The following is a 288358-nucleotide window of genomic DNA, read 5'->3' as shown; positions in this document are numbered from 1 at the left end:
CTCTTCCTCCTCCTCCTCTTTCTTTTACTTCTCTCTCTACCAGACAGAAACAACTCCTGGGGAATACCTTCTGGAAAATAGAACTCTTGTTCTCCTTCAATCAGCAACCATTATTTGAGCCTAGGGCCCCATGGAAAATGTAGTTCATGTGTTTGTATCTACCACACACACACACACATATATATATATATACACACACAATATAATATATATAAACACATACATAGATACATATATATTTTACACATATACCTACATACACATGGACACACAAACTTCCCTTCCTTTGTGCAGAAGGGATGGGTGAAGGGAAAAGCTAGAACTGTTTCATACCTTGTCTGCTTTAGTTAATTTGGAGAAGCAAAAAAAGTAGAAGTGAAAAGATCTCTTAGGAACCTATCACAATAGTTCATATAAGTGGTAATCAGAACCAGTGGCTGTAAGGTGCTGGTAGTAGGAATAGTGTTGAGGGAATTGTAGAGAAATTGTGGAGTTAGAATCAATAGGACCTAGTTGCCAACTGTATTTGAGAGGTAGGGAATTGGGAAGAGTTAAAAAGAGTTAAAGAATTAAAAAGAAATAATACTAATGAAGCATGGAGAAATAACTAACTGAAAGTAGTGAAGTATGAAACATATTTTTGGGTGGAAGATGAACTCAGTTTTAGACATGCTGAGGGTGAGATATTGGTTAGATATTCAGTTAAGAGCATTATGTAGCCACTTGAAAATATGGGGCTGAAGCTCAGAAGAGATTTGGAAGTCATTTGTGTTGAGGTAACATCTGAAACTATAGCAACAAATGGAGATATCAAGAGACAGAGTTATCAAAGGCCTAGTATAGAATCGGAAAATACTCACCTTAAGAATTTATGAAGAGGAAGAGGAACCAGCAAAGGAGACAGAGTGAAAATGGTTAAAGATGTAGGAGGAGAGCCAGGAGAACGTGCAGACTCAAAAGTTGGGGGAGGAAGAGATTGACATCCCCCAAGAAGGGGGATTGTCAACCATATCAAATGCTGTAAAATCAGGATGGATGAAAATGGAGAATAGGCTGCTAAATTTAGAGATTTGGGTGTCATTGATGATCTTGAAAAGAGCAGTATCAATAGTGTGGTAAAGACTGAAGCCAGATTACAAAGGATTGAGGAATATTCAGTCTTTTGTCTGGCCACCAATCCACCCATCATCCAAATCTAATCTCTAGGTGAAGTCATGGCTAATCTTGAAAAGAGCAGTTTCAATAGTGTGATAAAGACAGAAGCCAGACTACAAGGGATTGAAGAAATGTTTTATTTGACCCATTATCCAAATCTAGTCTTTCTGTTAAGTCTTCTTTAATTACTCTAGCCTACACTAATCCTTATTCCCTGAATTCCTGTTAATTTTTTATTCAGTGCCACGAACTTGTTTCATAGATTCATAGAATTTCATAGATTCATAGACATTAGAACTGGAAAGAACAATAGAGGCCAGCTAGTCCAGTCTTATTTTACAGATGAAAAACTGAAGCCAACAGAAGTGATGTGAAAGGAAGAGAATAAACACTCATAGAGTACCCACTGTGTGCCAAGTGACATGCTAAGTGCTTTATAAAGCATATTATCTCATTTGAGGTCATTCACCTACTAGAGAGCCGGTCCTAGAATTCAATTCTTTTGCTTCCCGTGACATTTCCAGTACACCAAAAAGTCATATAGGCTTTTAATAAGAAATTTTCCTAAATAAAATTCTACTTCATTAGCATAATCAAATTTTTAAATTTTGGTGCGATCTTCATAGAGAAGGAGTATTTAACTAGAGTAGGAACAGATCTGAAAGATAATGATCTTAAAACCCTTAGTTTTAAAGACATATGACAGTGTACCCTTTTTGTGTGGATGGTTATCTCTAATTGCTTAAAATAATGTAATAATATGGCCAAGACCATAGGTTCAGGCTTCATTTGAGCCATATAGCTTTATATTCTGTTTCATAGCTGCGAACTTCATTCTAACACTAGCTATGTGTTGTATAAAAACATTGCCTATTAGCTGTATAGTGTATAATGCATGTATGGCACTTAGAGGAGAGCGGGGCAGCTGGAAAAGAGAGAGTGACTCAGTTAACGCAAATATGATTCCATTATTAGAGAAAAAATAATTTGGAGCACATTCCAGATTGTATGATATCTCACATACACATCCCCCAAAATCACATTATTATCATATACCCATAGTATTTGCCAGGGAACTAAAACTGTGTGTGAAGCAGTTTAGGGGCTGGCCAGACATGGAATGGAGTTCTGTTTGTGTCATAGGAAGCCAAAATCCCTGTGCATATCTCTGAAAATGGCTGTTATGAGACTCTTGACTCATCTCATCAATGTGGAAATCCCTTTTCTGCCACATTTTGAATCCATTTGGGCTATTGAAGTGCTGCTAATTTCCAGCTTAATGTTTTTTTGTGTTTTTATTCCTGAAATTCTACCTGCTAATTCAGTTGATTTATCGTGTTTCCAGTGACCTAATGCTGCTAATCAAGCGTGTTCATCCAGCAGGTGAAAATGTGAGGACTGATAACTAGTTGGCTTTTGTTAGAAGCAACTTTTGTTTCAAATGTAATTCTTTATCACAGTCTAAACAATTCTTGCAAAACTGGGCCTTTGTCCACTGCTGTCCCTCCTCCCCTCCAGGGTCCTGCGATTGGGGCTGATCAAGGACGTCTTTGTTTGCCCTTGCCTCTCTTGAAAAACTACTTCTGTGTTCTGGGTTGCATAGATTACGTATTGACATGCCACCTTTTGGGGAGCTAGCAAGTGGTTTTGAAGCCTGGGCCTCTACTCCTCTAGGCCTTTGTCATTATCGGATGCTTCTGGATTATGGAAAATTTGGGCTGTGGGAAGGAACACATCAGTTGCTGTCCACAAGTAGAAGTGAATTCTGTTTGTGTGGTATGAAGCCAACACCCCCATGTATTTTTCTGAAAGTGGTTTTTCAGGGACTTTTTGGACTCATTTTTACTAATGTGAGATGAAGAGTAGGAGAAAAATTTAATTCACATTAATGCCTGAATTTCCCTTAGCTTGTATTCAGTTTAAAGGAGTTTGTAGCAATTTTGCCTTCCATTCACTTTTGGGAAAGACACAATGTTACTTTGCAAAAGTCTTAATCACCTAATGTCTTAATTTCTTTGTAGCCTCTAAGTGCTTGACTTTGTTGGTTGAAATTCATCCAGTTAACAATGTGAAGGTCCTGAAAGCTGTAGATAGCTGCATCTGGGTACAGGTAAGCTAATTGGTCACTAATTGCCTTAATCAAAAGCGATGAAACTCCAAGTAAGGCTTTATTTTTTTTTCTGATAAAAATATTCTTATATTGCATGAAAAATATAAGTGCATTCACTTAATGTGACTTTTGTTCACTTATTTGTTTGTTTTTTTTTTTTTTGGAGAGGGGAAGGCAGGCAATTGGGGTTAAGTGACTTGCCCAAGGTCACACAGCTAGTAAGTGTGTCAAGTGTCTGAGGCTGGATTTGAACTCAGGTCCTCCTGACTCCAGGGCTGTTGCTCTACTCACTGCCCCACCTAGCTGCCCCAATATGACTTTTTTATATGTAATGCTTCTATTATGTTCTCACTAGGTGAAACAGTTAAGCTTGTATGTGGAGGTATCTCTACATTCCAATAAAATTGGTCTGTTCCTTGTTCCCTACACATGCCGTCCCATCTTCTGCCTGAGCCTTTACACGAGTGGTCTCCCGTATCTGAAATTTACTTTCTTCTCATGTCCACATTTTAGAAATTCTTAGTTCTTGAATTCACAGTTCAGATATCAGTTCCTGTAGGAGTCCAGTCCTAATTCTTCCTACTTCTTAGTCTTCTTTCCTGAAAATTTCTCTATTACTTTGGCAAAGATATGGGAGTGGTTTGCCATTTTCTTCTCCAGCTCATTTTATTTTTTATTTTTTCTTTACTTTAAGAAATTCAAACAAATTTAAAAAAACTTAAATATACAATAAGAAAAGAAACACTATAAACTTAAATATTAAAACTTAAATACAAAATAAGAAAAGAAAAACAAGCATTGCCATGTGCACAGCAGAACGTAAGAGAAGATTCAAAATCTATAGCAATAAATTTCCATTTCAAGAAAGCCTATATAATAAACGCTACACATTGTGTTCAGAGCTTTTTTGCTTCCTTGTAAATTTTCTTCTGTTCTTGGCAGTGTACTTTTCACTTTGTTCTTTTTTCCCCCTTCCTCCCCCCACCCCCACCCCCGAAAGGTATAACTAAGCATGGATATATTTATGTGGGTGTGTGATATATGCATACATACACATACACAGATATTCATATATACACATACATACATATCTATGCACACACATACACACAAAGATATATACATTCACATACGTATACATACACTTACATGCACATACATATACTTAGATATTCATAATCATACTCCCATATAGACATATACAATCTTATACATCCCTGTAAGATTATACTATACTTGTTTGTCCTCTGTTTCTTACTACAACTGCTTTTTTTCCCCCAATAAATTCTACTCCTGATCTTTATGTCTGTGTGTATCTCTTATTCCCTTTCCCTCTTGACTGTTCTACTTCACTTCTATCTACTAACTTGCCCTCCCCCTTCTAAGGATCCCTCCCTTATACTCCCATTCACATTAATCTAAACACCTTCTATTCTAAATACCATTCTAAATACTATTCTAATCTAAACACCATCCTATTCTCTCACCCTCCCCTTTAAAAATCCCTCCCTTATCCTCTCCCCCTTCCCTATCCCCTTAGACTTTTATTTCTTTCTGAATTTAGAAGACTTTTATACCCTTCTAGATACATACATATTGTTCCCTCTTAAACCCATTCCTGATGAAAGTGTGGTTCCAGAATTACCAGCCCTTATCCCTCATCTAATTCCTCTGTGTTAGTTTTTCTGCTTGCACCTAATTTGTATAAAATAATTACTCTTTTTACCTGTTCCTAAATGGTTTTACTTTTTAAAATCATATCATACTCAGGTCTACCCCAATCTTTCTTATGGACTACCCAGTTACTAATAACAATCTTGGTATACATTTTACGTTTCTTTATATAAAAGGTAAATGGTCTGTCCTTATAGAGTCCCTTGTAATTAATCTTTGATATGTACCTTATATTTTTCTTGGATCTTATATGTCAAATCTATTAAGTTCAGGTTTTTTTTTTTAAACAAAATCCTGAAAGTCTGATAATTCATTAACTATCCATTTTTTTTTTCATTCAGGATTATGCTTAACTTTTCTGGGTATGATATTTTTGGCCACAACCCCACTTCTTTTGCTCTTCATTATATAGTATTCTAAGACCTGTGGTCTTTTATTGTTGCCACTGTCAGGACTTGTGTGATTCTAATTGTGGCACTGCCATATTTAAATTGCTTTTTTTTCTTGCTGTTTGAAATATTTTATCCTTGAGCTGGGGGTTTTGGAATTTGACTAGGATATTCCTGTAGCTTTCCCTAGTAAAATCTCTTTCAGGTGGTGATTGGTGAATTTTTTCTATTTGTACTTTCCCCTCTTGTTCTAATGCTTCAGGACAATTTTCTTCAATTATTTCTTGTATTATTGTACCAAGATTCTTTTTTTTATCATAGCTTTAAGGTAGTCCAATTATTCTTATGTTTTTGCTTCTTGATCTGTTCTCTAGATCAGTTGTTTTTCTTATGTTTCACTTTCTCTCCTATTTTTTTCATTCTTTATATTTTGTTTTATTATTTGTTGGTCTCTTATAACTTCACTGGCTTCTCCTTGCCCAATTCTAATTTTCAAGGAGTTGTTTTCTTCTTTAAGACTCTGGATCTCCTTTTCTAGTGGGTTGACTTTCTTTTCATAATCTTCTTGTTTTTCCTGGATTGGTCTTTTTTTAAAAAATTTTTCCTCAGTGTTTCTCATTTGATTTTTAAAGTCTTTTTAAAAGTTCTTCTATGAATTCTTTTTGGGCAGGTGATCATTTCATTCTACTCTTTTGGGGGGGGGAGAGGCTTTTTTTGTTTTAGTTTATTCTTCTGAAGATGAACCCACTCTTCTCTATTCCCACAGTAACTTTCTATGGTTAGATTCTTTCTCCTTTGCCTGGTCATTTAAAAAAAATCTGTAGCAGCTTTTTTTTTTGTAATCACCTCTAGTCCTGGGGTATGGGGGATGGTGCCTATCACCTTGGGTCCACCTTCATTTCTCCCTATAGCTTGGAACTGAAACCAAAAATTCTGGTCTCCTGTAAGTGCTCACAGACAGTGGTGTCCTGTGCACTCACCAGGAGTGTACTGGTTCCTTCTTGCCCAGGGCCATGTGTCAGCAGCACAAGCAGATCTGGCATTCCTTATCAGTAGAGGTTCCCTCAATCTTCCCTGGCTCAGACTTGGACTCTGGACACTGTGCTGGAAGTGAAAGTTCCTGTGGCTGTGGCTGGGGCTGAGGTTACCTCCCCACCCAGCTTGCCCCGGGGCTAGCCCGGAGGTGTTTTCTCTTCATAGGGATCAACCTCTGTCCTGAGATTTTTCTTCTGATCTTCTACAATTGTCCTAGGAGGACCTCTGTTCTGCCCCAATTCTTGTTTATTTTTATTGCTCTATTTTTGCTCTGAGGAGATATTTTATCTTGTCTGTGGAGTAAATCTGGAGAACTTGGAATTTTCTGATCTACTCCACCATCTTCCCAGAATCCTCTCTTTCCTGCTCATTTTAGAGATGAGGAAACTGAGGCAAACAGGGTTAAGTGACTTGCCCAGGGTCACACAGCTAAGAAGTGTCTGAGGCCAGATTTGAACTCAGATATTACTGACTCCAGGCCTGGCACTCTATCCATTGTACTACTTACCTGTCCCCTTTCCTTCTTTTAGGTCCCTTTGTTTTAGTTCTTTTTTTTCTGACTTCCTAGTTTTCATTTATAGTCAGACATTGTGGGGTGTGTGTGTGTGTGTGTGTGTGTGTGTGTGTGTGTGTCTGCTCTCTGAGTCAGAGGAAAGAGAGAGAGAAGAGAAAGACAGAGACAGAGGGGCATATATTTAGAGAAAGAGAGATTGAGAGAGAGCGAGAGCCAAAAGACACAGAGACAGATCTTTCCTTTGCACAGGTGCCAACCCTATTCCTCTTTTGTTTAATTTCTTCTTTATGCCATATGAAGACTAATATGTCTTACTCATACTCACTTTTGGCCTTGTACATCATACAACAGAAGAAGTACAGTGGCTTCTGCTATAGTTTCTTACTAGTCCTTTGTCTTTTCCTTCAATCATAAGGAATTTGGGGAGAGAGAGGGAGAGGCAGGGGAGGAGGGAGGAGGGAGAGGAAGGGAGAGGGAAGAGGAGGAAAAGAGAGGAAGAAGAAGAGAATGACAGAGTGAGAGTCTGTATCTGTATTTTCTAACTATATCTTCCTCTGATATTAAGTCCTAAAACTAGCTCTTAAATAAATAGATTTTGTTGGGTCCTCAAGAGAACAACCACTTACTATTCAGAATATTCACCTTTTGGTTGATTAGAGGTAACAGACTCCATATAAGTAGAACCTAACTTAGTATAAATATAGAATTCTAGGATTTAGAACTGGAAGGAAACTTAGTGGGAATCAGTCCAGTCCCCTTATTTTATAGCTTGGAAAATGGGGACCAAGAGAGGTGAATGAAATAAATGCTTTGGGAATAATTAAATGTTGATCATTTTTACAGTTAATAAGGAGCAGCACTGGGACTTAAACCCAGGTGTTCTGATTTTTTTAAATCACTAGTTTTTTTTTTCTATTGTACCATATTCGGCTTCCCCCTCTTCCCAATATAGTCATTGCATTTTGTGTGTATATCCTCTAAATATATTTCATGGTCATAAATAAGTTCTCTATCTGGCAGAACACTGATCAGATGCTACTTTTGGAATATCTGTGCTAGTAAGGCAGTTGCTTATGGTTTTGAATAATTTGCTTTTTACAGTTTCTCTACCCAATTGATGAAAAAAATCCTTTCCCAGAGAGCCATCTGTTACTGATTTCAGAAGAGAAATGTAAGTGTCTCCTTAGTTTTCATTGAGTACAACATCTTGGTTAAAAAAAAAAACACAACCATACAAGACCTATATATTAATGAAGCCTTAGAAATAAAAGTGACCTACTTGCTGAGCTTTTTGAGCTCATCTGGGTGGCTTATGCAACTAGGGATAATATCCCACTCCTTGGACGTAAATTTGATAGTAGAACTGATTTCCTGCAGAGGTGACTTTTCCTGACTGCTTATGATTGCCTCATCCTTTCTGTAGTTTTCTTACTTGGTGATGTGAGCTACTTGATCACATCTGAGAAGATGTGAAATTTTGGAGATTTCCTTCAAAATAGGCAAACATATTCGAGAATTTTATGCTATCAGCTTTACTGAATCTGCTGTTAGAAATAGAAGCTGTTGTCAGGAGGCAGCCAATATAGGCTTTTCTCTTGAAGGGTATGGGGTTGGGTTTGTGTGGAGCTGTCCCTTAGTGACCAGTGCACATATACATGATAGCAGGCTTTAAGAAAGGGTGCTAGAGGTGATCTAACTTGTTCACTGACCCACAAGTGACTATCCACGAGGTTATTTTAAAGCTGCGTGAAGGTTTTATCTTCATGAGACTGCTGCAGGTTAGATTTTTCCTCCTTCCCACAATTATCTTGTGAAATGGGGTTTTCCCCCAGAGGTATGTTAATTTGAGTGGTCTAGTTTTTTATGTATACATATATATGTGTATGTATGTGTGTGTATATATATATATGTGTGTGTGTGTGTATACATACATACATATATATAATCTGGAACTATACAGTGTTGTATAGTCTTTTTTCCAAGGTTGATGTGTGAATAATTGGTTAGTACTTCAGAGAGGAGCACAGCTAACATTAAAAGCATTATGCACTATGGACATTTCAGCACTGAGTAAATGCAGGGCTTGAAAGAGACCATGGGGCGGAAAAGGGCACTGTTTTTAATTGAGCATTTATTGTGAGGGCACCATCTGGAGTTGGACTGCTTTGTGTCCTGTCATTTAATCTGTATTCCCACAGGGCTTTGTTCATAACTGCTTCTGTGCCAAATCATTAACTGGAAGCCTTAGTTCTATTTGTCATAAATATTGAATTTTGCTTCCTTTTTAATTTTTTCTAAGATATTGAACAATTTCATATTCAAGTCTTCAGGGAAGACGAAAATAGGGTGGTAAGTACTTGAACCCTTCTCTACCCCTGCAATTCAAAATTCTTTCATAAACAATTCATTCCTATCATTATATAAAAAAGACAGAGTTAAACTATTGGGATATAAAAATCCTTTGAAGTTTTAGCCTATAGCTTTATATAATGATGGTGATGACATTAATTGTTGGCATTTATATAAAGCTTTAAGGTTTGCAAGTTATTTTATAAATAATTTCTCATTTATTTCCGTCACAAACCCTGAGGAAAAAGGTACTAATATCCCCATTTTCCAGATGAAGAAACTAAGGTAGACAGAAGTTTAAGTGACTTGCCCAGGGTCACATAGCCAGTAAGTATCTGAGGCAGTATTTGAACTCAGGTTTTCCTGATTTTAGGTCCAGTGCTCTATTCACTTGTGCCACCTAGCTGCATTTTACTACCAAGGAAAGTCATATCCCAGAGTTTTCATCTGAAAGGGATATAAGCTGTCAGGAAGCATCATGATACTATGGAAAGGGTGCTGAAGTTAGTCAATGAACATAGATTTGAATTCTGCCTTTGGAACTTGTCTACCTTCTTCAGGCCTCAGTGTCCATATCTGTTAAAAAGGAAAAGAAGGGGTTGGACTAGATGACTTTTTAGATCCTTTCTACCGCTAAATCTAAGATGCCATGATTTCCCTCAAATGGGCTACAAACTCATAGGTTTGACTAAATGAGGATACTCATAATAGAAGAAGTAAGAATAATAACTAATGCTTACATAGTGCTTCTAGGGTTACAAAGTACATTACATATATTATCTTGTATGATTATCACAACAGGTCTGTGAAATATATACTGTAAATATTATTATATACATTTTACATATGTGGAAATGGAATCACAGAAAGGTTAAATTGGTTACCTAGTTAGGAGGTGTTGGAGGGGGATTTGAACCCAGGTTTCCTCCTGACTCTAATTGCATGCTCTTTCTACTATGGCACCTCTGTTATTTACAGAGAACTTGGAAATTAGCCTGGGATGCCCAAGACTGGGAGGAAATGTGTCTGGTATCTACTTGTCTCTTGCAGAATGCTTTCTTCATTAGCTAGGAGATGAGAGGAAGCCACTGAGGCAATCATTGCTCCATTCAGCCTGTCTCCAGGCTGTGGGTACCCCAGACTATTCTCCTATCCTCCTTAAAAGATGCAGCATGTTATAGTGGATGGAACACTGGACTTCAAATAGGCAAAACCTTTGGTTTCAACCTCACATCCCCCATATTAGCTCCTGAAGAGAAATTCATCCCAAAATTGAAGTATGAATATACGTGAAAATACAGGATAGCTATTTTCAAGCTCCCCCACTTTGGTTGTCCCTTTAGACTATTTCTACTCTTGTTCTACCTGCCCCCATGTAGCTTACTCTGAAGCCAGAAGGGTAAATTGGGATGGGAGGTGACAGTTATAGAAATGCTGTAATTGCTATGAGGTAGCACTCTAGAATACGGTGATCCTCAGACTTTTTGGTCTCAGGACCTCTTTATACTCTTAAAAACTGTTGAGGATTCCTCTCTCCCCCAAGAGGTTTTGTTTCTATAGTACTTATTTATTAAACATTTACTATATTATAAATTAATATGTCTCAGTATTATTATGAAAATTGTTTTGACCTTGTAGACCCCTTGGGATACCAGGACTACATTTTAAGAACCACTGGTATAGTAGAAAGAAACCTGGATTGTTAATAAGGAGACCTGAGTTTGTGGCTTACTTCATCATCTAACCCCCTGAATGGGTTTGGAGAAATCACTTAACCTCCGTTTCTTTGTCTATAAGATGAAGAGGTTGAATTAGATGACCTCTCTGGTACTTTCCTGTGATGTAATTCTGTATTGTTCTGGATAAGTCTTGGATTGTTGCTGTGAGCATGCTTGCCTCTCCTTTGCCTTCAAAAATGGCTTCATTAGGTTATATAGGAGGTCTGAATCACCTACTGACTTACAATGGGTGTGGCCTGGCCCAGATGCTTCTCTGTAAAATGAAAATGATGATGAAGTCCTATCTGAAGGAAGAATTGGAAGGAATTATTAATGAAATATTTAAGAGCAATTTTTTATCCATGAGATTCTTGATTGCTGATGCCAGTTATCATTTTTCTTTTTAAAAATAGTTATATAAGGTCTAAAAAAAACCTTTTACCCCATCAGGTGATTCGAAATTCTGGTCACCTTCCAAGAGACAGAGTTGTTGAAGACTTTGTTTGGGCCCAATGGGATATGTCAGAACAGAGATTATACTATTTCATCCTGAAGGTAAAAAAAAAAGAATCTAGTTGGCATTTTCTTTTTTCTATATAAAAGTTTGTATTCCTCATGATTATTTCTTTTAAGCTACATTATTTAGAGATGTAGTTCTGTCAAAAAGTGGTAAAAATGTTCTCTTCCTCGTTGTATCTGTCTGCCTCTTTAGTTTTCAATGGTGACCTCTCTTGTTGTATCTCACTTCATTAATTTTGATCATAAATTGGCTTCTCTTTTAGAAATCAGAAAGTATCTTAAAGTGTATCCAGTTTTATGCCAACGAGAATTTTAACTTAATAGTAAGTCCAGCCTTTACTTATATATTTTCCTTCTAAGTGAAGTGTAGTAGATTGCATTTCTGAACTACCAGTGATATTATAAAACAGTATTTAAGCATTAAGGAACTGGTCAGACAGCTAGAGAACTTTCCAGGTGGGGTTATGTGTTAGATAAAGAAAAGAATCAAAGAGGTTAGTAATAAAATATACTTTAAGCAGTCAGAGTATCTCAGGTCTAAGAGTAGGGTTAGTAAAAAATGAGGATATAGTTGCTACTCTTAAGTGGTTAAATATCTTTATATTTACCCTCAGAATGAACTGGGGACATTAGCATAGTGGTGGGAAACCATGTAAACGTATATAGGTTAATCAGAAAAAATGCATCACTAATTCAAACGTTATGTAACATCATTTCTCATGAAGCAAACGCTTGGTTAACATTACAGTCAAGGAATAATAGTTGAACTGTTGATTGAGATTGTATTCCATGGGTATTATAGTGGCATAATAGTTGATCCTGATATATAACCTTGCTAAAAATGTACTTTATTAGTTCTATTCAATTTCTAAAGTCATGCTGACATTGCCACAGAGGTATACTATTACAGACACTACCTATTCCTCCAGTGGCCTATTATGAGTCTTGTATGGCCACAGCATTCCTTGGGCTCTTTAAAGGAACCCCCTTTGAAAAGATTCCTAGAAAAGGTTTGTCAAGTCTGATCTTAAAAGATAGAAATGAACCCATTATGAAAAATGCATTAGGCTGTGATTATAAAGAAATAAAAATTAAAAAAAAAACTTAACAGGCTTTTTGTGATTGAACTTTTTTGAATAAGATGACTAAGTTGGAATTGCTCAGGTGTTTACGAAGGTAGCCTAAGTTGTCTGAAGATACTATGCTTTCCTTTCCTTTTGTTAATATTATTTTTTGTTGCTTCTTTTTAACCCCTACCCCTGATTTTCAAGTTTGAAGTTCCCTTGGACATTTCGTTTGGTGACACTGGATTAACGTAAGCAGTTCATGGATTACTTTTGAATTTTTAATAGATAAGTGGACAAAATGATTCATGTTCCTACCTTCCCTCTAGATTGAAGGATACTTAAGGTCGGGGTCATATTTTATTTAGTCCCTGTGATACTTAGTGCAGTTCCATGACACCCAAATGACATGTGGTAAGTGTTGAATTGTAGCTTATCACAAATACAGGACTTTCCTGAAACATGTCTGTGGAATAGTAGGGAAGACAAAAGTTTTCTTTGTGGGGAAAATCTACTTCTCTATTATTCTTGATGAATGATCATAGTTAAATTAACCACTGTATCCAAGAATGGATCTCAAAGTTCATAACTGTAAAGTTAGTCACACTGATTTACAGGGTCCTTCTGATTCTACGAAGTATTTCCATGTATTTTGATCTATGGAGGTGTTTCTTTTTTCCCCTGTGATTGAGGGAAGAGCTTCATATCCATGCTGATCATCAAATGGTCAGAAGTAAGCTATGGTTTTTTTTTAAAGTTTTATTGATTACTTTTGATTTTATGTAACAGCAGTGTCTTTAAATCTCCCCCTTCTTATTGGCTTTGTAACAAAGAAAATCAATTAAGCAAAAATACCACATTGTGTCCCTTGTCTCTGCTTTGACAAGAGAGGCAGGTTTCATTCTTTGTTCTTCAGAACTGTTTTTGGTTTTCAGTTAAGGAATAAGTCATATTTAAAACAAAGGAACAAAACTCTATCCTCCTTATTGTCCAAGAGTATGATGCATGTCATCTGACTTTGGCTTCTGAGCAGAGCTGGGACAATGTGGGGCAACTGTAACATGCAGAGGGTACAGCGGACAATACCTTTTCACTTTTTTTCCTTATAAATGCCATGTTTTTAATGTCAGGAATCCCACTTATTATATAGGTATTAATTTTGTGAAAAGTCAAGTTGTATGTATGACAATGAAGGCTGAACTATTCCTTTAGGCACCAACACTGAGTGCTTGTGAGTGTGTGTGTGCCTGTGTGCACAGAGTTTGCCAAACTAGCCTAGAGCACAGAAATTCCTCTCCTAGCTTTTATTCTTTTTTTTAAAATCTATCTTCTCTTTTACCCAAAAGATAGAATGGCATGAATGTACATGTGATGGAAGGAGATATGATAGGCATCTAAAAGAATTTACACAAGGGTACCTACACATACTAGAACTGTCGCCTTGAATTAGAATCACGATAAATCTAAGCAGCATTACATTTTGCTAGTAGTAGGGTTTTTTTTAAATATATGAGAGTTTTTGATTCTGCTTCAGTCAGAACATGAAGATGATTTCTCTCTCCTTTTTTCTTGACATGCTGACCTCGTTGCATGTTATTACCAAGTCCAGTTTGTATTTTAGGGTGAGAAAAGAAATACCACAATCACTTGTATTTAGCGGCACCCCATAGAAACAGGAATCACTAGAGTACTTTTGCCTTTAGAGAAAAAAGTGGTAATCTAAATATTTGGGGGCTCAGATTTCTCCATTTGGTGGATAATATGCTGTTTTCTCTGGAATTAATTAGTTTCATCTATGCTGGCTTTTAGATAGGTTACTTCCACTGTAAAATTCATCTTCTCTTTTGAGAAGTCTTAGTGTGTTAACTCACTGACAATTGCCTATTGTTAATAAAAGGAAGCTCTATGCAAATGAAATGATTTCATTCTAAAAGTCAACATTCCCACCCCTCCACTCTTATTGAGCCAAATCATAGGGAAGAAAGAAAAGACAGATAGAGTTAGGAATATTGTGGGGACTACCTAGAAACCTTTTATGGTACTTCTTCCCCTTTTTATAAACCCCATAGTGTTATTCATTGTATTTAGGGAAATCTTTTTTAAAAATGTTTGAACAAAGATAAGTAAGAGAGATAAAAAAAAATCAAAGTGAAAAACCAACCCATCATTTTTGTCATGAAGTGAGAAGGTTGTATTACTCTTTCTGAATAATTAAAGATAGGCATACTTTTAAAAAAACGTGTCTGGAAAAGGAGTGAAGTATTTTTAAAAAGCATCTGAGGTAATTTAGCATGAATGTTTTCACTGATTGACATAAACTACTATCAAGAAATTGTCACTGGATGTCTTCTTTAAGTTCTAAAATAAAACCATTTTCCCTAGCTCTTACGAGACAGCTACATGGCTCATTGAATAGTGCTGGGTTGGGGGTCAGGATGACCTGAGGTCAAATGTGGCCTCAGATACTTACGTAGCTATGTGGCTTTGGGCAAGTCTCTTCACCTTTATTACTTCAATTTCCTCAACTGTAAATAATAGCACCTGCCTCCCCAGGGTTGTTATGAGGGTCAAAAGAGATCATATTTATATAGTGCTTAGCACAGTGCCTGGCTTATAGAAGGCACTTAATAAACTTTTGTTTTCCTCCATCCTTCCTTCTTACGCATAAATAGGTTACTCAGAGCAGTTTACTGTTGCTTCTTCAGGGATGCTTAGGGTGAAGGAAGTAACAAAACTAGAATGAGTGAGCGCTAGAGTTAGAAGAGACCTGATTGATCCTCTGGTCCAAGTTCCTTATTTCCTAGGTGAGTGTGGGAGACCTGAGGCTCAGAGCTGTTAAGTGATTTGCCCTCTTTGATCACAGAGGTAATTCGTGGCTGAACCAGGACTACAACCCAGTGCCCCTGATTTCTTCCTGCTGTTACATTTCAGTGATCATCCATAACTTGCAGGAAGAAACACAGTGTATTCTGTGAAAGTGTTTGCAATATTTTCTGTTCCTTTTTTTTCTCTTAGGCTTGTGAATTTTGGGTGTGAAGATTCTCAAAAACGAGAAATGTTATCCAGAGATCTGAATCTACGTGTTTTTACCAGTCATACAGGTAGTACCAGGTTTATCTTTACCTTTGCTTTTAGTCACCATAATATATGTATACTAGAGTTCTCTAAAAATCATCACATTGCTGACTCATGGTTTTCAAAAAAGAAACTATATTAGAATAATATTATAATATAGTTCATTTTAGTATGAATTTGAATATAATCAAACTTATGTCAGAAACAAAGCTTTAACTTTTTTAACACTAGCATTCTGCCAGTCTTGTTGTATTACTATGATTAACGCAATATCACAGTGTCCAAAGAATTAAAAATGAGTATTACACAAAGGAAATGTGGGATAGAAAGAAAAAGGTGGGCTGGTTGTATATTGGGGGTGAAGGACTATAGGTGCATTTCCAGAGCTCTCCATTGGCACCCTTGTAATGTCAGGAGAAGACATAATGTATGGGCCTTGTGTAGTCAACTTACTGGAAGCCATGGACAAAAATCAAGCTGGATGGGCAGGTATGGGTGAGTTGAAATCCATGTTTTTGGAGGGAGATTCCAAAGGGATGAAATCCCAGATCCATTGAGAATACTGAATACCAGACAAAAGACAACAGAAAAGGAAGGTATGAGCAGGTTGTAACGAGAAACTTGAAAGAGGAGTTGAGGTAAAGGGATGTCATAAAGTTGGTCTATACTATAGGCAAAGAAGACGATGCCCTTACTAGTCAATGGTGATAACAGATGAATTGTCCAAGTGTTCTTTGGTTTTCTTTTAAATATCAGAAGCAAGAATATCATCCCTTCCTCCCTCATCCATCTTGGTGTGTGGGACCCCAGCCAGTTGAATTTAAGAGTTCATACAGACAAGAGTTCTACAGGAAAGCAGCTGTGAATGCACTATAATAGGGCTGTCTAACCTTAGGTTTTTATTGAAACAATAGATGACATATTTTGATTTGCCATTTTAGTGAGAGCTCTGCAGTAGCTAGGCTTTGTTTACTAAAGCATTTATGTAAATTTCTATGCTTGTGGGTGGGCTGTATAAATCACACTGAGGGCCACATGTCACCCGCGGGCTACATTTTGGACAGTCCTGGTCTATAATATACATCACTGGAGAGAAGGTTCAAATCAGTGAGAGCACAGATACATTTTAGTATGCCAAATTATGTCCCCTCTTCCAAAGATAACTTTCTATAGAACAGATGTGTTGTCCTTAAGTGAAAGTGAACTATCATTAGACTATTGTATGCTTTGCATTATTATTCAAGTACTAGTGATGGATCTATTTATACATTCTTATCTGATACCCCTTATCAGAGGGTCACACTTTGAGGGGAGGGGTAGAGACAGGAACTCTTTATTTCTCCCAGGCTGGAAGTACAGGGCTTACTCACAGGCTTGTCCCGTTGTGATTAGCATGGGAGCTTTGACCTGCACTGTTTATGACCTGGGTTGTTTTTCCCCTCCTTAGGCAACCTGGTGGCTCCCCTGCTTTCAGGCAGTCATCATGTTAATGTCAAACTTATTGAGGATACTCAATCAGGATAACCCACTGTAGCTCAGAATGCTTGTGTTCAAGAGATCCACCAGCTTCTGCCTCTACTGGTAGCTGAATTACAGGTGTTCACCATAATGGGCTTGGGCATGTGTTTTGTAAGACAATCTGTGATCAAGAGTCAGAGTGAGACTAACTTAAAATTAAATAAACTTTGTGAAAATTAAACCCACTATTCTTTAAGAATACAGTGCTCTGCCTAACTGATCCATTAATGAAAGATTGATATAACAGGGTTACTTAGGGCTAAGATGGGAAGATGTGGATCTAGAAATAGGTATGAATGGCAAGCCCCAAAGAAGAATCATTAAGGGTTCAACATCAGCTTTAAAGGTCTCTAGTGGAGTACCCTGGGCTCTCTGTTGTTTAACATTCTTATCACTGACAGAAGAAAAGGCATAAATGACATATTAATTTACTTTGCAGATGGCTCAAAGCTTAGAGAGATAGCTAGCATGTTGGATGACAGACTCAGGAACTACAAAGAATTCCATAGGTTAGGATGTTGAGCTGAATCTAACAAGATGAAATCTAATAGGAAGAAATGTAAAGTCTTACATTTTTTATAAAGGCTAAAAAAATCAATTTTACAAGTACAAGAAGGAGGAGCTTTGGCTCAACATTACTTTTTAAGAAAAACCAAGTGTTTTAGTGGGCTACACACTTAGTATGAGTCAAAAGTATAATGTGACAGCCAAAAAAGCTAATATAATGGTAGGCCACCTTAAGGAAGGCATACTGTTTAGGATTAAGGAAGTGATTATTCTGTTGTGTTTTACCCACCTCAGGCCACAGTTGTAGTCATTTCTGGGGCCCAACTTTTTGGAAAGAGATAGATAACTTGGCGAGCATCTTGAGATGCTCTCAACTAGAATTATGACGAGCTTTGAGATCTTGCCGCATGAAGTTTGGTGATAGAACTGAGGATCTTAAGCCTGGAGAAAACACAGTTTGCAGGAAATATAATAACTGTTTCCAAATAATGGAAGGTCTGTCATGAGGAAAAATGATTTGATGAATTCTGCTTGGGCAGAACTAGAGACAAAGAGAAGTTGCAAAAAGGCATATTTAGGTTTGACACAAGGAATCACTCCCTAAAAATCAGAGTTGGCAAAATGTAGAGTGGGCTACTTCATGAGATAGTTCTTCTTCATGAAAGGACATCAAATAAGAGCCTAATGGCCACTGGTCAGTGACACTGTAGAAGAAAACACTAGCAAATAGAAACTAACACTTGTATAACACTCTTCAGTTTTGGAAAGCACTATATGCTTTATTATTTCGTAGATTCTTGTTCAGATAGAAGTTGGATTAGATGGCCTCTGAGATTTCTTCCAACCCTGAAAGTCTGTCATACTGTATTAACCCTTTATCCTTTTGTCAATGTTATGTGAAAATGCCTATATTTGATAAATAGTGCTCTAAAACTTTCTGAGACATTTCTTCAATCTTTAAGGATCTGAAATTTTATCAGTATGGGTACTCCCTCAAGTGATTTCAATCTCAGAATCTCTCTATAACTTTGTAAATGGCCTTTGAGAATTTCTGTTGCACCTCACCCCCAAAAATGACGTTATAACTGACCCATTGACGAGCCTCTCAAAATTTAGCTAGGTTGATGCTCTGACAACAGACATGCAGTCTTTCACCAGGTTTGTTCTTGTTGTCTTTCCATCCTGGCAGGATTTCCAGAGTTTATTTTTCACTGGCTTCGTCTTCAAGGATATATACATAACATGATGAATCAATGGAGTGAGACTTAAATGAAGATTCTGAAACAAATGCTACTGCAGATTGCTAGCAGTATTAGTAACATTGCCCCCTTGTCCCTGTTTACTCCTCTAAAGGCACTAGGACTGAGTCCAGGGCACCCTCTGTAGCCATTATCCGGGGAAACAGGGAAACCCGTATAAAGATGGGCACCAACTGGTTACCAGCGTCAGCTGGTAACTAACTGCTACTAATGAGCTGGTAAGCCCAAGAACCCTGGCAATAACACTCCCCAGGTCACCAGCTCTATTTTTGTACCAATCCTTCCAGTTGTTGTCCAAGGGAGCAACCCTTGTAGAAATGAGACCTGGGAGCTGCCTCTCTGAGAGCTGTAGTTTCCACCTACTTAGCAGCCATCCCTATTAAAGACTTAGGAAAAAAAAACCAGATCCTGCCACCAAAGTCCTTGACACTGTCAGGTGGCTCATCATCCAAAAAATATGATTTTTATCAATGGAAATGACCCTAAAGAATATGCATTACCAGCTGCTTTGCCAGCATACCACTGGACCTTTACATCTGCCTTGTAATTAAAAACCTTCTATATGTATTGTCTTGCCCTATTAGAATGTGAGGTCCTTGAGTTCACAGGCTTTCTCCAGTGATGAGAACAGTGTGCTTTGTAGCATAGTCAATATTTATTAATTTTTTTCATCAATTTGTCCTTCGTAAGTTGTTGAATATTCAGTTCATCTGTTAGAAACTTCCACGTAGTTTGTCAAAAGAGCATGAAAGCTGCATTTTGGGGAAATATTCTCGTTACGGTACAACTTATTTCAAACTTTACACATGCCATAATTGAAACCCAATGTATGACAGACATCAAGTATGTTGTACATTTTTTTCCTGTGATCATGGTATGGTATTGGAATAGCCATTGTTTAGATTCTTCCAGCCTAATGTTGGAAAGCTAAGGAATGTTTCTCTGTGTACATGTAATAAGCAAGATGAGAGGGAAAAGAGACTATCCTAAAGGCATCTGCCTAAAAGCTGTATTTTTAAAGAGTAAATAGTGACATCCCTTAGCTGTCCTCAACATTCCTTATTTGGATGACTAATTTACCACCTGCCTTTCAGCAATGTGTGGAGTTAAACTGCTTTCTACGGTTCTTTTAAAAATAACCTCTGTGATGTGTTTTTTCTTTCTTTCTTGAATTCTGAGGTGGTACTTTCCTGATTCAATTTTTCTATTTTTATTGTCTACTGCATGATTTTATAAACGGGCTACTACATGCCATTTCGTATTGAGTAAGATGCTTGATAAGTTTAGATGGCATGAGCTGTGAATGAGTCTGCTTTTTCCTCTCTCTGTGTCTGTGAGAGAAGAAAATGTGCCCTGTTCTCCACAACCAACCCTGGAGACAGAATGCCGCCTATGTCAAATGGGATGCTTCCAGATTGGCTAAGATCAAGCACTTCTGAGAATCCACTTTTGTTTTCCAACCAAGGGAATGAAATGATGAGTTGTCAGTTCAGAGGTTCACAGAAGGCCTTTTCAAATGATCTGTTTTGTGTATGTGGTTAAAGAATCACTTCCTGAGAGATGGCGAATTGGAAAAGGATGGGACAAAACAGGTGGTCTGGTCCATCATGTCCAAGTCCAGTGTAGTTATCTACAAAATAATAAGCTTAATTCTTCTCTGCATGCACACGAATGAATATAAATTCCCTAGTCACAGAAGGGAGGAAACTCTCATTCCTTTCCTCTAAAGTATTTAGCTCTAAAATGAAATTTAACTAAGGACTGAGTCTATTTTAATAGCCAATAATCTGCTAACTAAATCCCTCTTGAGGCACCTTCTACTGGAGAGGGATGGATAGAAAAGAACTCCAATCCTATATCACTTTCACAAAACTCAAAGGGCTGCCTTTTATTAATTCTCATAAAATTGGTTCTCTGGTTCCTGGGTAAGAAATTACATTGATGTTTTGATGTTTTATGCAGCTTGCTATAATTGTTTCAAATGATGATATCCTATGAAAAATTAATATTGTAAGTTCTTATTGTTAAAAAATTACTCCCTGATAGCTAGCTGGTTTTGGTATTTTTTCATGATCTTCTTCCTCAATGTAAACTTATAGCACATTCACAAGGTACAAGGGATTCATCAAGAAGCTTTGCCTCTCGAATTATGACTTCTCTCCCTGCCTCAATTTTTTCATGAATAGCAAATTTATGGTAGATTAACGTAACTGGGTCACCCTGAGGTAGCCACTGTTTTGTGATTTTGGGTGTCCAAATACCATTTCCTTTAATCATTAAGTAAGTACAGATATTTGAGTCATGTTCCTGTTCACAGTATGGTAATTACGCCAATGTGTTACATTGGTTGTGGTGGTGATAAGCAGCAAGATTTCCCTGTAGTTGTTAATGTTCTTTCACTCTCAAATTATCCTGGTAATACTTATCTGTGGACATGTTGTATCCTGAGTTGAATATATACTCCTTGGGAGCAGGAACTAGTTTTTATTTTGTCTTTGTATCTCCTGTGCCTTCTATGTGGTCCCTGTCAAACAAATGTTTATTGGGATGGATTGTGACCTACTCAATAGATCTAGATCTCTTAATATTAAAAATTAGCATCAAGGAATTTTCAGTGGGCATATTTTCCTTCTGCCACATTTTAGCATCACTCCAAATATCTGACCTGCCTCAGAATAATGATGAGAGGAGTGACGGTTTTTAAGAAGGATTTTTGAGAACTTTGCAAAAGAAAGCATTGCACAAATGCAGAATTAGTTGGAGATTCTTGGTGCTGTAATACGTTGGTGTAATTACCATACTGTAAACAGGAATATGACTCAAATATCAGTTTTGACATAATGATTAAGGGAAAGGTATTTGCACATCTTTTCTTGTTGTTCTCTCTCTTTTACCTCAATGTAGCATATATGGTATAAGGCCTTAGTCATTATATGTTATTGGTGAAGAACTAGAAGTGTGAAGCATCCACCTCTTTGGGTTCCTTGGATATCCCAGAAGCAAAAAAGGGATGGTGGGGGAGGGGCGGAGCATTGCAGCAACTGTTGGGAAGAATCTGGGGCAAAGCTCAAAAAATAGGCTTGGTGGTCACAAGTAATCAGTAGGATTTGTAAATCTGGATAAAAGCTGAATTCCTAAAATGATACGGGCTATGAAGAATAGAAAGGAGCAGGTAGCAAATTCATGGATCAGGGATTCAAAGGTAAAAGGTCTAACTTTAACTTTCTACTACTATACTCTATGACTACCTCGTTTATGTTCTTATCAGATTGCTTATCAGATGGCTAGCTCACATATTGGGTGATAGGGTGAGGATCCAGAAAGTTCTTGATAGTCTAGAACAGTAGACTAAATCTAATAAGATAAAATTTGCTAGAGGTGGAGGCAAAGTCCTATACTTGGGTTAAAAAATTTCTTCAATTTCACAAGCACAGGATCTGTGGCCAGATGACAGTTTATGTGAAAAAGATCAGAAGGCTGTAGTGGTTTGTAAGCTTGATATGAGTCAACCAAGTGGCATGGCAGTAAAAACAAAACAAAACAAAAAACAAAAAAATTCTTCGATTGCATTGAGAGGCATAGTATTCAGGACACAGGAAGAGATAGTTTCATGTAGCTTGCCCTGATCCAACCATGTCTGAAGGATTGTGTTCAGTTCTGGGAACTATATTTTAGGAAGTGCATTAACAATCTGGAGGGTGTCCACAGGAAGGTTATTAGAATGGTGAAGAGGCTTGAGACCATAAAAGGACTGGTTAGATTGGATATTTAGCCTTGAGTAGAGATGAGGTATCTTAAATTATTTGAAGAGTTGACATATGGAAAATGGGGTAGACATATCCTATGTGGTCCCAGAGGGCAGGAGGAGGATAAAAAGCTTTCTAACAATAGAGCTTTAATGGACGGCCTTGGGCAGTGATGAGGCTGGATTTCTATAGAGGGGCCTTCAAGCAAAGCCTGCATGACCCTTTGTCTGGGCTAATGTCGAGGCAGTTAGTTCCCTTTCAGGTATGGCCTGGATTAGGTGGCTTCTAAGGTTCCTTCCAACTAAGAGATATATGATGCTTTGCCTTAGTCTGTCATAACATTACAAAAGAAGAAATTCCCTTTCATACTTATGAATGACTTTTAATAGAACTGATGGCAAATTTGTGTCTGTTATTTAACCATTTATATAAGTTATAAGGAGAGCTTTTAAAATACTTTTAACAAGAACATGTGGCATTTCTACAGTTCACTCTTCTGAAGGCATTTCTCTTTGGGCAAGGGTTTGGGAGCCTTTGAGTTCCTTTGGTGACCAGGCCAGAGAGAATATAAACACTTTACTGCTTTCTATTGCATAGGGCCTGTGAGTGCAAATGTAACTTTAAAATACAGAATATGAACACAGAATTGTAAAGTGGTCCAGTTAAAATGAAGTACAGAAACATCACACAAGTCAAGTCTTCTTGTAAAGAGAGAACAAAAGCCTCAGTTGTTGGAAGAGGCATTCAGTCTGTGCAACTTTTTTTTAAAGAAGAAAAAAACCAGAAAAAACCTCCAATAAGATTAATGAGTTGTGGCATAGAAGCAGATAGTGAAAATTCATCTTTTTTTCTCAGACTTAGAATAGATTTCCAAGATATGAAAAAAATCATGTGTCAGTTCACAATATTTGTTGAGTTCACTCGTTGTGTGAAGCATTATTCAAGGCACTGTGAAAAGTTAGAGGAAATGAAAAACATGAACTCAGTCATTATGTAGTATAATGATGGATGCAGCACAAACATGAAAATATAAAAATAAACCTAAAAGAGTCATATAAAAAGCTGTAAACTATATTTAAAGCCCCTCAACTAGCTTAATATTCATCAAAAATAATTGAATTTGTGGATTGTATGCAGTGGTGTGCTGATAAGTGTTTAAAAACTAGTTCTCAAAAATATACACACAACATACTTTTAAATTTAATCTGCATTATTAATATTTTCTTCATCACCTTCTTAAGTCTAGAAATCAGCAAAACGAGAAATCCAGCCTTGATTTGTAGCATATACCTATTTCCAAGGTGTAAGTGCTTACAATGGAAATTTAATAATCAGCTCTTGCAGGATGGTTCCAGCTGGCTCCATCATAACCTTGGTTGTATGTCTGTTTACTTCTTTCCAGCTAAGACTTATTTAACTAACGATTTCTGTCCAGATTAGAGATGCCCAGTGTAACAAAAGAGGATTTGTCTATAGAATGAGAAAACATCTAGAAAAGCATAATTTCAAGTAGTTTTGATTAACTGTGTATTGTGTAGTCTTCAAATCTGTTTGTACAAATCATTGTTTACTGTTTCCTTTCTAGGAAGTTTGTGTGTATGTTACAACAAGAAATTGGATGCTCAGGAGCGAGTTACGTATTCAGTGTTTTACCTCCATAAAGGTACTTTACTGGATGTTTGTAGAATAAATTAAATACCTACTATGTGCAGTGCATTGCCCAAGACTCTAGAGGAGACACCAACATAAATTAGATTACCTCAGGGGGTTGGTTTACAAATTAAATGGAAAGGAAGACATTTGTTAAACGTCTGCCATATGCCAGGCACTGTGCTCAGGACTTTACAAATAATATCTCATTTGATCCTCGCAACAACCTTGGGAGGTAGATACTATTATTATCCCAATTTTGCAGATGAGGACACTGAGTCAGACTTGCCTAAGTGACTTGCCCAGGGTCACACTGGTAGTAAGTGTTTGACCTTGGATTTGTGTTTATCCTGACTCCAGGCCCAGCTATCTGTCCTTTCCACTTATCTACCTCACTTTGGTAGAGGGTGATGACATATACAAGGATAAATATGACATTGGTTAGAGCATGTTAAATGTAAAAGAAGACATTGAACTTTGACAAACAAAGGAAAGATAATTTCTAGTTTTGTGAGAAATTGGAGGGGATGATGGGTCAGAAAAACCTTCATGGAAAAAGTAGTTATTCATGATGGGCCTTGCATAGTGTACTTGGAATAGGAATAGACATTTTGGGGTTAGGGGAAAAATGTGAGAAAAGGCTTGGAGGGAGGAAAACATAAAATAATAATAATAATAAAAATTGACACTTGTGTAACATGTTAAGATTTACATCTTCACAACACCCCTGGGAGGTAGTTATTCTTATCCCCACTTTACAAATGAGAAAAGTAGTGCTTGTGGAATTAACATGACTTTCCTATGTTTATGTAACTAGTATCAGAGCTAGGTGTAGTCCAGCAGCCTGCAAGTTTGTTCTTGGCCTATATTTTACTTTAATTTGTCTATTTTTCCAAAATAGTAGAAGGACCTTGAAGGTGGATTGAAAAAGTCTCATTATAAGCACGTTCTTTGGTCTTTCCAGTGTTTTCTAGTTTCTCAGTGTTGGTGGTTTTCATATTAATGAATAACAGTTCTCTGAAGTACATAAGAAGGAATATTCAGTTTTTGTTAATAATCCTTTGACCTTGCATAATTTCTTTTTGGACTGGAATTATGTTTCTTCAGATGTTGGGCCTACAAGTCATGCTAATAGTATTACTGTTCTTCAGAAAGGGAGTCTATATTTATTAATATAGTTAAATGCCATATGGACAACTAGGAGGCACAGTGGATAGAACACTGGGATAGTGGATAGACTCATCTTTCTGAGTTCAAATCCAGCCTCAAACACTTACCAGCTGTGTGACTCTGGGCAAGTCACTTTTGCCTGTTTGCCTCAGTTTCCTCATCTGTAAAATGGGCTGGAGAAGGGAATAAGGGCAAACCACTCCAGTATCTTTGCCAAGAATATCCAGACTAGGGTTACAAAGAGTGCTCAACTGAACAACAAAAAGTTGAATGCTACCAACAGCCTCCCGTGGTGGTGAATGATATAGGCTGGTCTTAAGAGTCAGAAAGGTTCTGGCTCAAGTCTCACATCTGGCACATGCTGGTTGTGTGACTCTGAACAATTTCTCAGTACTCTAGGCTATAAGTTTCAGAGCAGGTGCCAGCCTGCATTGGTAGAAGGAATTTTCTCATCTGGGAAGATAAATTAATTAATTTGACTGGCTCCATGTCCATATGGATAATTAAAAATTGATTTTTTTCGTCATCCAGTGTGTAATAGGTGAATTGGTCAGTTTGTTCCATCTTACAGGTAGGAAATCTGTGGCACAAAAGTCAGTAAATCAAGACATTTTTGAAACCTAGTCCAAAAATGTTTTCATTGGATTATTTTGGCAGATAAGTGTATATCTAGCTATCAGCTATCAATTTATAGGGAAATCAGTGCTAAGAAATATTACTAATATATATATCTTGTATATAGTACAGGTTATGGATAACTAATGATATATATGATATATATGGTAACTAATCTTTTTGTACTTATCTGCAAGGTTGCATTGGATCTAGCCATTCTGCAAGAGTTATATTACCATCTTAGCCTTGAAATCAATGCCAACAAACAAAAGAAATCCTTCTTAGTTTTCCATGATAGAGAAATGTTTCCATAAGAGGAGAACAAAAGTAAATTAAGACCCAAATGTATTCATATATTATTTAAAATACAAAATAAATGATTTTACTTTTTAAGGTTTGGAGCTATGGGAAAAGATTTTGCTAATTACATTTTAAAATTTAAAACCAATAAAGAGGTTATCACCTGAAACATTAGGTAAGGAAAATGGGGAATGATACCTAATAAACTCAGCATAGTTGTTATTTATGTGAATGGCATGCCATAGTCTAGCATATTTTGAGACTAGAAGTGAGACCCTTGGGAGAAGAAGAGAGTAGTTAATCTCTATTTCTCTCCCTTGTTGACCAAAGATCAGCTATAGATGGCAGTGAACAATGGAGTATACATATATGCCCTTCAACTCTTAGATATGGGCCAACAAGAAAATAATTCTTTTTGCAAAACCTTGATAAAAATAACTTCCTTTTCTTAAACAACTTTCTTGGAAAATGCAGGATTTATGGTTTCCATAGATATATGTGAGCTAGTTTCTTTAATTCCCAGATCTTCCTTCTGATCTCTCCCAAATTTAGTCCTTAAGGCCTACAGTAATGCTAAGTAACAGATAAGAGTTATGAGACTCCCATCAATGTTTCTTTGTCAATATCCTCAGAAGACAAGCTGAATGTATTGTTGGGTTTTAGAGTATGATATGGGACTATAGACCTAAAATGCCATTGTTCTATTCTGTATTACATTTTACAAAATGCTTATGGTTTTTTATGCAGCAGCAGCTTTCTTGTGTAGAATTTTTAATGCATATTTATATTGTCATCTATTTTGTATTGCATAAATAGTTCTCATATTTTATTTCCTCAGGATATAGCAAGACCTTCACTACTGATCTTGAGATCCTGGAGTACCAATCAATGAAGAATATTACTTTTCTTAATCTAGGTAGGAGATTGAATTGTACCTTTCTTGTCATGTCCCCTCCTACTGTCAAGTAGATAATATTCTCTAGTCTTCCAGAGAATATTTTTTTCTAAATTCTGTAATTACACTGCCACTTTGGGACTGCTATTATTTCTACCGTAATCATTGACTTATGAAGTCTCAGCCAAATCCCTGAAGGAGGTTAACTAGCTGGGAACATTTTGGGAAAAAGTTGTTCTTTTTATTTTGAAACTGGCTGCATGGTCTCCTGTGATTCTAGAGTAATAGTTGTGAAAGGGCCATACTGTGAATGTTTTTGATTTCTCAAGGGTAACGTAAAAGTGTTAGCAACAAATAAGGTGTTCTCCAGCAGCCTATAGGTAATAAGTGTACTGAAATACACACACACACACACACACACACACACACACACACACACAGATATAGAGAGAGGCAGAGACAAACATGCATTGGACTTGTTATTTCATTGATAAAAGGAACTCCCAGATGAGAAAACTTCCTCAACCAATGCAGATTGGCACCTTCTCTGCATATTGCAGTCTTAGAGAGTTGTCTAGAACACTTAAGAAGTTAAGCACATTGTCCAGGGTTGAAGTATTTGAAGGGAAAAATAAAGGTAGACGTGTCTAATGTCTAGCTCTTTAACCATTCTTTCCCATTCCCTTAGAGAGGTAAAGCAGTCTGATTTAGGAATGAAAGTTACTGCTTGTAGTAGTAGCTGTATTTATCAAATTAATCTGTCACATATGAGATATAGCAATTGTTTAAAAACTGTGATTTCAGTTATGGTGCACTCGATAGGTATAGTATGATGTTTTTTCACAATTTTCCTTCATATGAAAAAAAGTCTTCATTTTCACATCATCCCCTATATCATTCACCACCCAACCCCACTCTTATACACTCTCTTGTAATAAAAATAGTCAAGCACAAAACAATCCAATGTAGCAAATGTGTCTGTCCTCCATCTGCCATATCTGGCTTGTGTAGCCAGTCAGTCATCTGGTTTCAGTATTATTAATTGCATTAATTTTGAGTTCATTTGCCTTTTTTGTTGCTTTTATGTTATTATAATCTATCTCTTTAGTTTTTCTTATTTTCCCTTATATTTGTTCATATAAGTCATCCCATGTTTCTTTTTTCATATTTTTTTACAGTACCATAATATTCCATTACATTCATGTAACATAATTTGTTTATTAATCCCTCAAATAACAGGTATCCACTTTGCTTCCAGTTTTTGCTACCATGAAAAATGTGCCTACAAATATTTTGGTACATGTGAACCCTATCTTTTTTCCCTTTGACTTCTTTGAGGTTCATAACCATTTGTGAGATTGTTAGCAAGAATTCGTTGGTTGTTGTTCATCCTTCCTTCCTGAAGAGGACTGATGACATCATGAGGTGACATGACTTGAACATGAATTGGATTTTAAGGAAGGTATAGCTGCACAAAGTTGTCAGTCGCACTCTCTCCTCCAAAGTCATAACCACTCATTGTGCTATGTGCTAGGCATAAACAGAAAAGCAAAACTAGTCCCTGACCTCAAGGAGCTCACATTCTAATGGGGGGAACACAACCTAGAAATGACTAGGAACAGTCAAGATATATACAGAGTAATTGGAAGGTCCTAACAGCTGGGGGGGGGTGGGGAGGAGGAGGTGGTGGGGAACACCAGGAAAGGTCTCCTTCAGAAGGAGGGCTTTGAGCTGAATCTCGAAGTAAGCCTGAGAAACTAAGAGGCAGAGAGGAGGAGGGGAAGTATTCCAATTCACAGCTCTACCAACATTGTGTAGTGTGTTCCTGTCTTCCAATTTGCTGGGTGTGAGGTGAAGTCTCCAAGTTGTTTATTTTGTTTTTCTTACTAGTTATTTGGAGAAATCTCTCATACTTGTTAAAAGAGTTCAATTCTTTTGAGAATTGTTCAAGTTCTTTGACTACTTATGCATTGAGAAGGGGAATGGATCTTTGTCTTATTTGTGTGTGCTAAATACCTATAGATCTTCAATATCAAATTCCTATTGGATATATTTATTGCAAAGAATTTTTCCCCAATCAAAATTGATGGCTTTCCTTCTTATTCTATATGTACTTATTTGAATAAAAACTTTCTAATGTCATATAATCAAAATTAATTTATCTTTTGTGTTTGCTTCTATCCTTTGTCTGGTTAAGAACTCTTTTCTTGCCATAATGGTGAAAGGTATCCCATCTGGTTCTCTTTCAGGTTGTTGGGGGTGTTTTGGTCTTTTATATTAAGGTCATGCATCCATTTTGAGTTTCTTGTGGTATATGATATAAGATGTTAAGAGACGGCATGGTATAGGGGAAAGACCACTGATTCTGGAGTTCAGATTTCACCTCTGTTGCTTGCTGTTTCTGTGACCTGGGCAGGTACTCTAACCTCTTCGGGCCTCAGTATCCTTATGTCTAAAACGAGAGGGTCGAACTAAATGGTGTCTGAGATCTCTTTCAGCTTTAGATCTATGATGCTTTGTTGGACCGAATCTAATTTTTCCTAAATTGTTTTCCAGCCTTCCCAGAAATTCCTATAAAATAGGAGCTTCTTCTTAAAGTAATTTTAAGTTTTGGATTTTATTAAACACTAGGCAAATTCAGTTCTCTCTCTCTCTCTCTCTCTGTCATTTCTCTCTCTCTCTGTCATTTCTCTCTCTCTCTGTCATTTCTCTCTCTCTCTCTGTCATTTCTCTCTCTCTCTCTCTCTCTCTCTCTCTCTCTCTCTGTGTGTTTTAAATCAATACCAAGTAGTTTTGATGAATAATGCTTTTAAAAATATTTTGATGTCTGGAAATCTTTTATTTCTATTTTTTTATTTATCCCTTGAGATTCTAGATATTTTGTTCTTCCACATTAATTTTATTTTACTTTGGTTCTACACTCTTTGTTTTACAGTTGAGGCAGGAAACTAGCTGTTGGCAATCATAGTAATATTTTCAGCCACTGATAAGATTCACCTGAATTTTCCAGAAGAAACCACCACAACAACAAACACAACAGAAAAAAAACCTAAGGGAGATGTTCATTTGGAAGAAATTGTTATTGGACACACCCAAGAGGGCTATACCTGGAGTCAGGAGGGACCTGACTTGGGGGCCTCTGGTGCTTACTAGCTGTAGGGACTTAACTGTCAAAAAGGCACATAAATAATGACCCTTGATTTCCTCACCTGTAAAATGGAGCTCATAATGCTTGTGTAGTAACTACCTTATAGTTTCAATTGAGATTATTTTTGTAAAGAGCTTTGCAAACTCTAAAGCACTATATAATTGTTCATCATTATTTTTGTTGCCTTTATCTTCATCAAGTGGTTGGCTCTAAATTGATAAGATGCACCAAAAGAGAGGTCTGTGGTTTTGTGATAATGATTAAAAAGATAGTGATCTGTCTACTGGGGTTAATGCCAAGTTCCTGAATTGATTTTCATCTGAAAAGCCCTGAATTCTGGTTGCCCAAAACAAAGAGAGTGTCTTTCTTTTTGACAGACTATTATGTGGCTGTTTACCTGCCTGGCCATTTCTTTCATCTTCTTAACACTCAGCATCCTGATTTAATGTGCCACAGTCTGTTTCTCACAGGTACGGTAGCAATTTTTTTTAAATGGGCATCTCATGTTCAGCAGAGTGGCGGTGGTGGTAGTGGTAGTGGTGGTGGCGGTGGCAGTGGTAGTGGTGGTTTCCTGCCTTTATTGATTCCATTTTTTTTCCTGCCTTACTAGGAGAGAATGAAAAGATGAATTTGTTTCCTGATGGCCCGTTACAGTCCCTCTCAGGGGCCTTGGCTTGGGACTGGTGCTCTGGAAAGCTCTTTAAAGTGAGCTTCAACCAATCATCTTTATTACATTTCCTATGGAGCAGCCCACTGGACTATGAGAGATTGGCTGTGTTGCACTGCATGCTTGCCCGGGGCAGGAATCCAAGAGTCTTAGAAATCCAGGTTAGAATGCAGCTTATACTTTAAAACCTCGACATGGACTAGCAACCCATGTGAATCTTCTCAGTAGTTGAAAATATACTTGCTATTTTTATTTGCCAGCTACTAGTTGTGTTTCACTGCCTCTTCTCCTTACCTTAGTCCTCCACTCCATTCTCAAGCTCCCCAATTATAACACCTTCATTCAACTTCACTGAACAATAAAACCATGAAGATGTGCCTACAATCTAGATTTCCCTTTTCCTTAATTAAATATCTGTATGCCTGTCACTGTCTGACATGCACACACTAGATATTCAATAAAATGATGAGCTTCTCAAATATCTGTGTCACCAAAGTGGTTATGATGAGTGCGACTGGACATTTGCTCCATATACTAGAGTTATAGACATAGATTACATAAATGTAACAAGATCCATCACAATGTGGAATTCAGTTTAAGGCAAGTCTCTCTTGGTGCTCATCTAAGGGGATTTATTAGATAAATAAGTCGGAAGTACCTTGTTTTCCTGGTAGATTATAAGCTTATTGAGAGCAGGGATTATTTTTTGTCATGGTTTCCTGGGAGTGCCTAATAGGATAAATACTTGTGGGATGAATGAATGAATTATAATACACTTTTACCTCTAACAGGTGCTTGTATTATGAGCCTTTGAAGATGGCGAAGAAATGTGTTTATTTTTTGAAAATTCTAAATGGAAATATGAATTAAAATTGTGCATATAACAAGTTGACTTGTCTTTAAAAATACCAACAGATTTTTTTTAACTTCTTAATTTTTTAAAGATTATTCGATGGATTTTTGAGAACATGTGGACCTGTCACACATTTGACCCTATTCAGGAATTTTTAATTGGTAGGTGTGGCTGATACTGCAGTTTAAATATTTGATCCTTTTGCTTTCAAGGACACAGTAAATTGATGATGCCTCAGTCTGTTGTATTAATGCTTAGGAGTGTTTTTACTTAATTAAATTTCATTCTCCCGTGACTAGGTGGAAATCAATAGCTATTCAGAGATCGATGAGACGTGATCCTAGTCTTAAAGCTTGTGTCAATGATTTTTTATAAGGTGTAATCCTCTTAGAATAGCCATGAGCTGCTTTCATAAAGATAGCATAGAATTCCTGTTATTTTGTTTCATGTGAGCATCAAGTAATTTGCAAGCATATATATTTTATATATATTTATTTTAAAAATTTATTTTATTTTCAATTCACAGAACAAAACAAGTCTTAAAATATATTTATTATATATTTATATTGAGAGTTTTATACTTAAGAACTGAACTAAAAGATCACAGTTTTCAAAATATAATAAGTAGCTAAAGTCAACATGCTGGATAGTTTTTAGAGGTGGGGGAAGAAGCCATGGAAAATATGACTTTCTGATGATTTGCAACTTCCTCTGTACTGTTATTATTAAACACTCTCTTTTTATCCACCCAGCCTCCTCATACTGGAAATTCTGTCTGGATATAACTAACACAGATAAACTTCTTCCACATTCCTCATTACGTTCCTGGAATACAGTAAGTCAGTACAGTTTCTAATGACAATGATATTAAGACATTTTTACAATATACTTAGTGTTAGAGCAATGGGACTTGAGTTCATCGTGATTGCAATGGCAGCTCTCCCTTCTTCTACTCTGCCATTCACCAATTGTGCCAGTGACATTATTATTTTGTGTGTTCTTTTGTCCCATAAGACAATCCTGAAGTCTAACAAAGACTTAATAAGTAGATCCATTCCCAAAGATCCCAAAGCTTCAGTTTGATAAGGCCCAAATGAATAAGGCTTGGTCTTATAAAAATGCATCCATTGGCGGAGTGTTGAGATGCGGGATAAGGTAACTTCTATAAAGCAAATGCAATCCAACCAAACATTTTCCTCCTGCCTGTCAGGACCCTCTTCCTATCAGGAGTCTAAATGAAATGGCTGTACCCTTCTTCTTAGGGAACAGTGTAACGCACTGGCAATTTATGGGACTAGGGAAGTAAAAACAATGTGTCTGAAAGCTGCCCTGCCTCTTCTCCTATTGAATTTATATGTCAAGACTGAACTGTTAGTTTTTGAAGCAAAGGCTGATGCAAGGAAGGTGAAACCCATTTGAGGTAACCAAGATGTTGAGGATATTGTAATGACTTAAGTGTTGGCCCTTCACATTTAACATTCTTAGAATTAATACTGGAAGGGACTTCAAAGTTCATCTAATCTAACACTCATTTTACAGAAGAGGAAACGGAATCACAGGGAGGTTATGAATTGTTCAGGGTCACACTGGTAGTGACAGAGATGGGATCTGAACCTAGGCACTCTGAATCAAAATAAAGCACTCTTTCCATACCAGGTAGCAATTCCAACATTTATTATGTATCTTCTACATAGAGAGTACTGTCCTATGTGCTGGTGTGGGTGGAGGTACAAAGATTAAATAGAGCACATTGTCTTGAAGGTTTACAAGGCTCCCTTCATCCTCAAACAACCTTGTGAAATATGTAACACAAATATGCCCATTTTACAGATGTAGAATCTAAGGCTTAATGACTAGCTCATGGTCAGAGACCTGGTAAATGTCATAGTCAGGATTCAAACCCATGTGCCATGATTCAGAGCCTAGTGCTTTTTCTCCTACATTAGGATGTCTGAAGTGAGAAGAGCAGGTTAAATTTGTGTAACCCTTTCAAAAGGGCTTTGTATCCATTATCTCATTTAAACCTTTTTTTCCATTTTACAGATAATGAAACTGATTAGTAAAATGAGACACTGGCCATGTTCTCATGAAGTTTACAACCTAGCGGGGTGATATGACATTCACAGATAACTATAATACAAAATGGTACATGATAATTGGACAAGACCTGCCAATAAGGTGCTATTATTTAAAGTCTGATGGAGGAAAGAGATTCCTGAGGGAATCAAAGAAAGCTTCGTATAGAGAGTAGATTTCAAGGATGTGTAGGATTTCAAGAGGAAGAAAAGGAAGGGAGGGCACAAACAGAAAAATGTGAGCAAAGATGGAAAAGCATGAAACATGAATGGGAGACAGTGAATAGTTTAGTTTGGCTGGGACATAAAGTATGTGGAGGGCAATTCTAAGAGAAAATGCCCATAAAACACAGACATTGGGGGCACCTAGGTGGCACACTGGATAGAGTGCTGGGCCTGGAGGCAGGAAGATCTGAATTCAAATGCAGCCTCTAGCTGTGTGACCCTGGACAAGTCACTTAACCCTGATTGCCTCAAAAATAAAAAACCATAGACATCTTGAGAGCAGGGCCTGGTTTTCATTTGTTATTTGTATCCTTAGAGCCTTATACATAGTAGGTTCTTAAGAGTAGGTTCATAGACTCATACACTTAGATCTGGAAGCAACTAACAGAGGTCATCTATTCCAACCCCCTCATTACATGTGAGGAAACTGAGGCACAAAGAGATTAAGTGACTTGCTCAGACATTAAGTATCTGAGGCTTGATTTGAACCCAAATGTTCCTGACCACAAATCCCAGCGCTCTATTCATTACTCCACACTTCTTCTAACTGAATTAGAGTTGTTGGTTGACTTGGTGCCCAGATTGGGAAGAGCCTTGAATGCCAGGTTAAGTAGCTTAAACTGGATTCATGAGGCAAGAGGGAGTCAGTCTGAGCAGAGAAGATTTAGTCTATGAAAATAGTCCCTGAAAAGTAAATACTAGCTATGTTTGAAGCAAAATGGAAAATAAGTTAATCTTTAAACTATTCAAACTTTTGTGGAGGTCTAATGTTTACACATTTCTAAAAGCCTTTCTTCCCACTTCAGACAGTTACCAACCTCTCAATCTATGTGGTGCAGTTTTTTCCCCTGCCACTCTGTCCTTTCATCCCAAATAAATGCAGAATCTAGAGCAATGCAACAGGAAGTTTACAGGTTAAACCACAGTGAAGCCAGGAAATGTACGATCTTTGTCCTTCCCCAACCACCGCACTTATTCCTCTTATGTTGTTGTTAGTTGGAACTGATTTTTAAAAAGTACATTATTATCAGTGTCAGGGATACAAAGAAACAGGGAGAAGGTAGCTTATCCACATAATTTCACATACAGATGTTTTAGGAGGATGTCATCTGAGTGAATTGCCTTAGGATAAAGAGCCTTTAACTTCTTGTGGATAAAGGAAAATGGTGGTTTGTAGTTAATGTCTCTCTTAGTCAGGGCCTGGGTCCCTTGTTCTTAGGAAAATGAGAAGTCCCATTATAATAGACATTTTTAAAATGTGACCAGTATTTGCATATGCTAAGAAATTTGCTTAGAAAACCACTTATGACCACTTTCCAGTTTAAAGGCTAATGCATTACTTTAAATGGCCTGTCTTTAGCAATTACAGACATTGGTTAACCTCTTATTTCCTTCCTTTGTAAATGTGCATAGTGTTGGTTGGGCACTTGGTAAATGTGCAATAAATAAAAATTGTTGGTTTATGGCCACAGCAGAAGTAGTAGGTTTGCCTTTCTTCAATGTGGCAATGTGAAAAAGAATACTGTAACAGTACTGTATTTGTAAGGATGCCAAAGAATATGGTGCCTTTTGTACTCAGAAGAAAGATAATGCAGCAGTTTGGTGGCCTGAGATAGACCTGAAGTCAAGAAGACCTAAGATCAGATATGACCTCAGACCCTTACTAGCTGTGTGACCCTGGGCAAGTCACTTAACTTCTGTCTACTTCAGTTTCTCATCTGTAAAATGGGAATAATCATAGTACCTACCTCCCAGGGTTGTTGTGAGACAACACACATTGAGATAATATTTGTAAAGTGCTTTGCAAACTTATAAGTGCTACATAAATGCTAATTACTGCTATTATTATATTTTCCAACGGTCTTAGAGATAATAAGAGTTGCTATCCTTAGGTTATGGTTTTTGGTTAATCGGTTCAGTTGTGTCTGACTCTTTGTGACCCCATCTGTGGTTTTCTTGGCAGAGATACTAGATTGGCTTGCCATTTCCTTCTCCAGTTCATTTTACAGATGAGGAAACTGAGGCAAACAGGGTTAAGTGACTTACCCAGGGTCACCCAGGTAGTAAGTATACGAGGTCAGATTTGAACTCAGGGAGCTGAGTCTTTCTGACTCTAGGTCTGGCACTCTATCCACTGTACCACCTAGCTATTCCTGTCCTTAAGCAGGAATGTTATAAATAATTTGAAGCCACAGTGAGATTTTAATACCTTTTTGAAAAAAGTATCCCCCAAATAGCTCTGATAGGTTGAGTGATAGATCAATTTCCATTGCAATTCTTTTGTATTACTTTGGTACCTTAAACCCTGGAACATTTTGTGTGATTGTTTGCTCTGCTTATATCCCCAGTATATAAAACAGTGCCTGGAACATAAATCCTTAAGAAATTCCTATTGATTGATCAATTAACTGACTTATAAACTGGGATGCATTGCTTCTCCAGAATGTTGTGGACCAGTAATATTAGTTGTGGGTATTTAAGTTCTAATTGACAGCTATTATTGGTAATAATGTTTACTTCCAAACTGGGTTTTTTTGTCTTTCATCAAAAACATTTTTTAAACAAATGCACAAAAATAGTTTTATGATATGTAATTAAAAATAAAGCATACTTTTTGGGGGAATTTGAAATGAGCACATTTTTATAGTAAACCTTTGATTGTAATTTTTGTTTTAATTCTATTGAACAGAATTCTATCATTTAGTCTCCCTAGGATTAACTTGCATGGTAGGTTTGCTATGATAATAAGGTACTAGCTATGTCTGAACAGCTCTTTACTTTGGGTGTTATGGTAGAGGATGCTCTAACATGAGAAGTCTTACCACTAAGGACAGAGGGAACATGTGGTAGGAGGCTTAGGAGAGGACATGGGTTAAAAATCTTATCTTTGCCTCTTACTATCTGTATGATCTTGAAGAAGTCACTTAACCCCTGTAGCCTCTCTGGGCCTCATTTTTCTTCTCTGTAAAAACAAGGGGGTTGAGCGAGGTGCTCTTTAAGGTACTTAAGGCATTTGGGTGGCCCAGTGGGTAAATGCTGGGGCTGGAGTGAGGAGGCTTTAGTTTCCAGCCTCAGATTCTTACTAGCTGTGTGACTCTGGGTAAGTCACTTAACCTCTGTCTGTCTTAGTTTCCTCATCTGTCAAATGGTGATAATTATAGCACTTATCTCCCAGGGCTGTTGTGAGGAGCAAATGAGAAAATAATTATAAAGGTCTTAGCGGAGTGCCTGGCACATAGTAAGAACTATGTTGTTGTTGTTTGGTCGTTTTGGTCTCGTCCAACTCTTTGAGACCCAATTTGGGGTTTTCTTGGCAAAGATGCTGGAGGCGTTTGCCATTTCCTTCTCCAGTTCATTTCACAGATGAAGAAACTGAGGCAAACAGGGTTAAGTGACTTGCTCAGGATCACACAGCTAATAATTGTCTGAGGCTAGATTTGAACACAGACCTCTTCAAGTTTTATAAATGTTACTTGATGCTGCTGCTACTACCACTATTACTACTACCACTGCCATACTACTACTACTACTACTACTACTACTACCACCACCACTACTACCACTACTACCACTACCACTACTACTACCACTACTACCACTACTACTACTACTACCACTACTACCACTACTACCACTACTACTACTACTACCACCACCACTACTACCACTACTACCACTACTACTACTACTACCACTACTACCACTACTACTACTACTTCTTTTCAGCTGTAAACATTTTCCGTTGAAGATTATCCAGTAAGTGATGTTCCTTAGAACACAGGCATGGGACAATTTTAATGAATATAAGATAACATAAATAAGAATGGAGAGGAAATAGTGAGAATCCTTATAGACAGAAAATGCTTTCTTTTGATTTTATGGCTATGTTTCCTGTTTGCTCAGTTCCTAAACCATTTGATGAAGAGAATGTAACCTGCCTCATTTGCTTGCAAAATTGACGAACTTAAAAAAATTTGTGCTCTGTGTGTGCGAGTGTGTATGTATATGTATGTGTGTATGTATATATCAATTGAGATTTTCTATCGATTATTTTAATCCTGACTTGGGAGAACATTTCCTTGTCTGACCTCAAAGATAAAACTATTTTCAGCTTCTTCTGTGTAGAGATTAGAAAATTATGATGTTTAACCTGAGCTCTGCTCAAAGCAAATGGTGCAGTCTCTCATCTGTGTCAAAGTATGAAAAGCACTTCCTGCAACCTTCAACTTGTGGTGAGTTGGTGTTAATGGAAATTTAACAATTTTATCTGACTATAGGAAATTCCGGGAGTAACCTTGGTGACAGAAGAGATCTTGCTACCACTAATGAAGGTAAGGCCCTGGTGGTGATCTGAAATGCAAAGTGAGTGACCATGTCTCTTTTCATGGTTGACATTTAAAGGTTATAAGAAGCCTAGCAGGTATGGTAGAAGATGGAACAGGGGAGAACCCAATGCCCAGTTTGAACTGATGAATGCCTATTCTGTGCAGCACCATAATCTTATTTTTTAAGCCATAAATAGTATTATCTTTTCGCACAATTACATGTGAAAACAATCTTTAACATTCATTTTTTTTAAAGTTTTGAGTTCCAAATTCTATCCTTCCCTCCTTTCTCTGACCCTTCCCTGAGATAGCAAGCAATCTGGTATGGATTATACAAGCACCATAACCTTTTAAAAGTGACTATATCAAGGAGAGTTTCCTAAAGACAGAAGAGAATATCCAGCTTAATTCAAACCATCAGTAGCACTTACATAGCACTTACTATGTGCCAGGCACTGTGCTCAAACTGTACAATTATTGTCTCATTTGATTCTCACAAAAACCCTGGGAGGTTGGTGTTATTATTAGCCCCATTTGACAGATGAGAAAACTGAGGTTAAGTGACTTGCCTAGAGTCACACAGCTAGTAAGTGTCTGAGGTCAGATTTGAACTTGGGTCTTCCTGACTTCAGGCCTGGCATTGTATCTCCCATGCCACCTAACTGGTGCTTTTATTTTTGTGAACTTCTAGGCCTTGCCAAAATAGTTTGTATGTGAGCTTAACTTATGGGGGCTCTTCATCAGCTTAGCTCTTCTGGCCATTTGCACATTTGGCTGCTCCTTTTTTCCATCTTTACATCCAATCAGATAACAGCCACTAAAAGAAGAGCAGTTGATGCTCCTATAAAATTAAGCCTGATGTTAACTTCATGCTTGTTTCTCCTTTCTCTGCCCACTTCCATGCCATTTCCCATGAGCCCATCTTAGCCACCTTACAACCGCTCACAGACACCGAAGTTAGGACCTCCCAGCTCCCCTCCCATCACCAGAGCAGCCTGTCAGTACATTCAGCAATTGTAAATCTTGGCTTAAGATCTGGACCCAGTCATCTCGCACACCCCTTCCTGCCCATGAACTACATCTATTCATGTCTCTGGAATCCAGTGGTTTCAGGAGGATTGTTGAGCACAATAGATAGAAGGAGGGAGTAGAGAAGGATATGTATGTAATTAAAAACTAGGGAGTATTTGAGCAGAGTTTCCTTGAAGATCCTTTGTTGTTTTTGGCACTGCCTCCTGTTAATTATAGGCTGGCGTGTACTGGGAAATCTCAATTTCTGGCAGTAAGCAGCGCATGTCAGCTAACTGTGCTTTCTTCCGTTATTGACTTTTGATTCTTTTGGACACACTAATATTAGACCAGGACCTAGACAGCTGGCGGGAAAGCTGGGAAGTGTTTGAGGTCACTGTGATGCAGTGGAGTGGGAAAACAGCAGCTGGGAGAAGGGTTTGGCGGTTAGGATTTTTGGTTCCCAAGAGGGGAACTTAAGCATAGACAGAAAAGCTATGTTGCTGGGCAGAAGTGTGGATAGCTGATGCCCTACTATGGAGTGGGCTGGGCTGGGGGGCAGGGAAAGAAAAAGAGGAATAAAAATTTGGTTGACAGCTTCCCACCCATCAATATATTCTGTAACAAATGACATTATTCCAGTCCAGAGTGAAAAAAGTGAATAATTTTTACCTTGCCTGTCATGTTCCCTTGCCACTCCCTGCTTTTCCTTCCACTTTCCCCACCTCTTTTTTTCTTTTGCTGCCTTTCTTCCTTTTCATTCATCTTCAGAAACAAAGGCTTTTAACAATACAGCTCCTGATATTTTTATTAGTTATTGTTTCCCAACTATTTTTATTCCTAAGGGAGACATGCTGCTAGGCATTTTTGCAGCTGGGGTAGATTCTAAGAGCGATGCCCTCCCTTTCCTCTCCTTTCCCCATTTTAACATGGAGTCAGGAACAGGGTGGGAATTGGTACAGAGACTGGCCCCAGAGTCAGGACTGCTTGGAGAGGTAAACTGAATGCCTTCTCCTTTAAAGTTGGCGCCATTCAGTGTCTAAGACTTAAACTGGTAGTATCGAGGTCTGGAAGAGGCCAGTCCTGGTGTCCCCAACCTAATTCTTCCCCTCTGCTGGGTCCTGGCATTACTTTTCCTCAATACATCTGTAAAATGAGAAGGCTGCATTTTGAATTAACCTAAGGCCCCCTTTAGCTTTAAATCAGTAAGTAGTGTAGTGGCCTCTCATTCTGAGTCACTTTTTTCTTTACTTATAATTTGAAATTAACGAACACCAAATAAAATGAACATATTTATATACATAATAGAATATAAAGGTTGTACATGAACCTACAGATCTTTATATATAGGTTGCCTGCCTTCCTTCCTTCCTTCCTTCTTTCCTTCCTTCCTTCCTTCCTTCCTCCCTTCCTTCCTTCCTTCTTTCCTTCCTTCCTTCCTTCTTTCCTTCCTCCCTTCCTTCCTTCCTCCCTCCCTCCCTCCCTCCCTTCGTTCCTTCCTTCCTCCCTCCCTTCCTTCCTTCCTCCCTTCCTCTTTCTTTCTTTCTTTCCTTTCTTTCTCCTTTACTCCTTTCCTCCCTTCCTTCCCTTCCCTTTTCTTACTCTCTTCCTTTTTTTCCTTCCTTCCTTTCTTCTTTCTCCCTCTCTCAATTTCTTTATTCCTTTCTCTTTTTCTATCTTCCTTCTTCCTTTCCCTCCTCCATTCCTCCCCTCCCTTCCTTTTCTCCTTCCTTTTTTCCTTCTTTCTCCCTCCCTCTCTCTTTCTCAATTTATTACTTTCTTTTTCTCTTTCTCCTTTCATCCCTCCCTTCCTTCTTTCCTTTCTTCCTCTCTTCCTCCCCTTTCCTTTCTTTCTTCCTTCCTTCCTTCCTTGCTTTCTTTCCTTCCTTCTTCCCTCCCTCTTTCTTTCTCTCTTTCTGTTTCTTCCTTCCTCCCTCCTTCTCTCCCTCTCTACCTTCTTTCCCTTCATTCCTTCCTCCCTTCCTTTCTCCCCTTTCCTTCCTTTTCCTTCCTTTCTTCCTTTCCTTCTTCCTTTCTCCCTTTCTCTCTTTCTCTCTGCCTCTTTCCTTCCCTCTCTCCCTCCCTTCCTCCATTCCTCCTTTCCTTCCCCTTCTTCCTTCTTTTCTTTCCTTCTTTCTCCCTCCCTCTTTCTCTTTCTTTTTCCCTTCCTTCCTTTTCTTTCTCTCTTTCTTCCTTTCTTTCTCTCTCTCTTTCTTTCTTTCTTTCTTTCTTTCTTTCTTTCTTTCTTTCTTTCTTCCTTCCTTCCTTCCTTCCTTCCTTCCTTTCTCTCTCTCTCTCTCCCCCTCTCTCTCTCTCTCCCCCTCTCCCTCTCTCTCTCCCTCTCCCTCTCTCTCTTTCTTTCTTCCTTACTTTTTCTTTCTTTCTCTCTCTTTCTTTTTCTTTCTCTCTTCCTGACTACCCCTTTCACCTACATATTCTTTTTATCTTGACTTCTATGACATTGTTCTCTTCTAGTTCTTCTATTTGTCTTTTTCTTCCTTTTCAGTCTCCTTTGCTGCTTAATCGTCAAATAAGATAATATTTGTAAAGCACTTAGCACAGTGGCATGTAGTAGGCACTTATTAAATGTTTGTTCCCTTCCCTTCATTCATATTCCATCCTCTTAGTCTCAATGTACCCCACACTCTGTCTTGAGCCTGGGTTCCAGACAAATTAGACTGTCGGCCAATCCTTGAACACATTCTGAGATTTTTTTTGCCTGTATACCTTTGCTCATATTTTTTTTTACATAGAATCATAGATTTAGATCTGAAGTCATTGAGTTCAACTTTATTATTATACAGATAAGAAAACTGAGTTAATTAACTTTTCCAGGGCCACATAGCTAGTTAAATGTCTGAGGCAAAATTTGAACTCTGGTCTCCCTGACTCTATCCCTTTTATCTAGTACTTTCTACTAATGGAACTTAGCTGCTTTTTCTTTATTTAAAGTTTCCTTCTACTCCCAGTCTCTAATTGGTGAAATTCTATCTGTCTTTCAGGGCTGTTAGGATACCCTCATGGCCTTCTGAAATAAAACAAGCATATTAGACATGAAAGGGAGTTCATTTAGTCTAGCCTCCTCATGTTATAGATGATAAAATGAAGACCCAGACAGGCAAAACTTGATTAAGGTCACTCAGGTAGATGGTGGCAAAAGAGGCCTAGAATCCAGACTTCCTTTCCTTGATGCGATGTCACACTCAGAGCTGGTTCCCAGACTAAGATGGTTTTCTTCCCTTTGACAGGACAGCACCTCAGATCTAGAATGTGCGATTTTCAGGTATTGCTGTGTGTGTCCTCTATCACAAGTGGTTCTGGTGATGAAGCAGCATGCTACGGAGAAGACAATGAAGGCTTTGAAGTTAGAGGATGTGTGTTCAAATCCTACCTTTGTCAATTACTGTTTATAAGTTCCTTGAGAGCAAAGGACTGTCTTTTGCTTCTTTTTTATACCCCCAGCACTTAGCACAGTGTTGGCACGTTTTTTGGTTGTTCAGTCGTTTTCAGTCATGTCTAGCTCTTTGTGACCTCATTTGGGGTATTTTTGGCAAAGACAGTTGGTTTGCTGTTTCCTTCTTCAGCTCATCTTACCGATGAAGAAACTGAGGCAGTCAGCGTTAAGTGACTTGCCCAGAGTCACACAGCTCATAGGTGTCTGAGGCCAGATTTGAACTAATGAAGATGATTCTTCCTGACTCCAGGCATGGAACTCTATCCACCTAGCTGCCCCTGCCTGGCACATAATAGGTGCTTAATAAATGTCTATTGAATTTACTGCCTGTGTGACCTTGGGCAAGTCACTTTACCTCTCTGATCCTTAGTGTCCTAACCTATAAAATAAGAAGCTTAGATTAGATGGCCTGTAAGGTGTTTTCCAGTTCATCTCTGAGGTCTGTTGGTCCACTTGTTCCATAGGACTAGGTGTGGACAAATTTCTTCTTGGAGTTTAACTAGGCAATTAAGGGAAAAGTAAAACAAATGAACAAACAAAAAGTGAAGAATTGATGAGTTTATAGAGCATCTATCTTATTCTATGTTGATGAGACCAAAGTGGAGGGAGTATTGGCACATGATTTTCTGTTTGCAGATGATTGTGTACTCAGTGCAGCCTCTGAAGCTGAGATGCAACAAAGTATGGATGATTCTCTGCTGCTTGCACTAATTTTAACCTAACAATTAACACCAAGAAAACAAAGGTGCTATAAGCCACCACCACACCATCCATACGTGGAATCATTAGTTACAGCAAATGGAGAAGTTTTGAATGCTGTGGATAAGTTCACTTACCTTGGTAGTGTACTTTCCTGGGATGTATGCATTGAAAATGAGGTTGCTGCACGAATTGCCAGAGCTAGCTCAGTGTTTGGAGGCTCGAAGGAAAGTGTGGGAGAAGTATTAAACTGACTACCAAGCCAAAAGTCTACAGAGCCGTTGTGATGACCTCATTGTTGTATGCCTGTGATACCTGGACATTATACCAGTGCCATGCCAAGAAACTGAAACACTTCCATTTGAATTGTCTTAGGAAGATTCTGAAGATCACCTCGCAGGATAAGATACCAGATACTGAAGTCCTTGCTCGAATCAAACTGCCAAGCATTCAAACTCTGCTTCAGAGAGTGCAACTCTGATGGGCTGGCCACATTGTTTGAAAGCAAAACGTACACTTGCCAAAAAGACTATTTTATGGAGAACTCACATAGGGCAAGCATTCACATGATGGTCAGAAGAAGCGATCCAAAGACACTCTCAAGGTCTCTCCTAAGAACTTTGGAATTGATTGTGTGACATGGGAGACAGTGGCACAGGACTGCCCAGCATGATGTGACCTCATCAGAGAAGGTGCTGGGCTCTATGAGCAAAGCAGAATTGAAGTAGCTCAAAAGAAACTCGAACTGCACAAATTTAGAGAATCCACCCCAAATGTTCACATAGACTACTTGTGTCCGACCTGTGGTAGAACATTCCGAGCTTGCATTGATATGATCAGCCACAGTCAGACACACTATAACTTGATTCTAGAATAGTGATGTCGTTTTGGTCGTCCTTGAAAATGAAGGACAACAACCACACTGACAGTATTCTAGCCATAAATAGGCTGACATCGCTTAAAAAAGGCATCCTTTTTCTCCTTTCTATTCCTTGCTTTAGCCATGTCTTAGGAACCATGGTTGAAGATGACACTTCCCCTTCTTAGGGAAATATACTAGATTCCTTGCCAGACTGATTTTCCTCTGCTGATTTTGTAGAGACCTCTACTGGCCTTGTCCTGACATCTCTGTGGCTACTCTTCTGGAAGTTCTTTCTCTATCCCATTTCTACATCTAGGTTGTTAGCCTCAAGCAGAGCTAATTTACTATCTTTTTGTTAAGCTAGTAAAATTTATGACCCTATGGCCTTGTGTTGAATTTCTAACTTTCTCTTTCTAAACACCTTCACTCTCAACCCATTCATGAAGCTTAGATGATAGTCACACCTTGGGTCTAATGAGTAACCACACCTTTATTAGACCAAGTCGCAAGATCAGCCAACTTTTCAGGTTAGCTTTTGATGAGTTGTTTCTCAGGTGTTTTTCCTTAGGAACAACTTTCCCATGTTTTCATTTTACATTTTACCCAGCAGCTCTTTATGTGACTTCATCATAAGCATGATACCTCCATAACTGCACAGCCCAGCACATCACCTGGAAATCTTGTGCATGCTTCTCCATGAATCCTCCATCAGAGTTGAAACAGAGACACAGAGAGACTGACACTTGAAGAGGCTGAGACTTAAGGCCAAAAGAGAAGGAAGATTGCAGTTCTTTATTTCTTAAGATCATCTTGCACCGTCCATTAAGTCTTGGCTGAAGACATAACATGTGCATTTAGCACTTAAAACCAAGAGAGGCAAACACTGCTGTATTGTATCTCTGAAAGTACTGAATAATAGCTAGCATTTATGCAGTTCCTTAATGTTTGCAGAGTGCTTTCCATGTGATTTCACTTAATCCTTACAACCACACTGTGAGGTAGGTGCCATTATTAGCCTCATTTTAGAGATGAGGAAATTGAGATTGAGAGAGATTGATTTGCCCAGAGGCACATGCATATCCTGATGTGAGGTCCAATATTCTATCCACTGGGCCACCTAGGTGCTCTAAATCTACAATAATCAATTGCAAAATGGGCTTTTTAAAAATAGGGTATAGTGGGACATGCCTGTAATCCTTGCCACCATCAGAGGCTGAGGCTGATAGATCACTTGAGCTTGGGAGTTTTGAGTTGTAGTAGGCTTAAAGCCAATTGGGTGTCTGAATTAAGTCTGGCACCAATATGGTGAACTCTTGGAATCAAGTGACTATCAGGCCACCTAAGGAGGGGTGAACAGTCCCAGGTCTGAAAAAAGTGAAGCAGGTCAAAGCTTCTGTCCTGATTGGGTCTGTGAGTGACCAGTGTGCTTCCATCCTGAGTAAAATAGAGAGACACATCTCCAGAAAACCCAGTAGAGTCAGGGCATTTAATTAGTTTTAGCATTCTGAAGCTCTCTGGTTAAGCAGGTGTGCACTTAGAGTGGCTTTTCTGGAATGCTGCGGAGGTATGAATGAACCATAAACCGTTACCCTTGTTATAACCACTGCAAATAAGACTGCCACAAAGTAAACTCAGGAGCATCAAGGCCCCACACAGGACCAGGTTGTCTCTTTGTAGAGGATGGATGTCCCTGTGCAGAGGAGCTCAGATTAGTATGGTGTACTTCTTTTATATGATACATACTTTTTAATGTTCTTCCCCCTCTATTAGTCTGTCTGTATTGGGGGATAAGGTTATAGATGTCACAAGTAAAAGCTGCTCCTGAGACAACTGGTGCCTTTAAAGTCCATTGACTAGCAATATTGGATCAGTGTTTCAACTTTGCCAACCCTCTCTTTGGGCACAGAATAAAACCGTTCTTTCTAGGCAGGCTCCCTTCTCCACAGGAGGATCCTGGTTAATTAGCAGACATTTTTGCTGCCAACATGCCTCTTAGAGATGAAAGGTAGATGTTTTCTCCTGGCACTAATTAGAAATGAGCACTGTGTAAAAAATTGTGAAAGGGATCTGGCAGTCCAATTCCTCCAAGAGAATCAAGACTTTAACTCTTTGGCTTAATTAATATCTGAGACTGCATTATGTATTGATTAGGTGTTGGACAGCTAGGTCACACAGACAGAGTGCCAGACCTGGAGTCAGGAAGACCTGAGTTCAACTCTGGTCTAGGCAAGTCGATTAACCCTGTTTACCTCAGTTTCCTCATCTGTAAAATGATCTGGAAAAGAAAATGGCAAACCACTCCAATATCTTTGCTGAGAAAACCCCAAATGGGGTCACAAAGAGTCAGACACAACTGAAAAGCAACTCAACAACAACAATAGATAGGTATTGATAAGTTGCTCGTATGTTTGGTTTTTTTTTTTGGTAGGAGTAAAGGGGACTGACCTATAACTTCACTGGTATAAGGAACCCTCAGTGAGCAAAGTCCTTCTACCAATGCAGATGAGCACTTGCTCTGCAACTTTCAGTCTTAATTTCCTGGGGCATTGAGAGATGGTGACTTGTCCTGGGTCACACAGCCAGTATGTGTCAAAGGAAGGACCCAATCCAATGCATCCTGGTTCTGAGGCCACCTCTCCACCCACCGCACCATACAATTTATCTACATAATCTTAGGAGAAAATTGAGATTTTTTTTTTTTTTTACTGAGCAGAGAGACTTGGAATCCTTTTCCTTCTTTCCTCCATACCTGATTCAGAATTCCCTGGCTCTAGTAAGTTTTTCCTAATTATCCCCACTATGCTCTGATCACTTCTTGACCTGGCTTTTTCCCCAGATTTGTATTATTCAATTGTCATTATATTCATAGGCGTATTCCTTTCTAACACATCATTTGTATGTCTTTTATAAAGGTGGTAAGTTTGCACAGTCAATAAGACAGCAAGTTTCTTTTAGCCTGGGAACACATCTTCTCTTTCTTTCATGTCCCTGATTTAGGGCACACTGAAGTTTTTTCAAAAAGTGGTCATGGATTGACTAATGTTTTGAGTTTTATGTAGATCCAGGATTGTAGTAACGGTAACCATACTGGCACACCCAGGATGGCTGCTAGCACAGGTGACAGGACCCCAGAAATGAAGATACAAAATACTAAATGTGACATAGGAGAAAAAGTACTTCATTTGAAGCCAGCAATCCTGGATTCTAATCCTGACTTCCACTGACCACCTATGAGACTTTGGGCAAACACTTTTGCCTCTCTAGGCCTGAGTTTCTTCACCAATAAAATGTGATGGATGAATTATATGAGCATAAGACCTCTTCCTCCATATATGGTTAGTGCTGTTTAAATTACCTTTGGTGGATCATATTATGTAAGGAATTTTCAGGAGATTTACCGTAACTGACCAGTAGATGTCAGGTCATTACCGTTTAATTATTTTATATTCCAGTTTATCAATTCCATTCCACCCTTCCCACCCCCTCCACCCCCACAGTGGCTACTTTTCATAGCAAAAGAGGCACCACAGTAGTGGCTTAACCATTGAGTTACAGTTTTTCCTCATTAATGCAATACTTCAGTTCAACAAACATTCAGTCAACTCTCACTGTGTGAGAAGCACTGTTTTAACTATTTGTGCCTTGACAAGGAAGGGAAATGAGGAAATACAGAATGAATCATAATAGATTTGTTTAGAATTCATGGGCGAGAAAAGATGAATGAAAGACAGTCTGTAGAATCACGGTTAGAATCAGATGTTCCAATTTCCCATGCTGGATTGTATCTTGTTCTCTCTGTTAAATGGTTGCCACTGGAGTATATGTCAGGGTTCTGAAACTACAGGTTGCATTGTGATTCAAAGAACTCCCCATCTCTGGGTCAAGACCAGGTTTAAATCTTGGCTATAACCCATTGTTAGCTCTGTCAAGCTTCTCTGAGCCTCTGTTTTCTTGTATGTAAAGTGAAAGTAATAATCCTGGCACTACACTTCACAGAGTTGTTGTGAGGGAAATGCTTTTTAAACCTTAAAACACTTTAAAATGTGAATTATGATGATGGCTAGTGTTGTGTCTTTACTAACAGTACATATAAGGATATTCCTTCTCAAGAAATTCTTGGTTCCTTTCAAGGCTCAGGTCAAGTGCCATCTTCTTTGGGAATCTCTTCTTGATACCTCTCCTCTTGCCTTCCTCATACACTTTCTCTCCCCCACCACCATACTGTTTTTGCATTTACTGTGATACGTTTTGTATTTGTTGTTTCCCGTCAGTAAAATGTAAGCTTCTGGAGGACAGGAACAGTTCTGCTTTTGACTTTGTAATCCCACCACAGTACCTGTCACAAGATAGCCACTCAACAAATTTTATTTAATCCTATGATTTTAACAAATTATAAAATCTCCAGTAAAAAAGATTTTGCCTTGTACTATTTTTGTTTACATTATTCATGTGTTCCATTCTGTCTTAAAATGAAGCCAGGAGTGTGAGTTCAATCCCCACAAGGAGCAATTATCTTCAGTCAGTTCGATGGTCACAGATTGTATGAACTCTAAGCATCAGCCAGAGAGTTCATAAATTCAAGCTAACAGTCAGGAGGGAGTCTGGGCAAGAAAGTGTGAATAGAATGCAAATCTTTCACTGTGAATAGAGAAAAAAAACCCTATTATTATTGTGTTAGTATTGGAGGACAACATGTACTTTCATGATTCTGTCATATCCCTCGAATTGTTAAATGAATATTTTCCTGCTCCAATAATTTTCCTCTTAAAATATCTAGAATTTAAGGACCAGGATAATAGATGATTAAATGTTATTGAAATTTAGAGTATGGAAGGAACTCTACAGATCATTTAGTCCATTACTTTAAAGACTTCAATTTAATGATTTTAAAGTCCATTTTAAAGATGAAAAAATGGAGCCCCTCTCAAAGTTAAGTGACTTATTCAAGTAAGAGCTGGAATTCCAACCTGAGTCCACTAATTTCAAATCTGTTGTTCTTTCCCACTAGACTACATTGCCTCCAAAAATGCATTTGTAATTTTATTTTTCCATTCTGCTTTGATGTGTTGTTTGGTGACTAAGAGGCTAGTTTAATTTATTTTTCTTTGTTGTATTTTGAGAATGTAAATAAGCTTAATGGATAAAATAAATCCACCTAAGAAGCCACAACTTTGGTTAACATTCTTTTGTGACTCTAAACGGGGCGATGGGGTGTATCACAAGGCAGAGAAATCTACAGTGAGCCAGCATGGTGGTGTAGAAAGAGTAATAGAATTTACAAAACTTAAGATCAAGCCTTAGGTCTGACATGAGCCTTGTGACCTTAGGTAAATTACAGCACCTCTCCAAGACTGTTTCCTTATCTGTAAAATGGAGATGATATTGAACACCACCTACCTCATAGGGAATGGTGCTTTGTAAACTAAAAACTGCTATTTAAATATGAACTACTACTATTATCACCTCTGGGGTGGAAACAACACAGTAGGCTTCCCCTGCTTAGCTATAAATCATTAAGCTATGAGTATAAAAGTCTCAGGTTATTCACTAGATATAAAAATAAGTATTCTTGGTTATGATTTAGAGAGAAAATGAAGAAAGTTCTCTTCTAGTTGGACTAAGGCATGTTCTTTTAGTTACTTTATTTTAAATTTTAGGGTGATTTTCCAGGTCAGAGCTTTACCCTGTTACCTCAGACATTAAAAGAACCAGCAATTCTGTGAGTTTTGATTCCCTTAGGTTTGAGAGCTTGGGTTAGATGAGGGATTCAAAGTTAGCCTATTTTTATATTGTGGCTCCCTTTGTCAGTCTGATAAAGCCTGTGGGCCTCTTCTTAGAATAATGTTTTCTAAATCTATAAAATAAACCATATAGGATTACAAAGGAAACCAACTCTATTAAATATAGTTATCACAATTTTTTTAAGTTCATGTAGCCTAGGTTAAGAAATTTAACAGACCCTTCAAACTGTAAAATTCTGGGATCACATATTCATTCTTTTTTTTTTGAAGGGGAGAAGGCAGGGCAACTGGAGTTAAGTGACTTATTCAAGGTCACACAGCTAGTAAATGTGTCAAGTGTCTGAGGTCACATTTGAACTCAGGTCCTCCTGACTCCAGGGCCAGTGCTCTACTCACTGCCCCCACATATTCATTCTTACAAGGCTTCAAGACATTAAGTAGACATGATATAGAGAATTTTGGAAAAGATAAGGGCACGAATAGCACAGGGATTGAATTGGTGAAAGGAATATCTCCACTAATCAAATCAAGTACCAGCAAAATGTCAGAGTAGCAAAATATTCCAGAATGCTATCATGTGTCGGGTAAAAAATACATTTACTTCCTTCTGTATGTATGTTCACTGTATATCTGGTACTTCATAGGCACTTAATAATGCTTGTTAATTGATTGATCAATTAATATTTTTATGTTTTAGTTTTTATCTCTTCTCTTCTTATGAAGTAGCGGCCTCAACTGCTCATCTTTTTTATTTATAAGAATTGGGGGAGCCTGGGCCTAATTTTGAGCTATGTTCATGGTATTTCTTTATATTTTACAGGTGCAGAGTTTCAAGGGCTACTGGGAAAAACTGAACTCCAATTTGGAATATGTCAAATATGCTAGACCATACTTACAGTATAGCAACAATGTAGTTAGGAGAGAGTGGAGGAACTTAATTTCAGAAGAGGTATGTAAGAGGTTGATGAGGTCTTTGGGTAGCAATCCTAGATTAACACAAAGCAGAAGGTGAAAATACATTTTTAGAGTTAGAAGAGCATTTTTTAAAACATCTTACCTTGTCCATTCAATTTGCTGATGAGGAAGCTATAGCCCAGACAGAATTAATGATTACATTACCCCAGACTGCATAACAGTCAATGGCAGTCCTGAGATTAGAACTCAATTCAAGTCTTCTGATTCTCAGTTGAGCATTTTTTCCATTAGTCCTGCTGCTCCTGGTGGCTAGGGATTATGGGACTGTGGGGTGCTATGCATATTCTTAGTTGAGATTTTAAAAATTGGAATTTCCATACTAGCAGGGGGTAATGGAATTCCCCATCTTTAGTTGGGCAGCTAGGTAAAATAATTGATAGAGCATTAGGCCTGAAGTCAGGAAGACCTGAGTCTAAATGCAGCCTTGGACAGTTACTGGTTGTATGACCCTGGACAAGTCACTTAACCTCTGCTTGCCTTAGTTTCCTCAACTGTAAAATGGAGATAATAATAGCACCTACCTCCCAGGATTGTTGTGAGTCTCAGCTGAGACAGTATTTGTAAAGCACTTAGCATGTTACTTGGCACATACCATGTACTATATAAATGCTTATTCCCTGCTAGCCTCCCTTATTCTCAAACTCATTGTTTCAGTTTTGGGGAACTAAATAAATAGCCATTTCCCCCCATATTTTGGAGATCTGACCTTTGGGACATCATATTATAAATATGAAAGGCAACCCCTATCCATATGGCTTTTATCTTTCACATCTTTAACATATCTCATTCTAGAAAAAAGGAAAAAGAAGATCTACTGTTTATTTCAGGAACATTCTTGAGAATGCTGTAAAGTAAGTTAACTCTTAAGTGTTATTGTCCATTTTAAAAAACTAGATATCATTTTTTGAAATAATCTTATTTAACCAAGCTAACGATAGATGATTGGGTTAGCTTTTTCTTCAATTGCGTATTCTCAGTAGAATGGAACAGCCCATTTATTGCATTTAGGTATCTAGATTCCATTACAAAAACAGGTAATTTTGGGGTAGGAAGAAGGTAGCTATAATAAGGAGAACACTAAGAAAATATTTCTATATTGAGCCTTGTTAACTTTCACTTGTCTGCCACCAGTAATAGGTAGGCTGGTTAAGAAGTTTTAGATTGCTAGCAAGCTTGGCCTTACTTTGAAGGTTTAATTAATATAATTTCTACAAACTGAGTCATCTCATAGGGGTAGAAGTGTGGGCCAAATTCTGACCTCTATTCTATCTTTTGTTTCTATTCTCTCCAGTACTCGAGAAGTGCAATTGTTGTAAATTGCTACAGAGGTTTAAGATGAAATAATGTTAGGTGATTTCATAATTGTTTAATATCACTTCTTTTGCCAAGTTAATTTAAATCATGAAGCTCTCAGCAGATAACAATTTCTACCATATTCTTTAGTATTTGAGGTATTTAAGTAGTAATTTCTTTGTGTGATATTATAGCCTTCCTTTTTTTTTCTCTTAATGCTCATATTTGGGAGTAACATAAATCAATTTTTCTCCATAGGGTGATTTCCAGTCTAGAAGCATGGACAGTAGGTAAGAAAAGACCTGAATGAAAACCTTCTCACTTTTAGCCTGAGCCCTTGTTTTTCTCCCCTCACCAATGGAGAGCAGAGGGAAATCTACGTATAGTTCATTCTGGGCTTTCCTATTTATATCCCTTTGTGGGATCTTAGTGAATCTAAGAGATGGCCATTTGGCTATTTATCTAAATAGTGAAGTTTCTCCTAATTTTGTGAGTTATTTCTGTAGGATACAATATTAGATTAAATGACTTTACAGTGGGCAGTTAATTCCTTTTTAAAAATCAAAAAAATTTTTTTCCACTTAATTCCATAGGAACTTATACTTAGCTAGATCTCTGATCTGTTCTGGGAAAGTAAGTGTTCATGATGATGAGATAGAATTCCCTTCACACCTCCTCATCTTATGCAATTCTTAGATAAATAGATATAGTTTAAGTGCATGTCAGGCACTGTACTAAGTGCTGGGGATACAAAAACAATAAAAATAAGTTGGTCCCTGATTTCAAGAAGCCTACATTTAATATGAGAAGACTAAATATAAAGGTAAGGTAGATAGTGGAAGAGAGAAGCAGAGCACTCACATGGGAAGTTATACAAGTATGGAGGTAAAGCAGACCAGAGTGAGTCCAGGAGGGAAGTAAACATTATGGTTGGGACTTGTCAAGATACAGAGATTCTGGGCAAGAATTTGCCAATTGGGACAGATAGATGGTGCAGTGAGTACAGCACCAGTCCTGGAGTCAGGAGGACCTGAGTTCAAATTTGGTCTCAGACACTTGACACACTTCCTAGCTGTGTGACCTTGGACAAATCACTTAACCCCAAATGCCCTGCCTTCCCCGCTCAAAAAAAAAAAAAAGAAAAAAGAAAAATATTGAATTAGTAAGTAAAACTAAGAGCTGGTTTTAAAAAAAAAGAATTTGCCAATCATCTAGTTAGTCTCTAGATTATATCTTGTTAATGTCTTTCCACAAATCCTCCATAAAAGATCCATCCAAAATGCTGGAGGTCTTTCTTTGATTCTTTGGCACCTTAGGGTTCCATTTGTTTTCTCTCACTCTTGCTCTATGACTGGCCCACCTCTTTATTCAGTCATAAGTTCCTTGAGAATTCATTTTATGCAACTTCTTGCACATAAATTAAGATTGATAGTATCTTGTAGCCAACCTTAATTCATGTACTGACTATGAATGAAGAAATAAAGCATTTATTAAGCACTTAATTATGTGCAAAGTGCTGGGTTATGTGCTGAGGATATAGATAGAAAAGCAAGACAGTCCCTGCCCTCAAGGAGCTCATATTCTAATGCATCTTCCCATTGCCTTTTGGGTCAGATCATAGCGTTCTATAATTTACAGCCATTTAGTGGCACTGGGAAAATAGCAATATTAAAGAGATTGGCTTTTGTACCAGTGAGGATCTTGAGAGCACTGAATGTATTACAGTTTTCCAAACACAGTTCAATCTCTTCTACTTAGTTCTGGGTCCAGTTTTCTGCCTGCAGGATTTATGTAAAATATATGTATGTTGCTGTGCTCACTCAATGGAGTTGTCCATCCAATTTCAAGATAGGTTTTTCACGCTTTTTGACTTTCCACTGTGGATGGTTGGATCACTCTGATTTTTATAGATTTCACTAAGAAGGCTTTGTGTTATTCAGGGCATTAATCCAGTTAGTACAATGCCAAACATGGATGACTCATGAAACAATGTGATATTTTGCTCATGTCAGTTAGCCAACTGATTTTACAGCAGGGTTTTATGATTTTAAGGTGACATTTGGCTATGCTATATTAATGTTATTAGTCTGAAACTGGCAGGTAGCTAGGTGGTGCAGTGGAGAGAGTGTGAGGTCAAGTCAGGAAGACTCATCTTCATGAGTTCAAATCTGACTTCAACACCTACTAGCTGTGTGACCCTGGGCAAGTCACTTAACCCTGTTTGCCTCAGTTTGCTGATCTGTAAAATGAGCTGGAGAAGGAAATGGCAAATCACTTCAGTATCTTTGCCAAGAAAACTCCAAATGGGGTCATAAAGAGTTAAACGCAACTGAAATGACCGAACGGCAACATATGAAACTGGTTGCCCGGGCCATTCTTGTAGAGGCCTGCTTTTAACAGCAGCATCTACTTAAGGAAGTCACTTGCTTTTGAGCTCTTATTTCTCTAACTATATAATGTGTAGCTTCCCTTCTTTCCTCAGCATCCATTAGCATAAAATCTTCCCATCCTTTCTGTATTCTTCATATTCATTGTTTCTCATAGTACACTATGTTTTTGGTACATTGTATTTTTGTACCACAATTTGTTCAGCCATTTGTCATTCGTTGGGCATTCACTTTGTTTTTCATGCTTTGCTACTATAAAAAGGGCTGTTATAAATATTTTAATATGTTTGGCGTGAAGGGTATCTTTCTTTTTATCTTTGACCTACTAAGTATTGGGATGATTAGATGGTAGGGACATTTTAGCCCTTTGGTTTATATTTCTCTTGTCAGTGATTCAAAGAAGTCTTTTGTACAGTTTCTTATTCTTAAGAACTGTTTTGAACTTCAGCAGATACATTGTCGCTAAGAGTTGCAGCCATCATAAGCACAGGTTCACAAGGGCTGTCAGGGTGAAATTATCTTCAACCACAGGCTGACAGTGCCCAAGTTTATTTAATAGTACTCACCGAGGTGTGCAGTCTTATGTTAATTTCCCTGGGAGATTTAAAACTTCCCCTGTCTAAAGCAGAGGCTTCCTCCCACTGGCACTACAACAGAGGTTGTCAGTGCCTTTCACTAGAAACATAAGGGTGATGAGACGCCAGTTGACTCTAGTCCTGTTGGAAACGGCTTTCACAGTCTCCTAAATGTTTCCATATTGACTGAAGTTCCCGTGTTTACCAGCCCCATCCCTCTGCCTCCTCACTGACATCACTTGTCCCTGTGTCTGGATTGCTGGTCATCCTCTCTTATGGTGCTTAAGGAAACCTTGTGTTGGTCTCATGTGTTGTGGTTAAACTATTTGCTGGGAGGGAAGCATTGTCATTGCCGGAAACTGAATCTGCTGTGTGAGATCTAGTGGCACTATGCTTTTGTATCCTTCTATTTCATCATCAACTTAAGGACTAGACAAGATGGCAGCAAAATGTGACTGAGATGTAGCCATCTTTTGCTGAAATATGACAGAAATGTGACCATTTTTTTGGTGAAAGGAACCCTATGTTCTAGGACCATGCCATGGATGTGCTTGACCAGTGTTTCTTAGCCCCCTTGACCCATCTATCACTCAGCTTTAACCATTTTCCCGATCCCGAATCCATGTAGCTTTGAAGTAAAGGCAGGGATGTCACAGCAAGTAGATAATTCTTCTTTGTAATGATTTTTTTCCATTGAATGAAAACACACGTTTTCTTCCTTCTACCACTGAAAAAGAAAGAAAAGCAAAACTTTTGTTAGAAACAGTTATAGTCAAATAAGAGAAATTCCTATATTGGCCATAGTAAAAAATATGTCTCAGTCTGCTTTCTGAGTCCATCATTCCTCTCATAGGAAGGAGGTAGCATGTTTCATCATGAGTCCTCTGGAACTGTGGTTGGTTATTGTGTTGATCAGAACTCTTAAGTCTTTCACAGTTGTTTTACTTGACAACGTTATTATTATTGTATACATTGTTTTTCTTTGACAACCAAGGTTAGCATCAGTTCATACAAATCTTCCCAGGTTTCTCTGAAAACGTCCCCCTTGTTATTTCTTATATCAAAATGGTATTCCATCACACTCATACTACTATATCTTGTTCAGCAATTCCCTGGTTAATGGGCATCCCCTCTGTTCCCTGTTCTTTGCAAATGCAAAAAGAGCATAGCAAATAATTCTTATAGGACCTGTGTTCTCCTTACTTCCTAGCCCCTCAGCTTGTTTGGTGCAACATGTCAACTTGGAAGTGGAAAATCTTTTTAACATCGCATACTACATTTCCCACTCTGATCAAGTTACTTTCTAAGCTAAGTAACTCATGTTTAGATGGGCTAAGATGCTAATCCAAAACACATTTCTTCCAAACTAAAGTTAGCAACCTCAGTGCCAGCGTACTCTCTGGGAGAGAGAGAGAGATGGAGGTGGACCAAGCCTTGTCCTATCCTGGTTTATTGTCTCCTTAGTTAATAAAATATCTTTATCCTTCTGATTCTAATGACTAACCCCTTCTTAAGTAATGGAATATGGTTTCATTTTTCCACTCAGACACTAGGGTTTTAATGTCTGAGAGGAAAAACGAAAGTGGACCCTATCAGGCTTGGGCATCTTTCTTTTTCACCTTTCCATCCTTTCATTCTTCCTCTCACAGAGGTCTTGGCATCTCTTCTGAATTTATATAGGAGCCACAGTCTGACATCTGTAAAATCTTCCATCCCTCAAGTATCTCCCAGTGAACCAGTGGAGGAAAGTGTAGTTTATAATTTCCAATGCCTCTTATTTTTGAGGAGGGGGCAGGGGGAAGGAGTTGGTGTTGATGATTGGAAAACATATAGTAACCATGAAAATATCTGTTGTCTAAATAGTGCTCTGTTTTATTTCAGAGCCACGATTAGTTCCCCTCTTCCAGGAGGAAGATAATCAGCAGAGACTACTCATCGGACTGGTATGTATTCTATGAGTTGATAGTATGCCAGGGTGCTCTGGACCCTGTGATAGACAAAAAGTCAGTTTCTGTTGTTTTATTTTAGCATTTTTAAAATTACAGGACAAGGAAAGAGGGAAGTCTTATAATTTCTTTTAGTGATTTCAAAGTAAAAAAAAAACAGTGTCACTAAATTACAGAATCCCAAGTTTTCTAGAATAAATGAATAAAGAAGTGTTTATCACTGTGCTAAGTACTGGAGATACAAATATGAGAATGAAACAGAACAGACCCTCAAGGAATTGATATTCCAGTGGGTGAGACAATACAGATATGGAAGTAGAGGCTAGAAGAAAAGAGTTTCTGGAAAATTACAGGGGTGGTGAGTTGATCCATAGGAAAGTCAACAGATATCCTTTTTTAGGAACCATGGTAATATGGTAGGATTGCTTTGATTTCCTAGCCCAGACGAAGAGATAGAAAAAAGGGGCATGAAGGGGTAGGTTGGGGGGGGATTTATGCCAAAAATCTATTCATCTATGGATCTATCCAATATAGGTGCTTATATAGTGTATTCTAAAGAATTTAATTATACTTGAATTATATTTGACTTTTATTTAGGATTTCATTTGGGCTTTGGAGCTCATGCTTTCATGCAGACATGAATCTGCTGAATTCTAACCTATCTTAGGGGTTTATTCTTTACTCGGGGAGGAGGGAAGGGGAATTAGTGAGTGTAGTGCTGCAGGGGTGTGTGTGTCTGTGTCTGTGTGTGTGTAAACTGTGAGCAAGTAGACTTTAAACCCCGTGTTCTCTTACTTTCTGTTCCCCTCAGCCTAACTAATACAACTTAGTAACTTGGGGGAGAAAGATTTATTTGATGTAACATTTGATACCATTCTCCTCCTCTTAATCAAGCTGTTTTTGTAAGTGTAGTAACTCATTTGAAGATGAGGTGTGATTGTCAGCTAGAACATACACCTACATACCTCTCTGCCCCTCTTAACTTGGTTAGCTCCAGTGACAATATCCACATACCAGTACTCTGTGCACCGATTCCCCACCCCCGTTCTCAACTTCCATTCACCCCCTGTGATAGGCAATGACAGAAATTTATAAAAGAAAGAAAATCAGGTAGTCTGACAAGGGCTGGTTTGAAGCATGATAGAGGGGCATATATGATAATACCTTAGATGCTTATTGACTTGTGATCAAATACCTGAAATACTCAGAGCCTCCATTTCCTTGTCTGTAAAATGGGTGTCATCAAACTTGCTGTGCCCACCTCATGGGGCTGCAGTGAGGTTCACTAAACTTAAAGTATTGTATAAATGTAAATCTTTTTTTTTTTTTGGAAGGGGGAAGACAGAGCAATTGGGGTTAAGTGACTTACCCAAGGTCACACAGCTAGTAAATGTGTCAAATGTCTGAGGCTGGATTGGTACTCAAGTCCTCCTGACTCCAGGACCAGTGCTCTACTCACTGAGCCACCTAGCTGCCCCATTTAAATGTAAATCTTCCTTATTTCATGTCTTATTTTGGCTTTAGGGGATTTAGATGAGATTACCTCTTATAATGTTTTCTAGAAGATGGATCAATGACTTTGGAATTTACATGAGGACATTAGGGCAAGAAATAAGGCCCAAATTTTCTGGAGTAGTAAAAACACTGAACTTGGTTTGGGATCTAGGTATGATTTTTATTAGAATGTCCAGTGTTATAGACGCTGAGAGAGAGAGCCTTTTTAACCAGTCATCCTGCTAAGAGAGAACAATGAAAATTATGAACAATTGAGCCCAGGCCCCAGAGGGAATGGGATTTGTCTCATTCACTAGGTCCTATGTTTGGGACTGTTTAAATAACAGACATAGAACTTGAATGTTTCAGGAACCTTGTTCCTCTTTGATGAAGATGAAAGATCATCTTGATGGTGTAATTTTCATGGAGTGTCACTAGGGGTCAGCAGCCTCTTTTTGTTCAAAGTGCCACCAGTTAAATATTGCTTCTGAGTGCTCTAGGAAGGACTAGGTCCATAAGGGTGGGCAACTTGTGGCCTCCAGGCCACATGTGGCTTTCTAGTTCCTTGGGTGCGGCCTTTTAACTGAGTCCAAGTTTTACAGAACAAATCCTTTTATATTTTTATTATATATGTATATATTAAATTATATATATATGTATATATATATACATATATAATTATATTGCTAAGGGGATTTGTTCAGTCAAAGGGTCACACTTGAGGAACTAGAGGGCCACATGTGACCTCAAGGCCACAGGTTTCCCACCCCTGGTCTAGGAAATATGCAAAGAAGGAGGAAAAGAGAAAAAGAAAAGAAGAAGAAAGAAGATAGAAGAGGGGGAGAACAGCATCAGTGGTGTTACAGTTGCCTGTCTCCACAGATTTGCAGAATATGGAAACAGGGCTATTTTAGGGCAATGAAATGAGTAATAGATTTATTACCGTGGTATAATGTGTGTGTGTGTGTGTGTGTGTGTGTGTGTGTGTGTGTGTGTTTGCTTTATTTAGTGTATCTGGTTTGGATTGGCAAGGAGATTTATCACTTGTATTTTCTTCTCTTAAGATCATTTGCCCTGATCTATGTGAAAACCAGGTTATTAAGCAGTTGACCGTATTGGGCTGTCTAGAGAGGCAGAGTAATTCAGTAGATAGAGTTGGAGTCAGAAAGATCTGGGTTCAAATGGTGTCCTTGACACTTTCTAACTCTGTGACTGGGGGCAAGCCTCTTAATCTCTCTGAACCGCTATTTCCAGAGCAGAGATAAGGAGATCCATGTAAGAGATATGGAGGTAGAATCAATAAGCCTCCACAAGTGATTGGCTATGAGTGCTTGGCATTTGTCCAATGAGGATGCTACGCATCCTGCCTACTTATATTGTGAATCAAATGAGATCCTATAGGATCAGAGCTGGATGGAAACTTAGAGTCAACCATCTAAGAGCCTAGCTCCCTCATTTGAGAGATGAGGAAACTGAGACCAAGAGGGGTGAAAGGACTTGGTTGGGTCACATAGATACTAAGTTTAATTGACAGCATTTGAACCCAGATCCTCTGACTCCAAGTCCAGTGTTCTTAGCATTGTAACATGCTACCACATGCTTACCACTGTGACTTACCCACCCAGTGGGTATGAGAGACCTGGCCACTGTAAGGTATCCTACCAAAACGGAAGGTGTCAAAAGACTGGCACTTTTATCCTCATCCATTTAGTAACTCTAGGCAAAGTGAAAGTAGCATCAATAGAAAGTTGCAGACCCTAATAATTTAGCCTCTGTGCTTTGTGGGCAACTGGGGGAACATTGAGTGTGAAGGGAATTCTTTTTACACCGTGTTTTATGTGTCAGTTGGCTCCTTGGAATGACTTGTGAAATTCAGACCCTCTTGGGAAAAGGTGATAAAATTGTTTTGCTTATTCTGGTATAAGAGACTAAGCTGTATCTTGTGTGTCTAACTATTCTTTTAAAAAAATTTAAAAAAAACAGATGGCCTCTGAGCTGAAAGAGCATCTTTTACGGAATCTACCTGTACAGTTCATAGGAAAGAAGAAAATTGAACAGTTAGTCCTGGACTATGTTTCAAAAATGGTTGGTTTTTCTGTTTTTATCATCTGTTCAGTGAATCTTATTATGTTTCTGTAATTTCCACACACCTCCGCCTTTTGTTTTGTCATCTTGCAATATGCCAAATATTCATTGATTTAACAATTTTGCCTTTCTCCATATCCCCAGTGATTAGCACAGTGCTTGACACATAACAGGGACTTAATAAATGTTTGTTGACTGACAATGTTACAGAATTGCAAGAAGTACATACAGTATATTTCTATTGCCCCAAGGAACTTACAGTGATAAAATATTGGAAAGAATATGTGCATACACATTTATTTGATTCTGGTAAATAGTTAATAGCTTCTTTTTAAAAACATTATTTATTTATTTAATATTTTTAGTTTTCAGCATTGATTTTCATAAGAGTTTGAATTACAAATTTTCTCCCCATTTCCCCCCCCCCACTCCAAGATGGCACATATTCTGATTGCCCTGTTCCCCCGTCAGCCCTCCCTTCTGTCACCTCACTCCCAACCCCGCCCCCGTCCCCTTTTCCCTTATTTTCTTGTAGGGCAAGATAGCCTGTATATCTTACTTCCTAGTTGCATGCAAAAACTTTTTTTTTGAACATCTGCTTTTAAAACTTTGAGTTCCAAATTTTCTCCCCTCTTCCCTCCCCACCCACCCTCCTTAAGAAGGCAAGCAAATCAACATAGGCCAGATGTGTATCATTATGCAAAACCCTTCCGCAATACTCATGTTGTGAAAGACTAACTATATTTTGCTCCTTCCTGTCCTATCCCCCTTTATTGAATTTTCTCCCTTGACCCTGTCCCTTTTCAAAAGTGTTTGCTTTTGATTACCTCTTCCCCCTATCTGCCCTCCCTTCTATCTTCCCCCCTTTTTTAATCTCCTTCCTCTTTCTTTCCTGTGGGGTAAAATACCCAATTGAGTGTGTATGGTATTCCCTCCTCAGGTCAAATCCGATGAGAGCAAGATTCACTCATTCCCCCTCACCTGCCCCCTCTTCCCTTCCTACAGAACTGCTTTTTCTTGCCACTTTTATGTGAGATAATTTACCCCATTCTATCTCTCCCTTTCTCCCTCTCTCAATGTATTCCTCTCTCATCCCTTAATTTGATTTTATTTTTTTAGATATCATCCCTTCATATTCAACTCACCCTGTGCCCTCTGTCTATATATATGTATTCCCTTCAGCTCCCCTAATACTGAGGTCTCATGAATTATACACATCATCTTTCCATGTAGGAATGTAAACAAAACGGTTCAACTTTAGTAAGTCCCTTATGATTTCTCTTTCTTGGTTACCTTTTCATGCTTCTCTTGATTCTTGTGTTTGAAAATCAAATTTTCTATTCAGCTCTGGTCTTTTCACTGAGAAAGCTTGAAAGTCCTCTATTTTATTGAAAATCCATATTTTGCCTTGAAGCATGATACTCAGTTTTGCTGGGTAGGTGATTCTTCGTTTTAATCCTAGCTCCATTGATCTCCGGAATATCATATTCCAAGCCCTTCGATCCCTTAATGTAGAAGCTTCTAGATCTTGTATTGTCCTGATTATGTTTCCACAATACTCAAATTGTTTCTTTCTGGCTGCTTGCAGTATTTTCTCCTTGATCTGGGAGCTCTGGAACTTGGCGACAATATTCCTAGGAGTTTTCTTTTTGGAATCTACTTGAGGAAGCGATCAGTGGATTCTTTCAATTTTTATTTTACCCTCTGGCTCTAGAATATCAGGGCAGTTCTCCTTGATAATTTCTTGAAAGATGATATCTAGGCTCTTTTTTTGATCATGGCTTTCAGGTAGTCCAATAATTTTTAAATTCTCTCTCCTGGATCTATTTTCCAGGTCAGTGGTTTTTCCAATGAGATATTTCACAGTTAATCGCTTCTAAATCATATAAAGGTCCTTTAATGAAATGGAGACTGGAGTTTCCAGAATAATTGATACTTACAATGTAGGCCCACAGAGCTTTATGAATAGCAGTAATGATTTCTATATCCTGTCATTTATGACTATATTTTGATTAGCCATTATCTGCATTACCATAATAATGTGAGTCAGTCACTACTACTATCCTTGGTGTGGGTGGATGGTTTGGATTTTGAGACTGTCTTGTTCTTCCGAAATATAGGAAGCTGAAGCTTTTTTAAAAAATTGGTGGCAGGATGGAAATAATATAATTATATTTTTATTGGAAAATTTTTACGTAGATGTGTTTGTAAGTGTCACAGTGAATAAGAGTGCTGGGCTTGGAGTCAGGAAAACCTGAGTTCAAATGATAGGTCAGTTACTCAGTTTTTCTCAGTCTCAGCTTCATCATCTGCACCCACCTCTAATGTTGTTGTGAGAATCAAATTAATTAACGTATGTAAAACACTTTGCAAACCTTAAAGCACTGTATAAATGCCAGTTGTTATGTCATTCAGTCAGTCAGCAAGTATTTATTAAGCCAGTGGTTGTTTAGTTGTTTCAATTGTGTTTGACTCTTCATGACCCCATTATGAGCCAGGCACTGTGCTAATTTCCGAGTTCAATGTACATTAACTCATTAGATACAGTAACCTCTTAGAGTAGGTTTTATATATATATATATATGTATATATATATATATATACACATATATATATATATACGTATATATAAAGAGAGAGAATATATATACCCAATGCACACATAAAGCCAACAATCATAAATATTTCTTCACATTTAGTCAGGTCTAGTTTTCAATCAGCTAATTTGCACATAGGATTTATGACATATGGAGTATCCCAAAAGCTTCAGTAGCTTAAAACTGGACTAAACTTTTGAGACACCTCACATATATTTAGCTTACTGAATAGTCTAATATCTAAAGCGGGCAAGAACAATTAATGGGGATTTAATTAATGTAATTAATGTAAAATGTAAAATTAATGTAAAATGGGGATAGCAATACTTTTATTATCTATTTCACAGGGTTGTTGTGAGGAAAGCCCTCTGAAAATCTTAAAGTGCTACATAAATTTGAGCAATTATTTTAAATGATTATCATTCTTTTATGATAACTTTTGTCATCTCAATTATTTGTTGGTTTGAGCTAAATTTTTCTGCCATCTTTATAGTCAGTAGTGCTTACCAGTGACAGAAAATGTTTTTGTGTTTCACAATTATATTTGGATTTCATTTGGGAATTACTCAGTAGGGAGTGGAATCCCAGTTAGCATTTTTACCTACAATACTTGTGACTGAGTCATATAGGAAGTAATTAACAGAGGGGTTGGAATGAAGAAGTGGGAAAGTCTTCCTGTAAAAGATGGGATTTTAGCTGAATTTTAGTTACATTCTTTTCTTAGACAGTTATGTTCATTTTCAGTTTTTCCATTTTTGGATGCTGGTACCAAAGAAGTGGCTTCAGAGGGACTCTTCATGTGTCCCAGCCACAGCATCAATACCAGCTGCAGTGAACAAGTTGGGCCAACACTTGGCAGGGCCTGTGTTGTTGAAATGGAACTGTGAGGGAAACTCCATTCAGGGGAGGTTAATTACTTTCCTCCTCTGGCGGTCGGGTCTCACATGTTTCCTCTTCTCTTGTACTGTAGCTGGACCTCCTTTGCCAGATGCTGGAAACTATCTGGAGGAAACACAATCTTCATTCCTGGGTTTTCCACTTGTATGCAAGTATTTCTTATTCTTGGTGTGTCACGTGGTACAAAGGGTCAAAACAATTCTAGGCTGCTGTGTCCTGTTAAGGGACGTTTTGTACTTTACTTCCACCCACTCCCACTCCTTACTCCCCCCTCCCCATTCTCTTAGCTCAAAACACTTAACATTGCCCTCATATCCATTTATATCAGTTTAGCAGTGTGGTATAGTGTATAGGGAACAGGACAGAGAGATTCACCACCTGACACATATGGGCTGGGTGACTCTGTCACCTAACCTCTTACTGCTCTAGGTGACTGTCTGAGACTATTAGTTACAGAGAATGTGTTGATCCTAAATTGGTAGAGAAAATTTCTTCACCTGAGAATTCCTTTTACCAGTGAAATCACAGGACCTTTCCAGACCCATATTCCAATTTCCTATCACTCTTCCTCCTCTCCTATCTCCTTCTCTCAGTGTGTAATAAACATCAGAACCCCAGAAAATCATGTAGATGGTTTAAGCAGATGAATTAAAGTTAAGATAATTTATAAACCTGAGTATTTTACCAGCCTGGTCACTTCTTAGAGCAGCTGGGATCGGTGGGGTTGCTAGCATAAAGCTAATTTAGAAATTTTCCACAAGGCAGAGTGTTAAATGATTGCAGTGGGTCCTGGGTCTAATCTGGCCTCAGATACTTACTAGCCATGTGACCCTGGGCAAGTCATTTACCCCTGTTTGCCTCAGTTTCCTCATCTGTAAAATGAGCTAGAGAAAGTACAATGAGAAGTACAATAGAGAAGTATAATGATTACAACCCATTTGAAATGTTACATATGTGCTGTCAGATGTGGTTGGTTTTGCTTAATTGTTTTGTTTTGTTCCAAGGAAAGGCTCATTGGGTGGGTGGGAAGCAGGGGTAGGTGGAGGGTATATTCAGAAATTACTGCAGTATAACAGTAAGAGGCAACACTAAAACTTGCCCCCACCCAAATCCACAAGAGATGGGAAAAATGAATTCCTCAGCAGATAGGCCATATTCATTTAATTCTGTGGCATTGGCTAAATGGTTCTTGAAGAGATGTTCATTCTATGTCTGACACGTTGTTGTGTAATTCATCCTAGTGATGGGCGTGGCAGTGCAGGTGAATTTGCAGTCTTTCACACCATGACCCAGATTTTGGATTCTGTGAACAGGATGTGTTTACCTCTTCCTCCTGGTAAGGGCTTTTGCCATCCATTTATTTGCACAATCAGTCCTCTGACCCCTGGGCTTTACTCACATGAACCTCATGACAGGGTACCCCTAGGACCAACTATAGGCCAACTCTGCTCACAGAGTTCCATTAATCCTTCCTTCGGTCTCTACTTTGAACTTGAAGAACCCCTGTCTTCCTTCAGGTCTCAGCTCATGCGCTACCTTTTAATGAAGACTTTCCTGATCTTAGCTGCTTCTTCTTGTTATTGTTATTCAGTCATTTCAGTCATGTACAGCTTTTCGTGACCCCATTTGGGGTTTTCTTGTCAAGGCTACTGGAGTGGCTTGCCATTTCCCTCTCCAGCTCATTTTACAGATGAGGAAACTGAGGCAGATGGGGTTAAGTGACTTATCCAGGGTTACTGAGCTAGTGTGTGTCAGAGGCCGGCTTTGAATGCAGGTCCTCCTGACTCCAGGGCCAGCACTCTCTCCACTCTTCTACCTAGCTCCTTGTATCCCTCCTTTTATTTAATGTGTTGTTGTTGTTTAGTCATTTCAGTTGTGTCTGATTCTTTGTGATGCCATTTTCTTGGCAGAGATATTGGAGTGGTTTGCCATTTCCTTCCCTAGCTCATTTTACAGATGAGGAAACTGAGGCAAATGGGTAAATGACTTGTCCAGTGTCACATAGCTAGTAAGTGTCTGAGGCTGGTTTAGACCCAGAAAGATGAATCTTCCTGACTCCAGGCCTGGTATTCTATCCATTGAGGCACCTAGCAGTTTATTTAATGACTTTGTATTTGTTTGTCTTTATTCTCTTTATGTTTATTTTGTCCACATGTATACAAGTCCACATCTTCTCTCCTGTAAGAATTTCATCTCTTTTCTGGTAGGGATTGTTTCATTCTTTGCACTCCTATCCCTAGCACCTAGTACAGTGTCTCCAACATGTAGAGGCAATTAATAAATACTCATTGATTGATCACTTAACAGCATAGAAGGAATAGGCCAAATTTAGAGGCTAAGCAAGGCTATTTCATGTTCCTTGGAGCTTCCCTCAGGAGGGCTAAGGAAGGGGTCCAGCCAACACTCAAGTCAGTTTCTGGGACATGTATAAATCCAGATCTTTGTGAATCTTTCTGACCCTCCCCTGCTTCTTACAACATCCCTTGAACTTCAGAGTAAGAAGGGACCTGGGAGGTTACTTGAGCTTGTGTCGATATAAGCCATTCATACTCTCTTGTTGTTATCAGAAGATACCCAGTGGGGAAATGGAGTTGAGATTTTTGACTTTGTCAAATACTAGATTCACAAGGTTGTAGGACCATAGATCTATAGCTGGAAGGGATCCCGGAGGCCATCTAATGTAATGCAGTATAATGTAATTAGGAAATCAAAAGCATTGGAGAGATGCATTGTGGAGATGAACAGGATGTAACACATTATAAGTGAGGAATTTATACTGGAGAAGCGGTGTGAAGAATTGCATCAGAAAAATGTATGAGCAGAAAAAAGAAATTACAAATGCATCCACATACTCCAGTCTCTTGGTCCCAACCACTCCATCCTTTTCTTTTTCATTCCATAATAGTCTGGTCTATCTATGATCTCAGTGATACAGAAATTCCCTCCAATAATGCAGAGTTTACCCCATTCATATCTGCCTATACTGTACAATTCCCATCCATGTCCTCATATAAATCCACCACAGAGGGTAGCCTTAACATGCTGGGGAAATTCTCAGTGTTCTTCTGAGTTTGTGAGGAAATCAGTGGAACACACAAGCTGTCCATTGGTCATCCTTTGCTCTCACCACATGACCGGTTTGTATTTTTTTCTGCTCACACATTGAAACATACAATGAACTGAGGGAGAACCTATGGAAATGCTTTTGAAACAAGCAGACATCACTTCAGTGAGCAAGAGTAAACGCTGATTACAAGAAAACAACATTGGAATTAGAATTGCTTATCTCTGGATGGAGACACTGAAAAAACTAAGATCCAAGAATGGAATCAGAAGGCCTTCCACGTGACATCCACATGAACTCAGCCAACAGTATGTCAGCAAAGAAGTATTGAACAAATGGCTGAAGCTCGTGGATTTCTTTGTGGAAATGAAAAGTTTATGATGGCAATTCAAGACAGGTCATTGGTACCATAAATTCCAGACAGGTTATCTTTAAGAAGCTAGAATTAGTGAACAATGTTGATTATCCAAGAAAATGCTAGAAAGTGTACAAAATATAAAATCAGGCTATAAAAAATTATTACTTATCAAAGAACTAGCAATCAATGACCTGGTAGCTGGAGTCATACATCAGAAGCTTGCTATGTTTCATGGAAAAACAGATGAAAAATCCACATACTACAAATGTCCTGTTGAAATAAATTAACAGACTTTATTAAAGGCAAGCCACGATTACAACTAAATTTTTTGTCCACAATTGCCTGGATATAACATCATTCCATAAAACTTTAAGAAAAATATTTTTAATATAAGCTGCTATTCCACATACTCATGGTCTCTAAGATAGATGAAGCAAAAGGTTTTCAAAATATGGAGACCTCGAAATGGAAGTCAAAATCATGTGGCAAGAGGATGTAGAGAATAAGAAGTCTATTCTGTCTGCTGCTGGTAACAAGGATGCTTTTAGTGAGCATAAAAAGGAAAGATTTTAATACTTCTATTTAACTGTTAAAAGCAGTTATTTTATCACCATGTGTAATAGTCCATAGAATATTAAATATAAAAGAATAATAGGATAAAAATATAAAAGAATAATAAAATAATAACTTGTCCTGGAATACTACCTCTCTGGCCTCTTTCAAAAATATGAGTCTGAGATCATAACAATCTATGCTGTATACATTGTATTTTAAGATTTGCAAAGCACTTTGCACAATGTTGTATCATTTGCCAATCAAATCCAATCTTACGAGCATCTAACTATGTTCTAGACACTGGATACACACATGTAGAATGAAAATTAGTTCCTGATAGCGAAGAGTTTTGTATACTCTAAAAGAACTATACAAATGTTAGCTATTATAATTAAATAAAATTCTGGGCAGCTAGGTGGCGCAGTGGATAGAGTGCCAGGCCTGGAGTCAGGAAGACTCATCTTCATGAAGTGAAATCCAACTTCAGATACTTACTAGCTGTTCAACCCTGGACAAGTCACTTAACTGTGTTTGCCTCAGTTTCCTCATCTCTAAAATGAGCTGGAGAAGGAAATGGCAAACCATTTCAGTGTCTTTGCCAAGAAAACCCCAAATGGGGTAACAAAGAGTCAAACATGACTGAAAAACGACAGAACAAATCAAAGAGCTTTGTACACCTTTAAAATGCTATGTAAATATTAGCTATTGTAATTATAATAAAATTTTACTAGGTGAATACAGCATGTAAAGAGAAAAATATGCACATGAAAATTTGACTAACAATTGAAGGGATCCTAGCATCTCCCATATACACCTCTTTCTTTTCTTCGATACTACCACCACCCTAGGACATATCCTAATCACTTTAAGTCTCACCTCTTGTCATAGTCTGCTAGTTGGTCTCCCTGCCTTCACAAGTTGGCCCTCTCCCATCTTTTCAGTTTTCTTATACCTTTCCCCAAGTACTCTGTAATCTAGTGATACTGACCTCCTTGCTGTTCCAAGGCATTCCATGTCTCCACCCTGTGCAGATCTCCACAGGGAGAAATATGTCCATGTCTCTATGTGCTTTACATATTATCTTGATTGGGCCTCACAGCAGCCCTATGGGGTAGATAACATCCTCATTTTCAGATAAGGAGACTGAGTCTCAAAGAAGCTAAATGCCTTACCCATGGTCACATAGCTTGTAAGTGTTAGATGCATGATACGAACCAGCTGACCCTAGTACTCTAGCCTCTAGGCCATGCTGCTTTTGTTAGATACTTTTCCTCCTGTGCTGAGACCAGCCCACCATCATTTCCAGCTTCTTTTTTATTTGAACCACTTAGGGAAGAGTTTCTGAAGATGAACATATTTGGAGTTTCTTGTACTTTCTCTTAGCAAGCTTATAAGGAATTTGCTGGATCCACTAAGAGGTAATAATGGACTTTGGCATTTGATAGCTTTGTAATTTCATCATTGTGGGTTCTCCCACCCATACAGATACCAAATCATCAAAGACTTCTTATTCTGTGTGATACTTTTTCATTCCTTTCCATAAACCTCCACCCAATATGTGGTAGGCCATCCTCTCTTTCTTTTAATAGCTCTGTATAATATTATAGCACTTGGGTGATCTATCTGCCTTCTTTCCATCTCACTATGTGGCCAGTTCACACCCTTTTCTAATCATACATACTTTCATATGCCAATTCTCACATAAAAAGATTTTTTGTCAATATTTTGTAGTCTATTTATGTCTACCATACTTTTTCTCTTACCTTTTGGGGCATTTGCAACTTCAACTTCCAAGATGGAGATATCCAAGAATAATTACATTACCATTTACATTACATTTTTGTGGGAACAGGCAGCCTGGGATCATTGACTGCACTATGGAATCTCCCATATGTGACCCAGCCCAGTCCACTCTCACTACTCAATTCTGGGCCCAGTTCATTGCTCGTAGGCATTGTCTGTCAAATATGTAAATATTGATACAGTGGGCAATATGTCTTTTTTTCAGTGTAGATTCTGGTCTAACCATGTTTTACATTATTGGATTCAGTCCGAATTTAATCCTACTAATAATGTCTGGTAGATGTTAGACCCCCAATTATTGCCAATGTTCTAGGACTACCCTATATACATATTAGAGAAGATATTTGAACCCAAATCCCCTGGGTCTAGAGTCAATGCTCTTTTCACTATATTATCCTGAAAAGGACCTAAAAACCATTGGTTTTTGGACTTTGCCACTGGACCTTGATGACTCTGGAAGAGATAGCGAGGCTGAGGACTTTGTGCAACTTTGCTTCACTTAAAACCAATTTACATGCAAGTCAAGACATCATCCTGTGATATCATTGTTCCTTTTTGAAAATGAAGGATGAACAATAGCATTATTATAATTCCCGTTTATAAATGAGAAAACTGAGGCTAAGAAGATAAGTGAATTACTCTTGGTCACATAGCTATGAAGCATCTGAGGCAGAATTTACCTAAGGTGTTCTTGATGCTAAGTTCAATGATCTATTCACTATACCACTTAGCTGACTCATCTGTAAAAAATAAGGGATTGAATAGATGTTATAGGAGGTACTTTCTGGTTCTATGTTCACCTCTGCACAAGTCATCCTTAAGAATAGTCATTTTGGATTATGTAGAATTCATATTTTTTTTAACATTGTTATCTTTTGCCTCTTTTCTGTCAAACTTTCTTCCACTTTTGTAAATATTTTTTGTTCCAAATATTTTGTTTCTGCTCGAATAGCTTCTACTTCTTTGGAAAGATTTTCTCTATCATGTATACATTTTTTCCTTTCTCTGCCATTTGTTATTAAATTCTGCTTTGAAAGTTCTAATTTCCTGGAGGGAGAAGTGTGATTTCTAACAAATTCATATAGGATTTTTTATTTTGTTTATTTTTCTTTTGAACCAATCTGGAATGACTTTATATTGTTTTATTATCTCTGAGGATTCCACAGTGGTCTGTCTTTCATCAGAAAGTATTGTTTCATTTTCCTTTATGTTAGAGTATTTAATTTTTCTGCATTTGTGAGTTATTTTATTAAGTTGTTGTTATCGTTGTTTAGTCATTTTAGTCATATCTGACTCTTTGTGACCCCATTTTGGGGTTTTCTTGGCAAAGGTACTAGAGTGGTTTACCATTTCCTTCTTTAGCTCATTTTACAGATGAGGAACTGAGGTAAACAGGGTTAAGTGACTTGCTCAGGGTCACATAGGTAGTAAGCGTCTAAAGTTGGATTTGAACTCATGAAAATGAGTCTTTCTGATTCCAAGCCCAGTGTTCTATCCATTTCACTACCTTGCTTCCCACTTATGCCTTTATACATGGTCATTATTTATAAAGGTGCCATAGACAATTAGAAATATATATATATATATATATATATATATATATATATATATATATATATATATATAATCTTTTCTATTCCAATTTAGTAATTCCCAGAGGTCTATCACATCTAACTTTTCTAATTTTTCTAATTTTCTAAAATTTTCTAAATTTTCTAATTTCTATTCATGTTTTAAATTTTGTTCTTGTGTTTTTTCTTTTTTGTTATATTTGTGTAGGTCTGAAATTAATATCTTGAGGTCCCCCACCGTTACAATTTAACTGTCCATTTTCTCCCTATAATTAATTTAGTTTTTTCTTTATGTATTTAGATGTTGTGGTATTCTGGAATTACTCTAATATTACACTGAAACATTTTGATCCTCTACCCACCCTCCTTACATTACACAGTGAGATAACATATGTAAAGTGCTTTGTAAACTCAAAGACACCATATTAATGTGAACTAGTTTACTATAGGACTGTGCTAAGCCCTCTCCTAAGTATTTTTGGCAAATATTGCACCCAGGGACTAATCCAGGCAGCTTACTTCTCTCTTTCTACTTCGGCCAAGATTCAAATCCATGTCCTTTGACTCCAAATCCAAGACTTTTTCCTTTGTATCTTACTATCAAGCAGTTTTTTAGGTAAAATGTCATTGCACCAATGATGGATAGAGTATTATACTTCGAGTCAGCATTAGGATGAATGATTTTTCAAAAAAAAGGACTGGAGTTTTCAGCAGTAGGGACTCAAGGACAGTAGGGAGGTATTTGATGAGAAGGGGAAGGGAGGAGTAGAATGAAATCTTAAAGGTACTCTCTCAGAAGGAAAGATTTAAACTATGGGCCCTTGGCTTGGGGTAACCATTCCCAGGTAGCCATTTGTATATAAATGAGGGGATGTCCATAAATCAGAGGTTGCCTGAATGTAACTTTTGTGATTTTCCTTTTTAGGGTTTCAGACTTTACTTTTCCATTTTCATGGGTCATCCATTCCCTTTTCATAGATCACCCCTTCTATTAAATTTTTCTAGAGATACATTCCTTTCCCTACTAACTAGATGGATCTGAAGCTTGCATACACCCCCAGTTGTTGTCATTGAAACATTGAATCTCATTTAGAAAAGTCTGTCTTCCTTAACCATATCCTAGGTCTATCTTCTCACTGTGTTATGTTTGCCTCCCTGGATTTCCCTTCATAGGCTTCCATACTCTGTACATGGTCCTAGGAGTCCGATGTCTCCCCCTGCACAGCCTGCTGCGTTACATTGATGATGGAGTGCTACTTCTTACAGAAATAGGGGTTACGAAACTCTTGAAAGGTAAATGCATTTGACCTAGCTAGAGGGCTGGTTCCACTCTCCATGTGTCTCATTTCTTGTAAGTAATCCTTTTTCCTAATTCAACCAAGTTAAACTGCTTCAGCTCTTGAAGAGACCCTAGGGGTTTCTCACTTGATTCTTAGCTATTTTTTTTTCCCTACAGTTAGATTCCTTTACAGAACTTAGAGGCACTTGAGGCTAGGAAGACTCTCAGCTTGCTGTCCAAGAATGTGTCATCAAATGGCTCACTTTCAGCTCTTTAACATTGCCATTTCAAAATCAGGCTGCTTCATGCTAGAAAAGCAAGCACAGGAGAGTTATATATAGACATATATTTTTCTTGTTTGAATTTCATTTCAAATAAAATCAGCACAAGTAATGCTAGAGAGTTTATATTATAGAATTAGTCCCATATTAAGTTGAAGTGTTGCTTAGCCAAGGGGACAGTGTTAGTATACAGCCAGGGTATCTTAAGTCAGGGACTTATGACTGTACACTTATAACTATAAGGAACCTTAGAGCCCATCTAGTCCAACCTTCACGTTTTATGGAAGAAGAAACTGAGGCCCATCAAGGTTAAATGTCTGAGGTGACACATGTGGTAAGTGGCAGATCCAAGATTCAAATCCTTGTCCTCTGATGCCAAATCCAGCAACCTTTCCATTGTTCCTGGCTGTCCAGAAACTTTTTGGATGAAGTGTTATTGCCCCGATTCTATAATAGATGGAGTACTGGACTTGGAATCATGAAGATCTTGCTTCAAATTTCATCTCAAGCATTTAAGTCATTTAGTCAATAAGCATTTATTAAGTGTTAACAGTGTGCTAGACCCTTCCCATATGATCCTGGATAAATCACTTAACCCCTTTATTTTGTTTCCTAAACTATAAAACCAAGGGAGTTGTACTGCATAACTTTTGATGTCTGTCCTTTCCAGCCCTATATCTTTGGTCTTGTGACCCTGAGGAATCTGCTGTGTGATTGCTGTGAGGTCCTTTCCACCTCTGGCTCTGTGATCTCTGCACATGTCCTCTTCAGAATCAGTCATTTTGGATTATAATAGATTTATATGTTCTGCATGTTATATAAACATTTTTCTAGGAAAACAGTTAATTAAAAAGTCTGTTTTCCCTGAAAGTCACACAGTGTGATTTCCAAAGCTCCCAGGTTGTGGGGACTGCAACAATGGTGGTATGTGTTATCTAAAGAACACCATTAAAAAGTCTATGAATTTTCAAATTTTAGAGGCAAACTTTAGTAACAGTCTATAGTACTAAAAATGGAATGGTTTTAATTGTTTTCTGGTCTTTTTGGTTGTCTTGTAGATCTGGACAACACAGAGAAGAATGAAAAACTAAAATTCAGTATAGTTGCGCGTCTTCCTCCGGTAATCTTGAATTTTACTTAATTTTTTCATTATGTCTTGGAGTGCTGCCTCCCTAATGCTGAAATCCCTTTCTGGAAAGAGAACATTTGCTCATTTCTAGCTAAATGGCATTGTATTGTTCTACTTTCCAGTTCTTTTCCATGAAGTCATACCAATTCTCGTCCCCAACCGTGATGGTATGTCAAGATTCAGCACTTTCCTCTGACATTACACTTAAATACACAATAAGAAAAGAAAAAGAAACATATTGCAAACTTAAATATAAAATAAGGGGAAAAAAGTATTGCCTGTGCATAGCAGAATATAAGAGAGAATTCAAAATACACAACAAATTTCCATTTCAAGAAAACCTATATAATAAATACTACACATCGAATTCAGGTTTTTTTTTTATAATTTAGGAAACTGTGCAATATTTACATCAGTGATTCTGAGAAGTAAGGGAAATGATTTTCTTTTGTGTCATTTAAATCCAGGTGATGTCAAGAGGTCATAGAACCTGTGTTTCCTCCCACAGCAATTCTTCCCACTGGGGAAAAGTGTTCTCTGGTCTTAGGAAGAATGAAAAGCATGAGGGTGAAAGGGTTATAAAGGATATTCCTTGTTTTTGTGGTAGGGATGAGCTAGTGAAGCCAGAAATAATGGAAAAATATGAAATTCCAGGGCAAGTTCTTTAGAAATGTGACCTTATCTGGGGTGGAGATAGATGGGAAGAGCATACTTAGTCATCAGCATCCCAGTATACTTTGTGGATCCTGTCCACACACCCACATTGCTCCAGCATTCCCTGTGGCCCATTCCTCCCCTATAGGGAAGGTTCCTTACCTTTCCAAGCCTGATAATGCTTCTTTAAGGACTAAAGCAATGGTTGTAGAGGAAAATCTAATCACTGGTTTCTGTGTAGAAAAACAAAAAATAGGAATTCATTTGTCTCACAATTAAATTGCTTTGGACTAGCATGTAGATTTCCAGATTTCCAAAAGTATCAATCACTGAGAAGCACTTGACATTGCTTCTGCACAGTCCAGTCTCTGTCCACTGCAATATCATATTTTCAGGAGAATTTGGTGAGGATTCAACAGCATAGTTGAGAGAGTGATAGTGTCGTCCCCAAGAGACTGTTGACCTTAATGTTTTAGCCCCTTCCACTGAGTAACTTTACTTGAATAAAATAGTTAAGTCTCAGTTTTTGGGAGGTAATTTTTTTCCTTTATACTTTCTTCCCCTTAATAGGTTTTTATGCAGAAGATAAGTCAATGGTGGGATCATCCTTTCAATTCTCATATTATTTCAAGGAACTATGTGAAACGGCTGCTCCAGAAGCATAAAAGACAGGTAAGGTTGGATGTGAGGTCTGACCGCATATATGTTTGTGGATAAACCATTGTATTTGGAGTAAAAGGATCTGGGAATAATGCCTGGCTCTGGGATTTACTGGCTTGTGAGATCCCCTCAGAGGTAGATGTTTCAACAATCTGGCTAGCAGCTGTTGTGGGGGTGAAAGCCCAATAACAAGAATGCTACCAGCATGCTGCAAAAGCACAGGTTCTTTTGATCTGCTTAAACTATGAAAAGCTATGTGAAGGGGTTGACAAGCTTACTTTAATTCAACATACAAATATCATTCATTTAGTTCAGGGGAAAAAGCCAGCACCCTGAACTTCAGAACAAATACAAACAAATGCCAAACATCAACAGACAGACCTTGTCTGATTCAAATCCCAATACGTGGTTACCAGAGTTCAACAAAGTCTCAGCATCTGGGTTACAAGCTGGAGGACCCTTAGCTACAGCTGCCTGGAGTCTCTGCATCAACACCATCTCGAGTGAGAGCCCTGCGCAAATGGCTCTGTCCTCTCTTCTTATAGGGCTTCAGGCGTCATCAAACGTCATCTGAATGACCAGAACTTAGGCTGCTATGATTGGCTCTTGAGTTAGCCCCTCCCCTTAGGACCCTGGGAGGTTCACATCCACATAGGTTGGGTTAACACCTAATAGGGGTTAGAGCCTGGGGCTTAGCACTTAGTAAGACTCAATGAAATACACTGAATTTCTCAAAAGAAACAAAGCCAAACTCTTCAAGGGCACTTGTTGAACTAAGTGCTAAGAGCCCATTTTGCTTACCAACACAGTAGAGAGGCTCCATTGATAAAACAAAGTTAACAGTATTTGTACAACCTACCGCATGGAGTTTTGATAATCTTAAAGGGCTATGTAACATCATCCATCATTATTGCTGCTTTCAAATTTTACTTCAAAATATTTTTGGCGGAGCCAAGATGGCTGCATGAAAACAGCATCTTACTGGAGCTCTCTCACAAGGTCAGTCAGATTCCTATAAAGAAGTGAATTTGAGCAGATTTGAGAGAGTTAGAAACCACGAGCAGTCTGAGTGGGTCAAATTTCCGAGCCGGGAGAGTCTGAAAGGCCGAAGGCACGAATCTGTAGGCTTGGAGAGTGCTCAGCGTCTGGAGCTGCTCCAGACCAAAGCGGAAGCGCCGGCCGGGAAACCCACGTGGGAAACAGGCTGGGAGAAAGCTGGGCACCCAAAACTGGCGGAGATCCCTGGGGCCTCCCAACACAGGACAGCAGCCTGTGGAAGTGAAGAGAGGCAGTGCAACGCCACTGGCCGTGAAACACCAACTCCTGAGGCTTGCAGCCCAAAGTCATGAAACACAGCATCCTGAACTTCCATGAGACATAATGGCCAGGTAAACGGCTCTAATCCCTCCCCTCCCCACCCAGAGAATTCCTCGGGAAAAAAAAATGCTGGAACAGAGGAGAAAGAAGTGGGGCTTCAGTGGTCAAATAGTAGAAGTTCATTAGTCCCAGAGGGGCAGAGCCAGCAGGGGTCAACACCAGGAGCCCAGACGTAATCTTGCTCCCCCAGGGGAAGTGCCAGACATCAGCTCAAACAACAAACAGCTGAGACCATTGCTGCAGAGCAACAGTGCTGGAGAGCACCCCTAGGGAGTGAGAAGCCAGGGAGCCAGACCCCTCTCCCATACCTCAGGAAACTGAAGGCTATAATTCTAGACTCACAATCCCCAGAATAAGAAAGCTGGGACAGAGAGCCCTGATCCCTAAAGGCAGAAATTTGTTGTAAAGCCAGGAAAAGGCAAACCAACATGAAAAAGAACACAAAAAAAAACTGAGGACAATTGATTCTTTTTATGGAGACAGGCAGGATCAAAATACCAATATGGAAGAGGACAGCAATTACACTATAGATACATCTGATACCTCAAAAGGTAATGTGAACTGGTCTCCAGCCCAAAAAGCATTGCTGGAAGAGTTAAAGAAGGATTTTAAAAACCAAATTAGGGAGCTAAAAGAAAATATGGGAAAAAAGATTGGCAAAATGGCTACGGAGATTCAGAATCTAAAGAGAGAAAATGACACCCTGAGAGGCAAAATCAACCAATTGGAAAAGGAGACTCAAAAGCAAAATGAAAACACTAACTCATTAAAAATTAGGGTTGAGCAAGTGGAAGCTAATGAATCTATGAGGTACCAAGAATTAGTAAAACAAAATGTAAAGAATGAAAAAATAGAAAAAATGTGAAATATCTAATTGGGAAAACAACTGACCTGGAAAATAGATCCAGGAGAGACAATTTAAGAGTTATTGGTCTGCCGGAAATCCACGATGAAAAAAAGAGCCTTGACAGTATCTTCGAAGAAATTATCAAAGACAACTGCCCAGAGGTCCTAGAACCAGAGGGCAAAATAGTCATTGAAAGAATTCACCGATCACCCCCTGAAAGAGATCCCAAACTGAAAACACCAAGAAATATCATAGCCAAATTTCAGAACTACAAAGTTAAGGAGAAAATACTGCAAGCAGCCAAAAAGAAACAATTCAAATATCGTGGAACTACAGTCAGGATCACGCAGGATCTCTCAGCTTCCACATTAAAAGACAGGAGAAATTGGAATATGATATTCTGAAGGGCAAAGGAGCTGGGACTGCAATCAAGGATCAACTACCCAGCAAAACTAAGCATAATTTTTCAGGCAAGGAGATGGACATTCAATGAAATAAGGGAATTCCAGGCCTTCCTGATGAAAAGGCCAAAACTCAATGGAAAATTTGATCTCCAAATACAAAACTCAAGAGAGACATAAAAAGGTAAACAGGGGGAAAACCCCCCACAAACCTTATTAATCAACAAGGGCAAATTATTTGCATCTTTGTATAGGATTATATCATCTTATGCATGTTTTATATATAGACATATATATATGTCAGTCTTGAGAATGGTACAGCTGTTATGACGATTGAAAGGGATACACATAGATTGTGAATGCCTGTATAAAATAATCGATACAAGGATAAAAAACATAAGTAAGAGATATAAAGGGAGGGCTATGAGAGAAGAGATAAGGACGTAGTAGAAAAGGGTAAATTACACCAAATGAAGAAGCACAAAAACATAGTAGAGGAAAGAAGGGAGGGAGAAGAGCAGTATTTGAGCTTCACTGTCATCTGATCTGGTTTAAGAAGGGAATAACATACCCTGATAAGTATAGAAATCTAACTTGTCCTACAGGAAGTAGGAGGAGAAGGGGGGAAAAGGGAGGGGGGTGGTCAGAAGGGAGGGGAGAAGTAGCAAGTGGGAAACAATAAGATAACAGAGGGGAATAAAGAGGGAGGGTAAACTGAGGAAGGCGGCGGTCAAAAGCAAAACTTTCTTGAGGGGGGGAAGGGGAAAGGGAGAAATAAAAGCATAAACAGGGGGAAATAGGATGGAGAAAAAGACACAGATAGAAATCATAACTGTGAACGTGAATGGGATCAACTTTCCCATAAAACGGAAGCAGATAGCAGAATGGATTAAAAACCATAATCCTACAATATGCTGTTTTACAAGAAACACATTTGAAACAGGGGGATACACACAGGGTAAAGGTAAAAGGCTGGAGTAAAATATATTGCGCCTCAGTTAAAGTAAAAAAAAAGCAGGTGTAGCAATCCTAATCTCAGACAAAGCAAAAGGAAAGATAGATTTAATTAAAAGAGATAAGGAAGGACATTACATCCTGCTAAAAGGCACCATAAACAATGAACCAATATCATTGTTTAACATATATGCACCAAGTGGTATGGCATACAAATTCTTAGAGGAGAGGTTAAGGGAGTTACAGGAAGAAATAGACCACAAAACTATAATATTGGGAGACCTCAACCTCCCCCTTTCTGAACTTGATAAATCTAACTTCAAAATAAATAAGAAAGAAGTTAAGGAGGTAAACAGAATTTTAGAAAAGGCAGATATGATAGATCTCTGGAGAAAACTGAATGGGGATAAAAAGGAATATACTTTCTTCTCAGCAGTACATGGAACATACTCAAAAATTGACCATGTACTAGGGCATAAAACCTCACAATCCAGTGCAGAAAGGCAGAAGTAGTCAAAGCATCCTTTTCAGATCATGATGCAATAAGAATTATTTGTAACAAAGAACCATGGAAAAATGAGCTAAAAATTAATTGGAAACTAAATAATCTAATTCTAAAGAATGAGTGGGCCAAAGAACAAATCAGAGAAACAATTGATAACTTCATTCAAGAGAATGACAATAAAGAAACCACATAAAAAAACTTGTGGGATGCAGCAAAAGCAGTTCTTAGGGGAAGTTTTATATCCCTAAATGCTTATGTGAATAAAATAGGGAAAAAGGAGATCAGTGATCTGGGCATACAGCTGAAAAAGCTAGAAAAGAGCAAATTGAAAATCCCCAATTAAATACCAAATTAGAAATACTGAAAGTCAAAGGAGAGATTAATAAAATTGAAACCAAGAAAACTATTGAATTATTAAATAAAACAAAGAGCTGATTTTATGAAAAAAAAAACCAATAAAATTGATAAACCTTTGGCCAATTTGATTAAAAAAAAGAACGAAGAAAATCAAATTACCAGTATCTAAAATGAAAAGGGTGAGTTCACCTCTAATGAAGAGGAAATCAAAACAATAATTAGGAATTACTTTGCCCAATTGTATGCCCATAAATTTGACAACCTTAGAGATATGGATGAATATCTACAAAAACATAAATTGCCCAGGTTAACAGAAAAGGAAGTAAAATTTCTAAATAAACCCATCTCAGAAAAAGAAATTGAGCATGCCATCAATGAACTCCCTAGGAAAAAATCTCCAGGGCCAGATGGTTTTACATGTGAATTCTATCAAACACTTAAAGAACAACTAATTCCTATACTTTGTAGACTATTTAGGAAAATAGGTGAAGAAGGAGTCCTACCAAATCCTTTTTATGACACAAATATGTTACTAATACCCAAACCAGGTAGAGTCAAAACAGAGAAAGAAAATTATAGACCAATCTCTCTAATGAATATTGATGCAAAATTTTAAATAAAATATTAGCAAAAAGATTGCAGCAACTTATCATGAGAATAATACACTATGACCAGGTAGGACTTATTCCAGGAATGCAAGGCTGGTTCAATATTAGGAAAACTATTAGCGTAATTGACCATATCAACAACAAAACTAGCAGAAACCATATGATCATCTCAATAGATGCAGAAAAAGCCTTTGACAAAGTACAACACCCATTCCTATTAAAAACACTAGAAAGCATAGGAATAAGTGGAACCTTCCTCAAAATTATAAATAGCATCTACCTAAAACCATCAACAAGCATTATTTGTAATGGGGATAAGCTAGATGCATTTCCAATAAGATCAGGGGTGAAACAAGGATGTGCATTATCACCCCTACTATTCAATTTGGTACTAGAAACGTTAGCTGTAGCAATAAGAGAAGAAAAAGAAATTGAAGGAATTAGAATAGGCAAAGAAGAAACTAAATTATCACTTTTTGCAGATGATATGATGATTTATTTAGAGAACTCTAGAGAATCAAGTAAAAAACTACTTGAAATAATAAACAACTTTAGCAAAGTTGCAGGATATAAAATAAACCCACATAAATCCTCAGCATGCCTATACATTACTAACAAAGCCCAACAGCAACAGATAGAAAGAGAAATTCCATTCAAAGTTACTGTAGACATTTGGGAGTGTATCTGCCAAGACAAACCCAGGGCCTATATGAACATAATTATGAAACACTTTTCACGCGAATGAAGTCAGATCTAAATAAATGGAAAAATATCAGTTGCTCATAGGCCAAGCTAATATAATAAAAATGACAATTTTACCTAAATTAATCTATTCAGTGCCATACCAATTGAACTACCAAAAAATTATTTTACTGAGCTGGACAAAATAATAACAAAATTCATCTGGAAGAACAAGAAGTCTAGAATATCTAGGGTATTAATGAAAAGAAATGCTAGAGAAGGTGGCCTAGCCATACCAGATATTAAACTGTACTATAGAGCAGCAGTCATCAAAACTACCTGGTACTGGCTAAGAAACAGAGTTGTGGATCAGTGGAATAGGATAGGAACACAAGAAGGAGAAGTCAACAACTACAGCAATCCATTCTTTGATAAACCCAAAGAGGCCCGCTTCTGGGCTAATAATTCACTATTTCACAAAAACTGTTGGGAAAATTGGAAAATGGTAGGGCAGAAACTGGGCATAGACCAATATGTTACACCATATACCAAAATAAAGTCAAAATGGGTTCATGATTTAGGAGTAAAGGCTGATACTATAAGTAATTTGGGAGAGCAAGGAATAGTTTACTTATCAGATTTATGGAAAAGAAAAGAATTCATGACCCAACAAGAGATAGAGAGCATTACAAAATGCAAAATGTATAATTTTGATTATGTTAAATTGAAATGTTTTTGTACAAAAAAAGCAAATGCAACAAAAATTAGGAGGGAAGCAGAAAATTGGGAGAAAATCTTTACAACTAGTATCTCTGATAAAGGCCTCATTTCTAAAATATACAGGGAACTGAGACAAATATATAGGAATACAAGCCATTCCCCAATTGAGAAATGGTCAAAGGATATGAACAGACAGTTTTTAGAGGAAGAAATTAAAGATATCTATAGGCACATGAAAAAATGCTCTAAATCACTACTGATTAGAGAAATGCAAATCAAAACAACTCTTAGATACCACATCTCTCCTGTCAGATTGGCTAAAATAACAAAACAGGAAAATGATAAATGCTGGAGAGGATGTGGGAAAATTGGAACATTGTTACATTGCTGGTGGAGTTGTGAGATGATCCAGCCATTTTGGAGAGTAATTTGGAACTATGCCCAAAGGGCTATAAAAATGTTCATACCCTTTGACCCAGCAATACCACTTCTAGGGTTGTATCCCAAAGAAATCACACAAGCGGGAAAAGGACCCATTTGTACAAAAATATTTATAGCTACTCTTTTTGTGGTAGCTAAGAATTGGAAATCAAAGGGATGCCCATCAATTGGGGAATGACTGAACAAGGTGTGGTATATGAAGGTAATGGAATACTATTGTGCCATAAGAAATGGGGATGATACGGACTTCCTAACAACCTGGAAAAACCTACACGACATAATGCCAAGTGAGCAGAGCAGAGCCAGGAGAACATTATACACTGCCACAGATATATGGATTCTGTGAGGACCAACCCTGACAGACTTCACTCTTCTCAGCAACACAAGGTACAAAGACAACTCCGAAGGACTCATGATGGAGAATGCTATCTACATCCAGAGAAAGGACTATGAAGTATGAATTCAGATTGAGGCACACTTCATGCTAGCCTTTCCCCCCTCCCCTTTTTTTTCCTTTTCTTTCCTTTGTTTTTGTTTTTGGGTTGGTTTTTTTTTCTTTTTTGTTTTTTTGGGTTTTTTTGGTCCTGTTTCTTCTCTCGCATGATTCATTTCATTGATCACAGTTCTCCATAACTTGACTAGTGTGTAAATTAATTCAATGCGAAGTTATACATGGAAGCTATATGGGATTCCGTGCCATCTTGGGGAGGGAGGGGGGAGGGAGGGAAGAAAATCTGGAACTCAAAATTATGTAGAACCAAATGCTGTAAACTAAAAATTAATAAAAAAATAAAATATTTTTAAGGCTCGTTTGTCTATAAAGTATCACTTCTTGGGATTTGGTCTTCTAATCCTGCAGTGCAGGCAGCCCAGGTGGTGCACTGGATAGAATCCTGGGTCTGGAGTCAGGAAGACCTGAGTTCAAATCCAGTCTCAGAAACCAGCTGTGTAGCCCTGGGCAAGTCACTCTACTTCCATATGCCTTAGTTTCCTCAACTGAAAAGTGGGAATAATAATAGCACCTACCTCCAGTTGGTGTCAGAATCAAATGAGATAATGTTTGTTAAGTATTTTGAACGTAGTAGGCAATGAATAAATGCTTGTTCTCTCTCTCTCTCCCTTACTCATCTATAAAAAAGTACCATAAAAACAATTGCAATTTAAGTGCAAACATCTACTAAAGAGAATGAGGAGGAAGTACGGCAATTCTATTAAGAACTCAAAATCCTCCAAATTATATCAACATAGAGTTTAATACTTGTTGACTTTCTTGAAAGCTGAGCACAGGGGAGGAGGAGGATGAAAAATATATGGGGAAAATATGGCTCAGGAATAAGAAAGTAGCCAAAGGCTGGGAGGGAATAGATGCCTCATACTTAGATATCACAACTATTTAAATAAATAATTTTCTTTAGAAGGGAGTCAGGTAATGATGGACATCATGTACAACGAATAGCATCACAAAAATTTAAATTATTATATCTTAACAGACGATTTCCAAGGCTCGTTCTTTATTCATAGCACCAGTGTGGAAGGCATTGTAGTACAATGGATAGAGGGCTGGCTTCAGCTCCAGGAAGATGTGGGTCAAGTCTTACCTGATACATATTGGCTCTATAATCTTGGGTGTCACTTAACTTCTTGGTGACCCTGTGTATTAGCAAACACCCTAGCACTCCCAGGGTGACCTGCCAGCACAGGTTCTTTGATCTGCTTTTCTAAAGGAAAGACAGCTTCAAAGGGGTCAACAATTTTAGTTTAAGTAAACAATGTGGGGCATCTAGGTGGTGCAGTGAATAGAGCACTGGCCGTAGAGTCAGGAGGACCTGAGTTCAAATCCAGCCTCAGACACTTGACACACTTACTAGCTGTGTGACCTTGGGCAAGTCACTTAACCCCAGTTACCTTGCCTTTCCCCCCTCCTAAAAAATTAAAAAAAAGATTAAAACAACGTCACTCACTGGTTCAGGGAAAAGGTCAGCACCCTAAACATGGAGAAAATACAAGTAGAGAAATTAGCACAGAGATCCAATAGATAGGGCTCCAACTGTCTAAACAAAGTAATAGATACATAATCACCAGACCAGGGGAGCACTAACATCTGGTTGAGGCTACGGAGGGGTGGGGGAGGGGTTCCTTTACAAAGGCTACCCAGAGAGTCTAGTCTGGCCAAATTATCAAGACCTCAGGAGAACATTCTTCCCATGAATGAGCCCCAAAGCAAAATCTCATCTCAGAAAATATATATACACACACACACACACACACACACACACACACACACACACGTATATATACGCATATATACGTATATATATGTATAGATACACATATATACATATATATGTATATATATACACATATATACATATATACACACTCTTGGTTAATAGACTCAAAGCCAGAAGGCATCACAACCCTCATGACTCAGTGCCTAATTAGCTTAGTACCAAAAAGGTGTGAAAGCCTTCCTGTAAGCAAGCCTCCCCCTAAGCAAGCTTCTCTTAGTCAAGTTCCTCCCCCAATGGACTCTATGTGACTCAGGATGTAGCACAGCTATAAACTGGGCCAGTGCTCAAAGCAGCAAGACATCTGTAGTTGAAATACCCTGTGTACCTTTAGACCTGGGAACATGGACCCTGTTGCAAGGAAAAAAGGGAACACGTGGTCACATAGTCCTGTTAATGGACAGGGAAGATCTTCATATTCCCTTAACCCTACACCCTGAGAAACTGAAAATCTAAGTTGGCAGAGAAGGTACTGACCTACATTGGTAGAAGGAGCTTCCTCACCTTGGAGTTCCCTATACCAGTGAAATCACAGGTCTAGACCTTACCCCTTTCTTAATAGCTAGAGGTAGCTGGGTGGTACAGTATATGGAGTGCCAGGAATGCCCGAATTCAAATCTAGCCCCAGACACTTAATAGCTGAGTGACTCTGGGCAAGTCCCTTAACCTCAGCCTCAGTTTCTTCATCTGTAAAATGGTAATGGTAATAGCACCTGTCTCTCAGGGTTGCTGTGAGGCTCAAATGAGATAGCGATTGTAACGTGTTAGCAAATGCCTGGCACATAGGAAGTGCTATGTAAATGTTAGCTATTTATTTTTGTTGTTGTTATTAATTAATTAAATAAAAATGATAGCTCTCAATATGAGTCAGTTACAAATCTACAAATAGCCAGATCATCCACTTAAGAAAACAAAGGCCACATTCTATACCACATTTGAAAAGAAAATAAAAATGAAAATATATGGATGGCGTGCAGTTTAAAAAATTCCAACCTGATCTATTAAATGAGCTGCTATGGATTGGGGTAGGAAAAGGGTCCTGTGACTTCATTAATACAGAAGAGGAAATACAGAATACAGAAGAGAAAACTCCCTTTATCAGTGCAGGTCAGCACTTTATCTGCAACTTACCATCCTTGAGACTTGCTTAGAGCCGAGGTGTGACTCACTACAGATTTAAATGTAATTGGGAAATGTTTAATAAAATAAATTCAAATGTAATACAAGATAGCTAACATTTATTTGAGTTTGACACTAGCACTGAGAGGTAAAATGACTTTTTCAGGATCACAAAGCCTATATGTTTCAGATGTGAGATTTGAACCCAGGGCTTCTTGGCTTCAAGGCCACCTCTCTATCCACTATACTACATTTCCTCTTAAACAAGCTTTTAGTATAAAAAAATGGTAAATGAATTTTTTTAAAAGTCAGACTTCTAACACAGAGTATTTTTATATCCTATGGAAATATGACTGATACAAATCAGTTGTCACAAAAGAGACCAAAAGAACCTTGAAATGACTCCATTTAGCAAACAATCAATTTTCTTGCCAAGCAGAGATGTGGCAGTCAAGTGCAACAGCAGTCTCAAATATACATTATTTTTGTAAAATCATAAGATTATAAGCATAATTGTCTCAGGAAATAGCAAGACATAATGGAATGGAAAACAGGTTACAAAAAATATAGTCAAAGACTATAAACCAGATCCTGAGAATGTAGAAGAATGAATCTTGAGGGACACTAAAAAAGATGAAAAGTGGAATAAATCTGTCAAGATAGTTATAACAAATTATTTTCTTCATCAGTGACAGTGGAACTGCCATACACCCTCTGATGTACTTATGCACAAGTAAATAGAAAGAAAACCAAGATAGGAAAAACAGCTGGATTGGACTTGGCATACATACTGAGAAGGTCTGTGCTACAGGGGACAAGTTTTAGGACCATGAGGAATCAAGTTTCAGGGTAGAGGGAGGATACCAAAGATTTACAGAAAAAAAAGATCAGTGTTATTACTCAAAATACTCAAATGAATTTGTAGTCTCACTGATGTGACCCCATGATGTAGATCCATCAATGCCTTCCCACACTTCCCACACCTTTTGTCAACGTCTTTCCATAAGTTCACAACAGAAAGTACACCCATAGTTCTAAGTGACTGCCTCTCTTTTTCTTGACTTTATGAAAATACCAGTGGAGCACACAACTATCCATTGGTCATCCTTTGTTCCTATCTAGTAACTAGCACTTCTGTTATTTCGTTTATGTATTTCTTTGTTGACATCCATTACCCTGGTTCTTCATATTTCCTTTAGCATTATGTTTCATGGCCTACTCAAAACCACTACATAGGCCTCCTTTGCCTCTGAATGATATTCCTTTTAACTTTTTTGGAGACTGGAGTGTTCCATCACTCATAGTCACGGGATTTTTGTTGTTCAGTCATTTCAGTTGTGTCCAACTCTTCATGACCCCATTTGAGGATCTCTTGGCAAAGATACTAGACTAGTTTGCCATTTCTTTCTCCAGCTTATTTTAGAGATGAGGAAATTGAAACAAACACAGTTAAGTGACTTGCCCAGGGTCACATAGTTAGGAAGCTTCTGAGGCCAGATTTGAACTCAGGAAGCTGAGTCTTCCTGATTCCAGGGCCAGTACTCTGTCCGTTATGCTACCTAGCCACCCTGTCATAAAATAATTGCATTAAAAAGATGGCCTTTTCTTCATGGATACATCTGGAATCATTAAAAGAAACTTTGCAGTTTCCCAAAGACAATTTGGCTGGTTCTCTACCTCCCATTTAATTCTATGCCCAATTTATTGTCCATTTGCAAAGACTATTCAAGACAGACATCCTGATGTTTGAGCTTTCTAGGTTGTTCATGATCTAGACAACTGGTGTTTTTCCACCATTTGGTTTTCCTGAGAAGAGAGATAGGACAAATTATTCATGGTTATGAATCTCATTAATAGCCTCTGCAGTGTTTGGGGGTTTGATACAACGAGGCGGGAGCATCTTGGAAATCTCACTATCACTAGTGGATCCTTTATCAACTTGTACTTTGTGCTGGATTTCCTCCATGCAGTGGCAAACACCTTTGAAAAGTATATTTCTCCCTCTTTTATAAGCCTCACTTGATAATAACGATTGCAGTGGCATTGATGAAAGTTATCTCTCTTGCTGTGCTTTTCAGTTCATTTTGCATAATTTAGATGTACATATAGAAGAAACTTTATTGTAATATTAGAGTAGAAATGTGGTAACCCCAGCTTTTTTGATGATTAAATTTTTTTTAAATCTTTACAGATCTTTTCCAATTTACTTTTGTTTATCCTTGTTCCATTTTCATAGTTAAGGATGACTTTCTTGGTTGGGTCTCTTAGCAATATTTCTTTGAAGTAGTTTTACTCTTTATTGTTTCTCTGTGTTGCCAGCCAATCTTGCTTATAATCTTCTACCATTTTTACAAAAAAAGCTTATATTCTAAACTAGTGTTTTTCCTTGGCTGCCACATCTCTCTGTTTGGTAAGTCAAGTGTTTCCTGATATTTTTAGGCTCTTTTTATCTTTTCTTTGTGTCAGTTGATTAAATTATATATGTTAAATTTTTATATGAAATAATTGTAATTGGTGTTTATTTTCTTCTATCTATATCTTATTTTGTTATCAAGAGCTCATTTTAATAGGTAGATATATAGTTATAATTGTTTATCACATTTTCGCTAATATTTAAAAAATTCTTTTAGCTTTTCATGATTTTTGATTTTTAACAAACACACACAAAAAAAGCTAATTCAGAAATGACTCCTATATCAATAGTGAATCAAGCCAACAACTCAACAAGCATTTATTAATCCCTTAATATGTACCAGGCAGTGTAATAAACTCTGGGAATACAAATAAAAACAAAAATAAAGTTAGCCCTGGTCCTCAGGGAGCTTACATTCAAATGGAGGAAGATAATATATAAAAGGAAGCTGAAAGGCAGCATGGGGAGAGAACGAACCTGCTCTGGTGCATGGTTGGGAATGAAATCCAGAGAGGGGTGAAGGAGTGAATGTGACTGGCCTGGACACTTCCTGTAAATAGAAGGTCTGAGAGAAACTGACCAATCTGAAGAAAGGGCCACGAGGGTATAAGGATCTTCCAGGATGAAAAGGCTACTGGGGAATGGTGGAGAAAGAAGTTTTGATAGTGAGTAGCAGAGCCTAGAGGTGGGATTATGGAATGATTTCCTTTCTGCTAAACTAAAATAAATTCCATTTAAAAATGTTGTTCACTGCTCTCCATTTCTAGCACTTCCTCATTCTTTTGAAAAAAGAAAAAGGGTGATGAATAAATGTGAGACTTTTTTTGCAGTATATAGTTCTCTGGCTTTTTTCATTTCTTATTCCTAATCTGTATTTTCCAACATATTATTTGCTGTTCTTACCTATTCCATATTCACTTATTGCATTGAAATCACAGATTGTGAAAAAAAATTTTGAGTTACTTTGAAAGCTTTAAATGCAAGGGAATATAGTCTTTCTCTGCCTCTTCATCCATTGCAATAAATGTTGCAACAAGCACATTCTTTGCATCCTTTGCAATAAAGACAGGCTGCAATTTTTTTTTTGCAGGGGGGAAGACAGGGCAATTGAGGTTAAGTGACTTGCCCAAGGTCACACAGCTAGTAAGCGTGTCAAGTGTCTGAGGCTGGATTAGAACTCAGGTCCTCCTGACTCCAGGGCCGATGCTGTACTCACTGTGCCACCTAGCTGCCCCACAAGAAGGATTTAGAAAGTAAATAATGTTCTACAACAGACCACAGTCTCTCTTCAGTCACATTAAAAGGTATAGAACAAAGGTGTCAAACTCAGCTGGAACCAGATTAAAATATAACTAGGGTATGTTTAACAAAATAAATAAAAATACAATACAGTGGAGATAATGTTAATTTGTGGTTTTCCAAGTCAATCTGCAGGGATCTGTTTCTACTTGAGTTTGACATCACTGGTATAAGAAATATAAAATCCCACTGTGGTTATTATTTGTTGACCAGGAGATTGTTTAAAAAATGATTCAATATAAGCCAAATATAACCGTAAGGTGTCCTCCCATGCAATGTCTTCTGTGCATTTGTTAAAAATCATGTGAAATGAATGAAGCAACAACGGAGATAATCTCGTTCAGTGACTTTTTGATTAGAAATATGTTCTTCAGTTGTATCTGACTCTTTGTGACTCCCTTTAAGGTTTTCTTGGCAAAGATACTGGAGTGGTTTGCCATTTCCTTCTCTAGCTCATTTTACAGATGAGGACACTGAGGCAAACAGGGTTAAGTGATTTGCCCAGGGTCGCACAGCTGGTAAGTGTCTGAGGCCAGATTTGAACTCAGGAAAATGAGTCTTCCTGACTCTAGGCCTGGCACTCTATCCACTGAGCCACCTAGCTGCCCTTATAAACATGTGGTGAGGTATAAAACAGGGACATATTTTTTTCCAAAAGATCTTAGCCACTTTCATGTAGAGTCCATAGAGTCCAGAAGGAAAAAGTGGAAGGTCCTCCAGATGTTCCAGATTGTGTTGTGCTGACCGAATTAAGACTATGAACATTAAAGGGCCTTTTTAAAGAACCACACTCACTCCAGAGTTTGGCTTAACTACCCATGGAGGAAAAATGCCTCTTATCCAGATTGTAATATGCACTTGAAAGGACAGCCTGTAGAGCTAGTCTGTCAGTAATTAATATCTTGGATAAACACAGTAAAGTGGGTGGATAAAGTATTACAAATGTACAATGAGGTAGGCCTAGAAATGGATTGGATCCTTTGGCAAATTATGCAGTGCTTTTAATGATATCCTCAAGCTTCTCCGTGAACAAAGATCTATCCTTTTCTCTCAGCTTGGCTCCTGACTCTTTGGACTTTTCTAACCCATTCCAACTGCCTTCCCACACTGTGGCTGACCTCCTCCTCCCAAATGGTGAGTTCCTGCCTGGAACCTCTATTTGAACAGGGCAGCCACAACTCACTTCTTTCTTCTCTCTGCTCCTGGGTCTGTGGACTTTCCTGCTTTTCCCGTTGTTACCTCCCCTACTCCCTTTTCAGCTCCATTTTATGTGTTGTCTTTACCATTGGAATATAATTCCTTTTTATAATGTAGGGACTGATTTTTTTTCTTCTTGCTTACACAACAACTTCTGGCAGTGGGTTGGTTGGGCACAAAACCCCTAAGATCTGTAATTTTTCCCAGTTTCAGAAGAGAAGAAATTACTCAAGAAGGGTGAGAGGGTGGAGATTTTCATTTACAGGCATATTGTAGGAATTGTTTATGGAGGACTGCTGAGAAGAATAAGTAGAGAAGGGAATGGTGGGAGTAATTGCAATGGTGACCCTCCTAATGGGCATTACTTTGGCCCCCACTGCCTAAAGTCCCGGTATATTACTTAATGCCTCCCCAAAGGTCACTCAGGTAGCTCTAGGTGTTTGGAGTAATCTCTAATCTCTGCTATTGGGCCATGCCATTAGAATGTGTTCCTCATTTTAGGGGTCCTAGTACCCCAGTTCCATTTAGTCACTTAACAGATTAGCTTTCACAAAAAAAAATTTGCTTCAGAGTTACAGCAAGAACATACAAACATCCTTACTCCAACCCTGGGTGAATAATACCCTCTACACCACCTCATTCTCTGGAAAGAGGAATGGGATTGGTTTCACAATTTAATTCACTTTCTACATAGCATTGAGTTCAAGTCCAAATCCTTGATGGGCTTACTTCCTGATATCCTGGCTTCCCAGAGTTCTTGCAGTTGCAGAACTCTTTGCAACATCTGGCTCGGAATCCTGGGCTCCAAGGTTCCCTTGGTTTGAGATCCTAGATCCAGGACTCCACTACTTGCATCTAGAACTGAAAAGGATAAATGAAACAAGACCAAAACCCCAAGACCACTTTTCAGAGCCACAGGGCCTAAGTGGGGCAGGGAGGGGTGGGGTGTGCTGGGGAAGGTGACACCCTAGGCCCTTCTCCCAAGCTTATTGTATGGTGCCTCTGCTGTCCCTGGACACTGCTAGAAAAGAGAGAGCTTGTGTCTTAGTTAAGTAGATTTAAAGACTTAAATAGTTTCAGCTATGCAGAAAGAGGCTTCTGTCCCATGCACATGGTTAAGCTAATATAGAATGTCCACACTTGGACAAAGTCTGTCTCACAGGATCAGGTCCATAGAATCTTGCACATGGGTGCCTCCATTACAGGTGGTCTGGGCATTTGCACCAAACTTGTTATATTTGTATTTGTATTCCCACTGCTTAGCACAGTGTGTGGCACACAGAAATCACTTGATAAATGCATTCTCATTCTCATTCTCTCTCTCTCTCTTTCTCTCTCTCTCTCTCTGTCTGAAGCATGAATTATTTAGGTCTCTGAAAAATTTAAATTATAGATTATCCAAAGAGACAAGGGAGAGTTATGTAGTAGACATGAGTAGGTTGAGCCTATTGCTAACAAAGAATTTCACAGAAGTGCTGAATGTGAAACTATAAAAAGCGATGTCCCTTTCCACTCTGGATCCATGATTCTGTAACTCTAAATGTGCAACTAGAAAGGGAGGTGAGGGGGACTAACACATAGCCCACGTCTTCCTTTGGTATTGATGCAATGTTAAAATTTGACGAACCCCAACCAAGCACTTTTGGTGGACTCCCTATGAAAGACAATATGGCAGGACGTGGATGAGGCATGCATGAATGGGGTTCTGATCTGTGCCACTGGAGGAAGTAGCCATACTGATGACTTTTTAAAGTTAAAAGTAAGTTTTACCTAGATCAGAGCTGCCAATTAAGATATTTACAGAATCCTTGGAGTTCGAAGGGCCCGCAAAGACCATCTCCTCCGGCGATTGCTTATAAACCTCTAGAATTGAGAAACACTTTGTACCTCCTGAGGCAACTGATCCCACTTTTGTGTAATTCTAATTGGTTGTAACTACTTGACTTAAAGTGGTGGTTAACCTTTAGAATTAACTAATCCTATGAATGATTTCTTTTTTAGTCCCGAAATTCTACGATTGACAAGTCATCATTCCTTGTTGAATTCCTGCCTCTAAATTATTTGGTTCAAGTACTGACAGAGGTGGAGACTACTCGTCAAGGTACTCTTCCTTCTCTATTCAATTCTACTTATTTCTGTCTATTTACTGTCTGGTTAGAAAAGTGTCATCACTTCTGCTTTGTCCAAGAGCTGAAATCAAAGTTCTGCTCTCTATTTAGACATACAAATCAGGGAATATTAGACTCTGAAGAGACCTGAGACGTCATCTAGTCAAATGTGTTTATTTTACAGAAGGAAAAACTAAAGCTCATAGGATTTCAGTGACCAGGTGGTACAGATTTGCTCCCTTAGTGACCTTAGGCAATTCATTTAATCTCTTTGGGCCACAGTTTCCTTATCTGTAAAATTAGGGAGTTGGACTAGATGGCCTTTGAGAGCCCTTTCAAATTTGTGATCCTAAGTCAGAGGCAGAGCCAAGACTGGATCTTGAGTTTCCTGGCTATTTCATGCTCTTTCCCACACAAAGTCTTTGGATGAAGCCTTAACTTTCTTACTACCTCAGTTTCCCCATCTTTAAAATACCTAGACTGGAAGTTATAAGTGAAGTGTTATTTTATTCTGTGTACATAACCTTTACTAAATAGAGACACTCTTTGTAAAAAAATAAATGGTGGCCTCTACCCCAGTGAGAAAGCTTTAGTGTGTTACAAGTTCATTCTGGGGTTTCAAGTTTCCATATGCTACTGTCATTGAACCCTTCAAATTCCTGTGAGGAGCACTTGATCTCCCTGGGGATCTTCTCCTAACTTGCTATTGAGGTGACCATTTTAGGAAAGATGTAGAAAACATAACTAAATGATAATTTTATTTAACATTTGATTCTGTGTAGCTTTCCTTTTTCAAAATACTTCATGATTACAGTGGTGCCTTAATTAAGAAATTTATGAGTCACAAATAACAAAAACAAGACTAAAAAAGATAATAGGTTTAGAGCTAGAAGGACATTAGGTGCCTGAAATAAATCGAGGCTCGGATAGATGACATCATTTGCCCAGCATCTCAGAGTAAGTAATTGGTAGAGCTTAGGATTTTGGGTGCTATGTTAAAAGAAAATAGTTTGAATTCCATTTGACTGTTAATGGCAAATCCTCTTTCCCTAGTGTTGAGACTTAGAAAATTTTTAATTATTTAAAATATGATGACTCTCACAGTAATGAACCTAAAGTTCTTTCGAAAATCTTGGCCTCAAAAAGCAGAACTTGGGCCAGTTGGTGGAAGGTGTGGAGAGAGAAGTAGGCTTTGGTTCAGTTTTAGGAAAATAATTCCAAACAATTAGAACAATCCACCGGCAGTAGTTTGTTTCACTAGGTAATGAGTTCCCCATCTCTTGAGTTCTTCAGGTAGAGGCTGGTACCCATGCTTGGGGATATCTTAGGGGGACTTACTGCTTCCTGCCTGGGTTGGCCTTGATGACCTCAGAGCATGCTCTATAATCTACACTAAATGTAAGAGTTGGAAGGCCACACGCCTAAATGCCAGAGGCTCACAGTTATCTCCTCCTCTATTTTCTCTAGCTCTGAATCCCTTTGAAGGATGTGACAGTGTGGACACAAAATTTGTAGAGGAAACAGCATTGAAACAAACCATGATACTCTTGAACTTATAAAAGAGCTGGGACAACAAATGACTTCCAGGAACTTGCCATCACGATTTCCCATTTTATTAAAAGAAAACATTTACTGTGGAGCTTTGAGTTATTTTTTAGAACTATTTGTATTGAGGAAAAAATCCCAGATGCCCTGTAGTCATCTAGGTGGTACAGAGCTCAGGGCCCATCACTAAGAGTAAATAAATAGTGACTTCCATTTGGGGAAAGGCGAGCTCTTTCTAAGAGGTTGAACATTTCAAGAGGTGCTTGTAAATATTGCCCTAAATTGCTTTAGTTCTTCCCCATCTGAACAGAAGACAAAAGGCATATGTATCGAAAATCAGGACAAGATTTGGGAACAGGTGAATGACCTTCTAGATACTGTTCAGAGAAGTTTCTCCACTTCCTGTACTGTCTATTTTCTGAAGAAAAAATGGAGGCTTGAGAATAATTATGTGGCGACTAGATCCAAAATGCCTGGGGGTTTAAAAAATTTTGATGTGGGATAAAACATATTGAAAATAGGGAGAACAGGATAAGAAAAACAAATATGATTAAAAAGGGGAAAAGTTATACGTTCAACATAAAACCCAGTTTTGAGTTTAGGAACCTTTTTTTTAATTGATTGTATTTAATTAAAGCTGCCTTTCTTTCCAATGTAGAATAATTTGTAATGTTTGTATATTGTGCACTTGGAGTTTGTAATTGAAATGATTACAGGGAGCTTTAATTTTATGCTGTTGACTTTTTTGTAGCTTTTATCAAATGTCTATTTAGACAAATCTTGATATTAAAATTCCATTGAAATGTTTGTCTAAAAGATCCTGGGTGTTTTGTTTGTTTTAAATCATAGCTCCTCTGAAAAAGCCAGAATGTATGGCTATCCGAATTATGTCCTCTCTTGGCCTTCAACAGACTATATGATCTTAGTTGTCCTCCAGGCAGATCCATCATTATCAGCTCTAGAAATCCCATTTTAGTTCTGTGTATTGATTTGTGGGCATTACCCAAGGATCTTCCCTAGGGTTTTGCTGTTCTTTACATACTTTCCCATAGAGCAAAGGTTTTTAACATTTTTTTTTACATTGGACCCCTTTGACAGGGGTCATGAAGCCTATTAATGCCTTCTCAGAATAATATTTTAAATGCACAAATGAAAATATCTTGGATTGTAAGAGGAAATCAATTACGTCAAAATGCAATTGTCAAAATATATTATTAAAAATACAACCACCACCATGTTTACAGACCCCACAGTAAGAACCCTGCCTTAGGAAATCATACACTCTCTTGGCTTCAGTGATTATCTCTATTCAGATGAATCCCAAATCTATTATATTTGCAGCTCTGACTGCTTTTCTTCTTTTCATTTTTGAATATTTAATTTTTCCTAATTACATGTAAAACACTTTTAATATTATTTTTTAAATTTTGAGTTCCAAATTCTCTCCCTCCCTTCTGTTCCCCCTCCCTGAGAGAGAATGCAATTTGATATAGGTTATACATGTGCAATCATGCAAGATATATTTCCATATTGTTCATATTGTGAAAGAAAAAGATAATAGTATGCTTTGATCTGCATTCAGACTCTCAGTTCTATCTCTGGAAGCGGATAGCATTTTTTATTATAAGTCCTTTGGAATCATATTGGATCACTGTACTGCTAAGAACAGCTAAGTCATTCACAGTTGATTGCTGTACAGTATTGCTGTTACTGTGTACAGTGTTCTCCTGGTTCTGTTCACTTCATTTTACTTCAGTTCATGTAAGTGTTTACAGGGTTTTCTGAAATCATCCGGTTCATCTGACTGCTTTTCCAAATGCATTATCTCTCCCTCCCAACATTCTAAAAACCACCCTCCCTGTTTGACCCCTTCATGTCCATTCTCAGTCACCCAAGCTAAAAATACTTGTTTTCTTTGATTTCTTCCTCTCTCATGTCCTTTTGATTCCTCCTTTCTCTTCTATCTCTTTCTTTTCCATTCCACTGCCACTATTGTATTTCATTATGTCATTGTCTCAACCTCAGTCTTTCTTCACTCTAATCTATTCCATATACTGATTATAGGTTAAGCTTTTAACCTTTTATTCCCTGCTCAATGCTATTCCTTGCTACAATGATTTCCCATTAACTTGACATCCAAAATTTTCTATAATCTGACCCAACTGCACCTACCTAACCTTAGAGTCCGCCATTTCCCAACCCAGTTCTTTGCACTAAACAGATGAATCATTTCACTCTTTCTTGACAAGGCCATATGCTTTCATTTCTGCCTTTTTGGCCTTACACAGAAACATCCCATTCCTCTCAGTCTAAATGCTATCCATTTAGGCACAGCTATATCCCCGCCTTATCCATAAAACTCTCCTTGACTATTCAAACCTAAAGAGATTTCTTGCACTTTTTCATCTAAACTTGCAGCATTTGTTGTCTGTACCACTCACTTAGTACTTCATCATCGGGGATCACTTTAGGAGAGGTCCCCATCAGTGTAGTTCAAGTGGAAGGTGGGGGGGGCCATTTGTTGCTGGTATTGTAGAAAATAGTCTTGGCCAAGATGATCTGTAAGGTGCCTTCCAACTCTAATAGGCTATTTATTATTCTATGGCTTATATGAACACCTTAACCCAACATTAATTTTAATTTGGTCCATTCTAGTGTTTGTTGTTGGGTTAAGGTTTGGTACTTATTATTTCAAGTTGCTAATTCTAATTCTTTCATCTACAATTTTTTCCCATTTTTTTCCTCTAGTGCTCACATTTCTTTTACAAAATTGTTTTTTAAATTTGTAAAACAAAAACAAAGAAACCTAGCTTCATTTCTTCTAGGAATTCTAGTTTAATTTTGTACAACCTGTGTTTTCTTTTGGGATTTTTCTTATAGATATTTTGAGATTATTTTCTTCTAGGCTTGTGTCTTGATTATTCCTGCCACCACAAAAGCTCTTTATATAAAGATTCTTTTTTTGATTACTTATTTTTCCTGCTGGTTTCTTGGGAGTATTGTTGTATCATTCCATGATCTCGGAGACAGACCAGGATGGGGTCCTGTAAGCTTTAAGTGCTCCCCAAATGGTCTTAGATTCCTGCCCTGGTTATTCCCTCATGGGATTCCAGGTTATAGGCTAGAACTGACACCTCTAGTCCTATTTGCTCCTGGATTTAGAGCCATACGGCTCCAGGTTGCCTCTCAACTTGCTCCTAATTCAGTACACTACCTGAGGCCTACAGCTCCTCAGCTAGGTGCAGGTCCTCTCATCCCTGCATCCCTGACCAGAAAGTGGATAGCGAGCAACAGAACTGACAATTGGTACCTACCTGTTCCTTCATCTTGAACAAGGTCAGACCCCTCTGTGTGGGTGTGGGATCTCTTCTTATCCTGATGCACATCCTCAATCTCTTCACTGGAATGCTTAGTGTGCTTTTGTCATTCCTGGCTAAACCCTATCCCCAGAGCCTATGGATTTGTCTGTCTTCCTAGGCCAACCTGATAAGAAGAATTACTCATAGTGACTTTTTATTGGATTTTCTGGAGAGGACTCAGTCTGGTGCATTTTCTAGATCTTTGTGGAAGAGTTGTGTGGAAAAATTTGGCTCTACTTCCTGCCACTCCACCATCTTGATTCTTTCTTCCTTTTCCTGATTTCTATGTATATGCTTATGGCTCAAAGCCTCTATTCCAGGCCACTTTCCTACATCTGTCTCAATTCATTGGACCTTGGTGTTCCAAACTCTTGATTTCTGCCCTAGCTCAGTCTCCCATTTACATTCTTACTTGCATCCTGATTCGTACTCTGCTTCATTGTGTTGTTTTTGGATGGGAATTTTCCCTCAGGGTAAATGATTACCCTAATCATTGCCATATGTTGGCTCTATATTGGAGAATCAACATGGAATGTCCTCATCCCACTTGCTTCCCTCCTCAGGAAAACTTCCCTAGTCTATAAAATGAGTTACTTAGACCAGATAATCTCTGAGATCCTTTCCAACTGTCAGTATGGCATCCTATGATTCATGGGCTGAAAAAGATCTCTCCCTCTTCTGAACCTTAATATTACTTTGGATCTTGTGCATTTGTCACATTCGATGTTGTGCTGTAATTAGGTTTATATATATATATGCATATATCTTATCTCCTCTAATAGAAGAGGGCTTCTAGTAGTATATCTCTACTTGCTACTACCCCTAAACTCTTCCATTCCCTGTATCCCTCTTCTACTAACAAACAAACTAGAGAAAGGAGAGAAGAAACTATCCTATTAATCTGTGTATCTCCCTTGAAGCCTAGAACAGTGTTTTGCAGATAGTAGGCACCTTATAGAATCCATTGAATTGAATTTATTAAAATTATGAAAGCATCTGACACCAGAATTTGGGAGCTTGTCAAAATATCCATTTAACTTCTTTTGTACAGGCACCAAAAAGAGGGACAGAAGTACTTTTTTTTTAAACCTTTCACATATGAAAAATTTGGGTTTACAAAACAGATACATTTCAAAGAGATTGTTTTTGCTGTAAAAAGATTCTTCACCTTGCCAAAGGATTTATTATAATATTCCTTTACATAACATGCTTTCCTACTGATTTTAAAATGATTTAAATTAACCTAAATAGTATTTACCTATCAAATCTTAGGAATAAACTATTTCACAAGTGAAACACATCTTTACATTGTTCAAAACACAAGTGTTTCGTTTTACTAACTATACTGATACACATTTCCCCAAAGAACAAGTATAGTACTGTTTAATTAATTTACATATTTTTTAATTTTAAAAAACATACCAGAATGGATTGAATTTGACTTTCTTTGGAAAAAATGCTAATTATTCTCTCTGATTCTAGCTGTAGGATCATGTTTGAAAAGAAACTTAACCTGAACAGCGGTCAGCATACAAATTGGAAAATGATAACTAAATGTTCAGAATACTTTAGCAAAATTTTAGTTGCAATTCTAAATTCTATACAAATGGCAAATGAATCTGTGGTTTTTGGATAGCAATAGGCTTCCTTTGTAGGACCTGAAGGGAGTGAATTGTATGTTTCTATTCCTATCTGCCCAATATTGTGAAAGCCCTGTGGTTCATAGTTTTCCAGCTGTGGGTTTAATGGAAGCCTGTTTGAAGTCATTAGGAAACTTAGTCTTGGGGCCTTTTCTTGTTCACATATTCAAATTTCAATTGGTTTTATAGTAGGCTTTCTTATATGCCTCATATTGGAGCCAGGCTCAGATGGCTTGAATGGAGGAGCTCGGCCATAAGGCCGGGGTAGGGGCAATGTGGCTTCTGCGTCTGGGATGTAGGCATTTGGGCGCTGAATCGCTGTCGTGTAAACCCCAGAAGGCAGCATGTTGTTTTTCTCTTCCAAGGCAATCTGCAAAGAAAGATTTCTTTTAGTTTGCAGAAAAAGATAGCAAGTCACATTCATTTGGACAATATCAGATTGGAAGCTCCTTGAGGGCAGGGGCTATCGTTTGCTTCTTTTTATATCCCCAGCACTCAGCACAGTGCCTGGCACAGAGTAGGTGCTTGATAAATTATGTTGATTAAATATTTATTGATAGCGACAGCATAAAGGCAGAAGACCTTGATTCGAATCCTACTTCTGTCATTTGCTAGCTGTTTGACCTTGGACAAGTCACTTCTTAGAGCCTCAATTTCTTCATCTGTGAAATGAGAATTGGACTGAATGGTCCAGCTATAAAGATGTGCTCCTATGATACTTCTTTTAGCTAATGTAAGTACAATGAGGGGAGGGACTAAAGGCCAGTAGTGGGTTCTAATGGAGAGGCAGGATGGGGCAGGGATTTGGAGGGGGATGGGAAAAGAAAGTGTCAGCATATAAATCATTTACCTTATGATGGGGGGGAAAAACACCAAAGCAAACTTTAATGCTCTCAGAGAAGCATAACTTTGTTGCCCATGCAGTACAATGTTACTGTGATTCTGTTTCTTAGGAAATTGCCCAGCGGCCCCCAAATTCTTCCATTCCCTGTATTGCTCTTCTACTAACAAACAAACTAGCAAAAATACAAACCACGTGAGAAAGGAGGAGCTTGCATGAAGCTCAGGTAGCAAGGAAACACAAGGGATGATATAACGGAGGTGAGGAAAACCTAGTAAAGTGTTTTTGCACCCAGGGCCACTCAGCAAATCCTCTGGATCAAGAAGCAGAGTTGGCAGGGATTCAGATACCCTTTTTCGGGGAGAGGAGGTCATGTTGCCCTCAACACCCAACCACTGCCTTTCACAGACTCTAAGGCAGGGCTTCTTCACCTCTTGCGTGTGTATCATGGATCCCCTTTAGCAATCTAGTGAAATCTGTGTATCCCTTCTCAGAATACTGCTTTTAAATGCATAAAATAAAATATGCAGGATTATAAAGCAAACTAAAAATATTGAAATATAGTTATCAAAATACTTTAAAAATAGTTCATAGATCTGAGGTTTAGAACCTTTAGAGTCTAATGGCTCCTAATTGTCAACTATGAAGCACTCTTCCTTTTTGAAGGACAATCTCCCTTTTATCACTGATTGATCATTTGGAGTTCTCACACTTGAAAGGTATCCTTCACTGACTGAGCCATGGTTTACTTCCTGGTACTCAGATTGTTTCTGCGTCTTTTGGGGATTCTGATTCCTGGCTGTCCACCTAACATAGGCTCTTGAACAGAGTGGACGGTCTCAGTAAATATTTGCTGAATGAGTGAATGAATGAAAAGCAGCTTGGACCTTGTCCTATTATTTTTCAATGGATAGAAGCTGGACCAAGATATACTGATATAGGAAACTTCATCCTAACTCAGCATATTCTCTGCAACTTGTAGGGTAAGTGGCCTGCTGCAGGTCACATAGCCAGTAGGTGCCAGGGGCAGGACTTGAACCCAGGTCTCCTTTGGTCTGAGGCTAGCTCTCTATCCACTGTGCTGCTTTCATTATGCCTACAGTAGTGATTAAACTTCTAAAAGTAATGGTGGATTTCATCTTAACTTCAAGACAGCTCAAAATCAAAGAAAGTATGGGATCTGATCATCAACAGAGCAAACAAAAAGTGGTGTGTAGAGTCTGGGGAGTATAGATACACATCTTTAATCATAAAGTCTTCAAGTAGTAATCATTAGTATGAGCCAAGCTTATTGAATGATTCAAATGGAATTTCACTCCAGGCCTTGGTCTAGTAACACTTCCATTTTCCTAGCAAAAAAAAAACCATTTCTAATTGCCACTATCATCCATAAATATTTCTTCAGTGCCTATGGGCTATAATGGCATGATAGCTGAGTCCTAGCCCCATAGTGGTGCCAATTCTGATAGTAGGTTTAAGGTTATGAACTGCTCTGTCTTGGAACAAAATCACCATTGAACCAGACAATATAGGAATGGTACTGAAGGGAGAAGGGATCTGACCTCCCACGATTCCTGGCCCTTCCTGTGTCTTTTAACAGAGATACTACAAATGCAGTCCTAGATCCCACACTTACCATTGCCCGTTCTGCGGCAGCTAACTGATGCACGTCTTCATTTCGCAGCACCTTCAGCCAGTCTTCCTCAATTTCTTTGTTGAGTGGCAGCCCTTGGTCTAGCCTTTCATTGCAATTTGTAAGGAACTCTTGTTTGTCCCTGACTTCCTTTTGTAGTTCAAGAGTAAGAGCTTGCTGCATGGACAGCTCGGCCACAAGGGCCATCATTTTGTGGGTAGAGTCTTTTATTTTCCTCTGATACTCATTCATCTGGAATAAAAGGGACAAAAACTTAAGGAATGCACAGACCTGTCTTTAACAGACCCACTGAAAATGAACTGATAGAAAAACCATCAAGGGTCGACTCATGGCATGACTCATGGATTTGACAAATGGTTCTGCTGTTAAAAGTTGTCTTCAACATCTATTTATATTAAAACACCCAACACCATAATCATCTGGCAGGAGAAAGAGGAGTATAAGAAGTCATGCAGGAGGGCATTAAGTGAACCACTTGACAGCATTCTGAAATGCTAGAACCTGTCAGCAAGAAAGGTTGTAGAGCTTGCTTTGACTGAAGAGCAAAGGAACTGGAAGATAGCTACTGGTTTTCTGTGATGGCTAAGGGAAGTTCTGATCAAAGGTAGGGGGTCACCTAGAATTCATAGCATTTCTGAGCTGGAAGGAACCTTAGACATTACCCAGCCCAGTTGTTTCATTTACAGGGGAACTGAGGCTCAGAGAGGTTGTGAGTTATCCAAATAGACATGACTTATTAGTGATTTTAATCCTTTTAGCTCTCTAATTTTGAGTTACATAGAGGCCAGTAGAGGTTTGAAGGGATCCCAAATTTCTGATTCCTCTTATCTAGTTTTGCACTTTTCTCAATTGTTAATTATATAGGAATGTAATACCTAGAAGAGTAAAATCTCTATTACAGTCATGGTTTACTTAGCTAAGAAAACTAGAACATGTTTCAGCCCCGAGGGAATTTTATTTAAAATGGAAACAAAAATCAGAGTTCTGATACTACTGAATTCTTCCTCACGATGCTTTAGGCCTTAACGCATCCCTCCAGGGCACTACTAAGAGCAGGCAAGAATAAGAAAAATTTGTTAGCAAAATTTGATGGGGAGGAGAACTTTTTTAAAATGCTTTTTCACATCACTACTCAGTAGAGATGACCTTGTAGACAGGCTTTCCGAGGTCATTTGCTTCCAACAATACTAAATATATCTGGACAAAAAGGCTCAGTTGGTGGCAGGTATTTCTCTGAGCATAATGCCCTGTAGCTCTTGCTCCATTGGCTGTAAACATTGAAGGGTAGTTCAGTCACAACACTTCAGTTAGCCCTTCAGTCCTCAGACAAGTGACAAAGTGGGGTCTGGAAATCGATTCAGATGAATAGCACTTGTCCTATGAGTGTCCCACCTTCTATGCTTGTAGGAGGCCTTTCCTGATCTCTCTCTCTTTTTAAATTTTTTAAATTTATTTTATCTTTTATTTTCACATTGCTTTCATATGGAGAGACAGAGACAGACACAGAGATAGAGACAGCCAGAGACCTAATCCCTCTTAAGTTTGCTGTCATCCCTCCATTGGTTAGTCCTTGCTTATCCTCTGTCTAGCTTGTTTGAACATAGGGTTATCTGCACGTTGTCGTCGCCATTGGATTGTGAGCTCTTTTGAGAAGAGAGAAAGTCTTTTACCTATCTTTGTATTTCCAGGGCTTAGTACAAGGCCTGACATTTAGTAGGTGTTTCATTTTCAGAGGCCAAAGTGATTTTCCTAAAGTGTTGTTGGTCTGAGCATTTCACACTCTGCCTAACCCAGTCCCTTGTCTAACGCTGCCTTCCCCCAACTCCAGTGGCTCCCTATTGCCTCCAGGATCAAATACACAGTTTTCTGCTTGGCATTTAAAGTCTTCTACAAGCCAGCCCCTTCCTACCTTTCCAAAGTTACCCCATTTTATTCTTTTTCACGCCCTGTATCATGCGGTGACACTGGCCATCTTGCTGTTCCTTCCCTGTCTGGCTCTGCATGTACCTCATATGTACCTACTTGTATTCATGTTTAGAATTTGAGCTATTTTTGCTTTTTTGCTTTGTGTCTTTAGCACTTAGCATAGGGCCTGGCACATAGTAAGAGCTTAATAAATGTTTGGCTGCTGACTGACTTTCATTTTACAAGCATTTATCTTCTCTCCTTCTCACTATCCCCCAATATTACTTAAAAAACAAACAAACCCGACAATCTTGTAACAAATATGCATAGGCGAGCAAAACAAATTCTCAAATCAGCCTGTTTCATTTTGGATCTTGACTCCTTCATCTCTGTATTGGGAGGTGGGTAACGCGGATCCTCATCAGTCCTCTGCTTGATCATCGCATTAATCAGAGCTCTGGAGTCTTTCAAAGGTGTTGCCTTGATAAGTTTGCTCTTGTGTGAACTGTTCCCCTGGCTCTGCTAACTTTAACCTGCTCCTTTCCTGCAAGTGTTCTCAGGTTTCTATGACACCATTCCTTTTGTCATTTCTTACATCATAAGAATTCCATGACTTTCATATACTATAATTTATTATTCCCAGAATTTATATAAAAATCATAAGTATGACTCATTTCTGCCATATACATACCCCTCCTTTTAACTTTTGGGTTTCTGTTCAGAGCACCACCATTTCTGGTCATCCAGGTTCACAACCTAGGGGTCACCCTTGACTCTCCACTCGTCCTTATCTCCCGTAGCCAGTCGGTTGCTAAGTCTTGGCTCTACCTCCCAGCAGTTCTCTGTCACTCATTCATTCCTTTCTCTTTCCTCACATGGTGACCACTCTGGTCCAAAACTGTCTCACCTCTCTCCCAGACTACTGCACTAGCCTCCTAGTTGTCACTCCCCCTCCGTAGGTATTCTGTTTTCCAGTAACACTAGCTTCCCTCCTATTCCGGACACAAGACATTCCATCCCCCAACTCCAGAACTTTTCACTGTCTCTCACACCTAGAATTCTCTTCCTTCAAGTCTCAGCTGAAGTACAACCTTCTACAGGAAGCCTTTGCCAACCTTGCTTACTCTTAATGCCTTCCCTCTGAGATTATCTCCAATTTAGCCTACATATATGTCTTGTTCCTGCATAGTTGTTCACATGTTCTCTTCCCCCTTTTAGTCTGCCAGCTTCTGAAAACAAGTACTGTTTTTTGCCCTTCTTCTACTGCTCAAAGTGCCTGGCACACAGTAGGTACTCAATGACTACTTTTTGTATTGAAATATTTGTCCTCCCTTCCATTGTAATTTCTGCTCTCCTCAATTTATCCACCACAGAGATTTCAAAGTGACCTTTCTAAAGCCCAAGTCTGATCATGGCACTACTTTGCCCAAGAAAACTCACTATTACAAGATACAAACTCCTGTCTTTGGTATTTAAAGCCTTTTGAAGTCTGCCTCCAGCTTCCCTTTTCAGTCTGATTGAATTTTTCTCCCTCTCATATATGTTACACTCCATCCAAACTGGCCTATTTAGTGGCCATAATACCCCATATTCCATTTGCCAACCCTTTTTATTTCCGCAGGTTATCTATCCCCACCTACTTGGAACATCCAACCCTCTCATTGCACCTCTCAGAGAACATCTCACTTTCTTGAAAGCTTAGCAAAAGTGCCAACTCCTTCAAGAAGCCTTTCCTGATTGCTCCAGCTGTTGGCAACCCACCCCTGCTCTTTCCATCGCTACATCTTAAGACTATATTTACTCATCTGTAAACATTGACTTCTCTGTAAACCACCCCACTAGTAGACTATTAGCTCCTTGAAGGCAAGAACTTTCTCACTATTGTATTTGTATCCCAATGGCACAGTACTTCTCTCTGATGAAGTATATCACACCCTGTGTACACTTTCCTATCCTATAGGACTTCTGGTTGTGTCATCCCAGTCCATCCAACATTCTGGGGACCTTCCCTAGATCAGAGCTTCTTAAACTTTTTCTACTCAACCCCTTTTTGCCCGAGGAATTTTTATGCAACCGTAGGCATGTAGGTATATAAAATAGGTATACAAATCCAACATTTACTGATAATAAATCATAAAGAAATTAATTTTAAAAAATTCTTTGGTATACATATAAGTTTACCATTTATTAAAGATGAAAGCAAATTTGCATATTAATAAGATGGATGTGCTTGTTTATTTTTCCATAAAGAATTAAATCTTGGTGGATGCAGAGCATCTTCAACATTTTTCAGAGTTGATTGATATTTTGATTTTATAATCGTCAATGCGAGAATGCTGCTTCTCATAAATACATAGTACAAACCAGAATTATGTTTAGGGCCATTTCAGCAATTATTGGAAATTCTGTCCTAATCCCAAGTTAAAATTAATTTAGTTATTTTGTATGTACAGTAAAAACACTGCAATTAATAATATATAATAGTCTCAAATCTGAGCCGAAGTGTTTCTGTCTGGTAGTGTTCATTAGCGTTGTGTGGCACGACGGCATACACAGTACAAAGTGTGCATGCTCCATATTCAGAACCAAGGCTGTAGTGAAGTTGTGTGATGTAACATGGGCAAGCGCTGCCAGAAACACCTTAGATTCATTACGCATTTGATCTGGAATTAATTTTTGATCATCATGCATTCCCTTTTACTTTTACTGTTGCCAAATTTTTTGCAACCCCATATGGGTTCACAATCCACAGTTTAAGGAGCGCTGCCCTAGATATCCTGACATAATGTAGATAAGCAATAGAACATGTGTATTATGTTCTTACTACATCTCATATCTCTATGAAGATATCCTTTAGGGTAGTTTCTCCTGCACAATTCATTCTTATTTTTATTCTATTGTCCACTCATACCTGTACCGTTGGTATTTTGAGTGACCAATGATTTCAGTTCTTTGAAGGCTGAGATAATGAGCACTTCTGTTCTGGCTAGAATGCTAAACAATCAGTAATTAATTTTGTTGAAGGCAGATATTCATAACAAGGCAGGAATGTGGAACAGGGGTAGAAGTTGTTCTTGCCCTTGGATTAATTTGCATGCTAATCAGAGAGCATCATGGGAACTAAGGGAAACATTGTTGTTTCAATCCCTACACAGCTATTGTGGTGTTTTGTTGGCTGGATTCCCCAAAAGAGGCTTTAGGGGTGCAAATTGTTAATTAGATATTTAGTAGATGTTAACAAATATTTTCTAACCCCAAATCAGGCAGCTGACTTGGGCTGAGGACTATGAATCAGTACCAGGAGGAAAATGGTCAAAAGAATAGACTTAATCTTAGCCTAGGTCATTCAACTGGTTCATATTGGCTGTATGGGCAGAAGGTGGTATCTCAGAGCCCATAGCTATGCATTAAGAATGGTGTAGACCTCCCTTAGGGCAGTTGGGTGGCACAGTAGATAAAGTGCCAGGCCTGAAGTCACAAAGACTCATCTTCCTGAGTTCAAATCTGGCCTCAAACACTTACTAGCTGTGTGGCCCTGGGCAAGTCACTTCACCCTGTTTGCCTCAGTTTCCTCATCTGTAAAGTAAGCTAGAGAAGAAAATAGCAAGCCATTCTAGCATCTTTGCCAAGAAAATCCCAAATAGGGTCACAAAGAGTTGGACACAACCAAAATGACTGAATAGCACCAAAAGTCCTCCCTTGTCAGGGAAAGACTTGCTAGCTGATATGCTCATTTACTTTTCCAGGCATATTTTATATTACTCCACTTTGTGCATTCCCTATTCCAGTCAAATGACCTTCTGCAGCTTACCATCCAAACTGCTGATTCTGTGCAGTCTCTTCTTAGAGCCTTTAGCTTTCTTTGTGAAACTAATCCAGTGCTACTTTCCACATAAGACCTTCACTGATTCCCCCACCCCACCCTCCACCACACACACCACTTTTCATTCTCTCTCCTTAAAATTGCATTGTATAACTGTATATACTTGTTATGTACTTATCTGTGGTGGTACATTGATAAATGTTTAACAATTAGCTCTCCAGGAAAAAAAAAACAAAACAAACATGTGCGTGACATATTTTCAAATCTGCATTATTAATATTTTCTCCATCCCTTTATAGATAACCAAAAATAAGTCAGGTCCTGATTTGTAGTATTTTTTGATTTCTGAGGTAAAAATGCTCAACATAAAAAATTAACAATCAGCTCAAGAACCACTTTGAGCTGGTACCAGCACGACCATGCTTATCTGTGTATATGTTGTATTGTCCCACTGAAATAAAATTCCTTAGGGCAGAGCTTGTTTCATTTTAGCTTTTGTATCTACAACACATTATCTTGCCCTTAGGAGGTACATAATAAATATCTGTTGAATTAAATTGCACTGAATTGGGAGAGAGCCTTTTTATATTCAACCAGGAAAAAGCCAACTGGGATCCTGTATCCTCTACACCTTTCAGCCAGTTGTGTGATTGATAAGATACAGTTTGCTGTGGAATATGGTTTATGAAAGCCTTTTTCCTGCCTTCATCAGGAATGCCCTTGATGTATGTGTAGGTTCCTGTATTTTTTAAAAATGTCATTGCTATTTTTAATTTTTCCTTACATTGCATTACTTACATTACTCAGTATATCTTTCCCTTTCCTGGAGAGGCACATTTTATTATAAAAAATTAAAAAGAAAGGGGAAAAGTTCAACATGATATGCAGTGTTACATACCCATAGAATCTCCCACTCTAAAAGAAGGGAAGGGAGTACATTTCTCATATCTCTGGTGCCAAGCTTGATCATTATAAGTTCTCAAATTCAGTTTTGTCTTACTGATGTTGTTTCTATTTACATTGTTATGTCATCATGTACATTCTATTCCAAGTTCTGCTTCCTTTACCAAATGAGAATTACACAAAGACCATCTCAAATGGTGAACAAACCCACCTATCGGATAGCAAAGAGAAATCAGAGAAATTCTAAAAATTAGAATGCACCAGACAATACACAGAGTGATTGAGCTCTCCCACTGGTAGGGTTATATCTCAGCTCAGCTGAGAGTTCCTAATCTTACTCAGGGAGAAATTCTTGGAAATGTCTTGTAGATGTTGGAACTCAAGAATATGTTGTAGTGCCAGCTCCTCTACATGTCTGCTTCTTTCCAAAATCTTCCTCTCCCTCTAGTTCTGGAACCATGTGAGTCTTTTCTCAAAGCCAAGGGAACATTTCTCCTTCTCCAAGCTCTCACCAGCTCCTCCCCTCATACAGCCAGAGTATTGAGTAATTCATTCTCTTCTCCAATGAGGAGAATTTTATGCAAATACACTAGGCTTGAAAACCTTGAGTTACATGTGTATATGGGGCATTTTTTTCATTGACCTCTTTGGAGTATTATATATTTCTAGCAGTGGGATTTCTGGATCAAAGGGTAGGAACATCTTGGCAAGTTTCTTAACATAATTTCCATAATTCCTCAAACACTGAATTTTTACATTTTTTTGAGGTCATCTTTGACAATTTGCTGATTGTGAGATGAGACTCAAAGTTATTTTGATTTGCCTTCCTCTTGTAATTTGTGATATGAAGCAATCTTTCATATAATCATTAATAGTTGCATAGGTTATATTCATAAAGGTTGGATCAATAGACATGGATGTTTTTGTCGTTTTCTTTTTCCTTTTTGGTAATAATAAGATTTCTGTTTTTTTCCCCTTAATCCTCTGGCATAAACCTCTTTCAGTTTCTTTGAGAACTGATCCCACATTACCCTCAAAATGTGTCACCTCTAGCAAAGATCTAGCTGCTGCGTCTCTCTGCTTGCCAAGGAAATCAAGGGCTTGCTGGCTGAAGCAGTTTCCAGGATCTCTTGGTTTCCATGTGGTAGTAATTGATTTACATTTCTTAGGAAATGGTGATAATTTGCATCAGTGTCCATTATTTTATTCAGTTCCTACTTCTCAAACTCCCCAAACTAATTTGATCCCAAATATCCTTGGTCTCTGAACTGCTCTAAGTCAGAAAGCGAATGCAGAGCCAGGAGTCTTGCCCACCGTCTGGTTTAAAGATGGACCAAGTCCAGGGAGCTGCCTCTTACAAAGGCATCATGGAATCTCTTTTTATTGGGTCATAGATTCAGAGCTGAAAGGGATTTTAGAGGCCACCTAGGCCAATCTCTTCCTTTTACAGATGAGGAAACTGAGTTCCAGAGAGGATAAATGACTTGCCCAGGGTCACACAGGTAGTACTTTTAGAAGCAGGATATGAGCCTATGGCCCCTGGCTCCAAAGTCAGCGTTCTTCCCATTGACCTGGCTGCATCTTGGGATCTACTGCTACCATAGCCTGGAGACCCTTGTGCCCCAGCTGCTCAGATGACATTGTCTTCCTTCTCTGCTTTCTGGTCCCACTTTAAAGGTTCTTGTGCTGGTCCAAGTGTTGAGAGTTGATGGGTCACCCTTGTGTCCAGGTTAGGAGTGGTGGTGATGGATGCTTACCTCATGTACTTGCCTTGTTATGATCCCCACCTTCAAGCAGCTAAGCCATGTGGTTCTCCTTTAAAAGTATCAAATAAAAAGGCAGACTGATTTCAGCACTGCCTTGTTCTTCTGTGAGGTTCCTCTAAATCTCAGAGATAAAACCCAGGACTTTTCCTATCACTGTAAGTGTTCTAACAGTGTCTAATAAGCATGCACCAGGAATGATACAGAGAGCATTTGTACATCATGAAAGGATACCTTCTACCTTTAAGAGACCAAGATTCTATGAAAAACATGTGTAGGCAACAAAAAAGCAGAGAACAAGAGACACAGGATCAGAGAACTAACCTTTTTGGCCAAGAGCAACGTATCCTGCTTGCAGTTCTGAGTTCTAGTGCGGAGTCTATCTGTGAGCCGGGTGATCTGTTCAGAGATGAACTCCTTCTCCAGCAGCTTCTCCTCTTTCTCTGCCAGATGGAATTCCAGCTAGTTGGTAAATAATTAATAGGAAGAGGTAAATCTAAGAAGGCCACAGCTGCCGTGCAGAATTGGTACCCTGTTGCATATTCTCAATATTCCTGAAATTACCTGTTTTGGATGTGTGTGTGTGTGTGTGCGCGCGCGTGCGCGTCTGTGTGAATTTATCCATATGGTTTTTTAAACACCCAGTTATAGGTAGTCCCCAAGTTATGAATGAGTTGTTTTCTTAAATTCTAGATATAATTTAGAATTCAGAACACATTGTACCAAAGAAACAATGTCAATTAGCCCACAAGAGCCTATTGAATTGATACTACAAGTAGAATGACGGACTACTGGAATTGGAAGGGTTCTCAGAGATCATCTTGTCCAATCTCTAACTGAAGCATGAATTCTTCTTCAAATATCCCCAACAAATGGTCACTCAGCATTTATTTGGAAGACTACAGGTGACAGGGAACTCACTGCCTACTGAGGAAGGCCATTTTTTTTGTCTGGAAAGCTCTGTTAGGAAGTTTTTCTTTATATTGATCTAAAATTTGCCTCTTTGTCACTTTCATCCATCAGCCCTAGTTCTACTTGCCAGGATCAAATAGAACAGATCCAATCATGTGGAAGACCACACGACAACCTTTCAAATATTTTCACCTATTCACTATGTCAGTATAGTAATACACCATTGTCCACAGAAGGTACAGAATTAAATTTGAAGGTTGGTATTGTACCAATAGTTCTACCAAATGTGACCCCCATGTGTAACGCTATCTTTAGGAATAATGCAGAGTTCTAGCTTGGAATGCCAGTTGCCTCTCTCTGCTCCTGTAGTGGTGGTAAACATTCAGGGTAGTGGTTGGCTATGTGGCTGTAATAGCAATTTAGATTTGAAGATCTTTCCCACCCATTAATAGGCTATGTGGCCTGCTTACGTCACAAGAAGCCTAAGACACATGTGGTGGGAGAAGCTTGCTCAGAAGAAAAGGAAGTTGTGTCACAGGAAATGCTGAGAGAGAGAGAGAGAGAGAGAGAGAGAGAGAGCGAGAGCTGTTATGGCTGTTAATGACCATAACGATAGTTAGAGCTGAGGTAAAGAAAATCGACCTGTGATAGCTGAGCAGACTGTGATAGCTGTACTGTGAGTGTGTTTTTGGGGAGACCCCAGCAGGGGGTCAGAGGGGTTTTGAGATGGCAAGGCTCCATGTTGTGATACTGTGTTTTAAGTTCCTTGCTATTATGATAAAGTAGACTAACTGGTTGTGGGAGCTGAATATTTGGTTATGGGATATGGTTCTCTGATGTCTGAATAAATGTTTTACTTCTTCTACCTTCTTTATGGAGAGTCATACTTTGTGATGCAGAACTACATAGGCATATTCACGATTATTGTTGATGTTGTGTTTATTGCCTTACTGATATAGTGGCCTTAGGCAGAGGCTCCAGAATGGTTGGGGCCTAGAAAGTCAGGCACAAAAGTAGGGACACTTGGGTGAAGACTGGGACAGGGGCTGGGGATGGAGCTGGGGGATGAGAGCAGAGAAGGCAATGAGGAGGGAAGGAGAAGACCCTTCCATAGCAGCAACGGGTAAGGAGTTATATAAGGGTAGAACATTTCGCTAGTGTAAACCTCCATGAATACTGCTCAGACATAGTCTGGTTCTCCAGTCATCCCCCTTCTTTTCTCACATTCTCCATTGCTACCACCTCTTGCTTCCAACCAGGATTTCTTTCTTCTCTGAGCCATATAGTGGGACAAGAAGGAGTCTTACAGTTTCTTTTCTACTTTTCTGTTCCTAAAACAAGCACACAATCTTTTAGGATTTTTCAAAGGCTTGTTTTGTAACTACTACCAACAAGTAAGAGAAATGAATAAAATGCTTTGTTTTCTTTTTTCACTCACTCCATATATAGGGAAAGTTGTATGTCTGTGTACATGAAAGGCCTAAGGTTTTTTTTTTCCTTTGGAGGGAGGAAGGCAGGGCAATTGGGGTTAAGTGACTTGCCCAAGGTCACACAGCTAGTAAGTGTGTCAATAGTCAATAGGTCAGATTTGAGCTCAGGTCCTCCTGACTCCAGAGCTGGTGCTCTACTCACTGCGCCAACTAGCTGCCCAAGGCCTAAGGTTTTAAAAGCAGGAGATTTCACTAGAGGACCAAACATTAGGGTAGAGATTCTTGGTGAAGAGAAAAAGTAGCCTGAGTGATGGGGTGACAGGGCTGAGGAGATGGGATAGAGCTTAGGACACTGGTGGACAAGATTAGCACTGGGACCCAGGGGGAACAGTACTGAAGGGGAAGGGGAGAAGTGAAGATCTATACATCTTTGGGAGTTTATTCTGTCTTCTTCTTTTTTTACCTATATTCCTATCACCTCAAATCCTATACTAGATTGGCCCTGACATGAAGTGAGGACCAAAGCCAGAATGTGTGTAGTGATTCCAAGTAGTGGCAGGGAAAGAAGGAAAGGGAAGGAAATTTCAAGCATCCAAGTGAGGAAAGAAGGGAGAATTCCTGTGGTCCCTAAGTCACCTGGTTCAGGGGGCAGTGCAGTACCTAGATAAGGGTAAGATGTCTACCATAAATTGGGGACTGGATAGAGTCACCATAACCCACTAACCTCTATTCAAACAACTTGAGGAACCATCTTTTCTGTCCATATCTCTGTCTCCACACGCCCAGTGTGAACACTTCCTACTACCAGAAGAGGAATTGTGCTCCAGCCTCAACATTTGCTACATTATACTGTTCAATTCTCTTGATATTTTTTCAGTAGGTACTGTAGTAACAATTTAGATTTGAAGATCCTTCCCACCCATTAATGGCCATGTGACCTGCTTACGTCACAGGAAGGCTAAGACACATGTGGTGGGAGGAACTTTCTGACAGGAAAAGGAAGTTATGTCACAGGAAATGGAGAGAAAGAAAGAGAAAGAAAGAGAGAGAGAATGAGAGAGAGAGAGAGAGAGAGAGAGAAAGCAGTTATGGCTGCTGATGGCTGCTAATGGCTGCCATCATGATAGTTAGAACTGAACAAGCAGAACTTAGCTGTACTGTGAGTTTGTTTTTGGTGAAGACCCCAGCAGGGGGTCAGAGAGGTTTTGGACGGAGAGGCTCCACGTTGTGATATTGTGTTTTGGGTTCCTTGCTGTTATGATGAAGTGGATTAACTGGCTGTGGGAGCTGAACATTTGGTTATGGGATATGGTTCTCTGGTGTCTGAATAAATGTTATACTTCTACCTTCTATATGGAGAGTCTCATACTTTGTGATATAGAAGTACATAGGCATTTTGACAATTATTGTCTACATTGTTATTATTGCCTTACTGATACAGGGAGGCAAACAAATTCATGTAAGATACCAAAGGTGCCCCTTTCGGCTGCCAAATAAAGGTTCTTTGGCACAGGATTTTTGTTTCCTTGGTAAAAGTTGAAAGTAGGATTTCTAATGAGCTAGTTGAAGACAATTCAAATTCACATTACTAAGTTACATGGAAGAAAATATGATTGCCAGAAATTCAGGTGTGAGCTGATATAATTTATATGAAACAGTATCACAATTATTTATGAAAAATTACTGAGTAGCTAATATGCACAAAGGATGTATTACCTCATCTATCTTGCTGATCATTTCCTTCAGAGTCAGATCTTTTCCTCCCAGGAAGCGAGTTCTGTTCTCTCCACCAGGACTTATAAATTTTTTCTCCAAATAGTTTATTCTGTCTGTACACTGTGAGAACTATTGAACAAGAAACGAAACATTTATTTTAAAATTATTTTTGTTCAACAATTTTTTGGTTTTTTATAGTATTTTATTTTTAATAATTACATGTAAAGACAAATTTTAACATTCATTTTTAAAAAGTTTTGAGTTCTCATTCCCCAACTGATAAATGGTCAAAGGATATAAACAGTCAGTTTTCAGATAAAGAAATTAAAGCTATCTATAATCATATGAAAAAATGTTCTAAATAACTATTGATTAGAGAAATGCAAATCAAAACAACTCTGAGGTACCACATCACACCTATCAGATTGGCTAATATGACAAAACAGGAAAATGGTTAATGCTGGAGAAGATGTGGGAAAATTGGGACACTAGTGCATTGTTGGTGGAGTTGTGCACTAATCCAACTATTCTGGAGAGCAATTTGGAACTATGCTCAAAGGGCTATAAAATTGTGCATACCCTTTGATCCAGCAATACTACTACTAGGTCTGTATCCCAAAGAGATCATACAAATGGGAAAAGGACCCAAATGTACAAAAATATTTATAGCAGCTCTTTTTGTGGTGGCCAAGAATTGGAAATTGAGGGGATGCCCATCAGCTGGAGAATGGCTGAACAAGGTATAATATATGAATGTAATGGAATACTATTGTGTTATAAGAAGTGATGAGCAGGTAGACTTCAGAAAAACCTGGAAAGACTTATATGAACTGATGCCGAGTGAAGCAACCAGAACCAGACCACATTAAACTCATTAAACACAGTAACAGCCACATTGCGCTATGAGTAACTTTGATAGACTAATCTCTTCTTAGCAATACAAGGATCTAAGACAGCTCCAAAAGACTCATGATGAAAAATGCTATCCATATCCAGAAAAAGAACTATGGAGTCTGAATGCAGATTGAAGCATATTATTTGTGCTTTCTTTTTTTGTTTGTTTATTCTTTCTCATGGTTTCTCCCATTGGTTCTAATTCTTCTTTACATATTACATGCCATCTTGGGAGGGGAGAGAAGGGGAGAAAATTTGGAACTCATAATCTTATGGAAGTGAATATTGAAAACTATAAATAAATAATTTAGAAAAAATTTTGAGTTCCAAATTTTTTTCCTCTCTTCCTCCCCTCCTTCCTGTAATGTTAAGCAGGGTGGGGCTTTTTCTTTTCATTGTTTTCTCCTTTAGAATACTAAAGTAATCAGGTGCCTTTGATTATGTTTTGCTAGGTGCTAAGCCACAGGCCCACACCCTTTTGCTGATTAGGTGTGAAAACTTCAGGTCCTAAGAAGGGTATATAAACTCAGAGTTAGTATTTTGTTTGGTGGCTCTCAGTCACTGGAAGAGCGTTGATGTGGAGACTCTGGGTGGCCGCTGGAGATCCTGGGCTTTGAAAAAACCCAGATGTTGGTGCTTCTCTTTTTGGTAACTATGTATGTGAGGTCTTGATCAGACAAAGTCTGTCTGCTGAATTATGTTATTTGCTCTCTTTACATTTTCTGTTTGTAGTTTCTGTTTGTGTTTGTTCTGAAGTTCAGGGTGCTGGCTTTTCCCCCTGAACTAAGTGAATGATATATGTATGTGTGATTAAAGTGAGATTGTTAACCCCTTAGGGTTGCTTTCCTCAGAAAAGCAGATCAAAGAACCTGTGCTGGCAACTTTTGTTGCTGATCTTGTTGGGTCTCACACCCCTACAGCAGCTGTAAGCCACCTTGTTGTTATACTTCCTCCCTAAGATGGTAAGCAGTTTGATATAGGTTATATATGTACAATCATGTAAAACATATTTCCATATTAGTCATGTTGTGAAAGAAGAAACAGACCAAAAGAAAAAAAAACATGGAAAAAAATAAAATGAAAATAGTATGCTTTGATCTGCATTCAGACTCCATCAGTTCTTTCTCTGAAGGTGGATAGCCTTTTCCATCATGAGTTGTTTGAATTGTCTTGGATCATTGCGTTGCTGAGAATAGCTAAGTCATTCATAGTTGCTCATTACATAATGTTGCTGTTACTGTGTACAATGCATTGTATTTTTTATTTCTTTTGTTAAACATTTTCCAGCTACATTTTAATCTGGACCAGGCTGTACTCAGGAGTTTTGCAGACCCACAGGAGGCAAGATTGACACTTTTGATGTAGGGGACACAGAAATATGTGGGAAGACTTTTATGAACTGATGCTGGGTGAAGTGAGAAGAATGAGGAAAACAATTTATACAATAACATTGTAAAAATTAACAACCCTGAAAGACTTAAGAATTATGATCAACACAATTATTGACTATGATTCCTAAAGACTGATGACAGAGAGGTAATGAAGTTATTATCAAGAATGAAACCTACATTTTTGGACATGTCCAATGTTGAGATTTCTTTGCTTGACTATGAATGTTTGTTACGAGGGTTTTGTTTTCACTCTTTTCTTTTTCCAGTAGGGAGGGGAGAGAAAGGGAAGAAAGGTGGGATCAAAAGAAAATGAATGTTAGTTTAAAAAATTATTTAAAAATTTTTAAAAGAAAACACCTGGCTACCCTCATTTTCATCAGGAGCAGATAAATTCCATCCCAAAGTACTCTAAGACCTGAAAGATATGCTTACTGAGCCACTGACAATGATCTTAGAAAAATTGTGGAGAATGGGAGAGGCACAGGATGGAGAGGAGCAGCTGTCTCTTTTTCATAAAAGGGAAGAAGGTAGAATATTCAAATTATAAGCAAGTATTCACTATTTCATTTCCTGGTATTGGATTTGAGCTTTTATAAAGTGAAGTGGTGATGGTTTCATTAAGCCAGTATGTTTTTTTTATCTTGATTTTTAAAATCGAGAACATGAATTTATGAATTTATGAAATCCATCTCATTTACTTTTTTGTAAAGTTTGCTGCTAGATCTGGGGAATGCTATAGAGAATACCTGTATTTTGGTCAAGCATTTGACTTTCGTGAAATCCATATGTATGAGACAGAGAAATATAGGTTAGGTGATAGATATGATTTGGTGACCTAAAAATTGTTTGCATGACTGGACACAAATGATAATGATTTATGGATTGATATCAGCCTAGAAGGAAGTCACTAGTAGAGTATCCCAGGGATCCTTTCTGGCACTGCTGTTCAGCATTCTACCAATGACTTAAAGGCACAGATGGCATGTACTTTTTAAAATTTGTGGATGATATAATGCCGAGAATGATGGGTAATACAATAAATAGTTGTTAGATTCTGTATCCAAAACTATCTTGATAGGCTAGAATGATGTATTGAGTCTGAAATATTGCAATCGATTTGATGAAATTTAAAATTTGTCAGACACCTCTAAGAAATCTCAAGCCTAACCCTCTCATTTTACAATGAGACTCAGGGAGGGTAAATGATTTCCCAAGGTCAAAAATCAGGCATAGAATTTGAACCCAGGTTCTCTAAATCCAGAGTCAATACTCTTTTCCACTGTACCATGATGCCTCCCTTAGCTTTAAAAAAATCCATCTCATGGTGAAGGTGCGGTTAGAGATTATGTGGAAAAATACTTGAGGGTTATATTGGACAAGCTCACAGCAAGCCCCAGTGGTGTTCCATTGCAGTCAAGGCTAAATGTAAATGGTCTTGACAGAGGTACCATAGCCAGAGGGACAGAATGAGTCCAGAATGAGTTTCCCTGTCCTCTGATCTGGTCAGGCCACATTTTAGATATTGACAAACTAGAATGCGTCAAGAAGAGGGTGAGTAGCTGGTGAGAGGACCAGGGACCATAATTTAAGAGCATTTCAAGGAATGAGAGATTTATAGCTAAGAAGAAAGAAAAAAAATATGGGGGACATCACCACTGTTTTGAAGTACTTGAAAACTTATATAGAAGGAAAAGATTAGGCTTATTTTGCTTGTGGAAGTTTCACAGATGTAGAGGTTGGCTTGATGTAAGGAAAGATATCTATACATTTACAGTGAATGGGTTGTTTCAGGAGGCAAGGGGGTCCCAGTAACTGGAGGTCTCTGAACAGAGTTGGGACACCCACTTTCTGAGAGACGTTGGACAGATGACTTCTCCATGGGGAGGACTAAATGACCTCTGTGACTTTTGCCAATGAAGAGACTGTGTGTGGTTCTGACTCTCAGCTGTGGGAATCAGGGAAAACTGTAGGAAGAAGATAGCATATGAGCTTGAAGAAAGCATGGAAGAAAGAGGCATTTCAGCTGCCAGATATGGGAGGGATGAGAGGTGATAGCATTCTAAACCCCTAGTCTAAAGGAACAGCAGCAGTGGTGGGAGCCGATACACACTGGTTTGCCGGAACGGGTACCTAATTTTAGGTTGGGTTCACTGAACCAGTGGTTGGGGCGGGGGGAGCGGTGCCTTGGCTCCAAACCGGTTGTTAATTCATTTGAATCCCACCACTGAACAGCAGGGTATGGGGAAAGGGGAAGTTGACTTCTACTTATCCTAATAACTCAGTTTTATTTACTGCTTTAAGATTTACAAAGTGCTTTCACCATAACCCTATAAGGTTATAGGTAATGCAGACAATACAGGGTGTCCCAAAAGCCTTAGTTCAGTTTTAAGCTTTAATGACTTCAGAAGTATAAATGCTACAAACTTACAAAAAAATCTGAAAAACTAATTATTTTTATTGATACATTTATTAAAATCCAACATTTGTTGTTCAGTAGTATCTGACTCTTCGTGACCTCATTTGGGGTTTTCTTAGCAAAGATACAGGAATAGTTTTGCCATTTCTTTCTCCAGTTCATTTTACGGAGGAGGAAACTGAGGCGAACAGGGTAAAGTGACTTATCCAGGTTCACACATTGATTGAACTCAGGAAGATGAGTCTTCCTGACTCCAGGCCTGGCACTTGTAACAACAAGGCTGCTTGCTGCTACTGTAGCTGTATAAGACCAACAGCACCAGCACACAGGACTGCTTTCTAAGAAAAGCAACTTTAAGGGGTTTACAATCTCACTTTAATCAAACATACATATATCATTCACTTAGTTCAGGGGGAAAAGCCAGCACCTTGAACTTCAGAGAGTATACAAACAGAAATTAGAAGCATACATTATATAAACAGAGCAAATAACACAAACCAGTCTGTCCATAGCAATACATACATAGTTACCAGAGAGAGAAACAACAACATCTGGGTGGCTCCAATGGCTACCCAGAGTCTCATCTGGCCAAATCACCAACACTCTTCTAATGAGTGTGCCCCCAAAACAAAAGGCCAACCTCAGATCTTATACACACACACACACACACACACACACACACATGTCTCAGGGTCCTGGGGCACTTGATTACCTCAGTGCTGAGAAGCACTCAAACAAAAAAGGGACCCACTTTACCTGCCCCATTCAAAGAAAGGCAAAACTCATTAAAGGCACTTAATGGCCTTAGCATTCCAAAAGAGAACAGCAAAAAAGTCCCACTCTAATGACTATAACAGCACTCTATCTATTGTGCCACCTAGCTGTTCCTCCACCTTCATCCATCTTATGCTAGACTTCATCACTCTAGTCAAACTTTGTAAAAACTTCCATTACCTGTTGCTTAGTCCCTGAAAAGATTATATTTGTAACCGTAGTCTTGAGATCATCCAAAGAATGAGATTTTTGAGGCATACATGACAATTTCGATGTCACCCCACAACAACAAACCTAATGGAGATAGGTCGGATGACTGAGGTGGCCAAAGAAAGGGACTTTCTCTACCTATCCATCCTATGAGAAAGCATCATTCAGAAACTATTGTATATACAGTGAACAAGGACAATGGTTGAAATTCACAAAGGTAAATATGTAAAATAAATTTAAATCATGAAACTTCCAAATGATGATCTCTTAAATTTGTATGTAGTACTTCAAAAGTTATTGAAGTTTAAGACTGCACTAAAACTTTTGGGACATTCGTATTATTTTCATTTCACATGTAAGGGTGGGGGTTGGTTGATTCCTAAGAAGAAAATCAGGCACACCCATGAAGGGGAGTAAAGCTGTCCCAGCAGCTAGCACCTATGAGGTACGCATGTGCCACACATGGCTCTTTGAGCTCAGCACTCTTTTCCCTGGACTCCGCACGTACTGATGGGAGACAGAAGCATACACTTTTGCAGCTTCGGTGAATACCCCTTTAAAAAAGCTAAATAAATCGAGCAGACTGATATCATCCAGGAATGGGGCAGGGAGAGTTTAAGAAGGACCCTTCTGGAAGCTTATGAGCTCACTACACACTCCCAAACTCTTGAAGTTGACTCTAGAGTCCTAGCTCTGGGGATCAGTCTAATCATAATAGCTAACATTTATATAGAGTCTACTAAGTGCTACTCGCTGTGCAGAGTGCTTTACAATTATTAGCTGATTGGATCCCCACAACAACCCTGGGAGGTAGGTGCTATAATGATCCCCATTTTACAGATGAGGAAACTGAGGCAAGCAAACTGAGGCAAGTTACATGACTTGCCCAGGGTCACACACTAGTGTCTCTCTCCCCATCCCCTCTCCCTCTTCTCTCTCTTCCTTTCTCCCCCGCTCCTTCTCTCTGTCTTCATCCTTCCCCTCTCTCTCTCTCTTCTTTCTCTCTCTCCCTCCTAGTCTCCCCCTCTCTCTTTCCGTGGTTGTGTAGGTGTCTTTTTCTCTCCCTGCAGTTATCTTTCCTTTTCTGTCTCTTTCTTTAAGCTTCCTTTTCAATCTTTCCTCCTCCCCTTCTTTTTTACTCCTCCTGCTCCCCATTGCCATTCTATATTCCACCCTCTCCTTCATTCATCATCATATTTATAAGGACTGAATCAGTGATTTTCACCCAGAAAAACCTAGCTACAACACCATCTCTGAAACTGAGTCTTACGAGTGGCCCAGATCACTGATAGTTTAAGTAAATAACCTGTCCAGGTGCCGCAAAGGCAAGGTGTGTCAGAAGTGGGCCTCCAGGCCTTTCTGACTCCAAGGCCACCTCACTATCTACTAGGCTACTCATGGACCCCAAGTCATCATAATATGTAATTGAAATATATTTTAAAGTATCATATATTGAATTAACTTGTATCTTTCATAATTTTAACATTTTAAAAAAAAGACTGGATTCTCCTTATCTTGCCCAGAAAAGTGCAGTGTGGAGGATAGCTCATTGCCCTGATCCCTTGTACTGATCACTATTGGAGCTTTCAACTGCTCTAACTTGGGCTGGGACTTCCTTCCTTAGGCAAGCCCGTGTGCCCCTAGTGTTCTGCTCCCTGAGACTTGCCATACCAATGCTGAGCTTAGTGTAGACATCTGATCAGCAGAGCCAGTCCATTGTAACTCTGAACTCCTGAGCTCAAGAGATCTGCCAACCTCTGCCTCCCTGTAGCTGGAATAAGGCTCCTGTGATTGGATTCCCAGCCCTCTTTTTAACTTTTAAAAGAAGATAAGTTTAACCTTTTATATGTTGCATCAAATTAAAAAAACTAAACTAAGTTGCTTTATATTTTTCTGTGCTGTCCTCCCCTTTTTTCTGGCTTACAATAAGTACTTAATAAATACTTGTTGGCTGAGTGGAACAGTGGGAAAAAAAGGTTTCCCACCCCTATCATATACTAAAATCTTTAAAACTAAAGCACAGTGTGGCTTCCAGTGGTGTCTAAGTCATATCCCTTTAATAGTAGAAGCAAATGAAGCATCTGCTTCATGATATTCCTTGGACTGGATTGCTCAAGGATTGAAATCTGTTTTGAAACAACAGTTTTGGAAAAAAAACCAACATAAATCTTAAGATAATTTTTTACTAAAATGTTACACCAAAGGAGAAGACTTCGGAGGAAAATATTGCAACAATAATAGGACGTGGCAATGAACTAGCCTGGCCATTTGCAGAGCCAAAAATAACTTGAATTAAAAAATTTCACATTGTTTTTAAAGGCAGGCATCCCTGGTCAGGGTAGACAACCAGTAAATTAAGTTCATATTGAAGAAGTTTTCTTTTCAAAAGCTTAACACTGACTCTGGCTGAATTTCTGTTCATTTCATTTTGTATGTAAATAGTTATTGGAATGCTCACAATGGTAGTGAATGTGTAGTGGGAATGAAAGAATGCATAGCTTTTATTATTTAGCCACTGAATATCAAAGGAATTCCTATTTTATTTAAGATCACTATTTTCACTGAACAGTATAAGGATATTTAATAACAACCATATTATTATTATTATTATTGGCAATCTTCTAGTTTCATGTTTCTATGAATAATGTTAGTGATTAGAATCAAGGGCAGAGAGTTTCTTCCATCTTGTTTCTAAGCACAATAATGGCTATCTGAAGCAGTGATTGTGGGGTCCAAAAGGCTAAATAATCCGTATGAAAGTTCTGTTTCATTAGGTGTAGCAGGAGCTGGGGCAGGACTGTGGCACTTGAAGCAGCCGGGTCCATGTGGTATCCTAAGATAGGGAGGCAGGCAGTCAGTGGTTGCTGTGGCTCCATTCAAGTATAAATGAGTCAGAGACCAATGATGCAGTTCCTAAGGGCAATCTGAGAGGCTAGATCAGCATTTCAAACAAATGTTGTGAGAAGAGATCAGCAAACCAGAGCAGGAGAAGCTGAGGCAGAAGTTTTTGTCAAGGGACAATTTATTCTTGGCAAGTCAGTGTGATGCTGTGCAGTGGAGTCCAACTCAAACAGAAGTTGATCCCTGGCAGCAGCACACTGACTTAGAAAACCACAAATTAACATTATTAATATTATATTGTATTTTTATTTATTTTGTTACACATTTCCCAGTTATATTTTAATCTGGTTCAGTAGCACTCACTGGTTAGTTTTACTGACCAGTGGGGCTGGATACCTGAGATTTAGTGGACAGAATTTTGGTCCTAGTCCTGGGAAGAGCTGGATAGGAGGATCAACTCAGGCACTTATGCATTGTGTGAAGGGCAAAGCACTTAACCTTTCTGAGTCTTAGTTTTATGATCAGTAAAATGGGATTAATTATACATAGAGTACCTGCCTCATAGGATTGTTGTGAGCTTCAAATGAGATGTCTGTATAGTGATCCATACACATTAAAGGGTTCTATAAATGCAGGTAATTGGTATTGCTGCCTTCCTGCCTACAACAACTTAATATTGTGGGAGGGTGCTTGAATCACAGCCAGGCCACATCCAGGCTGGTGAGTTTGGCTCACGATCCCTTCTCCCATGGCACCTTCCCATCTTCTGAGGTTTTAGACAGGCAAACTTTTGCTAGTAGAATGTCTCCAAGACACTTGGGACATGCAATTAATGAGGAATGGGCCCTGAAGTTCCCTGTTCAAGTCCATAGACCTCCCAATGGACCAGGTATCAAGGAGGATTTGCTGCCTTCATGAGTCTAGGATAGCCTTAAAGGCAAATTCTTGTCATCTATAGTAATAAGAGTTGATGTTTATGTAGTATTTTAAGGTTTGCAAATTATTGTATATATGTATATGTACATATATATGGGGCAGCTAGGTGGCACAGTAGATAGACTGTGGGCCCTGGAGTCAGGAGGACCTGAGTTTAAATCTGGCCTTAGAGACTTACTGGCTGTGTGACCCTGGGCAAGTCATTTAACTCTGCCTCAGTTCCTCATCTGTAAAATGAGCTGGAGAAGGAAATGGCAAACTACTCTAGTATCTCTGCCAAGAAAACCCCAAATGGGGTGAAGCAAAGTTGCACACAACTGAAACAATTCAACAACACCACAAATATATATGTGTGTATGTGTGTGGGTATATATATGTATATGTATATGTATATATATATATATATTTAAAATATACTAAATATATTTTAAATCTACATTTTTTAATCCTCACAACAGCTCTGAGAGGGGTATCATAGATATTATAGTCCCTTTTAGAAAGAGGAAAATGAGCCTCAGAAATCTTGAGTGATTTGCCCATGGTCACATAGCTAGTACATGTCAGGTGAGTAATTTAAGCCTAGATCTTCCTGACTGCAAGTTCAGAAATCTTTCTACTATTCCATGATACAGCTAAGAGGAAATATGGGTGCAGTTGGTACAAGGTTTAGTTCTGTTGGAGCCTGGACCAATGAAATATGAAATGGACCCAGAAAGTTTGGCTGGTAGACCAAAAGACTAAACATCTTTCTTATTAAACATGGTACTACTGCCTGGTCATCCATTTCTCTTCTTTAAAAATGTTTATGTATATGCATATATTTACATATACATATATTCACAAATATATATACACATATGTGTATATATCACACACACACATATATATGTCATTGGGATTTCCTAAGACTCCCTCCCCCCACCCCCCCAGCAGTAGAACACTCCTTTGCCATAAATATGTCCATTTAAACAAAACACATCCAATTCTAGGTCTATGATACTTTGGCTATGTATGAAAACATGTCTTATTCTGCACCTATAGGCCATTGTCTCCCTGCCAAAAGGTGGGAGAAATACTTCACCATCAGTTCTCTGAGATCCCAATTGATTGCTTCACTGATCAGACTTATGTAATCTTTCAGTGTTGTTTTCCTTTATTTTAGTAATAGTGTACTTTTTCTCCTAATTCCGTTTACTTCTCTGTCAATTTATACAAGTCCTCCCAAGTTTCCCTAAATTCTTTATATTTGTAATTTCTTATAGAATATTATGTCATTATATCCATATGCCACAATTTGTTTAGTCCTTCCTAAATCAATGAGTGCTCACTTTCCTTCTAGTTCCTTGCTACTAAAAAAAAGTACTTCCATAAATATTTTGGTTATATGGGATCTTTTCCTCTGTTTTTGACTTCCTTGGGCTAGTTAGCCATTTTCCTAAAGAGATGGTTTATGCAAAAGTTTTGAGTAGTTCAGCCAAATCTGTCCCCTGGTGTGATTCAGATTAAGAAACCATTGGTCCTGCTTCCACAGATATAATTGAAGGGAGAAAACCTAATGGAGAAGTGGCCCACTATCCATGCCTTCACCACCACCAACTACTGACCAACTGTCATTAGTGGGCAGGTATGCCTAAGAGACCTTAGAAGAGCAGTGCCCCAACCCCCACTCCCCCTCCCCCTCTGCAAATTCCAGATTAACCCTTGTAGAGATTTGACCTGTCAAATAGCTCTTCTGCAAGCAGAACTCTTGCCAACAACATCCTTGGCTTTTTTAGATTAACATCAGAAATAGATATGAGTTTATCAATGGAAATCACATTAAATAAGTTACTATTTGCTTTGCCACTGCACCGTAAGGACAGCTAGGCCTTTCCATCTGACTTGCAGCTAAAATTTTCTATGTTTTGACTCCTCCTAATAGAATGTGAAGTCCATGGGGTGGAGCCAAGATGGCGGCTGGAAAGCAGGAACTTGCCTAAAGCTCTCCCCCCAGGACCCTCCAAACACCTATAAAAATGGCTCTGAACAAATTCTAGAACTGCAGAACTCATGAAATAGCAAAGGGAAGCAAGGCTCCAGCCAAGGACAGCCTGGATGGTGGCTGGGTAAGGTCTATTGCACGGAGCTGGGAGTGGAGCAGAGCCCAGCGTGGGCTGCGCCCAGACCAACCAGACCTGGGAGCTGGGCGAAACAGGCTCTAGCTCCCTGAATCAGTGAGCTGTGGCAGTTACTAGACTTCTCAACCCACAAACACCAAAGGCAACAGAGAAGGTTAGTGGGAAAAACTGAGGGGACAGAGGGAAAGGAGTTTGCGGTTTGGCCACTGCTCTGGGGGCAACGGAGGTGGTGCAGCTCTGAGGACTGAACTATAGCTGCAGTTGCTTCTAGCCACAGGCCCATCTGGTGGGAGGAATCAAGTGGCGGATCACAGTGGGAGTGCAGAGCCTGCTTAGATCTGAGTTGTGGTCCGGGTTGGTGGTTCTTGGGGGAGGAGGAGCACTGGTGTGGCAGAGCTTGCTGTGTAGAAATAGCTCTGAAAACAACAGCATTGCCCCTCAAGCTTGGGACAAAGTATTCTCTACTCTACAAGCAGTCATACCCTGACATAAAACTCAAGGGTCAAGTAAGTTGGCTGGGAACATGGCCAGGCAGCGAAAACGGACTCACATTCAGACTCAGACTTTGGAATCTTTCTTTGGTGACAAAGAAGAGCAAAACATACAGCCAGAAGAAGTCAACAAAGTCAAAGAGCCTACAACAAAAGCCTCCAAGAAAAACATGAACTGGTCTCAGGCCATGGAAGAGCTCAAAAAGGATTTGGAAAAGCAAGTTAGAGAAGTAGAGGAAAAATTGGGAACAGAAATGAGAGTGATGCGAGAAAACCATGAAAAACAAGTCAATGACTTGCTAAAGGAGACCCAAAAAAATACTGAAGAAAATAACACCTTAAAAGATAGACTAACTCAAATGGCAAAAGAGCTCCAAAAAGCCATGAGGAGAAGAATGCCTTGAAAGGTTGAATTAGCCAAATGGAAAAGGAGGTCCAAAAGACCACTGAAGAAAATATGACCTTAAAAATTATATTGGAGCAAGTGGAAACTAGTGACTTTATGAGAAATCAAGATATTATAAAACAAAACCAAAGGAATGAAAAAATGGAAGACAATGTGAAATATCTCATTGGAAAAACCACTGATCTGGAAAATAGATCCAGGAGAGATAATTTAAAAATTATTGGACTACCTGAAAGCCATGATCAAAAAAAGAGCCTAGATATCATCTTTCATGAAATTATCAAGAACTGCCCTGATATTCTAGAGCAAGAGGGTAAAATAGAAATTGAAAGAATCCACACATCACCTCCTCAAATAGATCCCCAAAAGAAGACTCCTAGGAATATTGTTGCCAAATTCCAGAGCTCCCAGATCAAGGAGAAAATACTGCAAGTAGCCAGAAAGAAACAATTTGAGTATTGTGGAAATATAATCAGGATAACACAAGATCTAGAAGCTTCTACATTAATGGATCGAAGGGCTTGGAATATGATATTCTGGAGGCCAATGGAGCTAGGATTAAAACCAAGAATCACCTACGCAGCAAAACTGAGTATCATGCTCCAAGGCAAAATATAGTTAGTCTTTCACAACATGAGTATTGTGGAAGGGTTATACATAATGATACACATGTGGCCTATGTTGAATTGCTTGATTTCTTAGGGAGGATGGGTGGGAAGGGAAGAGGGGAGAGAATTTGAAATTCAAAGTTTTGAAAACAGATGTTCAAAAACAACAACAAAAGAAGTTTTTGCATGTAACTAGAAAATAAGATACACAGGCAATGGGGCATACAAATTTATCTTGCCCTATAAGAAAGGAAGGGAAAAGGGGATGGGAGGGGAGTGGGGTGACAGAAAGGAGGGCTGAGTGGGGAACAGGGCAACCAGAATATACGTCATCTTGGAGTTGGGGGGAGGGTAGAAATGGGCAGAAAATTTGTAATTCAACTCTTGTGAAAATCAAAGCTGAAAAATAAATATGTTAAATAAATACATTTTTAAAAAAAGATATACAGGCAATGGGGCATAGAAATCTATCTTGCCCTACGAGAAAGTAAGGGAAAAAGGGATGGGGGGAAGTGGGGTGACAGAAAGGAGGGCTGACTGAGGAATGGGGCAATCAGAATATATGCCACCTTGGAGTGGGGGGGGAGGGTAGAAATGGGGAGAAAATTTGCAATTCAAACTCTTGTGAAAATCAATGCTGAAAATTAAAAATATTAAATAAATAATAATAAAGAAAAAAAAGAATGTGAAGTCCTTGACATCAAGTCTGTCTTTTTAATTTTTATCCCCAGTGCTTTGCAAATAATAAGTGCTTAATAAATGCATTATCACTTTTTTATGTATTTTATGCTGACCTGCTTTTGAAAGGCAGTAAAAAGAGAGCTGCTTGGCTGATAGTACATTTACACATCTCCTGCCTCTAATTTATAGGCCAGTTCAAAGGAGTAGCTTCTTGGAAAAGAGTTCACCATCCTAAGAGTCTTAGTCAACCAAATCATCTTGGTTCAGCCCTAGTCACCCAGACCTACCTCTTAGGAAACACAAGGGAGGAACTCTCAATCTGCTCATTCATTTTGATGCAGCCTCAGGCTCTGAGACCTAATCTGGTGTTGTGTTTGTCCTCCAAATGAGAGGCCATACTCTACAACAAAACATGTCTATCAAATGTTCCAAACAAGCCTCACTATCCTGCAAGATAATCCAGTCAAATTCATGAAGGGAACATCCTGATAAACACTTCTTCTGTGCTTTACACACTGGATACTCTTTATCATTCTGATTTTCCTTTCCAGTTTATCAAAGTACTTTTTTGAAATCAGATATGTCTTTACATTTGTCCCTATTAAATTTCATCTGATTTGATTCAAATCAATGTTTCTAGCCTGTTGAAAATGTTTCTGTTGAATTTGTTTTTTGATTACTTTGAAATTATAAAGCAATCTCTTAATAACAGAGATTCACAGTTTCATGTGTAGTCCTCTTCTGTTGTATTCTGTATATGAAAATATTTGATTTTTTTGGTATTTAAGTTCAGAATTAAACTATAAAATAGAATATGAGCTCTGTGAGAGGAAGGATTTTTCCATTACTAATACTTCACATAGTGTATAACTAATACCTACCACACAGAAAGTACTTAAGTGATTTTTGAATGATTAAATTAAAAAAGTATTCAGAGTAACATGGGAAGACAGGGAGAAGTAACCAGAATGAAGAAATCAATGTGTTCAATGCTAACAATGTAAATAGAATAATAAAATAAAGGTGAACACGGTATAATTGTAATGACCAAACTTGTCTCTAGAACAAAGATGAAAAAATGTATTCTCTTTTCCTTCACAGCATAAATTGTCAGGCATTGTTATGATGTTGTTCGGTTTGCTGAGCTGTTCTTTCTTTTTAAAAATCACTGTTACAAGAGAAAACTTGCCAGGATTGGGGGGTTAGGATATGGAATGGTGCTTAATGTTTACTATATGCAAATAAATACTATGTAAAAACAGGAAAAAAAACAGCAACATAATAATGATAAAATAATCCCCTCTTCATCTTAATGGCGATCTCTGATAACTTTCTCTCATTTGCAATTTGATAATGAGGTCATCTATGCTTTTATCTCAGTCACTGATTTAAAGAACACATAGTATAAAGCCAAGGACAGAGAGATCCCAGGAGAACTTTACCTGAATACTCTGTCCAAGTTGACGTCAAACTACTAACGGGTTTAGGTCCAGCTGTTTAATCTGTTCTGAATTCATCTAACTGTACTCTTGGGTAGCTAGCCCACACTATTTTTATCTTGTCCACAAGGATAGCATGGGAAGTTTGTTTAATATTCCACTAAAATCTAAGTAAAATATATCTAAGACATTTTTGGGATCTGCCAGCCTCGTAATGCTCTTTATGAAACTAGACTAGCATGAAGGAAATTACCCTGGCAGGACCTGTTCTTGATGATGCCATGCTGACTCTTTGTGACCACCACTTCCCTGAAGCAGCTGGCTCCCTTAGGGCAGCTGCCTTCCTTTGGGGGGGCTACCTCCATTTGAGGGCTGCCACACCCTCCTTAAGCTGGGGCCTCCCTTAAGCTGTATCTCTCTTAAGAGGTGGAGGAGCCTGCTTGTGTATTGTGTTACCCAAATAAACACCTTTACTTGATTTGGAGACAGCTTGAGTGAATTCTTTCAAGATGGCCTTGTACCCTGAACCTCATCATTTCTGGTGCCCAGCTGATCTTCATCAAGAGCATTCATGGTGTAGGGGACAGGTAATGTAAAGGCAATATATTTAAAGAAAACTGTGCTAATGGCTAGATTATAAAATAATGGCAAAAGAATCTTTTGTTTGAGGCAAGAACAGTTGGAGGGGTGAGAGGTCATGGTGGAAGGGTTAGTACAGCAGACAATCCAACCAGGGTACAGTCACATCACGGGAGGGAGAGGCCCATCCCACAGGGAGTCTAATCCTTGTTCCCTTTGGGGTGAGGGAAGGATGGGCCTTGGGAGTATGGCACCATAATGATAGGATGTTGGTGGGGTGACTTGTGGGCGATTGCTGCATGGACTGGCAGAGGACCCAAAATGAGGTGTGGTAGGAAGAATGTTCCTCTTGATGTTGGCTCCCTGGAGTAAAGCCCTCTTCAACTGGTATTACTAATGGCTGCAATTATAGGTAAATAAAAAATAAATTATAAACAAAGTTCTAGCTTCAAAGGATATCAAAAGAACTGTTACCTAAACCCTTTCCTAAGAATAGCAAAAACCAGAAATAAACAAGATTCTTTGGCTAAGGTAATTAAAGGTACAGTAGGAAAAAAAGTTATGGTATGATTAAATAGATACTTGGTAAAAATACAGAAAGTTTTAATACTGTGGAACAAGCTTAGAAGCATCCAACTCTGAGATATATTCAACAGTGCTCTTTTCTAAAAATAAAATGTGCTAAATGGGAAAAAATATTTGCATTAAATATCACAAAATTCTGATATAAAGATACATAGGCAATTGACAAAATGATCAAGAGGCATTTCCCAAGAGATAAGAGGAAAAAGAATATGGACAAAGAGTTTTCAAAGGAATCTCAAAATATCAACAGCCATATCAGAATATGCTTTGAGTCATTAGTAAGAGAAACAGAAAATAAAACAACTTTAGAGTTTTACCCTGTACCTTATGCATTTACAAAAAAAATGAAAAAGTTAGTATTGTGGGGGGGGGGCAGTGGGGAGGCAGGAATGCTAATACAGTGTTGATTAAGCTGTGAACTGGCCCAACAGTTTTGGAAAACAGTTTGGAATTATGCCAGCAAACTGACCAAACTTTTCATACTCTGTGACCCAGTATTCGTACCACTGGGTATATACTACAAGAAGATTGAAGACAGAAATACAGGTACAGAGTATATTCTAAAAATTCAGAGGAAGTACTTTTTTTGTGGTATCAATGAACAGGAAATAAAATGAGTGTCTGTCAACTGCGGAATGGCAACTGTGGTGAATGAAAATAATACTGTGCAATAAAGAATGATTAGTACGTGGAAATCAGAGAAACGTGGAAGAATCACATGAGAAACAAAAGATGGAATTCTGTTTCCACAGGATTAAAACTACTCCCAGCTTTGAGTGATAACAGAATGTAAGTCAGAGGTGATTGGTGCTAGTCAGAGCTGTGACCTAGCAGAACCAAGTTTCTGATCAAGTAAAATGTCAGAAGCTTGTATGCATGCTTAGCAAGCTGTTTAATATTATCCAACACACCCTCAGGGCGGAGCAAGCTAATTTGAATGACTTGAAGAGGGAGGGGGAACACATCAAGGAGGAGAACAGGAAAGAGACAGTTCAGGAAGTTGCATCTAGCCAATGGGGAGCCAAGGGGGAAGTTTGAATTGAGAACAGGGCATAAACAGCTTTGCTTTTGTCTGAGCAAGCATACTCCATTAGGGAGTTACCCATTCACTAGGCATGTAAAATAAAATGAGAACTTTCCTGGCTTCACAATGAGTATTGTTCTTTCTGGAGTGAGCATGTTTCTCACAATCAGTAGACATTTATGCAATGAAAGAAGTAAAACAAGAATAACTGGAAATTTTGACTGGTTTTCTTTGTTAGAAAGGAAGGTTCAAATAGCGGGGTTTGGGCGAGAGTTAAGATCCAAGAGGAAAAAAAAACCCTGTGATATTAAAATACAAGGCATCAAGAAAATGTATTTTTTAAACAACTAAAAACAAAACTTATGTTATTACCTAGGCCAGATGCTGGACAGTAGAATCAGAAATGCTTTCTTGCTGGGATGAATATGTGTTCATGAGTGTGCGTATACACACACACACACACATACACACACACACACACACACACACACACACACATACATGAGCTACATTGTTACTTTTGGTAGGGTGAATTGGTTAACATATGAGAAGTCACATAATAGGGCCTTATATACAATGTGTACTTTAAATACACAGTAGCACAATTTAAAAGTTAGTAAAGAGGAAAAAAGAACTCTAAACACTTCTACAAACATCTTGCTTGAAGTATTTCCCACCTGAATCTGGAGGACCGCTATTTCCATGTCCAAAGTTCTCTTCAGTGGCAACATTTTCTGGGACATATAAATCTTTCTTTGCCTCTCAGCAATTTTCAGCTTCAGAAATCTGAGTTTTTCTTCCAATATATGTAACTCAATATCTCCATTTCTCTTCATCATCTCTTGAATGTTTATTTTCTCATAGAAAATACACACCTCTTCCTCCCGTTCAATCAGCAAAACACCACTATGGTCAAATTCAAAATTTTGGATTACAGAGGTAGTAAGATTACCTGTGAATTAACTATCAGGGACCTTAAACAGAAATTAAATCTGGATTACTTCCAGGAGACAATTGGAATCTAAGGGTTAGAGGAGAGGCGTAGGGCTGGAGATTAGGATCTCTTTCTGTCCCTCTCTCTCAGGTCTCTTGATCTCTTTCTCATTCTCTCACAGTCTCTCTCTCTCTCTCTCTCTTTCTCTCTCTCTCTCTCTCTGTCTCTCTCTCTCTCTGTCTCTGTGTGTGTGTGTGTCTTCCTCTCTGTTCACTCATTTATAAATTTATTTATTACCTCTTGAAATGGAAGAAAAAGATCTGTTTCCTCTGAAAACTCTGCTTAGTGTCTTGGGATTGTGAAAATCTTTTGACTGGGACTAAATGTGGAGTTAGCCCAACTCTGATATATCAGTTATAAGTATGAGGACTTAGAATAATTTGTAAGACAGATAAATTCCAATGCAATTCTGCCATTCTCTACAACAAGCATAATTAGGGCTGGAAGTTTCATGTTCTTTGATAACTGTTTTTGTTGTTTCTGTGCCCTTTCTTTTCATGCCTTCAATTCATTTTTCTCTATTCTCAAAGCAATTGTTTTTAATGCTTGCAAAATTATTTGTTATAATCTCTTTCCTTCTAGCTAACTCCATGTTATCAGTGTCTCCTTCCCCTTCCCATCTTTCTCCTGCCCCTTTCCCCATCTTTCCCAGTGCACTTTTGATCCTCATGAAGTTTTTTTCATGACATCTGAGGTCAGGGAACATCATTAGTCCCCCAGTGCCTAGCACAGGGTCTTATACATAGTTGTAGTAAAAGAGATTGTTGCTGTAGGTGATCATCTGAAAGCTAGGTTCTATTATTATAGAATATTACAATGTCACATGGCAGATTTTTTTTCCAGTTAAGAGGAAACTCCAAAGAGGCAGTGTAGTATCATGGATGGAAAGATGACTTTGAAGTAAGGAGGATGGGTTTAAATCTTTCTTCTGATACCTACAAACTTCATAATAAGTCATTTGACTTTTAAGACTAGGAGTTGCAGATCAGCATTAGGGAATGAAACTTTCACACTAGGAGTTACCTCATTAATAAAATCATCAGTTCGGCTCCTCTCACCCTCTCCCCCCAAGAAAAGCCACTCTGTGGGAGTGGTTTAGTGTTTTTGGAAGCTGCTAAAATCTTGTCCTTCTGTTTAATAGAGTTAAAGAAGGTGCCTAAAGGACCTAATTTCTTTCCAGAGAACATGTGATGGGAGAATCTCTCAATAATGTTCACAGAAAATCCAGATCCACAAAAGTGCCACCAGAATCAAGGAAATGCTCATTGGTTTGTAGAACTGAGGTTAGGAACTGTCTTTTGCCTCTTTTTGTATCCCCAATGCTTAGTATAGTGCCGGGTACATAGTAGGCACGTAATAAATGCTTAATGGATTGAATTAATGTCAGAGGGATTCTTAGTAAAAGCCCTGGAAAACAATATTTGCTTCCCAACTGAAAAATTCTCAAACGCCTCTGTATTTCTCACTCTTCCCCCCACCCCCCCAAAGAGCATTTGACCAAGATAGCCTGCTCCTTTTTATATTCAATCAACCTAGCATCAAAAGTACCAAGAGAAACTCAAGTTTAAAAATGTGATGGTGCCTCAAGTTAACTTCAGATAGAAAAACTGGAAGTCCCACAGTGCTTTGTTCTCATAACCGGGGTTCTGTTTTACCTCTCATTTCGACTCTGAACAGCTTTCTCATATTTTTTCCGGAGCTGTACCATCTCTTCCTCAATGAATGTGACCACATTGGCAAGCCTTTCAATATTGTTCAACTGTTCTTCTTTCTTCTCTCTCCTTTCTTGAAGTACTGCTATAACTTTGCACACATCATTTTCCATGCTCTCTTTGATTGTAAGGTTGTTGGAGCGTTTCAGCAGGGAATTCTGTAGTTTTCTTTAAAAAATAATTAACAGTGGGGCAAGGAATAAACTTAGATTCATTTTGTTAACTGATAATTTTCTGAAATAAGTAGACTGATAATATATATTTCCCTTCTCATCAGGGGAATTATTTTCCTTTTGTGAAGGTTTAGTAAGGAAATAGTTTCGCAGAAATGCGAAATCTTACAAAGTTATGCAAAAATTTTAATAACGTCACCCCATTTTCATAGCTTCTAAAATGATCTCAGTTACATAAAAATTAAGTTAAAATTATATCCTGCTTTTTATTCTAAATTTCTTTTTGTGTTTTAGCTTTCACAATAACCAAGAGGCTATTTTCTCCCTGCTGTTGTTCAGTCGTGTCTGACTCTCCATGACCCCATTTGGGGTTTTCTTGGCAGAGATATTGGAGAGGTCTGCCATTTCTTTCTCCAGCTCATTTTGCAGACGAGGAACAGAGGAAAACGGAGTCAAGTGACTTGTTACACAGCTAGTATGTGCCAGGCCAGATTTGAACTCGTGAAAATTAATCTTCCTGACTTCAGGCTTGGCACTTTATCCACTGCACCACCTAGCTGCCCCATAAGAGACACTGTTGTTGTTCAGTTGTGTCTTAGTCTTTGTGACCCCATTTGGGATATTCTTGGCAAAAACACTAGAGTGGTTTGCCATTTCCTTCTCTAGCTCATTTTACAGATGAGGAAACCGAGGCAAACAGGGTTAAGTGACTTGTCTAGGGTCACACAAATAATAAGTGTCTCAGGACAGATTTGAACTCAGGAAGACTCTGTGTCCAGCACTCTGTCCACTGCAACATTTAAGTGCTTCTACCTTTTTGTTAAAGAAAATGTGAAATCATGGCATCCATATTACATAGGTGGAAATCAAGGAAATATTAGTTATCAGAGAAAACTGATATGATGGAAGGAAGACAAGATCAGGAATCAAAGGATGTGAGTTTGAATCATAATTTTACCATGTACTAGCTATGTGACCTTAAATCATTTAACCTCTCCCTATCTCATATTTCCCATCTACAAAATGAGGATTATCTCCATGGTCCCTTCTTACTTTAAATTTTATGATGAATACAAATGTGTCAAAGGTTCAACCTTTTCCCCAATAAGATGACGGAAAACTCCTCTTGGTATAGACAACCTTATTTTAATTTCTCTTCCACCTTTTTAAATAGTTTTATGAACAACATTAGTAACCACATTGAGATTGTTAAATCATCACTGTAAAAATGGAGGCATTGAAGTAGATGTTTTTTAAAGTTCCTTTCCCATTCTAAAATAGAATTCTAGAATTGTATATATAAATTATTGCATTATATATAATACACGTACACATACATAAATAATAATAGTAAAACAGAATTAACTAGATTTCAAATAAACCAGAAGCTCTTGTTGTCTTGGAAGTAGCTGTTACAATGCTCACCTGTCTTGAATGGCTGAGCTATTCCTTAAAATTTCCATTTCATTGATCGACATTTTGACCTTTTCTTTTATTTCATAGACTCTCTGGTGAGTAGTATGAAGTAAGTTCACAAATTTGTTCCTTTCATTTCGTATGGTGTCATACAATTTGGAAAAGTCCTTTAGTCTATAAAAATACAAATTGTTTGGGTGACTTTATTTGCTAAAAATCACATATATGTATTTACATTAAAATTAATGAGATTCTTTTACCTTCGATAAATTTCATGTTTTTTCTTCTTATATATCCTGAGTTCAACATCCTTTGATTTCATTTCTTTAATGATGTTGGTAAGTCTTTGCTGAAATATGAAGACATGTATATTCATAAATGTCTACAAATTGTACAATTCTCAAATTCAAAAAATAAGCTAAATGGAATTGCAGACTGGTCATTGAAATAGGTCAGTGAGAGTTGGCCTAGTAGTATGTAGGCAGTGAAACTCATTCATGGTCATATGAAACCACTCTCAGTGGTAACAAGAGGAAATATAATTACAGAATCAAAGCAATTTAGGGCTGAGAGGCACTTTGCGTTCATATAGTCCAGTCCCAACAGTGGATATTATCTTTACCTACAGGGGAGACAAGGTGTTGGCCACCATTGAGGTCACTGAGTTGTCAATCTGTACATTTCAAACTTAGGAAAGTTTTCTTTTGGGGGAATAATCATGAGTCTCTCCAGTTTTATAAAAACCCCCTTAGATAACCTCTGATAAGAATTCACTATTTAATCTTAAGTAATGTACTTTATAAACTCTGTACATAAAACACTCCTTAATTTATTCTATTATTATTTGTATAAGATTTATAGTAAGGACCCTCCATTAAATTTCTACTTTGATGTCTCATTGAGAAATGGGGGTGACCCCAGCTTCTTAGTTACGTTAGAACAATTTCTTGCAGTTCATACCAAGCTAGAAAGGTCCCAAGTTCAGACTTGATGACAGCCTGTATGTCTGATGTTAAAGGATGGCCATAGTGTGGTGAAGTTTTTTGGCTATCGAACCTCTGGTGAAGGGGGTAACAACAAATTTCATTTTGTAATTAGTCTAATGAGTTAGCTATTTTCCTGTTCCTGGGGAATTTAAACAAAAAGTGGATGGTTTAAGCAAAAAGTACAGGGGAGCCAGGTTTCATGAAGGGTGTGGACTGAATGACTTCTAAAGTCTTCCAAACCTGAAGATTTCATAGAATGGGAAAAAGGAAAAAAGAAGCACTGAGAGATTTAATTAAATATCAATAATAGTGGCCCAAAGAACAAAATGAATTAATTAATTTAATTAATTTAAAAATTTAATTAATTTTTCTGACTAGTAGATTTAATTAATTTAATTTAATTAATTTAATTTAATTTAAATTAATTTAAAAATTTAATTAATTTTTCTGACTAGTAGATTGTTCTGGCATCAAATACTACTAAACTTACGGTACTAACTTTTCTTGCCCTCCTTGTGTGTGGGCATATGCGTAAGAAATGTCACTATAGTCAAATTTTTTAAAATTTGTGGAAATTAGTGTTAATTATAGACTTACTGTGTATGTTATAGCTAGTGTTCAGTAGCAGGCTGAATTTGTCTAACACCAGAAAATCTTTAGATATGAACAAATTTTAAATTTGGGATTTTTCCCCTTCCTGATTGACTTGATAAATTATTTATACCTCAAGGGGAAGAATTTTGCTCTGGTTTGATTTATATTCTTTCACAAAGTACTTGAAGTATCCAATATTGGTGTATAATAAACACTGACTTGTTGCATAGCCTAATAGCAAACACTGACCTTCCCTAAGCCTTCTTCCTATACCTGATCTTAGATGGAGGGATGCATGACCCTGACTTCTCAGGGCCTATGTTAGCAGCAGATTTCACGCTCCTGGGAAGATCTTGTCATACTTGTTCAGTTGTGTCTGACTCTTGTTGACCCCATGGACCACTAGGCTCCCTTCTATCCTCCACTATCTGTTGAAGTCTGTCCATGTTCATGTTCCTTGCTTCCATGATACTATCTATCCATCTCATCTGCTGCCATCCCCTTTTCCTTTTGCCTTCAAACTTTCCCAATATCAGAGTTTTTCTATTGAGTCCTGTCTTCTCACCATGTGGCCAAAGTGTTTAAGCTTCGGCCTCAGTATTTGACCTTCCGGTGGATATCCTGAATTAAATTTCCTTAAGTATTGACTGATTTGACTTCCTTGCTGCCCAAGGGATTCTCAAAGGTCTTCTCCAGTACCACAACTCAAAAGCATCAATTCTATGGCACTTAACTTTCCTCACAGCCCAAGTCTCATAGCCATATACTGCTACTAGAAAAAAAATGTAGCTTTGACTATATAGACCTTTGTTGGGAAGGTGATATCTTTGCTTTTTAGCATGCTGTCTAGCTTTGCCATAGCTTTCCTTCCAAGGAGTGTCTTTTAATTTCACGGCTGCAAGTGCCATCTAGTCATCTTTGAGCCCAAGATTATGAAATCTGACACTGCGTCCATTTCTTCTCCCTCTATTTGACAAGAAGTGATGAGACCAATTGCCAAGATCTTAGTTTTTTTGATGTTAAGTTTCACCAGCTTTTATACTCTCCTCTTTCACCCTCATCAAGAGGAAAAACTGTGAATATAGTTCCAGGGACACATCTAGTCTGTCGTTTCAGGGCCAGCTTAGCTAAGGATAGAAAGGTTTGTTGTCACTTCTATGAGATGAATTCTTTGGTCATTTCAACTCCATGAAATCTTTGAAAAAAAATTTTTATTTAAAACCAAAACACCAGAGTTCATAAAATGGAAAAATGACAAAAATTTTGCATAACATATAGACATACTTTTCTTTGCCTCTTGAATTTAGAAATAGAAACCAAAAGCACAACAATGTATATCTCACACACACACTTGTTAAATAGAAGGTAGTTTGGCAGGGAGGGCACTAGTAGTCGGGGGAATGCTTAGAAATTCGTGACTTAGCTGCATCTGAAAGGAAGAGAGGGTGAGGTAGAGGAAAGAGGGGAATGTACTTCCGGAGTTGGGGGAAGCCAAGACAAAGGCAGGACCACAGGAAATGATGTGCAGTGAATGAGGAATGAGAGAAGGCCAGTTTGGCTAGATTATTTTGTTAAAGAAGAGTACGACCCACTGAGGCTGTAAAGATGAGGTGGGGCTAGGTTGTGCAGTTCAAATACTAATTTCTATACGCTAAGTTTTTGGACAAAATTTTAACACAGGAGTGGATAACAAGGAAGGATTTTCTCCCCAAGAGTGATTTTGACATTTATAACAGCTCACATTTATATACTGCTTTTATGCTTATAAAATATTTTTCTCATGACAGCCCTGTAAGGTAAATAATACAAATAGTATCATCTCCACTATAAAGATGAAAACAAACAAACAAAAATCCAAAGCACATACAGTTTAGAGACTTGCCTAGGGTAACACAAATAGTAAGTCTCGGAAGAAGGATTCAAGCCTGTCACCTTAATCCAAGTCCACTGCTCTCCACAGATGCATGCTTCCCCATAATACTCATGAATTTCCCAAGAATAAGTATGAGGACATTTGGCTGTGGCAGCTGGAAGACACACTATGGTGGCTTGTAAAGAGGGTGGGGTCGAGTCACTCAGTGAGAAACCAGAGATTTCAGAGAGCTGCTTTTCTGGATTCTCTCCTTCATGACTCTTGCCATGACCTTCTCTGACCAATGTCGAATTATATTTACTTTCCCCATGGCTTTTGCTAATGCAAATTCAGCTCCCCCGGTCCATTGTTTTATTGCATGCTTTTTCTGAATGCTAGTTAATTAAAATTACAATTATGAATTCCTAATATGTTAATGAAACCTCATCTTATTAGGTGATACTCTACTTCCCATAGGACATGCTTTGTTGAATTTGAACATAAATGGAGTCCCCTGTTAACTGTGAGTATTGTTTTATATAAGGATTAGGAAACCATCTAGTTCAGGAACCTGCAGCCTCCAGGCCAAATATGGCCTTCTAGGTCCTCAAGTGGAGCCCTTGGACTGAATCCAAACTTCACAGAACAAACTTCCTTAATAAAAGGATTTATTTTGTAAAACTCGGCCACGTGTGGCCTTGAGGCCACAGGTTCTCCACCCCTGATCTGAAGCAAAAAATCCTCCATTGATAAATTACATCCTTTTGTAGAAACAAAAGGGTAGGCACAGAAATGCTTTTACCTGAGCTTTTATGTAATCTTTGGCTTTCTTTACTTTCTCTTCTGTTTTGATTTGTTGTAGACGGTTAAGATTATCTAATTGTTCTCGGAAGAACTCCTGCTCCTTAAAAAGCTTGCTTTCTTCTGCAATGAATTGTTCTAATAATCGAGTCTCCACATCTGTTAGGATTTTCTGTTTTGAAACACAATGCAGTGATAATGATTCATCTTTGGGTAGGTGCAACATCTTAGTTCTACCTATGTCTGTGAAACATTTGTTAAAAACAAAATAACCTCAAAACTCAATTCCAAACCACTTCATTTTTCAATGCACAAATCAGTACATCTGTGGAACATGAAAACATACATTCCATCATAAAAATTTTTTCTTTCAAGTCATTAAAAAAAAAACCTCAAAATTTTAAAACTACCATGGCAGTGTCTTTAATAAATATGATTTTTTTTATTCTATTGTACGAAGACAGATTGAAATATCCATTAGTTACTTCATAAAACGAATTTATAAAAATTTTTAATAAATTATAAAATTTAAAAAATAATTTTAAAAATTAATGATACAATTTTATAAAAAAATTACCAATAGTACTGCATGTGTGCATGTCTCTCTTTGGTTTTAAAGTTTTTGGAATTGTAGAGAATTTTCTTGTATTGTTTTTCATATCCCACAAGGCTATTTTAATTTTGGGGGGGGAAGGATAGATCAAGGAGTAGGGTTCACTTGACATTTAAAGATAGGAGGAAAAAGCCCACATTTTCTTTCAAAGGGTCCCTCTTGATGGGATTCTATGAAAACAATTAGAATGACTTCATATTAGCATCTGTTATGTAAAAGACCAAAATTAAGAATTATCATTAACCTGCTGGGCCAAGTTCCTTTTAGCTAATTCAACCTCTTTTTGGAGGTCTCTTCTCCTCCCCACAACTAACGAATCATCTTTAGGAATGCCTTCCATCTGAAAAAATTAAAGATTTATGCAAACAATTAAATATGCTAAATGAAATGATCAATATCACATAGGTAACCCCCTAAAATACATTTTAAAAATTGTATCAGGAGTGTGCGTGTGCATGTGCACATGTGTGTGCATACGTGCGCATGCATGTGTGTGTGTGCGTGCACGCATGCGTGTGTGTAAAATACATCTCGACTTCTGCTTTATGAGGTTTGCTAAGAGCTTTATGTTCATCATCTCACCGGAGTCTTACCGTAGGGAGGTAGGACTTACTATTCCCATTCTACAGATGGGGAAGCCGAGTCTAAGAGGGGCTGCGTGACCTGCCCCAGAATCATGTAGCAATTAAGTGTCAGGCAGGATTGGAATTTATGTCTTCCTGACTTCAGGTCCAGCACTCTGTCAGAACCTAGCAGACATTTAAGATATCTGTTCTATTTTAGTCTCATGGACTGAGAATATTTTCTTAGTATGGAATTTAGAAATTGAAATATGAAGTTCTTTAAGACATGAATAATTATTATTAACATAGGTAGGATGTGTCAAATGCTTTGTAAAATGTTAAACACTGTATCAATCATTGTTATTGTTACTATAGGTAATTTTTAATCTGATGTCCTGAGACCAACAATGACATTTAATCAAGGCAGAAGAAGCCAAAGACTTACTTGCTCCACTCTCCAGTCTGCTTTTCATGCTGTTGCAGAATAATATTTTTTACAAATAGACCTATTCATGTCCATCTTTTCAAAAATCTTTAGTGGCTCCCTACTACCTGTTCATATCATTTGACCATTTATCAATTGGGGAAATGACTTACATTTTTATAAATTTGACTCAGTCCTCTCTATATTTGAGAAATGAGGCCTTTATCAGAGACACTGCATCCTGGGCCATCACCAGTCCATTTTGACTTACACCGCATAATCATCACATTGTTTTTTTTTCTTAGTCCAAAATTGTTTATAACCTTTCATCATGTAATTGTCGCATGGTATAATTCTGTTTGTCATGCCACTTAAGAGGTAAACAGCAGCAATGTAGTCACCAGTGGCATATGAATATGCATTTATCTCGTGCATTGCAAGCTGTGAGCCTGTCAGTATATTTCTGAAAGCCAATTTGTGTGGTTTGTTTAGAGACCTGCAGTATTAATGGTATTGTCACTCAACCCAATATAGAGCCATAGACACCAGGGAAGCGGGTGCTCAGGTGAAGCTTCCACAAGTAAGTCACGTGATATGGTAAGACTTCCCACACTAGCTAAACTGTCTAGTTCATCTGCCAGTGATACAGTTTAGTGATAAATTATTTTAAAAGCTTCACATAATGGTTACACCCCATTTTTTTACAAAAAAATTCGGCATAAAATTTGTGACAATCATGCAGTGAAATATGGCATGTCTCACCACTGGACTCTAGAGGAGTGAATGAGGCTCATGATTCTGCACAGCTCTGCCTCACTTAAATCCAATTCGCTTGCAGGTCAAGACATCACCCTGTTGATATCATTGGTTCTCTTTGAGAACAAAGGATGAACAGCAATTATTTACTTTTTCACACACACACACACACACACACACACACACACAGGCAGAGAACAAGAGAGAATTCCTCCTAGTGTTCTACATTCAACTGTCCTGTGAAAATCCTCTAATCAACCGCTCTTAATTCCTGGCCTTTAGAAACTTAAAATCTAGTTCTAGAGATGAATCAGTTGCATAAAAATTTTAAAATATATATATAGCTAATATTATAGATGAATGAAAACTATAGAAGGTTTGAGACAGAAGATGGACCAAAGAAATCAAGGCAGATTTCATAAAGGAGGCAGACCAGTTGTAATTTCCAAGGAGCATATGAATTCCTTTCTAGAGTACCTTTTGCTCCTGTCTGATTCTTGCTGTGTTTCAGTATTAGCAACCTGCTGCTTGAAGTGAAGAACTACAAGTGGGATTCATCATCTCTAGCTCCCCCCAATACCAAAGGTTCAGGAAAACTGCATGAATCAAGGAAAACAAGTAATGGCAATACAGAGACTACTGGGGAAGTGTGCCTATCATCTCCACCTTAACCAAGGTTCCCAGTCAGACTTTTCTGGGCTCTGTGGAAAATAATAAAAAAAGCCAAGATTTAAGCACTTAACAAATATTATCTCATTCAATCCACAACAAGCCTGGGAAGTAGGTGATTTTATTATTCATCTTACAGATGAGAAAACTGAGGCAGACAGAGGTTAAATGGCTTGTTGAGGGTCCCACAGCTTAGAGACGACTAAGGCCATTTTTTTCTTTTTTTTTTGGAGGGGAGAAGGCAGGGCAATTAGGGTTAAGTGACTTGCCTGAGGTCACACAGCTGGTCAATGTGTCAAGTGTCTGAGAGCAGATTTGAATTCAGGTCCTCCTGACTTCAGGGCTGGTGCTCTACTCACTGTACCACCTAGCTGCCCCATGAGGCCACATTTGAACTTAGATCTTCCTGATTCCAGGTTTAGTGCTCTATCCACTGCACCACCTGGCTGCCAATGGTGGATGGTATGATTTGCTATGGACAGCAAGGACAGTCTTGCCTGAAAAGAAAACATGTGCTATTTTCAAGATTAGGCCTACATGGAGGCAAGTCTTGACCCAAAATATCACTTCTGCCAACCAGCCATGATAGGTCTGATTAGGCCCTCTTACCAGGCCTGAAAACCTTATCATTTGGGCCATTCCTTTGGGTTAGGAAACAAAACTGGTAATATGATCTTCAGAAGGCTGTTATCTGAGATGAGAGGAATGTCCTAGGCATCTCTCTAGCATTTTTCTATGAGCACGCTGGCTCCAAGAAAACCCCTGGATGCTCTTTTGACCCATTCTTCAATTTCCCATTCAATCTAAGTACTTGAATCTTTCCTTATAGCAAATGTGGCTGGTGGGTAGAGGAGGTGCATACATTATTGTTTGAGATTGAGAAAATACAGGACCAGGATATATGGTCCTCATCTGTGCCTCCTTGTATGCAAGCAGGTATAGTGGAAGGTTGAGGACCAGGAGCTCTTAGCTGTGCTTCTAGGCTAAATTTCTTGGTATTCGTTGTCTTGGTAGCACAATTAATAATTTTCCAGTAGGGAATTCTCCCTTTATGCCATTACAATAGAAATTCCCTCCTCTTGTGCTGTATGATGCTTCACAGATGTAAAAAATTAACACTTATTACTGTGTATGTGTCATGGTTCACTGAATCTCTGTGGAGGAAGGGTGCCAGGATGCTTCACTTATTTTTAAACTTTAACAATCATTTGATCTCTAATAATATTCAAAATAGGGAATGGCACAGGTATGTAATCATATGCTTGGATGCTATAGTACTTTTATCTTCTAATTGACTGAATTAGCCATATAGCCAAACTTCTGTTAATTGTGAATAGAGTTATTGTTTATAAATTTAATTCTAGCTCAAAATAGGGCTGCAAGTTTCACTATATGCTCATGCTGCCCAAATACCTCTGACCTTCACCTTGACTATCTTGTGATATGTTGTTCACATGTTTCCTTCCTCTACTGTATCTGTTTCCCCATGGACCTGTTTCAGTTTGGGTGACCTTGGAGAATGCCCAAACATCATTTTATCTTAAGGATCTGAACCTAATAACACTGTCTTTCATCTGCTATTTGCTGCCAGTTTCCATAGCTATCCAGAGCATTACTGGAAGGCTATAGCAACGCCTACCCTAGTATTATACTGGGTCCATATTAAATTCATACAATATTGTATGAGCTCTATAAGAGTAGGACAATCAACCAAGAGAAAAATTCACTAAAGCAATCTGGAGAAAAATAGATAGATAGAGGTTTCCACTAATCATAATGGGGTGGTCAAGGAAGAGTCCATCAAATTCTAATTATGTAGTCTGAGAAGGGTGAAGTAATCTATTGATATTCTCATCTTTGGCAAGGAACTGTGAAACAGACAAATAAACAATGCCTTGCAATTTTACTGTTGTAAACATCTTAATTATTTAATATTTGTGAACCATAGTTTCATTGAGACTGATCTGTTTCCAAACTATTCCAACCTTTCACGAGTTTTGGTGCCTGCAGATCTGGGAGGGGCTATTCATTTTGGTCAGCGGCCTTAAAAGCATCAAAAAGTTAATTGCACCTTGGGAGAAATAAGGGAAAGCAGCCCAATGACGTGGCCTGTGTTTTGAAGATGTAGAACTGTTGGTTCTGGGTCTGAAAATCATGCTAATGTTGGAACTGGTTCTATTAGCTTATTTGGTTCCCAGTCACTGACTTTCAGTGTAGCCAAGGAATATGATGTCTGGACTTGGTGTAAATCAGCAACCTTCTAAGAGCAAAGGGAACTTATTAACACTTAACAAGGATGAAAAGTGGATTTTTCTTGAAGTTAGTAAAGGAAAGAAATCATCATATTACACCTTTTGTTTTAATATTAAATTTGTCCTGTTTCTAATTTTGTGAACTGAGTAAAAACCTTCAAATGGTTAGTAAAACATAGTCTCATCAATCTTTGTATTTACCACTCACTAAGCAAGTGCTGTTCTGTCCTTCGATTACAACCTATTTAAAGTCAGAGACAACATCCAGCACTATTTTGTTTTTATTTCAAAATCTCTCTAGTCAGAGAGCCAAACTTCTAAAATTTCTTTAGTTGGATAGGCAAACTTTTGTGAATAGTTAGTATAGCATCTTAATTGTTAATAGAATTATATAACATTTAAAAATAATAGCCAATAAACAATTGTTGATGGCAATGATATAGAATCTTTTGTGATCCTGATTGGGTTTAAGATTTTTTTTCTTTTATAAATAAAATTTGCAAAAATGTTATTTTTTTAAAAAATTATGAAAAGATGAAGTTAATTTTCTTTTATCCTGGGAAATTTCGAAGGGATTGTTGAAAGTGTATAACAGAGATGTGATACATCTATGTCTGGAACAACTTTGAGTAACCAAGAGAACATTGTCATGAAATACACCCAGTAGAACAAGGAGGAACTAACCTATGATTTAGCATTTCAGAAGAGCCAGGCTTTATTTAATCAATGTGGATAATTCTTTCACTGCTTCTTAAAGTAAATCCCTCCCCACCCTAGTAGGTGGTCTTTGTTAATGGCCAAAATGTTTATAAGTTGGTGGTCAACCTTCTGGTAAACCATTTCTCTAAATTTAGCTTGGCTGGTCCTGAGAAGGCAGATACATGGTCCGTTACTAAATCTGTACTCTGGCCCCTAGGACTGCCAGTGACTATATGTTTGTGAATGACCAATATGGAGATGGGGCAATGTAAACATGAGGAAAAAGACTAGTGAGGAACACACTGCCCCCAGACTCGATTAATTAGTACTTACCTGATGAATATTTGCTGAGGAGTTCATAAGTAGAGCACAATATTGAAGGGAAGGGGAAGGAAAGGAGACCCTCAGAGGATGAAACCTGAAAGTTTTATTTTATTTATCTCAATGTTTTCTTAAACCCTGAAAGGTTTGAAAGCCAAGAAGGGAATTTTAAACTTGAAGTAATAGAAGTGTAGTAATCTGCATATGTAACACTTTATTAGGAGCCAGTAGAAGTCATTTCTAGTTCCTGCTGTACCCTTAATTAGCTTTAGGACCTCAGGTAAACTACTAGATTAATTTCCCTTATTTGTAAAATAAGTGGTCCCTTCTATCTCTGACATTTTATGGAACAAAGAGCTTTTGAAAGCTTTTCAGTAGAGCAATTACAATATAAAAATGGCATTTAAAGGATATGTTTGATAGACGTATGAAGAATGGATGGGAGGAGAGACACACTGGAAACAGAGGAGCCAGATAAGAAGCTGTTATAGTAATACAGGCTTAAATTGAAAAATGTCTTGACTGGGAAAGTAGGCAGGAAAATGCATAGGAAGGAGATAGTTTGAAGAAAAAGCTAACAGGACTTGGTAACTGACTGAATGTGGTCCCTCGCTTAAGGAAGAAAGCTTCATGTTGTTCCTGAACTTAGATTATTTAATGGTGGTTATTGAATCATTTCTTGGTCCCTGGAGGATGAGACTATGTTTAGTATACAGTTTTATTTGGTAGGTTTGAATAGGCTGCAGCATATTACCAATGAAGATTTGCAGGCTAGAAGCAGTCTAAAAGACAGACTCTATGAAACTTACATAGAGAAAAGGAGGTGAGTATCTCATGTGGTAAGAGTGTGGGATAAGATGGTCAGTTTGAAAGAGTATATACAAATTATTAAATGACACAGAGGAAGACCCCCATATATATGTTATCATGTAACTTTTCCCCTTTTTTTTTCTTCCTTTCCCCTCTTCCTACCCTAGAGATGGCTACCATTAGTGTGTGTGTACAAAATCATTCTATACGTTCTTCTATTTATCAGTTCTTTTGCTGGATGTGGATAGCATCTTCCTTCATATGTTCTTTGTAGTTAAATTTGGGTATTTATAATAGTCAAAATGACTTAGTCACTCAAAGTTGTCCTTAAAACAGTTTTGCTGCTACCATATACAATGTTCTCTTGGTTCTCCTCATTTTGCACTTCATTATTTTGTACAAATCTATCCATGTATTTCTAAGATTGTTGAGCTCATCATTTCTTACAGCACAGTAATATTCCATCAAGATCATATACCACAATATGTTCAGCCATTCCACAATTGACAAGCATCCCTGCAATTTCCAGTTTTTTTTGCACCAAAAAGAGAGCTGTGATAAATATTTTAGAATATGTAGGTTCTTTTCCTTTTCCCCCAATCATCTTTGGAAATTAGCCTAGTAGTATGGTATTGTTGGGTCAAAGAGTACAGGCAGTTTAATAACTCTTTGGATATAATTCCAGGCTGTTCTTCAAAAAGGCTGGATCAGTTCAGTTCCACCAACAGTGTATGTGTCCCAATTTTTCACATCCTCTCCAACATTTGTCACTTTGCTCTTCTATCATTTTAGCCAATCTGATAGGTACAAGATGATACCTCAAGGTTGTTTTAATTTGCATTTCCCTCATCAATAATGATTTGGAGCATTTTTTTATATGACTATAAATTGTTTTGATTTCTTCATCAAACAACATAACATATGTGGACCATGTTGCAAACCTTAAATTGTTATTGACCTGCTAGCTATTGTTACTGTAATGCTTTTGTCCATTTCCTGGGTTACCATGGCCAAAAAACCATAGTTTCTTGGAGCCACCTTTTGGTAATGAGTCTCTTGGTATTTAGAAAGGCTGGTTCTTGACTGCTGCATAAAAAATATGGGTTCAGACTCAAAGCCTTTCCAGATTGCTTTTGTTATTGTTCAGTCGTGTCTGACTCTTTGTGACCCCATTTAGGGTTTTCTTGGCAAAGATACTGGAGTGGTTTGTCATTTCCTTCTCCAATTCATTTTACTGATGAGGAAACTGAGGCAAACAGGGTTAAGTGACTTGCCTAGGGTTACATAGCTAGTAAGTGTTTGAGGCCAGATTTGAACTCAGTAAGATATCATCCCGACTCCAGGCCTGGCGCTCCATTCTCTGAGACACATAGCTGCTCTCTAATTTGCTAGGAATTGCCTTATGTTCTCCATTGGCATGGTCTTTGAGAACTCAGAATTATCTCCATGTTATGAGGAGGCATTGGAGGCTTTTTAAAGGGAAAAAAACCCTATAGAATACTTTAAATAAACATTTAAGTAAATATTTACTGTTAAAAGTACTGTTACTGGTCCCATCACCCTTAAGGAGGAAAAGCATTGGATATATTTGACACATTAAAATGTGAATGGGTATTAAAATCATCTAACAAATGCAATGATGTCACCTTTTATTTAATATTAAAAATAAATAAAAGTTATTTAATATTAAACTATATTTCTTTGGAAATAATAATTTATATTACTGTTGCAAAATGATTCCTTAAGAATATGTATGAAGTGACATACAGTAACAGAAGTTATTTGGTGGGTACTTTTTCCCATTTGAATATTTTAAATGTTAATGTTTCATAATTGTTATAATCTTAGTAGGAAATACACATCAAATGTTGAGTAAATAAGCATTTACCCAAAAGGGAATTTAAATATGCACTTCCCCTTTCTAAAAAAAGAAAATATCCCTAAATATGAAATAAAAGAGTAACAAATAGTAAATAATTCAATTTTAAGTTCTATGGATTAATAATGTTGGTTGCAATTAGTCACAAAAAGGGGAAGTTTCTCTCAGTACAGAACTCACCCCCAATTTGAGTTAATTTATTATTTATATCATACAATTTTATTGGCTATGGTGTCAAGACAAAGAGTACTCACACCATCTTTGTTTGTGCACTAATATTTTCTAAGGATTAGACTGAGATCTTTCTTAGTACTGGGGGAATTGTAGGAATTGAGTGAACCATAGTGACTCCATCTTGTGACTAAATTCTGGACCTAGCTCCATTTCCTCTCTATTCAATTATAGGCCTAGTCCAATTTTGGTCTTGTGAGAAAACTTTATTCAGTTATGGGAATTGTGAGAAAACTTTACTGCATTGTTTGAACCCAGTGGTGGGATTCAAATAAATTAACAACCTGTTCTCCACAGAACCAAGCAGAGGTGCCACCACAGCTGATGTGGCAGGAGCAGGCCCCATCCTGCTGAACAGCCGGTTCACTGAACTCAACCTAAAATTAGGTATTGGTTCTACTGCACTGGTGCGAACTGTCTGAATCCCACCACTGTTTGAACCTAGCCCTGTGTGGCTGGGAAGCTGGACCACCTCTACCTGTTGCTTAGAGACCCTTCACTAAAGACCTAGATTATGCTGACCACAAACCCAGTCCAGTCCAAAGACTGATGCAAGAAGTTTTCTCATAATTATACCTCTCAATCAACCTGTATGTCTTAGCTGAAAACTAGCCCCATGCTGTGAATCAGTTATTGTTTCCTTGTTCCTCTGATCGAATACAGACACTTGGTGGGGAGTGGCACACCTTTGATTTCAGGGAGTTGCACTTGTTCCTTCTCTCCCTCCCAACTTGGAAAGCTCTTATTTGTCCTCTAATTAGAGATCAGATTACCTAATCGTTTATCCTGATTTATATTCTGTTAGCCATTTTCTTTTAATGAATAAAAATCTGTCTCCCCCATATTCGGGGTCCAGTTCTAAGCTGAGGAGGTCTGTTCCCAATTAGTTATGCAATTGGCATGCACTGCTTAATAACTCAATATACTTGGAAGCTCAAACCTTCATTTCCTCAGACAATCCACATGCCACAGTATTTTACTTAGACAGCTCTTATGCACTGATTATGGCCTATTTTTGACTTCAAGTTATTTGTGTACTTCTTATCTTCAATCAGATAGTAAGCTCTAGGAGGGCAGGAACTCTTCCTTACTTATTCTTATGTTTCTCCCTCCAGGCCTATCACATATGAAACACTTGAACATGTGTTGAATAGTTTTTAGACTTGTATTTTATATCACACAATGTGACTACTTCTATATATGCTACTTGTAAATTTTCTGGTAGAACCTATTTCAGTCAATGAACTGTTTCATTGACATAATTTTTTCAGGGTTAATCCTAATCTTTTATCCATGGATGACTTCCTTTGAGATCAATATGAAAGTATCCAGACAACATATTTTGAAAAAACCAAATTTTGGAAACATATGAATTATCAGAACAATTCTATTTATGCCATTTGATTCTCAACTTTAAAGAGGGTTGCTTTCTTGTCTGGCCATTAGAAACACATTTCAACAGAAAAGTTTTATTTACAAATTATTATAATTACTGAAATAAGTTGCTAGATTTATATCATAAATTGAAAGCTACACTAATGTTCTAATGAGTTGCTGTTTAGAGAAATTTTCCTGAAGGACTGGCCTTCAGATACTTGGGATCTTTACAAAGTACAAATCTCTAGTTAAAATACACCCAAGGTGTGTTTATGGAGAGTGCTCATCATCTGTTGAGAGTCCATGGTTGCCATGGAAGTTAACTGGCACAGTAACAGTGGTGGTGTATTGTTCATGTATTGAATGTATTGTTAATGTATTGTTAATGCAATGGGAAGATCTTTCCCATCCATTAATAGGCACTCTTTAAGTTACATGGAAGCCTAAGTCACATAAAGTTTGAGTCACATGGAGCCTGTGGTAGGAGGAGCTTGTTGAATGTGATGGAACAGGAAGGTGTGGAGCAGAGCTGAGAGGAAACAAGACAGAGCAGTCAGAGCTGGGAGAGATAGAGACACAGAGGAGCAGCAAGCGTGAGTGAGAGAGGGAGTGATTTTGCCCTTGTTGTGGGAAGGCCCTAACAGAGGGAAGGCTTGGGGCTGGTGGTGCCTCCTGCATTGATAATGGGTATAGACTTCTTTGTTGCTATGATAGATCTGGCTTTCTGGTGTTGGGATTTGGCTTTCTGGTGTTTGAATAAATGTTTTGGTTCTGTCTTCCATGTAGAGAGTCTGTTCTATTTTGAGATTCAGAACTACGCCAGCATATGCATAGCTGCTGTAGATGCTGTGAATATCACATTGGCACGACAGGTGGCAAGAACTCAGAAAATTTATATGTAAAATACAGAGAAGGAGCTAAATCATACACTATAAAAATCTGCATGTTGAATGGTTCCTGCAATAAACTGGAATTCTGGTTCTGCTCAATACCCTGTTGCCTAATTAGTGCTGCACCCTTGTTTTCCTAAACCCTTTTGGGGGTAGAGAGGATGAGGGGTTTAAATATCTGAAATGTTATTGTATGGATCTATTATACTTATCCTTGGGTAAAATTGAATTACAGGGAGTTACTGTGAGTCACATTTTGGCTTAATGAAGTACAATATGAAAAGCCTGCCCTGGGCTCAATACATATGCTTTTGAGAATTCATGGAAATCAGAGTTACAGATCTGGAAGGGACATTAGAGCTAATCTAGTCTAATCCTTCTTGCTTTAAATTGGTAGCATCTGAGGCACAGACAGGTTTACTTGGCCTGATGACAGTCACCCAGCAAATCAGTGAGAAAGCAGGGACTAGAACACTGTCCTTTCCTTCACCCCTTTTTCCATCATATCGCAATCTCTGGCCTGGTTTAGAATAAGACAATCACCAGGATTGGTGTCCACCATAAAGAGGGTACCAAAAAGACTCACTATTATATTAGGTATGTGCTCAAAAAAAGGTTGTTGCATTTGTCTTTCTTTTTTAAAGTTATAAACTCAAAGCAGAAGTTCAAATATACAAACAAAAAGATGTACATGAAATCATAAAGTTCCATTTAAAAAGATAGAAATGTAGTAAGGACACAACTCTCCTTTGTGATAGGGTTCTCCCAAGTCTCTGTGAGCCACAGTTAATAGTGGGGGTGAGGGGCAGAGAGGCAAGGGCCAGCTCTTGGTTCAAACCCTGCTTTCCTTTGGAAATCTAGGGAGAAAGCTTAGAACCCCATCCTATCTCCCAGGGTAATCTGAATGGCCCAGCTCAGCTAATAAAAAATAGAAGAAGAGGAAAGGAGAATTAATAAGCAAAAGGAGTCGTTAGGAGCCTGTAGAGGCAGCTAGGTGACCTAGTGGATAGAGCATTACAAAATGCAAAATGGATAATTTTGATTATGTTAAATTGAAAAGGTTTTGTACAAACAAAGCCAATGCAACTAAGATTAGGAGGGAAGCAGAAAATTGGGAAAGAATCTTTATAACCAGTGTCTCTGACAAAGGCCTCATCCCTAAAACATACAGGGAACTGAGTCAAATTTATAAGAATACAAGTCATTCCCCAATTGATAAATGGTCAAAGGGTATGAACAGGCAGTTTTCAGAGGAAGAAATTAAAGATATCTATAGGCATATGAAAAAAATGCTCTAAATCACTATTGATTAGAGAAATGCAAATCAAAACAACTCCTGTCAGACTGGCCAACATGACAAAACAGGAAAATCATAAATGCTGGAGAGGATATGGGAAAATTGGAACGCTGTTACATTGCTGGTGGAGTTGTGAGCTAATCCAGCCATTCTGGAGAGAAATTTGGAACTATGCCCAAAGGGTTACAAAGATATGCATATCCTTTGACCTAGCAATACTACTTCTAAGGCTGTATCCTAAAGAGATCACAGAAGTGGGAAATGGACCTGTATGTACAAAAATATTTACAGCAGCTCTTTTTGTGGTGGCAAATAAGTCGTGGTATGTAAATGTAATGGGATACTATTGTGCTATAAGAAATGGGGAACAAACGGACTTCATAATAACTTGGAAAGACCTACGTGATCTGATGCTGAGTAAGGGGAGCAGAACCAGAAGAACATTATACATGATTACAGACACACAGTATCTGTGATGACTAAATTTGATAGACTTGGCTCTTCTCAGCAATACAAGGCTCAAAGACAGCTCCAAAAGACTCATCATGAAAAAAACTATCCACATCCAGAGAAAGAATTATGGAGTCTGAATGCAAATTGAGGCAAACTATTTGCTCTCTCTCTTTTTACTTCTTTTTTGGCTTTGTTTCTTCTTTCTCATGATTCATTCCATTGGTTATAATTCTTTTTTACAACTTGACTATTGTGTAAATAAGTTTAATGTGAAGGTATATGTAGAATCTATATCAGATGCCATCTTGGGGGGAAGAGGGGAGGGAAGGGAGGGGGAGAAAATTTGGAACTCAAAAACTTGTGAAACTGAGTGTTGTAAACCAACAAGAAAAAATAAATTAAAAAAAGAAATAATGAATGAGAACTGGAATTAGGTTAGTGGCTTTGTAAGTGAAAACAAAAGGACAAATGCAAGAGGTATTATGGAAGCAGGACTCACAAGACTTGACAACTGTTGAATGTTAGGGGGGAGAGGGTAGGAATCGAAGTTGATTTCAATGTAATGACCTAACAAATGGGAAGATGGTAATATCCTAACAGAAATAGGTAAGTTAGGAGGAGAATCAGGTTGGGGGGAAGAGAATAAGTTACATTTGGGACATACTGAATCTGAGGTACTAATTGGATATCCAGGTAGAGATGTCTGGCATGATTTGAAAATGGTATTCAGGGGAGAGAGTAGGATTAAATATATACAGAGGGAGACTGGAACCAAAGCGAGGTTGGGTGAAAATGTATAGAGATTTTGAGGGTATGGAGTAGAGGAGAGGAGTGAGACAAGATGGATGGCCTCAATTTTCTCAGACAAGTAGGAGGGGAGACCTTCTACCTCAGTGGTCTTCCATGAGTCCTCCACAGAGTATTTACCCAATATCTATTCTATAGGGCTTCCTCTAGGTCTTGAAGAAAAAACATTCCTGGGTAGGAGTGTAACACTCATGCTGTATGTTTATTATCCCTTGACAATTTGATATAACTAGTATATTTCTTTGATGATCTTTTGTTATTTCTTTTGAGCAGTGAATCTTTTATATCAGTCTTTTGTCTATTCACCCCTACCACGTGCCCCCTCAACTGACCTTTGGGACCCCAATTTTGGTTCCGTTGAGATTGTGGTAATGTCTGTTTCATAGTCATAAAGCATCATTGAAAGAATATTTTTGTTAAGAGCTCAGTTTTACTGCCAGGGAGCAACTTGACCTCATTAAAAGTGTTGCTGCTTTTAAAAATTTCAATCCAGCCTACTCTTCCTTCGATAATTTAATTCATTGTTGTTGTCCCAATTCTTTGTTTATCTTAGACTAAATCAATGGACTACTCATTCAACTGCATGTCATAACTGACCAATAAGTATTTTTCTTCCACTTGATTTTTCCTGCATCTGTTCTATTTTGAGTGACTGTATGTAGATTTCTTTAAGGAAGATCTGTAGTATCCTGGACCAGCTTCACATAATGAGCACAAAATCATTTGCAAAGAAGAGCATTGTCTTTAGAATTTAGAATCTTTTATTTGGAATTTGTGCTTCACATACTTTGTAAGAGTGACCAAGACCTTTGGTGAACATACATATCCCTCTTTTATCTTTTGTTCATAATGATAATCAGAGGTGGCTGAAAAAGATAGCTCAGTGATTGCATCTGTTAAGAAATCTTATATAATTTCAACATGGACATTAGAGACAATGTGGTGAGGTGCCTTTAAAATTGTATTTTGCTGTGCTGAATTAAATGCTGTTTTTTGGTAACCAACAAGGGCTGACACTAGTTCTTTTTTGTCTCATGTACCCAGAACCTAGAACAATGACTAGCACATAGTAGGTTCTTAACATATTTTTATTGAAATGAAGAGGTGGTCTGTTGAAGAAAATTATTAGAGAAAGCCTGCCTGTTTCTTTTTCATATTTTGATTAAAGATGTCCTCAATATATACGTAAAACTATCCTTATTAAGATTTTTGTTAAGCTGAGAAAGTAGGTATACGTTCCCTAGGTGTTAATGAGTTCTTAGCAGCAGTGAGGTGGCACAGGGGACAAAGTGCTGGGTCTGAAATTAGGAAGACTCATCTTCCTGAGTTCAAATCTGGACTTAGACACTTGCTAGCTGCATGACCCTGGGCAAGTCACTTTAACCCTGTTTGCCTCAGTTCCTCATCTGTGAAATAAATTGAAGAAGGAAATGGCAAATCACTACAATGTCCTTGCCAAGAAAACCTCAAATGCAGTTGCAAAGAGTTGGACACACCTGAAATGTCTGAACAACAATAGCTACCACCATATAGAAGGAAGTGATTAAAATTTTTTTTAAATATCTCCCCCTTTCTGAGGTCTCTTGAAAACTGAGCCTTTAATGCTTTCAAAATTAGATCACCTCCAGCACAAAATCCTTCTGTGTATACTTGGTCATGTCCAATTATTTTTCTTAACTTCATTTAAAGGCTATTCTACATCAATTCAATTCAGTAAGTATTTATTAAATGCCTGCTATATTTTTCTGTCTTTAACATTTGGTTAAAATTGTGGTGTTAAGAGTGCACATGTACTGGTTCCACTGTTATTAATGACAAGAAGATATTAGTTCAGAAAAACTCTAAAATCTGTTTTGTTCTCCTTCTGATGTCAATTTGTTCTTGAGATGAAATTGCTTTGTTGGCTCTCAGACTAGTTTTTATGAGGGTTTCTTTTCCTCTCTTCTGCTTTTCTTTGTTTTATGAGAGGATATCTTCTTCTGTAACATTTTGCAAATGAACCTGACTCTGAACCAGTGTTGTTCCTGCCTGACATGACTCTGCTCTGCCTAGAAATCAAGTGCTCTCTGGCTGAGGTGGTTTATAGACTTTTTTTGTAATTTTTTCATTATACTTCTCTAAGATGTTGATGATCAGAGTTATTGTCCTTGCCTTTTTGCCATTTTTTTCAACAGCTTGTTCAGAGAGGTTCTAACTACTGTAACTGAGCAAAATATATTCTTATCTCTATAGTTTCTTCTAATTTATTGCTGATTTTGGCCCTTGCTCTGACTCATTGATAGCATAAATACAAAGACAGGAGATTCTAAAAAGACTACTATGATAATAACTAAACATAATCACTTTCATTTTTGTGATTTTATTTGGTTAACGTGTCTACTATTTTCTGGCTCTCTTCTTGGCATACAGTGTATATAGATATGAAGCTTCTGGGTAGCCTACAAGCCTTTTCACAATCCTAAACCACATTTTCCAACAGATAGATATCTGTACATAGATATTTGCATGTATATATGTACATACACACATATATACACATATACATTACCTATTTATCTATCATCTATCTTTCCTTATTGAAGTCATTTAAATTAAGATATATGTCCATTTAAGTTAATTCTTCATAGAATTTGTCCACTTCATCCTTTGCAATGGATGCTAGCACATATATTTCAGTTATCTTCATGGCAGTCTTTTTGTTTTTCCTCATCATTAGTGCAGAAAAGGAATATTTCACGAAGTGGTATTTCTTGTTGCCTTTGGTATACAATGAAATCAGACTCCTCCAGCTCCTTAATTTTCCTCTTCCAAAAGGTACTACTTTCAATTAGTTTTAATTTCCTTAGGTCTTCCAGTCCCTCTAGAATGTAAGCTCCTTTGAGGGCAGGGACCATTTTGTTTTTGTATACCCAGAGATTATCTCAATTCCTAGCTTGTTTTCTCTCCCAGCCTTGCCAGAAGGGAAACTCCCTCTACCAATGCTGATTGGCAACTGTTGCTTTGCTGAATAGGGTGAGGGAGGTGGGAAATAAGCATTTGTTAAGCTCCTCCTATTTGCTCATCACTGTGTTAAGTACTTTACAAACATCTCAGTTGAATACATGTTGAATTCTATTGAATTAATACATAACAAGAAAGTAAATATTGATGAGGTCCAGCTCCTCCAGTAGTCTATTAATTCATTGGTTATTGGACAAAGCTTATATTTAGAGCAAGAATCATTATATTAATTCTTATACATGTCCTAAAAGCTGTGTTATCACCATCCATCCCCTTTCCTGACTCTATGACATCACCATTGTGGAAATGGAAGGGGCTACAGAAGAATGAGAATCATTTTATATTTTGACTTGTTTCATCATTTGCCACAGTCAAAGAATTCCTTACCTAGTGGTCAAGTGGATGGCCAGCTTCTTTATAGAACACTGGGCACACACTGTTGCCTAGACTATACTTAACATTATTCTAGCTTGTTAGAATTTTTCAGAGATTGTGCTCCAATGGTACGTATAGCTTTTGATGTCTTTGGGGTCACCTTCATAGCGCTATGAAACCTTGAAGTAGTGTAAATCAATTTCTTTTTTTTCCAGAACTCCGCTAAGCACTAGGGATACAAAGAGAGGCAGAAGACAGTCCCTGCTCTCAAGGATCCCAGAGTCTAGTGGGGGAGACAACATCCAAAAAGCTACATACAGACAAGCTAACAGGCAGGATACGTTTCAACTAATCCACAGAGGGAAGGCACTAGCACTAATGGGGACTGGGAAAAGCTTCTTGCAGAAGGGAAGATTTAGCAGGGACTTGAAGGAAGCCAGGGAAGCCAAGAGATGGAGATGAGGAGGGAGACAATCACAGGCATGAAAGACAGCCAGGGAAAATGTCCAGGGGCAAAAGACGGGCAGTCCTGTGAGAGGAATAGCAAGTGACGCTTTGTCACTTGATTGCAGAGCATCTGGGGGCGAGTGAGAAGCCTGGAAAGCTGTGTTCTTCTGACTCCAAATCCAGTGATCTCTCCATCACTCTCCACTGGTTCTTAATCCTCTCGTAAATGTGGTTATCACCCAGAGGTGTGCTGATCATGGTTAAGAATCTAGCTCTTTGGGGTGGGGGAAATCTGTATTGTTACTATTTTCTCCATCTCTTTCTTAATACTAGAAAATGATAAATGAAGCTGTTTTGTAGTGTATTCTGGTTTCTGAGGTGTAAGCTGGCTCCAGAGCATTCCTGGAATATCACGCATCTCCCACCAGCAAGAGATGGTGTGATTTCCCCTACGCACCCCCACTTCATACACAGCACAGACTAAGGTTCAATTTGATTTCTCATTTTTGAAAAATTAGTGGCTTCCATTTGATTGTTGTAGGCAGCTAAGTGGTGAAGTGGATAAAGTGTTGTGCCTGTGGTCAGGAAGACCTGAGTTCAAATTTGACCTCAGACATTTACTAGCTGTGTGACTCTGGGCAAATAACAACCTCTGTTTGCTCATCTATAAGATGGGGATAATAATAGCATCGACCTTGTAGGGTTGTTGTGAGGATCAAATTACGTAAAAATTAGAAAGCACTTAGCACAGTGTTTCACACACCGGAAACTTTGTATAAATGTTGGCTAGTTATTGGGCAGGTAGGTGGCAGAGTAGATAGAGTTCTGGGCCTGAAGTCAGGAAGAACTTGAGTTTAAATTAAAAATAGACACTTATTGGCTATGTGACCTTGGGCAAGTCACTTAACCTGTTTCCTCATCTGCAAAAATGAGTTAGAGAAGGAAATGGAAAGCCACTCCAGTATCTTTGCCAAGAAAATCCCCAAAGGGGTTACAAAGAGCCAGACACAACTGAAAATGACTAAACAACAAATTGTTATTATTAATATATGGTAGCACAATTGATCGAATATCAGTTAAAGATACTTCATTTTCAGCTCTCCTTCCCCTGATCTCTTCTTTCTCTCTTGCCTTTTCCCTTCTTTATTGCTAGTTAAGCAAATACACAAAACCCTCACAACAAACTTACTAAAATATGTTTTTGGATCTAAAATATGATATTGGATCATAAAATATACGATCCAATGCTGAATTCAAACACTCAATCTTAATGAACAGCACATACCTCTAATGTGAGTCGCTGATGCTGTGTCTGAATTTGAGCCAGTGAATCCATGCTCACTTTCAAGAGCACCTCCATCTTTTTTAAATTTCTGATGTCCCGATCTTTCTCTCTCTGCTTTCGAGTGACCTCGTCGTGAAAATTATGCTTGTCAATGAGGCAATTACGCAAGTTGAGCTCCACAATCCCTCTAGGAAAAGAAATTTAAAAACAGCAACAACCCGAACATCAGCTCCCCGGGGACTTCTATTCCTTTTCTTTTACAGCTATTCATTGATAGCCATTAGTTCATGGCATGTAGACATCTTCCACGTAAGTATATGGAGATACTCCATCATGATCCCTGAATCACAGTGAACAGTGCCACTGTAGCTTAAGGTTTGACTGCAGTTAATGTCAATGTAATCTAAGAGTTAGTCTAAGATGATAATGTCAGGCAGAAACATCTGAATAGTCTGACACCCAACTGAAAATGGAAAGTATATACACCTCCAGTGCATACTGGTATGGAGGAGATTGTTCTTGTTGGAAAAAAGTCTCAATTACTCTTGAAATATCATTCGTTGGTTTGGAAATTCCCTAAATAATAGCAAGTTCTGGTGTTTCAAATCAGGTGTGTAATTCAGGAATTTTAAAAATATAGTAGACTGTGTTTTTTTAAGATCTGAGTACTATATAGTTTTCTGATCTAGGAAGATAAAAAAGAATGAAAACATTCAGTGTGTTCCAGTTACGTTTTTTACAAGAATTTATTCAAATGGTACACATAGCTTTCCTATTTGTAGAACTCACATGAAGTTAATACTTTATTCTGAAAGAGGGAGAGAAGGAGTGCAGTGGGAAAGAGGAGTAAGAAATAGAGGGAGAGGGGAACAGAAGGAGGGAGAGGAGGAGAAAAGGAGGAAAAGAGAGGGTGAAGGGGAGGAATTGAGGGAAGGAGAGAGAGAAAGAGAACTCTGTGTCCTGTGATACCACAACCTGGCAGATACACCAAGGATAAAGTCTCATATGTACAAATGATATCTACCACTTTCTTTGGTAGCCCAAACTGGAAACAAAGTGGGTGCCAGACAATTGGGGAGTGACTAAGGAAATTGTGGTACGTATAACATAATGTAATATTTAAAAGGCTGCATGCCACAGTGGAAGGCTCACTAGCTTTGGAGTCAGGGGACCTGAGTTTACATCCCGCCTCTCATGGTTATTATTCATATGACATTGGACAGATCACTCAAATCCTTGGGCCTCAGACTGAAAAGAAAAACCCAACAACAAGAGTCATACATCCTCAGACATGGCTAGTGTGTTTCGTTTGCTTTGCTTAAGTTGCAAAGAGAAAGTTCTCTTGATGAAGTTGGTTGGAGGTAGAGTGCCTATAAACTATTTGAGGGTAGGGACTCTATCTCCTGCACCTAGAGCAGTGCCCAAAACATAACAGGCACTTAACTAAATTCTGAAGGAATTAAATTAATTTGAATGGGGAGTGATAGTAATATAAACAGAAAAAAACAGTAAAAAGGAAAAAAATGACATTGTAGCCCTATTCAAAAACATAGCGATAGCTTGTTAAAACATTTTTTAATATTTTTGAGTCTTTAAAAATCACAAGAAAAGCATATCCTAATATCATACTACTAACCTTTCAGTCAGTAAACTGGCTTCATTCTCTTTGCTTAATTCCAATAATTTTGACAGTTGGCTGAATTCTCTTTCTTTGATTTCCAGTAGGGCTCTCTTCCCTTCCACTTCTTTTATCACCTCCTCCTTCTCTGTCAATAAACTATTAACTTTGGTTTCTGATTTCTTGAGTGTTTCACTTATTTCATTTACTTGGTCTACCAAAACTGCTCTTTTCTTCTCGGTTTCTCTAAGGGAAAAGTTTGTAAATGGTAATTTTTTCACAGTCAAAGGAAGCCATCCTATCTTCTCACTTCCTCATACTGGACTGTCCTCTCTATAGTTTTGGTTGAAAAACTGGGCCCTTGAGCCAACTGCTCCTGCCAGGCTTGTCCCAGAACTTTTTTGGAAGCAGTGGCTTGGGTCGTTTCGACTTCTGAAAGCTTAGAAGAGTAGACAAGGTAAGAAGTGGGAAAGTGGGGTCTAGTGGGTATGCTTTAAATCTACTAGTTCCTGAAGCTCTTAAGAAACACGGTTGGTGAGAAAAAAATTCAACAGCAGGGGAGAGGTCACTAAGAAGAGATGGAAGAAAAGACCAAAGTGGACGGTGGGGGGACAAAAGAGTATCAGTGGGGAAGGATGAAGGGGTAGGAGGCTGGCACAATAATGACTCAATTCTTTGGCATAGTCAGGGACTGAGGCAGCCTTGATAACTGCACTTTCTACATAACCGAAAGTGCATCCACTAGCACTGGAAGGCCCAGAATTTACATTTACGGTACAAGAATACCTCGAAGGACCAAGCTGTGTCAGTTGATGTAGTGCATTTTTTTTAATCGCTAAAGAAAAGAAAATAGATAGGATGAAAATATTTATTTCAAAGTAAAATTATAATAAATTTTTCCATCAGTTGACACTCTTGGTCCTTCTAGTATTAAACATCCCCAAAATGTTTTTTATAATTTTTCATTGAGATGTTTCCAAATGTATTTGCTTACTTCTGATTCAATAAACAGGGATTTTGTTTTGGTTTTTTGTGGGTATGTTGTTTGTTGTTTTTTTTTTTCCAATCGGACCCATGGTTTCATTGGTACAGGAAAATCCTGATGAGGATATTCCCTTTCTCGGTGCAGATGAGCGCCTGATCTGCAATGTATAGGCTTAGCAAAGCATAAGCATAGAGCATATTGAATGTAATTTGATCTTTTTCTAAGGACTCAGGGTTGGGATGAAGACCCCTAGTTACTACTTTCAGAGACTGTTAGCATGTATGAGACTATTTATTTCTCCACTTCATAGTCTCTATTTGCTCTTCCCTTCTTAGTGTGGCTCAGTGATGGTCTTGGGCCCACTGAGATGTATTGAGCTCTTTACCCCTATCATGCATGCCTACTAGGTGGATGTATTGTTCTAACTGGCATTTCTTTTCTCTTTTCTGTCATATTGTCTGCTCTTTGCTTGTTCCTTCTCTTGAAAATCAGTGATCCCTTTCTCACCCCTCCCATCACTGCTTCTGTCATCTACTACTTTTTCCTCCCTTTCCCCTGCCTTCTTTCTTGTCTCAAATCCTTCATTTCCCTGCTGCTTCTCTCACTCTCTTAGGATCTCCTGCCAGAAGCAGTTTTATTCCTCTGCCCTTGAACCTCAGCTACATGGGTACAATGACTTATCTGCTCCCACCTGCAGGCCCTGGCTAAGCTGTGTTGGGATTGGTTCTAGCCAGAGAAGAAGCATATAAAAGTCAAGAGTCCAGGGCAGGAAGCTACCCTCAGTATTGTCTTCTTGATGGGAGAGGCAGCTAGAGGCACAGTGGATAGAGCGCTGGGCCTGGAGTCAGGAAGACTCATCTTCATGGGTTCAAATCTGGCCTCAGACACTTATTATTATTTGCAAAGCTGGGCAAGTCACTTAGCCCTGTTTGCCTTAGCTTCCTCATCTGTAAAATGAGTTGGAAAAGAAAATGGCAAACCACTCCAGTATCTTTGCCAAGAAAACCCCAAATGGGGCCACAGAGAATAGGACATGACTGAACAATAACTACCACCAAATCCTAACCTCAGACACCAGCTTGACCAATGACCACCTCTAACTGACAACATCTGATGTGCTTCTAAATGATTCCCTCTCTATGGGTCTGCTTTTTCTACCAACCGGGGAAAGAATTTCTTTTTCTTCTGGCTAGCAAATAGATCAATCACAGGTCTACTTCTTTAAGTCTTCAGATCTTACTTTTTTATTTTTCCCTACTGTAAATGCTTTGGAGGCCATTTTATTTACTATATGACTATTTCAGGCAATTGAGGGAGCTATATAATTGTGGCTTGTAGTTACCTACAATAACTGGATTCTTACTACTCTATCCCACCTTCGTATTTCATATGTAGATAGATAGATATACTTTTTATCTATACATACATAAGAATTGTCAAAAGAGGAGTCTTGAATTAGAAAGAAAATCTGGCCTCATAAAAGTCGCGTATAGATATATGCACGTATGTATGTATTAAAGTAATAATTTGCTGTACTAACAAAAATCCTTTCTTTTAATGTACTTGATATTTGGCACTCAATTAAAAGAAATTCTAAAGCTATGCCAGCAATTTGATGGATTTTACAAAAAAAATTCTTATATATCTAAATTTACTTTCTTATTTTATGGTATACATTTATTACTGTGGAAAAATATTTTAAATAAAGATTTAAATCATACAATAGTTTTCGGTATATTTTTTCTATTTCTTTTCCAATTTGCAAAGGGATGTTTTGATGGCGGACCACTTCATCCTGGTAAAGAAAGGAAAACATTAAATTAAGTTGTATGAATAACATCTAATTCATACATTTCTGAGAAATAAATTGTTTTGTTAATTTTTCTTTGATTTAGCATCTATATACTAATATACATAACATTTACACATGTGCTATATTATCAATACCATCTAGGCCAATGTTTTTATCTCTAGTTTTAGCTTAGAGGGGCTTGCACAATATTAAGTATGAAATTAATTTTAATTTACTTTAAAAACATAAATATATGCCACATAATACTTTTAGGATGAGGTGATATTATGATTTTAAAGCTACTGTCAATCTATAGCGTCAGTGTAAAGAAAACACAATATGCATGAAGCTCATTTCTAACAATGAGAAATAATAATATGGAGAATGAAATGATAAACATATTAAAATCTCATCATATTTTATGAACTCACAGATGACAAATCTCCATATTGCAAGTACAAGCATGAAAATATCTTTCAGAACTACCACTACACTGGACTGGAACTGAAGCATTTCTATTGATTCAACTGTTGCCTACGATTGCCCAGATAGAACAGATCCATGAAAACTTGAGATAGTTTTAAATAGACAATAATAATAATAATACTAATAATACATGCTGATATCAGATTAGCACTGGATTTGTCAAATGCAACTAACAATGAGTTACCTCTGTATGGGCCTTTAAAATGACTAAGATCCAAAATTGGAATCACAATGCCCTCTGTAAGCAATATCCCCATGAACTCGGGCAACAATATATTAAAAAGAGAAGCATCACTGAAATGACTGAGAAATGAGAATTTGTAAAAACAGGAGGGCTACTGATGGCAATTCAGGACCAGGTCAATGCCACCAGAAACTATCCTTAAGCCTGTACTTTGTGACCTACATAGATCATGTAAGGAAAGGTACAACACATTACCACAGGCTGTAAAAATTTAGCCTCTACTAAGTACCTAGTAAGACATAACCTGCTGGCTAGATTATACATAAAAGTTCATTACATTTCATATACTTACAGACAGGAAATCCCTCTACTACAAAAACAGACTAAAATATCCCGAATAGTTCAAACAATAAATCATATTAGAACATGACCATTATTATAGACCACTATCATGGCCTGCTGACAATCTCCTGGACATACCATCGATCCATAAAAACTTAAGGAGTTTATTTTAAATCATTGTCACCATTCCAAAACACTCATAATCTCCAAGCTGAATGAAACAAAACAGATTCCTTCTGTAGCAGAAGAGACCAAATTATGTGGGAACACAATGAGATACAGATGATCCCTGACGATTCATCCACTACTGGGACTGTACTGAAGATGCTCTCAATGGACCTACGGAGGGCAAGCGTCCAACCTAATACTTTTATCCACTATGAAAGGCAGTTATTGTATACACTTGTGCATCTCCATAGAGCCCTGAATATAAAGGAGTCAGAGTAGGATAGCAGCTTGTCCTAGGACCACTGTTCTCTGAATGCCATTGAAAAAGGTGGGAAGAATGAATAATATCTTACATTAATATATCTTTTTATCACCCATCAAGCCCTTTTACATTTGCTCTATTGGGAGGATCAAATGGAGACTAAAATAGGCAGGCATTATCATCCATTTTATAGATGAAGAAACTGAGACTCAGAAAGGCTAAGCAACTTGTACAAGGGAAGAGAGTTGGGAGAGTTGGGATTAGAACCAAGGTATTCTCAATATTACACTTTCTACTTCATCTTGCTGGAGCAGGCCCTCTCCCTCCAGAAACAAGAGTTCTGGGTTTTAAACTATAGATCAACTACTAGGCATAAAGCATTATTTTGTGAACATTACAGTATTAGCTTATGCCTAAATATAATAATTCATCAGGTAAATATTGATGTTAAGAAGATTTTTTTTATTTCAGCATCAAATAATTTAGGATCGTTGAAAGTAGTGAACAGTGTTCCAAAATGATCTAGCCCAATTTCCTCCTATTCAATTCTAGGCCCAGATTGTTGTCCATCTACAGACAGCACTTGTTCAAAACAGGTCATTCAACTCCTGATGGATTCACTCTGGGCTTCCCACCCAATTATATATAAAAAATTGGGTAATAAGTTTTTAAAATTTCCTTTGTAGCTGCTTGATTTAGTGGAATAATTAAACTGTAGCACTTTATCAGGGATGACTTGCATGCAATAAGTGGTCTAAAACACCTGGTCAAGAACACGTATGACTAAAAAGAGACATAGCTGATCACGTGATGAGAAGGAAGGGTAATCAATAGAAATCCTGAATAATTACACTTATACCCTTGAAACATGGAAAGAACAAGAGAAAGGCCTCTAATATCTAGGGTCAAATGAAAGGAATACATATATATATACATATATATATACACACATACATATATATATATAAAACATTTAGCAAATCTTAATGAATTATATTGATTTATTTATCTGTTATTAATATGATGATTGGATCAATCCTGTACAGATGATCTATGTAGAACTGAGTAGTGTACAGGAAAGTACTCTCAACATAGAGCCTTCGAGGTGTGGGTTCAAATTCCGCTTCAGAAACTTATTAGTTATATGACCATGGACAAGTCACTTTACCTTACAAGGCTTCAGTTTACTCTTTTCCATATTGGAGATGACGGTACTTGCACTGCCTACTAACAGGTTTTATTGTTAAGGAAAGTACTTTGTGAACCTTAAAATGCTATATAAATGTGAGTTATAATTGTTATCATCATCATTACCATCATTAGAGGAAAGACAGGGGTACAAGAGGTACATAGGATGGGAAAGCTCTGAGCAGCTGTGACCTTCACTACAAGGAGAGAGGACAGATGAGGAAGCTTTCTGTCTACCTCCTCTCAGAGAGGTGATGGAATGTGACATATTTTGAGGGGACGTAGACAATAAGAGAATTTGTTTTGCTTGACTATGAATATTTATTACAAAGAATTTGTTTTTCTCTCTTTTTCCCCCTGGTAAGTGGGAGGAAATAGGAGGGAGAGAAAATAAAATTTTTGCTAATTTTTTAAAAATGAAACTTTATAAAAAAAAGAGGGAGATCATGAAATTTAGAACTAGAAAGGGAAATTGAGAACTTAGAGATCATCTACAGAGATGGGAAACCTACAGCCTTGAGGCCACATGTGGCCCTCTAGGTCCTCAAGTGTAGCCCTTTGACTGAATCCAAACTTCACAGAGTAAGGGCTGCACCTGAGGTCCTTGGGGGACCTAAACACAAGCTCTTATTGTTGTCGTAAGGATCGCTGTTTTCCTGTGTGCATACAACATTTATTTAGTTTAACTACTATACCTTCAAGTTATCTTCTTCTTCTAATAATTCATTTAGTTCTTTTTCATTCTTTAGTGACAGTTTCGTCTTGTATTGCAGATCTTCCTTTAAGTTTTTAATTTCTAGTTTCTTTTGGATTATTTCTTTACGTAAGTCTTCACAATTTTCTTTCAATACTTTCACCTTCTTCTCCATTTCCTTTAAAATTCACATAAAAATAAGATCTTGTTCTTGAATATGGAAAAAATCACTGTAGCATTTTTGAAACTACTGAATTTTTCTAAAAATACTTGTAAAGTGATTTTGGTTCAAAGATCATGGCAATTTTAAAAAATCCAAATGTGTTATAGGGGAATAACAATTACAAGGCAAGCACTTATGGGGCATGTCAGATTGGGATTTCTTTTGTTACTGTTAAAATGATCAGCATTGCTATTTTCTATTCTAATATTGGTTATGTTTTCCTTTTTCAGATAGACTTTGATTTCATGTCAAGCATCCAAAATTGTGAATGATGATTTTTTTGTGGTTTTATAATCTGACAACATCATTTACAGATATTTTGCTCAATAAACTGCCCACACATGCAAATAATTGACCAGAGTGTCTCCGGATGACTCTCATCCTTGTCTCACCTCTTATGGGTAGAATTGTTCTTTGCTCCAATAATGCAGAATATCTGCAGAGTGGTTGATTGGGGAGGGGGCCTTACACAGTACCTTAAGGCTTTGCTTGATTTCAGATCTTTTTTTGAAAGAATACATTTGGCAACCCAAATGCACGTTTACTCAACAAGTCACACAGATTTTATTGTGAATATCACTTAGAGTGAGATCCTTTGGACTTTTCCAGGTTCTCTAAGATATCTATCATAATTTTTATAATTAGGTTTATTTGCAACCAAATGTACTCAGTAAACTCTATATAATCTCACTTACTCCAGGTTTAGGTATCTTCTCAAATTCCTTTTGTATAAGCATTTTTTCTTCTTTTAAGCTGTAGAAACATCAATAAAATTTAGCAGTGCAAATGAATAAGATATATCAAAACAATATTTCACTGGGGAATCCCTTTCACAGTTTGAGTGCTATTTGATGTAATTTATTTAGGATTGTCTATATACTGATGGAGCTCATACAACTGCATACAGTCCCTTCAGAAAAGATAATCTATTAAGTCAAAATTGTTAGCCCAGATGTTGGAGAGAAGGTACTTGAAAATCCTAGGCAGGATGAACTCCACTGTTCTCCATAGGAGTTGATTAAATGTTTCCTCCACGCTTTCCTGTGTTATGCTGCTACGTAGTGCCATTTTGCAAGAGTGTCATATCCGATATAGAACCCCATTTGGGAATATGGTCCAGGCAGATCAGGAAGTGCAGGAAGACCCTGAAGTGACCTAATATAATGGAAAGAACATGGGAGTGAGGAGACCTGCACTTTCGTCCTACTTCTGCCACATATATTCCTTTATATGTAACAGAAGGTATTGGGAGTAAGTCATCTATCTCTATGTCTCTTTACAACTCAGACATATTCTATTTAAATTTTATTCCTTTTGGATGACACTGTATATCTTGCCTCTAGATTCCACATTGTTTCTTTTCTGTGTAAAGTTAAAAAAAAACAAAATTAAAAAATACAAATTACAGACAGAATTCATAAGAGGTTTTGAGCTTCAACACAATCTGTGCATTGGCCAAGCCAGGATAGTGATCTCCCAGTCAGTTGGGTTTAGCACAATCAGTTGTCAACAGATTTTCCTTCTCTCTCACATACTCTCTAAAGCAAAACAAACTCATCAAAATTATATTCTTCTGATTCTATATGACCACAGCTTATGGAATACAATTATCACTGAATAATCAAAATTGCAAGTGACCCAATTCAATGTAAGTGGACCAAAACAGACTGGCATATTACCATTTATGAATTACGTTTAAGAAACAGAATAAAAGGCATTGTTCAAGAGATATGTAACAGGAAAAGGAGGCACATAACTCTTGTCACCATAAATAAATAAAATATGATAAATAGGCATCCCCCGGTTGCACTGGTATCCAAAGGACCATGAGAAGAGCTATTGGTATATAGGTTGGGTGGACTTTTTATGGTGTAATTAAGGGAGGACATAGACAAGAGTCCCACAGAATTAGAAGGTGTGGTTGGGTTGTGATCTGTACCATCTGTTGGCATCATAGATCTAATGATGAACTTGGGGTCTACAATGCAAAATAATCTTGGTAAGTAGCGTAAGTACCACTGTGTTCATTTTGTGTAGGAGAAAACAGAGGCTAAAGAAAGATTTTGTGATTTACCCATGATAACACAATTATAAAGTTTTGGATCTGGTTCTCAAAAACCTCTCTCAAGTACAGTGCTAGTTCCATGAAAATTACATGGAAAAAGTATTGAAAGCAGAGACTGGAAGGGGCAGGAGACCAGCAACTCTCTCTTCAACTTAGGCAAAAGCTTAATTAGCTCAGAAAAGGTAGGAGGGCACAGAGGAAGCAAACCCTCTGGGTGACTGAGAAATGTGGTGGCACAATCCAGCAAAACCTCTGGTTTGGAGGGCTACTATCTTTCTCTGACAGACAGTCTCTGCCCTAATTGTGCCCCATCTTCTCCTACCTGGCAACTCCCTTCCCCCTTCCTTTCCTGAAATTCCCATGAAACCCAGCTGATTGGACCCTTCTCCCTAGACATCAGAGATGCAGAAACCACCCTTCCTTATAAAATACTCGATCTTATTTAGGTTCTCTGAGCTGCTGTGATGCATGGCATGAAAATAACTTGGTGTAATAGTACTTTGAGTCTAAGGGGCAGAGTCTGGCACCTCCAACCTGTATTCTCTCCTAGTTTAGCCCCCCAAATTTGAATGGATGCTTGTTCTATCAGTGACTGCAACTGGACTCTCTGAACCCTGCCCTCTCTAGGTCCTGGGAGTGTGCTCATCCCCACTTTGTCATGACCTTGAGGGTTCCCAAATGTGCCAAATAAAAGACCTACTGATTTCAGCCTTGATATCATTTAATTCAACTCCAAAGCCCTCTTTAAGGCCCAAGATATGTTTTTCCCACAGAGGGCAAAGGGCCTCTCACGTGTGTTCATTTCTCAATACAAAGAAAAATAGAAAATTATGAAGATTTTATGTTTGTATGAAAAATGTTTTCCTTGTAATTTAAATGTTTAAGAGATATTTGAAATGAAATTGGAAACAAACCATGAAAGGTTTACCATAATTTCAGCATAAGAAGTTGCCAAGATTCTAGAGCAAGCATGCAAATATGTAAATTAGGATGGAATCACAAAATAAAACTCTAGGCAGGATCTTCAGTTTTCTGAGAAAAGGTGTTTTAGGCACACCAGTTAAGTGTTCCATTGGGCAGAATCCCAGAACCTCAGACTCATTACTGTCTTTTGGTTTTTGTGTGTGTGTGTGTGTGGGGGGGGGAAACAGGTTTTATGGAATGGTACCTATTCTTTTTAAAATCTCATTGAATGTGAAAGTATTCTCCTAATAAGCAGAAATTGCATTGCCTATCTCAAGTTGTTATTTCTAGGGGATCAGGGAACAAGTCTTCAGTAGACTAATGAAATCCCAGAGATGGAAGAGACCCTAAAGGTCATCTAGTCTGACCTCTTCATTTATAGATGGAGAAGCTGAGGACAAGAGAGGTGTAAGTCCAGGGAGCTAAAGTATTAAGAAGCTATTTGAGATGAAAGAGAAAAGGAAATAATCCCAGATAAAATTGTTGCAACAAGTTTCTCTGTTAAAGATCTCATTTCCAAGAATACAAGGAACTAATTCAAATTTGTAAGAATAAGAGCCATTCCCCAGTTGATAAATGATCCAAGGCTATGAACTCAAGGGAAGAAAGCCAGGCTATTTGTAGTCATATAGAAAAATGCTTCAAATCATTACTAATTAGAGAAATGCAATTTAAAAGTTATGAGATTCCACTTCATAACAATGAAAGTTTCAAAGATGACACAATTTTTAAAAAATGATAAATTTTGGAGGGACTATGGGAAAACAGGCACATTGATGTACTGTTGGTGGGTCTGTGAAGAAGTACAACCAATTTGGAATTATTCACAAAAAGTTACTTAACAGTATATTACATCTGATCTGGCTATACCACTGCTAGGCCTGAAAGAGGAATGTTTTACAAATTAAAGGTAATCTTGAGAGTACCTAGATGACACAAATTTTATTTTCACTCCATAATATAATTGAATTATTATAATCTGAACCATATGGAAACTCAGTGGGTATAACTGTTATATTTCTGTTCCTGAATTATATGACTAAATTTCCACATATGTATCTAGTAGAAATCAATGTTAGAGTTGATACAATTTTAAAAGCACTGTGGGATCAATTTTCAAGATATTCTGACAGAAAGGAAGATACCAAATGATTTGGTGAAAAAAAAAACACGAGTGTTATTCCCCTAAATCAATAGGACATTAGCAACTAATGGCCCATGTGCCACATTTCTCATCTCTATAAAGTCTTTATGAGAAATCGCTACATATATGTTGAAGGTATCCTTACTATACTAAAAGGGATCATGCACTTTTGCAAAGGATTTTATATAGTAGGTTACTCCTTCACATCATATGGTTGACTGAACAGACCTAGTAAAACAAGATCCTGTTGTATTTTATTATTTTATGTTTTTAAAAATACATTTGACTCAGTAGAGCAAAATACAATGAGATAATATTTACAAACTAGAGGATGAAATGGCAAACCACTCCAATATCCTTGCCAAGAAAACGCCCTGGACAGTATTAAGATGATAAACAGATATAACATTGCAAGATAAGCTCCTCAGGTCAGAAGGTGTCCAAAACACTACTGGAGAAAAGTGGAGGACAATTACAAGTAGCTCCAGAAAGAGTGGAGTGGCTGGGTCAAAGCTGAAAGAAAGCTCAGCTGTGGACATGCCTGGTGACAAAAGGGAAGTCCGATGCTGTAAAGATCAATATCGTGTAGAAGCCTGGAATATAAGATCTATGAATCAAGGGAAGCTGGATGTGATCAAACAGAAGACGGAAAGATCAAACACTGGCATCTTGAGCATCAGTGAACTTAAATGGGCAAGAAAGGGTGAATTTAATTCAGGTGACTATTGCATATGCTAACTACTGTGGGCAAGATCCCTAAGAAGAGATGGAGTAGCCCATATAGTCAATAAAAGGGTGAGAAAAGCAGTACTGGGGTATAACCTCAAAAATGACAGAATGATCTCTGTTCGAATCTAAGGTAAACCATTCAGCATCACAATAATGCAAGTCTGTGTTCCAACCATTGATGCCAAAGAGGCCAATGTTGCTCAATTCTATGAAGACCTACATCATCTTCTAGAAATGACATCACAAAAGATGTCTCATTCAGCATAGCGGACTCGAATGCTAAAGTAGGAAATCAAAAGATAATTAGAATAATGGGCAAGTTTGGTCCTGGAGTGCAAAATGAAGTAGGGCAAAGACTGGTAGAGTTTTGTCAAGATAACTTACTAGTCATAGTAAACACTCTTTTTCAACAACCCAAAAGGTGGTTCTACACATGGACATCACCAGACAGTCAATATCAAAATCTGATTATATACTTTGCAGCCAAAGGTGGAAAAGCTCTATACTGTCAGTGAAAAAAGACCTGGAGCTGATCATGGCTCAGATCCTAATTGTAAAATTTAAACTTAAACTGAAGAAAGTAGGGAAATCATCAGACCATAGATCTAAATAACATCCCATATGACTATGCAGTAGAGGTGATGAATAGATTTGAGGGGTTAGATCTGATAGAGTGCTTGAAGAATGATGGACAGATGTTGGTAGTATTATACAAGAAAGAAAAAGAAGAGCAAGAAATGGCTTTCTGATGAGGCTTTACAAATAGCTAAGAAAAGAAGAAAAACAAGAAGTAAAGGAGAAAGAGAAAGATAGACCCAACTGAATGCAAAATTCCAGAGAATAGCAAGGAGAGAGAAGGTTTTCTTGAATGAGGAATGCAAAGAAATAGAAGAAAACAATAGGAAAGACAAAAAAAATTAGAGATACCAAGGAAACGTTTCATGAAAAAATAGGCATGATAAAAGACAAAAATAGTAGAATTAACATAAGTAGAAAAGTTGAGGAAGAGGTGGCAACTTTAAATTCAAAGCATATGTATTGTACCAAAATTTAGCCATAGAAAAGTATCCAAAATCTTACTCATTACTTGAATAGAAAGCCTTTATTGGCATTAAACTTGAAATTATAGATGCATGCTACAAGAGTGTCACTTAAGACAGCGGAGGGCATTTACTATATACCAAAATATCAGCTTGTCAAAAATTATACTACACAATGAATGTTTCTATGATTCAGCATAAAACAATAAAATTGCAGCAGAACTACTAAGGTAATGAAATCCTTGAAAAATTACTGTGGGAAAACACAAAAGAATGCTGCAAACTTCAGGTTGGTCCCAAAGAAGAGATGTGAAAAGACACCTTCCCCCACACTTCTCTGTCACATGGGAGTGGGGTATTATATACATTGGCAGATTGTATCTGTGTATTTATTGATCACTGACTATTTTGTGTATTGATTTTTGCCCCTTTTATTCCTCTCTCTTTTTTAACTTTCTTATAAGGGATGGCTCTCTGAGATGGGGAAAAGCGGGTGATACAGGGGATAGTTGGGCAATATAAAAATAAAATATGTGAATAAAATTTCTTCTTCCCTTCCTCCCTTCCTCTCTTCCTTCCTTCCTTCCTTTCTTTCCTCCTTCCTTCCTTCCTCAAAGTCTCTTCCATGTCTCCCATTCCTGTTAAGATCGTACAAAATTACTTGATTGTAATAACATTTATACCACGCTCTAAGTTTTACAAAAACATGTTCATATATAATTTGATCTAACAACAACCCAGAGGTAAGTACTAAATGGCCTATTATAGCCACACAGAGGAAGAAGCTGAGCATCAAAGAGGTTTAGTGCCTTTCCCAGAGAAGTGACAGAGATGGAATTTTAACAGGTATTCCTGATTGGAAGCCCAGCTCAGCTATTACCCCATGATGCTGGCTGAAACAAGTAGAGAAAAATACCAAGACAAAGTTCATTTTCATGTAAAAAAGCATTGAGAAGATAGAAAGTAAGAGAATTATTCCCGTGGGCTTTGGGGAACGAAGATTTCTTAAGGATGGATTTAAACGATATGGGCCACGAGCAAACCCAAACACTTCATTCATCTTATTGGCCATGCTTCCTTTATAACAAAGTGAAAAAAATACTGCCAGATGAATTATTTATCCCCAACAGGGGACATCAGTCATGATTTGTTTATATTTCCTCCATAGTTCGTTGCACATAGGTGGTGAATAATACATATTTCAAGGGTTCATAGATTTAGAGTGTAGTGGGATCTCAGAGGTCACATTCAACCCACTCATTTTACAAATGAGGAAACTGAGGCACACAGAGGCTAAATGACCTGCCCAAGGTCACATAGCTGATAAGGGTTGGGGCAGAATTTAAATACAACTTTTCCTTACTCCAGGTTCAGTGCAATAGCCTCTGCATCACCATGCCTTTCATTTTATTTGTTGAATGAATGGACAAATAAATTAAAATGCTAAGAAATCCTACTGATTTTCAAAACCTAAGTGTATGGGAAGAGACAGAAGGGAAAAAATGATGTTTCTGTCCTTATCATTCTCCTCCTCTTTATTCTACCATATCAGTACAGAAAATTCAGATGAATCAATTTTAGTAACACCCAAAGTTCATTATTTAGTACATAAATTCATTCTAGCATTTTGAATAAAATGGAACCTGTACCCAGCAACTTAATAAGGACTAATAAAGAGCTCAATTAAAAAAATAGTTTGGAGTCACCCCTTTCAGTCATGCAATCTTATACAATTATAAAGAGGAAAACGTTTTTATATAGCATAGCACCTACTATGTGCCAGGCACTGTGCTAAGAGGGGTTTTGTTTTTTTACAAATGTTATCTCATTTCATCCTCACAACAACTCTGTACAGTAGGAGATTATTTTATAGTTGTGGAAACTGAGGCAAGCATAGGCTAAGTGATTTCCCCAGGGTTACACAGCTGGGAAGTGTCTTGAAGCCAAGTTTAAGCTCACATCTTCCTGAATCCATACCTAGCACTCTATTTACGGTGGCACCAGGTGCATCTATAAAGAAATATAAATACCATACCCAAGTATTTGTACAACTGAAAAGGGTTTTGATTGTGCTACATGTATTAGCATCAGGGTTTGCTTTTCTTAAAAGTATTTGTACTCCAGAAAAGAGCAATATCGAACATTTTTTTCCTAAAGGCTTATAAGCATCACATATTTTTATTTTGATTTCTTTTAAAACTTTCTTTTTCTCATCATAGCAAATTACTCATGCTTTTGTTAATTACAACAAAATATCGAAATGAATATATTCTGAGACATTGCAGCAACTGTTTACAAAATTGGATAAGAGTTTTTCATTGTTCACCAATCATCTGTTTGCCTGAATGTTGCTGAACAGAAGGTAATACTTATGTAACAGAGATAGAGCATAAACAGAAAGAAAAGCCAGCGCTTTCTCTCCCTGGGAGCCAGCCACAGCTGCAAACTGACATAAAAAATGAGAGAGAAAAAGTATGAAGGTTTAGGGAGCAGAGACTTTGGATTAAGGCAAATGGTTTATTTCAATTGTCAATGAACGTATTACACAAAAGAAATCATTGATAGTCTATTTGCACCGTTACTGGCATATCAGAGATAAGATGCCAGCATCTGAGATTGTTTTAAATGTGCTTAGCTTGCACTTTCTAAACCAAAAAGATGAATACTAAATGGGTGGGACTCACTGGCTTCCTGCTTGTTTTCTTCAATAACCTTGTTTTGAACTCTGTTTTGCCTACCAGATGAAAAATGTATTCCAGAAGTCTAAATGTCCAGTTTTTCTCTTTCCTTTTTATTCTGAGTGTAATAGCTAATTATGAAATGCCAGAGATCACAAATTTTCCAGATGCAATGGTCACAAACTTTAATTTGCAATCCCATTCTAAAAAATGGGGTGGTGGTGGTAGGAGAGATATTTATAGTAGAAGACTTTTAGGCAGGAGGAAGATTATGTTAACTTTTGAAAGAAACGCCTTCTAGTAAGAGTGGATGAATCTCCTGGTTATAATTTTATAAAATACAAAAGGATAAAAAGCTTAATTTTAAAAATGAAAGCATCCTTGCAAATACTGGAGCCTAAATTAACTATATTTTTGTGGGGGGGGGAATATGAACAGGTTGTTGGGATCACAAGGAGACAATGCCTTTTTCATATAATATAACATTTTTATATAAGCATCATGAAGTTGTTTTGATGCCTTTCATTTTGAAGGTCCAACTTTTGGAGTTGATTTCCCCTTCTTAGTTAACTGTCTTTGCACTGTGGTATGCTACCATCAGACTGTGAGCTCCTTGAAGGCAGGAACTTGTCCTCTGCCTCTTTCTGTATCCCAAGTACTTAGCACAGTGCTTGGCTCATAGTAGGCACTTAGTAAATGCTTCTTGACTGACTATCACCACATAGTGGTACAGCCCAGATTACAGGGTGCATGCTTTCTCTGAGAGTCAAAATACTGATTACCTCTCTTAAGTTTTATTGCAAGAACTTCAGTTTGAATCAAATAATATATCTTTATTAACTAGCTAAACTTAAGCAGACTTAAACAAAGCAGGTGATTCTTTGGAATTGTTTGTCCTTCATTCTCGAAAAGGACTGATGACATCATGAACACGATGTGTTGACTTGCAGGTGAATTGGATTTAAGTAAGGCAGTGCTGCACAAAGCCACCAGCCTCACTCTCCTCTCTGGTTCCGGTGCCAAGACATATATCAGGATGCCTGGAGATGGCCCTGGGTGCAGTGGGAGACCTTGGCCTCTTTCAATTCTTTAGAATATAGTTTTAGGAAGAAATATATTCTATAATCTTTTCTCACAACTTCTTAGATTTTCTTTCTACTGCTTACTTTAATCCTAATCCTAACAGATCTCTATTAGAAAGCTAGCCTTTACAACTTACACTGAGTATTAACGTAGGGCTGGCAGTATGTAAATAACAGTTTGTCCTTGATTTTTTTCAGGTTTAGGGGTTACTCAGCATATAAACCCTTTAGCAAGACAGCCCCAAAACTGCTTTTGAGTTTCCCTTTGTAGTGTACTGTAATAGGGTCTTAGACTACCTCGCAAGCAGGAAGCCCTCATTAGGAATCCTGGAAGTTGTGGTATCCATTGTTCTGCCAGGGATATACTGGTGCCAGCTTAAGGCGGCTAGCAAGCTCACAATAGTGATTGCTAAATTTTCAGTGAGAGCAGTTAAACCTCAGAAATTGGAAAGTGCTACAAAGTAGGACTTGATTTGTTGTTCACATGATTGTCAAGACTTAAAATGCTAGAGAACATATTAATGTTAAGATTAAAGTTAAAAGTGTATTGTGCAACCTTTTTTCCTTCTGGGAGCCAGTTGTTAAATGTTGACCAGCACAACCACAGGGTCATACCCTTCTAGTTGAGCTGTCGGGTAGATTTCCTATTATGGCAGGAGCTTTTGAATGAGTCTGTAAGAGAGCTGAGGTAGAGGCTGTCTATGTTTGGGAGAGAGACAATGTTATGGGGATCAAGTCTCTGAGAATGTCTTATAATGTGTGTTCCAGGGCTAAGGTCCAAGGGTGCCATGGTGGCCTCTGAGTCAAGCCTATGCTTTATGGAACAAAACTGGAACAGAACTTGTTAGATGTGATTGTTCCTTTTAGAACAGAGGAAAAGCAGCACATCTACACTTTGACTTCATTACTGTTTTCCTACCAGGCACTGCTATATGATTTTTCTTGCTATTCCTCTAAGCTATTTCTTTTTTTCTGATTTTGTTTCATATAAATTATCTATGTTTGATCCTGAATTCTTATAATGTGTGTCTGTATATTGGCTGCATAGAGTACAAACTGAAGAAGGCCAGTGGCTAGCTTGAAATACACAAAATTAAAACAGGGTAGAGATCAAAATATCTATCTAAAAGTCAGGGATTTTCCTGTTTAAAGGCTTGATGAGCTAAGTGTGAGAGCATTTTATGGTTATGATTCTATTAATAATTTTAAAGAAAACTTCCTAAAAGCATTACTTTTGTCCCTAGGCTAAAGCAATGAACTTTTTGTTGTAGTTAGGTAGGGTTGCTTTGAACAGGGAGCCTCTAATCTCCAAGTGAGGGGCAAAAGGCTATGGGGAATAGAAGAAAGATCACACCCTCTGGCATGACCCAGATTTAGGAGAAAGGTATGGTCTCGGAAGAATGAGCTCCTCTCCCTTCTTCTGTTAGGAGGAGAGGAATAAAGACCAAGTAAAGCCAAACTGCTCCACAGTAACACCTAATGGAAAGATAACTTTTCAAATTCCAACCTGCCTCCTACCCTACCTTGACCCAAATCATTCTTCTTTCCTATTTTCCACAAAGAAGAGGTAAAAATCTCTTCATCTGGAAAATTAAAAACCAGCAAAATAATTCTCCTTTTTCTCGAACAAGAGAGACTCATTTTCCCATGAACTAGATGTTCTAAAAGAGGAATGGAGTGGCTGCTGCTGCTATTTCTGTTTCTCCTCTTGCTTTTTCTGTTCCTGCTCTTCCTTCTTCTCTAGAGATAGTAACCAAGGTTAATTGACTATTTAACAATAGTCCTGCTTTGTTGGCTAGAAATATTGAAGTTACAGAAGCACTTGGGCAATTTAAAAGGGTGAACAAATATATATAAAATATATTTTACATATTATATATATATACACAAACTTACACATAAAAAATTCTGATTTTGTTGATCCTATCTTATATAACACATGCTCTACCCATTCTGCTTTAACTGTAAGTTCTTTTAAGAGAGGGACTCTGATTTATTATATCCCCATAATGTTTTGTACACACACTTGTGCAAACTAATTGGGATAAAGTAAAATAATTAAATTTATTAACTTGTACAACAAAATTTACAGATTTTTGTATCATTAAATTGCTTTCAATACATCACGTGTCCTCATTTTGCTGTAATTACTTGTTTTTTAACATTTGGAATTATGTTTGCAAGACTAAAACATAATCTTTGAGAAACTGCACTACTCTGGATACTACGCATTAGCTCACTTTTTCAAGCCTAGACTAGATTATAGCCTGTATATTTAAATTAGGTCAGGCCATTTAAACATGTTTATCTCTATCTCTTGGATGATTTTCTTAACTTTTTGTGATGTATAGAACGGTACAAGGTCATGCTGAAGTATTCCATATCGATTTGGGAACTTCTATAATTGTGGGAGAATTCTGCTTCTCATTATATATACGGCTATCAGATTTCATTATTTCATCGCTGAGGTCAAGACTTCCAGGCCCAATGGAAGTAGAAAACATTCCAAAAACTTTTTTTTTGGATATATATTTTATAGTATGATGAAGATGACCAGATCTTACAGACTACACTTCTAGACAATAGTTTTGGGTTAACCCTGATTTTAAAAGTGAGTTTCATCAGTAAAAATGAACATTTTACAATACTTGCTACTCAGATTTTTTTAATCTTGATCATAATGAGTCTTCATAGCAACAATTAGCACCTTTTTTCCCACTAGTCTTCTCACTGTTCTTTCAACTTTGAGAAGACTATGTTGTACTAAAGAGGAATCAGTAACATTCCCTCTGACTTTCAGGTTTCTTTGATGCTCTTTGCTTGTATTATGAAGATGAATTAAGCTACTTCACAGCAAGAGCTTGTCCATCCTTGGCAATGGTTTTTGTTTTTGGCCATATTTTAAACTTTCTGCCTTCCTGTTACTGATCCTGCTTCTTTGCGGATGTGAGTGATCCTTGAATGCTTGACCAACCATTAGTGCAATATCTCTGCCATTGAAAGTGCATTTTTTAAAGAGCTACAACTTTTTGCATCTTTTCTTAGTATAAAATCCATTCCTTTTTTACATGTTAAAACATCTTTTTTAACTTTTGAAAAAAAAAGTTTTGAGTTCTGAATTCTATCCCTCCTATCCTCCCTCTACTTCCCCCTCCCTGAGACAGTAAGCAATCCAATATAAAATCCATTTTTAAAAACTACAGAATTAAAAACTCAACTGAAGAGAGCAATGAAATACTGGCTGTGGCACAAAATCCAGTGCTCATATGACAGAGAACTAACTAAAGGTGGAAAACCATGGCTTAATCAGGTTTCATTGGGCTCCTTTGGCCTCCTTGCAGCAGTGACTGCTTTATAGTGGTTAAACTCCAAAACAGTGTCTTCCAGTTTAATGCGATTTTGACCTTTGCTCTAGCTTGTCAATCGTCTGACTACACAGAGACCTGAGCAGGTATAGGGATGGGATAAGGACTGCATCTAGGATTTCGTTGGTATCAGGAGCTCCTGGGTAAGGAAACTTCTGCAGCCAATGATGTTAGCACCTTCTCTGCAATTAGAGAAAGCAGGTACAGACTACATGAGAATCTGCAGTGGTATTTTTAATCCTTCAGTGGAAAAAATTAACTGGCCACTTGGCATTATGCACATAAAATAATCAATTTACCAATTTTTACTTTTTAAATGTTGTTGTGGCATGATGCAAATAGGCCATAGTATGGCCTGATGCATCATTACACTCCACATCCCCACCCCAGCCTTGGGCCTGAGGAAAGGACAAGAAGAGTTTCCACAAAAAGGCTAACGAGCCCCTGGGGCACAGCGAAGAGGACTTAGTCACTTTTCTAAGGACCAGATTCCCCTATCAAGCTACATAACTTACATTGAAACAATGGTTTCGATCCCATTCTTGCCCGGTATCATTTCTGGCCTATATCATTAGGCCTTGGTTCTCTGCTTGGCTGACAGTTCCCATCATTTTTTTTTTTTTGGTTTTTGATATGTGGCACCCTTCCTTCCTCTCCTTACTTAGGAGTTTGGCTTGACTTGATGTTACCTTTTTTCCACCCACTATCCCTTGTTCTGATGCATTTGGTCCATGTCCCCTCTTCCTTCATCCTCACTATTTTTTTTAAATTTTAATTAATTTATTTATTTTTAGTTTACCACACAAGGTTCCACATAATTTTGAGTTCCAGATTTTCTCCCCTCCCTCCCCCCTCCCTTCCCAAGATGGCATGGAATCTCATATAACTACCATGTATAACTTCGCATTGAATTAATTTATACACTAGTCAAGTTGTGGAGAAGAATTATAACCAATGGAATGAATCATGAGAAAGAAGAAACAGAACCAAAAAAAACCCTAAAAACAAAAACAAAAGAGAAGCAAAAAAGGCGAGCATGTAGTGCACCTCAATCTGTATTCATACTTCACAGTTCTTTCTCTGGATGAAGATAGCATTCTCCATCGTGAGTCCCCTGGAGTTGTCCTTGCACGTTAGGTTGCAGAGAAGAGCAAAGTATGTCAGGGTTGGTCCTCACGGAATCCATATATCTGTGGCTGTGCACAACGTTCTCCTGGCTCTGCTCCGCTCACTCAGCATTATGTCGTGTAGGTTTTTCCAGGTTGTTACGAAGTCTGCATCAACCCCATTTCTTATGGCACAATAGTATTCCATCACCTTCATATACCACAGCTTGTTCAGCCATTCCCCAATTGATGGGCATCCCTTTGATTTCCAATTCTTGGCTACCACAAAAAGAGCCGCTATAAATATCCTTGTACATATGGGTCCTTTTCCTGCTTGTGTGATTTCTTTGGGATACAACCCTAGAAGTAGTATTGCTGGGTCAAAGGGTATGAACATTTCTATAGCCCTTTGGGCATAGTTCTAAACTGCTCTCCAAAATGGCTGGATCAGCTCACAACTCCACCAGCAATGCAACAATATTCCAATTTCCCCACATCCTTTCCAGCATTTATCGTTTTCCTGTTTTGTTATTTTAGCCAATCTGACAGGAGAGATGTGGTATCTAAGAGTTGTTTTGATTTGCATTTCTCTAATCAGTAGTGATCCAGAGCATTTTTTCATATGCTTATAGATAGCTTCACCCTCACTATAATCAAAATGCACTCTACTTGAGTGAAATTTCAAATAAAAATTTAAATAGTTCTTCTACCACTTAGCTCATTCTTGAATTAATCAGAGAAGCTAAATATCTACTTCTGCTGTGAAAATAATAGAAAACCTGTATGATTTGGAACAGTAAAAGATAGACATTACTTTGGCAAATGAAGAAAAAAATACTAACTTTTAAAAACACAAGTTAGTACTCTTCCTTACACACTCTATGGTCCAGGCAAATTCGTCAGATTGCTTTTTTCATATAAGAACATTTCATCACCCATTTCAGTGCCTTCACACAGGCTTTCTGACATGCCTAGGATGGGGGAGGGGAGAAAAGTAAGCCGGATTCAGTATGTTACCAACTGATAAGTTCTGTATAAATAGTAACATTAGCTATATCATCAGTGACCTGTGTGCCTAGAAAGGGTAGTGGGCTAGCATGTAGCTAGAATGAGAGCTAACAAGGAGTGGTATAGACATTAAAAAAGTGAGAGAAAGGCCTTCAGTGCAGTTGACAGATACTCTACGGAAGATTTATGAGGAACCATGGAAAAGAGTCACATCGTTAGAAGGCATGGATAGGTTGTAATCTGCATTCATGGAGGAAGGACCCAACTCCACAAAATCATGGATCTACCAAAGTTAAAGCTCTGAGCTACAGAGATACCATCTCAAGACCTGTTTTCTTCATTAAGATTTGCTCTGAAATTGGTTGCAGTTGCTTTTGTTTCTATGGATCTTGATATGGAAAGGAAGAAGCCACTTTCATCAACTGTTTAGATTTCATGCATTGTGTCTGACAGAAATGAAAGGCACAGAAATCAATAAGCCTCTATAAATGAAGAGCTGAAAGAAGATACCTGTATTTTAGTTCTATAGAAAGATCAACAGCAATAAGGCGGCTTTTCAAGAAGCATTCTAGAACCTAGGGCTGATGAGTGATGAGAACCAAAAGAGTAAACTACTAGTGGGATAAGATTTTGAACTATAGTTTTACTTATATGATAAGAAAAATAAAAAGGGAATGAGGTGTCTTATTTTTAGGAAAAAGAGGTATTTCTCTCACCTAACTTGTAATTGAGAGAATTTGGCCTATTTGAGAAAAATTTCAGCACTGTCTTTAGTTTCTTTTTATTTTCTGGCAAACAGGAAATGCTTAGCATAGGTTAATTTAAAAGCAACAGTTTACAAAACAGACTCTGATTCTTACCATTCAATAATATAATCATTTAAAAGGCTGATTGATATCTTATTTCCTATAATCTGTATCTGATTTTATGAGCTAATTAAAATATACATATGAGATGCTGTCTATACTTTGGAATAGCTATATAGTTGATGCACAAATACATAACTCTTGCACTTCTAAATGGAAAACACTGATAACTTACTTTGCCATTCTCAAAAATCAACCTCTAAAATAAATGAAATGAATCTATCTGAAGTTTCTATCCGCACTCCTTTCCCTGGACTGCTGTCTGATGGAAGTCCTTTAAAAAAAAGCATATTAAGAAGAAGGAAGAAAAAGATCCTAAGAACTAGAAGGGTCCTTAGGGGCTGTCTAGCCTAATCCTTCCATTTTATGGATGTGGAAACAGCCTCAGAAAGGTTAAGTTATTTGCCCAAGGTCACACAGGAAATATGTGGCAAAGTTGGGATTCTAACTTAGTCCTACTATATTCAAAATCCAGTGCCCCCCCTTTTGAAAAACCATACTATAAACTAGGAATCTGCTTAGAAATAATCAATATAATTGTCAGAAATTTTGTTTTTTCCCTTATCTTTGCCTCCCGACTCTCCTAGGTTTTTTTCAAGTCCCAGCTGTAATCTCACCTTCTACAAAAGAAAATTTCCCAATCCGTCTTAATTCTAGTGCCTTTTCTCTGTGGATCATTTCCTAATATTTTCCTGTCTATATCTTGTTTGTACACAATTGTTGGGTTGTTTTCTCTCCCATGAGATTGTGAGCTCCTCGAGAGCAGGGACTATCTTTTGCCTTTCTTGTTATTCAGTTGTTTCAGTCATGACTGACTATCCATGATCCCATTTGGGATTTTCTTGGCAAAGATACTGGTGTGTTTTTCCATTTCTTTCTCTGGCTCATTTTACAGAAGAGAAAACTGAGGCAAACAGGGTTAAGTGACTTGCCCATGGTCATACAGGTATAAAGTGTCTGAGGCTAGACTTGAACTCAGGTTTTCCTGACTCCAGTCCTGGTACTTCTCTCCACTGTACCTCCTCGCTGCCTGCATGTACTTAATATATGCTTATTAATTGACTGACTTTTAATAAAAATGACTAGTTTTCCTTTTCTGCAAATTTTGTTTTTAATCTTGATCCGGATGGCCCAGTCTTTCCTACCCTATTTACAAGAGGTAAGAAATGGACACAAATTATTACCACATAAGAATTTTTCAAGACCACATGAGATTATAATTACCAATACTGGTATTAAGTACTCAGGATATTATTTTCGTGGAGTACATGAGGAAACTATTTAGAATAACCAAATAAACTCCTGGTTATCAGGAATAGCTGGGAAATAGGATCTGGTTAAGTGAATATTTGGATTGAGGGAACATTACATGCTACATGTGACTTGCAAATTTTCACAAGATTAGAATATAATGAAACACATATATCAAACTATTATTGGAGGTTTTGTTGTTTGAGCTCATCTTCTGAATTAGACGTAAAGAAAAATCTGGTTATCTGGATATTTGGAGTCTGAATAAATAAGACTACTATACTGTTGGACTATGTCTGCATACTAGGATAAACAACTTTACCTTTTTGGTTCAGTTTCTTCAACTATACAACACCTACTCTTCTACAGGTATTAAGGGATTTATTACTCATAGGTGACTTTTGTTTTTGGTCCAGGTATCAGAATGGGGAATTCTCAGTGTAGAAGCTCTCTTCACCAATGTAGACTAACACCCCCTCTAACTTAGAATCTCAGAGTTATGAGGCATATGGAAAGGTAAATGACCCATGGTCACACAGCCATTGTGTGTCAAAGGCAGGGCTCGGAACCCAAGTCTTTCTGACTCCAAGCCCTACCTTCCATCGATTTGCCATGATGTCTTTCAATGTATGGTTACATTGGGCCAGATAAAATAAATTATTTGGTAAAAATTCTTGACTTTCAAAATAAACCAAAACTATTTTGATAAAAATGAGCTTTCTACATGGTGATATTTAAGGACTATGTATTAAGCTAGTATGACCATAGATTCTGCAAAATATGAACTTTTCCAAAATATTTCTGCAAACAAAACATTTTAGAAATGAACATTAGAATCTGCTATAGTCAAAGTATGGTTTTCTACACATCTATAGTCTCCATGAACAATTTGCCTGTATCATTTTACCTAGAAGACAAAACTTTTTTGTTTTTCTCCAGAGAAGTTGGAAATTTCAAGCCATCTAAAGAGCAAGTGACTTATGCTCGCTCGTTTTACCCTTTCACTAAAATGTCAGGCATTCACATTTCCACCACTAATGAACAACCAGCAATTGTTTTAATTTCGTTATTTTCCACACTGAAGGACTGCTTACAGAACACAGAAAAAGCTATGCTTTCTTTTTATAGATTTTATTGGTAAGGCTGAAATAGTTTTAGCTTGAAAGTCAAAAAACAATTCAGTTGTTTGCCTTTGCTTCTTCCCCACTGTATTCTAGGGAAACACAGCAGGCACTCAATAAATACCTGTTTAACAAAAGCTAAATAAATTTCATTTTTCTAAATGATGATGAATACATTTGAGTTTTCTAAATCTTAAAAATGTTGAGGTTTGATATAAATCACAGTGGGATTTGATAAGCCAAGTTCTTCTAGTGTATAACGTACTTCCAAGTGATAAGTTGGGCAGTTTGAGAAACTACATCTGCTCTTTGGGTAAATTATAGATTTGGTGTACTCACTGCTACTGCAGAAACCAAGATGAGCTTCACCAAGCTATTTTGAGTTCTAGGGAATAACCACTGTAACAGGAGATTAAGATTGTCTATACATAGGTAGATAAAGGTGAGGTTCCTATATTTAAAGAATTCCAGGAGCTAAATTCTCTCCCTGAACCCTTGTGTGGGAATAATAGGAAGTTCCTAGAGGAAAGCATGTGCACGCGCAAGTGCGTGTGCGTGTGTGTGTGTGTGTGTGTGTGCATGCTTCCTGTTTTTGTCTCTGTTCTGTGTCTCGAGCACAGGGGGATATAATATTGAATTGATTTGTTTGACTTGTATAAACTGAAGTACCCATTTCCTCCTAGAGAAAGCATTACTCCCCTGGTAAGTATAAAGACCATGATCGTTTATATTATAAACTTGTTTGTAATTTTCCTTAGAGCCCAAGGTGACGTAGGAATTAAGAAGCAGAGTCAGGATTTGAACCCAAGTCTCCTGACTCCAAATCCAGGGCTCTTTCCACTGTACAACAGCGCCTTATGTATAGAACACATTCCTTGCATACCATTACCCCAACCTCTGTTGGTGTAGTAATCTTGCTAAGACATTATCTTAGCATAGCGATGTAAAGGTGAACTGAAAGCCTTTTCAACCTTTGCTACTATCTTTCTATATTCAGGTCAAGCATATGGCTGCTGGATAGAAGAAACAATGATCCTGAGGCTTAGCTTTGAGCCTGTGCCTCCTCCTGCTGCTCTGTATAGGAGAATGTAAGGAAGAGGCTTGGAACTGAAGAACCTCCAACCCTGAAGCTCTTTGGCCGCCAGTGGGTAAATTACACTTGTATGCATAGTGACTAAGGGTGGTCGAGGTTTCAGAGATATCCATGTGAAACACTTGATTTGGTTGCTGTTGTTGTTGAGTTATTTTCAGTCGTGTCTGACTCTCTGTGACCCCATTTCGTGTTTTCTTGGCAAAGACACTGGAGTGGTTTGCCATTTCCTTCTCTAGCTCATTTGACAGATGAGGAAACTGAGGCAAACAGGGTGAAGTGACTTGCCCAGGGTCACACATCTAGTAAGAGTCTGAGGCCAGATTTGAGGCTCAAGAAGATGAGTCTTCCTGACTTCAGGCCCGAGGCTCTATCCAGTGCACTCCTGAATCTGTTGTAACAAACACTGGTACCACATAGGGTGTATCCCACCCTTGTGATGGTAAGGGGTTTACCGTTCTTTCCGCCAGGTTTCAGGCAGGCCTATCAGCATGGAGGTTATGAGAGGAAAGTCAGACTTGGTCCCTTCTAGTCAAGGGCTCCCTGAAGGGACAGTGATAGTCATTGCTGTGGTCATATCCAGCTACCCCAAGTAGTCAATCGAACCTGTGATGTTCAAGATAAATACATGAAAAACCACCAAGGAAGAAATCATATTTTGTGGGGAAGATAATTTTTGGTGACAAAATTCTATAGTCGGGCTGCCCAGCCACCCTGATAGTAAGATGTGTAGCAACAGGGATAATATGCCAGGGTTTGGTTTGTGCTCCTGGTTTGACTAGGAGGTGATATGTCATAGTTAAATCTTTACTTGGATGAGTATGAACAATGTAGTCCTGAAGGGTGAGGTAATCCATTGGCCATGACATTAGATAGAAGCTCTAGAGCTAGAAAAATCCCTCAGGTACTGGTAAATGGTCTTGGCCGTAGTGGAAGGCCCAGCTCAGGGGAGGAAATAAGCCATTTTGGTCAGAGTCTCTACCACCACTAAGATAGCATCATGCTTTTGGGGTAAGGGAAGCTCTTTAAAAAAAAATCCAAATATTCTACCAATCCAGGAATATATGGGGAGGGAGTGGAGGAGATAAGAATGGTACACATATTGATTATAAATTGCAGCAAACTTGACTGCTTCCTTAGTCCCATATACTTGACATGGTCAGATATGATCGCCAAAGTTGTATTGCAGTCATGGCTGCTAAAATTCACAGACAAGTTTGTATAAAATGCTAAATAGGGCCCTGTGGTCCACTGCCAGGCTGTCATGGGAATATGGGTGGTAGAGGGGTGCTGCCCATCAACTTTTGGCAAAAGGAATATATAGGCCTGAGTGGAGGTGTAGGAGCCCATCTAAAACCAGTCCTCCCTTGGGTGAGAGTGTTGTGGGGGCTTTGATGGCAGATAACTAGGTCTGAGTATAACCATATCATGCCTGCTGAAGGTAGATTAATAATAATAATTTTTAAATTCAGTATTTATATAGCTCTTAAAGCTTTGCAAAGAGCTTTACATATGTCCTTACTTTATCCTTGTGAAAACCCTATGTGGTAGATGTTATGTCACCCCCATTTTATAGATAAGAAAATTGAGGCTAAAAGAAGTTGAAGTGACATTTTCAGGGTCACATAGATACTAAATTTATCTGAATGATAATTTTAACACAAGGCTTTCCTGTTCTAGATCCAGTGTTCTATCCACTGCACTACCTAGTTCCCTAGATTAACTCTAATAGAGATGAAACAGGTTTAGTGGCTGCACAGTTTATAGTCTATAGACTATAGTCTGTTGGTATGATTGGTCCGTTAGGCATTCAAATTCTGGTTTTTACAACAGTGTAAAAAAAGCACAATACTGTCATGTCTGGGAACACAGGGAGCAGTTAAGTTGAAACTATGTTAAGTTGAAAAATAATTCCTAGTGGCTATGACATTGACTGAACTGTTGGGCTTCCAAAGTTGGTTTAAGTTCTTAGGGTCAGTGTGGACAATGATGAGCTCCCTCAATATGGTGCTTCCATCCTTCAAATGTAGTTCTGACTGTTTCATCTCCCAAACTACACAGATGGCTCTTTTTCCCATGAATCACTTTGGTGGAGAAGTATGAGCAGGGTCAGATGGAAGCCAGGGTAGCTTAAGAGGAGGAGCCCCATGATAAAGCTGGATGTACCAGTCTTCAAAGTGAATTATTTCTGTGGAAATAATTATATCAAAATAGGGGTTGAAGTGAAATGGTTTTCCATATCATTATGTGTGATTTCACCCTTAGAAAGCCCAAAGTCTATCAGAAAGCCTTGGAAAGTGCTTCAGCAGATAAGTGAAAGGTACCTTCTTCAGGGCAGAGAACCTGGGGATAAAGCTCTCTTCACACACGATGAAGCTAAGAAACCTTTTCTTGTAGATCTTTCATGGAGATGGAGGTGGGGAGCATGCAATGCATCTTGTGTGACTATAATGATTCCTTATGGGATGATTTTGCACCAAGAACTCTATTTCCTCCTTAAATGGGCACTTTCCTAATTTGGCAACCAATTTAGCACACTGAGAAGAATTATGGGGAGTAGCTGTAGATATTTGAGATAAAGTATCACTTCCTGGGATGGATACAGCAGGTCTTGAGATACCAATTCACAAATCTCTAAAAAACTATAAAAGCAATGCCATAAACCAGATGACAACACCAAGCCTTCACAGAGGTTGAACTGTTCGTTGTCCCCTTTGTATCAGGCATATATATGTTACAGGCTTCTTGGAGATCCAGTTTGGTGAAAATCATCACTCTAGCCAACAGGTCCATCAAACTGGGCATAAAGGGTAATAGGCACTGGTCCCAGATGGTGATGACATTCAGGATTCTATTAGCATGGCAGAATTATGATTCTCCACATAAAAACAAAACAAAAAACCAAAAGACAGATAGCTAACACTTAGGCAAGGGAAGCAGAGGACTAGATGACCTGATCTTTTGATTCTTTTCCAAGAATTGTCACTGGGTTGACATCTCTGGGCCTGGTCAATGAATAGATCCAGTCAGATAGGACTAAAAATCCTAGAACTATGTTAATCACCTAATTATGAGGTTATGAGGGGTCAATGTATAACTTCAACCACTCTAAACATACCCTAAAAGTTCAGATCCCAATAGCTGGGAGGGTAATCTGTTCTAAGTAATTTAAATTTATTTATTTATTTATTTAACATATTTGGTTTTCAGCATTCTAAGTAATGTATCTAAAAATACCAAGAGCAGAAGATGGTTCTTGGTGATGGGGAGTCAGGGATTATATATTTAGTGACTGAATTGAGTATTATTAGACACTCAATTCTTAGTATTTCTTGAGAGTGGGTTAAATTTAAGCTCTGTTGTTGAGCCTTTTTCAGTCATGTATGACTTTTCATGATCCCTCTGGGGTTTTCTTGGCAAAGATACTGGAGTAGTTTGTCACTTCCTTCTCCAGCTCATTTTTGAGGAAACCGTATCTCACGATATTTCTCCAGTTGGACCCACAAGGGCTTGGTTTCCTGCATTACTTCACCAGAATGTCAGTTTCAAATTGTTTTAACTACTATCAGAATGGCACAGAATCTAAGTGTATTCATTTTGTCTTTAAAAAAAATTATATCTTCTGTTCTACATCATCTTCCTTTCTAAATACATTCCTCTCCCTTCTCCCCTTAGGGTCATCCTTTGTATCAAAGAATAAATGTAATGAGGAGAGCAGCCATTGAGGGCTGAGGTTTTAGACCATGCTCAGATTTGTCCTTCCTGCTGAGTTATACAGAACACACAAAGATCTATTCCCTGCCTGGTTTCAAACTCACATGTGGAACAACTTTGGAAGGTTGTTTCTATCCGTGCATGATTGAATGAGTTGTTCTACATGATGATAAAAATCTTCTCATTGGCTGTGGAGCCCGAAGAACCAACGACTCAAGTGTTGCTGAGCTGGAACTGAGGATGAATGTGAAAACCATGACATGAGAATCTCTCAATCTCTTTTCCTTCCTGCTAGTGAGGCAAGAAATAGACTGTGAGTTGCTGGGTGGAAAGAAGGGTTGCTGCCCTATCTGCCGCCCAGCCTCTGTGTGTCATTGAGTATATCATACCTCCGTTTCTTTTGTGTTCATTCTTTCCTGATTTTGAGTGAGAGAGTGCCTAGATAATTATGTGAGTTCAGGAGATCCATCAGAGTCATTGGGAGTTCCACTGCCAATCACAGACAGAAGCAGAGTGCCCAGAGGCAAGGGCAGTAACCACTGGGAAGGTAAAGGCTAAAGACAGCGAACACCTACAGATAGATGTGGAAAGACAGTTACTTCAGGATCACACCAATTTCAGGGAATGTGACCCTGATAATGGAGAGAAGGGTATGGACTGATTCTTGGAGCCCCTTAGAAAGATACATCTACAGGGATTCTCATGAAGACTCCACAAAGAGAAAGACTTTTAGGGGCAGGATTTGGGATATATCACTTTGTCACATGTGTCCTCTACACATGTACCTCACTACCAATGGACAGACCTGGTGTGTATAGGAGGAGAGTACCACTCCCCCACATTGTTCTCTAGCTGCTGTTCTTTCTAAACCCTCTCCATAATTCTCTCAAAGGAGAATGTTTTTGTAACCATTGTTCTTAATATATGACCACAGTAGATGTCCTTTGCTAAACACTAGTTAAAGCTACTGGCTGATTGATAACAAGGAGCACACTAGTGGAGGCTTAGAAGCAATAGCACTAGAAACCTTTGCCCCTCAAGGTAACCGCTAGACTGCTGAGATGAGAAGAAATCATTGCCTACTGAGAAGCCAAATTACCAGAGATTGTGTGAGTTAGGGAAGTGGTCCCAGAAGGGTTATTACATAAAAAAGAGGAGTAGGGAAGTAATTCAGGACAACTAACCAACACATTGGCCAAATTTGTGAGTGTATGCAATGTTCTTCAACCACAATCCTCTACCTCTGCAAATAAAAGAGGAAGGTACATTTAAAAAAAAATCTCTTCTTCAGGCCTAGTTTGAGTTAGTATAATTATAATTAATGTTAAATTCATTATCTTAGACACAAGTCCATAAAAATTTGCAAAGTGTTTTCCTCATCACAGCATGGTAAATATTATCTCAATTTTATAGAATAAACCACCCTGGTGAAGGTCTTCGACAACTCACAATTGGACTAATGCAACAGTCTGTTGGTGGGGCTGCCTGACTCAAATCTCTCACCACTAGAATCCATCCTTCATTAGCCACCAAATGATTTTCTTAAAGCACAGGCCTCACCATGTCACTCCCCTACTCAAGAAACACCAGTGGCTCCCCATCACCTGCAGGATCAAATACAAAACCCTCTGTTTGGTGTCTGGAGCTTTTCTTCTCCTAATCCTCTCTACCCCCGACCTTTCCAATCTTTTCACACATTCCTCCCCACCCTGTACTTTTCAATCCGGGGACATGGGTCTCCTGGCTCTCCCACAAACAAGACTCCATCTCTGTGTTTCAGGCACTTCTCTGGCTATTCCCTGTGCCTGTGGTGCTTCCCTTCCTCATCTCTTACCTCCTGGCTTCCCTGGCTTCCTCCAAGTTCCAACTAAAATGACTATGCCTTTAAACCCAAATCATTCTGGCTTTCACCAATGGCCAGTAATAGGTCCCAGCCCTTGCCTCACTTGCTCATTGGCTCACAGTGAATGTAAATAGCATTGTTTCTGTTCTGGCCAGAAACTCAGAAGGTCTTCCCTTCCCAGATTGATTCTTTTGCGAAGGCAAACCAGGCCACCTTTTGCCTAGTTCTTACCCAGCATTTAATTATTGAATAGGTGTTGCCTCAAACAAACCGAGACCTGGGAAAGACTTTAACTTAAGAAGGCCAAGGTCTTTCACCACATCCAGGGCCATCACCAAGTGTCCTGACCCATCTCTCGCCCCTGGACTCAGATGACTCTGGAGGAGAGAGTCAGTCTGACAACTCTGCACAGCTGTTCCTTAAATCCAATTCACTTGCAAGTCAAGACATCACCCTGTAGTAGCAATTAGATTTGAAGATCTTTCCCAACCATTAATAGGCCATGTGACCTGCTTACATCACAGGAAGCCTAAGTTATATGGTGGGAGGAGCTTTCTGACAGGAAAAGGAAGTTAAGTCACAGAAAAAAAAACATATTATATATATATATATATATATATATATATATATAGAGAGAGAGAGAGAGAGAGAGAGAGAGAGAGAGAGAGAGAGAGACATTATGGCTGTTGGCAGCTGCTAATGGCTGCCCTTGTGATTGTTAGAACTGAACAGGCTCACTTAGCTGTACTGTGAGTTTGTCTTGGGGAAGACCCCAGCAGGGTTTCAGAGAGGTTTCGGGATGTTGAGGCTCCATGTTGTGATATTCTGTATTGAATGTTTTGGGTTCCTTGCTGTTATGATGAAGTGGACTGACTGGCTGTGGGAGCTGAGCATTTGGTTATGGGATATGGTTTTCTGGTGTCTGAATAAATGGTTTACTTCTTCTACCTTCTATGTGGAGAGTCTCATATACTTTGTGATACAGAACCACATAGGCATTTTAACAATTATCATCTACATTGTTATTATTGCCTTACTGTTTCACACCCTCTTGATGTCATTGGTTCTCTTTGGGAACAAAGGATGAACAACAAGAACAAAATGCCACCTTCTATAGCAGAAGGGCTGAACAACTCATCTGTGAGCCACATGCAATTGGCAACACTCCCAAGGTGAGCCCAAACCAGATTTAAAATATAATTGAGAAATATGTAACAAAATAAAATATAATAAAACACAGACAACACTAAATTTTAAAACCAAGTCAATATGCAGCCTGCAGGGGTCATTATGAATGGTTTGGTAGAGCCACTTTTTGAGTCTGATACTACTTTTCTAAAGGAAGCCTTTCCTAGTCCCTCTTAATTCTAGTTCCTTTCATCCATTAACTATTTCCTATTTTTCCTGTACTTAGCTTCTTTATACATATTTGTTTGTTGTCTCTCCCATTAGATTGCATGCTCCTTGATTCTAGAGAAGATGGTGGCTGGAAAACAGGGACTTACTTAAGGTCTCCCCCAGGTCCCTCCAAACATCTGTAAAAAATGGCTCTCAACAAATTCTAGAGCTGCAGAACCCACAATATAAGATAGGGAAGCATGGCTCCAGCACAGGAAAGCCTGGATGATCCTTGGGAAGGGTCTATCACAAGTAACTGGGAGCAGAACAGCCTAGCGTGGGCTGCACCAGGACCAACCAGACCAGGAGCCAGGTGGAACAGGCTGTAGCGCCCTGAACCAGTGAGCTGTGGCAGTTACTAGACTTCTCAATCCACAAACACCAAAGGCAACAGAGAAGGTTACTGGGAAAAACTGCTGAAACACGGTGAAAGGAGTGTGCAGTCAGCCCCAGCCCTGGGGGCATGGAAGTGGTGCAGCTCTGAGGCTGCTTTCAGAGCTCCACCTGCAGTCACCCACCTGGTGGGAGGAATTAAGTGGCAGATCAGAGAAGGAGTGCAGAGCCTGCTTGGATCTGGCTCACAGTCTGGGTTGGTGTTTCTTGCAGGAGGAGGAGCGCTGGTGTGGCAGAGCTTGCTGTGTAGAAGTAGCTCTGAAAACAGCAGCACAGGCCCTCAAGCTTGGGACAAAGTACTCTCTACTCTACAAGCAGTCATACCTTGACAAAAAGCTCAAGGGTCAAGTAGTTGGCTGGGAACATGAACAGGCAGTGAAAACGGACCCAGATTCAGACTCGGACTTTGGAATCTTTTTTTTGGTGACAAAGAAGACTAAAACATACAGCCAGAAGAAGTCAACAAAGTCAAAGAGCCTACATCAAAAGACTCCAAGAAAAATATGAATTGGTCTCAGGCCATAGAAGAGCTCAAAATGGATTTGGAAAAGCACGTAAGAGAAGTAGAGGAAAAATTGGGATGAGAAATGAGAGTGATGCAAGAATATCATGAAAAACAAGTCAATGACTTGCTAAAGGAGACCCCAAAAATACTGAAGAAAACAACACCTTAAAAAATAGACTAACTCAAATGGCAAAGGAGCTCCAAAAAGCCAATGAGGAGAAGAATGCCTTGAAAGGCAGAATTAGCCAAATGGAAAAGGAGGTCCAAAAGACCACTGAAAAAAATAATACCTTAAAAATGAGATTGGAGCAAATGGAAGCTAGTGACTTGAAAGATATTATAAAACAGAACCAAAGGAATGAAAAAATGGAAGACAATGTGAAATATCTCATTGGAAAAACCACTGACCTGGAAAATAGATCTAGGAGAGAGAATTTAAAAATTATTGAACTACCTGAAAGCCATAATCAAAAAAAGAGCCTAGATATCATCTTTCAAGAAATTATCAAGGAAAACTCCACTTATATTCTAGAACCAGAGGGTAAAATAGAAATTGAAAGAATCCACTGGTCACCTCTTGAAAAAGATCCCAAAAAGAAATCTCCTAGGAATATTGTCGCCAAATTCCAGAATTCCTAGGTCAAGGAGAAAATACTGCAAGCAGCAAGAAAGGAACAATTTGAGTATTGTGGAAATATAATCAGGATAACATAAGATCTAGCAATTTCTACATTAAGGGATCAAAGGGCTTGGAATATGATATTCCAGAGGTCAAAGGAGTTGGGATTGAAACCAAAAGTCACCTACCCAGCAAAACTGAGTATCATGCTCCAAGGCAAAATGTGGATTTTCAATAAAATAGAGGACTTTCAAGCTTTCTCAGTGAGAAGACCAGAGCTGAATAGAAAATTTGACTTCAAATACAAGAATCAAGAGAAGCATGAAAAGGTAAACAAGAAAGAGAAATCATAAGGGACTTACTAAAGTTGAACTGTTTTGCTTACATTCCTACATGGAAAGTAGATGCGTGTAATTCATGAGACCTTTCTCAGTATTAGGGTAGTTGAAGGGAATATACATATACATAGACAGAGGGCACAGAATGAGTTGAATATGAAGGGATGATATCTAAAAAAATAAAATCAAATTAAGGGATGAGAGATGAATATATTGAGAGAGGGAGAAAGGGAGAGATAGAATGGGGTAAATTATCTCGCACAAAGGTGGCAATAAAAAGCAGTTTATTGGAAGGGAAGAGGGGGCAGGTGAGGGGGAATGAGTGAATATTGCTCTCATTGGATTTGACTTGAGGAGGGAATAACATACACACTCAATTGGGTATCTTACCCCACATGAAAGTAAGGGGAAGGGGATAAAAAGGGGGAATGATAGAAGGGAGGGCAGATAGGGGGAAGAAGTAATCAAAAGCAAACACTTTTGAAAAGGGACTTGGTCAAGGGAGAAAACTGAATAAAGGAGGACAGGATAGGAGGGAGGGAAATATAGTTAGTCTTTCACAACACGACTATTTATGGGAGTGTTTTGAATAATGATACATGTGTGGCCTGTGTTGAATTGCTTGCCTTCTTAGGGAAGGTGGGTGGGGAGGGAAGAGGGGAGAGAATTTGGAACTCAAAGTTTTAAAGGCAGATGCTCAAAAAAAAGTTGTTTTTTCATGCAACTGGAAAATAAGATATATAGGGAATGGGGCATAGAAGTCTATCTTGCCCTACAAGAAAGTAAGGGGAAAAGGGATGGGGAAGCAGTGGGAGTGGGGTGATAGAAGGGAGGGCTGATTGGGGAACGGGGCAATCAGAATATATGCTATCTTGGAGTGGGAGGGAGGGTAGAAATGGGGAGAAAATTTGTAACTTGTGGAAATCAATGCTGTAAACTAAAAAATATCAAAAATCATTAAATTAAAAACTATTGCATGCTCCTTGAGAGCAGGGACCTGTCATTTGTCTCTTTTTGTATCCCTAGCACTTATTAGCATAATGCCTGGCACATAGTAGGCACTTAATAAATATTTATTGATTGACAAGTCACTAGAAGGCTTTAAGTCTATGTTAACAGGATATTTCAGATAAGAGTTCAGGCTACATATCTGATTGATTGTTCTGAGACTGCACCTGTCATGCTAGGGGCATGTCTGCAGGCCCCCAGTGTTAGAATGTAGTGGTGGAGAAATATATTAATTATGCTGTGCCATAGTATGCACAATTGATTCTCAGGCTAGAAGATCAGTTGTTACCCTTAAAACTACTACTTTGATCACATCTATTTTCAGTCTGTTTGATGATATGGCGTACGTACCTACTCAGCCTATACTGTGTGTGGAACTCTCTCTCTTTTGCTGCATTATATTCATTTTGATACTTAAGAAACTGTTCTCTCATCTTGGAGACTTCAGAGCTAATTCCATCCGGAAACTTATCGGCATTCTCCAGGTGGTGTTGTTGCTGTGCTATCTCCATAGTGAATCTTTTGGCATCCTGCAGCAGTTGGAGCTCAGACTCTTGGGTGCTGTATTTATATAAAAAGAAAAAAGAATTATACAATTAAAAGGATATGCTCCCAAATACGCGGACCAGAGTGAGAAAGAATCTATGTCCACAGCTATGCCTGATTCTTTCCCTCTTGGGTTCCCAGGTGTTTCTCTGCTAGTTCTCTAGAGAGCCTGGAGCTGCCTCAGTCTAGCCATTTTTGCACCTGGAAATCACCTATTTGTTCTGAGTTACGTTTTGTGAAAATCTCTATTCCTTTTAATTCTGCCAAGCAAGGTCTAGCATTCTTCAAATGGAAAATTTACTGGGACCTAAGAGAAAACAAGTCAAACCAAAGCTTCATTCTCATCTTGGTCCTTAGCACTTAAATGAAGAAGGAATTAAAATATCAGGCTCTTAAAGATCTCTGCCCTGGGCTATCCTGCAGGATCCTCTCTGGGAATTTTCCAATGGTTTGAGGTCTCTAGAATGTCTATCTTTACTCCTGATCCATTTCTGTATGATGTGCCTTGTTTGCTGGAAGCATATTCATTAGTTGATTATTAAGGCTGATTCTCATCTTGGCTGGCTACAGCTTGGCTTGTATAATCTCTAAACTTCCTTCTCTATTTAGCATCCTATGACATATCTATTACTTAAGCGTTCTAAGCTAGCACCTGGGGTCTAGCCTCCAGAGTCTGGCTCCCACCAACCTTTCCTGGTTTATTTCACATTATCCTTCACTTTTTCCATGTTGCAAGCTAACTAGACTGTTAGCTATTCCCTAAACTCAACATATCATCTTCTGTTTCTGTGCCTTCACATCGCCTATGCCCCGGTCCCAGAATTCAATCTCTCTTCTCCTCAGTTCAGGTGCCACCTTCTCTGCAAAGTCTTTCCTGATCCCCCAGTTGTTAGTACATTCTCAGTGCTCAAATCTCGTATTTATTTATATGTCTGTATTTGAATCCATTTGGGTAGAATGTAAGCTCCTTGAAGGAAGGGCTATTTTCAAAAAATCCCTGTATCCTTCCTGGCACTTAGAAGAGTGCCTGCATGTAACTGATGCTTAATGTTTGTTTGTTTGTTTGTTTTGGGGGTAGGGTTTGAACTAAGACTCATTATTGGTTATACAGCTATTGGTGGTAGAAAACATTTTCCCTTGGACCTCTTTGTATTGTACACACAATCTCCTTTTAAGGACCAGAAGCAGACTCCTTGTTGTTTTTTGTTTTAAACGGGCTGTCCTTAAGTTTGTCTTTCCTTTCTCAGCAATGCCTCCTCATTTTCAGCTTATTTTAGGGTATAAAGTACATGCCCTTAACCCAATGACTGACAAAACTTTTCTCAGCTGGGGTTACCAGCTTAGCCCTAGTTCATCTTTCTTTGATGACTCATCACTCAGGTCCCCAGAGAAATGGTCTCCTTGAATTCTGTTTTTACAGTTTTATAGTAATCAGATAGTTTAAATATAAAGTAACAACAGACATAATTTCACCACGGGAAGAGGAGAGTTATCTCCTTACATGCTAGGTGCACATAACCTTGAAACTTCTTGGTTTAATTTCAAAGTTACTCTATAATATTAACACAGAAACCCCTGAATTTACAAACAAATCATATCTCATAACTTTCTATGTGAGTTGTTTGGAAGTTGGAACACATTTTCCCCACAGAAGTAATGTTACAGATGGAGCTTGGGCAGACCAAGCCAGCCCACCTGGCATAAACCCATTTAAATGTAATGTCTCTGAAGTATAGTATTGTATTAATAGCACTATAGAGCCTAACCAGCCTATGTAATGATGCATTCAGAGTTCTCACTTGGGGAGTTTGGAATACCTTTCTCCTCAGGCAGGAGGAACAGTGTTCTTCCCACTCTTCCTCATTCCCCTCTATCTATCTAATCTGCTGGAGAGTGGGAGCAGAACCAGTTTTGAAGGGATTAATTCCCAAGACTCTTGGGACTCACGGTCTTGATGCCACCACCATCCAATGCTATGGATAGGAAAGAGAAGCAGATATGGAGGGGAGGAGCAGGAGCCTGGTGAGGAGTGGAAGTGTAATGAGGTTTTCCCTTCAGTCTTTTCCTTTTCCTTTTCCTTTTTATGCCAGCAGGCATTGAGGTGAAGTAAGAGGAAGAAAAGGACTGGGAGACAGTGAGGACTGACAGCAGAGATCTTGGTAGTGGCCACATAGTAGATGGTCAGTGTTAGAGCAAAGTAAGGAGGTCAAGAAAAGCCCTCCCAGAATCAGACAGGGCAGGGGAGCTCCTGGCATCATTTGTCAGCAATGTATCCATGGACCCTTTTCATGAATTGCTGAGGCTTTAAAAATGTAACATATGCTAATGTTATATTTTTATAACCTTCTGGATATGAAAATAATATAAATAAGTTACCTAAATAAAAATAAGATGTTTTTGGGGATAGCATTTACCTAAATAAAATAAGATTTTTTAACTTATTTATGCTGTTTTCATACTTTCTTGCTCAAATTAATATGTAATCAATAAAACTTCATTTATACTTATTAGGAAGAACTAAAGGCCACAATTCTGCATTCCCCACAGTGTCAGAGCAAAGAGTAGGCACTAAATAAACACATACTGTGTGGCTGATATGGCTTTCTTGACCTTATGGATTTTTGTATGTTTTGATACTCCAAAAAATCAGAGCTATCTACAAGTTTGAATGTATCTTTTTGTTTTCTTTGTCTCTCCTACTGCATTTTAAGGTCAGGAGAAGGTCTACTTTCACTCTTGTATTCCTACAACCTAGCTACAGATCACTCTACGTTGAATTTGGAATAAACGTTTTGAAAGTTCTGACTATAATCTATCATCCTCTTTCTCCGTGCCTCTTCTTCATCTTCTCCATGACGTATATTTCCTTCATCTTTAAGTGCTCTAGCTTCGCTTCCCTTCCTTTCTTGACCCTATAGTTAATCAGTTCAAATTTGTAGTATATTCTAATCCTGAATTCATAATTGAATATTAATCATAATACATAATCATACTAATAACTACCATACACATAACATCACTTTAGTTTTCGAAAAGCACTTTAAAGATAATATCTCATTTGATGCTCCAAGCAACTTTGGTTGGTATGCACTATTATTATCCCATTTTGCATTTGAAGAAACTGAGGCAGACTGAGGTTAAGTGACTTATAGCTAGTAAATATTTTAAGCCAGATTTGAAATCAGGTACAATTCAATTCCTTTGCTCTCAATAATTTACTATTAAATGGTCCTGGAGAAAGTCCTATTACATATTTTTCTCAACTGGGCCCTTAAGTGTAGACATTTCTTTGTAGCTGTTCCAAACCATCTATTGTCTCCTTAAGCCTCCCACTCTACCTCTCCCTCTCAGCAGAAGACCTGAACTCACACTTTATAGAAAAAAATAAGAGGTCATTCACTGTTGACTTCCTCTTTCCCCTTCTCTGTATCTCAAACTCCCCTGATCTCATTCCCCACTCTCACCTCTTTTGTTCCAGCCTCTGATAAAGATGTGGCTCTTCTTTTCAGGAAAGCCCATCTCCTTCCAGCTCCTTTATCATGTTGTCCCCCCAATCATCCCCCCACTCTAACTTTTAATCTTTTTCTATTGGCACCTTTTCTGCTCCTACAAACATGCTCAACCTGTCCTTCTCTCCCATCATCAAAAAACCTTCACTTGACTTTTCTAACCCCTTAAGCTAGAATCCTTATGTCTCTCCTCCCTTTTACCATTGAACTCCTGGAAAAATAAAGAACTGTCTATATATTCCTTATCTCCACTTCCTATTTACATTCACTTTAATTATGGGTATGCATTTAGAAGACTTTGTTCTGAATCCTCTTTTCTTCTCTCCCTGCAAACTCTCTTGGGGGCTTCAATTATCACCTCTACGCAATTATAAAAGTGGCTCACAGATCAAAATATCCCACCCTGGTTTTTCTTCTGTCCCCTACGCACACATCACTGGCTTCTTACTGGACATTTCTCAGGAGATGTCTCATAGAATCTCAAACCCAACTCATCTTTCCCTCAAAACCGACCCCCTCCTCCTAACTTCTCTATTTTCATGAGGGTGAAACCCTTTCAGTTCCTCAGGTTCTCAGCCTCAGTTATCTTTAACTCTTTACTTGCCTCCACACCCCCCGTATCTAATCGGTTGCCGAGGATTGTTTCTACCTCCACAGGATGTCTTGTATCTGTTGTCTCTTTTACACTCCCACATCTACTGTCCTAATATTCAGGTCCTCATCACCTCTCTCCTGGACTACTAGAAGAGCCTCCTAACTGAGATCTCTGTCTCCAGTCTCTTCCTTCTCCAATTCAGACTCCACACAACTGCCAAAGCAAAGGCACTAGTCTCTGGGCCATTCCCTCGGCCAAGAAGCTCTGCTAGCTCTCTGTTAGCTATAGAATAAAATGTAAACTCCTATGTGGGGCATTTAAAGCCCTTTCCATTCTGGCTCTAGTCTAGGCTTCCAGTTACTGTCCATCACTAACCTTCACACTCTCTATATTCCAATCCACTTGGCCTTCTTGCTGTTCCACCTCCAACTTTCTGCCTTTGCACAGGTGATCCTTCATGCCTGGAGTTCACGCCTTCTTTACTTCTGTCTCCTAGGATCTCTATTGTTCTCCAGTCATCTTTCAGTCAAGTCCAACCCTGAATGACCCCATTTGGGGTTTTTTTGGCAAAGATACTGAAGCAGTTTGCCATTTCCTTCTCCAGGGGATCTAGTGGATCCACTTTGTCAAGCAACCAGAGGTTAAGTGACTTGCCCAGAGTCACACAACTAGGAAGTGTCTAAGGCTGATATGAACTCAGGTCTTCCTGATACCAGGCCCAGTGCTCTAAGTCTAGAATTTCTAGACTCCTTCAAAGTTCAGCTCTAATTACACCTTCTGCATGAAGGCCTTCCTGATCTACACAGCTTTTTATATTGCCTAATGCCCCAAATTCCTCATATTTACTTGATATATATTTTAATTTTAGGTGTACATGTTGTTTCCCTTGATACAAGGTAAGCCCTTTGAAGCCAGGGATTGCTCAGAGTAGGTGCTCAATAAGTGCTTGTTTTGAATTGTTTTTAATACTAGAATCATTTGATTCATTAACTGAATTCTTGTTCACACAATGTGAACACACACAAATGAAAAACATTAATTTGCATATTTCCAACATCAGAGTATTTTTTCCACTTCTGACAAGTGTTGAAAAAGAAAAATGCAATATTTTCCTTCAGTCAATAATTATTTATTGAAATTCTACCATAACATCAGTACCATGCTAGGGCCTCTGGACCATATATGAGAAATAGAGAACAAAGATCTTTGCTTTCAAAAATAACAGTCCATTTCCTCCCCTTGGATGTTGCTTTTTTGTTTTGTTGTGTTGTGTTTTTAAATAGTAGGAAGTGTTACGAAAGCTTGGTGAGAGCACTTCAAGATGTGTGACTTTTCTTCTTCCTTTGGACAAAGTATAAAGAAGATTTAAATGATTTTTTAAAAAAAACTGCCCTATGTGTAGGTGTTGGTGCAGATGATTCCCTCGGCTGTGGTTTTGAGTTAACTCTGGCAGCAGGGATCAATTTACCTGAATATTTACCTCTGGTCTTTTTTAAGCAGCAATATAGCTCTTAAAAGTTGGGAAATTATGTAAGCTTGGCAAAAATTCCATGGAATTTGTAAACAACATACCTTGCCACAATATCATGCAGTAAAGTATACTTTGCTTTCAACTCAGCCATTCTGGTCCCAGGTATTTTTCCAGCAGCAAATAACTAGAACAGGGGAGAAATATCATTATTAAACATTATGCTTTCGAGTAGAATGAATTCAGTTTATTCATTTTACAAACATTTATTAAGTGTCTAATGGCTTCCAAGAGTTCAGGAGAAAACAAAAATTACATAAATCAAGGCCCTACCCTCATGTTCCTAACAGTATAGGAGAATAAGACACAAACACAGATAACTATAATATACAACATTTCATGATTAGAAATTTGAGAAACAAAGTACTCAGGGTTAGCTATGCTCTAGCACTCTAGAAGTATTTCTTATAGTCTTATTTAATTTGAGTAAAAATTATAGAATTAGGAGTAGGATACCTAAGGCATATTTATTTATTTCAAAATAGTTTCTTATTGATGTTTTCTATTTTTACATTACTATCATACCTCATGCATTCTTCCCCCTTGCCCCTCCCCAGAGCCATATGACAAACAGTGGTTGTTGTTTGTTGTTTTTTTTAAGAAAGGAAAAAAATCAGTATTATTGTTAGTACATTGAGAAAGTCCAAAAATATGTGCAATGTGTAAGGCACCACCAAAGGGTAGGTTCTCATATCTCTTCATTTGAATTCCAATTGATCTTTATAAATTTGTTACATTTACTTTTGACGTTCTTTCCATTTACGTTGTTGTGGTTACTCTCTATTTTTTTTTCTTGGCTCTGCTCACTTTACTCTGGATCAGTTCATATATATCTTTCCATGCTTCTCTGTATTCATCACCTACGTCACATATATTATTTGTTAGAGCGAGGTAGTAGTAGTCCATTACATTCATGTAATGCAATTTTTTTTTTTAGCGGCGGTGGTGTGAGCGGTGGGGAACCTGCAGATTCTGTGAAGTTTGGATTCAGTCAAAGTGCCAAACTTGAGGACTTAGAGGGACACATGTGGCCTCAAGGTCACAGGTTCCCCACCCATAGTGACAGCCATTCCCCAACCAATGGGCATCTACTTAGTTATCTTAGTTATCACAAAGAAGTAATGCTGTAGATAAATATTTTGGAGTGTATGGGACTTTAGGGCATACACTTTAGAAGTTACTAGGAACACAGCTTTGGTTGGGGTGGGGGTTGGGGGCCTGTAGTTATAGTCATTAATAATAGTCACTAAAGCACCTAAGAGATTTGACTACTTCTATCCAAGTGCCAATGGAGATCAACTTTCAATCAACTGGGGTGCACTGTGCATTAACGGAAGTTAAGTGATTTGCCCTCACACAGCTTAAGTGTCTAGAAGATGTAAAGATGCTTCCTGTCTCTAGGTAAATGTGTATTCAGAGATCCTTGAGCTATAAAACACAGATGAACCTAAAAAAAGGCAATTCCAGGTTTGGTACCTTATTGCAAGAGCTGAGAGCTTTGCAGAGGTAACTGTGACCATTGGCCAGGTCGGGAGAGTGATTTTCAGACTGCTTCTGCCAGCGCAGAGGGGCCTATGATGAGCTGAAAGTGCTCTGGGTGGTAGTGAGGACATACACTAGGAGATGAACATGATTTTATTTTCTCATGGAGTGACGCTATATGGCAGAGGACAATTTAGCAGATTTCATGGACATGATTCCTTGTGGAATCTGTCGTGGAAGACTTGGATATGGAAGCTTCTTAACTCTGATGTGGAGGATTTAAGTAACACTGGGGAATATTTGTGGTGAGTCATTGAGAGACCAGGATGCATTGTAGAATTTTTTTTTGCTGTGATTTGCCTACTGCAGAATATATTGTTAGATTTTTCTTCTGTTACTTTATGGTCACTGTGTTTTTGCACGCAAAGCTGTGCTATAACCTTACAGAGTGGTCAGTGGAGCAATTTCTTCAGGATTTTGAGTCGAGAGAAGTGACTTCTCTATAAAGGAACCTAGGCCATTCAGTCCAAGGATAATATTGACCCAGGTTTTTGTTGTTTTAATAGTAGATGCACAAAAGGAATATCTGAACATTTTTCTAGGTCACAGAATTTGGTCACATGTTAGAGATGATTAACAGGAGTTAATATTAGGAAAAGGTGTTTTGCTTAGTACATGCCCTGTGTTGAGATCTTAGTTTTTATGTTTTTAAAACTTCCTTATATTAAAATCAGTCTTACTGGTGAAAAATGAACAATTAATGAACACCTAGCAGCCTCCATCTCCATTTCACAACTAGTTATCACTAACAAACTATATGACCTTGAACAAATGACAACTTTGCTTCCTCATCTATAAACTTGGGTCATTGGATTAGATGACGTATAAGCCTTCTTCCACTCTGACAGCCAACACAATGCTATATGTTTAGGATCATCAATTTTGTTAGTGATATGTAGCCGAATAGGCTATGTCTTTTTGTTGTTGCTGAGTCATTTTAGTCGTGTCCTGGTCTTCATGACCCCATCCGTACCCCTTCCATCACCCCTTGTCTTAGATGTGTGAAATGAAGGTGGCTGCCAGATATTTATTACAGTGGATCTTCTGTCATCTACTACTTTCTCCTCCCTTTCCTCTGCCTTCCTTCTTGTCTCAAATCCTTCATTTCCCTGCTGCTTCTCTCACTCTCTTAGGATCTCCTGCCAGAAGCAGTTTTATTCCTCTGCCCTTGAACCTCAGCTACATGGGTACAAAGACCTATCTGCTCCCACCTGCAGGCCCTGGCTAAGCTGTGTTGGGATTGGTTCTAGCCAGAGAAGAAGCCTATAAAAGCCAAGAGTTCAGGGCAGGGAACTACCCTGAATATTGTCTTCTTGATGGGAGAGGCAGCTAGAGGCACAGTGGATAGAGAGCTGGGCCTGGAGTCAGGAAGACTCATTTTCATGGGTTCAAATCTGGCCTCAGACACTTATTAGCTTTGTGACCCTGGGCAAGTCACTTAACTCTGTTTGCTTCAGTTTCCTCATCTACAAGTGAGCTGGAGAAGGAAATGGCAAACCACTCCAGTATCTTTGCCAAGAAAACCCCAAATGAGGTCACAGAGAATAGGACACAGCTGAACAACAACCACCACCAAATTCTAACCACCAGCTTGACCGATGACTACCTCTAACTGACAACATCTGATGTGCTTTTAAGTGATTCCCTCTCTGTGGGTCTACTTTTTCTCAACCAGTGAGAGAATTTCTTCCTTTCTCCTGGTTAGCAAAAAGATCAGTCACAGCGCTACTTCTTTAAGTCTTCAGATCTCCTCACTTTGTCTTTTTTCCCCACTGCAAATGCTTTGGAGGCCATTTTATTTACTATATGACTATTTCAGGCAATTGGGAGAGCTATACATTTGATTACTAGATAAGTGAAAATATTATATAATTGTGACTTGTAGTTACTTGGAATAATTGGATTCTTACTACTCTATACCACCTTCATATTTCATATGTAGATAGATATAATTTATATCTACACCCACATAAGAATTGTCAAAAGAGGAGTCTTGAATTAGGAAGAAAATCTAGTCCCATAAATGTTGGCAAAGATACTGGAGTGATTTACTATTTCCTTCTCTAGCTCTTTTTATAGGTGAGGAAACTGAGGCAAACAGGGTTAAGTGACTTGCTTTGGGTCACACAGCTAATAAGTGTCTGAAGCCATATTTGAACTCAAGTCTTCTTGACATTCTATCCACTGAGCCACCTAACTGCCACAGGCTATATCTAGATAGCTATTAAAAATCTATATGGGGGAAGGGGTATGTGGAGTGCTCAGGAAGGTCTGGCACTTTTGGTGTGAGGGCTTGCTGAGCCCTTTTAAGGGCTTCTCATCTACCTTTGGTTTCCACCTGTCACCCAGCTCTCACCTGCGGCTCTAAGATGCTGTAGCATGCATAGTGGCCACACTCCAGTAAACCGTTCAGCAGATGGTTAAACTAGGTCAAGGTTAACTTACAGGCCTCAAACCCATCGGTGAGTTAGGGGAATGTCTACCCTAAGCATGTGAAGATATCCCCCAATAGAATGAGTGGATGAGAACAAAGTGTTCCAATGCTAAAATAGGCACTGTGGAGCACTGAGAGCTTGGTCAGACATCGAAGATGCCAGGGTCATCCATTCTATCCCAGGCCATTGCCAGTAGTTCTGACTTTTGTCTTGCCACTGGACTTTTATCAGTACAGCAAATTATTATTTTAATACATACATACATTCATATATACGTATATACAACAAGGTTCTTCCTGGCTCTGAGTCTATGATCCTATGTCCCTATGAAGTGTTACCACGCAGCCAGCCCAAAATTTTGGCATCTCTGGCAAGGTATATGTGGGTTTTGGGGCCAACTGTAGGTATATGGACAATTCAGATCTTTTTCTTCTTCCAAAGCAACAATTGATAGTATCACATCCCCCCTTCCCTGGATGCTGCCTTCCTCCTTCAGTGGCTTGGTATTTTAAGCACTTCAGAGCCTCCCAAAGTATGGAGCCTCAAATAATTTCCCTAATGTGTCATACTCTACTTACAGTCCTGTCTTTGTATTCTACTGATTCAAAATGTGCCTGTCTTTGTAGGAACAAGCAACACAGAAAATAAAGTGGTAACTCTGCAGGTAGAAGACTTAAGTGACATTTTCCTTGGAGATATCTCAGTGTCAGCCATGCCTTAAGGAAACAATGCAAGAGTCAGTCATCGACCCTCTCCTTTCTGTAGTGGCTGTGCCAGGTTCTGATGTCAGATTGGTTCTCAGCCATATCTTCCCTACTTCATACTCCTTTGGCACTACTTGATACCACTCTTCATAAATCACAATAGCAGGTGAGCCAAGGAGGCACACTGGCAGTTTCTTATGCCAACAGAGAAGGCAGAAATGCTAAAGAATTGTTTGTTCTTCCCTTCCATTTCTGCAGGTCCATCAAGACTGATTCACAAGAACTTGTGAAGAACATTGACAGGGCAGCATACTTAACATTAAATTACTGTTTCCACATGAACTTGAAACAATTAGGTCAAAGGCATATGCAAAATAGTTCAGCTCCATTTTTGTCTGTACTGTGTGTCCAGTTATGAAGTCTATTAAAAGGCAATATGATTAGAATTTTTAGTATATTGTACACATAAACCGTAAAGACTTAAAAAGAAACTTTTCTGTGAAATCAAATCATAGGTCTCCTTAGACAGATCTGACTGACTCAGAAAACTGATCTCAGTTCTCATAGATGAAAATAATTCTGCTGTAACAAAATAACAGTAATATGGAAAAAATGGTGCATAACAAGCAGATACAGAACCAAGTTCTTCATGCTTTAAAAATGTATGATGTATGAGATATAGCATAAAACCTAATATGAAATGGTCAAAGAGCATACACAACTAAAGTTAAATAGAATGTCAGAAGGTCAAAAATATGAGATCATAATTGATGCTTGTGTTCCTGAACTGACTAGTTATTAATTGTGACTTGAAGAAAAATTAATGTTAAAAGTTTAGTAAGTCATGGCAATAAGTGATTTCATAGTTGCCATGAAGGGGATACGGAAAAATTTCCAGAGCTTCAGATTCTAGGACATTTTGAGGAAAGTAGTTGTTCAGTAAATACTTCATCAACATGAACTCTGTAAGAGGATCAGTGTGAAAGTACCCTGAGGAATACCCAGGCACTGCCCTTTTTGCTGTGGTGTAACTTTTACCTCTTCAAGGAAGAACATAAATTAAGCTCACCCCACCTTTTAAATTGCCCACTGATTTGACATCTCTGTGAAAATGAGTGATGAGGTCACAACCAAAAGGACATGTTTCTTAGTCCCAGGCCTTATATTAAAGCTGGTCTTGTAGATGGAAATGGATTTGTTCATTGATTCACTGTAATACATATCTTGCAGCCACCTTCATTTCACACATCTAAGACAAGGGGCTTCGACTTAAAAGGTTAAGAAAGGATTGATGTAAAGATAGATCTAGTTGATGGAGTTTAGGGAAAGTAACTAATGAGCAGCATGAAAGAGTGGCATGGTCATGTGAGAATAAAGTGAAAAGAGAGAAATCTCAGAATGAGCCAAAGAGGATAATGAATACAAATAACAACAAAAAAGGTTTGTTGGGTTTTTTTAAAGGTATGTTGGGGGCAAGAGCAGGATTAGGAGCCATTGCTGAAAGTAGATGGAGCAATTATTCTTTAAAAAAAAATTTATTGACACTTGCAGCTAAGATGATATCTTGAAAGTTTCTTAGCCGAGGACAGCTCCCCTGACAAACAGCCCAGAACAACTTCAAAGTGCTCCACATGAAGCATTGATTAACAAACCCCAAAGGGAAACATCAGTGAGTTGCTCCATCCATCCCAGGACTTTACAAGATGACTGCTAGAAGCCCGTGTGCACTCGGAATGGGGGATTTCAGGGGGGACTGAAATTAGCTGGAGCTCTGGTAAATGGTACTTGAAGTCAAGCAGCCTCTTGGCCTTGGCTTGCTGCCGAAGCTAAAGACAAAGCTGACTTCTAGTATGGAACTGACCAAGGAGACTGAGACAGATCCTTCCATTAAACCTCTGTTCCACTGGGAATGGATGGAAGAACTGAAGCAAGAGATAAAAAATGGATTTAGAACTCTGGGGGAAAAACTGATAAAAAAAAGAAATAGCTTAGGGGAAAAAATGGACAATCTTGCTGGTATAGTGGATTCCCTGAAAAATAAAAAAAGAGCAAACAGAACTCAATGATTCTACAAGAACAAATTTTAATAGAATTAAAAGACTTTAAAGTTGGAATATATGAGACCAAACTGGAAATTAGTTTGAGAAAGGATGATTTAGAAATCATCAGACTCCCTAAAAGCCATGAGCAAACAAAATATCTAGTTTTCATATTTTAAGAAATCATGACAGAAAACTGCTCGGATCTAGTAGAACCAGAGCGCAAAGAAAAAAAAAACCAGAAATGTCAGAGTTAAAATCCAGATCTTCCAGGCCAAGAAAAAACAATATAACAAACATCCACAAAGAAAGAGTACAAGTACCAAGAATCTCCAATCAGGATTACACATAACTCTGTCATAGCGCTATAAAGGGACTGAGGGTAAAGGGAAAATCTTGGAATACAATATTCCAAAAGGCAAAAGATAAATGCTTACCATCAAGAACGTAGTCTAAAACAACTGAATATACTCCTACAAGGGGGAAAATGGATTATTAATAGAATGGTGGGTTTTCAAGCAGTACTGATGAAAAGACCAGAGCTAAAACACAAACACAGGAGATGAGAGAAAACTAGAAAAGTAAATACATTTGAATGAAATTGGAATTTGAATTAGAAAGAGCTGAAATGATGATCAGGCAGCTAGAGGTGGCCCAGTGAATAGAGTGTTGGGCTTGTAGTCATGAACACTTGAGTTCAAATGTGACATCAGATACTTACCAGCCGTGTGACCCTAGGCAAGTCACTTAACCCTGCTTGCCTCAGTTCCCTCATCTGTAAAATGAACTGGAGAAAGAAATGGCAAACCATTCCAGTATTTTTGCCAAGAAAACTCTAAATGGGGTTATGAAGTCAGACACAACTGAAATGACTGAACAACAATAAAATGATGATCGTGTTTACATTTTTATAGGGGAAGAAGGAAATGTACCCTTAGAATACCACTGCCTTGAAGAGTTACTGAGGGAATAAAGAGAGACATGGCACAGGGGTGAATTTGTTATGGTGGTTTTAGAGAGGAAGGAAAAAGAGAGGGAAAGAGGAAAAGGCGAGGGAGGGACTTATTTTTCTTAATTTGTGTGCTATGTTAGAAAAATAGATACAAATGGAAGAGGCCATGGGAGGAGCAGAACTTCACTATTACCTGAACAAGGCAAAGGATAAATGAAAACACACACACACACGGAGTCTGGGGTGGAAATACATTAAATTTAGTAAGGAAACAGTCAAGGATAGTGAGAGCAGGGAGAAAAGAAACAGTTACAAGCAAAACAAACTAACTCAAGGGGATGGATTGTGGAGGGGGAATAAAAGAAGAGAAATAAAATATAAAAACTAGTGATCAGAGTCTGGGCTAAGTAAAGAGAGGAAGGGTAGAGAAGGTGGGATCAATTATAAATTTCTTGTGTCAATCCCATTCCTTTACTTTTCTCATGTTTTTCTTAGTAAAGGTGGTGGTGGAAGGTAGACAGAAAAAGCATTTTAAGAGAATATAGGATAGGAACTAGATTTGTGGTTTAACTAGAATAGGGAACTTTCAGTGTAATATCTTTTCTGCTGTTGTTATACTTTGAGAGTTGCCTGGAGCAGATCACATGCCCAATACATATCATAAGCAGAACTGGTACCCACATCTTTTTGACTTGGAGGCTGGATCTCTATCCACTAGGCAACGCTATCTATCAATGTGGCTCCAATGGAGGAAAAAACAAAATGTATTGTAGTTACCAGTCATAACTGAGAATGTGAATGGATAAATTCATACCCCACCCCTCCAAAGAGAGGTGTGTAATAGAATGGACTGCAAACAAAATCCAACAATTGCTGTTAATAAGAAACATGCTAAAAATGTAAAAATTCACAGAGTTAAAATAAAGGCTTGAGCAAAATTTAATGTGTCTTGGTCAACAGAAAAAAACAACAACAACAAACAACCAGGGGTAGTAATCATGATCTCAAAAAAGGAAATTGTAAATTTAGGTATGGATAAAAGCAATACCTAGAGAAACCGCATTATGCTTAAAGGCACCATCAATAATGAAATTTTACAAATAATATATGCGCACTAAATGGTGAAGCATATATTAAAAGGGAAGGCTAAATGAACTGTGGAGAGAAATAGAGAGCAAAACTGTAATAGTTGGGGATACCAATGTGCCAAGATAAATTTAACAAAAAGATAAACTAAAAGGAGTGAAGAATTTTAGAAAAGTTAAATGTGAAACACTCTGGAAATTGCCTAGTGAGAATTGAAAGTTGTGTGTGTATATGTATGTATATATAAATGAATTTTGCGTGGTGTATTAAAAAACAACTGACCATGTGCTAAGGCATGAAAAACTCATAAACAAATGCAGAAAACTAAAAATATTTAATAATCCTTTCCTGACCAAAATGCAATAAAAATTACAAATCACATTTAAAAGAAAGAATTAAAACTTAAATGGAGATTAGATAATACAGTCAGTCAGCCAATAAGCATTTATTATGTGCCGAACATCGTGTCCTAAAAATGTGGTTCAAAGAATAAATCATGGAAACAATAGATAATCCCATCAAAGAATGACAGTGATAAGACAATATCCTAAAATTTCTGGGATATATTCAAAGAAGTTTTTGACAGAAAATTTATACTGTAAACATTTTTATTAACAAAAGAAATTTTTAAAAAAACATATCAATGAATTGGATGTCCAACTGTAAAAAACTTGCAAAGAAACAAAAAACCCAAAACTAAATAACAAAATTCTGAAACTTAAGGAAGAGAGAAAATTGAAAACAAAAAGAATCCCAACTCACTGAATTAATAAATAAAGCTAAAGGTTTTTAAAATAAACTTCACTTGATTCTTAAAAATACAGAAAAAAAACAAGTTACTAAATTCAAAAAAGAAAAAAAATTCACAAAAGAAGAAATAAAGAAATAATTAGAAACTACTTTGTCTAATTGTATGGCAAAAACTAATAAATTGATAACTATTTATAAAAATATTAAATAAGCAGATCAATAGAACAAGAAATAGAAATTTTAAGTAACCCAGATACAGAAAAAGAAATTTAATAAGCTACAAATGAACTCTCGAAGGGGGGGATTTCTGTTGTCTCTGTTCAGGTTACATCTGGAGAATTGGTTAGTTAGGGACATCACATATTAAGCACACTGACAATCTGGAATGCTTCCGAGGGTAACCAAGATAGCATTCTATCATACAATGATTAGTTAATAAGAGAAATTTTATATTCGGAGAGCAGGGATGTTTACTTTAGAAAAGAAAAAGTTTAGGGAAGCACATGATTGATGTCTAGAAGTATCTGCAGGGCTATCATATGGAAGAAACATTAGACTTGTTCTCCTTGGAGGAACAATGGATAGAAGCTGAGTGGTAGAATTTTAAATGATATAAAGAAAAGCTCCCTAACAAATGGAGCTCTTTAGAAGCAAAACAGGCTGTCTTGGTTGGTAGTAGGTTCTCCTTCATTGAGAATTTTTTCCCTTACATATGGAATTTTAGTATTACTTTACTTTTCATAAACTTATCATGTTGAGAATTTTTTTTAATTTGGAAAGCAGATATTTTCAACATAAAGACACAACAACACAGCAGATCAGCAGAGAGTATTACAAAATATATAGTTCCTCCCAAATATGAAAAAAGGTAGTGAAACAAACAGTTTGATAGATTTCTTAGTAACGTGAAGTTTACTCATTTATTCTCCAGTAACTTTATGTACACAATGTATACCACAGCCAGAATTCTAGGAAAAAGCAGATTCTTCAAAGAAATGCCAAAGGATTATACGACTCTTATAGAGAGTAGGTTGCAAAAGGTTAAAAAAAAAGAAAAAGAAAACAAAATGCAGCAAAATAAAAGCATTGCATGAACTGATTTTTGTTGTCGTCCAGTAGTTTCAGTCCTGTTTAATCCTTTGTGACCTCATTTGGGGTTTTCTTGACAAGGACACTGGAGTGGTTTGCCATTTCCCTCTCCAGCTCATTTTATACATGAGGAAACAGAAGCAAACAGGGTTAAGTGACTTGCTCAGGGTCACACAACTAGTAAGTGTCTGAGGCCAGATTTCAATTCAGGAAGAAGAGTCTTCCTAACTCCAGACTCAGTGCTGTTTACATGAACCAATGGCATTGGCCAAAAGAAGTAACCTAATTTATACTTTCTGGAAAGAAACATTAGATCAGGAGAAACTATGAGTAAAAGACTTTGTAGAATTTCTTTGTCAGTAAATATAGCTTATAATAGGAAGGACAGATGGTGACTTGGAATCCTCTTTAGCAGAAACATCTCTTTTAAAAATGAATGATAGACATGAACTTAATTTGCACAGTGATGCCCAAGTATTTTTAGATGCTAGTATACTGGTACTGAGCCAAAGTACCACACGAGAAACTTTTTTTATTTTGTGGCTGAATTAAAGGGAGATATGCTAAGCAAGTCGGAACTCAATTCAGACAGCACTAAGACAGGAATTAGTCACTTTATTAAAAACAACACAGAGAAAGAAACCATTCAGTCAAGTAACAAGCATTTATTAAGTGCTTACTAAGATCCAGGTTTGTGCTGAACAACTAGGGGGTGCAATGGATAAAATACCAGGCCTGGAATCAGGAAAATCTGAATTCAAATTTGGCTTCAGATGCCTACTAGCTGTATAACCTGGGCAAGTCATTTAACCCTGTTTGCCACAGTTTTCTCATCTGTAAAATGAGCTGGAGAAGGAAATGGCAAATCACTCCAGGATCTTTGCCAGGAAAAACCCAAATGGGGTCACAAAGAGTCGGACATGACTGAAGTGATTGACAACAAAAACTGTGTTAAGCACTGAGAAATACATAAAAAAAGGCAAAATCAGTCCCTGTTCTCGAAATACTTACATTCTGAAAAGGGAAATGTAAAGGCACATGTAAAGGCATCCTGCAGAAGGTGGGATTTGAGCTGATCCTTGAATGAAGTCAGGAAAAGTGGGGTTAGGAAGGAGAGCTTCCAGGCATGGAGATGAAATACGATTATCTTAAACTATGTGATCATCTTGCGTAAGTGATTGAAAGTGCTTTGACCAAAATCATTCTTCGGATTTTAACTACGCTGCTGAGTCTTTGAGGGGTCACCATATTTAATTCATATTTATTAAATCATTATGATTTTAAATGGTTAAAAAGCTTTCTAAAAGAGGTTATAAAGGTCAAAGGTAATGGTAGTCATGCAAAAATCCTATGTGAAACAGTGTTAGAGTTGAGGAATGTTTGAGTCCAAATGTTAACATTTTCCTAAGAAATGCCACTGTTTTTGGCTTTAGATATAAACTGAAATGTCCCCACTAATGGAATTCAGCAATGTTAAACACAGGGTTATAACTTTCTTATTCTGTTGTTAAGATAACCTAAAACTCTTCAGTATTTTATCTATTATCATAGTTTCTGCTGTACATGAATGCATTTCTTTATACTCTTGCCCATTAAGGCTCCACAAAATCCTCAAGGTGTTATGGAGGTGACCCTGGGTACTTGAGGGCTAGGCTGGTGGAGGGCATGTTTTGGCAGCTTCTGCTTTTCCTACTTCTGCCAAGCTAGAAAAGCAGTCACCAGTCAAGGTGAGTATGAAGAGGCTGATCACTCCCTAGATTAGACACTTGGTGCAGAATTCTTCGTCAACCTGTGTAACCAAAAAAAATCAAAACGGTCCTCATTCTTGTGTGCTTTCCCTTCCACTTCTGAAGTGACTGACAGAGGGCTAGAAAAGGGGGCTGTGGGTATTAACAATCATGCAGTTTATAGTCCAACTGTGAGCATTAGCTTTGTTACAAAATTACTCTAAATCTGAGAGCTTCTACCACTGACCAATGAAGTTCTGGAGGAAATGAGTCATAGCAATCTTTATATTCTTGCTATAAACAAAACTAGAATGTAAAAAGGAAGGAGTTGACTCAGATGGGCAAATGAGAGAGTAGCTAATGTGGTTTTATCTTGTATCAAAATCATCGAGAAACTGAAGAGAGAGGAAGGAAGGGAGGGAAGAAGGGAGGGAGGGAAGGAAGGAGAGAGAGAGAGAGAGAGAGGCTACTGCTCACATTGTTATTTCTTCTGTTGCATATGAATATGAACACTTGATTTCTTTATAGTGCAATATTCTAATAGCATATATAGCATTATTTACAGAATTTCCACTTCCCAAATCCAGTATTATGAAAGACAAGGACACTCACTTTTATTCGGAATGAAGTTAATCATAAAAACATTCTTTTTTAAGAGAACAGAAACTCAAAGATTTCAACTTGAACTTCTCCATTGATACTGTAAGATGGAAGCTTAGGAACAGAAGATGAGGATGTTTGAGTTTCTACCCTTGCTAACTTTTTTACTTGCCTAGGAAAACACTCACTGGGTCTAAATTCTAACCTTGCAGGATGATCCTTGAACAAATTATTTAACTTTGTGTACTAAAATTATTAGAATAAAAGCAGTTATTGAACTTGATGTACCATATAATCTTAAGTAAATATAAGTTACACTATTAAACATGATATGAGTATGGTGACATACTCATCACATTATGTCAAGGAAGAGGCAACATTTTGTTAGCATTGGAAATAAACACTGGATTGAGAGTTAATAATAATAATAATAGCGGGCATTTATATAGTGCTTTAAAGTTTGCAAAATTCTTTCCTTATATTATCTCATTTGTTTCTCATATGCCTATTTTACAGAGAAGGAAACTGAGGCCGAGAGAGGCTATTAAATGACATACCCAAGGCCACACAACTACTAAGTGTCCAAAGCAGAATTTGAATTCAGATCTTCCTGACTCCAAGTCTAGCACTTCACCCACTATACCACCTAGATGCCTGAGTTCTAATATTGACTCACCAACTCATTTTGTGATTTTGGAAGAGTCATTTTATCTCTTTGGATCTTACTTTCCTTACCTGTAAAACTGGATGCCATGATTCCATGATATATTTACATATAAAATTAAAATTAAATCTATGAGTTTTGTCCCAATAGATATAAGCATTAGGATTCAAAATAAACAGACATTCCTAAGCATATCTGAATATTGGAATAGTCAAATAGCAAATTCAGATTTGTTTCTGAAAATCATGATATGGAGGTGGACGTGTCATTCTGTGCATAGTCTTGTGAATATTCACCTTATTAAATGTGTTGTGCAATGGAATGGTCACCCTTGTAACCTCGCCCAAAGGCACTAAAGTCTCTGCTGTCATTGCCACGTTTTGTGCCACTAGAACTCTCCTGTGCTGTCACCAAAGCCCCCACCCATAATTACTGCCACCCAGGGCTTACTGGCAGACTCCAGGGGCCCAAACCCCTCTTACACTGCTTCTGCCTCTGGATCCTGTCTTTATTGTTGTTCAGTCATTCAGTCATGTCAGGTTCTTTGTGACCCTGTGGATCACGATGGCCATGGACAGGCTTTCTTGGCAAAGACGCTGGCATGGTTTGCCATTTCCTTTACCAGGACATTAAGGTAAACAGAGGTTAAAGCGATTTGCTCCAGGTAACACAGCTCGTAAATGTCTAAGGCTGGATTTGAACACAGGTCTTCACCTAGTAAGTGTCTAAGGTAGGATTTGAACTCAGGTTGACTCCAGGCCAACTGCTCTATCCACAGCCACCTTGCTACCTTTGGATCCTGTTTTAGTGCTACTGGAACGACTCAGAACCCACTTTCCTCCTCCTTCCTTAGAACTCAGACCTCAAAAGGTAAAGGACTCCTATTAGAGATTACTATAAATACCATATACCAATTCAGTTATATTATGAATTAAATCAACTTTTGTGGGATTGTCTAGGAATTTAACCATCATTTATATAAAATTTCTACGGGAAATGTTTTCTAAGTTCGAAAAAATAATTTACGAAAATTTTGGGATGAAGCCATCTATTTGTTGGCCAAAGTCTATTACTGTATTAGTAAATTAGATATTAAATGGCAACTGACCAAACGTTTAAACATTCCTTGTATATGATTTTCCTTTCAGTATTATGCATAAGACAGCAGCCTTTGTGGATTTTCTGTTTATTTTTTAAACATTTACCTGTCTTAAGCATTATTTCCTTATTTTCTTGTCAATCTGATATACATACTCACCTTGCCAATCCTCAGCCTCAGGTAAATTCTACTATTAACTTTATCTATTTTAGCTCCCAAGCTTCTGAGGGGTTATGGAAAAGTCACAAAACCAAATTCATGTGATATGACCTCAGCTGGGACCTCAATACTGCTGAGCTTCTCAGAATGAGAGGCCACAGTGTGATGTGTTAGAAAAAAGTATTGGGTGCCTATGCATTTGCAAGCACCCATTGGAAAGATTGTCCATAGGGAAATTTCTCTCTTGGATATAGTGAAGATCCATTAGAGAAAAATGAGCATTTAACAATTCTTTTGTTTTAGACTGTAATTGGACAGTCTTATGAGACTAGTAACCCTTGATTTAACTTTTACACAACTGAATACTTAAGTACTAATGTCTGTTGCATAAATGTATCCATTAAGAGTGTAAAAGCTGATATAAACAAGAGTAACAGCAAGAATCAAGCATTTATCAAGTGCCTACTATGTGTCAGGCACTGCATTAAGTGCTGTAATACAAAGTCAAGTAAAGAAAAGCATCCCTAGGATTCTAGTGTCTAGAACACATTATGGGAGCTCATTTATGTTCATTTTTTTCCTTTTAAGCAGACCTAGACTTAATGTGACCAAGTCCAGACAACTTATCTGAGATCCTTATAGTAAAGCAAGCCAAGAAACATGTATTAAGAAATTTTGATCTTCCAGGCCAAATTCAAGCAAAAAGAAAAAGGAACTAACATTCTAATGGGGAAAACAACACCTACTTGCTTTTCCTACTTCTTGTGGTTGCTATGAAAAATAGTGTTTTGTAAACCTTACAGCACTCAATAAACATATTGTTATTATTTTGTTATGGCAGCAATACTTCTGATTTCACTAATGAGGAAAGTGGTTAAGAAATTCCCTTTACCAATGCAGAGTGGCAAGACCTCTGCAACTAAATGCATAGGAGAGTTGTCTGGTGCATTTAGAGCTTAAGTGGTTTGACCAGTCTCACATAACAGCCAATATATGAGGTAGGATTTGAATCCCTTTCTTCTGAGGCCAGCTGTTATTCACTGTATCTCACTGCTTCTCTAGCTATCATTGATAGTCAAATTCTAAATTTATTCAGTCTTGTAATTTCCTATTGAGAGAGCTGGCCTTGGGTCCAGAAGAATTAAAATCAAGGCCTGCTTCAAAACACAATTGGCTGTGTGCCTCTGGCCGAGACTCTAAGACACAGACAAGTTGGTGGAGAGGATTATATACTAGGTGCTATCTATACCAGTGAAACCTCAGGTTTGGATAAAAACAAACATCCTTTAGTTCTCATTTAATAGGCCATTCAGAAACTTCTTTAGAAAACAATGGCATACAGCAGGAGGCTCTTAGCCACAGCACAAATCAGCAACTGAAGCCCCATGGTTTGGGCTTAGCACACCAATGGCACAGCAGGAAGGCCTCCAGCATTAGTGCAGCCGGCAAACCGCAAGGCCCTGAATCCAGGGCACAACATGTGCAACTAGGCTGGGCTACCTTAGCATAGTAGGCAAGCTGCTAGCCCCAGATGCTCTGGTGTAGAAAGCCAATGACTAGGCTCCAGGTCCCCAGTGGAAAAAGTTTGAGACAGTGCCTCCTGTACCCCAGGTGCAGAGCTCAACTTTTTAAAAAGAGCAAAAAACAAGAAAAAACCCTAAGCATAGAGAGCTACAATGGTAAGAGGGAACAAATTCTGAAGAGAACAACAATGTCAAATGCCTACATGTGAAGCCTCAAAGGGGAATATAAATTGGTCTCAAGTCCAAAAAGTCCTCTTAGAAGAGTTCAAAAAGGATTTTAAAAATCAAGTAACAGAGGTAGAAGAAAAATTTGGGAAAAGAAATGAGAGTTAAGGAAGAAAATTATGAAAAAAAAAGAGTCAATAGCTTGGAAAAGGAAGCATAAAAATTGACTAAAGAAAACATTTCCTTAAAAAATGGAATTGGCCAGATAGGAAAAAAAAACCACTGATGAAAACAACTCCTTTAAAAGTAGGATTGTCCCAATGGAAAAGGAAGTACAAAAGCTAATTGAAGAAAACAATTCCTTAAAAATTAGAGTTGAGCAAGTGGAAGTTAATGACTCTATGAGACATTAAGAATAGTGAAACAAAATCAAAAGAATGCAAAAATAGAAAAAAATGTAAAATACTTCATTGGAAAAACAACTGACCTGGAAAATGGATCTAGAAGAGAAAATTTAAGAATTATTGGATGACCTGAAAGTCATGATCAAAAAAGAGCCTGGACAGTATCTTTTAAGAAATTATCAAGGAAAAGTGCCTTAATATCTTCGAACCAGAGGGTAAAACGGTCATTGAAAGAATCCACTAATCACCTCTTGAAAGAGATCCTAAATTGAAAACTCCAAGGAATATTGCAGTCAAATTCCAGAACTCTCAGAGGGTCAAGGAAAAAATACCAGCAGCCAGAAAGAAATAATTCAAATATCAAGGAGCCACAGTCTGGATTACATAGGATTTAGCAGCTTCTACATTAAAGGATCAGAAGGCTTGGAATATGATATTCCAGAAGTCAAGAGTTTCTATCACAAACAAGAATCAACTGCCCAGCAAAACTGAGCATAATCTTTCAGGGGAAAAGATGGATATTCAATGAAATAGGGAACTTTCAAACTTTCCTAATGAAAAGACCAAAGCTGAACAGAAAATTTTATCTTCAAATACAAGGCTGAAGAGAAACATAAAAAGAGTAAACCAGAAAGAAAAAAAAACATGTTATTCAATAAGGTTAAACTGTTTATAGCCCTATAAGAGAAGATGATACTTGTAACTCTTAAGAACTGTATCTCTATTAGGGCAATTAGGAGTATACTTAGAGGATGTGGGTATAAGTTGACTTTGATGTGATAATAAAAAAATTAAGAGGTGAAAAAAGGATTGTACTGGGAAAATAGGAAAGGGGAAGGAGAATAGGGTAAATTATATCACATGAAAAGGCATAAAAGACCTATTACAACAGAGGGAAAGAAGGGAGGGAGGGAGCATTGTTTGAACCTTAATGCTCATCAGATTTGGCTCAGAGAGGGAATAACATACACCCTCAGTTGGGTAGAGAAATCTATCTTACCCTAGAGGGAAGTAGGAGGGGAAAGATGAAAGAAAAAGGAGGGGGAATGATAGAAGGGAGAGCCGATTGGGGGAGGTGGTAGTCAGGAACAAAACACTGGTGAGGATGGACAGGGTGAAGGAGAGAAAAAATACCAAAAGGGGGAAAAAGATAATGGAGGGAAATACACAGTTAATAATCATAACTGTGAAAGTGAATGGGTTGAACTCCCCCATGAAATGAAAGTGAATAGCAGGGTGGATTAAAAACCATAATGCTATAATATATTGCTTACAATAAACACATCTGAAGCAGAGAGACACACACAGAGTAAAGGTAAAAAGAGTGGAGCAAAATATATTATGCTTCAGTTGAAGTAAAAAAAATTAAGCAAAACAAAAAAACCAGGGGTAGTAATCCTGATTTCAGACAAAGCAAAAGCAAAAATAGGACTAATTAAAAGTGACAAGGAAGGCAACTACATCTTGCTAAAAGGTACCATAGACAATGAAGTAACATCCATACTAAACATATATGCACCAAATGGTATAGCATCCAAATTCTTAGAGGAGAAGTTAAGTGAATTACAGGAAGAAATAGCAAGTAAAATTATACTAGTGGAGGACCTCAACCTCTCCCTCTCAGAACTAGATATATCTAACCAAAAAATAAATAAATAGTTAAGGAGGTGAATAGAATTTTGGAAAAGTTAGATATGATAGACCTCTGCAGAAAATTGAATGGGGACAAAAAGGCATATACCTTTACCTCAGCAATACATAGTATCTACACAAAAACTGACCATTTATCAGGACATAAAAACCTCACAATCAAATGCAGAAAGGCAGAAATATTAAATGCACCCTTTTCAGATCATGATGCAATACAAATTACATGCAATAAAGGGCCATGGAAAGATAGATTAAAAATTAATTTTAATTGGAAACTAAATAATCTAATCCTAAAGACTGAGTGGGTCAAGCAATAAATCATAGAAACAATAATTTCATTGAAGAGAATGACAATAATGAGACAACACACCGAAACTTATGCGATTCAGCCAAAGAAGTTCTTAGAGGAAATTTTACACCTTTAAGTGCTTACATGAATAAAATAGAGAAAAAACAGACCAATGAACCGGCATTCAATTAAAAGAGCTACAAAAAGAACAAATTAAAATCCCTAATTAAATACTGAATTAAAAATTCTGAAAATCAAAGGAGAGATCAATAAAATTGAAAGAAAAGTATTGAACTAATAATTAAAACTAAGAGCTGGTTAAACCATTAAAATAGATAAACCTTTGGTTAATTTGATTAAAAAAGGAAACCAAAGTACCAGTATCAAAAATGAAAAGGGGGAATTCACCACCAGTGAAGAGGAAATTAAAGCCATTAGGAGCTATTTTGTCCAATCGTATACCAATAAATTTGACAATCTAAGTGAAATGGATGAATACTTACAAAAATATAAATTGCCCAGATTAATAGAAGAGGAAATAAAATATTTAAAAAACTCTGTTTTAGAAAAAGAAATTGAACAGGCCATCAATGAACTCCTTAACAAAAAAATCTCTGGGGCCAGATGGATTTACAAGTGAATTCTACCAAACATTTAAAAAACAATTAATTCCAATACTATATAAACTATTTGGAAGAATAGGCAGAGTTCTACCAAATTCTTTTTATGACAGAAATATAAACCAGGAAGAGCCAAAACAGAGAAAGAAAATTACAGACTAATGAATATTGATGCAAAAATATAAAATAAAATATTAGCAAAGAAATTACAGCAATTTATCATGAGGTTAATATACTATGACCAGGTGGGATTTATGCCAGAAATGAAAGGCTGGTTCAATATTAGGGAAACTATTAGCATAATTGACCATACCAATAACAAAACAAACAGAAACCATATGATTATCTCAATAAATGCAGAAAAAGCCTTTGACTAAGTATAGCACTGATTCCTATTTAAAAAAACACTGGAGAGTATAGGAATAAATGACAAGTAACACTTTTCTAAAACCATCAGCAAGCATTATCTGTAATGGGGATAAGCTAGAAGCCTTCCCAATAAGACCAGGGGTGAAACAAAGATACCCATTATTACCACTAACATTCAATATTGTACTAGAAATGGTAGCTTTAGCAATAAGAGAAGAAAAAGAAATTGAAGGAATTAGACTAGGCAGTGAGGAGACAAAACTATCACTCTTTACAGATGATATGATAGTATTCTAGAGAATCAACTAAAAAACTACTTGAAACAATGAGCAACTTTAGCAAAGTTGCACGATATAAAATGAGCCCACAAAAATTATCAGCATTTCTATATATTACCAACAAAGCTCAACAAGAGATAGAAAGAGAAGTTCCTTTTAAAATAGCTGTACACAATAGGTCTTTGTACCTCTTTATGTAATGCAATTTACCCTTTTCTGCCTCCTTTCTTCTTCTCCTAGTATAATCCCTTTTTTTCCATCCCTTAAATTTTATCATCACATCAAAGTCAACTTATACCCATACCCCATGTCTGTGTATACCCCTTCTAAAAGCCACAATAAAAAATACAGTTCTCAAGAGTTACAACTATTATCTTCCTGTGAAGGGATATAAACAGTTTAACCCTATTGAATAACATGGTTTTTTTTTCCTTTCCTGTTTACCTTTTTATGCTTCTCTTGAGTCTTGTATTTGAAGATCAAATTTTCTGTTCAGCTCTGGTTTTTTAATCAGGAATAACTGACAGTCCCCTATTTCATTGAATATCCATATTTTCCCCCTAAAACATTATGCTGAATTTTGCTAAGTAGTTGATTCTTGATTGTAATCCAAGCTCCTTTGCCTTCCAGAGTATCATATTCCAAGCCCTCTGATCCTTTAATGTAGAAGCTGCTAAGACCTGTGTAATCCTGACTGTGGTTCCATGATATTTCAATTGTTTCTTTCTGACTAGCAGTGACAATTATATACTCACACATATGTTAAGAGATGGAACTAGTGTGGGGTGATAGAGGTTTTGTCCCAGGGTGTGAAAATTAAAGGGTTAATGATAAAACGTATAAGGGAAAAAGTTAGGGCAGAGCCAGTAGTGGGAGAAGCCAGGGAGAGGACTGACAGCAAGAAAGGAAAAAGTGTTCAACTCTTTCTCCAGTTCTTTATCACAGGGTTCCTAGGGATTGAGAGTGGGGAGGAAGGGTTGGGGCCACTTGTACATGAGCTCCTGCCTAGCTTCAGGATGAGGAGGAGGAAAGCCCTACCTTTGGACCTGGACCAATGAACCATCCCTTCAGTTTCACCAGCAGTAATCCTTACGGGGCTACTCTCAGCATGGTCTGTCTACTGAGAGTGGGGCACTCTGGTCAGGCAAGTATGAAGAAATCATGGGCCATATACTACTTAGTCATCAAAAATAAGTAGTCAAAATAAAGAAGCTATCAGAGGGTCTGCATACTGTAGTGTTGTGGAATTGTGTATGAAGAATGGACAGTTCCTCCATCAGTGGCATCATTATAGCCCCTAAATCTCTATATTCTTCCATGAGGTACCGTCCACCCATGTCTCCCTCCTTACCATTGCCCAACCTAATGCTGCCTTTCGAGTGGTCCTTGCTACAGGAGCAAAAATTCCTAGTTATAGCTCTGTGAAGTCTGAACTTTTCTTAACATTTTCTGAGATTTTTTTTAACAATGGCTGATCCTCAAGTAAAAGAGAAATTAAGAAAATTAAAACTGGCGAAAATAATCAGTCCCAAAAAATATTTCACAAACACAGCTGTTTCTAGTTCTCTCAGCTGACTCTTACAAAAATATTTTAAAATATATTTTCTGGCAAAAATAAATAGGCTCATTTTCCAAATTTCATGCAAATGATGCATTTCCAGTAATTATTAATGGGTCATAACAAGTTCTTGGACCAGACTTATGACTTGGGGACTTGCAGTGAGGAAATTCCCTCCATAATACACATCAGCACCCACTGTGCCACTTCTTGTCTTAGAAAGTTGCCTGGAGGCACTAGGAAGCTAAGTGACTTGCTCAGGATCACATGGCCAATATGTGTCAGAGGCAGAATTCCAAATCAGATATTCATAAGTCTAATGCCTGCCCACTATGAAACACTGCCTCTCATAATAGTTTAAGAGTGTATCCCACTTAGTAGCAGTGTGTATATCTTCATTAAACAGTGGTGCAGAAGAGAATTAGAAGGAAAAATCACATTTAACTCCTTGAGAAATATAAGGCTGAATATAACCACAATAGGATATTTCATATTTCTCTTTTCCATTTAACAGTTTAGGTCATGAAAAAATATGATTTACAAAGTAACTTTCTCTCATTTTGTATAAAAATACAAATATATTAAAGGGTAATTAAAAACAAATCAATCATATAAAATGCTTTTGTTGACTGAGATTATCTATTATATGTTTCATCTACCCAGCAACTGAAACCTACCCTAATAAGTGTGCGAGCTCTCTGAGAAGCAAAGGCTGTCTTTTTATTCTATTTTTATTCAAAACATTTGGTGCCATACTTGAATAGTAGGTGCCTAATATATGTTTATTCATTCATCCATCCATCCATCCATCCATCCATCCATCCATCCATCCATCCCTGTCTTGGACTAGTGGCTCATTTAGTTGCTTAGATGTTTGTCTTTCCCTTCATCTAAAATTGAAAACACCTGAAGATAGGCAAAAAATGATGTTTTTGTCCATCCTCAGAAGTTCTGAAAGACTTACCTATTTTAATGAAGTAGAACTTTTTGGAAAGAGTATATAAATGCATGTTTAGTAGCTAATTCCTTAATGAATAAATAAAAAACAGAATTTTATATTTTTTGAGATGTTGATACAAGCTCAAATTTGGCAGAATTGTTATTAATTTAAAGGAAGTTAGTTTTTTAAAAGATTATGAACATTAATATGTGACAAAATTAGTAGTGACTAAAAAGTATGTGATAGCTAAATCTTTTTTTAAGAGGCTAAAAAACAGGAAACGTGCAGGTAACATTAGCAGAGTTATCAACACATGCTATCTTGGTAGTGATGCTCAATTTGGCTTAGTGGCTCATGAGCTCTGACCAGAAAGCAAATTGTTTTTTGTAAAGGAAGTTGGGTTAAGTATGGACAGTTTTCCCTTCCAGTAACTTTAGTCACGTTTAGTTAGGCCAAATAGGAAAGTGAACATCCAGGAAAGAAATCAAATGAGGACATTTTTTTCTAGTCAAATAATACATAAGTGTGTGGGTTTTTAAATTGAAATCATTTGGACAAAAATTAACTCCTGAAATTTCATGTTTTATCATAATTTTGGTATCAAAAAGAGTAATATAACAACAATAATAATAACAATAAAAGTAGTAATAGCTGGCATTTATTTAATACTACGGTGTACAAAGTGTTTTACATATATGTTAACTAATTTGATCCTCACAACTCTGAAATAGGTGCTATCATTATCCTCATTTTACAGATGAGGAAATGGAGGCCCAGAGACATTAAATGATTTGGCTGGGGTCACACAGGTAGCGTTAGGCAGGATTGGATCTCAGGGTCATCCTGACTCTAGGCCCAGTGCTCTACCCTAGGTGTACTGAGGGGGCATTTAGAGCTTAAGTGACTTGCCTAAGGTCACACAACCAGCATGTGACTGAGGTAGAATGTGAACAAGGCTCTTTATGACTCCATCTACCATACTATGCTGCATCTCTTGCTGTGGTGAAGGATGGTTAAAGGGAAACCTCTTCTGACTCTGTGACCTTATCAATGTGCTAAAGGCTCTGGAGGAACTTACAAAAGAGAACTTCTAAGAGTGTTCTGAGCATTAGCAGCCTCATTGAAATGACTGGACATATTCTCAAGTCGACAACTTTGAAGGAGACAACACTTATTTAGATGTTTAACTCCTAGTGTGCACGAAAAAAGCAACAACAGCCATTTGAGTACTTCTGAACCCCATCTCACTGCTGTGGAAGTGCTATACTTTTCACCTTTCCTTCCCTTTACATCAATCCATCAATACTTGGAGCTGCACTGATAAGAGTACATTGCACATCTCCACCTTTGGATGCACATTCTTTTTAAAGTAAGGGCAAATTCCAACAGAAACATGCAACAGTTCCATACACAGCACACAAAAGGCCCAAGATGCTGAGATGAAGGAAATGAAGAAGTCCCTGAAGTTCTAGCACAAGTGGTTCATCATGGCATGGAAGCAACCCAGGAATCTTGAAGGTGACGCCATTGGAACAAAAGCTCTGATTTCCTATCAAGCTAGATTGGCTTCAAGTGTAGCCTGGGGATGTGCAGATAAATATATAATAATTAAAGACTACAAAAAGAGGAATGAGACCTATATGTCTCTGAATATCCTCTTGTTGTACTCTTCTTGACCCCATTTGAGGTTTTCTTGGCAAAAATACTGGAGTGTTTGCCATTTCCTTCTCCTGCTCATTTTACAGATGATGAAACGGAGGCAAATAGGGTTAAGTAACCTGCCCAGGGTCACATAGCTAGTTAAGTGTTTGAGGCCAGATTTGGACTCAGGAAGATGTGTCTTCCTGACTCCAGACCAAGCACTCTATTCACTGCAACACCTAGGTACCCTCTTAATACCTTATTAAGTGAAGATGTGTGCCATAATTATATCATGTGACCTATAATGCTTGTTAGTTTTTATGTATATTGAATCTTTCGGTTAGTGTTTTAAATAGTCAGAATATATGGTTTAATTCTGAAGGTTTCTGGCTCCTTTAGACTACTATCTGCACGAGCCAACTGGAAATCCCAGGGTTGTTCAGACCAGAGGAGATTCTGAAATTTGGATCTGTACCCTGGTTATTCTGGAATCAAGCCATGCATCTAGCTGAATGGAAGTGCATGGCTCTAGCCTATCAATTGTTATTTCAGTTTTCACCAGAATGAAATTTGTCAGGCTGCTTTTTCCCTCTCCATGAACTGCTGAAATCACCAATGAAATCAAGTCTTTGTTTCAAGTTTTTCCATGGAAAGAATTACAACTAAAGTGGAAAGCAGGCTCAATATATTCAAAGATGAAAAACTTGAAAGCACATTTTATCAGTTTTAAGAACCTACAGCAGCAATTAAGACATATATTGCCATAGTATGTTTTAATAAATTGCTCTAAAATTAAAAATTAATATTATTTAATCAGCAAAGTACATTTTCATGCAATAAAAACTGTTTTAAAAACAAGACGTCTAAATGTAATAAAAAAGCAACTAAGCATTTTAGATGAAGAGCATTCTCTCAAAGGATGTAATCTTGCCTTTTTGTAAATATTGTTCCATAATGTCAATTTCCTTATTTTCTTTTTTTTCTGGATTCCATTAATAAAAATGAAATTTCATTCCAAGACCTTGATCCAAAGTATCTGTCAATTTTCTCCTGCATACATTTTCTAATACTGTCTATGGAGAAAAAGAACTAAACAAAGTATAACTGAAGTAATGAGACAAGGTTTCATGTGTGCCTTGTGGAAAACAGGTTCATTACTTTTATGGCCACAGTAGGTAGGTGGGGCTGTTAAGTAATTTGTAAGGGTATTCAAGAGAACTTCAACAAGTGCTAATGTTAGACTGCTTTATTTTCAGGGCAAAGAGACTGTACTAGGTGAGCCAGACATACCCACATACATGCAACAGCAGTAAATGAGGGCAAACACACATACTTGGAATCACAGTAAATCAGGACTCAGGGACAAATGTTTAGCAGACAACAGGACATGTATGGATGTGAGAGTGACGAGTGACGAGTGTCAGGAGTCAGCACAGGCTACGTGTCAGAGAACCAGAAAATCATTCCACAAATAAGGGGTCAGGCACAAGAATAGTGCCCAGTTGTTAAGGCAATCAGTACGTGAGAAACTCTTTCCCGCCCATTTGAATAGGCTTAAGGTGTGGCCCCAGGTGGGCCCCACTAAGGGAGAAGGGCCAGCTAAGAAGATCTGATTAGATCTTTGCTCCTAAGTTTGCCCCAAACCCCTAATTACTAGGTGCTAAGCCTATGTGGGCGTGAAGCTCCCAGGGTCCTAAGGGGAGGCGCTAAAACCAGAGCCAATCATAGGAGCTTAAGTTCTGGTCGCTCAGACAACACTTGATGTCTGAAACTGTATAAGAGGAGAGAACACAGCTTGGAGATTGAGACTTGTTGGAGCTAGCAACCGCGACAGTGACACAACAGCCACAGCCGAAGCTGAAGCTGAAGCTGAAGCCGAAGCCAAAGGAGCTGAAGAAGCAGGCGCTGCTGGTAGCAGGGCTGACCCCATGCGGACCAGGGAGTGCTGAACAAGGGCTTGAGGCCAGTGGGTAATCTTCTTACCAGAGCGGGGAAGCACAAATATTATTTGGTTTAATGTCATCATGTTTTTCTATAACCTCCTGGTTACTCTTGTGAGGCAGACTTATTGGGCCTGGAAGCTTTTGGCCAGGACATCGAACTGGAGACACTGGTTCGTGGGTCTGCTACTCTGGAGCTTGAATAAATGCTTTAATTCTTCTGCCTTCTATTAAGAGAATTCCTTATATCCTGCAGTTCTGAACCATTCAGGCATATACATGATTTTCTTTGAAATCATGAATACTGCCTTCATAATATACCAGTACAGGACAAATAGCTCTATAGAGCTGATGACTCTATAGAGTTGAAAGGTCAAGTCAACCACAAAGGGGAATGTATATCACTGTACATGTGCCTAGATCACTCAGTTTTCTTTCCTTGTCTCTGGGCTCTTCTATGAGTCTCAGGAGAAAGCAGGAAATACCAAAAATGACTGTCTCTCATAGTTAGGAAAAGGTAGATTAGTCAGCAATATCTGGCTAAGGTGGGAAGTATAAGTAAGACCTGAACAGTAGCTTCTGGTGAGCAAATTCCTGGAAAGTGTTTAAAATGCCAAGAAATTAAAAGAATTCATGCCCAAAGGGCTGTAAAATTGTGAATACTCTTTGATCTAGAATTACCACTACAAGATCTATATCCCAGAGGGGCGGAGCCAAGATGGCAGCTGGAAAGCAGGGACTTGCCTAAAGCTCTCCCCCGTGACCCTCCAAACACCTATAAAAATGGCTCTGAATAAATCCTAGACCTGCAGAACCCACAAAATAGCAGAGGGAAGCAGGGCTTCAGCCCAGGACAGCCTGGATAGTCGCTGGGTAAGGTCTATTGCTCACGGAGCTGGGAGTGGAGCTGAGCAGAGCCCACTGTGAGCTGTGCCTGGACCAACCAGACCTGGGAGCCTGGCCGTAGTGCCCTGAATCAGTGAGCTGTGACAGTTACAAGACTTCTCAACCCACAAACACCAAAGGCAACAGAGAAGGTTAGTGGGAAAAACTTCAGGTACAGAGTGAAAGGAGTTAGTGGTTTGGCCACTGCCCCAGGAGCCATGGAGATGATACAGCTCTGAAACTGCTTACAGAGCTACAGCTGCAGTTCCTTCTGGCCCCAGGCCCACCTGGTGGGAGGAATTAAGCGGCAGATCAGAGTGGGAGTGTAGAGCCAGCTTAGATCGGAGTCCAGTCCAGTTTGGCAGTTCTTGGGGGAGGAGGAGCCCTCGTGTGGCAGATCTTGCTGTGCAGACATAGCTCTGAAAACAATAGTGCAGCCCCTCAAGCTTGGGACAAAGTAATCTCTACTCTACAAGCAGTCATAACCCAACGAAAAACTCAAGGGTCAAGTAGTTGGCTGGGAACATGAACAGGCAGTGAAAACGGACTCAGACTCAGACCCAGACTTTGGAATCTTTCTTTGGTGACAAAGAAGACCAAAACATACAGCCAGAAGAAGTCAACAAAGTCAAAGAGCCTACATCAAAAGCCTCCAAGAAAAACATGAACTGGTCTCAGGCCATGGAAGACCTCAAAAAGGATTTGGAAAAGCAAGTAAGAGAAGTAGAGGAAAAATTGGGAAGAGAAATGAGAGTGATGCCAGAAAACCATGACAAATAAGTCAATGACTTGCTAAAGGAGACCCCCAAAAATACTGAAAAAAATAATACCTTAAAAAATTAGACTAACTCAAATGGCAAAAGAGCTCCAAAAAGCCAATGAGGAGAAGAATGCCTTGAAAGGCAGAATTAGACAAATGGAAAAGGAGGTCCAAAACATCACTGAAGAAAATACTACCTTAAAAATTAGATTGGAGCAAGTGGAAGCTACTGACTTTATGAGAAATCAAGATATTATAAAACAGAACCAAGGAATGAAAAAATGGAAGACATTTTGAAATATCTCGTTGGAAAAACCACTGACCTGGAAAATAGATCCAGGAGAGATAATTCAAAAATTATTGGACTACCTGAAAGCCATGATCAAAAAAAGAGCCTAGATATCATCTTTCAAGAAATTATCAAGGAGAACTGCCCTGATATTCTAGAGCCACAGGGCAAAATAGAAATTGAAAGAATCCACCAATTGCCTCCTGAAAAAGATCCCAAGAAGAAAACTCCTAGGAATATTGTCACCAAATTCCAGAGCTCCCAGATCAAGGAGAAAATACTGCAAGCAGCCAGAAAGAAACAATTTAAATATTGTGGAAACACAATCAAGATAACACAAAATCTAGCAGCTTCAACATTAAGGGATTGAAGGGCTTGGAATATGATATTCTGGAGGTCAATGGAGCTAGGATTAAAACCAAGAATCACCTACCCAGAAAAACTGAATATCATGCTCCAAGGCGAAATATGGACTTTCAATAAAATAGAGGACTTTCAAGCTTTCTCAGCTGAATAGAAAATTTGACTTTCAAACACAACAGTCAAGAGAAGCATGAAAAGGTAAATAATAAAGATAAATCACAAGAGACTTACTAACGTTGAACTGTTTTGTTTACATTCCTACATGGAAAGATTATGTGTGTAATTCATGAGACCTCAGTATTAGGGTAGCTGAAGGGAATATACATATATACATATATATATATATATGTGTGTGTGTGTGTGTGTGTATGTGTGTGTGTGTATATACATATATATGTGTGTGTGTGTGTGTGTGTGTATATATATATATATGTATGTACATACATACACACATATAGACAGAGGGCACTGGGTGAGTTGAATACGAAGGGACGATATCTCAAAAAAAAAATCAAATTAAGGAATGAGAGAGGAATATATTGAGAGAGGGAGAAAAGGAGAGATAATGGGGTAAATTAAATCACACAAAAGTAGCAAGAAAAAGCAGTTCTGTAGGAAGGGAAGAGGTGGCAGGTGAGGGGGAATGAGTGAATCTTGTTCTCATCGAATTTGACTTGAGGAGGGAATACCATACACACTTAATTGAGTATCTTACCCCACAGGAAAGTAGGGGGAAGGGGATAAAAAGAGGGACAATAGAAGGTAGGGCAGATAGAGGGAAGAAGCAATCAAAAGCAAACACTTTTGAAAAGGGACAGGGTCAAGGGAGAAAACTGAATAAAGGGGGACAGGATAGGAGGGAAGGAAATATAGTTAGTCTTTCACAACATGACTATTTATGGGAGTGTTTTGAATAATGATACATGTGTGGTCTGTGTTGAATTGCTTGCCTTCTTAGGGAGAGTGGGTGGGGAGGGAGGAGGGGAGAGAATTTGGAACTCAAAGTTTTAAAAGCAGATGTTCAAAAAAAAGGGTTTTTTTGCATGCAACAGGAAAATAAGATATACAGGCAATGGGGCACTGAAATCCATCTTGCCCTACAAGAAAGTAAGGGGAAAAGGGATGGGGGGGGAGTGGAATGAGGGTGATAGAAGAGAGGGTTGACTGGGGAATGGGGCAATCAGAATATATGCCATCTTGGAGTGGGGGGGAGGGTAGAAATGGGGAGAAAATGTGTAATTCAAACTCTTGTGGAAATCAATGCTGAAAACTAAAAATATTAAATAAATAAATAATGATTTAAAAAGATCTATATCCCAAAGAAATTTTAAGGGAAAAGTACCCACATGTACAAAAATATTTGTAGCAGTTCTTTTCTGTGGTGGCAAAGAACTGGAAATTGAGGGGATACTCATCAACTGGGGAATGGCTGAACAAATTGTGGTATATGAATGTAATGGAATACTATTGTGCTATATGAAATGATGAGCAGGCAGACTTTAGAAAACCCTGGAAAGACTTATATGAACTGATGCTGAGTGAAGTGAGCAGAACCAGGAGAACATTGTACACAGTAACAGCCACATTGTGTGATGACCAACTTTGACAGACAGCTCTTCTCAGCAATACAAGGATCTAAGACAATTCCAAAGGACTCATGGTAGAAAATGCTATCCATATCCAGAGAAAGAACTATGGAGTCTGAATGCAGATTGAAGCATACTATTTTCTCTTTTTATTTTTTCTTTTTCATGGTTTTTCCATTTCGTTCTGATTCTTCTTTCACATGACTAATATGGAAATATATTTAATATTATTACACATGTATAGCCTATATTAGATTGCATGCTATCTTGGGAAGAGGGGAAGGAGAATGAGAGGAAAAATTTAGAACTCTTATAAAAGTGAATATTGAAAACTAAAAATAAATTTAATAAAAATAAAAAAAACAAAAATAAAATATAATTTAAAAAACCTTCTCAAACCAGTTCTGCTTCCCGATTAACTCTTTCCTGTAATATTTTCCTATTCTCCCGGGCTAGAAATCTTGGAGTTGTCATTGCTCTGCCTTTCTCCTTCATTCCTTAAATTCTACTTTCTAAGAAACAACTCTTAGAAATGTCTCAGAACCACCTTTTCCTCCATGACCTAACTGTCCTCTTCTTGGCCTCTGATCACTTCATGCCTAGATTACAGGGATGGTTCTACCTGATCCTTTAATCTTCAATTTATTCAGCTGATGGTGTCAAGATTATCTCTAACACTGTTTTACCGTCTTCTTCTCAGAAACCTTCAATGGCTCTCTATTTCCTCCATCAACAAGAAACAATGTGCCCACTTTTCAAAGCTCCTCCATCATATGACTTTATACTACCATTCTAATTTTATTTCCCACTACTGTCCAATATGAACACTCTCTTCCAGTCAGATCAGTTTTTTCACTGTCTCATGGATACTGCTCTCACTTCTTCATTAAATTTGTTTCCATGAGTGGATGCTTAGTGTTCTCCCTCTTTCTATTTCAGTCGCTCAGTCAATAAACATTTATTAAATACCTACTATGTGCCAGACATTGTGCTAAATGCTAGGGAGACAAAGAAAGGCAAAGGCAAACTTGAAAGGAAATTTTGTCAATTTTAAGAACCTATATCAGAAATTATAAAGATATTTATCATTATGGAATATTTTTAATAAATTGGTTTAAATTAACATTTTAATTTTATTTGATCAGTATGGCATATTGTTATGCAAAAAGCTTAGTCTTACCCATACTTCAAAATGCTCATTTTATTCTAATAATTTAATTTGTCTTGGTTTTATTCCCACAAAAAAATATAAGCTGCTTCTGGAAAGGTACCATGTTTTTTTATTCTCATGTATCCCCCCACCCAGCACTAAACAGATATAAATAGATATTCAATGAATATATTTTGATTGTCTGAATACAATATATTACAAAGTCTCTTTTCATTCAGTGGTATTTAATGAATGACAACTGGATGCTTAATAATATATTAAATAATATGCTTTTCTACAATTAAAGTTAGTAATTTTGCAGCATACAAAGTTGTTACATTGTCTTCTTTATTCATGTATGTTTTTAAATTGCAATTTAGAACCACAGCTAATGAAATGTTAGACTCATAAAGATCTTAGTTCCATAATGTGGGATTCTCTATAACTAATACTCTTTGGGTCATGACTCCACCAAGAGTTTTCTCTAGTAACATGAGCATTTGTCTCGTACATAAAAGATTCTGCTGCTCCTATGCAAGTACTTATAACATTGGACACTGAGGAGGCTTTAACTCAGTAGCAAACTAAAAGAACTAAAATCTGAGTCCATACATAGTCAAGACAACTTCTCTTCTTCTTTATGGGGCATGAGAATAAGGTTGTTCACCAAGCCTGAAATGCATTCCACTGCCACCTTCGAATCTTTTTGCGTCAAGTTTCCATTCAAACATCACCCTCTACCTGAAAATTTACTTGATCCTCTCCCCAAGCTCCTCATGCCCTCCTCCCTAAAATTATCTTGTATTTTTTGTACATATTCCACATATGCATATTTATGTATATTTGTTTCACCCAAAAGAATGTAAGTTCCTTGAGGTTAGGGATTATTAAGTTTAAGAGGACTTGATAAGACTTGTGGGAATTCAGAGAAGGAAAAAGACTGGGAAAGAATAAAAGATGATTCCAAGATTCTAAGGCTATTGACATAGGTAAGTGTGGAAAGGCGGCTGGTTTTGGCAAAAGACTCAAGTTTTTTGCTAGATTTCAAACAAAATTTTACTATGTTATTCTGTAATGACAATAGTGAGTAAAACTCAAAAGTTATTTGCTATGGCATAGAAGATAAAGCTTTGCAAGTTCCCATACTACCCCAAACACTTACTGTCTGTGTGGTCCTGATCAAGTCACTCTTTCAGCCTTAGTTTCCTTATCTGCACAATGGGGATAAAAGTAGTGACCACCTCAAAGGGTTGTTGTGAGGAGCAGATGAAGTGACACATGCAAATTGCTTTGACAAACCTTTAGGGTACTATGTGTGTGTGTGTGTGTGTGTGTGTGTGTGTGTGTGTGTACACACACACACCTGATATATGTCTATGTGTAAATACAACATATACAGTACATATATAGTATATACAGCATATGTGTATGTGTGTATGTGTGTGGTGTACTATTAAGGTTCACTTGCCTTTGTTTTGGAGGGGGGAAGGCAGGGCAATTGGGGTTAAGGGACTTGCCCAAGGTCACACATCTAGTAAATGTGTCAAGTGTCTGAGGCCAGATTTGAACTCAGGTCCTCTTGACTCCACAGCCGGTACTCTACTCACTACACCACCTAGCTGCCCCACTTGCCTTTTTTTAATGGATGAAATGAAAGCTTATTGGTGAAGGTCATTAATTCTAGTATTTAAAAAAATGAGAAAGTATTTAGAAGTTTTGCTTGAAAGGGCAATACAAAAGAAAATGACAACATACCTTCCTCAGAAGGAAAAAAGGGCTGCATCGATCCTCCTGAAATTCATGTTGTGTTTCAAGCCATCTAGTCTACTAACACATTTTTTCATGAATTGTTTTTATTTTTTAAAAAAATGCACTGAGGTGCAACCTAATTCAATGATTGCTTCCAAACTATTTAAGTCACTTCTTAAAGCCCAAGAATTTTATTTGACTTCACACCATCAAACATAAAAGTAAAGTGTAATTATTATTCATGGGCAGCAAAGCAAGTGCAGTGTGCGAGAGACAAACCACTTTGGCTGAGGATGAGGAGTAATTGCATTGACAGATTATGCTTGGTGAGGACTAGCTACTTTCCCTCTGCTGTTAATATTTCTGAGAGTTGTGATGCAAGCACTCCCACCCTTTTCTGAGAACACGGAAAGCTCTGACTCAGTCTGCTACCTCACAGGCAGCTGCCTCTATTAAAGTTGCTCCAGTCTGCACACTTCCCTATCGAGTGAGTTCCTCTGCAAAGATGAAGTTAGTTTACTTTTACTTGCTGAGCTCAATTGTATCAGCTTTTCCTAACGCTGGGGCAGTGGAAGATAAAACAGAGGAAACAAAAGATGAAAAATTTGCTGCTGCTTGTCCTGTGAGGCTGGAAGCAAGTGAACAGTGTAAGGAAGGAGAAGAGTGTTCTTACCAGATGAACCTGCCTTCCCTGACCATCCAGCTACCCAGGTCATTTAGCATGATTGAACAGGTATTCAAAGAAGTTCAGAATCTCAAGGAAACTGTAAATAATCTGAAAAAATCTTGCCAAGAATGCAAACTGCAAGCTGATGACAACCAAGAATTGGGAAGAAATGAACCACTGCAGCCTAACACAAAAGCTCCTGAAAAGGAGAGTGAAAACAGAATTAAGGAATTAGAGAGTGATGTTAACAGACTGTTTTCCAATCTGAAGGATGCAAAAGATGAAATTAACTCACTTCATGGTCGCCTGGAGAATCTCAACCTGGTAAACATGAACAACATAGAAAATTATGTCGACAGCAAAGTGGCTAATCTGACGTCTGTGGTGAACAGTTTGGATGGTCAGTGTTCATTTAGGTGTTCAAACCAGTCGGGACAGCAATCTATTTCTGGTACGTGAAATGTGTATTGTTATCATTTATTTTTACATATTAAGTGATTTGAAAGTAAGTGACATTTTGAAAAGAAAAACTAGAAGTGAAATTGTAAGAAGGGTAAATCATGTAAAGCTTTTTGTATGTGTCTACAAAGTTAACATAGAAAAACTAATGTAATTTTGAGAATAAGAGCAGAGATCTAATTTGTTCATGAAATCATACTGAATTTTATTAGCTCCACAAGAGAACCACTTTCAATTTCACTTCTGTTTCAAGATCTGTACAGAATTCTCACTAACACATTATTGCTAAGATCATATAAAAGCAGATGAAAAACATCCACAGATATAGTGTGATTGCATTATGAATTTTTTCCAATACATTTAATCAACCTGGTTAATCAAAATCTACTTAAAATTCACATCAATGTTTAAAGTTTTGTTTAACAGGTTAGAAACATTTCATGGATTTTGAGTGCCACTTATTAAGCTCTCTAAGTAAGTAGAATCAAGGATCCATGAAAAATGTTCATTTTTTAGTTCAAAATTACATAACCACAAGTATCAAGAGGAAAAGAGATTTAGAATAAAAACAATTATGTGGGTTCATAACTATGCAAGTCTTTCCATATTAACATTTCCTAATAGCATATAATCCTTTTAGGTAGAGATTTTTGGCAAGCAGCTAATAATTTTACAATGAAAAATAAGACTCTTGGACTAACATGTGTTTTGATTTCTTTATCCATTCTCTATGTCTTTTATGGAAGTCAGAACTATGGCATTTTAAAAGGAAAAAAATCTTTTGCTAGAATCAATTTAGAGAAACACAACTGGAAGATTGTATTATACAAAAAATTAACTTAAGCTTGAAATTGATACTATACTTTACCTTGTAATTTTGATATCACAACTAAATTTCCTTTTAAATCACTTAATGAAAGTCAAAATAGAAGTATTTGGAATTGTATCAGGAAAACTACAGGATTAACTATTAAGTACAATTCTATGAATTACAAGCTTTGAGCAAGCCAAATAAAAGTTTTAAAAAAAATTGTGCAGGAAAGATGGGGGTGAAGGGACATTTGAAGCAGGAGCCTTTTAACCACATCTAATGTTCAGTCTTTTACAATTTATCTGTACAGTAGCTTGTCATCACAAGGCCTTTATTATTAACCCTATTTTACAAGTATGGAAAGTAAGCAAGGTTTGAGACTTGCCCCAAAGTTATTCTTAAAGTGGTTGTGAAATCAGTATTATTATCCAGGTTCTCTATTCATAGGTCACTTCTTTCCACAGTTTTAACTTTTCAGAAAAAAGTAAGATTCCTGAACATTTAGAAAGAACATACTGGAGTCTTAAGTATACAAATACAGACATGTACACATATGTATGGCACATGTAACATTGCTTCTTGAAGTATGTTCACAATGCCATCTATTAGATGAAATTTTCTTATAGTAAGAATTATTTACTATTTTACTATTTTAATGAATTTTTCTCTATCACAGTTATGAGCTAAAAATATTTTATAACAAATATATAGGAAAGTAATCTAATACACCTAAAAACCTAAGAGGATGCCAGCTCTAGGCTCTCTTTCTGCAATAAAAACTCTTATGAAGTATTCTGGCTTTTTTCTACATTTAAGAAGAATTTTCCAAAGTGAACAGCATCTCTATGTAAAAACAATAGTTTAAATGAAATCAAGTTAAAACTTGGCTACAACTTGGTGATTGATAAGTTTGCTAAACTATAACTTTAAATTTATACTTATCAATTATACCTATTATCTAGGATGATCCTATGTTTCAAGTTATAGTCTGAATCAGAAGAACTAGACAATTAAGGTAACTTTCTCATTTAAGTTTAGTAAGCACAAGAGCCTTTAATTTTATAGAATAAAATACCTCTTCATCCCATCCCCAGATACATAGGTTACTCAGTGTTTGCTTTTAAACAGCATCACATATTTTTAAATTTGCATTTATAAAACATCATTTAAAGAGTAATTTTTTATTTTTTTTTATTTTATTTTTTTTATTTTATTTTCTAAAGCCATTATTCATATTTTTCTTTAAAAAATGATTTCCTTAGATAGTTATTTTCTCTAATATAGTTATACTTTTCTTTGGCTTATAGAACTACTTCCAAGCAGCTATGTCAGCCCCGCTTTAGGAAAGTTACCTTCATTGTTAGTAACTGTGGCTGCCAGTCGTTGTGATTACTAGAATCACTAAAAATGAATGCAGAACACCTTACACCCACACTCTAGCAGTCTTATGCCTAATAGTACACCTCTTGAAGTTGGTGGCATTGGTTCCCCTGGGGATTCTGGTTTCATGCCTCAGTTCCGAGACTACCACAGATGATAGTTCTGGTAGCTCTTGAAAATTCTGATGGTAGCTGGTAGTTGTAGCTCTACTGTGAGCCCCCAAAAGAGGGCCAGCAGGCTAGATACTTTAGGGTTCATGTGTGTCCATGTAATGTTTTGGGATCCCTGCCAAAGGCAGTCCCTGTATATTCCTTGGGGAAAGTTTCAGTAAGGGGTTTCCTGAGAATGGGGTCTAAGGGCTATTAAGCCAGAAACACAGGAACCAGTAGGATCCTTTAAGTTGTTGTTTCAGAAGCCTGAGGGATGTCTCTGGGTGCACATTCTATTGGAAATGACATTGTAACACATGACATTACAATGAGGTTCTAATCTATAACAATTCAGATTGTAATTGAATTACTACTAGAGAATTTCTATCTTTGAAAACATGTATATATAGATAGATGAATGTATATATGTATATATGTATATACATATATACATGTATGTATATATATTATTTAGCTCTAAAAGAACGTTCATAGCATGCTTATGCACTTGACAAAAACTTTATCCACTTTCCAAAGCCATCAATTTTCAAAAAATTGGCTGATAGTGAATTTCTTTCACCAATTGCCAACATAATCCAATTAATCCAGGAAATCAGGCTACTCTTGATTATGTTGCAACAGAAAAGTTAAAGAATTTCACCCAAAGAACAGTTTATTCTATAATTAGTCTGACTTATTAGTTGATTGGTTAATTACAATATGCCTTTTATGTAATATAAGAATTTTATTCTTGTCCTATCAATACATGGTCAGGGCTTGAAACATTTACAAGCTATTTAGTCAGCAATGTTAAAAAACAAAAAGAAAAAACAAAAAGGTTGAAATTATCTGAACTCCTTAAACTCCTGCTAAACAATTGAAGTCAATTTGCATGATCCTAGGCTACAAGGCAAGGTTGTCAGAGGATGAAACCATGAGGAGGAGAAGTCATGAAGTGTGGTACCCAGGGACTGACTAAAACCAAAGTGAATAAAGGAAATTCAATAAATGTGAAATCCAGGGATCATCTGGACAATACCACCATGAGTAGTTTGTGCTCTATTCATAGGGTTACTGTACTTCTGTCCCTACAACTTAGTAAAATTATGCTATATGAATCTCTGGGTGCCATATTTCATGAGTTCTCCTCCTGGTGGTCTCATCCGCTGACAACTTTAGTAGCCTAAACATAAAATTTCCCAGCCCATGCATTCACCTTCTGTCCCTGATGATATCTGTCTTCAGTGATTACAAACTGGAGATCATTTGCAGCCATAGCAATGGGCCTGTGGGATGGAATTAGGTGCCTAATCATGTTTTGTTACAAGATTGGCAGCACACCTGAATTTAGAGTCCTGGCTGCTGTATTGCTGACACCCCACCAGATTAAAGGGAGGCAGCCTGATGCTCTTCTATGCAGATTACAGCTCCATCAACCCTAGAAAAGCTGGGATCACACAGTTTACAAGATTTCAGAATAAAAAACAGGTGCATGTTAAAGAACCTAATTCTGTTCCCTGATCTTATCATCAAAACCTAGAACCTAGCCACAAGTCGATTGAGTTATCTGTAAAATGAGCTGGGGAAGGAAATGGCAAACCACTCCTGTATCTTCGCTAAGAAAACCCCAAATGGGGCCATGAAGAGTTAGACACGACTGAAATGACTGAACAACAACAACAATTAGAAAAGAGCTTTACAGAATTAAGATAAATCAATCTGAGTCAGCTTAACAAAGGAATGTAGAAATTTCATTTTTCCTATTACTCTTTAATTACCATTTAGTTTTTATATCAAACTATGTTCTTGTACCTTTAAATTCTTTTCACCCATAATTCTTTGTCAGTATAATTTGTACTTGTCAATGAAATAAATGATCTTTTGCTTCCTGCCCCTCCAGCTCCTATTCAACAACACCTAATATACAAAGACTGTTGGGATTATTATGGGAAAGGCATAAAGAGCAATGGAATCTACAAAGTTACACCTGATCCAAGAAATAAGAGCTTTGACGTTTACTGTGACATGGAAACCATGGGTGGAGGATGGACAGTAATACAGAAGCGTCTGGATGGAAGTACTAACTTCAACAGAACATGGGAGGACTACAAAAAAGGCTTTGGAAACCTTAGCAGGGAGTTCTGGTTAGGTAATGATAACATCCACCTTCTGACCAAGAGTAAGGAAATGGTCCTTAGAATTGATCTTGAAGATTTTAATGGTGTCAAATTATATGCTCTGTATGAGCAGTTCTATGTGGCCAATGAATATCTCAAATACCGTTTACATTTTGGTAATTATAGTGGTACTGCTGGAAATGCTCTGCATTTCAACAGACATTATAACCATGACCTTAAATTTTTCACTACCCCAGACAAAGACCATGACAGGTATCCCTCTGGAAACTGTGGACTTTACTACAGTTCTGGTTGGTGGTTTGATGCATGCTTGTCTGCAAACTTAAATGGCAAATACTACCACCAAAAATACAAGGGTGTCTTCAATGGCATTTACTGGGGCACCTGGCCTGGCATGAGTAGTGGTGAACCAAATGGCTTTAAACATTCTTTCAAGAGGGCGAAAATGATGATTAGACCAAAACTCCTTGCATCATAAGTTACTACTCATTCTAATTTCATCTAGTTATTTTCCTTAGCATTTTCCCTTTCCATCCCTCCCTTCTTCTCCCATTCTCATCACTTCCCTTCCCTTTTGCAATACATGCCTTCCACATAGAATTTGATGTTTTCTCCCAGTGAATCTTAAAACAATCTTTCCATAACCAAAAAATATCTCAATCTGATGAGTTTAAAGCAGACGTAATATTTTAAATAAGATAAACGACAGTATTAATGTCTTGTGAGAGTCTTAAATTGTTTTGTTGTTGCTACTATCCAAATGTACATTTGGAAACAGTGGTGTTTATATTTTAATTCAATTATATTTCCAATCCTATTAATCAAAAAATTTTCAACTGAAATATCCCTTTTGTAGAGATATGGCATTTGTTAGCTATATTTTTGACAAAAAAAACCAATTTCTTCATCCAAATGGCCTGTTTTAACACAAGTAAGCTATGCCTGGGTATAAGTTAGACACTTCTGGTGCACAAACTCTTTCAAGTCATAAGTTACACTGTTACAAAACTGAATAAACTGTGATTCTGCTACTCTTTTGGTTTCCCTATGTGTCTAACACATATCCTGGAATTTTCTCACTTAAATAAGGCCTGACTCTATATCTATTATATATCCTCAGATAATAATTACTATGCAGCCTTATGGACCAGGCATTTCTATACATTCTTATGAAAGAACATTCATATTGTTATCTGAAAATATCTCAAAATTTTTTAGAATTTGCAAGCCATAAAAGCAGTTGGAAATATTGCTTGACAACCACTGTTTAAAGACAATCTGTTTACTGTTCATAAACTTGTCAGATGCTTGATACTAAAGACTGCTTTAATATATAAAAAAGTCTTTCCTCTGTTCACTATGCACAATAGTTTCTTATTTATGGTTGCTCATTTGTGCCAGACTACTGGTAGAAGGTTTTTTAGGGAAGGGGAAAATGAAGTATTTGTTTGCAAGTCAAAATACTCTGAAGGTCAATTTTCTTTCTTTGTCACTTTCTAATGAAATGTTTTTCCACATGGAAAATTAAGTTTTCTAAAATTATTCCTAGTGTATTTACCACAGACAGTTCAAAGTTGGATTTTCTAATTGTAACCTATGTATTATTTGCCCATGATTAGTATGTTTCTTTCAAAAAGAGAAAGAAAAACACAACCTCTTGATTCTTTAGCATTAACCAATTAGTTCGTGACACATACATCATACTGTATGGAATTTGTAAAAACAAAACAAAAAAACAAACAAACCGAACAGTATGCCTAATTTAGCTATTGTAGAAATTGCATGTATCTGAAAGGTCAACAATGATGTCCTATGAAATGTGCTGAGCACCCAAAAAATGCTACAGTAACCCACTATGTATTATATTTGAATCAGCCTAAACACATTTGCTCTTAAACTTTTCAGTGATTCTTTCTAATCTGGTAGGAAAGTATTCAAATTATGTTTAATAAAGCTGCATGCTGTGTTCATTACTTTATAATTATTTTGTTTCATTGAATATGGTACATAGTTGCTTCCAGTGACCACAACTTATTTTCCAAAACATTCAGCTCATAGCTATGTTAGCTAAAATGGTATATAAAGTCACCACTTTAAGAAGGAAGATGTTGTGTTTCAAATTGTATGAAATACACAAACCATCAAATCAATATCCAGCTAAACATGGGAATCATGTGTTTAACCACAATGTTTCTGACACGTAAAATTAAGAAATTTTCAAATGGGAAATGAAGCTCAGCAAAGACCAAATACAAACTATTGGTGAATGCTTCAAAGGAAGTATGTCTACTTAAAAGGATTTCAAACATGTGTTTTGTATTTTGCTTAATCGTATCTATTTTTCACATTAAAAATGCCAATATTGTAAAACAGGTAACTTTGGCTTAAGAGTAAAAAAATTACATGTATTTATTTCAACAAGAATATAAAGTGCCTAATATATGAAAGAATTTACTATAAATGTTTGTTATTGTACATGATGTCAAGTGATAGAAGATACCCCTAAGGTGAAACTATCGTCAAAAAATCTGCTTATATGCATGGAAACCATGTTGATTTTATGGGGGATTCAGTGTCACACTTTAGAATCTGGTAATACATAGATTCGTTAGTATATAGATATTCAAGAAGTATCTTCTTTTAACTCTTCTGTCATTGGGCCAAAGTTGGGCCAAAGTCATTGGGCACCTTCCAAACCTTCAAGGGTTTTTCTATATCTCTTTCTCACAAAATTCCTCAGACTTAATATTTTGAAGACTTAATATTCTGGTTTTATTCCAATATCAAGACTATGATCATCTTAACTTTTGGTGAGAATAAACTAAGCTAGAGCTGGCCAAAGTGATGCCTTCTCCAGAGCACTGCATCATTGAATGAGGCTTTTAGCTCCTTAGTTATGCTATAGTCACAAATATAGATTGAGTTAACACTGAATTCAAGGGGACTCTATGACAGGATGGGACCCTTATTCTAAAGAGTTCACTTTATTCTTCAATTTAAAAAGCTTAAGCAGATATTTCCTGAATTTTTGGTTGTGAGTGCATAATTTAAACTTATATCACTGATACTATACATGGTACCACTAAAAATTAACTTGGGCTAATATTCATACATAGGGAACAAGAATAACCTAATTCATTAATTAACTCCTTTGTGACTATCATGAAGGAAGAATCATTTGTTAGCAATCTTAATGACATCTGCTATTCCACAAAAATATTGACTAGAGTTAGACCCTTGGAAATGCAAAATATGTGTAGAAGTCATATCTACCTGGAAAAATGTGCATTTTAGTGGCAAGATTAATGAATATATTAAACTAAGGAAATATTAGTTAAATAGACAGCACAAATGTAAAAAAAGCCAAGCTAAAATGTGAATTTGCTAATCATTGTTCCAAGTTCTTGGATAGCTACCCAAGTTCAGTCTTAGCTGTGATATATAATTTTAAGATAAAGGTGAAAAAAATCTGTGGGTAAAGTTGATAAGATTTTGTAAATATGATTCTCATTTTTTGTGTTTAAAATGGTCTTATGTCATATATTTTAAATTTTGTAAAATAAAGGGTTAATCTGAGAATATCTGTTGCTTTGACATGGAAAAACACTATTTTTTTCATCTTTTTTTTATTGTGTGTAATTTATTTAATATTTTTAGTTTTCAGCATTAATTTTCACAAGAGTTTGAATTACAAATTTTCTCCCCATTTCTACCCTCCCCCCACTCCAAGATGGCATATATTCTGATTGCCTTGTTCCCCAGTCAACCCTCCCTTCTGTCACCCCACTCCCCCCGCCATCCCCTTTTCCCTTATGTTCTTGTAGGGCAAAATAAATTTCTATGCCCCATTGCCTATATATCTGATTTCCTAGTTGCATGCAAAAAAAATTTTTTGAACATCTGTTTTTAAAACTTTGAGTTCCAAATTCTATTCCCTCTTCCCTCCCAACTCACCCTCCCTAAGAAGTCAAGCAATTCAACATAGGCCACATGCGCATCATTATGTAAAACCCTTCCACAATACTCATGTTATGAAAGACTAACTATATTTTGCTCCTTTCTATCCTGTCCCCCTTTATTCAATTTTCTCCCTTCACCCTGTCCCTATTTGAAAGTGTTTGTTTTTGATTACCTCCTCCCCCTTTATCCCCTCCCTTCTATCATCTCCCCTTTTTTATCTCCTTCCTCCTTCTCACCTGTGGGGTAAGATACCCAATTGAGTGTGTATGTTATTCTCTCCTCAGGTCAAATCCAATGAGAGCAAGATTCACTCATTCCCCCTCACCTGCCCCCTCTTCCCTTCCTACAGAACTGATTTTTCTTGCCACTTTTATGTGAGATAATTTACCCCATTCTATCTCTCCCTTTCTCCCTCTCCCAGTGTATTCCTCTCTCATCCCTTAATTTGATTTTTTTTTAGATATCATCTCTTCATATTTGACTCACCCTGTACCCTCTGTGTGTGTGTATATATATATATATATATATATATATATATATATATATATATATATATATATATATATAATGTCTGAGGTCTCATGAATCATACACATCATCTTTCCATGTAAGAATGTAAACAATCAGTTCAACTTTAGTAAGTCCCTTATGATTCTCTTTCTTGTTTACCTTTTCATGCTTCTCTTGATTCTTGTGTTTGAAAGTCAAATTTTCTACTCAGCTCTCGTCTTTTCATTGAGAAAGCTTGAAAGTCCTCTATTTTATTGAAAATTCATATTTTGCCTTGGAGCATGATACTCAGTTTTGCTGGGTAGGTGATTCTTGGTTTTAATCCTAGCTCCACTGACCTCCAGAATATCTTATTCCAACCCCTTTGATCCCTTAATGTAGAAGCTGCTAGATCATGTGTTATCATGATTGTGTTTCCACAATACTCATCAAATTGTTTCTTTCTGGTTGCTTGCAGTATTTTCTCCTTGATATGGGAGCTCTGGAATTTGGCAACAATATTCCTAGGAGTTTTCTTCTTGGGATCTTTTTCAGGAGGCAATTGGTGGATTCTTTCAACTTCTATTTTACCCTCTGGCTCTAGAATATCAGGGCAGTTCTCCTTTATAGTTTCTTGAAAGATGATATCTGGGCTCTTTTTTTGATCATGGCTTTCAGGTAGTCCAATAATTTTTAAATTATCTCTCCTGGATCTATTTTCCAGGTCAGTGGTTTTTCCAATGAGATATTTCATGTTTTCTTCCATTTTTTCATTCCTTTGGTTCTGTTTGATAATATCTTGATTTCTCATAAAGTCACTAGCTTCCACTTGCTCCAATCTAATTTTAAGGTCGTATTTTCTTCAGTTGTCTTTTGGACCTCCTTTTCCATTTGACTAATTCTGCCTTTCAAGGTATTCTTCTCCTCATTGGCTTTTTGGAGCTCTTTTGCCATTTGAGTTAGTCTTTTTTTTAAGGTGCTATTTTCTTCAGTATTTTTTGGGTCTCCTTTAGCAAGTCATTGACTTGTTTTTCATGGTTTTCTCGCATCACTCTCATTTCTCTTCCCAGTTTTTTTCTCTACTTCTCTAAATTGCTTTTCCAAATCCTTTTTGAGCTCTTCCATAGCCTGGGACCAGTTCATGTTTTTCTTGGAGGCTTTTGTTGTAGGCTCTTTGACTTTGTTGACTTCTTCTGGCTGTATGTTTTGGTCTTCTTTGTCACCAAAGAAAGATTCCAAAGTCTGAGTCTGAATGTGAGTCTGTTTTCGCTGCATGGCCATGTTCCCAGCCAACTTACTTGACCCTTGAATTTTACGTTGGGGTCTGACTGCTCGTAGAGCAGAGAGTACTTTGTCCCAAGCTTGAGGGGCTGTGCTGCTGTTTTCAGAGCTATTTCCACACAGCAAGATCTGCCAGACCAGGGCTCCTCCTCCCCCAAGAACCACCAACCTGGACTGCAACTCAGATCTAAGCTGGCTCTGCACTCCTGCTGAGATCCGCCACTTACTTCCTCCCACCAGTTGGGCCTGGGGCCAGAAGCAACTGCAGCTGTAGCTCTGTAAGCAGCCTCAGAGCTGTATCACCTCCACTGCCCCTGGGGCGGTGGCCAACTGGGAACTCATTTCACTCTGTCCCAGCAGCTTTTCCCAATAACCTTCTCTATTGTCTTTGGTGTTTACAGGTGGAGAAGTCTGGTAAGTGCCACAGCGCACTGATTCAGGGCACTAGGGCCTGTGCCGCCCGGCTCCCAGGTCTTGTTGGTCCAGGCACAGCTCACGGTGGGCTCTGCTCAGCTCCTCTCCCAGTTCTATGCTATAGACCTTACCCTGCGACCATCCAGGCTATCCTGGGCTGGATGCCTGCTTCCCTCTGCTATTTCGTGGGTTCTGCAGTTCTAGAATTTGTTCAGAGCCATTTTTATAGGTGCTTGAAGGGCCCTGGGGGGAGCTCACGCAAGTCCCTGCTTTCCAGCTGCCATCTTGGCTCCACACCAAAAAACATCATTTTTATAAAATGATATTGATATAACACTGTATTCCCAAAAGTTCTATGGACATAATTACCCAATAAAATTGCTTTGTATTTTGGGAGTCATATGATTGGGCTGCTAGGTGGTGCAGTGAAAAGAGCACCAGGCCTGAGTCCAGGAAAAACCTGAGTTCAAATTCACCCTCAGACACTTATTAGCTGTGTGGCTTTGGGCAAGTCACTTTTTTTTCTTTTTTCTTTTCTTTCATTTAATTTATTTAATATATCTAGTTTTCAGCATCGATTTTCAAAAGAGTTTGAACTATGAATTTTCTCCCCATTTCTACCGTCCCGCCCACTCCAAGATGGCGTATATTCTGGTTGCCCCGTTCCCCAGTCAGTCCTCCCTTTCGTCACCCCACTCCCCTCCCATCCCCCTTTCCCTTCTTCTCTTGTAGGGCAAGACAAATTTCTACGCCCCACTGCCTGTGTATCGTATTTCCTAGTTGCATGCAGAAACTTTTTTTTTTTGCTTTTGAACGTCTGTTTTTAAAACTTTGAGTTCCAAATTCTCTCCCCTCTTCCCTCCCTGCCCACCCTCCGTATGAAGGCAAGCAATTCAACATAGGCCACATGTGTATCATTATGTATAACCTTTCCACAATACTCATGCTGTGAAAGATTGACTATGTTTTGCTCCTTCCTAACCTATCTTCCGTTATCCAGTTTTCTCCCTTGACCCTGTCCCTTTTTGAAAGTGTTTGTTTTTGATTACCTCCTCCCCCTTTCTGCCTTCCCTTCTATCATCCCCCATTTTTTTATCTTCTTCCTCCTTCTTTCCTGTGGGGTAAGATATCTAATTGAGTATGTATGGTATTCCCTCCTCAGGCCCAATCTGATGAGAGCAAGATTCACTCATTCCTCCCTCACCTGCCCTCTCCCCTCCTCCCACAGAACTGCTTCCTCTTGCCACCTTTATACAAGATAATCCACCCCATTCTACCTCTCCCTATCTCCCTCTCTCAATATATTCCTCTCTCATCCCTTAATTTGATTTTATTTCCTTTAGATATCTTCCCTTCATCTTCAACTCACCCTGTGCCCACTCTCTCTCTCTCTCTCTCTCTCTCTCTCTCTCTCTCTCTCTCTCTCTCTCTCTCCCTCTCTCTCTCTCTCTCTCTCTCTCTCTCTCTCTCTCTCTATATATATATATATATGTATATATATATAGATACACACACATATAAACATACATATATACATACATACACATTCACTTATATATATATGATAAACATATATATATATATATATATATATATATATATATATATATATATACATATATATGCATATTCCCTTCAGCTACCCTAACACTGAAGTCTCATGAATCATACACATCATCTTTCCATGTAGGAATGTAAACAAAACAGTTCAACTTTAGTAAGTCCCTTGCAGTTTCTGTTTCTTGTTCTTGTTCTTGATTACCTTTTCATGCTTCTCTTGATTCTTGTGTTTGAAAGTCAAATTTTCTATTCAGCTCTCGTCTTTTCACTGAGAAAGCTTGAAAGTCCTCTATTTTATTGAAAGTCCATATTTTGCCTTGGAGCATGATATTCAGTTTTGCTGGGTAGGTGATTCTTGGTTTTAATACTAGCTCCATTGACCTCCGGAATATCGTATTCCAAGCCCTTCGATATCTTAATGTGGAAGCTGCCAGATCTTGGGTTATTCTGATTGGGTTTCCACAATACTCACATTGTTTCTTTTTGGCTGCTTGCAATATTTTCTCCTTGATCTGGGACCTCCAGCATTTGGCGACAATATTCCTAGGAGATTTCTTTTTGGGATCTATTTGAGGAGGCGATCGATGGATTCTTTCAATTTCTTTTTTGCCCTGTGGCTCTAGAATATCAGGGCGGTTCTCCTTGATAATTTCTTGAAAGATGTTATCTAGGCTCTTTTTTTGATCATGGCTTTCAGGTAGTCCAATAATTTTTAAATTATCTCTCCTGGATCTATTTTCCAGGTCAGTGGTTTTTCCAATAAGATATTTCACATTGTCTTCCATTTTTTCATTCCTTTGGTTCTGTTTTATAGTATCCTGATTTCTCATAAAGTCACTAGCTTCCACTTGCTCCAATTTCATTTTTTAGGTCATATTTTCTTCAGTGGTCATTTGGACCTCCTTTTCCATTTGGCTAATTCTGCCTTCCAAGGCATTCTTCTCCTCATTGGCTTTTTGGAGCTCTTTTGCCATTTGAGTTAGTCTATTTTTTAAGGTGTTGTTTTCTTCAGTATATTTTTCAGCATTTTTTTGGGTGTCCTTTAGCAAGTCATTGACTTATTTGTCATGGTTTTCTGGCATCACTCTCATTTCTCTTCCCAATTTTTCCTCTACTTCTCTAACTTGCTTTTCCAAATCCTTTTTGAGCTCTTCCATGGTCTGAGACCAGTTCATGTTTTTCTTGGAGGCTTTTGTTGTAGGCTCTTTGACTTTGTTAACTTCTTCTGTCTGTATGTTTTGGTCTTCCTTGTCACCAGAGAAAGTATCCAAAGTCTGAGACTGAATCTGGGTGCGTTTTTGCTGCCTGGCCATATTCCCAGCCAACTAACTTGACCCTTGAGTTTTTCAGTGGGGTATGAGTGCTTGTAGAGTTTAGAGAACTATGTTCCTCGCCTGTGGGGATGTGCCAGCTCTGCCACACCAGCACTCCTCCTTCCCCAAGAACCCCCAACCCGGACTGGACTTAGATCTTCAGCAGGCTCTTCACTCCTGCTCTGATCCGCCACTTAATTCCTCCCATCAGGTGGGCCTGGGGCCGGAAGCAACTGTAGCTGAACTTCTGTAGCTGCCCCACCTCCGCTGCTCCAGGGGCGGTGGCCAAACTGCAAACTCCTTCCACGCCCGCAGCTTTTCCCACTAACCTTCTCTGCTGTTTTTTGTGTTTGTGGGTTGAGAAGTCTGGTAACTGCTGCAGCTCACTGATTCAGGGCACTAGGGCATGCTCCACCCAGCTCCTGGTCTGCTTGGTCCGTGCCACTCATGCTGGGATCTGCTCCGCTCCACTCCACTCCCAGCTCCCAGCTCTGTGCAGGATAGACCTCAACCAGAGACCATCCGGGCTGTCCGGGGCTGGAGCCCTGCTTCCCTCTGCTGTTTTGTGGGTTCTGCAGTTCTAGAATTGGTTCACAGCCATTTTTTATAGGTTTTTGGAGGGACTCAGCAGGGAGCTCATGCTAGTCCCTGTTTTCCAGCTGCCATCTTGGCTCCGCCCCCCTCCTCTATTTTATTGAAAGTCCATATTTTGCCTTGGAGCATGATATTCAGTTTTGCTGGGTAGTGATTCTTGGTTTTAATCCTAGCTCCACTGACCTCCAGAATATCGTATTCCAAGCCTTTCGGTCCCTTAATGTGGAAGCTGCTAGATTCTGTGTTACTCTGATTATTTTTCCACAATACTCAAATAGTTTCTTTCTGGCTGCTTGCAGTATTTTCTCCTTGATCTGGGAGCTTTGGAATTTGGCGACAATATTCCTAGGAGTTTTCTTTTTGGGATCTTTTTCAGGAGGCGACCTGTGGATTCTTTCAATTTCTATTTTACCCTCTGGCTTTAGACTATCAGGGCAGTTCTCCTTGATAATTTCTTGAAAGATGATATCTAGGCTCTTTTTTTGATCATGGCTTTCAGGTAGTCCAATAATTTTTAAATTATCTCTCCTGGATCTATTTTCCAGGTCAGTGGTTTTTCCAAAGAGACATTTCACATTGTCTTCCACTTTTTCATGCCTTTGGTTCTGTTTTATAATATCTTGATTTCTCATAAAGTCACTAGCTTCCACTTGCTCCAATTTCATTTTTTAGGTCATATTTTCTTCAGTGGTCTTTTGGAGCTCCTTTTCCATTTAACTAATTCTGCCTTTCAAGGCATTCTTCTCCTCATTGGTTTTTTGGAGCTCTTTTGCCATTTGAGTTAGTCTATTTTTTAAGGTGTAGTTTTCTTCAATATTTTTTTCAGTATTTTTTGGGTGTCCTTTAGCAAGTCATTGACTTGTTTTTCAAGGTTTTCTCACATCCTTCTCATTTCTCTTCCCAATTTTTCCTCTACTTTTCTAACTTGCTTTTCCAAATCCTTTTTGAGCTCTTCCATGGCCTGAGATGGGCAAGTCACTTAAACTCTGTTTGCCTTAATCCAGTAGAGAAGGAAATGGCAAACCACTCCAGTATCTTTGCCAAGAAAACCCCAAGGGAGTCACAAAGAGTTACACATAACTGGACAACAACAATAAAAGGGTATACAAAAAGAAAATCTTGCATAATAATAATATAAAAAATTTCTGAACTATTTGAATTTCATGTGTTGGGGAACTGCCTTGAGCTGTATATACATGTCTTGTGAGACATAATTTTCCACATTATTGAACAGCAAAATTACATACAAGGCTCAGAAACATTTTGTTTCTCAATCAGTGAGCATTTATTAAACGCCTGCTGTATGCCAGCCACTGTGCTAGGTACAAAGGGTACAAAGACAGAAATGAAATAGTCTCTGACCTCAAGGAACCTACACTTTTTAGGAATAAACTATGTAAATGTACGAGTAAATAAAAATTTACAGAGCCGGGGAACAGGGCAATCAGAATATATGCCATCTAGGAGTGGGGGGAGGGTAGAAATGGGGAGAAAATTTGTAACTCAAAATCTCGTGGAAATCAATGCTGAAAACTAAAATATTAAATAATAAAGTATGGAATTCAAAAGAAAACAATGTACAGAGCAAATACAAGTAAATATAAAAGATGTACAGAGTGAACACAAAGTAATTTGGGGGAAGCAGTTAATAAGATCAGGAAAGGAGAGTACAAGACAGTAAGAGACAATATAAGAGACAATACCTGAGCTGCAGGTGTCAGTTTCAGGTATGAGGGGATAGTGTGTTCAAAGACAAGGGATGGGAGACAGACTGTCAGCTACTGTCAGCCAATGGGTCAGTTTGGTTAACACGAGGTGATAAGTGTGGAAAAGTAGGCTGTAGTTAAATTATGAAGAGCTTTAAATGCCAAACAGAAGAGATTATTTTATCCTAGAGGCAAGAGAGTGTCACTAGAGTTTCTTGGGCAGCAGCAGAGTGACATAGACCTGTGCTTTAGGAGTATTACTTTGACATCTATGTGGAGGATATATCGTAGAGACTTAAGTCAGGGAGGTCAATTAAGAGGGTGTTTCAGGGCAGTGAGGTGTCTCATTGGAGAAAGCACTGGCCTGACCCTGGAGTCAGGAGGACCTGAGTTCAAATCCAGCCTGAGACACTTACTAGCTAGGTGACCCTGGGCAAATCACTTAAACCCAACTGCCTCCCGCAAAAGAGGCTATTGCAATAGTCCAGGTGAGAAATGAAGAGGTTCTGATGAAGGTATGAGTAAAGAAAGGTAGATTTTGTAGAGAGGTTTTGTATGAAGAAATCAATCAAGCAAACAAGTATTTATCAAGCACCTAGTATCTGCTAGACATTGTGCTAATTAATGGCATTACGAGTACAAAGAATGAAACAATCCTAGTTTGCAATGAGCTTACATTCTAATGGGGGAGGCAACAAATACTTATAAAATATACACAGCATGCATATAAAGTTAAAATATATGTTTATGCATATATATACATATATATATACACACATATCTACATACATAAAGTAATGAAATACAAGGTTCACTGGGAGAGAGCACACTACCAGTTGGGGGGGATCATGAAAGAATCCACATAGGAGATGGTGTTTGAGCTGTTAAAGAAAGAGTGGAATTCTTGGAGGTAGAGGTACCCAGACAGTGCATTCCAGGTGTGTGAGCTGAGCAGTACAAAGCATGGAGAGAAGAGATGAAGTATACTGAGTGACAAAAGAGACAAGTCAATATTTGGCAAGATTATAGCATGTAGGAGAGACAGAATACTTTTTAGTGACATTGGGAAGATAGGTTGGGTCCTGGTTAGCTAAACACTAACTAAAGGAGTTTATACTATATCCTGGGCACTGAGATGGTACAGTGGATAAAGTTCTGGGCGTGGAGTTGGGAAGACTCAGCTTCATGAGTTCAAATCTGGCCTCAGACACTTACTAGCTGTGTGACCCTGGGCAAGTCACTTAACCCTGATTGCCACAGTTTCATCATCTGTAAAATGAGCTGGAGATGGAAATGGCAAACCACGCCAGTATCTTTGCCAAGAAAACCCCAAATGGGGTCATGAAGAGTGAAACACAACAGAAAATGGCTGAACAACACAACATATTTTATCCTAGATAGATTAGGAAACCATTGAAGTTGGTTGGCCAGATTTGTGCTTAGGGGAAATTACTTTGGAAGGAATATGTAAGATGAACTGGAAAGACTTGAGGAAAGAAAAACAATGAGGAAGCTGTTGCATTAATCTAGATAAGAGTTGATGAGGGCCTGCACTAAGGAGCTAGTTATAATGAGTGGAGAGAAGGGGTAAGATGTGAGAAGAGTTGTGAAAATACAAACAGAGAGAGTAAGGAGTTGAGCAGAATGCTGAGATTACAAACCTAAGATGGTAGAAATATGGTCATGCTTTCTAGAAATAAGGGAGTTTGGGAAAGGGGAGGTTTAGGGGGAAAGAGAATAAATTCTGTTTTAAACACTTTGCATAAAGGGGATGATGAGGGATAGTAAAGAGTCAAGATGAATCTGAGGGTGAGTCTGAGCAACTGGAGGGAGGATAGTGGCAGTACCTTCAACAGAAGAAACTGGTGGGAGGAATGAGTGGGGGGAGGGAGAAGAGAAGGGACATTTTAGGATATGTTCAATTTCAGATGTGTATGTGGGGCATACAGTTTAAAATGTCCAAGAGGCAGTTTGAAATGTAGGCTGGAGCTCCAGAGACAGACTAGGGCTAGAGATTCAGATCTGGGAATCATCTACAGAGAGATCAACTGAATCCATGGGAGCTGGTGAGATGACAGGGAAGGAGTATAGAAAGAGAAGAGAATGCAAGATAGAATCTTTAGGTGCACCAATAGTTATGGGATGGGGCATAGATTATGTTTATGATCCAGCAAAGGAATCTGAGAAATGGCCAGTCAGAAACGCAAACCAAGAAAGAAGAGTCTCCCCAAGAAAAGAGGAGACACTTTCCAAGAGAAGAGAATCAGCAGTGTCAACTGCTACAGAGAGATCAAAAAAACTTAGGGAGTGTATGAAGCCAAGATGGCAGAGTAGAGACAGGGACTTGTCTGAGCTCTCCCCCAAACCCCTCCAAATACCTGTAAAAATTACTCTAAATAAATTCTAGTGCAACATAACCCACAAAAAGACAGAGTGAAAGAAATTTCCAGTCAAAGACAACTTAGAATATCAGTAGGAAAGGTCTGTTAGATCTGAGTGAGGAGCTCAGTACAGCCCTGGCCCCAGCAAACCAGGAGCAGGCCTTAGGAGTGACTGAATCACCAGCAGTGGTGGCAGTGGCAGTGGCAGTGGCTGCTTCTGGAGCTTTCAGCCCACAGACAGTAAGGGGATCAAATAATTGGTCAGAAGGAGATTACAGGGGTCTCTTTGCTGGGACTGAGGCAGGTCTCTGTTGTGTTGCCCATACTTGGAAATGGGTTGCAGTCCTGGGGAGCAGTCCTGGGGCAAGGAGGAGCACTGGCAGAGCAGAGCTTCTGGCAGCAATGAAGAGGGAACCCTCCTCATCATTTCAAGGCAGAAAAGAATGCTTGTGATCATTCACAGACCAGAGCACAGGCCAGGAGAAGAGTAAACACCTCTCCTTAGATCATACTGCCTTGGAAGGACTGAAAACTTACATGATCCTAGAAGTATCACTGAAAACAGCTGCACAAAACCCCTGAAGCTTAGGACAGTATGCCTTCCACACTGGAAGCAGAGCCCTACCTTAACAAAGAATTAAAAAGTCAAGTAACTGGCTGGGAAAATTAGCAAACAATAGGAAAAAACTCTTGACTATAGAAAATTACTTTGGTTACAAAGAAGATAAAAACATACACTCAGAAAAAGACAACAAAGTTAAATCTCCTCCATCCAGAGCCTCCAAGATAAGTACGAATTGGTCTCAGGCCAGGGAAAAGCTCAAAAAGGATTCTGAAAATCAAGGAAGAGAAGTAGAGGAAAAACTGGAAAGCGAAATGAGATTGATGCAAGAAAGTAATGAAAAATGAGTCAACAGCTTGGTAAAGAAGACCCAAAAAATTCTGAAGAAAATAACACCTTAAAAAACTAGACTAGTCCAAATGGAAAAAGAGGTTCAAAAAGCCAATGAAGAGAAGAATGCCTTGAAAAGGAGAATTGGCCGAATGGAAAAGGAAGTCCAAAAGTTCACTGAAGAAAATAATTCCATAAAACTAGAATGAAGCTAATGACTCTGTGAGAAATCAAGAAACTATAAAACAATACAAAAAGAATGAAAAAAATAGAAGACAATATGAAATATCTCACTGGAAAAACAACTGACCTGGAAAAGAGATCCAAGAGAGAGAACTTAAAAATTATTGGACTACCTGAAAGCCATGATCAAAAAAAGAGCCTAGACATCATCTTTCTAGAAATTATCAAGGAAAACTCACCTGATATTCTAGAACCAGAGGGTAAAATAGAAATTGAAAGAATCTACCGATCACCTTCTGAAAGAGATCCCAAAATGAAAACTCCCAGGAATACTATAGTCAAATTCCAGAGTTCCCAGATCAAAGAGAAAATATTGCAAACAACCAGAAAGAAAGAATTCAAGTATTGTGGAAACACAATCAGGATAATACAAGATTTAGCAGCTTCTGCATTAAGGAATTGGGGGGATTGGGACATAATATTCTGGAGGGCACAAGAACTAGTATTACAACCAAGAATCACCTACCCCACAAACCTGAGTGTAATCCATGAGGGGAAAAAATGACATTCAATGACATAGAGGAATTTAATACAGTCTTAAGAAAAGACCAGAAATAAATAGAAAAATTGACTTTCAAATACATGACTCAGGAGAAGCATTTAAAGGTAAACAGGAAAGAGAAATCATAAGGGACTTATTAAAGTCAAATTGTTTACATTCCTACATGGAAAGATGATATTTGTAACTCATAAGACCTTTTTCATTATTAGGGTAGTTAGAAAGAATATATACATATATATGTATACATATATATATATACATATATATGTATACATATATATATATACACATATATATGCATAGACAGAGGTACACAGGATGAGTTGAATATGAAGGGATGATATCTAAAAAATAAAATTACGGGGTGAGAGAGAGGAATGTACTGGGAGAAGGAGAAAGGGAGAGGTAGAATGCAGTAAATTATCTGCCATAAAAGAGATGAGAAAAAGCTTTTATAGTGGAGGGGAAGAGGAGGGAGGTGAAAGGGAATGAGTGAACCTTACTCTCATTGGAATTGGCTTAAGACAGGATTAACATATACACTCAATTGGGTATGGAAATCTATCTTCCCCTACAGGATATCAGGGAGGGAAAGGGGATAAGAGAGGAGAGTGTTGATAGAAGAGAGAACAGATTGGGGAAGGGGGTAGTCAGAAGCAAACACTTTTGAGGTGAGACTGGGTGAAAGAAAAGAACAGAATAAATGAGGGGATGGGATAGGATGGAGGGAAATATAGTTGGTCTTTCACAACATGACTATTATGGAAGTGTTTTGCCGGACAGTACATGTACAACCTATATCAAATTGCTTGCCTTCTCAATGAGGGTGGGTGGGGAGGGGAAAAGGAAGAGAATTTGGAACTCAATGTTTTAAAAATGAGTGTTAAAAATTATTTTTACATGTAACTCAGAAACAAGATACACAGGCAATGGCATACAGAAATCTATCTTACCCTACAGGAAAATAGAAGGGGGAAGGGGATAAGAGAAGGGGGGTGGTGATCGAAGGGAGGGAAGATGGGGGAAGGGGCAATTAGAAGCAAAACACTTTTGAGGAGGGACAGGGTGAGAAAGAGAATAGAATAAACAGTGATAGGGGGAATAGGATAGAGGGAAATATAGTTAGCAATAGTAGCTATGAAAAAAATGAAGCAAGTTTCGCTGATAAAGTCCTCATTTCCCTAATGTATAGCAAACTGTATCAAAATTAGAAAAATAAGAGCCATTCCTCAACTGATAAATAATTAAAAGATATAATCAGTTTTCAGTTGAATTAATTAAAGATATCTGTAGCCATATGAAAAAAAAATATTCTAACTCACTGTTGAGTGGAGAAATACAAATTAAAACAATTCTGAGGTACTACCTCATAACTATTCGATTAGATAATAGGACAGAAAAGGTAATTGACAAATGTTGGAGGGGATGTGGGAAAAATGAGATATTAATGTACTGTTGTCGGAGTTGTGAATTGAATAAACCATTCTATAGAGCAATTTGGAACTATGTCCAAAGGGCTATAAGACCACGCATCCCCTTTGACGTAGCAATACCACTACTAGGTCTGCATCCCAAAAGAGATAAAAAAAAAACTAAAAGGAAAAGGACTGGTATGTACAAAAATATTTATAGCAGCTCTTTTCTGGGGGTAAAGAATTAGAAATTGAGGGGATACACATCAATTGGGGAATGGCTGAATAAGTTGTAGTATGTAATTATGATGAAATACTATTTTACTATAAGAAATAGTGAGCAGGATGGTCTCAGAAAAACCTAGAAAGACTTATATGGGTTGATGCAAAGTAAAACATACTGGGTACAAAGTAACAGCTGTATTATAAGATGATCAGCTATGAATGACTTAGCAATTCTCAGCAATATGACGATCCATGACAACTCTGAAGGACTTAGTATGAAAAATGCTATCCATCCCAAGAGAAAGAACTGATGGTGTATGAATACACATTTTTTCACTTGATTTTTTTGTCTATGTTTTCTTTCACAACATTACTATTATGGATAAAAAAAGGAAAAAAAGAAAAATTAGGACCAACAAAAGATCATTGAATTTGGTAATTAAACAATCACTGGTAATTTTGGAGAGGGAAGTTTCATGTGAGTGATATTGTCAGAAATTAGATTTCAAAGAGTTAAGTGAGAGCAAAGTAAGTGGAGGCAATGAATATAGACGGGTTTTTTCCCCCTAGAAGTCTGGCTTCTTGGGGGAAGAGAGAGAAGAGGGATATAGGGCAATAACTTAAGGGATGGTAGGATGAGGTGCATAGGTTTTGAGGATGGCAAAGCCCTGGGAATGGTTATAGGCAGCAAGTAAGAAACCAACAAATAGGGAGGGATTGAAAATATGGGGGAGGGAATGATTGTGGAAACAACCTGCTAGAAGAGATGGAAAGGAGTGTGATCAAGTACAAATGCTGTGCCTTTGGAATAGATCAAGGGCACATGGGCATCTAAATACTGATGCTTTAAAAAAAACCACAATTAGCTTTGTGAATACAAATAAATACATCACTTTGTGCAAGAAATAGTGCCACTCCCACAGTCTTAATAAAAAAGAATAACAAAAAATGGAAACTCAAGAATTTCTGTAACATAATAGACCTAAGGGACATTTTCCCCCCATAAATTTTAGATGAAGTGTTAGTAGAAAAGATGGAAGAAGTACCAAAGGAAAAGTTAAGTTGGATAATAAATATAAAATTAAGTGAAGGATGACTATAAAGCAGATTTTAAAAATTGCATTAGAATAGATGAAAGAACAATTAGGGAAACTGCAAAATTACATACATAGGCCCAAAACATCAATAATATTAACAATTACAAAATAAATGAAGTCAAGAAAGTATTAATAGATTAGAAAAGTAAAATTGAAAAATAAATCCAGAAAGTTACAAAACTGAAAAAACCTAGTAACTAATAATAACTAATAGTAATAAAAATAGCAATAATAATAATAGTAAATATGCAAAACAAATTAATGGATCTAGAAGTTGAAGAAATAAGAATAAATGTACTTGGTTAATTTGGATACCAGAAGATACCAATGGAGGAAAAAAAAGGCAAATATTGCATTAGAAGACCTAATTACCAAAATTTTCTAGGGTAGACAAGCTCAGGAAGCATTCTTTAAGAGAAAGTGCAGGACACCAGGAGGAGAAATGCTCACACTGATTCATTAAAGCATATAATTATAAAATTACAGAATTGTAAAGACAAAGAAAAAATCTCCAAGTTTCGATTTTTAAAAAATCACTCTTAAGGAAGTGCCAATTATAGTAACATACTTTTCAAAAACAAAGCAAAAACATCAGGATAAAAGTAGAAAAATGTCTTTTTAAAAAAATAGTACTAGAGGACCAGCAAGGACAGTGCAGAAGGATGAAGCAGAACATTCTGATTTCCCCCAAACTATCAGTCAATCAGTCAGTCAACAGGTATTTATTATACAGTTATTATGTGCAAGGCACATACTCTCTACCCAGGTAGGTCAGCACCTTCTCAGCAATTTATAGTTTTAACAACTTGCCTAGAGAATGACTTGTCCAGAGTCACTTAGCCAATATGTACCACAGGTAGGACTTGACCTGAAGTCTTCCTGGCTCCAAGGTCTCTAGCCATTCCCCTGTATTCCCTTCCCTATTCTAAGGCAACCATTACCAGATCCTGTAAGGAAGAGGTGGTGTGAATACACAGGCATTCTCTCCCATCCCAGAAATGCAGGCAGTCTCTATCGCATGATGCTGCTCTGTTTTCTGAACAGGGAAAAGAACAGCAAAGGGGACTAAGGGCAATGTCTCATTCTCTTTTACTGAGCATAACAAAAGGGTGGCTTGTGAAACTAGAGTCCAGTATCTTGAGTTCCAGAAGGCCATTCACTCATAGGATAGCCCAATTAACAAGGGCCACAGTCAGGGGTCGTCAGCTGTCCTTTAAACAAGGTGACGTGTGTGCTTGTACACCTTATAAGCCTAGTAATGCCTTATAGCATCAAGTTCTCAACCTCTTTCTACTGCAATTTTCAGCACATTTCACATTAAAAAGGATTATTTCTAGATAGATAAAAAGCCCTTGTGGTAAAATCAGTATCATTCAACTTCACATCAACTTCCTTAATGACCAAATAAAGAAAGGAAAAAGCACTCCATTAATTGGCAATTTCATTTCAGTGGTTGAAGATATAAGCTCTTTTTTCCAAAACAATTATGTAAGTTTTTGTTGGTTAAGAGAATGTTCATAACACCTAGCATTTTAATGGCTCTCCATTACCCATTGTTTGAAAATGTTATTTTCTTCCTGTAACTAGGCCAGAATTTATTTTAACTCTGATAGAACTTGAAAAGCATTTATATAATCTCCAAACAGCATTTTACTACCATGGTCACCAATGCAGAATAATTCACAAATGAACAAAGTTTTACCCAAGCACAAAGCAGTTAGTAAGCAAATGGAAAATATTCTCATGTGAATGGAAAAAACTCATAATCTCACACATAAAATAAAAATCTTTCTTTTTTGAAAATAGGTTAACCCTTGCATACTACCATGTCTAGTAAGTGAAAGAAAAAAACATACATAAAGCATTTCAGGTGCAAACAGAAAAGCAAGACATCACCTTAAGGCATTCACATTCTAATAAGGAAGAGCCTCAAGTCATATGGAAAGGTCCCATGGTTCTCCTACAAGGCAGATAGAAATGCATCTTCTTAATTTCATACCTACTGATAAAATGATATATGTTTCTAACTTAACAGACAAGGACGTTGGCACTTGAAGTTTTGCAAAGCACGTGTAATCTAATTTGAACCTCTCAACAACTTTGTGACAGAGGCTCTATTATCCAGAAAAATGTAAGATTGTAGTAAAAGGGTTGGAGGATGGAGACCAGGGAGGGAAGGAGTTGACTAGAAATGAGAGAATTTTAAATAGATTAACTACAGTCCTGAAACACAAGAATCAGAAGAGTAGAATGTCTGAACTTTCTAGCTGAGAGAGAAGCTTGGAGATTAATTTAGCATCAGAGTTCTAGATTAGAACTTTAGTGTGAGGGGCATTTCTGCAGCTGGAGTCTCTGAGGGTGTCCCCTGCAGCAAAGGAGGGGCAGGCCAAGCAGGAGGCCTCTGTATATTCTGCCCCTCAACTGCATCAGGGAAAGGGAGGTCTGCGGTTTATAGAAAAGGGACCTGAAGGTCTCCTGACAGTCTACAGATAGAGCCAGTCTCCCAGGTAGAAAACTATCAGCACTTAGAATGATATTGGGTAAAAATATAAAGTTAAATTCACCTCTGACTACTTCAGTTACACTGAGTTTCCCTAGATGTTTTCCTCTAGGAATATTTTATTTTTTAACAAAATATTTTCCCCAAATTTGACACAAGTAGAAAGCAGAACGTTTCAGATATTGTTAAGGTCCAAGAAAAACTGCACATATTATAAAAATAACATTAGACACGTAAGAAGCTAAATGTAGTTAGAAAGTAACTGTTAAAGTAATCCTTCTCCTAGTGTTTCCCCTCCCCATTTGCCCCAAGAAAATCCTTGCATTGGATGATCTCCTCTATGTTAACCTAATTCTAGTTTAAAGAGAACAGAGATTTTTACTGTAGTTACTTCCAAGCCAAATAAAAATGAGGCAAATACCAGATTTTGTCCCTTGGCTAAAGTTTACATATAGAGGATGAATTTTGTATAGATATATTTATATATGTGGGCATATGTATGTATGTATGCATCTCTCTCTCTCTCTCTCTCTCTCTCTCTCTCTCTCTCTCTCTCTCTCCCCTCCTCCTCCTCCTCTTCTTCCTCCTCCTCCTCCTCCTTCTCCTCCTCTTCCTCCTCCTCCTCCAGGGAAATGCCCCCAGAATTTGGGTAACCCAGGGTGATATGCACTGCCCGGCATTCTTGCCTCAGCAAATCTCCATGGTGATGTCCCAAACAGAGGAATATTATATACATGTATATATGTATATATATACATATATATACATACATACATATATACATATATGTTATAATCACCATCACCAACATAGATAAGCAACTGCATTCCCTACATGGTGGAATTATATATCCAGATACCAAAACAAACAAAACCTTTTATTTTTCACATAAAATGGTTGTTTCTTTTTATTCCTTATTCCAAAATGCATGCTTACCAAAATTCATGAAATATGGACTTAGTCATAGCCTGAAAAGTATTTACAGCAAATGGGATTTAATTTTTACCTTAATAAACTCTGGTACTGTTTAGATGATCTTGACAACTAAAGAGAGCCTTGCAAAATTGTGCATGTCATTCTGCTGCTATAACTTGTATACTTTTTTAAAAAGTTTGTTAGATTTTTAAACTTTATTTTAATGCATGTGCTTTTGAAAATAACCAGAGTCATATAATATATAAACAAAAACCACAAACTGTGTAAAATATCATTTGGAATTAAAAAAAATCCTAAATGGATATGGAATCTGAAGTATACTATAAAATGTTAATTTTTTTATAATCCTGAGAATAGAAGTTTATAAGATCGGATTTGAAGAAGGTCCAGTACACTGGGCTGGGAATCCTGACCTGGCTCTGTGATCTTAAACAACCCACTCAATATTTCTCTACTTCGGGTTCCATATTTGTAAAATGGGCATAATTATATTTATCCTACCCTATCCTACCTCATAAGATTATTGAAAAAGTAAGATGACGTATGAAAGTGTTTTGAGGTACAGAATGAAAGAATGCTTGTTTTAATGTTTGAACAATTATACAAAAATTCCATCATATGTTATCAACTAAAATTCACTCTGAAGGGTTTGGCAGAAAAATCCTTGGGACCCAAGGTAAACCTAAATTGGAATAAGAGAAGCATTAAACTACATATTAGTAACCAAGTCAAACTTTTTGAAAAGCAAAACCAAAAATATTTAAGTATATTTTGAGCCTTGATCTAACCTCAAGGAAATAACAAATAGTAAAGATAAATATGTTTAAAGTAACTAATATACTAAATATAAAGTAACTAATATGTTGAAAGCATTGTAATGAGATAGATACCCTGTCTCAAGTTTCTCACCTCTCTAAACCATTCTCCACACAACTGCTAAAATGATATTCCTAAAATATAGGTCAGATCATGCTACTCCCCTGCTCAAAAAATCCAGTGGCTTCCTATGACCTCAAATACAAACTCTTCTCTTTGTCATTTAAAGACTTTCATAATATGGCTCCAAATTACCTTTCCTGGCTCATCATTTGTTATTTCCTTTCCTGCATTTTATAGTTCAGGTAAATGGGCTCACTTGATGATCCTCACAAACGTCATTCCATTTCCACTTTGCGAAGACTGTTCTCCCTTGCCTGGAATGCACTCCCTCTCCTGACCTTTGACTCTCAGAATCCTTATCTTCCTTCAAAACTCAGCTCAAGTGCCACTTCCTCCCGTCTGAAGGTCTTTATTGATGCCTTCAGCTACAATTTTTCCCCTCCTCCAATATTTTTACATGTTGTTCTCTTTCCACCTCCATCTCCAAAAGAAAGTAAGCTCCTTGACAGCACGGTCTTTGTATATCCAATGCCTAGCACAGTGACTGGCTTACATTGATTGATTGGCTGAGAAGGATAATGATAGTACATAATCCCTGCATTCAAGGAATATGTAATTTTGTTCTTCTAGAGACAAAGTTTATAGACATTAAAAGATAACAATATGAAATAGTGTATGAGAAGAGCCAAACGAATAATGAAAATAAATGCTGTAGTTCAGAGAAGTAAGAGATGGCTGTGGTTGAGGAGGGTCAAAAGGCTTCTCAGAGAAGATGGGGCTATGGCTGGGCCTGCAGAATATGTGGGGATTGGACAGGAAGGAAGAATAGTGGAAGACATTATTTTTGCATGATCAAATGTACAGGGACAGGAATTCACAAGGTATATTCTGGAGACAGGGAGCAGTTATCTAGGGCAGTCATTCATTTAGTTCAGTCAACAAGCATTTTATTACATTAAGGGAAAAAAACTTCAAAGACACATTGAGAGGGACAGTATCAAGGAACATGGTGGTAATCTAGAATAATTATGAATCCACTACAGTAGCTAGCAATCAAGTACCACGTTATGGTACTATTATGCTACAAAACACACCAGTAAGACCTCAATAAAGAATCCTTATGTTAGATTTAAATCTACTGCTTTGCAATTTCCACCTACCATTCATAGTTCTGCCTTCTGAGTCAAAAAAGAATGAGTCTAATCATCCACATAACACATCTGAAAGTACATGAAAGACACCTATCATGTAGGCCTTGTTGCTTCAATTGACCCTTGTAGGGCATTATCTCCTGACTGGTCCCTATCTGATCAGCATCTATGGCCATGATACCACTTGTTCTCCCTAAAATATGGAGCTCAGAACTGAACACAATGGTCCAGATTAGACTATAGGGCAGAGGGCAGGAGGATTAACCATTTCCTACCTTCTCAAAATCATTCTTGTAATGTAGCCTAATAATACACTGGGTTTTGTTTTTGTTTTTCCTTGTTGACATTACAATGTTGACCCATTTTTAGCTGTTGCAATACAGCAGACCCTACAAATCTTTCTCACATGTACTGATGTCTAGCCATACCTCCCAAATTCTACACTTGTAAACTTGTGTACCTTGAAACAAAATGTAGGACTTCCCACTTAAATAGGTAATATCTTTCCTGGGTATGTATCCAGGACCTTGCTAAAGAACATCCCAAGACTGTTGATTATCACATACTACTGGGGAATAGAAGGAAACTAAAAGCTTTGTTAAGGATTATGAAATCCTGGGCAAGAAACTGAAACACTTGAGGGGACTAATAGAGGTTTTTAATCATTCCTGGCAATTAAGGAAAATGGCTTCAGGAGGTAGTAGATACTTGGGGAGGAAGAAAGCTGATTAAGAAGATGGTATCTGGCAATGAGATTTGAATTTCTGAACTATGGCTTAAGATACAGGATGACAGCCTCTTGGGCAGTGATGGGGAGTGTCTAACAAGAGGTAGTAAGAAATAGTTTACCTCAGGTCCTAGAAATCTAACAAAAAAAGTTTATAAACTGAACTGGGCCTTAAAAATAAAGGGCAGGAAGGAAATTGCCTATGTATTTCTACCAAGTTAAGTGCCAGACAGAGTGGCTATGATGTAGGAGGAGTGATAATTACAAAGATGATCAGAAATTCAGGAAAAAATCCAAGACAAGAGCAAAGAGTAAAATTAATGGCCGCAGATATCTATCTGCCAATATACCTATATATCTTGATATTTATCTAGATATTTATGTAGATGTAGATATGTAGATATTTATCTAGATGTCTACATACAAATGCACTATGTACAGGTAACAAGAGAGGCAAATTAGAGATTCTTTATTTTATTTTATTTTAAAATTTATTTATTTAATTTATTTAATATATTTAGTTTTCAGCATTGATTTTCACAAGAGTTTGAATTATGAATTTTCTCCCCATTTCTACCCTCCCCCCCACTCCAAGATGGCATATATTCTGATTGCCCTGTTCCCCAGTCAGCCCTCCCTTCTGTCACCCCATTCCCTCCCATCCCCTTTTCCCTTCCTCTCTTGTAGGGCAAGATAAATTTCTACGCCCCATTGCCTATGTATCTTATTTCCTAGTTGCATGCAAAAACTTTTTTTTTGTTTTTGAACACCTGTTTTTAAAATTTTGAGTTCCAAATTCTCTTCCCTCTTCACTCCCCACCCACCCTCCCTAAGAAGTCAAGCGATTCAACATAGGCCACATGCGTACTAACTATATTTTGCTCCTTCCTAACATATCCCCCTTTATTGAATTTTCTCCCTTGACCCTGTCCCTATTCAAAAATGTTTGTTTTTGATTACCTCCTCCCCCTATCTGCCCTCCCTTCTATCTTCCCCCCTTTTTTAATCTCCTTCCTCTTTCTTTCCTGTGGGGTAAAATACCCAATTGAGTGTGTATGGTATTCCTTCCTCAAGTCAAATATGATGAGGGCAAGATTCACTCATTCCCCCTCACCTGCCCACTCTTCCCTTCTTACAGAACTGCTTTTTCTTGCCATTTTTATGCGAGATAATTTAGCCCATTCTATCTCTCCCTTTCTCCCTCTCTCAATATATTCCTCTCTCATCCCTTAATTTGATTTTATTTTTTTAGATATCATCCCTTCGTATTCAACTCACCCTGTGCCCTCTGTCTATACATACACACACACACACACACGCACACACACACACACACACACACACACACACATATGCATATTCCCTTCAGCTTCTCTAATACTGAGGTCTCATGAATCATAACCAACATCTTTCCATGTAGGAATGTAAACAAAACAGTTCAACTTTAGTAAATCCTTTGTGATTTCTCTTTCTTGTTTACCTTTTCATGCTTCTCTTGATTCCTGTGTTTGAAAGTCATATTTTCTATTCAGTTCTCGTCTTTTCACTGAGAAAGCTTGAAAGTCCTCTATTTTATTGAAAGTCTATATTTTGCCTTGGACCATGATACTCAGTTTTGCTGGGAAGGTGATTCTTGGTTTTAATCCTAGCTCCATTGACCTCCAGAATATCATATTCCAAGCCTTAACATAATGTAATGTAATGTAATCCCTTAATGTAGAAGCTGCTAGATGTTGTATTATTCTGATTGTGTTTCTACAATACTCAAATTGTTTCTTTCTGGCTGCTTGCAGTATTTTCTCCTTGATCTGGGAGCTCTGGAATTTGGCAACAATATTCCTAGGAGTTTTCTTTTTGGGATCTATTTGAGGAGGTGATCTGTGGATTCTTTCAATTTCTATTTTACCCTCTGGCTCTAGAATATCAGAGCAGTTCTCATTGACAATTTCTTGAAAGATGACATCTAGGCTTTTTTTGATCATGGCTTTCAGGTAGTCCACTAATTTTTAAATTATCTATCTTGGATCTATTTTCCAGGTCAGTGGTTTTTCCAATGAGATATTTCACATTGTCTTCCACTTTTTCATTCCTTTGGTTCTGTTTTATAGTATTTTGATTTCTCATAAAGTCACTAGCTTCTACTTGCTCCAATCTTCTTTTTAAGGCCATATTTTCTTCAGTGGTCTTTTGGACCTCCTTTTCCATTTGGGTAATTCTGCCTTTCAAGGCATTCTTCTCCTCATTGGCTTTTTGGAGCTCTTTTGCCATTTGAGTTAGTCTTTTTTTTAAGGTATAATTTTCTTCAATATTTTTTTCAGTATTTTTTGGGTCTCCTTTAGCAAGTCATTGACTTGTTTTTCATGGTTTTCTCGCATCATTCTCATTTCTCGTCCCAATTTTTCCTCTACTTCTCTAACTTGCTTTTCCAAATCCTTTTTGAGCTCTTCCATGGCCTGAGGCCATTTCATGTTTTTCTTGGAGTCTTTTGGTGTAGGCTCTTTGACTATGTTGACTTTTTCAGGCTCTATGTTTTCGTCTTCTTTGTCAGCAAAGAAAGATTCCAAAGTCTGAGACTGAGTCTGAGTATGTTTTCGCTGCCTGCCCATGTTCCCAGCCAAGTTACTTGACCCTTGAGTTTTTTGTCGGGGTATGACTGCTTGAAGAGCAAAGAGTACTTTGTTCCAAGCTTGAGGGGATGTGCTGTTGATTTCAGAGCTATTTCTATATAGCCAGCTCTGCCACACCAGCACTCTTCCTCCCCCAAGAACCACCAACCTTGACCTGACTCAGATCTTAAACAGGCTCTGCACTCCTAATCTGATCTGCCACTTAATTCCTCCCACCATGTGGGCCTGGGGCCAGAAGCAACTGCAGCTATAGTTCTGTAGCTGCACCACCTCCGCTGCCCTGGGTGGTGGCCAAACCACGAACTCCTTTCACTCTGTCCCTGCAGCTTTTCCCACTAACCTTCTCTGTTGTCTTTGGTGTTTGTGAGTAGTAACTGCCACAGCTCACTGATTCAGGGTGCTAGGGCCTATTCTTCCCAGCTCCTGGTCTGGTTGGTCCTGCCGCCGCCCACGCCATGCTCCGTTCCCCTCTGCTCCCAGCTCCATTTGCCGATAGACCTCACCCAGCAACCATCCAGGCTGTCCTGGGCTAGAGCCCTGCTTCCCTCTGCTATTTCGTGGGTTCTGCAGTTTTAGAATTTGTTCAGAGCCTTTTTTTAAGTTTTTGGAGGGACCTGGTGGGGGGAGCTCATGCAAGTCCCTGCTTTCCAGCTGCCATCTTGGCTCTGCCCCCCCAAACTAGAGATTCTTAATGCTTAGAGGAAAACTGAACATTATAGACCTCATCTCTGAGACCTGGTAGGATAAGATTTATGACTGAAATATAGCTCTGAGAAGTTGTACTTTATTCAAAGGGAATAGGATAGTTAAAAGCATGAGTAGCATAGTATTATATATTACCTAAATAACATATGATGTTAGGAAATTCAGGAACCAGAAGAAGGATAGCATGGTAGATACAGAAACAGAAGCAGTAGTGTTATTAGGCAATGCTATAGTACACCTGGACATAAAAAGGAAATCAAAGAAGAGCTTGGTAAATAGCTCAAAAATGGAGACATGGTAATAGCAATAGAGGATATTTGTTCAAGTTCTCTCTGTACCAAAATCAAAAAACCTAATAAACTATTTGTTTTCTTTAATAATAATAATTTCTTCCTTCAAAGAAAGAATTGATGAGGTCCAGAATAAGACCTAATTCTCACTAACAAGGAAGATCTGATTATTGAAGGAGAAATGATAGAAACTTAAGGGGCAAATTACTGTTCTATTTTAGAATATGTTGTAGAGAGAAGGGGAGGTAGAAAAGCTGAGTACTTTTGGAGAACAGATTTCAAATGGTTCAAAGAAAGGATAAGCATGTTACTGTGAACAAAATTCTGTGAGGGAAGTCCACCCAGGAAGTATAGGAAGTTCTCAAAAATTAAACTCTAAAGACACAAAAAAGGAACAATTCTGAGGAATAAGACTTTTCTAAAAAGACCAACATGAATGTACATGGAATTAACTGATCAACTTAGATTTTTAAAAGGATGCCTTCAGATGATGATAAACAAGAGCAAACTATGGATGATGAACATGAAAACCCAAACATGTGACAGATGACATAACTTATTCAAAGAGTAAGTTGAGACAAGCAAGGAATACTAAGAAAGGCTTTGGGGGGGATGTCTGGGGCGTTCTCCTTGGCTGGGGAAAAAGAAAGATTAAAGAAGAGACAAGAATATAGTTTGGGGAGTATAAGATAATGGTAATTGTTGGCAGAAATCCTGAACTTTTATTTTGCTTCTGTTTATTCTGCCAAGAACAATCCTTGGATTGGAAAGGATAAAACAAAAATGACAAGCAGGGAGTAGCTGCCCTTGGCAAGTTCAGCTCAGTAGACTCAGGCGATCTAGGAGCCAGGATGCTGAAAGAAATGGTGCATGTGATTGCTGAGCCACAATAGGTGATTTAAGTAGAAGAGCTTACACTGAATTCCTGGAAAAATCTAAAATTATTTCATTAAAGCAATGATTAATGAGAATTTAGAAAAGGAAAAGATGACCAAAAGACACAAGATCACTTCATTAAGAACAAACCATGCCACACTAATCTCATTTCCCTTTTGACAGGGGTACAATCCTGGTAAAAACAGGGCTAGATGAAAATACAGGTGGGTAGATTTGGAACTAGCTGAAAAACCAGTTGGAAAGAGTAATCATTAAAGCTTTTCTGATATCTTGGAAGGATTTCTCAAGAGCAGTGATTCTCAAAGTGTAGTCTGAGGACCACTGGGAGTATCAAAAAAGACCCTTTCAGGGAATATCTGAGGTCAAAAATATTTTATAATAATACCAAGATGTTTTAATGTCTAATTCAGTAAATTCAACAGCCCTAACCCACATAAACCAGAGCTTTCTATGTAGTCTTCAATTTTTAAGAGTTTAAAGGGGTCCTGGGACCAAATGGACAGCAGTAAAGGTCACTGCAATTGACCACCTCCTTTTCTTAGAACTCTTTTAATTGCTTTTTTTTTGGTAGAATCTTTTTTAAAATTTATTTTTATTTTTTTCCACTTAATAGTATTTTATTTTTCTAATTACATGTAAAGATAGTTTTCAACATTCATGTTTATAAGATTTTGAGCTTCAAACTTTTTTCTCCCTCCCCAAGATGGTAAGCAATCTGATATAGGCTATATATGTACAATAATATTAGACATATTTCCACATTAGTCAAGTTGTGAAGGAAGAATCAGAACAAAAGGGGAAAAAACACAAGAAAGAAAAAACAACAAAAAAAGAGAAACAGTATGCTTCAATCTCCATTCAGACTCCATAGTTCTTTCTCTGCATGCCTAGCATTTTCCACCATGAGTCTTTTAGAATTGTCTCAGACCCTCGTACTGCTGAGAAGAGCTAAGTCTATCAAAGTTGGTCATCACACCATATTACTGTGTACAAGGTTCTCTGGCTTCTGCTCACTTCATTCAGCATCAGTTCATGTAAGTATTTCCAGGTTTTTCTGAAATCTGCCTGCTCGTCCTTTCTTACAGAACAATAGTGTTTCATTACATTCATGTACCACAACTTGTTCAGCCACTCCCTAATTGATGGGCATCCTCTCAATTTCCACTGTTTCATCACCACAAAAAGAACTGCTATAAATATTTTTGTACATGCGAGTCTTTTCCCTTTTTAATGATTTCTTTGGGATATAGACCTAGTGGTGGTATTGCTGGATCAAAGCTTTATAAATCACAGTTTAATAGTCCTTTGGTCATGAACTCTTTTAATTTCTTGTCATACATTCAAATTGGCTCGCATTTAGATTTTGCCTCTAGAACCATGTTGTTTGTCCTTCATTCTTGAAGAGGACCATGGCATTGGGAAGGTGATGTCATGACTTGCAAGCAAATTGGATTTAAGTGAGGCAGGACTATGCAAAGTTACCAGCCTCACTTTCACCACTGGAGCCATCTGGGTCCAGTGGCAAGATATAGATCAGGATGACTAGAAATGGCCCCAGATGTAGTAGAAGACCTTGGCCTTTTTAAGCTAAGTTCTTTCCCAGGTATCAGTTTGTCTGAGGCAATGCCCAGTCAGTGATTAAGGCTAGGTAAGAAGAAATGAGGCAAAGAATGACCTCTTTTACCTAGTCAAAAAAAAAATCAATCTGGGAGGGGAAGACCCTCAGGGTTTCTGGCCAAAACAGAAACAACTGCTATTTACATTCACTCTGAGCCATTAGAGCCCAAATAATGGTCAAATAAGGTTTGAGCTGGGACCTGTTGTTGGCCAATCAATGAGAATTCCAGTGATTTGGGTTTAAGTCATGGGTCCTTGAAAAGAAATCTAGGCTATAAACGCCAAGATATCTTGTGAGGTTTCAGCAATCAAAATTTATACTTCTTTGGGCAGAGCATCTCTGGGTAAGGGTATGATTCCCTGTGTGGACAGAGAGCGAGGAGGAAAGGAGGGAAGGAGGGAGGGAGGGAAGGTGGGAAAGAAGAAAGGCGAGAAGGGGGAAAGGAGAAGAAAGGAGAGGAGAGGAGAAGAGAAAAGAGGAGGGCAGAGGAGAGGAGAGGAGAGGAAAAGGGAAAGGGAAAGGGAAAGGCAAGGCAAAGCAAGGAAAGAAAGGAAGGAAGAAAGGTGTGCTGCTCAAATGGAACTGGCTAATCTAGGTTTACATCCTGCTGCTGCCATGTAAAGGCTGTGTGCTTATCACAAGTCACTTAACTTCTTTGTGCTCCAGAAAACGAACAATATTTTATAAAGTGAAAGATAAATTGTCTTCCACCTCACTGGAGGAAGTTTTTATAGCAGAATTTCCCACCTCAAAGAAATTGCAAGTCCAGGAGGAAAAAATAATAATCAATAAATATTTATTAAATATGTGTATTGTAAAATGAAGTAATATTTTAAACTGCTTTGCAAACCTTAAAGTGGTATATAAATACTACAAAGTATTTATATACAAAGTGTGCTACATTGCTATATTAATATGATATGATATATTTTAAACAAAGTATGCTATATTTTAAATTGTGCTATAGAAAATATGTACACAATACATAACAAACATTTTTAAAGCATCTTCCATATGTACTAGGCACTGGGGATACAAATACAAAGAATGAGTTGTCTCATTCCCTCTAAGATAAACATTTTTTCTAAAGTTTATTCATTCCTCTCTACATTTTTAATTTTTCCTTGGAGGGAGGAAGGCAGGGCAATTAGGGTTAAGTGACTTACCCAAGGTCACACAGCTAATAACTGTGTCAAGTGTTTGAGGTCACATTTGAACTCGGGTCCTCCTGACTCCAAGGCCGGTGCTCTACTCGCTGCACCACCTAGCTGCCCCCCTCTCTATCCTTTCAGTATGTCTCACTGCATTACTGTTGCCCATTGTAAACTTATTAAGAGCAGAAAGGGTACCAGGTTGGTTTAATTTGCTAGGATATAGCATGGTACCTGGCACATATCGCATATGCCTAATAAATTATTTTTGATAATGCTCTAGCCACTTCCACAAAACTATTTCAGTGCCTGATCATGGCGTAGAGGGGACCCTGGGTTCTCAGAGGCTATGACTGAAAAGTGTAAGCTCTGGCAGGTCCTCGCACGTGGGAAACACACTGAAGGTGGTTCCAACCACAGATTGTGTCAGTTTTCCAAGGACCAGGAGAATTCAATACAGAGAAGCTCATCACCTGTGGACTGGCCTCTTGGTGAGCATTTCTTTGACTTTTGCAACGCTTGAAACAAGGGAAATGACAAAATTGCCCTCAGACCTGTGCTAACACCTTCTCATTCTATGATGACAGCGGCAGAGTGGAACAAAAGGGAACAAAAGGTATTAACCGCACAAATGTTAGACCATCTGTCAATTAACTTACTTGTTGGTACTCAAATGTAAGAGTCTTCTCTACTTACCAATGAATGGATAAAGGAACTAAAATGTATCAGTCTTGACATTCTCACTATCAGCAAAATCAGAACAAAAAATGACATTTCAGCTAAAACCAGGATGGATCACAGGTTTTCCTTGGAAAGGAAAGTAAAGCAATTAGCAGATATGATTTTTCAATGGATGACAGAGGCATACTTTGTCATCTCATGCTGCAGTATTCATGTATTTGCAAAAGGACCATCATGGGGAAAAAATTGCAGCTTACAAAATCTGTTGCCAAGGATGAAGAGACAGCAAAATTATATGAAGAACTTGATAAGACCTTCCAGATTAAATGCACACATTTTTTGATACTTGGTGACCTCAAAGTGAAGGACTCATAGGTGAGAACAAGAAAAACATAACTTCACAGGAAACCTTAAAGTTTACTTTGAACTCTTAATCGATTTCCTTAAGAAAAGCTTTTTGTTCTTGACCCAACTTTCTAAGGAGAGGTGGGGACATGTCTGGAAAGGGCTTTTAAACAGAGAAACATTATTAATATCTTCAATTGAAACAAATAGGAAGTTTTAAATAGGCTTCTAAACTATCAACCCATATTCCCAGATACATGCATTTTTTATGAGACCTACATATACAACACATCAAGGCATCCTTGAGAAGGGTTGTCCAAAGGGGAAAGGCAAAACTTCCATAAGCAACATTCTATAGCAGAGCACATTATTACCATCATACAAGTAGTCAAAAGATTCCAGGAATATGAGATCTGTTTGTTGACTACTGAGGGAAACAAACATATGGTTCAGTAGAGCAAACAATGCCTTAAAGTTTCTATCCCAGCAAAGTATCTTCAATTCATGTCAAAATTACAAGTCTGAAAAAATATAACAATGGAGATAACCTTGATAATTCTTCGACTATCGATATCAAACAAAACATAAAACAAGGAGATGGATGGCATTCCTGACAAAAAAAAAAAGTCACCACTGTCGTGAAGGAGATTGAGTGTAGAACCTGGGCTGAAGAGGGATATTGATGATGAGATCCTATATATGCTTCTGTTTGGAATGACTTTGTATTGACTACACAGAATTCCAGAATACTACAAAACCTTCCACATAAGATTTGAAATTACTCAAAAGAGTTTAGCTATACTTTCCACATAGGAAAAACTAAGTGGATGAAAAATATCTATTGTCCAGACTATTATATGCAATTGACTGGGCAACCTATAGATCTGATCCACTGGGGTGTGTATGTACATACATACATACATACAAACATACATACATTTGTATATAAGTATACATGTGTACTGTGTATATGTGCATGAATATATCTATATGTTTGTGTATATACATGTGTATGTACTGAATTGGACCCAGAATTAACAGCAGGAGAATAGGCTGGATTGCTTCTAGAAAACTGAAAAATTACTCTAATGACCCTAAGCTCCTTCTTGAAACAAAGAGCCATCTTTTTTTTCCTTTAAATATTAACGCTCATTTTTTCTGGTGATATTCAATGGCTGTGTCATAGAACACTACAATCTCTTAAAAATGGAAGTTGCAGATAACCTAAAAGGCAAAGGAGATGCAAGCTATAATGCTTTATAAACAAGGAACTACACAGAAGTGGTACAAAGGATGTCTTCAAAGAAATGCACGATCAAAAAAGAAGATGGGCTAGTCACATGGAGAAAGTAAGGGCTAAGGCTATGGGCATGGTGGTGCTCCAGTGGTATTCATGCGTTGTCAAAAGGTCTCAGGGAAAGCCCATAGTATATTAGATGGATCTTTGGTGGCAAATTGACATGAGGACATAAACAAGAGCCCTTCAAGTTGGGCAGGGATGAATGGGTTGTGATCTGCATTATTGGAAGGAATATCCCACGTAAATTAGATCCATTAGAGGTTTGGAGGTATCATTTCCCACCCCTCATCTCTGATCCCTGGGTTTAAAAAACAGACAAAAAAATCTTAAAAAGTCAATAACAATACTGAACACACTATAATAAAGTAAAAAGATAATCATACCTCATCTAGACACTTAAAAGCAGGAGTTGTAGTGAGGTCAACGAAGCGTTCATCCTGAATTTTAACTGTAGGCGCGATGGCAGCCATAAACTCTGTTTGAGCTTGTAAAAAAGGGACGGATGGTTTAGGGTGCTTTGGCTTTTTTGTTTTAGATTCTTCATCAGAATCACTGGAACTGGAACTATCCTTATCCATACTTGACAATTTCTACAGCTCTAAAAAAAGGAAAGAAAAAAGAAAAAGAATACATTTTCTTATACTCATTATTTTAAAACCTTCTCATTTATAATAGAGGCAATGTAGTATAGAGAATAGAGAGCAGGCTTATGGGTCAAGAAGACCTGAGTTCAAGGCCTACCTCTGATACATACTGGCTATGTGACCCTGGTCAAATCACTTACCCTCTCACTGCCCTGGACAATCTATATGTTGCAGAACTGGTGCCAACCTACCTTAGTAGAGTTTCCTTACTAGGAGTTCCCTATGTCAATGAAATCACAGCTTCCTCCTAACTCCTTTCATTTATAAATGAAATTGATGAGAAAAAAAATGGTTTAAAAAGAGAAAAAAAACTTAGTGAAGCTCCCTGAGGGAGCTTTTTTGTTTTGTTTTGTTTTGTTCTAATATCCCTAATTCTCAGCATGTTTTTGTTGTTTAGTTGTTTCAGTCCTGTCCTACTCTTTGTGACCCCATTTGGGGTTTTCTTGGCAAAGACACTGGAGTGGTTTGCCATTTCCTTCTCCAGCTTATTTTACAGATGAGGAAACTGAGGTAAACAAGGTTAAATGACTTGCCTAGGGTAACACATTACACAGAAGATGAGTCTTCCTCACTTCAGGCCCAACATTCTAGCCACTGGGCCACCTAGAGCCCTTGTGCTTAGCATAGTGCCTGGCACTAAGTAGAAACTTCATAAAATGCTTACTGACTAAATGAATATTTCTCTCTAAAGAGGGATTGCAATAGAGACTGGTTCTGCTTCATTTAAATATCCAAATAAGAGAAGGAAAATTTAGCCAGTTAATGTAATTTTAGAAAATTGCTTTGTGGCAAATCTATTTGTCTCTTCTCCTCTCTACACAAAAATTTAAGGAAAAAGATTTTCTTGACTCCCTGAGTGAGTAGTATTCATATGAGTTTTACCCTTTCTATCACTACTTTGAATTACTTTATGCCTAAGGGTGTTTTGGACAATAAACAAACTGTGACACTAAGGAGGGGCTATTAACAAACATGGCTGGCCAGGACTAGAAATTTGGCCACCAGGGCCTCTAGCTGTGGAGTCATGTCCAAGGAAATAAAAAAAATGCAATACAAATATCATGTGACCTCTCACCAAGATCACTAAATAAATGGCTCCTTTTCCCCCCCATCTTTGTTTTCCTTGACCTCTCAGCAGCATTTGGCACTAATGAACCTCCACTGGCTTTGATGACAATGCATCCTTTTTCTGTCTCCTCTGCTGGCTTCTCATCTTCTTCCTATCCTTTATGTAAGGATGGGGTTGAAACCATAGGCCTTGGACTAGGTGATAAAAGGGCTTTCCAATCAGAATGACTAAAATGATGTCATGTAAGTATCATGCTCAGGTAGGCCAAGACCTTTGGTTGCACATCAGGATCATCTGCTGAGTCGAGAAGAGATAAATTCCAGAAATTAGGGCCAGTGTGGTCTTCTAGCACACACCTGAAGAGGAACCACCATAGGGAGGGGTTTTTGAGGACAGGCCTTGGCTCCAGACTTGACCAGATCTCCTTCCCCCTACTTTTGGCTAGAGGATGAGTTGGAGAACTCTGAACAATCTACAGGATTTTGAATTTATCATCTTCCCATCGGTGTCCTGGCACATCCTCCAATAAGCTAAAGACAGATGGACACAGTTATTATATCCAAGGGGAACTTCTTAAGCATCCCACAAGTAGGTAAAAATGACTTCCAGTAACAAAGTACTGTGAGTTAGCTCCTTGTAACATGTGCTTTGCAAGCATCAGAACATTTTCAGTGGACATTGTATATGTTTGTGGAGAATGTCAGACTTTTGAAAGGAATGTCTATAGCTCTGCTTTTTGCCCTATTGTCTTAGTAAAGCCCCTTTTAAAAGTTAATTGGTGTTCAGTGAAGGCTACCATTGCGGGGGAACACAATGGAATTAGGGCTAGGGCTGATAAAGGTGGTTAGAAAATTACTCCAACTCCTCAGAGACACCCCTAGAACCCTGATGGGGAGATAAAGTCAGCCTAACTCTGGGAACCCAACTTGTAGGTGAGAGCTGGAATTGGGATAAGGATCCTGAGAGATTAAACGGGCTACACTTAAATGTAGGTGCCCTCTAAAGTTCTGGCCTTCTCTATATATTGTCAGTGATCTTATCTACATCCATGGTTCAATTACTTTTTTAAAATTCTGAATTTAAATAGCAAAAAAAGATGAGCATTTCTAGCTATGAAGATGAACACCAAAAGAGGGTTTTATATAAAACGTTGAGGTTCCCTTTCAAACCACTTTTTAGTATATAATAAATTCCACATGTTCCTTTCAAAACTCACATATCCATGCTTCCTTTTGAACTTCCTTCTGTTCTCTGCATTCTAAAAAATGTTTCAATGGCTCTCTTTTGGGGAACATTTGCCACATTATTACCCCTCCTAAATAATACTTTATAATACACTTAAATATATAATCTGTTTTCATTAAAATGTAAGATCCTTGAGTGTAGGGATTATCTTATTTGCTTGTATTTGTTTTCCCAGCACTTAGCACAGGGGAGACATAGAAGGGGTTAACAAATGCTTTGTCTTCCTTCTTTCCTCCCTCCCTCTTTTGCCTTTCCTTCTTTCCTTCTTTCTCTCCTTTCTTCTTTCTTTCCTGCCTTCCTTCTCTTCTTTCCCTCCCTCTCTCTTTTTTCTTCCAATTCTTTCCTTTCCATTTTTTATTTCATTTTTTATCACTACATTTCTTCTAGGTATCCATGTAGTCCTTGTGGAAAATACAATTTTTTCCTTTGAGTCTCTGCTTATAATTGTTATGGTGTTATATACTCCTCCTTGGCTGGATTTTGGGGCAACTTTGGATCTACAATAACTCTTTATCATGATCCTTGTTTTTTTTTTAATTCATTTCTTTGTGCTTTCAGGTTAGGTGGTTGGCTTTCCTTGGTCTTGACTTAGCTCATCTCATCTCCTGTGCCGACCTCTTACTAGTGGAGTTTGTCCCTCCTGGATCCTTGAGATCCATAGCACTGGATCTTCAGAGTCCTCTATGAAGTCTCAAGAACAAATGCTAGCGACATTGGAGCCCTGGCTTTCCTAGTCTGAGGGCGGCTGCTGTGTCCTAACCGGTTCACTGCTATTTTTGGTGACTTCCAAGGTCCTGGGTGTGGGGTTCCAACCACCCTGTGGCTTTCTTGGGGGAGCCTTCAAAGCTCTGCAGGCTACATGTGTCTCCTGCCCATCTCTGGTCACACTGGGGGGCTGGTGGCTTATTTGCCTGTACTAGCACTGGCTTTGTTGGTGCCCTTCTTTCCTAATGCCCAGGGGCTTCTGGCTGGCATTTAGTGTAGTTTTTTCAATTACTTACTGAAGTTTCTTCTTGGATTTCTTGATTCAAACTGGTGTATTTTCTAGGTTTTTGCTGGAGAAGGTGTGGTTTGCAGATCAGTTTGCCTCTGTTCTGGTAGCCATCTTGGCTAGAAGCTCTCCATGGGTCAATTTTTACCTCTATACTGATATTAAAAATTTTATCTCTATACAAGCTCTTCCCAAGGCAGCCCACTATCATGTTTCTGTTTGCTATTATTTTTCACCTGGCTAACACATGAAACATGAAACTCAACATGTTCAAAACTGGGCTCAAACTTCTGTTAAAGATGGTGATGTATGAGGTTTTGGTTAAACCGAGCTAGCTACCTTTAAAATCAACTCAAAAACAATAAGAAACTATATTGTATAAAAACAAGAGATCAACAAACAAGATGAAAGGACGTAATCAGGACAGCTAGGTGGTGCAGTGAGTAGAGCACCAGTCCTGGAGTCAGGAGGACCTGAGACCTGAGTTCAAATCCGGCCTCAGACACTTGACCCATTTACTAGCTGTGTGACCTTGGGCAAGTCACTTAACCCCAATTGCCCTGCCTTCCCCCCTCCCCCCACCCAAAAAAGAAAGAAAGAACATAATCCACCATGGGGCAATCAATTAACAAACATTAGCACCAATTATGGGTTAGGCACTGTGTAAGGTAGTAGGGACATAATATACAAAATAATACAAGCTCTGCACTCACTCTCTCTCTTTCTCTCTCAATCTCTCTCTCTCTCTCTCTCTCTCTTTCTCTTTCTCTCTCTCTCTCTCTCTCTTTCTCTCTCCCCTCCCTCTGTTTTGTTTTAATATCCCTGCATGTTTTTGTTCTTCAGTTGTTTCAGTTGTGTTCAACTCACCGTGACCCCATTTGGAGTTTTCTTGGCAAAGATACTGGAGTGATTTGCTGTTTCCTTCTCCAGCTCATTTTACAGATGAGGAAACTGAGGCAAACAGGGTTAAGTGACTTGCCTAGGAATATACAACTAGTTGAACTCAGAAAGATGAGTCTGCCTGACTCTAGGCCTGGCACTATATCGTGTGTGTGTATATGTGTGTGTCTGTCTGTGTGTGTGTCTGTGTGTGTTTATGGATCTGTGTTTGTGTGTCATAAAGATGTTTGTTTTTTCTTTGGTTAAAGAGCAAATTACTATCACATTTTGATAATCATGATCTATGTGACAGCAAATTTCATATGCATTTTGTTTATTAAACCACAAACATCTTCATCCATGAAATTAAATGTGTCATCAATTTAGTATTCCTAGACACTAGCTTGATGAATAGTATTCTGTAGTGAAAGTGTCCCACACATTATGAAGAGAAATGATTATTAATAACCAATGATTTGGAGAGATCCAGAGTTCCTCCTCCCTTTTTCTGAAGTCCTGATTTTAAAAGTTCAGTCTCTTGAAGTACATTGCTGATAATGAGACTGGACTAAGACCCCACCCTGGTAGGGGAGCTACTGTGTTCTGCTGAGGCTTGGGTGGGGCATAAATTCTTTGAATAGATGGCCCAAGGCTGGGAGTGGTCTGGGTATAGAGAGAGTCTCTCTGTCCAAAGGTAACATGATGTCACTCTCAGCCCCTCTTTGAACACCTACTTTTAGAAGGGTATATAAACTGCAAGCCTGCCACCAGGACTGTCTTTTGGTCTGAGAGCGATGGCCAAATGACCATCTTTTTATTAATAGCATGCTGGCCTGATTAATAAAATGACTAAATTATCCAGAAATTATGTCTCTCAAACCTTTTTAATTGCTTCATTATCCTGTCTTAATTGCCATTTGCCTGGGTTCTAATTTTCATTATCATTACAGATAATGTAAATATTGTGCATAGGCCTATGGAATTTATCTAAACATGTATAAAATAGAATTGGAAATAACTAAGTTCTTGTTGTATAGACTGGTAACACTGTGAAATTATGTGTATATGACATGTACCACTGGAAACTGGACTCTACTCTCACAGATAGGATCGCATAAATGACTTTTTCATTCTTAATTTGTGTTATATTCACTAGCTATGATTATGTGCTTGCACCTGATATCATGGAAAAGTTTAGTTCGATGTGCTCTGTATCGCTTGAACTTAGGATGGGATGCCCATTGATTCTAATTGTACCTAAAAGTGACATCAAACAGTGGTACCTAATTCTGTTTAAAGAGTATTGGAAGGAGGATTGATGCATTGCTGCATGTTTTTTAATCTGTTAAAAGAATATTAATAGCAAAATGTATGCATACATATGTGTATGTGTAGATAGCTATATTTATATCAATATCTATACACACACGCCATCACTGAAAAAAATAGGAGCTTCACAGTGGTCTGTTAGGCAATTATTCAGTAAAAACTGCGCTGTTTGGTAAGATATCCACCACTTCCTTCCTCTTTTCTCACTTAAACAAAGGTGATCCTTCTCTCGAAGGATCTCTGCTTTTATTTCTGAACTCTTAATGTCATCATGGAACTATTTTCTCAAGACCATTATAGACAAGTGTTACTGGGAGCCCACTGTGGGGTGCAAAGGCCCACAATTCCACATAGAGGCTACTTTTTTGTCACATGTTAAAATATTCCTTTCTAATGGAGACAGTGCCAACCCCCTGAAGGTACACTGGCATGATCTAGGGACAATGGGACTGCAAATAAAGCAAGAAGTGATTTTTCCTTTTGTCATACCAATCACTGAACCTAATTCTTTGTGTTACAGTTTTTGTTGAAAAAAAGAACGAAAGAAAAAGAAAGATAGAAAAATCAATGATTTGGGGTTCCGTTACTCCCAAGAGGGCAAGTAGTATGTAGTCAATTTAGAATATTTGTTTTAATGCTACTGTAGTGAACTGCAGCACCCAAACACTCCAGGTCTGTCCATAAGGTAAAAACAAACAAAAAAAAATGACAGCAAACCCTTGAAGTTCCACCCTTGTATTTTCAATTGCTTATCTTACACATCTCTACTGGGATGTTTTGTCAGCATTTTAAAAACACAACATGTCAAAAACTAACCATATCTCTTTTTTTCTCCAAACCTGCTTCTCTTCCTTACTTCCCTATTTTTGGTTACAGCACAACCATTCTTCCCAGCTACTTGGGCTTGAAACAGCTGATTCATGTTTGACCCCACATAAGATGAGTGACCAAGTATAATATTATGTGTTGGCTGTGGAGCACAAAGTGGGGACTTGGGGGGTTGGGGAGGAGTCTAGTGGTATTAACTTCCCAGATTAAGCCCAGGGACTAAGGCTCAGGACCTGAGCACCACCATGGCTTCAGTCTATTACATTATCCAGAGGAAATATAAGTGAGCTCTGAATTCAAGATTTAGAGTTTGCTTAGGAGAATTATAGGGCCATTAATAAAACTAAGTTATAACTCAATAACCCCTAGGGAGGTCTTTTAGCCTTCCACACCAGAACTGCAGGTTTTGGCATATGTAACCTGTTAAATGAAAAACAAAAATCAACAAAAAACAACAAACTCCTTGAGTTGCCTCCTATCCTGCACATTCTGATTTTAAGTAATTATGTGGCTAAAGAAAAAAGGAACACATTCATTTATAAAAGATAAACAAGCTTACAAACTACCACCAGTCACGGGGAATAGAACGATAAAACATTTTTCAGCTTTGCTTGAACAGAGGGAGGAAGGAGAAAGGGGTAGAGGAAAGAAGATATCCCTGAACTGCTTGGCTTCTTTGGTGATGGAGAGGAAGTGAAGAGTGAGTAAATTCACCCTGCCCCAGCATAAGGTAAGCACTTTTCAAGCAGTCTGCTTGAATTGAGAATAAATTTGCTGTGCCTGCACATCATTCTTTAAGCGAATCAGTGAGCCAGAGAGACCCCCAATTGCTCATAACGATATCCAGTTTGGGGTAACAAATGTCCTTCAATTGCATTCAGCTCGCACTGGCAATTCAGCTGCCATTCTGTACCCCATCCCCAGACGAAAAAGTTTCAGGCTTCCCCATCCCACTCCTATCTTCCATGGGGAGCTCGCAGCTCCCATCATCCTTCAGTCTCCCTCCTTCCAGCAGGGTAAAACTATACTTTCTCACTAGAGCTCCTGCTGAAATGGATTAATAAATTTTTCTTTAAAAGATCTTTTGTATCTAACACCTCTTCCATTGTTAATACAACACCTCTGGTTTAGACTTTTGTTACCTGTAGCTTGGCTTACTGCATTTGACTTACAACCCATCTCCTTAAATTTTTCCCACTTGTACCATCTTACACACTACAGACAGATTAATTTTTTTCCTAATACGTAGTACTTAGTCATTTTCAATGACTTCCTCATTGCCTATCAAATTAATCCTAAATTCATCCTGGCCTTCAAGGCCCTCTATAATATAGCTCCAGTTTATCTTTATAGCATCATATCACGTTTCTCTTAGAGCATATCATGCTTTAAAATTGTATTATTTACTGTGCTCCACGCACTTCCTACCCTTTCCTGTCTCTGTGCCTTTTCTCATACTATTTCTTCTACTTGGAATCCCGTACATTACTTTACCCTACAGAGGGCAGCATGGTACAGAAGGAACTAGACCTGTTGCCAGAACTAGTTCAAGTCCTTGCTGACACTTATTAGCTATGTGTACATGGGAAAGTTTCATATTTCAAACTGATTAAAAATAAAGGGTTAACAATACTTTCATTGAGAGGCACTATGGTATAGCAGATATACAGCTAGCCTCAGAATCGGGAAGATCTGCCCTAAAGGAGGAAAATCCAGTGGGATTAATTAGACAAGGAATCCTGTTAAGAGATTAAATGGAGTGACTATGGAGTCCTTTTAACCTAAAGAGTATTCAAACTTCGTACAGTTTTCAGAGTTAAAATTTTATACACTAAAGCACATTTATTTAAGTGTAAATACCTTCAAGTCTGATTTATTGAATTGGTACTTAATATTAAGTTTATAATAAATATATTGTTTAAAATGTGTACTAGACCACAGAATGCCATCTAATTCTAGATGGAGAGGCTGGGAAGAGAAAAGGAAATCACCATTGCTCAAGAAACAAGGTGCCAATTTATTGATAAGAACCCAGGGCAAGCCTTAGGCAAAATTGCAATGTAAGCAAAGATTTATTTTCAGAACCATCCTAACCTCCCCTTTCTTCCCCCACCTCTACCTATCCTCCACTTTCTGCTTTTCCCAGGGTTCCCAGTTTCTTCAGCTGTCTCTATTCTTCTGTTCCACTTGGGCCTATCATATCCTAACAGCATCCCTCATTAGGACCTTTTCCTGTCCTGACATTGAAACCCATCCCTTTTCCCTTGAGGACACCACTATCTTTTCAGTTGCTGGTTTTTTTTTTCCTTTGCTCTCAAAGAGGACCATGCCATCGATGGGTGATACCACAACATCCTTTCAGTTTTCCAAGTATGACATTTCCGTTCTTTCCTTTAGCTCATACCACAATTACAATCAGTTGCTGTGTCTTGCAGATTCTGCTTCCATAGAATCTCTCATATTTTGTCCACTTATCTTCAGTTACAAGACCACCATCTTTGTTTAGGCCCTTATTACCTCTAGCCTGCACTAATGCACTAGTTTCTTAATTGTATCCCCGACTCGTTGTTTGGCTTAAAGTGAATGTAAACAGCAATTTTTTCTGTTTTGGCCAGAAATTCTGAGGGTCTTATCCTCCCAGAATTATTTTAAAAAAAAAATGTTGGACTAGGTAAACAGGTGATTCTCTGCCTCCTTTCTTACCTAGTCTTAATCACTGAATGGATGTTGCCTCAGTCAAACTGAGACCTATTAAGACCTTAGCTTAAAAAGGTCAAGGTCTCCCAGTGCATCTAGGGCCATCTCCTGTCATCCTGGTCTGCATCACTCCACTGGACCCAGATGGCTTCAGAGGAGAAAGTAAGGCTAGTGACTTTGCACAGTCCTCCCTTACTTAAATCCAACTCACTTGCATGTGATGGTATCATCTCCCTGATGTCATGGTCCTCTTTGAGAATGAAGGACAAATAACAACAAACAATAACCATTTTCTCCAAACCATCTCCTATATACCTACCAAAGTGATTTTTAAGCACAGATCTGACCATCTCACTTCTCTGCTCAAGAAGCTCCAATGGCTCACTATTGTTTCTAGGATCCAATAAAACTCCTATGTATGGCATTTAAAGCCCTTTAAAATCTGGCTGCTGCTTACTTTCCAGACTTCTTATATGTTATTATCCTTTATTATATACTCCATAGTTCAGCATAGCTGGGTCACAGAGTGGAGGGATGGGATTAAAATATAAGAAGCCTAGATGGGTAAGAAGGGGCCACTTGTAAATGGCTTTAAATGTCAAATAGAGGATTTTATATTTGGTCCTGCAGGTAGTACGAGTCATTGCAGTTAAATGAGTGGGGCACTAACACACTAGTTTCTTGTATCCCTGCCTCCCTGATTGGCTTAGAGCAAATATAAATAGCAATTGTTTCTGTTTTGCCCAGAAATTCTGAGGGTCTTATGCTTGCAGAATGATTTAAAAAAATTTTTTTTGACTAGGTAAAGAGGCCATTCTCTGCCTCCTTTCTTACATAGCTTTAATCACCGAATGGGCATTGCCTCAGTCAAACTGAGACCTGTTAAGACCTTAACTTAAAAAGGCCAAGGTCTGGACAACACTTCAGCTGAGAGGGGACCAGGGCTCAAGGCTAGTAGGCTGGGGGACCATAGAGGAGAAATGTTGTGAAGATAAAAATGATATGATCTGACAGTTTCCTCAAGGTCACACAGAGAGGTAGTGGCAGGACCAAGACTAGAATCTAGTTTCCCTAACTTTCAACCTAGGACTTGTTCCATTATGCAATACATGTGATTCAAGCTATAATGTAAACATGAAAGAAATGGCTTAATGCAAAATTATTACATATCGTTCAAATTTCAAACACAAAGACTATAACAAACATTATTCGTATATGATTGAGCAAACCATAATTGCCACCTTGTGGCAACTTAGTACCAATGCAGTAGCAAATGTAAGAGCTCTAGAACTGCTTATATTGTGTGTTTGTTGGCTTATGATAAATTAAACTGCAACTGCCTGCTGGTTGATCTCACAAACACAAAACATCCCAATATGTGAAATAATGTACAAAAAGCCCTGTGTGGATGTTAGCCTGTCTACTAAAATTATGGTATATTTTGGAGTCTGCAGACGAGCACAAGAGCATTAAGAGTTAAATTAGAAATTCAGGCCACAGCACTGGCCCTGGAGTCAGGAGAACCTGAGTTCAAACATGGCCTCAGACACTTGACACATTTACTAGCTGTGTGACCTTGGGCAAGTCATTTAACCCCAATTGCCCTGCCTTCCCCCTCAAAAAAAAAGAAAAAGAAAAGAAATTCAGGCCATAAACAGACTTTGAGAAATTTTTTCTTTGTATAGGTTCATGAACATGCAGGGGAATGTTCACAGGATCACAGCTCTAAAGTAGGAAGGGACCTCATAAGTGTGTTAGTCTAGTCCCCTCAATTTATAGATGAAGAAACTGAAGCTCAAAGAGATTAAATGACTTGCCCAAAGTTACAGAGGTAGCAAACGGCAGATCCAGGGAGAGAACTCAATCAACCAATCAACAAGCATTTATTAAGCACCTACTATGTGCCAGGCACATTGGGAATACATGTACGAAGAATAAAAGATTCCCTAACTGCAATGAGTTTACATTCTAATGAAATATATACAGGATAAATACAAAGTTAACACATACAGGGATTCAACAATAATAAAACAGTTCTTGTTTTTAAAGATCTTGAATTCTATTGGGAAATGCAACATGTACATATTAAAGTGTATGTAAAATAGACAAAAAACAGGTACAAAGTGGGAGGGACTACAATGGGGGCTTGAGGAACAGGAAAGGTTGGGATGTTAGCTGAACTTTGAAGGAAACAAGACTCTAAGAGGAAAAGGGAAGGAGGGAATGGAGGAAAGGTATCAGAGGAATGGGAGTCAGCCTGTGCAAAGGGAAATGTTCCCACCAAAGTAGATTACAACCCATCTATGACTTGTAGTAGAAAGGTCCTACTACGGGGGACCGAGGAACAGAGGCAGAGTGACTTGCCCAGGGTTACCCAGGTAGTATCAGAAACAGGTGTCATTTTCCTGACACCAAGTATGGTTCATTATCCATTATACCACATTGCTTTTAAAGGAAAAATAAGAAAACAAATAATAGTAAAAAAAATCTTAGTAGTAATAACTTCTCACATAATTCCAGTGAATTTTTTTTATTAAGATTTTTTATTTTTAGCTTACAACTTTTTAAAACTTTATATGATCAAGAACATTTTTTTCTAAGATAGTAATTCATTTTGCTTAAAAGAGGGTTATGAGGAAATAGGTTATCATTTCATTTGGAAATGTATATATATATATGTATACATATATTAAAATATATTTATTATATTCTTTGAACCTAGCTTGATGTGGCTAGAAAATGGCTAACCTCAGAGATGCTCTTGGGGAAGCTGAATGGCTACAGGGAATGCTTAAATCCCACCCAGGTTTTGGGTCCACCCAATGAATTTTGGGTTCCCCAAATTTGAATGTTTTTACTTACACCTCAATCGACCTAAATTTGAATGTTTACGCTTATTGATACACATCTCAGTAGACTGCCAGGCAACGGCCCACTGTACAAAATAGC

At 38.1% G+C, this 288358-nt stretch overlaps 3 protein-coding genes across 4 annotated transcripts in view; 2 read left to right on the top strand and 1 right to left on the bottom strand.

Annotated features, from left to right (window-relative positions):
• Positions 1–95540, top strand: part of LOC118852248 (gamma-secretase activating protein) — a 116489-nt gene extending 20949 nt beyond the window's left edge. Inside the window, exons 6-31 of one of the 2 annotated variants that reach the window (XM_036761943.1) lie at positions 3177–3265; positions 7979–8048; positions 9177–9226; positions 11395–11499; positions 11727–11786; positions 12735–12778; positions 15543–15628; positions 24218–24295; positions 27206–27283; positions 30788–30880; positions 31021–31238; positions 32022–32091; positions 32683–32765; positions 38508–38561; positions 51140–51268; positions 52087–52145; positions 52846–52877; positions 57431–57492; positions 60973–61074; positions 64642–64712; positions 65810–65904; positions 73093–73212; positions 74538–74599; positions 75833–75934; positions 93131–93230; positions 94705–95540. In XM_036761943.1, the coding sequence (XP_036617838.1) occupies positions 3177–3265; positions 7979–8048; positions 9177–9226; positions 11395–11499; positions 11727–11786; positions 12735–12778; positions 15543–15628; positions 24218–24295; positions 27206–27283; positions 30788–30880; positions 31021–31238; positions 32022–32091; positions 32683–32765; positions 38508–38561; positions 51140–51268; positions 52087–52145; positions 52846–52877; positions 57431–57492; positions 60973–61074; positions 64642–64712; positions 65810–65904; positions 73093–73212; positions 74538–74599; positions 75833–75934; positions 93131–93230; positions 94705–94796 (2204 nt within the window). In that variant the 3' untranslated portion in view covers positions 94797–95540. The remainder of the gene's footprint in view (positions 1–3176; positions 3266–7978; positions 8049–9176; positions 9227–11394; positions 11500–11726; positions 11787–12734; positions 12779–15542; positions 15629–24217; positions 24296–27205; positions 27284–30787; positions 30881–31020; positions 31239–32021; positions 32092–32682; positions 32766–38507; positions 38562–51139; positions 51269–52086; positions 52146–52845; positions 52878–57430; positions 57493–60972; positions 61075–64641; positions 64713–65809; positions 65905–73092; positions 73213–74537; positions 74600–75832; positions 75935–93130; positions 93231–94704) is intronic. The other variant, XM_036761944.1, reaches the window with a different exon arrangement.
• Positions 95541–99861: 4321 nt separating this feature from the next.
• Positions 99862–276305, bottom strand: CCDC146 (coiled-coil domain containing 146). The gene is made up of 18 exons (XM_036760464.1): positions 276111–276305; positions 203287–203369; positions 197416–197625; positions 168434–168491; positions 167517–167693; positions 164121–164194; positions 161433–161660; positions 159797–159983; positions 141506–141601; positions 140650–140820; positions 136676–136764; positions 136425–136589; positions 134770–134994; positions 132798–133026; positions 114729–114857; positions 110995–111132; positions 102259–102507; positions 99862–100151 (listed from the first exon to the last, which is right to left on the bottom strand). The coding sequence occupies exons 1-18, from the start codon at positions 276303–276305 to the stop codon at positions 99948–99950; spliced, it is 2907 nt and encodes a 968-aa protein (XP_036616359.1). The 3' UTR covers positions 99862–99947.
• FGL2 (fibrinogen like 2) lies at positions 236727–245420 on the top strand. Its single transcript, XM_036760465.1, has 2 exons — positions 236727–237365; positions 241614–245420. The coding sequence occupies exons 1-2, from the start codon at positions 236753–236755 to the stop codon at positions 242327–242329; spliced, it is 1329 nt and encodes a 442-aa protein (XP_036616360.1). The 5' UTR covers positions 236727–236752; the 3' UTR covers positions 242330–245420.
• Positions 276306–288358: the final 12053 nt, after the last annotated feature.

Source organism: Trichosurus vulpecula, chromosome 5 (genome assembly GCF_011100635.1).
Source record: "Trichosurus vulpecula isolate mTriVul1 chromosome 5, mTriVul1.pri, whole genome shotgun sequence".
Taxonomy (NCBI): domain Eukaryota; kingdom Metazoa; phylum Chordata; class Mammalia; order Diprotodontia; family Phalangeridae; genus Trichosurus; species Trichosurus vulpecula.
Note: the sequence above shows the minus strand (reverse complement) of the source record. Positions and strands in the feature narration are given on the sequence as shown.

Coding starts and splice junctions, on each gene's coding strand:
- FGL2 (XM_036760465.1), top strand. CDS start 236,753: ATGAAGTTAGTTTACTTTTACTTGCTGAGCTCAATTGTATCAGCTTTT. Junction 237,366..241,613: donor GGGACAGCAATCTATTTCTG/GTACGTGAAATG, acceptor CTGCCCCTCCAG/CTCCTATTCAACAACACCTA.
- CCDC146 (XM_036760464.1), bottom strand. CDS start 276,305: ATGGATAAGGATAGTTCCAGTTCCAGTGATTCTGATGAAGAATCTAAA. Junction 114,858..132,797: donor TAGCGGTCCTCCAGATTCAG/GTGGGAAATACT, acceptor CTTGTTCAATAG/TTCTCACAGTGTACAGACAG. Junction 111,133..114,728: donor TGATCAGCAAGATAGATGAG/GTAATACATCCT, acceptor TTTACCAACTAG/CTGGAATTCCATCTGGCAGA.